General features: G+C 46.5%; 2 protein-coding genes across 11 annotated transcripts; one reads left to right on the top strand and one right to left on the bottom strand.

The window, feature by feature from the left end:
* Window positions 1-2052: 2052 nt before the first annotated feature.
* Window positions 2053-137360, bottom strand: GREB1 (growth regulating estrogen receptor binding 1). Of its 8 annotated transcripts, none has more exons than XM_086325619.1 (33): window positions 137198-137360; window positions 73098-73254; window positions 67729-67848; window positions 66114-66290; window positions 58430-58612; window positions 56447-56590; window positions 54958-55086; window positions 52016-52129; window positions 51337-51480; window positions 49427-49612; window positions 46049-46399; window positions 44835-44963; window positions 44047-44175; window positions 43224-43421; window positions 42417-42597; window positions 40271-40466; window positions 38175-38311; window positions 36259-36598; window positions 34713-34828; window positions 32077-32276; window positions 29563-29652; window positions 26773-27377; window positions 24136-24238; window positions 20005-20163; window positions 18924-19066; window positions 15389-15550; window positions 14302-14506; window positions 11393-11567; window positions 9599-9817; window positions 8157-8292; window positions 6850-7050; window positions 5214-5352; window positions 2053-3857 (listed from the first exon to the last, which is right to left on the bottom strand). In XM_086325619.1, the coding sequence occupies exons 2-33, from the start codon at window positions 73252-73254 to the stop codon at window positions 3694-3696; spliced, it is 5832 nt and encodes a 1943-aa protein (XP_086181745.1). In that variant the 5' UTR covers window positions 137198-137360; the 3' UTR covers window positions 2053-3693. The 8 variants fall into 8 exon arrangements, 6 of the variants coding, with proteins under 6 accessions (XP_086181745.1, XP_086181748.1, XP_086181749.1 ...); XM_086325622.1 differs by having other exon boundaries at window positions 40271-40463; XM_086325623.1 differs by lacking the exon at window positions 137198-137360 and adding an exon at window positions 136117-136249.
* Window positions 137361-151052: 13692 nt separating this feature from the next.
* E2F6 (E2F transcription factor 6) lies at window positions 151053-197565 on the top strand. 3 transcript variants are annotated; one of them, XM_086325628.1, is made up of 7 exons: window positions 151053-151462; window positions 163293-163347; window positions 165881-166021; window positions 167784-167940; window positions 168890-169003; window positions 170707-170863; window positions 171373-173371. In XM_086325628.1, the coding sequence occupies exons 4-7, from the start codon at window positions 167860-167862 to the stop codon at window positions 171420-171422; spliced, it is 402 nt and encodes a 133-aa protein (XP_086181754.1). In that variant the 5' UTR covers window positions 151053-151462; window positions 163293-163347; window positions 165881-166021; window positions 167784-167859; the 3' UTR covers window positions 171423-173371. The 3 variants fall into 3 exon arrangements, with proteins under 3 accessions (XP_086181754.1, XP_086181751.1, XP_086181753.1); XM_086325625.1 differs by having other exon boundaries at window positions 165805-166021; XM_086325627.1 differs by lacking the exons at window positions 170707-170863; window positions 171373-173371 and adding an exon at window positions 197166-197565 and having other exon boundaries at window positions 165805-166021.
* The last annotated feature ends 9061 nt before the right edge of the window (window positions 197566-206626 follow it).

Below are 206626 nucleotides of genomic sequence, written 5' to 3'. Positions count from 1 at the left end.
TTGTGTTTATGTACACATAAAAATTAGCACTTTCACGATGTATGCAACCATCACTACTATCCATCCTAGAACATTTTCTGGAATTTTTATTATACAAGAATCCTCTCCTCTTTGAAGGCTAATTACTGTAGACCAACTCTCATTTCTGTGAGTCTTCTTTACTTCTGCAAGAGATGTACTAGTCTCCCCTTCTGATTACACAATTTACCCCTTCTCGTATTTCTCAGAGTTATTCATATTTCATAGTTGGCATTTTTACAAAGTTTGGGGACAGTCTTATCACCCTGAGTACAACCTGGGACTTTAACTTAAAACATCCTATTGCCTATTTAATTTTTAAATATGAAGTCCTAGTCTGATTAGCTTTCTTGACACAATCTGAGTCAAGAAAATTAATGTCATTATTGATAGTTTTAGATATGTTCTTTATTCCCCAAGTTTTCTTGCTTTTTACCCCCTTCCCCTCCCCAGCCCACTCAACTCCTACACTGATTTTGTCAGTGCTGATTTTCCCTTTGATGTTTAAGGTGTTGGCCATCCAGTTTTTCCCTTTTAGCAGCTACTCTAAATGTTTTTAACACACGTTTAAATGTTCCTTTTTCACTAATTATGTTAATCACTTCTACCCCTAGTAAACCAAGAATTTGTGCTCAATTTCCCTCATTTTATCAATTCCTCCATCACTGACCACTCCCACCCCCAGCTCCCATGTTGGGATCAGCTAAGATAGAAGAGATTCATTCATTCACTCGGTGGGCATTTCACGAGCATCCACCATGTGCTGGGCATAATCACGGCTCTGAGAACAGAGCAGCGAAACTATCTCATACAATTCCTACTTTCAAGGGGAAAGACCAAGAAAAAAAGCAGAGACAACTAAACACACTGTGTTCTGGTACACTCAGTGAGGGATGACGACACTGAGGAGGTGGCTTTTGAGTATTAAGGGCCCAGAGGAAGTGAGGGAGGGGTCCAGGCAGATGTGAGGGGGAGGAGCACCCTGGGCAGAGGTGGGCACTGGCCTGGCAGTGGCCCCAGAGGTCCAGGAGGGCCGGGCAGCTGATACACAGTGGCCCCAGAGGTCCAGGAGGGCCGGGCAGCTGATACACAGTGAATGGAGGAAGAAGTAAAGGGTGAGCAGAGATTGGGAACATTCCTTGTGCTGACCTCTAGACTTTTTTCGGCTCACCTCCCAGCTGTCTGTTTCACTCTTGAGCTGGTCTATTTCATCTGCCCACTGAGGTTTTAACTTCCAAGATCTGTAATTGCTGTGTTTTTTTTGGTCCTGGATACAACACCATCTTTTCCCCTGAATTTAATTACACTTGTTTTATAGGATTGTTTGCTGTACTGACTCATTATGGAGGTTATCACCTCCTCCCTTACAACATTTCCTTTATTTTTATTATGAGTTTTACTTGTGAGTTTATTTTTGTATTGTCCTAGGGAGCTCATATCTGCTATTAACTGCCTCAAGTGACTGTGGGGACAAAACAATGCCACAGAGAGGGGGCTGCTGTGAGTTCGTCTTATTCACAAAGGCCTGGCCCCCCAGGGCCCTGCCTACCTGGGGATCCACACTCTCTCAGCCTGAGCTTCAACCCATCAGCTGCAAGGAGATCAAACCAGTCAATCCCAAGGGAAATCAATCCTGAATATTCACTGGAGGGGCTGATGCTAAAGCTCCAATACTTTGGCCACCTGATGAGAAAAGCCAACTCATTGGAAAAGATCTCCTGATGCTGGGAAAGATTGAGGGCAGGAGGCAGCACAGGATGAGATGATTGGATGGCATCACTGACTCAATGGACACAAGTTTGAACAGACTCAGGGAGCTAGTGAAGGACAGGGAAGTCTGGCATGCTGCAGTCCATGCAGTTGCAAAGAGTGGGACATGACTGAGCAGCTGAACAACGAGCACATTTTAGTATACACTTACTTTTAAGAATTTATTCTTTTATTTCCCAAACTACCCTTTCTGTCACACATTGAGATTTCAAGCAGGTAGTTCTCTAAGATACTGCAATTCATTCCCACCAAAGAAACAATACATGCATTATGAATTTTATTTATAAGGCTGGAACAAACAAGAATGTTAGGTTTTTTTTCAACTTTAAATTAACAAATAAAACGGGAAGAGCAGCCTAGAAGCCACCATTTATGAAAGACTCAAGAAGGTAGAACTCAAAAAGGTAAGTTTTTATTCCAAAATAGGAATAATGACATATACAAAGTGATCGTTTTTTTTAGAAACATTGATCTAAAATTTTTATACTCATGGACTATTTTTTTTTCCTCAGGGAAGAAAAGATTGACATTAACTCTTTGGCATCATCTTTGAACATAATTCCTTCTCAGATTAGTATCCATTAGAGTGCTTATAAACGTCTAAGATGGATGGACAAGAATGCATTCTGCTGATTCATTTCTGAGGACCTTTCAACTTTTCCTCTGGTTACGGGCCACTCCACAAACAGTGTGGTGGGCTGGGGAGACGGACCCCGGAGTCTGCTCTGCTTCTCTTCTTCCCCGGAGTCTGCAGCTGTGTGATCCTGGGGCGATGCACTGTTTCCATCTCAACTGGCTCACCTTTCAAACGGGAAGAAAGATGCCACAGCACAAGGCTGCTGGAAAGGGTAAGCAAGATAGTGAAAGCACCTGGCCCTGGGCCCAGCCTCTAGGGGGCACCCTAACATGCTGGTTTAAAATGTATTCCGGCAGGCAAGGCAGAGTACGGGTATCACAGTACAACCGTGACCTTGTCTGTCCCCTTCCTCTCTGGACAAGGACCAAACATTCAGAAGAGAAGACGAGCAATTCAAGGAGATTAAAAACTGAGCTTCAATAAATTAGAGTCAGAAGTCTAGTTCTTATCAGCTACTTTCCCTATCACTTTGGTTGTTTTCATTGTGTGTTTCAAGAAAGACGTTTGGCTCTCTTTCCTTTGTAAGGCAAACTCTGTTTCTCAAGGTCAATCTCTGCAACCCTAATTTCCTTCCTGCAAGCCCTGTAGTTTTTTAAAAAAAAAGTTTCTTTTCACTTTTGCCCTTTCTAAGAGGTAGGGTATTTACCCTATACTATTTTAATAGAATCGTATTTGCTCTGAAGTGAAACTATTTGTTTTACTTTATTAAATTTGATGCCTTTGGGCTAGTTTCTAAAAGAGTAACCTTACACAATTCATAATTAAGTGAACCTACTTCGTTTTTCCTTGTGTCCAGCCTTTATGGTTAAAATGGTCTTTTGGACTATTGTTCTGGAGTAGGTTAGAGGGAAACCTACTTAGCCAACACCACATCCATCATCTGAAATGCTGGCATCTCTACAAAATAATCCAAGAGGGATCCTTCAGAACTAAGAGGAAAGTCAAGTTTGTCCAAGTGTGTCCGTGGAAGCGTATGGATGTCGTGACAGTAAGCAAAACTTTGTTCTTCATAAAATGGACTTCGATACAGGCCAGGGCGGTGGGGTCTGGCCCGGAACCTAGGGGTCTGGGGTTGGAGTTCTTGCTCACCATCCACTCGTCCCTGTGGCTCTCAGTAAGTCTCCACGCATCTCTGGGACCTATGGTTCCCTGGCACCTACCATGAAGGTGTGGCAGCAAACACCACTGGGTCCCGTCCCGGTCCAGACACCCCGAGGTTCTAATTCTTCCTTTAGCCTCAGCAGCCTGAGGTTGGGCAGGCTCCACCCTCAGATGTGCCGTCCGGTCAGGAAGAAGAGTGGCCGGTCCTCCTTGGCGTTGGCCGTCTGGAATTCATCTCGCAGCCGAAACTGCCACTCGTCTTCCAGCTCCAGGCGGACGACTGTCTGGCGGAGCGAGTTGCGGTCCTGACAGATCACACACAAGGTGGCACCTGTGTGGACAACGGCAGAGGTGTGTGAACGGAACAGGGGAGTTTCTGCGCAGGAAAGCTCCCGCCCGGCTGCCGTTTGCCAGAACAAAAGACGATGCTGCTTTTGGAAGGGAAGGGCCAGATGTCCAAGCGAGCGCCTGTTTCCAGGGGCTGCTTCGCCATCTTAGCCAGATGACGGATGAGCGTGTGACTTGGCAGGTCTGGCAGATGAGACAACGTGGAACCAAGAAATGACGGCAAAGAAGTTGAGCAGACAGGGAGAAGGAGAAAGACTCTTAGGATTACAAACCAGCATCCTCAGGTCCAGCCCTGGTGGGAAACACCCCGCCCCGCAGCCTAACCCTGCCCTCTTCACCCATCGCAGTCGGCTGCCCGCCCAGGCCCCATGCGCCTCCTGCCTCTCCTCCTGCCTGGCAATGTGAATTCTCCTTCCTCTCGAACCCTAGCACACATCAATAATCATGGGTGTTCATACCATCTACCCCTCTATCTCCACACCCTATCTTTCTATTAGACAAGATGTTTCCCAGGAGCACAGAATGTTGCGGAAACCACTATTTCCCCAAAGCTTATGCAACCCCAATGCTCACTCAACACCTCGCAGAGAGGAAGGTGGGCGTCACGGCCAACCAATAAAAAGTGAAGATCAATTAGGAATGCCAGCTGGATTGGAAATAGTGTTTTTAAGTCATACTGAATGAATGTTTCCCACTCTCAACCACTCCAGCATGAAAACACCTATAGAGGGAGAAAGATTAGAAGGAAAGTAAAGATGCACGCAGCAGCCCAGGACAAAGAAGAACTCATCCACCAAGAAGAAAAATGTCTAGGAGGTCTGCATGCTTAGGCTAAGAGCCTGGCCTGAAAAGCTACAGAAAAGTTGAAAATATCTGCTGGTTACTGGGAAGAAAGGGGATGTGTCTTATCTCTGTGCAAACAGGTAGAGGGGAAGAGCCATCCTGGGATCCCACCCCAGCTTTCTTGTGCCTCCCTGGAGAGCCGGGGAAGTCACAAGCCCTGAGTCTCAGTTTTGCTGTTCTTGTTTAGTCGCTCAGTCGTGTCTGACTCTTTGTGACCCCGTGGACTGTAGCCCACCAGGCTCCTCTGTCCATGGGATTCTCCAGGCAAGAATACTGAAGTGGGTTGCCATGTCCTCCTCCAAGGGATCTTCCCAACTCAGGGATCAAACCCATGTCTCCTGTACTGGCAGGCAGATTCGTTCACTGAGCCACCAGAGAGGCCTGAGTCTCAGTTTACTCGTTGCCAAAAAGGATGAGGACCAGGTTCACCTCCACAGAGGTGCCAGTGATGACAGCCATTCAAGTCAAGGTCCACCATAAGAGCACAAGAAGTTACCTTTCAGAAAATGAAACTTTTTCAAAAAGCTAGCTCCCACGAAAGAGTCACAGAGGTACAGCAGGAGTCCACTGAACACGAAGTCAGAGCAGCTGATGTTTAAAGAGTGGGGCCTGGAGCTCACATAACACACAGAGATCTGGGGGGGAAAAAATGGAATCCATGAGAAAAGTCATTTTCCATGAAACACCCCACAGCACTGTGCTACAGCTTTGCATCTAACACACACTAACTGCCAGGTCCAGCTCAGGCTTGGAGGACCAAACACAGCATTCAATGTCATTTCCAAATGTTATGTTCTAAACATCAACTCCGAGACTTACCCAGATATATCTATTCATTACCTCATTTGAGAGTCAGAGACGTTCTGGCATTAGTAGTAAGTTTGATTCCTAACTATCTGTATCAGGGTGTGTGTGCTAAGTCTCCTAACTATCTGTATCAGGGTGTGTGTGCTAAGTCTCCTAACTATCTGTATCAGGGTGTGTGTGCTAAGTCTCCTAACTATCCGTATCAGGGTGTGTGTGCTAAGTCTCCTAACTATCCGTATCAGGGTGTGTGTGCTAAGTCTCCTAACTATCCGTATCAGGGTGTGTGTGCTAAGTCTCCTAACTATCCGTATCAGGGTGTGTGTGCTAAGTCTCCTAACTATCCGTATCAGGGTGTGTGTGCTAAGTCTCCTAACTATCCGTATCAGGGTGTGTGTGCTAAGTCTCCTAACTATCCGTATCAGGGTGTGTGTGCTAAGTCTCCTAACTATCCGTATCAGGGTGTGTGTGCTAAGTCTCCTAACTATCCGTATCAGGGTGTGTGTGCTAAGTCTCCTAACTATCCGTATCAGGGTGTGTGTGCTAAGTCTCCTAACTATCTGTATCAGGGTGTGTGTGCTAAGTCTCCTAACTATCTGTATCAGGGTGTGTGTGCTAAGTCTCCTAACTATCTGTATCAGGGTGTGTGTGCTAAGTCTCCTAACTATCTGTATCAGGGTGTGTGTGCTAAGTCTCCTAACTATCTGTATCAGGGTGTGTGTGCTAAGTCTCCTAACTATCTGTATCAGGGTGTGTGTGCTAAGTCTCCTAACTATCTGTATCAGGGTGTGTGTGCTAAGTCTCCTAACTATCTGTATCAGGGTGTGTGTGCTAAGTCTCCTAACTATCTGTATCAGGGTGTGTGTGCTAAGTCTCCTAACTATCTGTATCAGGGTGTGTGTGCTAAGTCTCCTAACTATCTGTATCAGGGTGTGTGTGCTAAGTCGGTTCAGTTGTATCCGACTCTTTTCGACCCCATGGACTGTAGCCCGCCAGCTTCCTCTGTCCACGGGATTCTCCAGGCAAGAATACTGGGGTGGGTTGCCATGCCCTCCTCCAGGGCATCTTCCCGGCCCAGGGATCAAACCTGCTTCTCCTGTGCCTGCACTGGCAGGCAGGTTCTTTACCACTGAGCCACCAGGGAAGCCCCTTGATATGGGGGCACACCATTTCAATTCTTTCAACCTTTATCTTATCGATTGTAAAGCGGGGGCCAGGCCAGAGCTGACAGAGTTGGGGGGCTATAATTCCAAGTTCTGGGTTCTAGCTCCCATGTTGAGGGACTTCTCTGATTGAGGGACTCGACAGGGCCCCCCTCGGATGGTTACCTGAGACCCCAGGTTCAGGTAGCAGTCCACGGACAGCACGGGGTGGCCAAGATTCTTCAGGGACAGCGGGAAGAACCGGTGGCTGTGGTGCTGGAGGAACTTCTCCAGGAGGAGCTGCGCGGGGGCCGCAAGGAACGTGTGTTTGCTGTCGGGGGCGCAGATGTACTGGGCGGGCACGACGGCCATGGGGCTGTCCGACACCTGCGTGGGGACGGGCGGGCGTCAGCCACTCCCGGGGACCCGGGGTGGGCCTTCCCGTCGTGGATGGCTGTGTGCAACCGTGATGGGAGAACATATATGTCCATGGTCTAGCTCTCCATTAAGGAAAATGTGGCTTAACTAAAGTGGGATGTGTGAAAACTGACCACGGCATGAGCGACTATAGACAATGACCACTCCATGCAGAGACCTGGCTGTCTTGTCTAGAAAAAAATAAAGAGAACCCAAGGACCCAGTGTTCCGCCAGATTCCAAGATGTCAGCTCCTGGGAAGGGTCAGCCTTCCCCCTGACCTCCAGATCCTGTCTGCCTCCTGTCCAGTCCCACTGGTCTTCCTCTCGACAGCCCAGCCCTCTGAGCACACAATCTCTTACTCCATCACCAACGTATTTCCCAGGCTGGAGCCGAACAGACTGTGCACATACATAAGACTACTCAAGTCCTCTGATGGACACCTTTCAATGGGTTCTCCTACTTCTTCAGCTTATCTCTGCCACTCTCCTCCATGGATCAAAGGGACCTTCAAGGCAGGGGTGTGCCAGCACCCTACGGGTTCCTGGAGGATATAGATCACCGAGGACATGTCTCCCCCCACCTGGAGGCTGTCTCTGGGGCAGATGGCACACCCATCAAGCTAGCCTCTCAGTCCCATTCAGGCAGTATTTAGCAGGCGCTGTCCCGGGGACCCTAAGAAGAGCACGGTACCACATCTGACCCCCAAGGGCTCTGCCCAGCAGAAAAGCCAGACAAGTGAGCAGCAAAGACACTGATGGAGGTGTGCTCAAGAAATCACGCAGAGAGAGAGCGTGGGGTGGGGGTGGGAGGTGAGGGCAAGGGCACACTGGAAGGCTGGTGGTGCGCACGTGGCAGGGAGACACACACACACACACACACACACACACACACAACTGGAGACGAGAAGGGAAACTCGATGGAGTCTTTCCCTTCTCAGGGCTCCCAGCAGGAAACCTTCACTAGCACTTCCTAGCCGTCAAGCCCACCCCACTGACTCAGAGGTGCCCAGGTGGCCTCCCCACCAGCTTTCCCACCACGGGCAGCAGCTCTCTCTGGGCACACGGCCTCACCCACCTTGGACGTGATGTGGAAGGACCTGTGCCCGCCCACCGAGATCTGCTTCTTCATCACGCTGAAGCGGTTGAACCGGCAGAGCAGGAGGCCGGCGCTGTGCACCCGCAGGTTGAAGTCCACGTCGTCACACATGAACCTGGCGGGAACAGAGGAGGGGGGCGGGTCGGCCTCCAGTTAGCTCACGGTCACGCCGCCACCAGACACCCCCGTATCTGGAAAGATGAGCAAGCTCATTCCTGCCCCCAAAGACCTTCCCCTGGGAGGCACAGGAGGCAAACCAAGAAGGAAACAAGCTGTGGTGCGCCTGCACCAGGAAGGCAGGGTGTGCTCAGGCTTTTACCACAGAAGCTCTGTCGCGTGTGGATCATGCACGCCACGCCAGGCACCCTGAAGGGGACTTAGCAGACGTCACTTCATCTATGTGTTAAAAAGCAACTGACCTCCCAGAGTACATTTATTGTTTCCCTGGCGGCTCAGATGGTAAAGTGTCTGCCTGCAATGTGGGAGACTGGGATTCGATCCCCGGGTTGGGAAGATCCTCTGGAGAAGGAAATGGCAACCCATTCCAGTATTCTTGCCTGGAAAATCCCATGGACAGAGGAGCCTGGTAGGCTACAGTCCATGGGGTCACAAAGAGTCGGACATGACTGAGCTTGGCACTCCATGCCAGGTACCGTGAAGGGGACTTAACAAATGCCACTTCATCTACGTGTTAGAAAGAAGACAACTGGTCTCCCAGAGTAAATATATGAGCCACTGTTACAGAAGGAAATCAAGACTCAGAGATGGCGAGTCATCTGCCTAAATGTCAAAGCTGACAAACGGCAGAACCCACATTCCTAGCAGGTCAGTCTGCTCCAAAACAGACACTCCTCTGTAGGCACTCTTGGGGATGTGCCCACTCTCTGGCAGGTAGAGGGCTCGCTAACATTAGCAACTGGATTCTTCTTGAGACATGAGCACTTCTGCGGCTAGACCCAGAGACAGGGACACAAGGAAATTATCATTTCCTTCAGCGCTCAAGCTCCTAGAAAGTAATGTGTTCACAGAAGGAGCCAGAAAAGCAAGAGAAACACCACTTAGAAGAACGGAAGTCATTAAATTAGGTACCACATGAACTGGTGAAGGAAGCTGAATGGTCTTATGCAAATCTCCCCTAAAATTATGCAACAAAAATACTAAAAAAAAAAGAAAAATCCATGAGGACTGAAAGCAAGCGGCCAGGCCAGTGCCATGGGTAGGAAGGCCCTGCAGGGCCAGGAAGGAGCAAGGGCCCTCCAGGAGTAAGGCTGCACCTTGCAGAGGGCCCTGGGACCGTGGGCTGAGCTGATGGACGTGGCTGGACAAAGGGCCCTGACCATGGGCTGAGCTGATGCATGTGGTTGGAGAAAAGGCCCTGGGACCGCGGGCTGAGCTGATGGCCGTGGTCGGGCGGGGCTCACCGGTTCTGGTTGTACTGCACGTTCTGGGTCAAGTCCACGTTCAAGACGATGAAGTCATGCACATGGCAGCGGGAGAAGGGCTCTCGCACCTCGTGGCTCCCAGTCTTGCTGGACCACTTCCGCATGCCAATCAGGGCGTAGTGGGTGATGTTGGGGGATGCCTCGATGTGCTGCATGATGTGCTTCAAGGACACGTTTCTCTCCGACCAGGAAAATTCTCTGCTCGAAGGAGGGAGACAGACATCCCCAGGTTGGCATGCAGACTGGGCTGGCCAGGCCGCTGCTTTCCCCTGAACATGCCGGGCGGGCTGCTGCGCCCAGAACCCATCACAGCCACCAGGCACTTCGAATTCACTATCACTGATCCTCGCAGCAATCTTGTCACATAGAACCATCATCCCCGTTTCACAGATGAAGAAAAGGAGGCTGTGGCTGACTTGGCCAGTGTTACTCAACAGAGCTTGGCTGGAAGGGTGTTGTCTGTCTCCAGAGCCCACATTCTCTGCAGCATGCCATGCCACCTCGCGTTTCTGGTGGCAATTCCAAGGAGGTTAGGGGGAGGGAAGGAGGCTGTGTGTAAGCACCTCCCACCCCACCCTGATGGCGACTGAGGTCTGGAAAGACAGTGAGGGCCACCTGACGAACAGGGAGGGCAGCTGAAGGGAGTAACCCCGGGGCTGGTAGCCCAGGCAACAAGAGTTCTGTGTGTGAGAGACCCAGTAAGTGGCTCAACTTCTCTGCATCTCAGCTTCCTTTTCCCCAGCCTAGGGGCTTCTGCTAAGCTCCCTAAGGCCTCAGCCAGCTCTGACACACCAGGACTTGAACATTCTGCTTCGGAACGAAATTCAGAAAAGCAGAGGGAAAAAGCTTAGTTCTCTTCCTCATCACTGTGCTCAGCCAAGCTCTCGCCCTCGGAAGGCTGACAGTGAAAACACTGAAAGCATGGCGGCTTGCTGTTGTCATGTCTGTGAGCTCTATCAGACCGAACACATTTTTTTCCTAGAAGAACAGTGGTGAGGATGGAAGTTGTTACACTAGGACTTAGGACTCACTAACACAAAAGAGAAGAGCTAACCTTACATCATCTCTCAAAAAAAAAAAAAAAAAGCCAAGCATTCAAGTTGTTTCTCAAATAAGCCAAAAATAAAAGGCTAAGTTGAAATACTTGTGCCAAAAAACCACACAGGGGTATCTTCCCAATGATGCTCAGATGCAGCTCTACCTACTGAGCCTTTTCTACCTCCTGGAGCTCCATCACCCCCCTCCAGGCACACAATTCACGGTTTACCTAATCCTCATAACAAACCTCTAGGACAAGGGCAAGTGCCCCTTTGAAAGCTGCCCCAGAAAGAGTTGTTTCCCGAATGTCACACAGCAAATAAAAATGCAGCTTCATGTCAGGAGGAGGCTGGGGCAGGGAGAAGGTTCTAGAAGGTGTGGGGGAGGGCACATCGGTGATGGTGATGGTCCATTTCTTCATCAGGGAGTTTGTTAAGTGGGTGTGTTCTGTTTGTGAAAATACCTGGATATGTATGACACTCTATTTTTTTAATATTTTATACTGAATTTATGTTGCATTATTTTCTGTCTCTACTGTGCCTCAGTAAAATGTTTTCAATTAAAAACTCAAAGGCTTGGCGGGTGAGCCCACCCCAGATAGGGTTCTGTCCACCGCACACATCTTCGAAGAGGAGGTGCCCTCTGGGGTCCTCAAAGGATGGACAAGAATCCCCCACTGGGCAGAGCACCTGCTCCCTTGTGTTACTGGGGTGCCGTTGGGAAAGGGGCTCTCACCTGCTTCTCTCCCCACCACTGTCGACGTCCACCACATTCCACATCACGCAGGAGTCATCAGAAATCACAATGAAAGGCCAGATGTCCTGGGGCTTGATTCCCAGCTCCTCCTGACGGTTCCGCTCCAGCTCCAGGTTGTGGTAAGACAGTTCCTTGATCAGGAAGTGGGCGGCACCTGAAATGAGCAGATGACCCCGACTCGGGTCAGTCCAAGTGCCCACCCGCACCCAGGACAAAGCCCCGCTAAGAACAAGAATTTGATGAAAGCCCACCCAGGCCCCAGCCCTACCTCCTCTTCTCTGCAGTCCTTATCCACTCGCTATAGGCTGTTGACTCGGAAGAGGAAATTCGAGGTCAGAAAACACTCCCCTCCCATTTGTGCACACATCTGTCTATTTATCTTTGCTTTTCTAACAGCTGAGACCATGAATAAACTGATAACTGAGCACTGAAGAAAAAAAGAATTGTCAACAAATCAAAATAGCTTTAAAAGCCAGAAAGGTGAAAGAGAAAGGTCTTTCGATTCTATGCAGACAAAAACCATCTCTCATCATCTGCCTCTACAAGGATGAGGTCACTAGTGGCCACTGCATACCTTCAACACACCCTGCAAGCAGTTCAGGGTGCAGAATGAGGCACTCTGTGCTCTAGGACAAACCAGCAGAACAGGCCTTCAGATCGTGAGATATTTTTCAGGAGAAGATTTTATAAGCCTGGTTTCCTGCACTGTCTCCTATCTAAAAAAGCACGAAAATCCTTAATGGAGACACCTGCTGTCCATGACCAGCACCATCCTTCTGCTGATATGTGTGCCTGATGGCAGTTAACCCCCTTCCCTCACATACACACCGACCTCTCCCCTCATCTCCTGGGAGTAGTTCCTCGGAGCTATCTGAGAGGCTGTCTCCCAGGCTCTGGTCCTCATTCTGCCCCCAGTAAAACCTTACTCACAATTCTCTCATTGTGCTTTTTTTTTTTCAGTTAACCCCTAGAAGACTCTCTCAAGTCTCCATTCACAGAAATTTTATTGAGTAGGGCGTGTTTTAAGGGGTCTATCACCAAAGAATTCAAGTGACAGGTTATCCCAGAAAACCTGCAGTTAGTGAAATTAGGGTCTAGCACTGTGGAAAATTCTGAAAGAGTTGGGAACACCAGACCACCTGACCTGCCTCTTGAGAAACCTGTATGCAGGTCAGGAAGCAACAGTTAGAACTGGACATGGAACAACAGACTAGCTCCAAATAGGAAAAGGAGTACATCAAGGCTGTATACTGTCACCCTGCTTATTTAACTTATATGCAGAGTACATCATGAGCAATGCTGGGCTGGAAGAAGCACAAGCTGGAATCAAGATTGCCAGGAGAAATATCAATAACCTCAGATATGCAGATGACACCACCCTTATGGCAGAAAGTGAAGAACAACTAAAGAGCCTCTTGATGAAAGTGAAAGAGGAGAGCGAAAAAGTTGGCTTAAAGCTCAACATTCAGAAAACTAAGATCATGTCATCCAGTCCCATCACTTCATGGCAAATAGATGGGGAAACTGTGGAAACAGTGACAAACTTTATTTTGGGGGGCTCCATAGTCACTGCCGGAGAAGGCAATGGCACCCCACTCCGGTACTCTTGCCTGGAAAATCTCATGGACGGAGGAGCCTGGTAGGCTGTAGTCCATGGGGTCGATAAGAGTCAGACACGACTGAGCGACTTTACTTTCACTTTTTACTTTCATGTGTTGGAGAAGGAAATGGCAACCCACTCCAGTGTTCTTGCCTGGAGAATCCCAGGGACGGGGAAGCCTGGTGGGCTGCCGTCTATGGGGTTGCACAGAGTTGGACATGACTGAAGCGACTAAGCAGCAGCAGCAGCATAGTCACTGCGGATGGTGACTGCAGCCATGAAATTAAAAGACACTTACTCCTTGAGAGGAAAGTTATGACCAACCTAGACAGTATATTAAAAAGCAGAGACATTACTTTGCTAACAAAGGTTTGTCTAGTCAAGGCTATGGTTTTTCCTGTAGTCATGTATGGATGTGAGAGTTGGACTGTGAAGAAGGCTGAGCACCAAAGAATTGATGCTTTTGAACTGTGGTGTTGGAGAAGACTCTTGAGAGTCCCTTGGACTGCAAGGAGATCCAACCAGTCCATTCTGAAGATCAGCCCTGGGATTTCTTTGGAAGGAATGATGCTGAAGCTGAAACTCCAGTACTTTGGCCACCTGATGTGAAGAGCTGACTCATTTGAAAAGACCCTGATGCTGGGAAAGATTGAAGGCAGGAGGAGAAGGGGACAACAGAGGATAAAATGGTTGGATGGCATCACCGACTCAATGGACATGAGTTTGAGTAGACTCCGGGAGTCGGTGATGGACAGGGAGGCCTGGCGTGCTGCAGTCCATATGGTCGCAAAGAGTCGGACTCAAATGAGCGACTGAACTGAACTGATTAAGAACATTCAGGGGCGTCCCCAGTGGCTCACTGGTAAAGAATCCACCTGCAATGCAGGAGACGTAGGAGATTCAGGTTCACCCCTTGGGTCAGGAAGATCCCCTGGAGGAGGGCATGGTGACCCACTCCAGTAGGCATGCCTGGAAAATCCCATGGACAGAGGAACCTGAGGGCTACAGTCCATGGGGTCACAAAAAGTGGAACACGACTGAAGCCACTGGGCACACACACACACACACAACATTCAGAAGAGCACACACACAGTGTAGGTGGTCTTGGTGAAGTGGTGGGACAGCAGTGATTACAGAATGAATGTAATTCATATGCACACACCTGTTGGAGGGGACTAAGGGGAAACAGGTGTTCGGTCTAGAAAAACATTTCTCAGTGGATTTCCTATGAAGTCAACGTGTCTTGAATTTAACTTTGCAACAAATTTGGAAAAAAATGAAGGCCTACCAACTCCAGCGCTGTTGAAGATGCTGGGAAGGACCAGCATGATATGGTTGGGCCAGTACTTCTTATAAATCGCCATCTCATACTCCTTGACAACCAACACATGCAGGTGGCTGGCACCATCCATCGCGTGGTACAGGTTAAAGAGTCCATGCTCGTGACGGCCAGTTGTGGGGGTGAACGTCGGGCTCTTTATGTATTCGTGACTCTGGAGAGCATGGGCACAGAGACGTCAAGCGTTTGTCAGCCTGGCTACTAAGACTGCCCTCCCTCCGAGATGTGACTCTGCAGCCTCCTCCATCAGAAGATGGTGCCTGTTTCTGCATGCCTTGCATCTGGCTGAGCCTTGGGACTTGCTTTTACAGATGGTGGCGTGCCAGTTCCGAGCCTGGCTTCCAGAGGCATTCTGTTCTCTCTCAGAAACCCCCCCACCCCCCGCCCCGAGGGAGAAGCCCGGGCTAGCCTGCTGGACAAGGAGAGGCCACAGGAGCAGACACCGGCGTCCCACTGAGGCCACCAGAGTCCAGCCCCACCGCCAACCTGGTAACGCACTTCAAACACAAGGGATGGCAACCAGGATAAGCACCCAGCAGAACCGAGCTCAAACCGCCGGTGCACAGAATACAAAGCGAAATAAATGCTTGTTTGAGAATGGTGTGTAAGGTGAGCAAAACTAATGGGCTTATATCAGCGACCCAAATCCATGACCCTCACCTATTGGCGCCTAATACACGTTGAGTGAACGTTATTCCTGTGTGACTTAAATCCCTCCACTTCTGAGCCATACAGCCTAGCTTCTCATTCACTCAGGTTGTGAATCTTCTATATAAACAACTGTGTTTTCTTTCACTCTTTTCTCAACAACCAAGCTAGGTCTTCTATTCCTTCTTGATTTCTCAAAGCACTTGCCACTGAGCTGGTGCTCCTAACCAGTTCTGATGGGAACCATCTAGAAAACGGAGTAAAGGAGCTAATAAAGCCTCTGTCACCCTCTAACAAAGGACCGCGCTACCACTTCACAAAGGTTTTCATTGCTTGATAACAGCCCCTGGGTCTGCAAGGCTGAGCCCCAGGGCCGCAGGGCCGGTACCTTGTCTGTGACGAGGGGCAGTCGCATGCTCTCCAGCTGGCCTCCGGGTTGGCTGAAGACAAAGTGGTGCTCCTTGGACTTGGGGATGATGAAGTGGAGCTGGATTTCCTCTCCTAGCATGGAGTAAGAGAAGGCAAAGGCGTGCAGGGTGGACTCATAGAGCTGGGGTGCGAGGGGGAAAGGACAGAGCTTGTCATCAGAGTCCGGCCTGACCTCCCGGAAGAACCCAGGCCTGCTGCAGCCATGACCACACAGAAGCTACTGCCACCGCTGCCCCAGCTGATGCCAGTTCATAGCATGGACACCTGCGAGTGTGTACCCGAGGCCACACCTGATTGGTCAGAGGCTCCCATCCTGGTGCTGACCCCTAGGTACCCAGGGGATGCCTCTGTAGCCACCCAGACCTTCTGGACTCTGGATTGGACCCAGAGGCATGCTGGGGCACCAAAGCCTTCATGCTCCAGGTCACATTTTTAATTTCAACAAAGATTATTTTCCCATGACAGCTGATCTGTGTAACAGCAGAAGACAATAACTGTGTAAACTTGTGCATGTCTGTCTCACGCGCCACATCCAGACTCTGGAACCAATGAATAATCCTAGGTCCTCACTCCCATGGCGGACATCCAGAGGTCTTGGGCTCACTCCTATCCCTAAGTCTAGCCTCACCTCCAGCCACTTTGTCTAAAGAGTCCTCCTGTTACCCAGTCACCGTGCCCACACTGCTCCTGGTGTGACCTCCCAGCCCGGCTAAGCCCAGGCCAGAGGTATGCCTCCTCCAGGCCTCGGCTCTGGCGTCCACAGCAGGGCCTTAGCGACCCCTCTCCCTTCAGCTGCCCCTGCAGATGCACAGCTAGTCTGTCCCATGCCCTCCGGGGGGCCACGGAGGCCAGGGCAGGGCTGACACGGGCCAGGACGTGCTGGCTGTGACATCTGACAGACTGTGGCTCTGCTTTGAGAGCCAAGATGAGGGAGAAACAGAATCTGACCAGGGGAGGGAGCAAAGAGGGACATAACCGAGGAATTTCCTAAGACAGCCTCCCAGGGGAGCCTTGAGCAATGAGGAGAAAGAATCAAACAGCAGAAGCAGTGATCTGTCAGCAGAGAGTCAGCATGTGCCCCTGTGTCCTCAGGGGACCTGATTTTCACACCCTTGCAAGTGTGGCCCCAGACCCAACCCGCCTACAGAGAGGCTGGCCCCGGGGGCTGGAGCTCAGACCTGCCCCCCCCCTCCTTCTCCTCCAGGCTCCGTCTACTCATTCACTGCAGACCCTGAAGCGACCAGGCACTGAACCTTCCAGTCTCTGCATTCTTCACATTTCAAGATCAAGAAAATGTTTTCACTTATATTCTTCTCTGCCTTGAAAGAAAAACTTCATCTCCAAGGGAAGAGATGTTAGGAGGGTTTATCTGCAGCAAATAGGATTTCTGATCATTTTTAATCCTTTGAAAAATACTCATATGTATTTTTTAATTTTGTCTAGAGTACAACTGCATCATTTGAAAAAAATCTGTGCTTAGAGGAGACAGGTGCTACTTCAGTAGCAGCTAAGCTCAAGGCCAGGAAGATTTGGGAAAATTAAAGCCACCAGCTGCTGTTTCCCTCTGCAAAGGGGACAGACAGGGAGCTGGAGCCCTTGTCATCTTCAGGCCTTTCTGGGGCAGCTACAGACTGGTAGAACTGTCCTGCACCCCTGGGTGCTGCACAGCTGTCTGTCTCCCATCAGCTCCAGCTGCCCCTGACTCCTCTTTCCTTGCCTGCATTTGAAATGAGAAGAAATTCAGTGTAAAATCCTACCCTCCACCTGTTTCTAGAGAACCAGCCCACAGGCCCCCACAAACCTCCACAAGGCTGTGCTTAGTCGCTCAGTTGTGTCCAACTCTTTGCGACCCCATGGACTGCAGTTCACCAGGCTCCTCTGTCCATAGGGATTCTCCAGGCAAGAATACTGGAGTGGGTTGCCATGCCCTCCTCCAGGTGATCTTCCCAACCCGGAGATTGAACCCAGGTCTTCCATACTGCAGGCAGATTCTTTTACTGTCTGAGCCACTAGGGAAACCCAGGAATACTGGAGTGGGTGGCCTTTCCCTTCTCCAGGGGATCTTCCTGACCCAGGAATTGAACCAGGGTCTCCTGAATTGCAGGCAGATTCTTTATCAGCTGAACTACCAGGGAAGCCCCTCCACGGACTAGTAAGAGACTATTCAAAACTGATGGGTGTTAATTAACTCAACTTATTGTGCCGATCATTTAGCAATATATACATTTATCAAATCATTATGTTGTCTACATTAAACTTACACAATGTTATCTGTCAATTATATCTCAAAAAACTGGAAAAATTGTTCATTTTCTTATCAAGTGTTCATCGACTGAAAAAATCAATTTAAAAAATAGAAAAATTAAAAAATAAGAAGAAGGAAATACCCCCTCCCAAGGTAGCCTTGCCCTCATCAGGCCTCAGCTAAGAGTTCTCACTGCAAAGGCCCCATTCCTTCCCACAGCACGGATGACTCTGTGGTCTCTCTGTGCCCACCCACCCAGCCTCCTGTCCCGGGACCAGCCTTCACTCTAAGCTCCATCAACACCCACTAAAGCCACTTCTGAGTCCCCTAGACACCCCTTGTCTCCCTGCTATTGCACTTGCCATTCGCTCCTTCCCCGCCTCTTCTGTCCACCTTGGCTCCCTGGCAAACTCTTACTGATCCTTCAGAACCTTCTCCCCTGCTCCCTGCCTAGTATCATATCTTCATTTATTAAATGGGGATAATGCTATAGGCTTGTGGGGTTTTAATGAGAATTAAAGAAGAAACTCAACAGTACAGTTTCCTAACCAAGTGCCCCTTGAATGAATGGATCACAGGTGTCACTTAAACATAAACTGCTTCAGCCAGAGCCCTGGGAGCAGTCTTATCCATCTACCCAGGGTCCAGGACAAGTATCATTTTCTATCACATTAAAAATTGGGAAGTACTGGTATATAAAAAGTGCCTAGTACATAGCCCGGTACGTAGTAGATGCTCAGTAAATGCAAATTTCTCTCTTAAACCTCATAATGTCTACACGTCAACCATAGCGCTTTCCTGCCAGCTTTAGCCTGCTCCAAAGTTCTGTTTATGTGCACCTGTCCATCCCTAGACTGTGAGCCTCAAGTCTGGGGTTTTCTTCACTTCTGAGTCTGTGTCCAGTACATAACAAGCACTCAGGAAGTATCCACTGCACTGAACTAACTAGAGATTGCTAAGATGTAAAGAAAAGTAAGACACTGATAGCCGGTTAACTCTGCCACTAATACACATGTCACCCCAGGGGAATCACTGTTCGGTAGCGTCAATAATTATTTCAGAGATGATTGAAGGGAATGGAGGATTCAGGATGAAGGGGCTTCTTCCAGAACTTTCCACCTCCTGACTCCAGGATGCAAACATAACGAGAAGGAGACCGAGGTGCTAGCCACGGTGAAACATGTAGCTGAGAGCCATGGAAGTGCCCGCTGGAGTCCACCCGAGGGGCTGCCTGGGGGCTCCGTCCTACCTGGTAGCGGGGGTGGAAGCCCATGTACTGGTGGCACTGCTCGCAGTGATGGTACGTGTTGTACGCTGCGAACTTGGACAGCCTCATCCTCGCCGTCTGGCGTCGCACGTACAGGTCCTCCGGCTTCCGGTGCGTCCCTCTGTCTGCATGAAATCCCAGCGTTAATCCCAGGAGGCCCAACCAATACCCTCTGCTCCCGCTTGTTGGCAACGAAACACTGTGACAGGGCTTCCCGGGATCGCCTCTCACCTGTCCGCCCCACGCGGACTCCACTGGCCAGAAAGCACAGAGTCTCAGTGGGATAAACTAGACGCTACAGTCACATGGCGTCTCACTCATCCTGCTACGGATGTTTTATAAACCTATTCAAGGATTCGATCCGTGACAATGTAAATCGATCGCTGACTTAACATGCAAATGCTGCAAAGCACACAATCACCTCTAGGATTTCAAACCGACTTAGCAAAATTAAGATTTTAACACTCAACCTCCATTCGAGAAGGTCTACGTGAAGCATGAAGGAGGCTCCAGTGAACGGCATCTGCTCTGAGCTCAATGAAGATAAAATGATGGAATCAACAAGGAGACTGGTATCTTCCTCTCACACTGCATTCACTGAACTTTCCCGGTCAGTGCTTATAATCTCACTGGCCACTCACATCCGATGTTTGTCACCACTGACCCTGAAACCCGTCAGGGTCATAATACTGTGAAAATCAGTGGTCCCCGAATAAGGAGCGAGAAAACGAGAGACCGAGGGAAGGATGGGAAATAGATGCGTTTTGTTGTAACAACCCAAATTCATAGAAAAACATACATCTTTTTCTTCGGTTAACAAGAATCTTCAGAGTATTCCAATCATGAAAAGCCATCAGCAGCATCCTCACATTTTTCTGCACCAATGGAGCAGTGAGTCTTCCCTCATGGAGTCGAAGAGCGTTTCCTGTCCAGAGAGGTGGTGACCTCACTGCTCTAACAGGCACCGCCAGTTCACTCATCACTAGCAAGATTTAGCTCATCCCTTTAAGAAGCTATTCCCACATACTCCCACATACACAAGCAAGAGTTGGACAAATCTGACCTTCACTCTTTACACTCTGATGGTGTGAGCAGATCAGACTGGCGTCCTCATACTTCGGGTCATGAATAATATAGTCAAAAGGCAACTTCTTGAATAGCTCCAGGTCCGGCCAGGGGTCACTGAGCTGGAGGTAATGCCAATCCGAATCTTCTCTGAGGTCTACAGGATCGGGAGAAACACAGATATGTGACAAAATGGGATGTGAGAAGGATTTACTTCAAACATGCACAAGGGTGATGGTTGGAGTGGAACTGATGCTGAGTCGACAAGTTACTACAGGATCTCAAACGCCCAGGTACATGTTCCATTTTCAGGATTCTTCTAATTCAGCAAGAACGTGCATTCAGACCTATCTCTATCCAGAGGAAGAGCCTCATGCTGGGTTTCCTATGGGATAGGCTTGCTCTTCTGACTTCCACTAACTTATACTCCTCCCAATACATGTAACCCTGTGCTCTGTGATTTCCCTGGCTCTGTCCCTCAAATACACCACACTGGTTGCCAGCACCAGCAGAAACCGACGCAGTTCTCTCTTTTGCTCTTATACCTAAATGCTACCCAGCCAGTAAGGCCCAACTCCTATCACTGCACCTCCAGGAAAACGCTTATAAATGCTCAGATCCACTGGCTTCCCCTTTCTGAATGCCAACACAACTCCTGGCTCAACCAATGTCTTCACGTTTGCCATGTATCATTGTACATTGTAATCCGTGCAGTCTACAGTGCTCATTAAATGCTTGCTAGCAAAAAGGTAAAAAATCCTAGTTGGTCCAACCCCAAATTATGGAATACATTGATTTTATGTATATGACATTTTATACACATGATACTGAAAGTGCTGCACTCAATACTCAGCAGTGGCCACAGGACTGGAAAAGGTCAGTTTTCATTCCAATCCCAAGAAAGGCAATGCCAAAGAATGCTCAGACTACCACACAATTGCACTCATCTCACACACTAGTAAAGTAATGCTCAAAATTCTCCAAGCCAGGCTTCAGCAATACATGAACCGTGAACTTCCAGATATTCAAGCTGGTTTTAGAAAAGGCAGAGGAACCAGAGATCAAATTGCCAACATCCGCTGGATCATCGAAAAAGCAAAAGAGTTCCAGAAAAACATCTATTTCTGCTTTACTGACTATGCCAAAGTCTTTGTGTGGGTCACAATAAACTGGAAAATTCTGAAAGAGATGGGAATACCAGACTACCTGACCTGCCTCTTGAGAAATCTGTATGCAGGTCAGGAAGCAACAGTTAGAACTGGACATGAAACAACAGACTGGTTCCAAATGGAAAAGGAGTACGTCATGGCTGTATATTGTCACCCTGCTTATTTAATTTATATGCAGAGTACATTATGAGAAACGCTGGGCTGGAAGAAGCACAAGCTGGAATCAAGATTGCCGGGAGAAATATCAATAACCTCAGATATGCAGATGACACCACCCTTATGGCAGAAAGTGAAGAGGAACTAAAAAGCCTCTTGATGAAACTGAAAGTGGAGAGTGAAAAAGTTGGCTTAAAGCTCAACATTCAGAAAACTAAGATCATGGCATCCGGTCCCATCACTTCATGGCAAATAGATGGGGAAACAGTGGAAACAGTGTCAGACTTTATTTTGGGGAGCTCCAAAATTACTGCAGATGGTGACTGCAGCCATGAAATGAAAAGACGCTTACTCCTTGGAAGGAAAGTTATGACCAACCTAGATAGCATATTCAAAAGCAGAGACAGTACTTTGTCAACAAAGGTTTGTCTAGTCAAGGCTATGGTTTTTCCAGTGGTCATGTATGGATGCGAGAGTTGGACTATAAAGAAAGCCGAGCACCAAGGAATTGATGCTTTTGAACTGTGGTGTTGGAGAAGACTGTTGAGAGTCCCTTGGACTGCAAAGAGATCCAACCAGTCTGTCCTAAAGGAGATGGGTCCTGGGTCTTCATTGGAAAGACTGATGTTGAAGTTGAAACTCCAATACTTTGGCCACCTGATGAGAAGAACTGACTCATTGGAAAAGACCCTGATGCTGGGAAAGATTGGGGGCAGGAGGAGAAGGGGACGACAGAGGATGGGATGGTTGGATGGCATCACTGACTCAATGGACATGAGTTTGGGTAAACTCCAGGAGTTGGTGATGGACAGGGAGGCTTGGTATGCTGCAGTCCATGGGGTCGCAAAGAGTCAGACACGACCGAGTGACTAAACAGAACTGATATGTAATACTATGTCCATATAGCTATATGTGTCCATATACTAAGTCACTCAGTCGTGTCCGACTCTTTGAGACCCCACGGACTGTAGCCTACCATGCTCCTCTGTCTGTGGGATTCTCCAGGCAAGAATACTGGAGTGGGTTGCCATTTCCTTCTCCAGGAGATCTTCCCAACCCAGGGATCAAACCCAGGTCTCCCGCATTGTAGGCAGACGCTTTACCATCTGAGCCACCAGGGAAGCTCATATATATATATATCCTAAGTGTCCATAAGAGAAAAAAAAGAAGAGGAAGAGGAATGCTTATTATATATTTAATAGATGCTCAGTGCTTCATATGTGTAACATCATTTAATCTTCACAACATCCTGTAAAAGGGGAACTATGTACATTTTGCCAAAGAGAAACCCAAAGCAATAGGAGACTATTTGGGAAAATAAGGCTGTGAAGTTTAACACACTTCAGGCAAATCCTCTTTATCATTGGTATATCCAACAAAACGTGAGACAGAAACTCAGCAGACCCACTGACTTTCATCTGCAATACGGGTCCAAATTGTGGGGGAAACGGTGGAAAACTCAGAGTGCAGATGAGTGTAGATACGGTTCCTTTTTCCTTCAAAGGAAAGATTAAGGGCTAGATGGGCTTCCTGGGTTCTAAATTTTCTCCCAGTCAAAATGCAAACATAGTTAAGAGTATGTAAAGAAGTTCTGTGTGTGCAAAGGGCAGGACTTCCTTCTTTGTCAAGGCTGACTACATTGCACATATATACCCCTTCTTTATCCACTCAACTGCTGGCGGGCGTTTATCCTTCAATGGACACCATACAGTTGCTACATTTTGGTAATTGTGAATGATGCTGCAATGAACATGGCCACTGTGTGAGGTGACTGTGGCGATTATTCCACAAAGTGTGTCAAATCATCCAGTTGTGCACCTTAAACATACACAATAGGAGTGCTCCTAGATGCCAGTGCAGCCTCCTGGGGCCCCTTCTCTATAATACGGACTCCTTACACAAATCTTCATTCCCAACAGGTTCATTCAGTAGGCTGTTTCAGAGCCACTGGAGCGGCGCTAGAAGAGGAGATGGAGGAGGTGCTCGACATGAGCATGAAACATGTTCAAAGACAGTCTTCCCTTAATCCGGATAAACTCCACTCTGGGAATGAGGAGAAAAGCCTATTCCCCACATATCACGTATTTTTCATTTTGCCCCAAGATGCTGACCTATGTGCTCAGCAGTCTGAAAGGGAATTCTCATCTGATGGACAATTCCACTTTTTAGAGGCAGCATGCACGCATGCTCAGTTGCTTCAGTCGTGTCCAGCTCTGAGACCCCACGGATTGTAGCCCACCAGGCTCCTCTGTCCATAGGATTCTCCAGGCAAGAATACCAGAGTGGGTTGCCACTTCCTACTCCAGGGGATCTTTCCAACCCAGAGATTGAACCCGTGTCTCCAGCACTGGCAGGTGGATTCTTGACTCACTGAGCCACCTGGGAAACTCCCTAGAGGCAGCAACCGAATCTAATATGGTTCCAGTTCTGCTACCCCTGAGCTGGCTCCTGAACATGTTACTTAGCAGAAAAATGGATTACCAATATCTGTCTCGCGGTGTGGTAGAGGAAGTGAATGTGGTAAATTATGTAAAGTATCTGGCACAGTGGTTGACATTTGGAAGGTACTCAGTAAAGAGCGGTTTTTTTAGTATCGTAATTTTATCTTCCCCAAGGCCTCCTAGGCTCTACTCTAGGATTGAGCAAAATAACTACAAGGGAAAGATAAAAACCGTCCAAAGCCCTTGGGAGGAGTCAGATCATTAACCTAAGAATTCCATCTTGAAAGTAAAAGACACAAGCAATGTCACTTGAGAAACTGATGAAGATCATTCAAGCCCCGGGGTCATCAACAGGGAACTCACTGATGTTGATCTCTTCCTCATCGTAAACATCCACTTCCGTCAGCCGAATGAGCATTCTGGACAAAATGCTGAGGAACTGCAGGTAGGCACCCGTCTTCCCGATCTGCAGGGACAGCGAAGTGGGAGCCAACCATCAGTATGTCCATGCCTACTGCAGGCGCTGGCTGAGCACCTGACTTGCCTCCACTCATCCATCGATCTTAACCATCTCGCCCACTTAAAATGAGGGCTGGGGGCGATGCAAAGACCTTTGAGGGAAAATGTGGCCGAAGAAACATGGCACAGGCAGACAGATGAACTCCCAGGAGACCCACCTGCTTATCAATCATTGCAAATGTCTTTCCAGATTTTAATTGGCCACACTGTTTAAGCTGTTAGAACTAGGACTCCATCACAAGCTGAACAAAATGTTACTTCAGAAAAAAAAAAAGAACTGACATTTTAATAATGCCTTAAAAGTCTTGCTCAATTGCAAATTGTGATCTTATGTTAATGGATGTATCTGTAGCGGGATAACAAAATTCACTGTGGGAGATGTGAGAGGTTGGCATCACACCTGTCTCCTCCTAAGTTCAGGCCTTCCTTCTCTTCTTGTATTAATGGGTCCCCACCCCCGTCAAGCCAGCACTAGGCCAGTATACTATTCTTAGTGCACTGACGTCACAGCTGGCTACGAGGGGACCTGGGGGCTAGCCTCCTCTCCTGCCCACCTTGGCATCCTAAGAATGTGCTCTCCAAGTTCTCAGCTTAATGCCTGGTTCACAGGAAGGATTCAACAGATGCTGATGAATGGAAATAACTAACTTCCAAAATGAAAATATGAAATACAACCAGGGGGAACTTTAGAGAAAATATTCGAATGCATATAATTCACAAAGGATTAAAACTTATACTCTAAAAGAACAAAGCAAAAGAAAAAAAGTCAAATGGACTAAAGGAAAAATAAATAAGAGAGACAAAACCAGAAAGTCACTGTAAAAGATATACCAGTGACCAATAAAGATATTAAAATATATTCACCCTTACTAATAAAACTATAATATACAAAATAATTTTCCCCTATCAAAAATGCAAAAATTTTAAAGACTGATAACATTCAGTAAGATGAGGGTATGGAAAAACCAGGATTCCTTTATAACAAACATTTTATTTCCCCTTTTTAAAAAATTACACAACGTACTATATGCTTATCTAAAAGTGCAAGAAATACAGATCAATAAAAGAGCAGTGAAGTCGCTCAGCCACGTCTGACTCTTTGCGACCTTATGGACTGTAGGCTGCCAGGGTCCTCCGTCCATGAGATTTTCCAGGCAAGAATACTGGAGCAGGTTGCCATTTTCTTCTCCAGGGCATCTTCCCAACCCAGGGATCGAACTCAGGTCTCCCACAAGGCAGGCAGACTCTTTACTATCTGAGCCACAAGGGAAGCCCAATAATAAAGTAGAATAGTCACAGATTCCAGCCCCCTACCCTGACAGCTCTCCTGTCAGGGATTTTTGAAGGTATTTTCACACATGCAGACACATACACACACTGGTTTTTCTGTGTGACTGATATCACCCTATACATATATTATTCTGCAACTTGATCTTTAAAGTGGAGATATCTTAGAGAACTTTCAGTGTCAGTATATAAAGATCTAGCTCAAATTTTCTGTGGCTGAACTGCATGATACTCCTGTGCCCAAGTATATTCAATCAAGCTTGACCAACAGAACTCAAGGTGTTTCCAGTTTATTTAACTACTATAAATTACTAATACAAAACTCAGCACTTTTATACATATTTTTGTGGGTTTGTGTTTCTTGGGATAGGTACCTGACGAAGGAAGGAACATGAGAGTGAAAAGGAAACATGTCTTGAACGGGGACAGTGACGATGACGGGGACAATCACAGTGCTTTCTAGGGGTCAGCTCCTGTTCTTGTGACACAGCTGTTAGCTTCCTCATTCTCAGATGAGGACCCTGAGGCAAAGAGAGAGCTGGAACTGGCCCAGGGAGGTAGGTGATGTTTTAGTTTGACTCCAGCCCCAGGCAGTTCCCTGCAGGGCCCACCCTTCACCCCAGCTCTGTGTGGCTGAGCCCCTCTCCCAAGACCCCATACGAACCTCATGCATCCTCATCACAGGCTCGCGACCCCTGACATTCACACCCAGGTTCCCGCCATGATGACAGGTGAAACCGTCTTTCGTCGTCAGAAAAATACAGTAAGCTGGGGGGTGGAGACAGGCCTCCTGCCTCCCTGTTGTTTCACCAAAATCTTGCAGGACAGAAACAGGGGTCAGCTTCCATTGTCAGAGTGAGGGGGAACCGCCCTGACTGGCCGTGAGGACCAAATGGAGTAACGTGGGAAAGGCAGAACCATGATCTGAATGAGCAAGAAGGACCCACAGAGAATCCCTCCAGCTCCACATCACTCAAAGGAGGAAACTGGGGTTGGAGGACGGAGGACACCCTGCCATGGGCAGCAGGTGGGTCCCTCTACCCGCCCCCTTAGGGCCACGAGAGATGCTGCCTGGGGGATGGAAAACGCGAATAAGGGATGCTCTGGGATGCTCTCAGCCCCAAACCAGTCTCTGGGTGTGCACACAAGCCCCCCACCCTCCCAGAGAGCCCAGGCGCACGGGGCAGCACCCACCTGGGGGGGCCCGCTGAGCAGGAGCCGGCGTGGGTGGAAGCCGTCCACGCGGCCCTCGGCACGGTTGCCATAGTCCATGTGGCCGGGCCGGGGCACCGTCCACTGGCGGTAGTAGAGTGACTGCTCCGTGGACGTCATGGTCTTGCTGAGCAGGGGCCGGAAGGAGCTGGCCCACATGACCGAGTGCGAGGGCAGGAGCGAGGCGGCCTTGGGCAGGCCGCTGCCATCCGTGGACGTGACCATGTCGTACACCAGCTTGGGCAGGAAGACCACGGGCGGCTGCCGGCAGGCCTTGGTCATGGAGCACTGGGAGGCCTGCAGGACGAGGGGGCCGGCGGCGGGCAGTGCTGGTGAGGAGGCCGAGCCTGAGGAGGATGCCGACGGGGCCGACACCTGGACGCGCTGGCCGCTCTTGAGGCTGGGATCCGGCTGTGGGGTCAGCCCCGGGCTGTGCCTGCTGATGACCGACGGTGGCCCCCCCGCTGCCCGGAGCCTCTGTCTCTCTCCAGGGGCCCTGGCCTCCTCCGAGGGGCCACAGGATGGTGGGGACCGGGCCCGCTCCACCTGCGAGGGTCCGGCCGAGGACTCGCCACATGGTGCTGAGCCTGCAGAGACACGCCCGTCAGTCAGGGCCTGGGATCCACCCCCCCAGCTCCTGCTTCTGCAGCACTGACTCCCTTTACCTGCAATGATGGGAATTTCTGTCAAGGCAATTCAATTCCCCTTCTGGTTAAATATGGACTTTTTGTCTTTCTGACAAAGCCCAGAGGTGCTGCGGGGAGAGAGCCAGCACCGCTCCCCTGGCCCCACACGCCCCTCCAAGCCTCTGCACCCTCAGCCCCATCTGTCCCAGACCCTCACCATCAGTGAGTGCTCAGCCCACCTCCTGCTCTGGTGCAGGTGGGTCCCAGAGCTCAGATCTCCCCTTTGCACAGCAGAGCGGTGCTTCCGGCTCAGCAAAACTCACAGGACTGAAAAGGCTCAACTCTTTAGCTTCCAGAAGAATTCAAGAGAGAAAATGCAGCACCCACAGCAGCTACCCAAACGCAGTGTTTCTTTTGCCCTCCCCCACCAGTGGACCACGCTGCAAGCCAAGGTGAGTGTAGGCTCCTGGCACCCAGGAGTGGCACCCTGGTCCATCTTTTATATCATCCTGTGCATGCTAATTTGCTTCAGCCATATCCAACTCTTTGTGATCCTATGGACCATAGCCCACCAGGCTCCCCTGGCGATGGGATTCTCCATGCAAGAATACTGGAGTGGGTGGCCATGCCCTCCTCCAGGGGATCTTCCTGATGCAGGGACTGAACCCTTGTCTCATCTCCTGCATTGGCAGGTAGGTTCTTTACCATGAGCGCCACTATCACCCTGGACCTCCTGAAAGGTAGGGGTTTCCCCATCTCTGAAATGGGGGGTTGTACCGAAGGCCACAGAAGCATCTCATCGGAGACTCCCTAAGGTCTCAGGGTCCTCTGAGGAATTCTGAGAAAGTCCCCTCACAGGACAGGGAGGCTGGCCGGCAGCCTGGACATTCTACTCTGCCTGACAACACTGCACAGACCAGCAGGTCCCAGAACCTTCTAGAAAGCTGTCAGCCCAGGATCAGGGAAGAACAAAGCACCACAGCTCTCTATGCTAATGGCCTGGAGCATCCACTCCTCAGGTTGTCCTGGTGCCCTGGGTCCCTCTGTTGTTTGGGGCAGAAGGATAAGAAAAAGCTGTAGCATTTGGCTTTTCTGACTGACTTGAGCCCATACATCAGACCTTCCTTCCATCACAGAGTCCATGCTCCTGTTGGGAGGCCTCTTTTGACTCCTTCTGTGCACATCTGTAAGGGAGACCCTCATCGCTTGACCCACTGTTATCCATGGGCTGGTGAGAAGGTGGAAGAAAAGAAATCAAAGACCCCAGGCCGAACCCCCTGGTATGCTCTGACCTTTGCAGCCACGCCAGGACCACTCACTGCACCCAAGCACCGCACACACCTTCATGCCCCAGGGCCTCCTCTACCTTCAAGGCCCAAAGGCCAGCTGCTCTCTGAAACCTGCAGGGACCACTCCCTACCCCTAAATCTGCCCCACTTGGGCAAACTTCTTCCTATAAATAGACATAACATCTCATAGTGGGAATGTGTGTGCAGAGAAAGCATAGCAGCCCCTATTGCAACACAGCCTGGTCCAAAGGAACCACGAATTCCTTGCGAGCAGGTGTGTATCTAATGGGTCCCTCAGTGCCCCGAGCCAGGTAGAGAGCAGGTTCTCCATAAACGCTTGTGGTGGGAGGACATGTGATCTGTCTCCTGTGTGCTGCCCTGGACTGCTCCCCTGAGGCCGAGGTGGCCCCCAGGACCCATATTCCCCACTCCTCCGCCCAAGTGCAGTCGGGTCCAGGGGTCAGGGGACACTTGATAAATTTTGCTGCTTCTCCCCTAGTGAAGCCTTCTGTGTCTGCTTCTCAGCCCTCAGACTTGACAGCAACACTCACCAAGCTCCTCACCCCGATTCCCCAAACCAACAGCTGCCTGCAGAGCACCGAGAGGTGGCCCTCTGACAGCACCCAGCACGGGCCTCCTCCAGGGACAGCAGCCACCATAGCCCAAACCCCTCATAATCCCAGAATCACCCCCAACCCTGGTCCAGAAAGATGCTCCTACTCTCTAGAAAGGTCAGTTCTTCACAGACCCCTTCTCTTTCCAGTTCTAGTTGAAAATAAAGAATCTCTTTTCAGTCTCTGAAGTCTCAGAAAACCAAAACAGTCCAACCGTGGGATCTTTATCCCCTGGAGACTTACTGGATGCCTTAGAGGAGAGGGATGAAGATGCGGAGTCGTGGGAGCAGGATCGTTCTCTCTTCACGGGGCTCCGCTTCTCTGACGTGGAGCCTGTTTCAAAATACACACACTGAAGAGGCCTAGTAATCATGGTACCGTCTGTTACCCTAGCACTTCAGTTTATAAAGTGCATTCACATACAGCATCTCTCATCCAAACATCCCACCAGCCCTCCATCCACCCATCTATCCATCCATCCATCCATCCCTCCATCCACCCTTTCATCCATCCATCCATCCATTCCTCCATCCATCCATCCGTCCATCCATCCATTCCTCCATCCACCCCTCCATCTGTCCACCCATCCATTCATCTATCCATCCACCCATCCATCCTTACATCCATCCATCTCTTTATCCACCCATCTATCCATCCATCCTTTCATCCATCCATCCCTCCATCCCTCCATCCATCTGTCCATCCATCCATTCCTCCATCCACCCATCCATTCATCTATCCATCCACCCATCCATCCTTCCATCCATCCATTCCTCCATCCACCCATCTGTCCATCCATCCTTCCATCCATCCATCCATTCCTCCATCCACCCATCTGTCCATCCATCCTTCCTTCCATCATCCATCCATCCATCCATTCCTCCACCCACCTATCCATCCATTCCTCCATCCACCCGCCCACCCACCCATTCCTCCATCCATATCTCCATCCACCCATCCATCCATTCCTCCATCCATCCATCTGTCCATCTATCCTTCCATCCATCCCTCCATCCACCCATCTGTCCATCCATCCATCATCCTTCTATCCATCCATCCATTCCTCCATCCCTCCATCCACCCATCCATTCTTCTGCCCATACACTCCTCAATCCATTCCTCCATCCACCCACCCATCCATCCTTCCATCCACCCATCCATCCATTGCTCCATCTACCCACCCACCCCCCATCCATCCATCTATCCATCCATCCATCTATCCACCCACCCACCTGCCCATCCATCCATCACTCCATCCATCCATCCACCCATCCATCCATCCCTCCATCAGCCCACCCCCCGATCCATCCACATCCCCAGGCCCCCTCCTCTGAGGGAGCGCTAAGGAGACAGGTGTACAATGCAGGGCAGGTCCATGAAGCACTGGCAGGTTAGTGGGGCTCCTGCCCAGGGGTCTTGGCTACAGGCTAGAGTAAGGAGGGCAGATAGGGCAGACCTGGGACCCAGGAGCCAGGCACCCACCCAGCAGGAGGAAGCAGGAGAGGGAAGACGTCCTTGGAGAGGCGACCCTGACCCCAGTTCTGAATGGCCAGCTGGGGTTTCCAGGTGAAGCATGGGGCAGAGGGAACTCAAGTGGCTGGGAGAGCAACTGTGTGGCCCAGAGGTGACAGAGCAGGGCACAACCATGAGATGAGTGTGGCCAAAGCTCAAGGGGCAGCATGGGGGCCAGAAGCCAAGAGGTGCAAAGGGGAAAGGTGGGTCAGGAGATGCCAAGAGTGTGGATTCATTCCATGGGCGATTTCATGTCAGGGTCCCACCCACACCTGTGAAAAGCTTCTACAGCACCAGGAGGGTCTTTCCTCCCCATTTTACGGATGGGCCATCTGAGGCTAGAAGAGGTGACGTGACCTGTCCAAATGCACATAGCCAGAGTCGGGGGATGGGAGTGGAAGAGGCGTTCTGGTCTGCTGGCTCTCCTTCGGTCTCACTCTCCACTACACCAAACCCCGCAAATGCCCTGCACTTTCAACGACAGGAGCTTTCAATTTTTTTCTCCCTGTCCTGTTGATGACAGCCAGATGCCTTGCACTGCCCTGATTTAGTGAAAGTGAAAGTGAAGTCACTCAGTCGTGTCCAACTCTTAGCGACCCCATGGACTGCAGCCTACCAGGCTCCTCCGTCCATGGGATTTTCCAGGCAAGAGTACTGGAGTGGGTGCCATTGCCTTCTCCAGCCCTGATTTATGTGTCCTATTAAAACACATGGTGTCAAACTCTCATGTCTGCAGACAAAACTGGCCTGTTTCCATAAATCCCAATAATGGACACCTCCTGTGAATTCACATAGAAGACATAAGCTAGTGAATCTTAAACCAGCCAGTAATTCCACCAGCAATTCAAGCAAGGCGTGAACTTAAACCCTAGGAAATCTCCATTTTTCTTCCTACTTTTTAAGAATCTTAGAGCTTTAAAGAACTTGATGGGATTTCCATATTCTCACACCACCAAAAATGAGGAGTAGTGGTGGGTGGTTCAGTGGCTAAGTCGTGTCTGACTTTTGCAACTCCATAGACTGCAGCCCGCCAGGCTTCTCTGTCCATGGATTTTCCAGGCAAGAATACTGAAGCAAGTTGCCATTTCCTTCTCCAAAAATAGGGGGAGGGGAAGCAAAATATGAAATCACTGAAGGATTTTTCCTAAAGATGTTATCTAGATGGTTCTCACTGGGAGCTGCCGACCAGCAGACAGGCCAAGGACCACCCTGAGTGGGGACAGGGGGCTGGACCGGCCTCCCCACCTTCCGTCACCAGCTCCTCGTCCTCGTTGTCTGTGCTGCTCAGCTTCTCTGCATCACTCTCCAAGGCCTCGGTCCTGGCGCCCTTCTCCAGGGGAGCCTCACTGCTCACGAAGTACGCGGCCAGGCCCAGCTCCTGCTCCAGGGCCGTCCTCACCAGGCAGGAGGAGTTTATGAGCCGCAGGTCACAGTACCGCAGGGACCTGGGAGGAGGCGGAAGAAGGGATCTATCGAGAGCCTTCTACCAGGAGGCACCGCTGCGTGCCGGGGACCAGCACTCTGCCAGCCTCAGTAGGCCCTCGGGACTCAGGCCAATGGAAAAGCAGACAGAGCACCGTGAGCCCTGAGCACCAAAGTCCATTTGACTGCAAGCCTCTGGAGGCCCCTGCTGGGTACTTAGCCCTGTGCTGCCTGGAATCAAAAGAACACCGACTTTCTGGTCAGATGAGAACGAGGCTTGAGTTCCAGCCCTGCCTCTTCGTGGCGACAGGACCTTAGACAGAGTGGGCAACTTCTCGGGAGGCTCAGATTTTTTTCATCTGAAGGATATGAATGAATATTAATAACCACTTAAGTGTACTGTTATGAGGGATATATACAGTAAGTAGACACCTGATTATTCCAACAACATTTAAAATGTGTCCAGGACCATGTCTCATGCAAGGGAAAGGATGGGCATTGAGTCACTGACACATTGGAAACCAGAGTCTGTCTGGGAAGACACTCCAGTGAGTCATGACACATGTGGGGTGGACACACAGGATGGGCGGGGCAGACTTGGGGGAATAGCAGAGGGCTTAGAGAAAGGTGGGTCGGTGCGGGGAGCAAGCTCCGCCTGTGGCAAAGGTCATGAGGAAGGAGGCTTGGCATACGCAAAGGCGGGATCCAGCCTCAGGAGTTCCCCTGGAAATTCTTGAGCATCTACCCCCCAAACCAGAGTCTGCCTACTTTCTGCTTTGTGCTTTCACCTACACCTCTGACTTTACGGGGGGCTGTCCCCCACTACTTCTCTCTGAAAAAAGAGTTAGCTTACAGCTCCAGTTAATAATTCCTGGGTGTGACAGTGTTTCAACCTACAAACTCCTTTGGAAGTCCTCTAGCCTGCCTGAATAGGTTTTTCCGGCCACATGTGATTGCTCAGAGCCTCCCAACTGTGAGAGGCATGAGATGTTCTAAACTGTCTAAATACAGATTCCTTTGAGCAGTTAAAAGATTGATTAGAAATTGTATTGGTGAAGGGATTTTCACTTGTTGGGCCAATGTTTGCTGCTAAGTTTCCATATCCCTTACCTGCTGTGTCCCTGGCAGTGTATTGATGAATATAATTGGTGTAAGTAGTAGCTTTAATGTTTGTAACCTGGGACCCTTGAGTTAATTCTTTTTCTTGTTATAGCCCACCACACCTTTGCTCTGTAGGAATGCAGTTAACTTTATCTAATGCTTTTGGAGGGTGGCTCCTGACCAATCACCTTTAGAGAAAAATAAGTCTTCTGAAGAAAGGGTCTTAAAATGTTTACAGGCCTCCGGGCCAGAAGATGATGCAAATCACCTAAGCTTTTGCATATGATAAGTTTGCAGGAAGAAAGCCTGGCTTGCTGCCTGACTCTACCCCTTCCCCCATTATCCTCTATGCATAACTTAAGGTATAAAAACTACTTTGGAAAATAAAGTGCGGGCCTTGTTCACCGAAACTTGGTCTCCCCATGTCGTTCTTTCTCTCACCTTCTGGCTGAATTATTCAGCCTCTTTTCTCCACTGAATTTCCTCACTGAGCTATCCTTATTTCAGCCTCTTTTCTCCACTGAATTTCCTCACTGAGCTATCCTTATTCTATTACTCTTTATATCCTTAATTAACGTTTAATTAAGCAGTTGTTTCCTGATCCTCGCCGAAGCCGTCCCCGCTTCGAATTCCTGGATCCACCGGGGCTGGACCCCGGCAGGTCGGGGCTGCAATCAGGCTCTGTAACTACTGCTCCTGTGACCTCAGGAAAATGGCCTTTCATTCACTCACCTATAAAACAGGGTAGTAATACTAACGTTGCAAGGGGCATGTGCTAGATCAAAAGTCCGGCACAGTGCCTGATACAAAAAGGAGTTCAGTAAAGCTCACTTAATTTAAGATAAAGGCATTGTCTTAGTCCGACGGAGCTGAGGACTGGAAGACTTGATCCATGACACAGCAACAACCAAGGTCGAACAGTTTGGAGCCGCTTTTAGCTGGCCCGTGAGTACATGATGCAAAGCGGCCCTTCTATAAGTGTGGTGTGGCCCAGTGGAAAGAAGCCAGGCCAGCACTGAGTCCACCATCCACCATGCCAGCTTAATCTCTGGAAACCTCGGTTTCCTCATCAGCCCCAAGGCCTCCACCCATGGAGCCCAGCAGCAGTCCCCACACCCACCCCCCTGAGCCCAAGAGGTTCCTGTCTCAGAACTGGGCAAAGCTGCCCAGGCCCAGATACCTTTCACTGCCATTTGCTGGAAAACTGTCACCACAAATATACAAGCCACTGATGACTATGATGTGAGTGCCCCACTGAGAGTCGGGCAGGGGAAGCCTGACCTGGTAAAGCCCCCAGGGTTGCCCGGGCGGCTGGCTCCTCACAGACCCCCAGGAGTGCAGCCCCCCAACTCACTCACCTTGGTAAGGACTCCCCGTGTGGGTCCATCCCACTGAAGATCAGGATGCAAGGCAGGCCCTCCAACTCCAAGTATGTCTGAGGCCGCCACTCTGCGTCCTCTATGTTCTGCCACACCTGCAGATAATTAAAGAGGGAGACGACTGTGGGACGCCACCCTTCCCGACTAGCCCAGCGCTAAGGAACCCTGATGTCCTCCTGCTGATTTAGAGCCCTTGCAATGCCTCGTCTGAGCCTTATCAAATTTATACTGCAAATAAGCACCCCGTCGGCTTCACCGCTGGATTCCCAGCCATGTAGAACACTGCCTGGCACTCATGAGCCATTTAAGAAACATCTGTCAACCGACTGCCTTAACCTTTGCTAGAAAGTATACATCCTCAGGCATTCCTTGAGGATTCAGATGATAAAGAATCTGCCTGCAATGCAGGAGATACAGTTTGATCCCTGGGTCAGGAAGATCCCCTGCAGTAAGGGAATGGCTACCCACTCCAGTATTCTTGCCTGGAGAACTCCATGGACGGAGGAGCCTGGTGGGCTATAGTCTATGGGGTTGCAAACAGTTGCACACGACTGAGCGACTAACACTTCACTTCATATCGTATATCCTCAACTGTCTAACATTTTGTACCATGCTCTCCCCATTGTGGAGCTGCTAACTGCTACTGCTAAGTCACTTCAGTCGTGTCCGACTCTGTGCGACCCCATAGACAGCAGCCCACCAGGCTCCCCCGTCCCTGGGATTCTCCAGGCAAGAACACTGGAGTGGATTGCCATTTCCTTCTCCAATGCATGAAAGTGAAAAGTGAAAGTGAAGTCGCTCAGTTGTATCCGACTTTTAGTGACCCTATGGACTGTAGCCTACTAGGCTCCTCCATCCATGGGGTTTTCCAGGCAAGAGTACTGGAGTGGGGTGCCACAATTCCTTCCCAATTGCTCAATATTCTTGCCCTAAGCCTTTCGTATCATCTGTCACCTGGAGGTCTAGCGGAGAGTGAGGTCACTGTGCTCGTTTGGGGGGCTGAGATGTGTGGGGGTGTCCTTGCCCTCCCCTGCTGGGGGAGAAGCAAGATAACAGGCAGGGAAAACAGAACCTGTGCCAGGTTGGGGGCAGAGGGCAAGGAGGGGGAAGTGAGGCTTCCTGAAAGAAGGAAAGACTCTGAGTTGAATTCTGTGAACCGATGGGTATTAGCTAAACAAAAGAGGAGAAGAAATGAACCCCTGGAGAGAAAGAAACTCGTGGCACGGCCCAGAACTTTGAAAGAGCAAGACAAGGTGTTGGGGAGGGTGCAGTCTTTATAAACAATGTGGTAAAGCTAGACTGAAAGATGCAGGTAGGGATGCGGTTAGGAGAGGAGCCCGGAGGGGTGGCCGGGACTGCAGAGGCCAAGGTGGAAGAGACACAAAGCTCATCACCAGCGCACCCCTTCCCCTCTGCTCCCGGCCCCCTGGTCGTCCTGCCCGCCCTCCCAGGTGTCTATCCCCGCCCCCTGGTCATCATCTCCGCCCACCCGTCCTCCTAGGAGTCTGTCCCCGCCTGTCCCCACCCTGAGCTGCTTCAGGAAGTGCTTCCCGATGGTGATGCCCGAGGCGGGGTTCCCCAGGATGATCTCAAAGTGCTCCTCCAGGGCCAGCCGTGCCCGCACGTGGGCCAGCCGCTCATAGGCCACGGCCGCCAGTGGGGAGCAGGGCACCCGCAGCAGGACCATGAGCCCGTGGCCGCAGGGGCACTGCTTCGGGGAGTTGATGAGGTTCTGTGTGATCTCCAGCGTCTCCACGGACGTGTAGTTCTTCATCTGCGAGAGGCCGCTCACGGCCATCATGGCGGCCGCGTAGTGCTGCACGAGAACAAAGGTCCTGATCACCGCGCTGTGCAGGCGGGGGAACCTGCAAGGAACAGAAAGACCACGCCGTGACCCGGGGCTGTGACAAGGATGCCCGAGCGCTCCGGGAGAGCAAGGCTTTCCAGGGCCAACCGGCAACCAGACATCTGCCATCCAGGGCAGAGGGCATGCTTGCTGCAGGAGGAGCTGGGGAACTGAACAGAGAAGCAGAGGCAGGACAAAGGTCAGTTCACACAGCCTCAGTGTAATATCTTGGAGGAGATCTTCCCTTGGCAAGGCTATGGGAGCTCAGCTGACAATCCACCTGGCCTGATGAAATCCATCAGCATCAGAGCTGAATGACAGTTTCCCAAAGGGAGTGCTGGGGAACACTAATCTCACAAGACACTGGACATGCCTTGCATGCTAGCCCTCTCCTGGAGAGTCACAGCACACACACGTGGCAATGGAAGGCACTGACAACTCTCATTGGGAAAAAAGAACCTTTTGGTAAATGTAAGGTTTATCAAACACGTATGACCATGGAACCCCTTTTGGCATAACAGCTATTAGTGTGCAGCACCCTAGTTTGGAACGCAGTTTAGGAAGTACAGATCTAACTCACTCTCTTTATCAACAAGTAAGAAGAACAAGTGCCACGAGGAGAGACGACAGAGCTCAGTTCAACACCCACCATGAGCAGCAGAGCCATTCATTTTGTTTTATATTGCATGCACGTGTGAAGTCACTTCATTTGTGTCTGACTCTTTGGGGCCCCATGGACCATAGCCCACCAGGCTCCTCTGTCCAGGCAAGAATACTGGAGCGGGTTGCCATGTCCTCCTCCAGGGGATCTTCCTGACTCAGGGGTTGAACCTGCGTCTCCTGCATTGGCAGGCAGGTTCTTTACTGCTGAGCCACCGGGGAAGCCCCAAGTGTTTTTTATTAGACAGTCTGTAAATCTGGGCCTGCCTTTTCCATGTATACACTGTGTGGATGTCAGCCCTTAACCTCCCTAAGCCTCCGTTTCTTCATCTGTAAAGTCACAACGTTGATACCCATCTTGGGGGTCTGCTGTGACAGGGTTGAAAAGGTAACACTGATTCTGGGTTTAGACCCAGCTCTGTCACTTTCTAGATGTATGGCCTGAGAAAGTCATGGGGTCTCCCTGAGTCTCAGTTTATTTGCAAGTGTGAATAATAATAACAGCTGTCTTGGAGAGGTCGGGAGAACTAAATAAGATAATGGAAGTAAGGCTCTTGGAACAAAATAGGCACATGGTAGATAAACACAGGAAATAAAGACAAAGCCAACTGATTGCCACTCTGTCTCCCTTTACACCTTTTGGCATCTTACTTCCTCCCATTTTCTTGCCTTCCCTTGAGTTTCAGACACACAGTCCCACATTCCAGCATATTTCTGTCCATTCTCACTCTCAAATTTTCTGGAGCACCAACATGATATCACCAACCCAATATGCAAAGCGAGGAATAAACTAAGGTCGCTTCAATGGAGCAACTTGAGTCACCCAGGAAAGGAGGCAGGTGACCTGCTCCCCAGACATGCTCTGGCTGCACACTCATGCCTCACCTGGCACTTGACTACTGAGCAGTTTTAGGAACTTCGAGAGAGACGTGTACCTTTTTCCCAGTGCGGTGACCATGGCCTCAAAGGAGCTGTCGTATCTCAGCAATGGGAGGCTGTGTCCTGAGAGTGTAGACTCGATGAACTCAGACAGCCCGAAGTACTTCTTGTTCTCAGGATACAAGTCCACGCCCTAAAACAGAGATGCACCTTGGTCACGCCAACGACACATTTGCGGGAACCGTGAAGGTCACGTGCTGGGGGCAAGGACCTGAACGGCATCTTGATCTAAACCGAGCTGACTCTGCAGTGCCCTGGGTGACCTTTTATAGATGTCTTTCCTCTGCAGACCCAGAGCACAGAGCACTCCATGCACAAAGGCCAGTGCCTCCCCATCACTCAAGATGTTTTCATTCAATTGATGCCAGTGCCTTGGCCAAGAAGAAAATCAACCTTGTTTTCTTTTCTTTTTTTTTTAGACACACAACTTTCTTTGTTAAAACTTCCTCTTTCCAACAATTTTAACTGGCTTTAGGAATAGGCAAATCAATGATTTTTGCATTCAGCTGCTATTACATCAGCAGAAAGAAATGCATTTATCTAACCAATTTTACTCACATTGATACAAAATTCCTCACAAACTAACATCAGAGCTTATCAAACTTCAGAGAAGAGGGAAGTTGGGGAAGGATGCTAAAAGTACGAAAGTGAAAGTGAAAGTCACTCAGTCACATCCAACTCTTTGCGACCCCATGGACTAAACAGTCCACGAAATTCTCCAGGCCAGAATACTGGAGTGGGTAGCTTTTCCCTTCTCCAGGGGATCTTCCCAATCCAGGGATTGAACCCAGGTTTCCAGCATTGCAGGCGGACTCTTTACCAGCTGAGCCACAAGGGAAGTCCAAGAATATTGGAGTGGGTAGCCAGCCTATCCCTTCTCCAGCAGCTCTTCCCAACACAGGAATCAAACTGGGGTCTCCTGCTTTACAGGTAGATTCTTTACCATGAACTATATCCTAAGGTAGCACACAAGGGTTAAGCGTGAGGACCATGGAGTCAGCCAGACTGGGTTATATCCTAGTCTGGCTCTAGAACTTTCCAGATGCATGGCTTTAGGTAAGTGGCTTAACCCATCCCCTCTGCCTCATCTTCCCTATTTGTAAATCAGAAATCAATGCAGCATCTGCGTCTTATCTGAGTTCATGAGATAAAGCACTTTGAACGTTGTCTGCCAGGCTCATGGTAAGCACTGCATGAAAACAACTGCCGTCACCATGTATGTATATATGTGTACATATTTGGCTGTCAGGTGTTAATTGCAGCATGCAGGATCTTTCTTTGGGGCTCACAGACTCCCCAGTTGTGGCGCTCAGACTTGGTGGTTGCAGCGCATGGGCTTGGTTGCTCTAGGGCATGTAGGATCTTAGTTCCCCAACCAGGGATCAAACTCTCGTCCCCTGCATTGCAAGGCAGATTCTTAACCACTGGACCACCAGGGAAGTTCCCAGCTGCTGTCTCTACCTCTGATTCTGAGTCAGTTGGCTGCAAACCAAGCATCAGCACCTTTAGAGGTTGCTCGGTGACTCCGAGATGCTTCGAAAAAGTCCAGAACGTGATGTCTACCGCTTGCTTGTATAATTAGGCAGAATCCAAACATCCAGAGTTTTCACAGTACAAGAATGACTGCTGTCTTCTATTTTGGTGAGAAAATGGCAGATGATAAGCTGAAATAAAACTCACTAGGGTTTGTGGATGTGTGTTCAGTTTGAGAAAGGAGATTTCGAACCTCACTGCTGAAGGAGGCAAGGACAGGAAAAATAGGAACACTTCTAGACAAACTGAGAGTCACCCCAAGTCCTCACAGCCCTAGAAGCCTCGATGTCCAACACCAGGAGAGTGAGAGCTTCAGCCACCAGAGAAACAACAAACCAAGCGCACTCCCTTATGAGCTCCTAAGGTGGAAGCCAGGAAGTACACTGCAGGAAGGTTTCCAAAGACCAAGAAGGGTTTAACTCCAACCCTGGGTAGAATCAAAGAATTGGAGTTGGAGCCCACTGACCCCCAGCTGGGCGCATCAGTCAAATCTTTACTGAACAGAACCTCTCCCAGCCCAAGGTCACCAGTGCAGCGGGCCAACCACCCAGGCACTCACATCACTGTAGGAGGCCGGCCAGTGGATCTCGTTGTAGGGGCTGACGAGGGTGTGCTGCGTCTGCAGCGCGTACGGGAAGGAGGTCACATGGAGTGTCACGATGTTGGGGGCCTCCTTCACCTCCTTGCAGTTGAGCAATCTGTCTACCAGCCCCACAGACGGGTCACTTTGGGAGTAGAGGTTATGAACAGCGCTACTGAGGGAGGAAAAGGAGGAGAAGAAATGGTAAGTGGAATGACCAGCGTTGTCCTGTCACCTGACCAGGATCAAACATTTGGATCAGTTGATAATGAGCACCCCCAATGCTGCCAACAACCAAAGCTTAGAACTCTGCCCTTGACTAGGAAAATGAAATTTTAAAGAAAAATCCCAGTGGGATTTCCGGACAGTATAGTAGTTACAACTTCTCGCTTTCAAGGCCAAGGGCGTGGGTTCGATCCCTGGTTGGGGAACTAAGGTCTTGCAAGCTATAGGGTGTGGCCAAAAAAGAAAAGAAAAAAATCTGAGTGCACTTCAGGCACCTGTCAGGGACTCCCCAATCACGACCTATTAAAAGCCTGGCTGGGGAGCAGTGTTTACAGAGAAGCGCGTCCACAATACAGTCCACCTGCTTCTCTAGCACAGGGACGCTCACCCAGCCGTCAACGAGTCGCCTTTTCTCCCTTGGGCCAACCTGATTGTACACCCATCTCCTTAAGTTCTTTTCTCTAAAGTCCTGTGACCTTGAATTGATCCAAAGAGGACCCAAAATGGTACATTCTCTACCAAATGTTACAGCACAGGACCACCAATAGGAAGCACTTTGGACAGAGGCAAAGGAGAGAGTCGCCTCTTAGCCTTCCTCTGTGGGACAGGGGGCCCAAGTGTTGTCTTCTGTAAATTGAGGGGGATGGGAAAAAAAAAATCAGTGCCTCACCTCTTGGGTGGCAGGTCACCACTCAGAAAAACCTACCCACCAAAGGAAAACGGACAATATAGCTTTTTATACAACTCAGAATGTTCAAATTCACCCAGTGCTAGACTGGACACCCTTTACCTGGGTGAACTTTAAGGTTCTGGCCAGCCCTGTGCTTCTGCACCAGCTGTAAATCAGAGCCTTCCTCCGAGGTCTGACCCATCATCTTCCCTCCCTCCTCATCCAGGTCACGGGCGGTGTCTAAACACCCAACCCCAGTCTCACGGAAATGCCCAGGAACCCTGCCAGACTCCAAGCTTGAGACTATCTGAAATTCATCCAGATTTATGTTCATTTGAGCCAAGTAAGTGAAATCACCTTGGGAAGGGCAGCAGTTGTGACCCACATGGTCCAGAGCTATGAGGCTCGGTCAAGAAGGGGTTGGGTAGAGTTCCTCCCATCTGGGTCCCTTTCTGGCACCAGTGCAGTACCCACTGTTCTGCCCCTGCCACCCTTCTCCCGCCCCCTCAGCCTGCGATGTTGAGCAAGATGCCCACTTGCTCCAGTTTCCATAATGATCCCTTTTAGAGGCCTTTTAGGGCTTCCCTCATAGCTCAGTTGGTAAAGAATCCATACTTCATCCATACTGCAATGCAGGAGACCGGGGTTTGATCCCTGGGTCGGGAAGATCCCCTGAAGAAGGAAATGGCAACCCACTCCAGTATTCTTGCCTAAAGAACCCCACAGACAGAGGAGCCTGTCAGGCTACAGTCAATGGGGTCGCAAACGTCAGACACAGTTTAGCAACTAAACCACCACCAGAGACCACCTGAGATGACCCCTCAGCTAACTTCTGGCCCTATGGTCTGAAACAGCCCCACAGCACCTGCTGACAAATGCCAAGCCCCCAACATCATTCATCTTTTTAACACTTACACCCACTGTCGCAAATATTATCCATACGTTGTGTGCATGCACACTTAGTCGCTGAGTCACGTCTGACTCTTTGCAACCCCATGGACTGTAGCCCGCCAGGCTTATCTGTCCATGGGATTTCCCAGGCAAAAATACTGGAGTGGATTGCCACTTCCTTCTCCAAGGGATCTTCCTGACCCAGGGATCAAACCTGCGTCTCCTGCATCACCAGGCAGATTCTTTACCACTATGCCACCAGGGAAACCCATATGATCCACACATTTTCATTCAAATAAGGGAAACGCCAGCCCTGCCCTATGCCACAGCCAGTCTAACCTCACAAGATCCCAGTGGGCATGGTCATGGATGAGGACGAAGAGTGTGTGCGGATTCTGAAAGGAGTTTTGCAGGAAGGACTTGAACTTCGTCTGTGCTTCGGCATCGAGCTTCAGAACATATTGCTCCACCCTCTGCCTGGTCACATGCTCCTTCTCCAAGCCCAGCTCCAGCAAAACCCCTGCAACACAGTGAAAATACATCAGTAGCTCCAAACATGGCTGTGAGGTTTTTGAGTCATCAACAGACCCTTGAGCAGGATCTCCCACATGGCAGGCTTCAAGCTGGGCCCAGAGGCTACAGGGATGGAGGAGTTATGCATGAGTCAGGAGGCCAGATACCAGAATATAGTTCACTGACTTGAGTGAAACAGAGGGAATATTCTAGTGATGCCTTGCCTTTAACAGTTTATAAAATCATGAACAAGTGGCTTCCTCCAGGCATCAGCTTCATGAGCTACTATCCCCTCTGCTTCAGAAGCAAAGATGATGTTAGAATCCAAATCTGAATGTAGGTACATCAGAGCTTCTGCACCCAGACAGACATCAGACACTCCATGAAAGGCCCGTGACATGCCGTGTTAAGTTGCTTCAGTCATGTCCAACTCTTTGTGACCCCATAGACTGTAGCCTGCCAGGCTCCTCTGTCCATGGGATTCTCCAGGCAAGAATACTGAAGTGGGTTGCCATGCCCTCCTCCAGGGGATTTTCCCGACCCAGGGATCGAACCCATGTCTCCTGTGGCTCCTACATTGCAGGCAGCTTCTTTACCACTGAGCCACCAGGGAAACCCCAAAAGGGCCCATACCTGAATGCCAGACATGGAAGAGGGTCTGCTGGTAAGTCACTTCTGAGGGTGGAATACAAATCAGAAAGTCCACCTTCTCAAAGGATCCCAAGTCCAGATTCTGGGTGCTGGAATCCGCGATTGAACACACGTGGGAGAGGAGCTTCTGGGCCACAGCCAGCTGGAAGGGCCGGATGCGGTGCGGCTCCAGATGGTAACCTGGAACCAGAGCCCCCGTTAGGGTGAGGTGCAGCGTGAGCAGACCGCTACAGCCCTGGACTCTGCGGGGGACTCAAGCAAGGGCCCCATTAGGCCCACACAGGGATGAGGGAACGGGAAAAGACCAGCATTCACTGAATTCCTGCTCTGGGCTATGCACCATGCTGGTCATGCCACACCCTATTCCTGATTTAAAAATTAAAAGATGAACAGCACTCGGGGATCCCAGGGGCTGAGACCTACTCCACCTGGAGGGGACAAGGACGGGATCCCAGGGAAGCTGATGCTGAGATTGTACTTCCGAGGAGGCTATAGGTTCTCAGGAAGAGGAGGAGACCAGCAGAGCCCCTCAGGAACATAGCATGAATAAAACATTCCAACAGTGCATTGATAAATGAGAAATCAACTCAGAGAAAGGAAAGTGTACAGATGTACATTTCAGGGTAAAATAAGACTGTTCTTGTTAAAGACTAAAATGAAAGTTAGGTATTAGGTCTATTTTGATGCTAGGGAAACACCTTTTCCACTGGGTGTGCCTCGAACTGTGCTTCCTTGCAGACCCTGGAGGCCCCGGGATGCTGCCCCCCAGCCTGGAGCTTGGCCACCGCTCCCCAGCACCACTCACTTGTGCACGCAGGTGCCCCGCTGACATCCAGGGATGCTGACTTGGTGACAGAGGAGGCAGTAAGTGAGGAAGAAAGAAGGCCTTGATTTTCCTGATGGAATTTGTCCAGCAAAATGTCAATGTCGCCGTCTGCCCCCAAACAGAGAGAACATCAGAAATGGGTTTTTCCATCTCAGGGAAACTCAGCATCAAGGGAACAACCTCTGTGTGTTAGGCACTGTCCGGGGCCTGGGGCACCAGAGATAGGGTGGCCCATCCTGTGAGAGAGCCCACAGCCAAGGCAGGCAGATGTCCTCAGGAAAATGACATGACCCAGTGGGTTTTAGAGCAGGAGGTAGGGGTCTGAGCTCATCCTGGAGAAGGAGAGGACAGCAAAGGTTTCTGGGAGGAAATGGGGTGACTCTTGAAGGGCGAGTAGCCAGGAAAAGAAGGGAGATGGGCACTCAAAGCTTGGAACACACGGAATGAAGCACAGAGAATACACTTCTCCAACAAGAGGCTTTAAGCAACTGAGAGGGGGAGGCAAGAGGGTGATGGACAGAGCCATGGAGGTAGAGAGGACCATGCACGAGGCCTGCGTATGCCCTCAAAGGACAGACACCACACAGCCAGAGCAGGAATCAGCTAGCCAGAGACCCCACACCATGGAAGGGCCACCGCACGTCTAAATCCAGGCCAGCCTCGGCAGCTCAAGGGGATGAGCTCTGAGACGGCCTCCCCCTTGTATCTGTGTTTATTTCTGTCTCATCAGTGTATGGTGACTTGCACCTGTCTGACTACAAGCATACCTGGACAGAGGGTGCTAAAAAAGGCCCCTAGCGAGTCCACTTTCCCAGTAACCAGCTCGTAATTGACTTCTTTCTGGTACTCAGCCGGGGTGAGAAGGCTCTCAGAAAGAATCCGGGCTTGGTATTTTCCTGGAAAACAAATGACAGCTTTGACGGGGCCCTCTGCTTAGAATTAGCGCATGAGTTCTTCGATGGCAGAGTCTGTGCCTGCATCCCTTTCTCCCTCCATCCTCCAAGCCCAGCACCACGCCTGGCTAAGAGCAGGGCTTCCTGCTGCTGGTGAAATGAATGAATGGTACACACGCCCCAGAGCCCAGTTTGGAACCTGACTCTCTCCCCCACTTAACCAGCTGTGTAACCCAGGCCGACCCAGCTTCCTCATCTGGAATTCATGGCCGGCAGCTCTATCTACTTCACAGGACTATCGTGAGGATGAAACAGGGCAAGGTTTATGAAATGTGCAGCCCAATGCCTCATGCAGTGAAGACTCCAGTACTGAAGGTACTGTACTACTCAAATCAATGTAAAGAATTTATTTAAAAAACACAGAAGGCGTTCAGGATGAAGGAATGACAAGAGATAACGAGGACCCCGCAGAGGAGCAATCTGAAATCAGCCCCCTCATCTGCGATCCTCCACACTTCCCCACTTCCCCCGGGGACATCCCCACCCCCCACCCCCGCCCCCCCATCTGCCTCTCCACCAGCACACTGGCTCCAGGAAAGCAGGACATCACTGTATCCCCAGCCCCCAGGACAGTGGCTGCACATAGTAGGGCTTCAATAAGTGTTTTTATAGTTAATTAGCTGACAGCCTCGTTAACCCACACAACCCAGTAAGGTCATTATTTTTTCTCTCCATTATGTAGTTGAAGATGCTGAGGAATGGAGTCACTGATCACAGGTGGGGGTGGGGGGGGTGGGGGGGGTGGGGCGGGGAAGGCGGGTGCAGAGGGGTTTCCCTGCGTCTATACAGACCCCGAACTTGCCCTCAGTCTCTCAGAGAAACCAGAAATGTACCACCTTTCATTCCAGGAGGAATAGCATTTTCCAGAAGCATGCTATTCAGGGCACATCAGGGGCGGCTGAGTGTTAACTGCAGTTACTAACCAGCGCTGATGCAAACCCCAGGCCCTCGAGGGGCCAACAGCCAGGTGGGGGTTGGGGGGCTTCTGGGGGTTACCAGAAGCATCTCAGTGGAGGGCCCAGCCTCACCGGTGACAGCAATGCAGGAGTCGATGGCGGCGCTGCGGCAGGCGCAGATGATCACCACGTAGTTGGTCTTGGCCAGCTTGCCCTCGATCAGCAGCCGGAACATCTCGGAGAGGCCCTCGGCCAGAGAGTAGGTGCACTCGATGATGTGCACGCTGTCGTTGCAGGAGCTGGCAGCCAGGCCGGCCAGCCAGGGCAGCTGCGCGGAGGTCACCGGCGCCACAGCACCCGGCACAGGTGGGAAGGGCTGGGGCGGCGCCTGCTGGTACTGCCGGATCTCCGTTAGATGCGACTCGCGCCACGACCGCAGGAAGATCTGCTCCAGGTCCTCCATCAGGGGCACCTGGTCCGCCGCTGGCAACCACAAGGCGGGTGGGAGGGGCTTCAGCGCCTACCCCGGCCACACCGCGGGGCAGTTCTGGGGAGATGCGCTGTACCCCAATGTCCACCTGATACAGTCTGAATGATCAACATCCAAAATAGAGGGAGGCTGCAAATACAGCCCTCATCTCATCAGCCTAAAAGAACCAATATTTTTGAGTGCTTCTCAGCCTTTTCTCCCCCACGAGCTGGAATTTTTTGTTGTTCAGTCGCTCAGTCCTGTCTGACTCTTTGCGACCCCTGCAGTACACCAGGCTTCCCTGTCCTTCACTATCTCCAGGAGCCTGCTCAAGCTTATGTCCAATGAGGCAGTGATGCTATCCAACCATCTCATCCTCTGTCGACCCCTTTTCTTCCTGCCCTCATCTTTGCCAGCATCAGAGTCTTAAATCACTGTAAACTGAACTGAAAGTCCCTCAGTCATGTCTGACTCTCTGCAACCCCATGAACTGTAGCCTGCCAGGCTCCTCTGTCTGTGGAATTCTCCAGGCAAGAATACTGGTGTGGGTTGTCATTCCCTTCTCCAGGGGATCTTCCCCACCCAGGGATCGAACCTGGGTCTCCCGCATTGTGGGCACATTCTTTACCATCTGAGCTACCAGGGAAGCCCTTTTAATCACTATAATGGGTTTAAATCACTGTTAACGATTGTGGGGAAATGACTTCAGGGTGTGTTTGCCTCCTTACCATCATGCCAGCATCCAACCACAATCATGACGTTTACAGCTTTCACACACAGCATTATAACCAGGCACGTGATATCCCATGACTTGAAAGTGCCATCACAGACTTAGCAACACTGATCTGTCATTGACCCTTGCATTGCTTCTGAGTAAGCACCTTCAAAAATACTTCTGCAGGACACAGCTTTATGTAAAGGACATAACTTCCTGAGCCTAAACGGACCTACAGAGCTGACTGGTAACACATCATCAGACTGTCTCCAGATGGTCTCAATGTGACAACTTACCATGACATTAACAAACCACAACAACCTGGCTTCTACTGCACCCCTAGTTCTAGTGGATACCATCGTTTGGGTACTTATCATCAACTGAATTGAGAAAAACTCCACTTGTTTGATTTGTTAACTTTGTACTTCTTTGACAACTAGTGAGACTGAGTATTTTCAACATTTTTCCCTATTAGCTATTTTCTGGTTTACATGTCAGAACTTTACATTTGAGTGAGCCATGGAAAGAGAGCCACAATTTGATTTAGAAAACGTGTCCCCATCCAGCTACACCCAGCACCAGCTGTGGAGCCTTGAGCTATCTTAGGATACAGCTTTCTGATCTGAAAAAACAGGGATCACACCACTTCCTCATGGGGCTACGCCAAAACTGGATTAGATAAGCTGTTGTATTTCCTGTCTTTTAAAAGTTTTTCCCTGGAGCCCACAGCCCCTTCCAGAACCACCACCACCCATCAAAGCAACTGAGAGAGCTGCCCACACTCACCATGCTTGTCTCCTCACCTCCATCCCCTCTGACCCATTCCAGTATGGGTTTTGTCCCCACTCTCCTCATATCTCCACCCACCCGGGTTGCCAGTGGTTTCCACATGCCCCAACCCAATGGTCAATCATCAGCCAGCCCTCAATTCTAGGCCATTAATGAAATGAAGTCAGATCATATCTGAAACTGAAAGTCACTCAGTCGTGTCTGACTCTTTGCGACCCCATGGACTGTAGCCCACCAGGCTCCTCTGTCCAGGGGATTTCCCAGGGAAAAATACTGGAGTTGGTTGCCATTCCCTTCTCCAGAGGATCTTCCTGAACCAAGGATTGAACCCGGGTCTCCTCCATTGCAGGCAGATTCTTTACCTATCTGAGCCACCAAGGAAGCCCAGATCGTATCTGTCCCCTGCCTGAAAGCATTCCAGTGCTGCTATGGACTGAATTGTGTCCCCGTCCATTCATACATTGAAGTGTTAACCCCCAATGTGACTATATTTAGTGAGAGAGCCTTTAAAGAAGTAGCTAAGGTTAGGTGGGTTCATAAGGGTGGGGTCCTAGGCCAATAGGATGGGTGTCCCTATAAGAAAAGGAAGCAACTTCGGAGTTCACCCTCTGTCCCCACACACAGGCATGAAGGAAAGGCCAGGGGAGGACACAGCCATCCTCCACAAGCCAGGAAGAGAGGGCCTCCCCAGAACCCCACCATGAGGCCACTCTGACCTCGGACTTCCAGCCTCCAGAACTATGAGAAGATAAAACTTCTGTGGCTTAAGCACAGCCTGTGGTATTTTGCTACGGCAGCCTGAGCAGATAAACACAAGTTGTTCTCACCGAGTCCGACATACAGACTCTTGACCTTAGCCTGAGGCCCTGCCGGCTCTCTGACAACACCCTCACTCTCAGGCTCTCACTGGGTGGCTGCCCTGGCTCCCGCTGACCTGGGGCGCCACGCTCCCACCCACCCCTCGGCCCTTGGCCTGCCCCCCCGACCCTGCCTCCCTGAGATCTTCACAAGCCTGGGTCCTCCTCATCACTCAGGTCTCGACTCAGAGACGCCTTTCCCGATGACCTGAATCAGCCCACAACCACCCACCCCACTCCCATTGCTTCATTTCCTCTTGTTTACTGTATTTTTTCTCTCCCACTAGAATCCTTGAGGGCAGAGCCTTTGTGGTATTCCTGCTATATCTCTTCACCTAGAATGGCAGGGAAATCACTTTTGAAAAAAAAAAAAATTTATCTGGTTGCATCAGGTTTTCATTGTGGCACGTGGGGTCTTAGCTCCCCAACCAGGGATCGAACCCACGTCCTCTGCGTTGCAAGGCAGATTCTTAACCACTGGATCACCAGGCAAGTCCCAGGAAATCTGTTTGAATTCTCACTGCCATCCCAGCCCCTCAGGTGGTGACCACTGCAGTGACCTGATGACAGAGGCCGTCTTCAGAAGGGCTCTGAGTGAGGGTCCATGATCAGGCCGTGTGCACGTCCCTCCTTTAGCAATTATTCCACCAGTGGTTCCCGAAAAATGGGAGGGGACTCACCCAGCTGGACGAGATAGTAGACGGTCAGCAGGAGCTGCATCTCCTCCGAGATGGGCTGAATGGTGGAGGCCCCGTACTGCTCGTAGGCTCTGGAGATGGACTGCGAGTTCTGGTAGCACGTGTACAGCAGGGGGCTCACGACCACGTCGTTCAGGTTGCCGCAGAGGCAGGGGAAGTTCCCATGGCCTGGGGGAGGGGACATGGCATGGCTTGGCAACTGGCCTCAGGCACAACGGGTGGTCTCCACATGTGCATGCGTGCCTGCTCAGTCGCTCAGTCGTGTCCAACTCTTTGTGACCCCGTGGACCATAGCCCGCCAGGCTTCTCTGTCCATGGGATTCTCCAGGCAAGAATACTGGAGGGCGTTGCCATGCCTTCCTCCAGGGAATCTTCCCCACCCAGGGATCGAACCTGCGTCTGCTGCGCCTTCTGCATTGCAGGCAGATTCTTTACCACTGAGCCAGCAGGGAAGCCTGGGGGTCTGTGCATGCAAGGGAGTGAAAACATGCAAGCCAGCTGCACTTGAGGCAACTCAAGCTCCTCTGGGGAAATCTTGAACTCTCAGCCCGTGCTGGTTTGTGCACCTGCTCTGGTAACTGACAGGGGCTGCAGCACTTGCTTATTCATTTGCAGTCTCCACCTTTTTGGCACCAGGGATCTGTTTCATGGAAAACAATTTTTCCACAGACCCAGGGTGGGGGCGGGATTATGGTGTGGGGATGATTCAAGAGCAATATATTTATTGTGTACTTTATTTCTATTATTATTATATCAGCTCCACCTCTGATCATTAGGCATTAGATCCCGGACATTGAAGACCCCTGATTTAGTTCAATTTTTTATTTTACAGCTGAGCACATAAGGCCCAGAGAGAATTACTAAAGCTGCTCAGTCATCACCTGTGCCTCCCAGCCCCCCAGGACTCCTTGATGAGCTGAGTTAGGAAAATAAACCACTGTACAGATCAGAGACTCCAAACATTGACAGAACTTGACAAATGCTTCAGCAAATGGTACAAGATTAATTCTGATGGCAGCCCTCAGAGGCAGGACAACCCAGGCCAGATCTATTTATTAACTAGGTTATCCTCAGCAAGAAGTTTCACTTCCCCAAGCCTCGGTCTCTGCATGTGTAAAACAAGGTGAAGATATCAAACCCTCGTGCAATTGCTGAGATGATTAAATGTGGTAAGTGCCTGCATGGTATCGTGTACTCAGACGGCCTCCGTTTATTCACCAAACACACACTGAGTAGACGCCTGCTGTGTGCTGTGTGCAGACACCACGCTCAGCTCCAGGGTTAGATTGGGACACAGTTCACAGCCTCAAGAAAATTGTTTCCGAAACCTGAGGGTGCGCTAGGGTCCCCTGAAAGGCTTCCAAAAACACAGACTGCCAGACCCCACCACAGAGCCTCTGATTCCAACTCAGGCCTGGTTATGATTCTGGGATGGGTGGGCCTGGGAATTTACATCTCTACTGAACTCCTGGGCGATGCTGTATTTGCTGGTCCAGGAACCACAATTTGGGGAGCACCGCTCACAAACATTCTGGTTTATCAGAGGCAGCAAAAGAATTACTCTTAGGGGAAGGATGTGACATTTGTCATAAAAGAGGCACAAAGATGCTACAGCGGGGCCCAGATAAAAGGGTTAGAACAAATGAACAAGCAAATGGTCGTCACGGAACAGGGCTGTCCCACGGAAAACAGTGATGGGCTCTGAACTTGTGGCGTCTGATCAGGGGCTACCCCAGTGACCTTTCTGCTTGGTTCTCTCATTGCCCTGGAAACGGCTTTAGAAGTTTTCCCAGGAGGACAACTTGGTGTGGAGTCAGACTGGGATGATGTGTCATGTTGTCTGTATCCCTGGGCTCCCCGACCTTCCGCCCCCGGCGCATTGCTGTACTTGCCTTTAAAGATCACTGGCTTGGCCTTGCATATCTTCAACAAGTTGTCGGGAACGGACACTGGTTCTCCGGAAGCCACAACGGGAAAGGTGACTGAAGCCGGTCCCACCAAGCCGACCTGGGGCATGCAGGTCACACCTGCGCTTTCTAGGGACATACCGAGAGCGTGAAGAGGATACGTCAGACAGGGCATCCACCTCCGGCAGACCTGACATCAGGCCAGCCAACACACCTGGTACAACGTGACCTTCCCTGCACCTCCGGAGCACCCAAGTCTGGGAACCACAGGTTCCTGAGTCAAAAGACCTTAAAGGTCACCGGGTCCCCCTTCCCCACCAAACAACCCAGTTTTCTCTTCTTCAATGTCTCTGCCAAGTGATAAGCACGCCTTTTAGAAAAAATTCCTCTAAGATCAGGAAACTCAATACTGTACAGGAATCCTGGGCTTTGTGAAGCAAGTCTAATACATGAGAAAGAGAATCTTGTTATACTCAAGTGTGCCTCCCTAGAATTTTCTCACCCATACATATGAAAGCATGTGAGTACACACACACACATGCACACGTGAACATGCACATGCTCATACACACACATTCACACACACACACACTCATACACACACACACACACCACCACCACCAGTGCTGGAGCCTTGCATCTGGGGCAGGGCTCCATCACTTACCATACTTGGCTCTGTTCCCCACTCCCTGGGGGTAGCCACCATCCAAAGCTGATGGAGATTCTGGAGACCAGCCTTTGTGGCGTTTTTTGGGAGGGCCGGAGTTTGATAAGATACCTAGACAACGTTCAGAGTGTGAATTAGGCTGTCACCAAAGACATGCTTCAGCAAAATGTTCCCCTGAGCTGGAGGACACTTATTATTTTTTTTAAAGCACAGCTTTACACTGCATTTTAGCATCTAGTGCATTTTAGCTTCCCTAGTGGTTCACATGGTAAAGAATCTGCTTGTGATGCAGAAAAGCCCATTCAATCCCTGGGTCTGAAAGATCCCCCGGAGAAGGACACGGCAACCAACTCCTTCTTGCCCAGAGAATCCCACGGACAGAGGAGCGTGGTGGGCTACAGTCCATGGGGTCGCAAAGACTCGGACACAACTAAGCAACTAACAAGCAGTCTAGAGGAAGCATCTAGGCTTAAAGAAGTATCCTGTCGACCTCTATAAATGTTTCATTCCAAAGCTGTGTCAGTGTCTAAGCTTTAGCTCTCCGAGCCTTACCTCCTTCATCTTTACAATGGGATCATAAAACCTACTCTGAAAGGTGACTCGATCAAGATTAAAGAGAATATATGTAAGGCACAGAGTCTGAGGCCAATAAATGGTAGCTACCAAGTCCAGATCCTCATCTACAGTGGGTAGCCGTTCCTTTCTCCAGGGGATCTTCCCAATCCAGGGTTTGAACCCAGGTCTCTCACATTGCAGGCAGATTCTTTACCAACTGAGCCACCAGGGAAGCCCAAGAATACTGGAGTGGGTAGCCTATCCCTTTTCCAGTGGATCTTCCCAACCCAGGAATCGAACCCAGGTCTCCCGCATTGCAGGCAGATTCTTTATGTCTGAACTACGAGGAAGTCCATCATCGTCTCCACATCCCAGTAAATTAATACTTGTTTCTGTAGACAAGCCCCAGCGGCAGTCAACCCACCACCGCAGTTTCACCACTCGGGGGCAGTACCGATCCACCTGTGCACCTCTCCCCACCCCAGCCCTGAAAGCTAATTTCAGGCTAAAAAAATCCGGGGGAACAGAAGCTGGTACCCACTGCCACTGATGAGTCATCCTGCCCACGCCAGAACAGCGTGAGCATGACTCATCATGCTCTGTTCTTGGATTCTTCAAAATACCAAGAATTGGTTACCACATTTTTGGGGACCAATCTGACACAAAATTTCCCTTACCTTTAGCGCTCTATGTTCAACCATGACTCATTATATAAAGTTTAAATTTTAAAACGTTCTATTCCTGGATGCAACCCTCTCCCAAGGAAATCAGAACCCCAGCATGTCCACACACCTCCCGATGACCCACTCCACCTCCCATCCCCTCCCTGAGCTCCTGGTGATTCTAAACCACAACCAGGATTGAGAACCACTGGTTTAGAGCAGTGTTTCTCCAAATCTAGCCAGAGACAAAGCTGGACAGAACCAGGAGGAGCTTGTTCCAAGTGCTCCTGGGCACACCTCAACCTACAGAAGCAGATCTCCAGAAATGAAAGGAAACACTTGGTCACAAGCACCCCTGGTTATCCTTAGACGTGCTGCTGTTTGAGAATTATTGCTTTCGAGTCTCTTAAAAATAACCCAAAGTTATTTTCACCTCTTCTTTAGACTGACTGAAAATGAATGAAACGAAATGAATAAAACGTTTAAAGACATGAAGTTCTTTGCTTGCAAAGAGGTTTCCCACAGGTGGGCTCCTCTGACCCCCACAACCTCTGCGGCAGCTTCTATCACCTTGATGTCATTTAGAACTACATCTTCATTTCCCCAAACATCTGTCCTCAAGAGCAGGGAAGAGCTCCCACACAGACTGAGATGCCAGCTCCTCTAAAAGCCATGTTAAACTACCAGAGGAGGAAGGGCAATGGGATGGAGCCTCGGTATGAAGGCAGAAGGTCTTCCGGTGTTTTCTTCCTTTGGGGTGCTAACTGCCTCTACACGGACTCAAAGCTCCTCGTGCATGTGTCCTGAGTCACTTCAGTATGTGTCCGACATTACGGCCCTATGGACTGTAGCCCGCCAGGCTCCTCTGTCCATGGGATTCTCCAGGTAAGAATACTGGAGTGGGTTGCCATGCCCTCCTCCAGAGGATCTTCCCCAAAGCTCTCCCAAAATGATGTCACCAGGAGCTGCCCCTGTGGACCAACCATTTCTGGCCATGTGTCCTGGTGCTGGGAAGGGGGACCCTATTTGGCATTTGGGAAGAGACAAGTCTTCACTGTAGCCCACACCCTGCAGGCACTGCAACACCCGGAACCCGAGCTAGGACAACGCAGAAAGGGATTCTGCACGTTTCCTACCTCCCCCTCCCAACTCTGCCCCCACCCCATCCCGTCCCATGCGGGGCAGCATTTCAGCTGAGAACCACAGAGCCCCCGAGTCCTTGTCATACTCCGTGTAGCTTCAGAAGCGGTTTCTTGAAATAGAGTCCACCCTGCCCACAGCAGGCCTCAGGCACGGGACTCCGAGGCTCCAGCCGTTCCCCTAATGGTGCAAGCCCACTCTCTCTACCAGCACCCATTGCATCCTCCGGGCCAGGCTCCATGGAGTAACTAGGCTCCCATGCGCGTGATGATAACCGTTCCTGGGAACGTCACCAGCCCACAGGAAGACAGGTTACCACTCGTAACGGGTTCCCACTGCATCCTGGCGCACACTCATCACCCAGATTGGGGGCAGAAGCCATGCGTCTCCCTACCCCCAGCACTGGGGGCTGGACACACTCCCAGAGACTCAGGAGGTGTCTGCTGATCCAGCCTGACTCTCATTCCAACTCCAGGAGGCTCCTGGGCCCCAGCGTGGCGGCTCCCCCATCCCCCACCCGCCACCACCTTGGCCCAGAGCAGAGCAAGGCCCCCTCACCCCGAATAGGACGGTCAAGGTTACCTAAGGCCGAGGGACGCGGCACTGCAGACAGGCGGTTCTTCACCAGCGGCTGGTGCTTCGGGGAATCTTTGCCGTTGAAAACAGCCGCACCCAGGGCTGCGGTTAGGGCGGGGTGATCGGAGGCTGGTCCTGAGAACAGAGACAAAGAGGGGAGAAGACCATGGGATGCTCGGGGAGTCCAGCAAACAGGATATGGCTCTCCCTCCGTTTAACATATTAGCTTTCCACTGATGCAGCCCGTCAAGGGTCAGGACTCTTGACAGAGTGATTCTGTCCCCCCAGCCCCCCGAAAAAGCAGACACACGCAGACATGCACACACACACACACACGTGCACACACAGGACACATGCTCCCACACATGCTCCACTGAGCACTCCCTGTGAGAGAAGGGCCCGTGGGGGCCCCGGGATTCCAGGAGCGCCCCTGCACCTGCTCCACCCTCCTCCCACCCTCGCTCACCCTCCTGGATTCAGGGTCACGTCAAACATGCTCAGGAAAGCAGTTGGGTTTGCCGTCGCCCAGGGCCAGGCTATGCACAGGATCTGGGGCTCCCCGGGCCTCAGGAGGATTCTGGGGGCAATTGTGGGCTCTGCTCTAAGTCACCCACACGGGCCAGAATGATGTGGAAGGTACTCCAGAGTCAGAAGGAGCACAGATCATCCCCTATGTTGAGGGGTTGAAGGGCAGGCTCTGAAACCAGACGACCCCTGTCTGAGCCCCATGCTGCCTCGAACTCGCTGTGCAACCTTCCTGAACATTACACCTCCTCCCTGTGCATCCACCTTCTCATGTAGAGGATGCGGGTAATATTAGAGCCGCTGTGAGGACGATGGGAGTTAACAGAAGTTTGCAAGCAGTAAGTATTTGCTATCACTGTCATCACATTTAATTTTTATAATCACCCTGCAAATTAGACAGAAAAGATTCTCTCCAAGTGTACAGATGAGGAAACGGAGAGTCACAGAGTTAAAGTGAGCTGCCCCAAATCTCTCAGCTAGGAGGCGGCAATGCTGGAATCGCACCCAGGTATTCTTCGGGCAGAAACACTGATCCCTGAAGCTGCCCAAGTGTGCCAGGCCCCAGGTGGCCCAGGCACAGAGAGGACGAGGGCAGATACCACGCAGAAGGAGGACAGGGGCCTCTAGGGGGGTGCATTCTCCACTCACGTGCAGCCTCTTCGCTGTGGATGCTAAGCCACGTGCAGCAGGGGCCCAGGGCCCCTCAGCAGACCCCCCTGGGCAGGAGGACCCCCAACCACCAACCCCCCTGCCAGAGCCCTTGGGAAGGAGGTTGCTGTCTACTTGCCATCAGCTGTCGTGCTTATCAGGTGTGTTTTGCATGGCCGAGGCCAAGTTCACGAAGCAGAAATACCAGCTATCAAACCCTACTGCCCGTGATAGCCTCGGCGAGCATCTTCGTGCCTCCATTTTTCAGTTGGGGAAACTAAAACCGACTCCCAGCACCTCCAGCGCTGCGCCACCGCCTCACCTGCCTGCGGGGCTCCCAGCGGGGCGCTCGGGGCTGTCCCCGGACTGGGCTCGCCAGGGAAGGGGGCCGGCGGCCCAGAGCTGTCCAGCGGCGGGAACAGAGAGCTGGAGCACGCACCCATGGATGCCTGCCGGCTTCTGAACTCTGCGGAGAAGAGGCACGCATGACAGTCAGCTCCTGCTCCTCCCCAACAGCAACCGATGACTTCCGAGGCCAGAATCCGGCCGGTGAGAGCCAGGCATGGAGATAACTGCAAGGGCACCAACGCCTTCCCCGTCGCTGCTCTGGTGCAGCCAGGGGGCTGGGGTGGGGGCCATTCCCCAGGCTCGGTCTCTGGGGAAGCCACCTGAGGGACAGTCCTCTTGCCAGCAGCAGGAGCAGTGGTCACCATTTGGGAAGAAGGGAAAAGCACATGATGCAAACGAGAACTCCAAGTCCAAGGGACAAATAGCATTACGGGAAAAACAGATGATGCAAATGAGAGCTTCAAGTCCAAGGGACGAACAGCATTACTCAAAGGTGAAGGAGCAGCTGGGCTTCTCTGGTGGCCCAGACGGAAAGAATCTGCCTTCAGTGTAGGAGACCCGGGTTCCATCCCTGGGTCTGAACAATCCCCCGGAGGAGAGCATGGCAACCCACTCCAGTATTCTTGCCTGGGGAATTTCACAGACAGAGGAGCCTGGCGGGCTGCAGTCCATGGGGGTCTCAAAGAGTCAGACATGACTGGGTGACTAACACAACAATAACAACAAAGGAAGGGCTAGTACTTTCCTCCACCCCCTGAATCACTCTCCATTGGGAAGACTACCTCCCAGTGAGGTATCGAACCTGAGAGGGGCTTGGTCACAGCAAGTGATCAAGAACTCTTGGCTGATCCCACAAAGAGAAGAACCACTTCCTCTCCAGGACCTAGAAAATGACAGGCATGTATATAGTAGGAGCTCAAGAAACTATTGAGGAATGTGGCAACCCACTCCGGTATTCCTGCCTAGGGAATTTCACAGACAGAGGAGCCTAGTGGGCTACAGTCCATAGAGTCACAAAGAGTTGGACACGACTGAGCGACTGAGCATGCGTGCAAGCAAGAAAAGGAGACATGGAGGATAGGAATGATGGGAGGGGACAGGGGATGAATGCCTAGAACCAGCCCCTCCTGAAGCCCCTTTTTCCTACTCACAGAAGCTGGCTGGGGTATTCCAGGTGACCAGAGAGCACTGATGCAGACAAGCGAGGGACAAGAGGCTGCCTCTCCTGGGCACCTCGCTGAGAACCCTTCTGGGACACGTCCCTCCACGGTTGGTTGATGGGAGAAGGGGCATCTCGGTGGGGTCTGGAAAATCCAGCCCCTCCCTCTGCCTCCAGAGCTGACTGCAGCCAGGAGGATATTGGGCGACAGAAGAGGAGAATGGAGGGAGGCCCTTCCTAAAGCTGGAGCCCTCTCTCTTCTGCCAGCCCCAGCCCCAGGAAGCTGATCTTTTCTGTTTGTGGTTGACAGGGCTGCGGGGCAGGGAGGGAGGCTATCTGGGCTGAGCTTTCTCTAAGTCAGGGCTTCGCAACTTCAGCACCATTGACACCGGGCTGCACAATTCTCTGCAGAGGGCTGCCCCGGGCACTGTATCCTTGGCCTCCATCTATGAGATACCAGGGGCTCCTTGCAGTCATGATGGTCAACAGTGTCTTCAGACATCACCAAATATCCCTGGGGGACAGAATCCCCCCCGGGTGAGAATCTTGCCCCAGATACTTACCACAAGAAGACACGGCACCGTGTGGCCCTGTGTCAGCTTTCAAAGCGCCCATACAATTAGACTGATACTGTAAACTGGACGCCCGGAGGGCAAAATTGCATTTTGATTTCGTAGGGCTGACCTCTTGTCCACCGTGTGCACTGCAGAGCAGTCTGGGCCCAGAGTCCGGCCAACAGGCCCCTGGCTGGCCTGGAGGTGCCCCCTTCATACGGCCCACCCCACAGAGCTTGCTCACCTGAGCCTTTCCAGCAAATGAGAGGCCCTTTGGTCAGAGCCCCCTGGGCGTTGCGGACCAGGTAGTATTTCAAGTGTTTCTGCTTCTTGGGCTGCGTGGTCAGCTTCAGATTGATGTGATTGGAGAACTCCGTGAAGTAACAGAAGCCCTTCTTGCCACAGCCGACACAATTCCCAGAGAAACCTGGGGGGAGGAAACAAACCAAGATTGTCCCCACCTGACACCCAAGACCCCTCCAAGTGAACCATCGTTCACTAGGCATTCACGTCCCGAACCACCAGCCAGAGAAGTCCAAGGGGCAAAGGTAGCTGCCAGCTCACGCTCGTCCAGGGGTCAAGATGACCTTGACACACAAAAAAAACCTTGACCAAAGAGACGCTGGGTCGTAGACACAAGCGTAGGCAAGCATGGAAGACGGCATTTGCTTAGGGGCATATTTAAAGCCTGTGCATCCTATGGGACAGAACCGTCCCATTCATCTGTCCACACTGAGCACGTGCAATAATTTGGTTTGTCCACATGGTCTTTGGGCTTCTCAGATGATGCTTGTGGTAAAGAAACTGCCTGCCAATGCAAGAGACATGAGATGCAGGTTCGATCCCTGGGCCAGGAAGATCCCCTGGAGGGGGTCATGACAACCCACTCCAGTGTTCTTACCTGGAAAATCTCACGGACAGAGAAGCCTCATAGGCTGTAGTCCATAGGGTTACAAAAGAGTCAGACACGACTTAGTGAATAAACAATAAATGTTTATACTGTAGTCCAACACATGAATTAAGGAATTATTTAATATTTGAGCATCACCAGAAGAAATAAAGTGACTATATTCTGTGTATGTAATATGCACACAAAGTGTTTCTAGTTGGTGGGGATGGAGGTGGGGGGAAGAGCTTTGATTAAAGTATAAGTAAGGACAAGCCTTAAGTACTTGAAATTATGTTTCCCAGGTGGCTCAGGGGTAACGAACCCTCCTGCCAAGGCGGGAGACACGGGTTCCTTGGGTGGAGACAATCCCCTGCAGAAGGAAATGGCAACCCATTCCATATTCTTGCCTGGAGAATCCCATGGACAGAGGAGCCTGGCAGGCTATATAGCCCATAGCATCGCAGAGAGTTGGACAGGACTCAAGTGACTTAGCATGAACACACTACGGTCTTCAGTGCCAGCCAATCATAGAATCTCAAAGCAATTAAACCACTGAGACTGGATACACTGAGAGCCCTCTTGAGAGTCCAAAATTCCCTCCAGGAATCAAGGAAGTAGACCCCACAAATCGCAGAAATCAAGTACTTCATCACGTGTGGCCAGGATCATGGCGAGTGAAATCTGGGCCCAGCAGCCATGGTGAAGCCTCTCATCTAGAAGGTGACTGCTTATATCAGTTCCTGCTGCCCAAGGCCAGGGGAACCTTTCTGGGAGATGACAGAGCTTAACTCTGAGGCTCTGCAGAGGATGCTTTCCAGAGGTGATGACAAAACCACCTCTTCAGTTCAGTTCAGTTCAGTTACTCAGTTGTGTCCGACTCCCTGCGACCCCGTGGATTGCAGCACGCCAGGCCTCCCTGTCCATCGCCAACTCCCAGAGTTTACTCAAACTCATGTCCATCGAGTCAATGAGCCATCAAACCATCTCATCCTCTGTCGTTCCCTTCTCCTCCTGCCCTCAATCCTTCCCAGTATCAGGGTCTTTTCAAATGAGTCAGCTCTTCACATCAGGCGGCCAAAGCATTGGAGTTTCACCTCTTATGAACTATTAAAATCCAGAGAACATGCTTGAAAGACTTAAACTGTGAAGTCCATTCAAGCCGGAATCAATAGAACTGTTGGTTAAGACAAGAAAAACGTGATGGTTTAGCTTTTGTACCTGGTAGACCGTTCTGCTTTAAGCTCACTGTCTCTCAAAGGCCTTCCCTATGACCTTGCCTCACTCACTGGTACATCTGGTTTCTTTGCAACAAAGTCCTTTGGTAGGAGAGACCCTGAAGCTGAGACTAATTTGTTTTATCTTATCCTCTGGATGACAAGTTTACAAAGAGCATCTTGATATAGGCCAGAAAGGGCCAAGCGGTTCTGTGAGTAAGCCCTGCTTTTAAAGGGGACAGTCCTGAGGTCTCTGGCTACTACTGTTAGTGAAGGTTCAAAACATTTCCCCATAGAGAAAGAAGATGCCTATATTACAGAACTATGAGGGACTTTATTTTCTCAGGCTCCAAAATCACTGCGGACAGTGACTGCAGTCATGAAATGAAAAGACACTTGCTCCTGGAAGAAAAGCTATGACTAACCTAGACACCATATGAAAAAGCAGAGACATCACTTTGCTGACAAAGGTCCAAATCGTCAAAGCTATGGTTTTTCCAGTAGTCACGAACAGATGCGAAAGTCAGACCACAAACAAGGTTGAGCGCTGAAGAATCGGTGCTTTCGCATTGTGGTATTGGAGAAGACTCTTGAGAGTTTCGTGGACTGCAAGGAGATCAAACCAGTCAATGCTAAAGGAAATTATCCCTGAATATTCGTTAGAAGAACTGATGCTGAAGCTGAAGCGCCAATCCTTTGGCCACCTGATGCGAAGAGCTGACTCATTGGAAAAGACCCTGATGCTGGGAGAGACTTAAGGTGGGAGAAGGGGATGACAGAGGATGAGATGGTTAGATAGCATCACTGACTCAATAGACATGAATCTGAGCAAACTCTGGGAGAGAGTGAAGGACAGGGGAACCTGGCATGCTGTAGTCCATAGGGTCACAAAGAGTCAGACATGACTTAGTGGCCGAACAACAAACATTACAGAAACCTGGATTATCTGCTCTATTGCAAGCAAGTTTAATATTCCTTAAAAGGCATTAGAAATAAAGACAAATCTCTTGGTCTAAGAAGGCAGACACAGGTTAGTTTTTCCTTCCAGACTCCTATCCCCTCTGTACTGAATAGATTAAGGTACCAAAAAAATGCCAACTCTGTGCTTTATGTTTACTTGTTGTTAGAGGGACATGAAGGAAACTGACATGCAGAGAAAACCAACGGTGTTCTTGCCATTCACTGTCGCCCAGACGAAGCACCCAGCTGAACTCATGCAACCACCAGTCGGTCAGCTAAACCTTCCATGGGGAAACCTGAGAACCAGAGGGACTGAGTGGTTGTCCAGAGCAGATCCAAAGAGTGACGCATTCAATTCTATCATGAGAACGGAGTGTGGATGCACAAGCATGCCCTCCAGGGCTGCCCCCAATGCCTACCACCCCCATCTCTGCTTTACCTCCCATCCCTCCTACTGCTATGCCAGACTTTATATTGCTGACAGCTCTTATAACTTCTTCCTCAATGTTGCTGCTAAGCTGCTACGTCACTTCAGTCGTGTCCGACTCTGTGCGACCTCCTAGACCGCAGCCCATCAGGCTCCCCCGTCCCTGGGATTCTCAAGGCAAGAACACTGGAGTGGATTGCCATTTCCTTCTCCGATGCATGAAAGTAAAAAGTGAAAGTGAAGTCACTCAGTTGTGTCCGACTCTTAGCGACCCCATGGACTGCAGCCTACCAGGCTCCTCCATCCATGGGATTTTCTAGGCAAGAGTACTGGAGTGGGGGGCCACAATGTTAGAGTTATTAAAATCTGTATTTTTCCCTATAACCATCCCCATCCTTCCACAGGACCGGGAGCATGTATGTCCATGGGGAGGTATGGGTTGTATCTGTGTGCATTCGTGTGCGTATACAAACTAGTGCCCAGCACAGGAGAGACAGTCAGCAAACACTGGGAGGGAAGGAGGAGAGAGGAGATAAAACAATTAGCAGAGCAAACACTTAGCCTCTCTGCACACACTTTGATGTGCTTTTGTTTTCTAATGTTTTCACGTTTCTAATGCTTCCTAGTTTATAATCTAATGTTTTTATTTTTTCTTTTGTCTCCAACCTGGGAACCTTGAGCAGCTCAACTGCCATCCAAGAATGAGGCCCTGAGAAACCTTCCAAGCTCCCTGGAAGGGATCCTGACTCTGAGGTCAAACCAAAGATGATGAGTAAGAAACAGAACTGCAAATCCAAGGATGCTCCCAGCACCTCGCCAAGGCCAGCACTGCCATCCCTTTGCAGAAATGGCTAAACAGGTTACAGGCCTTTGTCCGACGACAAATGTGGGCTATGGGACCACGGCTCCGTTCCAGAGGCAGGGAGGGAGGGCCACAAACCAGAAGGGGCTCCTCCGTGGTTCAGAAATCAAAGTGGAAACGCTGGCCCTCCCAGGGCAGTAAGGACAGGCACACCTCATTCTATCGCGCATGCTTCTGTTTCTTCATATCTCAGTGCTAGGTAGTAACACACTCACTCACTCACTCCATTTTAACTCCAATAGTCATTAGCACATGAGAAGTAAAGTGGCTGCTATTTAGGTTCATTTGCTGCTGCTGTCTTTCTCCAATTGGTAATCCACCCATTTTTTAGGACCCAAGTGTGTCGCCGGTGACACCCTCTGAGACACTCTCATCCCAGAAGTCAATGCATCCTTGGGGATCCCACAGCATCTTAAGCCCGTGGTGGGAGCCTGTTGCCCAGAGATTTCCCAGAATTTCGATTTCTGTGGTTGTGCATGTGGATCTCTGAGGGAAGTCTTGGTTGGCCTGTATCCTCCCACGGCCCTGAGCTTCCGGGAAGGACCAAGTGCCACTTGGCTTTGGGGCCCCAGTCTGAACTTAAAGTCTACCTTCAGTTATTTATTACTATGAATAATAATAAATGCATAATTATTTGCCTGCTAGATGAACAAACAGCTCATTTACTCTCATCTCAGAAATGAACATTCCAGCTGTAATAGATGGAAGCTTCCCAGGTGGTACTAGTGGAAAAGAACCCGCCAGCCAATGCAGGAGACGTAAGAGACGCAGGTTGGATCCCTGGGTCAGGAAGATTCCCCTGGAGGAGGGCACGGCAACCCACTCCAATATTCTTGCCGGAAGAATCCCATGGACAGAGGAGCTTGGTAGGCTACGGTGCATGGGGTCGCAAAGAGTCAGACACGACTAAAGCGACTTAGCAAGCACACACACAGCTGTAATAGATGGTTTCTTCTCCTTCTCAGCTAGTTTCGATGAATTACTATCAAACAACTGGAACACACACCTACATTTTAGTCTTTTCGCTTTCACAGACCGAAATCTCTCTGTTGATTCAAAGTCACTAAAACCAGCACTACTTTCTCTATAAATTATGGGGGGCTGGGGGTGGGGGGGGGTGGTTTAAAGCTGTTACTTTCTCCTAAGATACTCCAGAGCCTCCCCTTTATAGGTCACTAAAAAGTGCTGAGCCCCGGCCCCAGAGGGGTGCTGGGCCACCATGCCCTGTGCAGCCATCAGGGTTAATTGCAGGAAACCTAAACAGTGCTAAGTGTGCAAGCTGAGAGTATAAAGTTATTTTAAAAGAAGAAAGCATGGGTTATTACCAGCCGGCCCTTGTTACCCACCTCCGATGGCTTTTTGGCAAGCAATTAACAAAGACCCCACTTCCTCTACGCTCCCCGCCGGAGGGGCTGAAGCTGTTCCCAGGCCGGTGGTGAATGAACTGAAAGATTCTTGCCTCTGCATTTCGAGACATGGAGCCTCCTAGATTTACTGCCCTCGCAATTCCTTTACAGTCACAAAGGGGAGGAATTCAGGCCAGATCAAACGCTAACCAAGTCACCAGTCTGTCTTCCCCACTCATTCTGTCCTGAGCGGCCTTGATAAGCAAATTCACTCTGAGATGCAATGACTCAGAAGCAATGAGCTTCCTTGGTGGAGTAAATTTCCTGGATTATTCTTGCTTTCAAAACTGATTACAATAAACCCATAGAGCCGCCTTAAGAAAGAACCGGCCAAAACCTTTTCTCCTGCTGGTTGTTGCCTCAGAGTCGTGTCTGTCCCTCCACTGAGCAGTCATCTGCCAGGTTTCAGAGTGTGCCCTCGTGGCAGGAACCATTTCTTTTTCTTCTCTGGGTCAAGCCTTGCTGTCCCACCTCCATCCTTCAGTCCTTTGCACAGAGACTCAGACATAAAATGTCCTCAATAAATATCCACTAAAGTGTGTAGGAGATCCAACCAGTCCATCCTAAAGGAAATCAGTCCTGAATATTCATTGGAAGGACTGACGCTGAAGCTGAAACTCCAATACTTGGGCCACCTGATGCAAAGAACTGACTCCGTGGAAAAGACCCTGACGCTAGGAAAGATTGAAGACGGGAGGAGAAGGGGACGACAGAGGATGAGATGGTTGAATGGCATCACTGACTCAATGGACATAAGTTTGAGTAAACTCTGGGAGTTGGTGATGGACAGGGAGGCCTGGCGTGCTGCAGTCCATGGGAACGCAAAGCGTCTGACACAACTGAGCAAGTGAACTGAACTGAAAGTGTTTTTACCTACCCAGATTTGGGAACATATCAAGTGTAAAACTGAGGTTTAAATGTTTGTCCACTGGGAAAGCACAGAAGGAATGGGGCCAGCAGGAGAAGTTTAACCTAGAAGTTTTTCCCATAAACTCTCATGATCAAACTTGCTTCTGCCATGAAGATTATTTCTGAGGCTACATCTCAGCTAGACAGATCATTACCAACCCTCCTGTCTGCCCAGCTCTCCTGCCAAGGAGATGCCAGGCCAGGTGAGGGGCCATGTAGAAAGCACTTGCCCACTCTCTGGACAAGGACACGGAGGCCCAGGGTCACACAGCAGCCTATGGTCAGACACGGGGCTGGAGCCAGCTCGCTGAGCTCTCGGTCCAAACCTCATGTCTCCCCCGACTTTGCTTCACTTACCGGGGAGCGTGCCGAGCACAGGGTCGGGCATTCAGTAAGAGCTCAATAAATGTTTGAAACAACAGGAGACAGGCTTGGTATGGCTTGGCCTTGACTTGCACTGACATTGAGGATTCCATGGGCCAGCAGTGGTTCCAAAGGTCAAAACCACAGCTTCCCTAGGCTGACCCTGACCCTGAGTGACTGTGGGGTGCAGTAGTTAAAGGTACCATATGGAACCAGGAAGACCTGAATCAGAATCCTGGCCACATTCTTTTACTCATGCACCCTCAGGCAAGTTCATTAACAGGTCCAAGGCGACCTTGACTGGTGAGAGGCAAAAGGTAAAGCAAAGAAGAGAATGGTAGAGGGTGCCGGGCAGTCACTTGGAACAGGACTGTCCTGGTCAGGGGGACACACGCTCAGCCTTATTCTCCTCCTGCCACGCGTCTGCTGGCCTCTGAGAGCATCTCGGATGGGGTCTGGATTACATTCCCAACACAGGTAGGCACTTAGGAAAGTTCTGATGAACACATTTACCAAAAAAAGTAGTGTTAACTGACAGGCTTTCTATAGGAAAGTTGTCACATTTTATTTTTACACTATTCATTTATTTTTTGGCCATGCTACACAGTATCATGTAGTTCCCCAACCAGGGATGAAACTCACGTCCCCTGCACTGGAAGTACAGACTGTTAATCCCCGGACCACCAGGGAAAGCTCCAGGTAGTCACATTTTAAAACAAATCTCATTTGCATTCCATTCCACAAAGAAATAGGCCACAGAATGAGGAATGAATGGGGTTGTGGGACGTGCTGATGAAGAGGCCCAAAGGTGGCCTGTCTTCCACGGGGACCAGTGGCCCTCCTTGTCCCCACCCATCATGCAGCCTGAGCTGTAGAGCAGAGCCCAGGAGGAACTCACCAAGAAGGGCGTTGTGTCCGTTGTCATCCGGCAGGAACCTCTTGTCCACGGCACACACCAGGAGATGGTCAGGCAGGCTGGGGGACTTGGCACCCACCAGGAGGAAGCCCGCAGGGATGTCGATGGGCTCACTGGAGATGGAGACCAGACGCAGGTCCTTCCCGGCCTGGCAGAACCCTAGGAGGGATGGACAGGGCTCACACGCCGTCCAGCGAGCGCCCCCACACAACCAGGATCCACGCGGGCAAAGCAGGAAAACAGTCTGAATTTTGTCAGCAACCACCCTCACCCCTGGCCTGGGCTGACTCTAAAATTAATTCTGAGAACATTATTAGCTATGTTATCCTTACATGCGCTTCACTTGCCAGTTACCATGATTCACAACAATAAAGTGACTGGGCAGAATAAAAAAATAAAATGAATAAAAGTAATTCTGAGAGATCAAATTGTAACCATCGTCATTCGTGACACTTAACTACTTGCTGTATTTACGACTACTGCTGTTACCGTACAATACACATACGTGAATGTACAAATGAAGGTCAACGGGAGAAATGGCTAGACAAGTGATGGTAAATTAAAACGTGGATGAAAAATCCATAAGGGAAAAATCCGCAAGGGACTGCGAGTACTTTGAGGTCTTTTCCACCCTGCACTTAACGTGTATGAGGCACAGGCCAAGGGCAGGAATTCAGGCTGACGACCTGGTAATGATGGTCTCAGAGAAGTCCCATCAGTAGAGGGGGACACTACGCACTTGAACTTTTTCTATTTCAGAGCGTTTAAACGTCTGTGCGTATGCTAAGTTGCTTCAGTCAAGTCTGACTCTTTGCGACCCCATGCACTGCAGCCCCCCAGGCTCCTCTGTCCATGGGATTCTCCGGGCAAGAATACTGGAGTGGGTTGCCATGCACTCCTCCAGGGGACTTCCCAACCCAGGATTCAAACCCTCGTCTCTTTACAGATGTTTTACGACTAGTGCTACTTGGGAAGCCCTTAAACATGCTTCTTATTTTTAAATTAAGTGTCCAGAAATACTTAGGGAAAAAAGGAAGAAGAGGGAAACAGCCGAGATTTATCTGGATCGACCTTTTCTGGGAATCTCTCTCCCCGAAGGCACAAGTGGCCCCATGCCCTGTGTTTTCCCATCTTTAATGACCAAGAGGGATGACATGGGCTAATGTGAACTCTGAGACCCCAAGACCTTCCCTGCAAACCCATAAGATATTTATACCTTAGTAAGATTCTCCTCCAGGGACATCTGCTTTACCATTTTCAAGGCACTGGCTCCTAGTTCTCCCATCTGCTCCTGGGCAAAGCAGGAAGCAGGAAGTAGCACCCACTGTGTGAGGCACTGAGTGGGAAAAGCCCTGGAAGGCTTTCATGTGATCATCTTTGGGCAGGTGGTCCTGCCTCTAATTTGTAGACAGGGAAATCGAGGCTCAGAGAAGTTAAGTCATTTACTCAAAGCTTCTGAGCGGGGTGGGGAGGGCCACGATGGAGCCAGGTCTGACTCTCAAGTATGGGGTGGTTCCCCTTCATCCATCATCTTGGGGACATGGGCTCAGCTCACAGCTCGGGGGGCTCTCAGCGCACAGCCCAGTGGGCATCTCACCGTCCGTGGTGCAGCATCCTTCAGGCGGGGGGTGCATCTGGTAGGGGTTTGGGGGACAGTTCTGTTCCAGCCCCCCGTCCCCTTCCTCTTCCTCTTCTTCATTGTCCACTCGGCTTCCACCTAGACGTGGAATAGGGGAGTGATGACCAAGGCAGAAGTAAGTACATGGTGAGCCCCAGTTAGTTAGGAATTAACCAGTCCTCAGAGACACACTGTTTAAGCTGAGCACCATCACCCTTCTTCACTAGGGGCGAGGGTCAAGGCTCACTCAGACCGGATGTCTTTCCCAAGGTCACAGACTCTGGCTCCAAGCCTGGCCTTAGGACTTCAGAAAATACACGTCCACATCCCCTCCCAGCGCTCACAGCTGCACATATCTGCATGAGCAACAGAGCTCGGTATGTATACAGTTGCTGACAAGGACCGACTATAAAGTCTGCACACAGTAGGCACTCCAATAACAGCTGTGTGGGAGGAACCACAGTGTAACCCAGGGACCATTTTACAGGTAAGGAAACTGAGGTTCAGAGAGACCCAGTGATTCAACCACCTGCTAGGCAGCACAGCCAGCCTGTTCCCAGCTGTATCTGGTGCCCAAGCTGCTGTCCTTGTCGTAAAATAGAACCTGAAATACAGTGTGAACGGCCTTTACGTTGAATAAGACAGGAGTCAAACCATATGCTGTTATTTATCCCCAAGGGAAAACTAGATGTATACATTATTAGAAATATAAACACACCAGAAGTTGTCACACACACAAAACAAACCAGCACAGGGTCAGGCCCTCTCAGCGACTTTATGCCTATAGGAAACTTTTCAAGTGAAATAGTACTTTAGGACTAATGGCAAATGTGGAACAGGCCAGGAGAGCCAGCAACTGGCCAGGGAAACCCCACTCTCCTCGTGCGTGCTCTCCATCTCCGCAGCAGAGGAGCTGGCCTTCCCCACGTGGTGAGCTCCTGGGGGCCGGGGGTGCTGCTGTTATTCAGGAATTCAGGCCCCAAGCAGAATATCTCACACACACAGAGGCAGCGCTCAGGAAACCACTGAGTTAGCCAAAAAGTTTGTTCCTGTTTTTTTCCGAATCATTGTAATTCCCAACTGTTTGGAGTATACACAGAGGGCGCGCGCATACACACACACACACACACACACCCCTTATTTACCCAGCCTGCTAGAGAAAAAGGGTTTCACATCAGTGAGTTTTCAAACTTCTTTTAAGAGATGTTTTGGGTAAAAAGTCTTTCTCAAATTGCCTATCTTTAAATGTCATTTAATAAATAGCACCCAGATTTCTTCACACAGTAGGGCTGCTACAAACATCCTTAGATAGCCGAGGCCAGGGACAGCTGCTCCTTTCTTTTCTGTGTCTCCTGTCTCTTCCCCTTGTGCCAGCCCCTTTGCTGCCATTTCTTCTACTCTCACCTCCCTTGGCTCTCAACCCATCCATTCAGTATGTGACGTGTTTTCCAGTTAATGACGAAATCACGCGCAACAGAAAAACAGGCTAGGAATCTGGGAACTCCAGTTTTAGTCCCTGGATCTGCCATTGTCTGTGTGGCCTCAGGAAAGTTACTTAACCTCTCTGGGCGTCAAATCCTGCCTCTTTAAGATGAGGTGGTTATAGAAGGCCACCTTGAGCTGTGACAGTCTCCGTGGGGAAACACGGCACTCAGCATTGCACAGAACATTCCAAGGGTGATTTAATCAGTACAGCGGGCTGGGAGCATAACCTCAGGGTGGTCACCACTTTAAAGGTGTTAGTTGCTCAGTCGCGTCCGACTCCTTGTGACCCCACGGACTGTAGCCCGCCAGGCTTCTCTGTCCATGGGATTCTCCAGGCAAGAATACTGGAGTAGGTAGTCATTCCCTTCTCCAGGGGATCTTCCTGACCCAGGGATCAAACCTGGGTCTCCTGCATTGCAGGCAGATTCTTTACCATCTGAGCCACAAGGGAAGCCCTATTTTAAACGTGCCGGAAGGACAAGAGGCAGAAGAAACTGAACATTTCGAGCCAGCCCAGGCCCATGACCTTGGGAAGGTCACAGCCGGAAGTAAGCAAGAATTCCTGGTGTCTGCCTCCCTCTAGGACTGGAGGACACAGAGGTGGTGGGGAGACTGTAAAAAGATTACCCAGGCAAGAACACAAAGGGAGTTGAAGGGATAAACACCAGAGCCTCTTTCAGACGCTTCCTTCCTGCCACTAAATGCAGGCGTGGTTGGTTTTAGCAGAAGGTATAGAGTCATGCCCAGACTCCAGGTGCCACCCATGCAGCACGGTCCCCACGGGGACTGAAACCACCCTTTAGCCGCCTACGGAGTGGGTGGCTTGGAAGGCTCTGCAAAATCAAGATTAGTCTGTGAACCAGGGACTCACCGGGGCTCAGCAGGGGGACAGCAAAGAGCCAACAATTAGAGTGAAAAGGGGAAAGAAAGCCAGGCTTTCGGAGCTTGGAGGGCACGCACAGGAATGTCTGCAGGTTTATTCTGTTCAACCAAAAAGAGCAGGAATGCAGACTCTCGGAAAGAATGAAAGAGGAGGGTCTTAAGCCTCTGAAAGTCAAAGAAAGGGCTCAAAATCCAGTGGCTGCCAAGAATCCGCTTTCTGCTAAGAAAGCGGGATTAAAGGTCAAAGGTCTACATCAGACATTCCAGGGTCTTTGATGGAATCTGTCAGCCAGCAGCAAGCCTGAGGAGACTTCCTAACCAGGGCCAGACTAAACCAGACTGTTTACCAAGGTCTTCTGGCAGAATGAGGGCTTTAAAATGGCCTTAGACAAAACCAATTGGACTGGGAGCTTAGGATCTTAAAACTCAACCGTGGGTATCCAGAGATGTCATGATAGCACTTCACCCCATGGTGTATGAAAGTATTGATGTTTTAGAATAAGTTTTGTTTTCTTTACATGAGAAGAAACTGTATGACATTCTGAGTGGGTGGGACGACAGGAATTTACCTGTATCTTGTTTAATAAATACTTATCCCAAATTTGAAGGGTGTATTTGTTTGGTTTGCTTGGCCTTCCTTTAAAAAAAAATAAAATAACACATAAACGGTTTCTCCCCTGTTAGGAAAGGTCATACCCCTAATTTGGAGAACAAAGTAACAGGGCCCCTCTGAACTGCCCTTGCAAATAGAGAAAATGTTAACAGATCTAGGGGTGTTTGGGATACCAGTGCCCTGGTCATAAAAAGCATCCTTAATGTTACTGTCTGAGGAAGGACAGCAATAAGATAAGAGATCCCGACAGAGAGACAGACCAAACAAACCCTGTGCACCACGTTCTATGATGCAGAAACCAGGGGCTCAAGCTGAGTGCTCGACTGATAGGGACATTTAGCAAATCGACCATCTCCTCCTTTTCACCAACCCCCTCCCCACACCTCCCAGCGCTGCTGCTGCTGCTGCTAAGTCACTTCAGTCATGTCCGACTCTGTGCGACCCCATAGACAGCAGCCCACCAGGCTCCCCCGTCCCTGGGATTCTCCAGGCAAGAACACTGGTGTGGGTTGCCATTTCCTTCTCCAGTGCATGAAAGTGAAAAAATAAAGTGAAGTCGCTCAGTCGTATCCGACTCCTAGCGACCCCATGGACTGCAGCCCACCAGGCCCCTCCATCCATGGGATTTTCCAGGCAAGAGTACTGGAGTGGGGTGCCATTGCCTTCTCCACCTCCCAGCGCTAGAGAAACAAAATCCGGGAGGGTCTCTCTATGCTGCTTGCCAGACAAACGGGAAAATGATAGAGAGGGCCTGAGCTGGTTTTCATATCATAAACGAGAAGGGCTGACCATGAGTACTTATCATGAGTACTACTGTTCATTTCCCATTAGCAGCTAAGCCTTTCGATACTGTAAGAAGTTAACAAGGATCATTTAATACATATTTCACAAGTCTTTCAGCTAGTCGAAAACATGGACTGTAAAAGATGCCCCAGTTATTCCTCAAATGCCCCTCAGTGTCACAGTAAAACTTCCTGGGCCGGAAATCATTGGTACTTTGATGTGAATGCCAGAGAACCCTTGGGTTTCCTGACTCCTGCTTTTGACCACAATCTACTTTCTCTCAGACCCAGAGCCAGTTCCTTTAGGTCCTTAGCTGTTGCTATTTGCAAGATTAATTTTGTAAAAATGCTTTAAAGAGTGACACAGGAAAGCCTCCCTCCTAGAGAGGGACGATCAGATATCAGATATTGTGCCTCATTTTCTCTTGGAAAATGCAACCGTCCCCAGCCCACCTTCCCCACACCCACCTTGCACATACAACCATACACACACAGGGACACAGGCACACACCACGACCACCCTAAGACAGGACCTGGTACACTGCAGGCTTCCTTAATGAGTTCATCTTTGTTGTAAACCACAGCCGTCTTTCACTTCAAAAGCTAAGCGAAGTCTGCAGGTAACTTCAAGTGGAAGACAAGTGACCAAAACGACTTCTTCAGCAATAGATAAGGGGGTGGGGCAACTTTGGACTTGAAGATACGTGACTATGAAAATGTAAACTGAAGACTGAAAAATACAACCAGTTTATTCTCTGGATAATTAAGTAAACCCCAAACTTATCCCCATGTCCGAAGATAATTTATTGCTGGTACACATTAAACTCATAAGGCTTTATTCTTGGCTTTTAACAGTTTCTAGAGGGCTCTCATCGGAGAAGGCAATGGCACCCCACTCCAGTACTGTTGCCCGGAAAATCCCATGGATGGAGGAGCCTGGTAGGCTGCAGTCCATGGGGTCGCTAAGAGTCGGACACGACTGAGCAACTTCACTTTCACTTTCCACTTTCATGCATTGGAGAAGGAAATGGCAACCCACTCCAGTGTTCTTGCCTGGAGAATCCCAGGGACGGGGGAGCCTGGTGGGCTGCAGTCCATGGGGTCACACAGAGTCGGACACGACTGAAGCGACTTAGTGGTGGTAGTAGTAGTAGTAGAGGGCTCTCATAACTGCTATCACATGGAAAAGTACTTACACGCCTTTGCAAAGATAGGGCCACAGATCACAGAGGAAATATATATATATATATAACTGAGGGTCAAAAATATGTTAAAATATCTTATTTATCCAAGTCAGACCATCAAAACCTTTCATGAGCGTAAGTAACAACCAATTGAGAACAAGTTAACACCGGCCTTTCTTTCTCCTACTAGTCCAGTGAATCATCTCATTCCTTGCAACTTTATGGCTGAGACTTAAATTTGAGTTTTAGCCAAGTAAGGACGCACATGCAACTTTCTGTTTCCTAATAATTCCATTCTGCCAGACCCAACAGTTGCTACACCAAGTGGAAGAGGAAAGAGTTTCAAGTCCCATCTTGAACATTCCCGCACACAGTAGAGAAGGGCACAGACACATCTCCTACCTTCTAGAGCGGAAAGCTGCTGCTCTGCTTCCAGGTACAACTGGGAGAAGATGGGCCTGGGTACCAGGCTGTTGGAGCGCAGGGAGGCCTCGATGGAGTTGTGCAGGACCTCCTCGAACCGCGTGGTCTTCAGCTGTCCAGCGTACGAGTTTCCCATCTTCAAGAGAGACAGAGGAGTCTTCTGTTTAAAATGGCATTTCAGTTGCGGTTAAAAAGCCTGACCCCCGAGCATGAAGCCCAAAGGTAGAAGAGATCTGGGCTGCCAGGAGGGGAGGGCCCTGTATCCCCCACTCAGCCAAGAGGAGGAGCGGGTGGCTTTCAGGGACTGCTCCTGCCGGGCAATTACAGGAAGTTATGTAAGTAACAGCTTTCCCTAATTTAGCACTCAGCAGAGTCTGACACCTCTTAGGAGATTTTACTAGAAACTGGCTCTTAGTCGTCCACAGGTTTCACAGCAACGCCCCCAGCTTCTCCCTGAGAGGTGATCCTGCTTTTGAGAGACCCCAGACAAAAACGACACTTTCTTCTCCTTGACTTGCAGAAGAATAGCCCTGCGCCACTTTCTGTGTGTGACGGCAGCCGACAAAGCAGCGATCCATGACAACCAGTCCCCGATTTCAGGATTACCGGACCCGGCCTCCGCTCACCTTCTCAGGAGGAAGGTTAGCAGATTGCCCATCACGGCCTCCTCTGCTAAAAGGCCAAATAGGAACATTCTTGCTTTACAGTGTTTATTACTTTATCGTGGTATCCATTAGACAAGTAATACAGAATTACATCTGGAAATCTGGGAATTACAGAATAGGGTGGAAAACCAGGAGGAAAATCATTGCGTCCATGCCCCAAGATAATCAATGTGATTTTTTTTTTTTTTTTGTAGCAGCTTAAGATCTAATTCGCTTGCCATCCCATTCACCTGCTACACATAAAACAGATAAACAATAAGGTCCTACCATAAAGTTCCTACCAGGAGCTATATATAACAATATCTTGTAATGAACTATAATGGAAAAGAATATGAAAAAGAACATATATATGTACAACTGAATCACTTTGCTATACACCAGAAACTAACACAATGCTGTAAATAAATTATACTTCCATTTTTTAAGGGTACAAATACATGGTTTTTAGTATACTCACATGTGGTCCAAGCATCACACAACTGGTGTTAGAACACTGTCCTCACCCCCAAAAGAAACCTCATACCCTTTAGCTGTCACCCCCAAGTCCCCAATCCTCCAGCCCTAGCCAGCCACCTGATGTCTGTAGACACACGATAATAGAATCATACAGTATGTGGTCCTTCCTTCCATCAGGCAATGTCTGCACCCTGCCTCTGTGTTGAGCACCTGTCAATACTCCGTTCTCTCTGATACTCTGATGTACTCTTTGCAGACTTAATTCCCTGGGAAACAGGAGGGACATGGAAGGCTGTATCCACATGGCTCTATCACTCTATGATAAACTTTTTGATTCTGCTCTTCACATTTGACATAAACATTTCCGCCAATCCTCTTACAAAGGCTGTCAGAACCATTTTAATGGTTGCATCACATTCCCTTGAGGGAAAGTTCAGATATTCGCTCAGACATTTCTCTGGAATCAGACATGTGGTTAAATCTCTATATTTAGTCCTGGCCAAGAACTGGCATTTAAATGTATATTCGTTTCTAATGTGTTCTGCTTGTTTTCTATTTCATTTAGTTTTTTGTTTAGATCGCCCTGTTTCCTTTTAGTTTAACATGTTGTACTTTTTACCAAACTTCTTAAAATGACTACTTTATCCTCATCTTTATTTTCCATATGACTGCTTTGATAGTGAAGATATTTAAGGCTATACGTTTTTCCCTGAGTACTTCTTATGCTGTGACCCCTAGGCTTCGTGTAAAGAGGTCCCCTTTCATTTCTTTTTGGATAGTTTATGATCTCCCTTTTGATTCCCTTTTTGACCCAGTAGTTATCCAGAAATGTAGGTTTAATTTCTAAACAGTCAAAATTTGAGAGGAAGAAGGATTAGCCTTATATTATGTGTTTCTAATTTTCATTGGATAATCACAACCGTGGCCTTTAAAAACTACTTTTAAAATTTGTTAAGGGTTTCTTTTAGACAGATGCTGGATGGATTTTTGCAAATCTGCTATCATATAAGAAAAGATAAACTCTCTTAAAGGGATGAAAACAGATTATTCAACTTTTCTATGCTCTCATCTATTTCATGTGTCCGTTGATTCTTAAAGTGATATTTGACTTTAAATAGCACAAGATGGGGAATTTTCTGGGAGTCCAACGATTAGGACTCTGTGCTTCCACAGCAGGGGACACGGGTTCGATCCCTGGTCAGGGAACTAAGATCCCGCAAGCTGCTTGGTGCGGCCAAAAAAATGGGAGAAGATGCCAGCCCCGACATGACCTCAGGACAGTGGCTTCCGGCTTCATCACAGTGACACACCGCCAGCCACACTAGTTGTGAGACTGGCTTCACATTCCAGGCACCGCCTCACAGATCACGTTGACTTAAGATGTAGGTAGGAGATTCTCTGAGTCCTGGTGCTATAGGTGGCCGAGCAATTTCAAGACGGGACCACTGGTGCCCTAAGGAACTCTGGTTCCCCTCCTGAGGGTAAAATGGGGTGGTGTCCTCAGGCTGATTTCCGCTTCTGTTGGAAGAAAGGTCCAGCCTTCCTTCTTCCAACTAACAGTAAATGGAAACCATTAAACACTTCCTGCTTGAGGCAATAACGCCTGAGCACAGGTTCCCTGCCCCCCTCCGCCACACCTCCTTGGTCAGCCCCAGCTTACAGCCTGGGGAAATGAGCTGGTGGGAGGGTTGCTACAGGAATTAGCCCCAACAAAAAGAAAGTGCTCCTGAAAGACAGAGGGTAGCGGCCGAGCCACCGGAACAGTCGGAAGAGGCTCCAGGGCTCTGCGACTGCCTTTCCTCTCGACTGGCTGCATCCTTCAATCCAAGAAAGAGGGATTCCCGGCCACATCTGGGGGCCCTTGTGTGCGTTTCCATTCGGGGTGGTCCATGGAAAGCTGCCGCCAATTAATAACATCACGCACAGCTCCTATTTCTATAGATCTTTGTCTGAAGAGCTTAACACACAGAAAGCAGCTTTAAGTCCGGCCCATTTTACGAGGAGCGCCTGCAGAAGCATGCTCGAGGGTTGAAAGAAACGCTCAGGGCATCCAGAACATCTCTTCTTTCCCAAGGTCTTGTACACCTGATGCCTGACCGGCACCTTGAGCCTGGAGGACTCCAGGGGTTAAGACAGAGCAATGCCTGGTGTGGACAGAGCCGTAAAGAGGAAGAAAGAAAACGAACACTGTCCAGCTTCCGAGTGCCAGGCACCTGGCCTGTTCTCTCGCTCAACACATGTGAGCGATATTATGGAGCCCAGTTTAAAGATGGGGTTCCGAATCTTAGCCCCAGGGATGATAAGCAGCCTACAAGAAGTCTTGTGGAAAGAAAACAGAATTGGGGGTGGAGGGCGGTGGGGGAGGAAGGGAGAAGGGAGAGGGGAGGGGAGGAGGAAGGGAGAAACACAAAAGGGACAAAACATGAAAGAATGCTCACACTCAAAAAAATGGAAATTTCATTTTACAACCCTAAGCACACACCAAAGCTTTAAAGTCTAGAAGCACAGAGGTAGAGAGAAACTGACCCTACTCCAATCCAATGAGGCAGTTGAAAGCCCAAGTAAGTGCTGGTAACTGAGGATGGAGGAAGAGTGTGAGAACCATCTGACAACGTCGTGGCCCTTGCTGTTCGTCCCACTGCACCACCGTTGGGTGGCGTGGGAACTTCCTACCCACCCCAGCACTGCTCCAGCTCACAGACGAGACCACCCACCGGGGGCAGAGCCTGGGATCAGAAGGCAGAGCAGGCTGAGATGCCGGCCCTGCTGGGGCCCGCTGGCCTGCGAGGAACCCCCAACCATCAGATGGGGGAGTCAGAAGTCAGGAGAGAGAAAAGCCTCGTTCAGGGCCAAACCTCAAAGCCGAACCCCTCCTCTGTGCTTTGTGGATCCAGGTCAACACCTGTGACCTCCAGGGCTGGGCTCTGACCACTGCTCCCTGGGCACCTGTGACCTCCGGGGCTGGGCTCTGACCGCTGCTCCCTGGGCGCTGTCTCTGCAATATTTTCCTGCTGCAGTGACTCCAGTCTGCAAACCAAGGGGGTTCCTTTCCCCCAACCCCTCCGCTGCCTGCCTTCCAAGGCCTGGCCCAGCCCTTCCCAACACTGGTGGGCAATGCTCTTCAACCACAGAATCCGAAGCAGTGCCCGTCACCATGGCCTTCACCTTAATGCACAGAAGCCTGGTGTGAGATGGAGAGAAAGAAAGCGACTCACTAGGCCTCAGTATTCTCATCTGTAAAATGGGCACTCTAAAGGACTGACTGGTCATCGTGGGGTATACAAGAGATAGAAAATGGAAGTGCCTAGCAGAGCACTTGGTAGTCAGCGCAGGATCATTCACTTCTAGCTAAATGGAACAGGCGTGTGAAAAGACTAGAATTTCAGATCAGGACTTCCCTGGTAGTCCAGTGGCTAAGACTTCGCACTCCCAATGCAAGGAGTCCCGGGATCAATTACTGGTCCAGGAACAAGATCCCACAGGCCTCAACTAAAGATCCTGCATGTCACAACGAAGATCAGATGGAAACAAATAAATTAAAGAATGTCAGATCGTATCATAAATGACAAGTGACAAAAAGTACTAGAGTCCATAATTTCTACAACGTAAGGCGGGGGCGGAGGTCTTGGGGGGAATCAATGAGAACTTGAGTGGTTCAAAGGGGCTGGTACCCAAAATAGGCCAAAAGAAAGAGTAGGGTATTTTTGGCCCAAAATTGAGACCAGCAATTGAGAAAGAAACAGGAAGGTACAAAGGCAAGAAAGCTCCACGAATATAGACATGCTCTAGAAAAAGAAAATGAGGGCTTTTGACAAGTAGTGAAGATGGAACTATGGTGGGAAAAAACAAAACTGAGAGTAAAAATTAGACACTGCTTTGTCGTTATTGTAGTTATTTAGTGGCTCAGTCATGTCCAACTCTTCAGCAACCCCATGGACCATAGCCTGTCAGATGCCTCTGTCCATGGGATTCTCCAGGCAAGAATACTGGAGTGGGTTGCCATATCCTTCTCAGGGGACCTTTCTGACCCAGGGATCGAATCTGGGTCTCCTGCATTGGCAGGTGAGTTCTTTACTGCTAAGCCACCATGGAAGCCCACTTTAGTAGTTGACAACCCTGAGGCTTCAGAACGAGGGGTTTATAATGATAAAGGTCATGTTTTAAGCAGGTCAGGTGGACAGAGATGTTTGGAATAAAACTGGAGGGAATACTTGGAGGCAGGAGGCCTGGTGGAGTTAAATTAGGAGTGGCAATTAACATAAACATAGTACTATATATTACTATATATAAACTATAACATAAACATATTACTATATATAAACTAGGTAAACAACAAGGGCCCACTACATAGCACAGGGAGCTCTCCTCAATATCTCGTAATAACCTAGAATGGAAAAGAACCTGAAAAAGAACATATATATATACATGTGCATATCACTGAATTACTTTGCTGTACACTTGAAACTAACATAACCTCATAGATTTACTATACATCAATAAAAAATAAAAATTAACAAAAAACAGGCTTTGCTCATTTCCTGTCTTGGTTACATTTTTGGTAATTCTCATAATATTTCCAACCCTCCACCAGCAATAAGATTCTAACTCACTGAAGGCTGAGATAATGGTTAATATTTTTTAGCAATACTGGGGTACATACATTTTTTAGACATAATTCTATTGCACATTAATATAGTATAGAGTAAACATAACTCGTATATGCACTAAGAAATAAAAACATTATACACCGAGCAGCACGTGGGTGCTGACTTCCCCGGCCAGAGATTGAACCTGTGTCCCCTGCAAAAGAAGCACAGAGTCCTCCCCCACTGACCACCAGGGAAGTCCTACTCTTCATTTTAAAGTTTATAACATTTAATTTTTTGGACTGAGAGCATGTTTATTTTTACTAAAAACTGAAGGTTACTTTTAAAAAATAAATAACATGCAGTCATAAAAACTGATGACGGATGTCCTACAGAATCTAAGTAGAAGAGCAATTGAAGATCAGGTGAACTACAGACCTCCGGCAAAGGCGAGCCACCCTGCTAAGCATCACTGGAAGCATCAGTGATTTTAATCTTAGCAACAGTTCTATCAGATCATTATTTCTCTCCCCATCTGTATCCCGACTTTATAGATGAAGAAACTAAGGCTCAGAGAGGTTGGGACAGCTGTCTAATGATACATAGCTCGTGCCTGGTCTGGAATTAAAAGCCCATCTTGAAGAATCTTCCATGCAACACGGCGTTAATACGTTTAAACTTGGCAGAATTGAAAATCTCAGACATCCTCAGCTGAAGGGTTATAAATCTGTATTACCATTACCTGCTAGTGGTTTTTGCCAGTGGTGGCAAGGCATTTCCCAGTTTTACAGAAAGCTACAGCATTCTTCCAAACTTCCAGAGGACAGCACTGGAAAGCTGGCCTCACCAGACTAAGCAGACACACACACCCAAAACCAGACATCCTCTTGTGCTAAATGTGCTCTGGGAGCCCATAAAACCCTGCAATTACTCATAGGAGACTTCCCAGATGGCGCTGTTGGTAAAGAACCCAGAGTTGGTGATGGACAGGGAGGCCTGGCGTGCTGCAATTCATGGGGTCGCAAAGAGTCGGACCCAACTGAGCGACTGAACTGAACAATGCAGGAGATGTACAAGACTGGGGTACAATACCTGGGTTGGGACGATCCCCTGGAGGAGGAAATGGCAATCCACTCTGGTTTTCTTGCCTGGGAAATCCCATGGACAGAGGAGCGAGTCAGGCTACGGTCCATAGGGTCGTAAACAGCTGGACATGACTGAAGAGACTTGGCACCCATTCATAGAAGATTCTACCCATACTCACTGAACCATATGACTGACCTTATACAGTCCCTATTACAGTACTTACATATACAGTTTACATATACAGTACAGGCTTCCCCAGTGGCTCAGCAGTGAAGAATCCACCTGCAATTTAGGAGACACAGGAGATGTGGGTTTGATCCCTAGGTCAGGAAGATCCCCTGGAGGAGGGCATGGCAACCCACTCCAATATTCTTGCCTGGAGAATCCCATGGACAGAGGAACCTGGAGGGCTACAGTCCATGGGGTCATAAACAGTCAGGCATGCCTGAAGCAACTTAGCATACATGCACACATAGACGCAGAATTACATCCAAAGAGAACAAAAAATAAAATATAAAAACCCCTGTTCATATCTATTTTCTCTAATCATGATATTATTTGTCAGTATATATTTTACAATATACAGAATACACTGGAGTCCATTGGACTCTTAAGACTCTTAAGAGTCCCTTGGACTGCAAGGAGATCCAACCAGTCCATTCTGAAGGAGATCAGCCCTGGGATTTCTTTGGAAGGAATGATGCTAAAGCTGAAACTCCAGTACTTTGGCCACCTCATGCGAAGAGTTGACTCATTGGAAAAGACTCTGATGCTGGGAGGGATTGGGGGCAAGAGGAGAAGGGGACAACAGAGGATGAGATGGCTGGATGGCATCACTGACTCAGTGGACGTGAGTCTCGGTGAACTCTGGGAGTTGGTGTTGGACAGGGAGGCCTGGCGTGCTGCGATTCATGGGGTCGCAAAGAGTCGGACACGACTGAGCGACTGATCTGATCTGATACATACATACATACATATATATATATATACGTACATACATTTGGGGCTTCACAGGTGGTGCTAGTGGTAAGACAGGAGGAGACATATGAGACATGGGTTCAACCCCTGAGTTGGACAATCCCCTGGAGGAGGGCATGGCAACTCTCTCCAGTATTCTTACCTGGAGAATCCCGTGGACAGAGGAGGCTGGTGGGCTACAGACCATGGGGTTGCAAAGAGTCGGACTGAAGCGACTTAGCACACACATATATTTAGGGGCCAAATTTGAATGAAAGAATAAGAAAACCAATATTTGTTTAGTATCTATTTTGTGCCAGCAGTCATGTGGCCAAAGTACTATTATCTTCATTTTGCATGAAGAGATTGTGTCTGGGATTCAAAAGCATTTATTGTCTTCATTCACATCTTTATCATTTCCTTTAGCAATGCAACAAAAACCCCAAGAGCATTTTACTTAAGAATCAAAATAACAGTCGTCAATGATTAGGTTCACTTGGTGCAGACCTTTTTCTTGGTTTATGTTTATCATTTATTTCATCATCACCATGGCCCTAAAAATGCACGTAGCGTGGTTCTCATTTTATATTTATGGAAACTGAGGCAGGATGAGCTGAAGAGAATGTCCAAAATGTCACATTTAAGACAATTTTAGATTTAGAAGGGCCCTAAGTAAGTGAATCGTGGCTTTTAGTGATTTCAGAAAAGGGAGCATTTTTTTCAAGTTCTTTTTGTTTTTATTAATGGTGTACACTTGTCCAAATATGCCAAATCTTTTGGTTAGAAATCCTGGGCTCTTCCTTAGTAGCATTTTACCAAAACGAGGGCTGCCATGACAAGAAAACACAGCCTCAGCAAATGAAAAGCCCCAAACTTAAAAAGACACATTTCTAGCCAGACAAAGAAAATCAAGAGCATTTTAAGAATGCTACCTGAAACCAGGTCTCCCGGAGGGAGGAGGTTGACCAGGCTCACTGCAGCTTCAGAGGAAGAACAAACCACCAGCTGGCCAGCCCCCAGGGTCTGGACAGTGTCCCCTCTCTGACAGCCCGATCAGCTCTTTCCTGGAGATTAAAGCAAGGATTAAACTAGACTCCAGCCCTTCCAAAGAAAAATATGCTCGCACCAGCCTTTCCTTGAAGTGACCTTTTTCTGTTTACTTTTTAAAGAATAGAATTATCAAAAGTTTTGCCCCAGTGACAGAAAATCCATTTCACTTTAAAAGCTCACCAGGGGGGTCTCCCTGGTGGTCCAGTGGCTAGGATTCTTGGCTCTGAACGCAGGGAGCCTGGGTTCCATCCCGGTCGGGAGACTAGACCCCACATGCTGACACTAAAGATCCCATGTGCCACAAGTAAGACCTGATGAAGCTAAATAAATATTAAAAAGGAAAAAAAAAAAACAAGAAAAAAAGCTCTTCCCTGGTGGTCCAGTGGTTAAGACTTCACCTTCCAATGCAGGGGGTGCAAGTTCAATCCCTGGTCAGGGAGCTAAGATGTCTCAGGGCCAAGAAAACAAAACAAAACAGAAGCAGTACTATAACAAATTCAATAAAGACTTAAAAAAAGCTCCACATCAAAAACCCTTTAAAACAGAAAAAAGCTCACCAGCACTGCCTGGGGACCCTGAGGAGTGCTGTGTCCACTCTGGGTCCACAGTGATTCTGCTGTTCCTTTCTGAGTACCATGTACTTTGCCTTTTATTGGTCAAGTAAGGAGGCACCTCTACTTAAACCCAGAGCTCCTATCTGTCAACAACAGTTATTAGTTCCTGGAACGGCTGGCTCTCACTTCCTGAGATAACACCCAACTCTGCGTATCCCTAGCTGCTGCACACTGGTCACTCCGCTCATAAAAATAAAGCTGCCGCTCACCCATCAGAGCCAGCCCTTCGCCACCCAGATCTCCAGTTAACATGTGGACGCGCCCTCACCTGCACCCTGTTTGCTGGGTCCCTCTGTGTGTGGAGACTTGAGCCCAGCGGTGTGCTGGGCGCAAGTTCTTTGGTTCTAAGCCATAGTGTCCACTTAGGTCAAAACCAGCAGGACTCTGAGAGATGGGCCTGCAGGTCCCTTTGATTGTGAGATATTAAACCCTTCAGTCAAGTTGGACTTTACCAACTGCAAACAATCTTTCAAACGCAAAAGTGCTCATAATCTGCCTCACTGTTGTTTAGTCACTAAGATTTTTTTCACAACACCATGGACTGCAGACCTCCAGGCTCCTCTGTCCATGGGATTTCTCAGGCAAGAATACCGGACTGGAAGTACTTCCACAGGAGATCTTCCCGACCCAGGGATCAAACCTTTGTCTCTTGTGTCTCCTGCACTGGCAGGCAGATTCTTTACCACCAGGGAAGCCCCATAATCTGCCTGCTGAGTAGTAAAAAGCATGTACTTTGGAATAAGACCAACAGCAGCTTAATTTATGACTATGCTCCTTTTGAGCTGTGTGGCCTTGGGTAAGTTACCTAACCTCTTGATTTCCTCATTTGTAAAATGAAGACAGGGACTTCCCTGGTGGCCCAGTGGCTAAGACTCCTCACTCCCAATGCAGGGGGTCTGGGTTCAATCCGTGGTCAGGGGACTAGATCCCATGTGTCACAACAAAAGATCCTATGTGTCACAACTAAGACCGGTGCAGCCAAAGAAAGCAAGAAAGAAAATTCTAAAATAAGCATAATACAAATACAAACCACCTCCCAGAGTGATGATGAGGACTAAGTGAACTAACATGTCTAGGGTTGTTAGCATATAGGATATTAACAAATTCCAGTTTTCTGTCTTAAATTGGAATTAACTGCTCATAAATCTCCTTTCTAGATGCCAACTTAGAACGTCAGAGATCTTGACTTGATTCACTGTACTCCAGTAGCAACAATTAAACCGGCTTCCTTTAGGGGTACATCGATTGCAATGTACCTTTCCAAGTAGATAGCAATCATTTCCACACAGCTTCTCTCCCTTCCTCTTAAGATGTGAAGCTCCTTGACAACAGGAACTGTTCTAGTCACTTCTTTCTCATATAATAAGTCCTAAGAGGAGGCAGAGGGAGAAGGAGACCACGTACGTGCTCAAGGTTACAGTGAAGACGGCAAAGAGACGGAGCATGGTGCCGTGGGAAAGCGGAAAGCGTCGCGTGCAGCCTCGGAAGCCCCCAGGGAGGAACCAAGGGGACACAGAGAAGGTTTCTATTTCAACCCCCGGGATGTCATCCAGAAAGGGTATTACCTAATGTCTTTCTGATAGCTCAGTTGGTAAAGAATCCGCCTGCAATGCAGGAGACCCCGGTTCGATTCCTGGGTTGCAAGATCCACTGGAGAACGGATTGGCTACCCACTCCAGTATTCTCAGGCTTCCCTGGTGGCTCAGCTGGTAAAGAATCTGCCTGCAATGTGGGAGACCTGGGTCCAATCCCTGGGTTGGGAAGATCCTCTGAAAAAGGGAAAGGCTGCCCACTCCAGTATTCTGGCCTGGAGAATTCCACGGACTATGTAGTCCATGGGGTCGCAAAGAGTCGGACACGACTGAGCGACTTTCACTTTCACTCAGGCCTCTCTGCCCCAGGTGTTACCTGAACTCACCTGGTTATCTTCTATTCCAAGCAGGGTCAGAGGGGAGCCCTTCCCGTGAGCATCCAAGCACACAACGTACGCTTCTGTTCTTTCCTCGTGAACACTCTCCCGCCCCGGGGCCCTGTTTGTGCCTGATCTTCCCTTGGCTGACACCAAGGCCAAGGGTCACGGTTCCCCCTTCTGCCCCCCACCCCCAGCGCTCTCACTGGGCTCCAGGTTTCTCCCCCAACAAAGCCACACAGAGTTTGTTTGCCTTCCCCACCTCCCCGCAAGCTCCAATTGCCGCAGGGGGCAACCACGCTCACTTGCTGCCCACAGAGCCCAGAACACTTTCTTGGGAGCGGGTCTGCCGAAGGAGCAGCCATCAACTCTGTTTATTACCCCCAGGCGGCCGGAGAGAGAGACCCACCCTCCACCCGGGGCCACCCCGGGCTCAAGCAGAAGACACGGCCGGCGGAGGTCTGGAAGGTCTCAGGCCCGAGGTCAGACAGCTGGGTCTGTCCTAAGCCACTGATTAACAACTCCGTGTCTGTTCTCTGCCTCCCACGTGAGAAGCAGAGAACCTCCCTCTTAGATTCGTGGTTTGACCTGCAACGCTTAAACAGTCTAATTTGGATTCAGGGCAGAAACATTTCATTCCCCCTTGGAGCTCAGGGTGAAAGTGAAAGCCACAGAGTCCCTGACCTGCAGAAACTCGGAGGTAGGGAGGAGAGCGCAGGTAAACAAAGCCGTGTGACCCTTGCCTCAGCAGGGATTTAGGCAAGAGGGCAGCTCTGAAGGAAACGAGATGGGAAGGGAGGTTCTGACTCAGGTCAGTCTTGGGGCAACTCCGGGAAGAGCTGAGTCAGGGGATGAGCACAGGTTTGCCAGCCAGAGAGAAGGAAGGGAATTCGGGCAGGAGGTGGGCAACACATGCAGGCGGGATCCCGGGGGGTGACACCCACGTGTGACTGGTGATGCACAGATGATGGAGCACGAGTGTAAGAGGGTGACGAGGGCCAGTCTAGGCTGAGCCCTGCGAACACGGTCAGATTGAACCCTGCAGAGTCAGGCAAGGACTTTAAGCCAGCCAGAACAGACTGTATGGCAGAGAGATTGCCTAGGCTTCCTAAGGAGGAATGTAGGAGAATATTGCAATATGTTGAGACTCCAGAGGGCATAGCCTGAAAGGTGACTCAGAGGGTAAAGCCTGGTGGCTCTGCCTGTGATGTGGGAGACCCGGGTTCAATCCCTGGGTCGGGAAGATCCCCTGGAGAAGGAAATGGCAACCCACTCCAGTGTTCCTGCCTGGAGAATCCCATAGACGGAGGAGCCTGGTGGGCTATAGTCCATGGGGTCACAAAGAGTTGGACGTGACTGAGTGACTTCACTTCAAGAGGGCACAAAGCCTGGCTCACGTGGAGGCTGAATGAGGGGGAGACAGGACTTAGAAAGAGGAAGAGGCCAGAGGTGGTGTCGCCATCACAGTGCTGGAGGAGAGAGACCGGGGGATGTCAGAGGAGCTCAGTGCACCCTCCAGCCATCCCCCCACTTGCATTCTGTTCCCTCACAAGCATCTGCTGAGCTACATGCAAAGCCTCACGTGGAGAGGGCAGCACAGCAGAGAAGAAAATGGCCGTGCCCTGGAGTGCAGACTGGGGTTCAAGTCTGCGAGAGAGAAAACCCATCCATGACCTCCGAGAGGCTGGTCTTCCGCTGCCTCTGCCATCTGCCTCAGCTCTGAGTCACACCCAAAGCACACCTGAGGACCTCAGACCCTCCCACATGGCCCTTTCTGAGAGACGGCCCTCTCCCAGCACCCCTGCTGACCTCAGGGCCTCTCGGAAAGTAACAGACCCGGCTGCACCCAGGGTCAGCATCCCAGACTCCAGCTCAGAGCTGAGCTGCCACGGGTCCCTGTTCCTTCCTCCTCCCTCATCCCTACAGCAAAAGCTAAGAATCTTTCAGCCAAAACACAAGAATGACAACTTTTCTCTGATGAGCCCAAAGTTTCAGAAAACAAAACCAAAAGCAAAGGCCTCTCAAGACGACGTTTCCCATGTCCTTGGTGGGCCCTCCAGGAGGAAAGTGGGCGTGATGCTCAAGGAGCGTAGGGAGAGTCAGCCCTGTATATACGATATGGCCATAAACGCATTCAGGCTTCAGGATGGCATCCTATAAACTCTTTGAGGTCTTCCTGGCAGGAAACACCATTCTCATGCAGATTTCTGAGATTTTCCCTCGAGGAACTCATAAATTCCACAGGTGTTGTTTAAGGAAGAAAAGCAGGCTGAGGGTTTGACTTCTGTCTAATCTGTTGTTTCTCTAACCAGGGCTGCTCCTGCCCCACAAAACCACCTCAGCACCACGCCACCCAGATATCTGTCCACACAATGCCAGGTGGCGCTCCCTCTGGGACCTTGCTTAAGCGCTCTGGAACGGAGCCACAAAGCCAACACAATGTCCCCACCCCCTGGCCGCTGGGAGAACTGAAAGGGGAGAGAAGCACCTTCAGAAAAAAGCCAGGGAAGATTTGCAGGGAGGAAGAAACTACAGGAAAAAAAAAACCAACCTCTTTCCAGAGCCCACCAGGCAGGATCCACAGAGTGAGGCTCATTTCCTTAGCAATTATAATCCGACTCTCTGCTGTTTTGGGTCCACCTTGTGCAAAACTAAATAGCTCCAATCCCTTCAGATAACATTTTCAACAGAAAAAAATCAGGAAACAAATGCATTAAGTGGATTCACTCAGCTTACTGAAAAGACAAACACTTTGCCATTTTTCTGCTTGACACAGGCCAGGGCCATCTTATTCATAAGCCAGAAAGCCAGGGCCCACCTCTCCAACCCCCCTACCGCCCCTAAAGCGGGCGCTCCGCTCCCAACATCGAATACACTGTACCTTACAAGAAGCTGGTCATTGCAGGCGGCCAGAAAGCACCCAGCCAGGAGCAGGCTGAGACCAGTGGAGGACAAGCGCTTGCCGGGCCCCCCCCTCCCGGGGTGTGCCTTTGATCATGCAGGGAGCCCTTGATGCCCACGAGAACAGTGCCAAGTATTCGGGCAGCCTGACACCCTGGTTCCCCAGCCCCTGCCCGGGGAGGCAGAGGCGGACCAAGCCAGCTCACAGGAAGGTTTCAAAGGCAGTATCTGCTCCTGGGGCTACAACAACAACCAGGAGGGGAAAAAAAAAAGAAAGCAGCAGCAGACTTTCCAAGTTGAGCTCCATCTGCCCCAGGCTCCTGCTGGGTCAGATGGCAAATGCCACGGTTTTCCATCTTCTTAGCACTGAAGGGTTTTGCTGGGTCAGAGTGCTCTCCATGTAGGTACATACCATCTGTTGGCCTGACCACCAGCAGTTAAACCCAGTCTTTTCAAACATGAAAGTTTTGTACTTGGCGTGGAACCACATCTTCTCGCGCAGAGAACAAAGGGTCAGGGAAGCGCACCGGTTCTGCCCCAGGGAACCGGGCAGCCCTCGTGGCCCCTAGAAGACCGCAGATGTGGCCCCGACCTGGGGAGGCACGCGGCCCTCCAAAGAGCCGCCTCTGGCTGGGCACACACAGCAGGGGACACACCCGCTCAGAAGCTTCCCCCAAGAGTCACAGAGGCTCGTTTTCAGACTTCTCTTCTGAAGTCATTTCTACCCCTCTGGACATCATGGAAAACAACAGCTCTTGTCTGTATCTTCCTACACATTCCGGTTGCAACTGATGCTTGGAAATCGGGGAATCCTGCTCAAATCCTAACTGGAAAAGGGGAAGACAAGAAGTCACGGGTGCCCCCCTCATATGTGCCAGATCCCTTTAACTGTGATTTTTATTTTCTTTCCAGGGTTTTCCATTTGCTAGACAAGGTGACTTGGCCAAGATCCCAGGGGTCCCACGTCATCTGCCTTTTGTGACAAAGCCCAAAAGATAGGATTATTCTTGTTGGTGTCTCACACAGCAACGAGAGTTCTCAGCTGTTTCAAGGTTCAGTGTTCAAAACAACCATGGATGGGGTGGAAGGAAGAGCCCCGTGTCACAGACCTATTCCTCCAGGCTGAGCCCCTACTCCGAGCAAGGCAGGTGAGAACCCACCTGTCTCCAGGTCTTCAAGGACAGGTAGGGCAGCGCCCCCTGGTGGCCCTGCTTGAGGGATGCTGTGGGAGTCCCCGCCCCCGCCCCCCGCCCCACCCACACACCCGGCAAACCCCGACGGGGCTTCTCTCAAGGGGCGGGGTCTGGGGGAGGAAATCACATCTGAGGACCCGGGGGACTGAAGAGGAAGTGACCCTGCTTGAAGGGCCTACAAGGTCCACCACTCAGAGCCCTGTCACGGTGTTAAAAACCACAGAAACGTCCAAGAGGAAAGGAAGGCTTCATGCAGTCTCCAATAACCATACGCACGTGCTTTGGTTTTTTTTTTTAACAAGGTAAAGGCTATTCTTAGGTGTTTAACTATAAAGAGATACAGGAAAAAAAGATCTTTCTCAATTTTATGAGCTTTCGAGATAATTAATTTTCATGCTTTAAGGTATATAATTTTAAAAATGTAAACACAACGCTGCCTTGTTTATGATCTAATTAATGTAATCAGAGCAACAGTCCACAAGGAAGTGGCTTTGTGAATGAAGTTTTTAAATAATCTGGATACACTCAGGATGCACCGTTTAGCAAGGAAAAGATTTTAAATTCTTACAGAAATAGAAAGAGAGAAATACATATATACACATCTATGTCATATATAAATATGACATATGATAGCATATGATATTTTATTATAGAAAGAGACATCTAGTGGGGGTGGGGCGGCACATCCCAGGTGGCTCAGTGGTAAAGAATCCACCTGCCAATGCAGGAGATGTAAGAGACTCAGGTTCAATCCCTGGGTTGGGAAGACTCCCCTGGAGGAGGAAATGGCAACCCACTCCAGTATTCTTGCCTGGGATATTCCTTGGACAGCAGAGCCAGACGGGCTACAGTCCATGGAGTCACAAAGAGTCGGACACAACTTGGCAACTAGACAACAAAAGCAACATATCTAGAGAGAGATACCTTGGGTTTGACCCAGGCTTGGGTTTCAGTTCTGACTTAATGGACATTTGTCCCTGAGCAACTTCCCTAACCTTTTGTGTCTTGGTTTCTGCAATGTGAAAGAAGGGATAAAAGTACCAGTTTCTTAGGGGTGTTGTGTGGATTCCATGAATGAATATGTAGAGGGTACTCAGAACAGGGAAGGGCACATATGAAATACTAACGGTATAGGCCATGAATGGTATAGGCCAATGAATATTCATTGGAAGGACTGATGCTGAAGCTAAAACTCCAATACTTTGGTCACCTGATGTGAAGAGTTGACTCACTGGAAAAGACCCTGATGCTGGGCAAGATTGAAGGCGGGAGGAGAAGGGGACAACAGAAGATGAGATGGTTAGATGGCATCACTGACTCGATGGACATGAGTTTGAGCTAGCTCCAGGAGTTGGTGATGGACAGTGAAGCCTGGCGTGCTGCAGTCCACAGGGTCACAAAGAGTTGGACATGACTGAGCAACTGAACTGAACTGAAGGCCATGATAAGAGTGAAATAATTCAAGATGTTTTTAATGCTTCTTTAATCTTTTCTATAATTTGCTCATTTTAAACTGACATAAATTATCATCATCATGAGAAGAAAAGTAGCAAAGAAGGAATTGCCTTCATCAGGCAGTTTGTATGTATTACATACCTTTGAACTGACTGTGCTTTCCTGCTGCTGTCAAAATAGGCTTTTGATGTGAAAATAACAGGTGCCTGCACAGGAGAGCTCACCTGAGTGTCAGCTCCGATGGGTATGTCTGGTAAGAGCCTTCCTTCCGAATTTACATCTGCACATCTATGCTCAGTGTCAGTGTATCTCCTTGCCATAAACCCCTCTCTTCTATTTCATATCAAATACTGTTCACCCCACCTCCCGGCCAAATCCCCTCCACCTTATATGTGACAAGGATGGATAGATTCACCACGTGTGTGTGTGTTAGTAGGTCAGTGGTGTCCAACTCTTTGCAACCCCATGAACTGTAGCTTCCCAGGCTCCTCTGTCCATGGGATTCTCCAGGCAAGAATACTGGAGCAGGTTGCCATTTCCTCCTCCAGGGGATCTTCCTGACTCAGGGATTGAACCTGGGTCTCCTGCATGGCAGGCAGATGCTTTAACATCTGAGCCACCAGGGAAGCCCCTAGATTCACCAAACTAGCAGCCAACTGTGTTGGGGTTTTTTTTTTGTAACCACAAAGGCTGGAAGTGATGACCTTCAAAAGGCAAAAAGTCTCCACCTGTGCAACAGAACGTCCTGGAGACTATGGTCACCACCACTAATGAACAAAGATGCCTTGGCTTTTGCAAACCATTTGCCTGAGAGTTTTTAGATCACTTTCGATCTGCTCTACTCCTACCAACTGTGAGGATCTGGTACTGCCTGACGCTGACTGCTCACAACTCCAGCATTGTGAGCATGGGAGGCCCTTACACCTCGTTCATGACATGAACTCCTACTCATCCTTCAAAACCTACCTCAAAAGTCTCTTGTGTTGTGTGATGGACCTGACCTCCCTTAAGAGACCTGAACATTTCTGTCTTTGTTTAGGTTTAACGAAACTCCAGAAGCCAGACTGGAGAGAAGATTTGTGGCTGATACAGGGGGAGTAACGAGAGGAAGCTGGCTGGCCTTACAGAAACCCAGACTTGGGGTTTAGCCGAAAGCAGAGGACTTCTTTGAAATGCTGTATGCAGAGCACTTGGCTCCTGCATTTCTCACTCGACGGCCACATGTGGAATTCCAGGACTCAGGTGGTGCACCCCTGGCAAAACATGAAATCAGTTAAACTGAATCAACCGAGGGGAACTAGGGCCACTAATATAGACACAGTCTAGTATTTAGAGGCCTCCAAATGCTGTCCTGAGCACCCAAATCAACCCCTGAGCACAAGCTCCACCTATGGCTGCAAATCTCCCAGTCAACGTTCTCTTTTCAAAACTCACATGAAGACCCAAGGATCACCTGGCCTCTGAAGAAAGACCAAAGCACAACAAGAACATCCAGGAGAAGAAAAGATACTAAAGCAGCCAGAGGAAAAAAAACCGGGATATATAAAGGATTAAAAAAAAAAACCCTATAATTATAATCCTCTGAGAGATTTGGAAGGGTGGGCATACTTTGTCACCCAGCCCATTCAGTGAGAGACTCGAAAATCAAAGAGGAAGATGTCTTAGAAGTGACCCCTGGTCCACCCTCTGGTTTAGAGCCAAGGGAGGGTCTTAGTCCTCTGAGGTTACTGTAAAAAAACACCATAGACTGGAGGGCTCAGAAAACACACGTTTATTTCTTCAGTTCTGGAGGCTGGGAGGTCCACGACCAGGTGCCAACAGATTTGGTATCTGGTGAGAGCTCATTTCTTGGCTCATAGATGGACCAGCTTCTCATTGTGTCCTCAGGTGGCAGAAGAGATGAGGGAGCTTTCTGGAGGTCTTTTTAAAGGGCACCCATGCAATTCCCGAAGGTGCCACCCCCATGACCTCATCACCTCCCCAAGGCCCCAACTCCCAATACCATCACATCAACGATTAGGTTTCAACATGTGAATCCAGGTGGGGAGGACACATGCATTTAGTCCCCAGTGGGGACCCCTGGCTACCTGGAGAGCTGACTGGAAAAGCCACAGGTATGGGAGCCACACACATTTCCACATCAGTCAGTTCTGCTACACCTCTTGTTTTTAACCACAGATCTGTTCCAACAGATTAATAAATTACAGAACAACTTGAAAACTTGGTGCATTTTGTGTACCCTTGGTGTAATTTACTTGGCAAGAAACACTAAGATGAATGCAGAAAAATGGTGCCCAGCTGAAGTGAGCTGCTTAAGGAAGACACCAAACCACACACCTCCAACACCCACCAGCCACCTCCAATCTCAGTATCTATGATGAACCACAGCCATCTGTCTCTGGTGTTAGAACTTTCCATATGATTCCACATCTCTCTCCTTCCGCTCCTTCACAGTAACTCACAATTGCCAACCCTTCCCATGAGTACTTCTGCACACAAAACCCCATTCATCTTGCACTTCTAAGTCAAGCTCCACATTTATTGCAGCCTTTATGTATTTTTTGACCATTTCTCATATGTAGAATTGTGCTTCCCTTTTTTTTTTTTTTCTTTTTTTGGCCAAGCAGGATCTTAATTCCTTGACCAGGGATCAAAGGTGCTTCCCTGGATTCTCAGCGGTAAACAATCCACCTGCAATGCAGAAGGAACAGGAGATGCAGGTTGGATCGGTAGGTTGGGAAGATCCCCTGGAGGAGGGCATGGCAACCCACTCCAGTATTCTTGCCTAGAGAATCCCATGGACGTAGGAGCCTGGTAGGCTACAGTCCATGGGATTGCAAAGAGCCAGACACAGCTGAGGGGGTCGAAAAGAGCTGGACACAGCTGAGTGACTGAACGTGCGCGCGCGCACACACACACACACACACACACACAGATAGAACCCACACCCCCTGCATTGGAAGTAAGGACTCTTAACCACTGGGCCACCAGGGAAGTCCCCTGTGCTTCCCTTTTCTATTAGGCATTTACCTTTTGTTTTCAATATGTCATTGATTAAATTTTTGAGTTCTATGCCTATAATGCCAACTTTCCCATAACTCCTGCTGTTTTCATTGTGCAATTTTTTATGACTCAGTAATTTTTAGAAACTTGTCGCATTATATTAGAATTGACCGTGTGACTGTATTTCTGTATCCAAACCACATTTTCAGGAGTTCTCTGATCCTTGGGGTGGGGCGGGGTGGGGGGTTGGGGGAGGGGGACACAAACAGACATGGCAAGCTGATTCTGTTTTGTAAAATTTGGTCACCATCATTGAACTGCACACCAGTCACACCAAGCTCTTTCTGGCAACCCCAAATCTTTCATCAGCTCTTTGGCCTTTTCCCTGCACTGAGCTGGAACCTTTTCCTGGGACAGAGCCAGTTCTTGGGTTTGTTAGTATAAAAGAAATCTGTGTATCATCCGGGTTCCCCACCCCCACCCCCATCAAATACAAAGTAAAATTCAAGCATAATTAATGAAATCTCCATTCCTGGCTTGTGTTTACAGGAAAAGCTGCTATGGAGCCAGTGCCTGGGTTCCCATCCTGCCCCTCACTGGTCAGTTACTGTGTGACCTCAGGAACCTCCCGCATCCTCTCTGAGCTCCTTTCCTCCCCATAAGCAGAGATAACAAGGCTTACTTCAAAGGGGTTCTGTGAGTTTTAAGTAAGATAATGTATTTAGCACAGTAATTGACACTTAAGTATTTTTCCCTTTTTTTTACTATGTCAAGCTGATCTTTGGCTGGTTACAAACCTATTCCCTCATCCATGTCTTATGTTATTTGCCTACACTGAAATCTCCTCCCCTCCACTGCTACTCAAATTTGAAGCTTAAAAATTGCAAAAAAAAAAAGAATAATTGGGTGGTAACAACCTTGGAACAACAGACTGGTTCCAAATAGGAAAAGGAGTACGTCAAGGCTGTATATTGTCACCCTGCTTATTTAACTTATATGAAGAGTACATCGTGAGAAACGCTGGACTGGAAGAAGCACAAGCTGGAACCAAGATTGCCAGGAGAAATATCAATAACCTCAGATATGTAGATGACACCACCCTTATGGCAGAGGGTGAAAAGGAACTAAAAAGCCTCTTGATGAAACTGAAAGTGGAGAGTGAAAAAGTTGGCTTAAAGCTCAACATTCAGAAAACGAAGATCATGGCATCCGGTCCCATCACTTCATGGGAAATAGATGGGGAAACAGTGTCAGACTTTATTTTTGGGGGCTCCAAAATCACTGCCGATGGTGACTGTAGTCATGAAATTAAAAGATGCTTACTCCTTGGAAGGAAAGTTATGACCAACCTAGATAGCATCTTAAAAAGCAGAGACATTACTTTGCCAACAAAGGTCCATCTAGTCAAGGCTATGGTTTTCCTGTGGTCATGTATGGATGTGAGAGTTGGACTGTGAAGAAGGCTGAGCGCCAAAGAATTGATGCTTTTGAACTGTGGTGTCGGAGAAGACTCTTGAGAGTCTCTTGGACTGCAAGGAGATCCAACCAGTCCATTCTGAAGGAGATCAGCCCTGGGATTTCTTTGGAAGGAATGATGCTAAAGCTAAAACTGCAGTACTTTGGCCACCTCATGCGAAGAGCTGATTCATTGGAAAGGACTCTGATGCTGGGAGGGATTGGGGGCAGGAGGAGAAGGGGAGGACAGAGGATGAGATGGCTGGATGGCATCACTGACTCGATGGACGTGAGTCTCAGTGAACTCCGGGAGTTGGTGATGGACAGGGAGGCCTGGCGTGCTGTGATTCATGGGGTCGCAAAGAGTCGGACACAACTGAGCGACTGAACTGAACTGAACTGAACATCCTTTTAAGTTTTTGGCTCATACTGGCTAGGTCTTCTCTTCAGCTGTTCCCTTCCATTAGCTTGCAGTAATAATTCAATCACTCATTCAACATGCCTAGCTTACATATACTAGGTATTTGAGTGACTTAACTTTCCAGAAAAGACCCTGATACTGTGAAAGACTGGGGGCAAGTGGAGACGGGGGTGGCAGAGGACAAGATGGTTACATAGTATCACAGACTCAACAGACAAGAGCTTGAGCAAACTTGGGGAGATAGTGAAGGACAGAGAAGCCTGGTGTGCTGCAGTCCATGGGGTTGGAAAGAGTCAAACATGACTTAATGACTGAAAAACAATTTTCCAGACCCTGTTTTTTCAGCAAAATGAGGATAATAGCACCTATATCATAAGACTGTTGGAGGGCTTCAATGACACCAAGAGACCATAAAGCATGTTTCATACTGTCTAGCACATAGTCGGTGCTCAAAAATGGTAGCTTTTATTGGTATTGCCATGATGAAAAATGACTAAGCCACAGCCCTGCTCTCAGTTCAGTTCAGTCGCTCAGTCATGTCCGACTCCTTGCGACCCCATGAATCGCAGCACGCCAGGCCTCCCTGTCCATCACCAACTCCCGGAGTTCACTCAGACTCATGTCCATCGAGTCAGTGGTGCCATCCAGCCATCTCATCCTCTGTCGACCCCTTCTCCTCTTGCCCCCAATCCCTCCCAGCAAAGGAAGCTTAAATCCTGATAAACATGAAGACCTCTCCCCACTACACTAGTGCAGCCAAGCAGATCCTCTGCTGAGAAGATCTGCAAACTTATCTCCTCCTACAAACCCAAACAAGCTGGAGCAAATGTTCTACTGGCAATGAAACAATGAGTCTGATTATGAACGCATATGACTGAAAAGGCAGCAAGCTAGCTTAAGTATGATTCATCATTGTCTGCCGCAGTAATTAGAAGTATTTTGGTTGGTTCTAGGTCAGAATGACCCAGTTACTGAACTTTTTTTTTTTTTTTCCATTGCTGAAGTTTGTGGTGAACTTTAAAACAAAAGCTAAAGGCTTAGGAAAAGATAATTCCTTTGTGGCTTTTGCTCAGAGGCAGGACATTATCAGCTCTGCCTTTCAGAAGCAAGATCCTGGCCAAGAAGCTGTTAACGCTCCATCTCTCATTTCACTAGACACAGGAATAATATTCATGGATGCTCCAGACTGGAGCTCCTGGAAGCTTATTCTACCCATCTGTTTCCCAAGCTCCTAGCACAAAATAACAGTAACCAGGAGAGTGTTTATTGATGAGGTATAGGTTATAACCAGTAGTCACGAACAGGTTTGAGAGCTGGACCATAAAGAAAGCTGCTGCTGCTGCTGCTGCTAAGTCACTTCAGTCATGTCTGACTCTTGTGCAACCCCATAGACGGCAGCCCACCAGCCTCCCCCATCCTTGGATTCTCCAGGCAAGAACACTGGAGTGGGTTGCCATTTCCTTCTCCAATGCATGAAAGTGAAAAGTAAAAGTGAAGTCACTCAGTCTTAGCGACCCCATGGACTGCAGCCTACCAGGTTCCTCCGTCCATGGGATTTTCGTACTGGAGTGGGGTGCCGTTGCTTTCTCCGAAAGAAAGCTGAATGTTGAAGAACTGATGCTTTCAAATTGTGATGCTCTTGAGAGTCCCTTGGAAGCAAGGAGATCACACCTGTCAATCCTAAAGGAAATCAACCCTGACTATTCATTGTGGGGAGGGCTGTTGTTGAAGTTGAAGCTCCAATACTTTGGCCACCCAATGCAATACTTTGGCCACCTGATGCAAAGAGCCAACACCTTAGAAAAGACCCCGATGCTGGGAAAGATGGAAGGCAAAAAGAGAAGGGGACGGCAGAAGATGAGATGATTAGATAGCATCACTGACTCAATGAACATGAATTTGAGCAAACTTCGGGAGATAGTGGAGGACAGAGGAGGCTGTTGTGCTGCAGTCCGTGAGGTCCCAAAGACTTAGCGGCTGAACACCAAAAACAGGCAAGAAAAAAAAAAGAATTAATTACCCCAAATATCTCTCCAGCAGTCAGTGAACATTTTCCACTTTATTCTGGCTAACACTGACTCATTAGCAAGATAGTTTTTTACATATTTAGTATGCCACATTTCAATGACAAAAAGCATGAAATAATGACAGAATGCAGAGAAAGTATATTGCATCCTTTTAGACTGTACTGTAGTTGCAAGTTTTAAATGCATAGGAAAAAGACTGGAAGGAAATACACTGAAATGATAACACTGTATGTTTGGGGAAATGAAATTATGGGCAAATTTTTTTTCTTCCTATTTTCTGTATTTCCTAAATTTTTTACAAACGCATAAACAACTTCGGTGTGGGGACAGATTACACTCATAAAATTCCATCAAGTTGGAGATCCACTTGGAGACAGCACGGTATGGAAAAGATGAGAGGACCTGAGTGCTGGAATCACCCTGACTCAACTGCCACTCCCCAGCAAGCCAGTCATCTGCCCTCTGCAAAATGAACAGTCCAAGCTACATCATCTCTTTAGCAGCCCACAGCTCCCGCTCAACAGATACTTAGGTATTTCAAGTGACAGCACTCACAGAATGAACTGGAAACCCTCCTGGGGCTGAATGGGGAACACACATCCCCAGAGCTGCCCTCCAGTTCTAGGCCTGACGCACCGTCAGAAGCTGGGAGGGAGCCAGGGGCACCTGCCCTCTTAACAGCAGCCCACCACCTGTGTTCTCTTTCTTCTTGGAACCAGACTGACTTCAGAGCCCAACAGAGTTCTGGTCTGGGCTGGGCTGGGCTGGGCTGGATGGACTTGCACACAGCATCTCTGACCCAAAGGAGATCCAGAATGGCCTTCCCTCCACAAAAGCCAAACTCCCCATCCTTCTAGGCCAACCTCAGGGCCCATCGCGTCTAGGAAGTTGTCACACATTGTTGCAACCTTTCCTCTCACTCCTTCCTGTTTTTGAATTGTGCTTATTAAATGTGTGCAAATAGGGACTTCCCAGGCGGTCCAGTGGCTGAGAATCTGCCTTCCACTGCAGAGGATGAGGGTTCAATCCATGGTCAGGGAACTAAGATCCCACATGCCATAGGGCAACTAAGCCCACACATGGCAACTACGGAGCCCCTGAGTTCTAGAGCCCATGGTCCACAGCAAGAGAAGCCTAAGAAGCCTGTGCACCGCAACTAGAGAAAGCTCAAGTGCCAAAACGAACAGCCCGAGTGCTGAAGCAAAGACCCAGCGCAGATACAAAAAGGTATTTGTAAATATTTGTGTGATAAAGACTCAGTTCAGTTCAGTTCAGTCACTCAGTCGTGTCCAACTCTTTGCGACCCTATGGACTGCAGCATGCCAGGCCTCCCTGTCCATTGCCAACTCCCGAAGTTTACTCAAACTCATGTCCATGGAGTCGCTGATACCATCCAACCATCTCATCCTCTGTCGTCCCCTTCTCCTGCCTTCAATCTTTCCCAGCACTAGGGTATCATGAGTCTTTATCAAGGGATTATAATGCCTTGACTCTACAGTGGAAGTGACAAATAGATTCAAGGGACTATAATCCCTTGATAAAGACTCATGATACAACAAATATCCATGTGCCCACTTCCAGTGTAAGAATAAGAACATTTCATCCTGTTTGGTATCCCCCAATTCATGCGCTTTCATCCATCAACACCCCCAGGTATCTGGTACCCTAAATTTTACTCGCTTGCTTTTCTTTATAATTTTAACAAAATTCTTCGATTAACTTAATGTTAACCTAAAATTTAACACAGATTCAACTCAGCTTTTTTTTTTTTTGGTTTTCCTATTTGGTAAAGGTCAACATCAGTGTGCCTGTAGGTCACCTGGGATCTTGTTAACATGCAGATTCTATTTCAGTTGGTCTGCCTTAAAGGCTGAAATTTGACATTTCTTGGCATTCCAGACTGGTTCCAAATAGGAAAAGGAGTTCGTCAAGGCTGTATATTATCACCCTGCTTATTTAACTTATATGCAGAGTACATCATGAGAAATGCTGGACTGGAACAAACACAAGTTGGAATCAAGATTGCCGGGAGAAATATCAATGACCTCAGATATGCAGATGACACCACCCTTATGGCAGAAAGTGAAGAGGAACTAAAAAGCCTCTTGATGAAACTGAAAGTGGAGAGTGAAAAAGTTGGCTTAAAGCTCAACATTCAGAAAACGAAGATCATGGCATCCAGTCCCATCACTTCATGGGAAATAGATGGGGAAACAGGGGAAACAGTGTCAGACTTTATTTTTTGGGGCTCCAAAATCACTGCAGATGGTGACTGCAGTCATGAAATTAAAAGACGCTTACTCCTTGGAAGCAAAGTTATGACTAACCTAGATAGCATATTCAAAAGCAGAGACGTTACTTTGCCAACAAAGGTTCATCTAGTCGAGGCTATGGTTTTTCCTGTGGTCATGTATGGATGTGAGAGTTGGACTGTGAAGAAGCCTGAGCACCAAAGAATTGATGCTTTTGAACTGTGGTGTTGGAGAAGACTCTTGAGAGTCCCTTGGACTGCAAGGAGATCCAACCAGTCCATTCTGAAGGAGATCAGCTCTGGGATTTCTTTGGAGGGAATGATGCTGAAGCTGAAACTCCAGTACTTTGGCCACCTCATGCGAAGAGTTGACTCACTGGAAAAAACTGATGCTGGGAGGGATTGGGGGCAGGAGGAGAAGGGGACGACAGAGGATGAGATGGCTGGATGGCAGCACTGACTCGATGGACGTGAGTCTGAGTGAACTCCGGGAGTTGGTGATGGACAGGGAGGCCTGGCGTGCTGCGATTCTTGGGGTCCCAAAGAGTCAGACATGACTGAGCAACTGAACTGAACTGGCATTTGACAAGCTTGCTGTTGTTCAGCCACTAAGTCATGTCCAACTCTTTGTGACCCCATGGACCACAGCACACTAAGCTTCCCTGTCCTTCACTATCTTTCAGAGTTTGCTCAAATTCATGCCCATTGATTCGGTGATGCTATCCAACCACCTCATCCTCTGTCATCCCCTTCCCCTCCTTCCTTCAATCTTTCCCAGCATCAGGGTCTTTTCCAATGAGTGGGCTCTTCACACCAGGTGGCCAAAGTATTGGAGCTTCAGCTTCAGCATCAGTCCTTCCAATGAATATTCAGGGTTGACTTCCTTTAGGATTAACTGGTTTGATCTCCTTGATGTTCAAGGGACTCTCAAGAGTCTTCTCCAACACCACAGTTCAAAAGCATGAAGCATCTGACAAGCTAATTTGTTTCAATCTAAGCAACATATTGTCTAGTTTTACATCTTTTAAACTCTTTATGAGTGGACTTACACTGTATATTTTTTTTCTATGACATGTTGTTTGATTTTTTTTTTGTATAATTCACCCATGATGTTGCCTGGATCTGCGAGTTGCTTTCACAGCTGTATAGTACTTCATTGTGTAAATACACCACTGTTTATTTTTCTACTCCATAGCTGATGACGACTTGAGCTACTTCTATCAATAGTTTTTGTTTGACTGTGTGTTGCTACAAATAACACAAGTATAAACATTATCATACATATCTCCTGTTACAATCACAGGTCTCAAGGCTGCCACACAGTTCCAGGGGGCGCTATCCACCCTGTAGGCTACTAGAATACCATCCCCTAGAACAAAAATGTTGTGCCAACTTGAGTAAGTCTGGTTGTTCCCCATCCTTACCTACCCTCGATACTGTCAGATTTAAATTTCTGCTAGAGGGTATCTCATTATAGTTTTAATTTGCAGTTTCCTCTTTACTTGTGAAGTTGAGCATGTTTTCATATCTTTATTCATTATCTGTTTCTCTCTTGTCCTTTCCTAAATTCCTAAACTATCCCTTCGGTTTATCTTACCAAACCAAAAAGGAATTTCTATAGATATTACTATTTCACTTTTATTTTGTAGTTTTAGTACCTGTCCTACAGTATATTCTGGTTTCTCTATTTACTATTTTATAGGGTCTTTTACTGAGTGACTAACTGTCACTCTCACTTCCCCTGGTGGGGGTAAGGGAACTCTTCCATCTTCACAGGTTTAATACAGATTTGGCAATTTCATTATTTTTAGAGTTTCTTCCCTTTATTTTCAAATGAATCCTGGAAAATGGGAATTTTAAGTCACTGTGCGAAATAAACATATAAAGTAGGAGAAAGTGTTAGTCCGTCAGTCATAATCTGACTCTTTGCAACCCCATAGACTGTAGCCCTCCAGGCTCCTCTGCCCACGGAATTTTCCAGGCAAGAATACAGGAGTGGATTGCCAGTCCCTTCTCCAGAGGATCTTCCTGACCCAGGAATCGCACCTGTGTCTCCTGCATTGGCAGGAAGATTCTTTATCACTGAGCCACCTGGGAAGCCCAGTCACTGAATCTAATTACTTTCAATCTAAAAAAAAGCTATCTGGTCATTCTATTCTTTTAGAATAAATATCTACAGCTAGCAAAGAAAACAGCGAAATTTGACAAACATATATCATTTCATATGAGTACTGGTGTTGAAGATTTCTCCTAGAAAATACAGACTTAGTTCCACGTACTCCTGGCAGACAGCATTGCTTGGCAAAGGGTTTTATAAAACAGTCTGCAGTCACACAAGTTTTACAGGTAAAGGGACTTAGAAGTGTCACCCAGTCCAACCCTTTGCCTTATAATAAGAAACTGTTATATTATTTTAAAAGCAAAGACTAGAACATTTAATCCAGACAAATAATTCTCCTACTTTCACCTAGTATGTTTGCACCTTATAAATTCTTGCCTTTTATGGATGTTTTTGAAAGAGATTTCGGTCACTCATTAACTTTAATGTAAATGTGAACTTGGAGTTGTGATAGGTCCCAGCCTTGAAGAGTAGTCATACTTCTGTTCTACCGGAATAGTGTCCCCTGGATTTTTGTGATCTGTTTCTCAGACACAGCAGCAAGCACGTGAATTCAGGGCCTTTTCCTAGTGTGGACAGCTGGGAACAGGAGAATCCAGCCCCATGTCCATTGCACTGTTTCCCTGAGCAAGTTTCTTACTGGATGGAGGTTGATTTTACAGCCTGAGAAAGACGGATTCTGAGATCTTGTGGGTTTCACTCTACTCAACAGCTGTTTTCGTGTCAATGCAGAAAGGAGATAGATAAGCCTTCAAAAAAGTTAAAGGAAAGGGAAACTAAGGCATCTGGAGAATACTTACTAGCAGAACAAACAAGGTGGCAGACTCTGTTCAACTACTGATAGACGGGAGATGGCGACACATCCTGCCTTCTTTCACAACGCTCCCCACATCAGCAGTTCACGCTGCAGCGTGCTGTCCCACTAGACCATGAGCTCGTGAGGGAAAAGACCGCATCTGTTTTGTTGATTACAGACTCTCCAGAGTCCAGCCCATGCCTGGCTGTCTCCACCAGTACTGCGTAATTGAATGAACAAGTGCAGTCTTGCTATTTAGAGAGGCTGACCAGCAGAAAAGACAGGTCAGGAGACATGCTGTACACCCAGCCCACCAGGTGCCCAAGTTTACTCTTGGATCAAGTTTCACCACGAGACATTTTCAGCCCCATTAACTTAGTTCCTCATGGAATCATCTACCCAGAGTTACTCTGTGATATTGCAACATTGGCATTTTTTCAACACCATCATGGAAAAGAGCCATATGGAACTGGCTTTGGCATTTACTAACAAATTAGGTCCACTGTGTCACAATATCATTTATATGAGGTCCCAGAATAGAAACTGATTTAAGAATTTAATGGGCGGCGGGAGGGAAGTAACAGAAGGGAAGACCTTTGTCCTGAAGAACTGGCATGTTTCTTCTTTTCTTTTAATATACTTATTAGCATTTATCATTTGCCCATTTTGTGCTAATAACTAGATAAACAGCGACAAATGGGTAAAAAAAAAAAGCAATGACTAATTTTACAGAAAACAAAGGCTAGCAGGAAAAAGATAATAACTAATAGTAATATTAACACATACCTGGCTCAGCCATCAAACTGTTTACCTGGCCATATTCATGCATTAATTGAGTCCAGCTATCAAACATTATAAATAACTGTACTGGGATGGTAGAGGGCAGGACGTGTGTATCTGTATGGGAACAACGGGGCAAATGTGAAACTTCCAAATTGGGAAGTTAATAAATACTACCTAAGATTCAACAATTAACCAGTAGCAACAAATGTCCTTTAGAAATGGCAGGGAAATTACTAAAAGAATCCATTAAAAGGATTGACAGTTACTGCCTTCCAAGGATAAGATAAGAGAGGAAGAAGTGGGCAGCTACAGAGAATAAGACTGTCATTAGTATTCAATGTATATGATTTTATTTAATCTCCGCTAGAAAAGGCAGAGGAACCAGAGATCAAATTGCCAACATCCACTGGATCATGGAAAAAGCAAGAGAGTTCCAGAAAAACATCTATTTCTGCTTTATTGACTATGCCAAAGCTTTTGACTGTGTGGATCACAATAAACTGTGGAAAATTCTGAAAGAGATGGATATACCAGACCACCTGACCTGCCTCTTGAGAAATCTGTATGCAGGTCAGGAAGCAACAGTTAGAACTGGACATGGAACAACAGACTGGTTCCAAATAGGAAAAAGAGTTCGTCAAGGCTGTATACTGTCATCCTGCTTATTTAACTTCTATGTGGAGAACATCATGAGAAACGCTGGACTGGAAGAAACACAAGCTGGAATCAAGATTGCCGGGAGAAATATCAATAACCTCAGATATGCAGATGACACCACCCTTATGGCTGAAAGTGAAGAGGAACTAAAAAGCCTCTTGATGAAACTGAAAGTGGAGAGTGAAAAAGTTGGCTTAAAGCTCAACATTCAGAAAACGAAGATCATGGCATCCGGTCCCATCACTTTATGGGAAATAGATGGGGAAACAGTGGACACAGTGTCAGACTTTATTTTTTTGGGCTCCAAAATCACTGCAGATGGTGACTGCAGCCATGAAATTAAAAGACGCTTACTCCTTGGAAGGAAAGTTATGACCAACCTAGATAGCATATTCAAAAGCAGAGACATTACTTTGCCAACAAAGGTTCATCTAGTCAAGGCTATGGTTTTTCCTGTGGTCATGTATGGATGTGAGAGTTGGACTGTGAAGAAGCCTGAGAGCCGAAGAATTGATGCTTTTGAACTGTGGTGTTGGAGAAGACTCTTGAGAGTCCCTTGGACTGCAAGGAGATCCAACCAGTCCATTCTGAAGGAGATGAACCCTGGGATTTCTTTGGAAGGAATGATGCTAAAGCTGAAACTGCAGTACTTTGGCCACCTCATTCGAAGAGTTGACTCATTGGGAAAGATTCTGATGCTGGGAGGGATTGGGGGCAGGAGGAGAAGGGGCTGACAGAGGATGAGATGGCTGGATGGCACCACTGACTCGATGGACGTGAGTCTGAGTGAACTCTGGGAGTTGGTGATGGACAGGGAGGCCTGGCATGCTGCAATTCATGGGGTTGCAAAGAGTCGGACACGACTGAGCGACTGAACTGAACTGAAAATTCTTACCTTACAAATGAGAAAACTAAGGCTCGTAGACATTAACCAAGATTGCACAGCTGCTAGGTAAAGCTCAGATTTTAGTGCAGGCTCACTGAAATCCAAACCACCAAATCTTCCCACTACATTAGGGTCTGTCTCCTATTCCCTTACACTAAAGGAACTTGTGACATAAAGGAAGAAAGCTGTGAGTCACGTAGGCTCATAAAATGCTATATGATATAAAGAAAGGAAAAAAAAGTGGCAAAGATGAGGAAGAGTGAAGGACAACGCTTAAAACGACTGATAAAACTGAAGTTACATTAGTAATTAATCCACATGAACTCCAGGCCTCAATGGATTTTTTTTTCACTAGAACAAACTAATTTGGCATTTATAAAAGTGAGTCTCTGATAAAACCCTGCCAAGTCTGACCCCTCCAGGTGACTGGGTACCACATCCTATAGGGCTGGTCTCTGCCTTGATGGGCAGTCCTGGCCAGACGAGAGGTCACTGCACCCCCGGGCAGATGCTTCCCCTCACCACTAGAGGCAGCATTTCTGTGTGAACACAGCCTCCCATGTCTTTGCTACACAACCATGTCTGATTCTTTGTGATCCCATGGACTGGAGCCGGCCAGGCTCCTTTATCCATAGGCAATACTGGAGTAGGTTGCCATTTCCTCCCCCAGGGTATCCTCCTGACCTAGGGATTGAACCCACATCTCCTGCATTGCAGGTGGATTCTTTACCCTCTGAATCATCCGGGACGCTCCCCCTTCCTGGGTCTTTGCCAAAAGCCTAAAGAAAGAGGCCCAAGTAAATCTACAGGGTATGCCATTATGGAAGGAAATGGGCACAAGAAAGAGAATGTGACCAAGACATCTTTAAAAAGGCTGCATGAAACGTGTAAACTGACACAGTCATGTCAGTGTGAGCTCAACCAAGCACCTCGCACACCCATCACCATGTTAGGTTGCCTGTTACAGAAACCCAGCCACTGTGGCTCAACCCAAGAGCGGCTCATTCTTCCCATGTAACGAGGAAACCTGCAGGCAGCTAGTCCAGAGCCAGGGTAGCCTTTGACAACGGCATTCCCTGGTGGCTCAGATGGTAAAGAATCTATCTGCAATGCAGGAGACCCAGGTTCGACCCCTGGGTTGGGAATATCCCCTGAAAATGGGAATGACTACCCATTCCAGTATTCTTGTCTGGAGAAGTCTATGGAAGAGGAACCTAGCGAGCTACATACAGTCCATGGGGTTGCCAAGAGTCAGACATGACTGAGCAGCTAACACTTTTACTTGTTTTTTTCACTTCAAGACCAAAGCTCCTTCTGCCGTGGAAGGCAGCCTGTGAAGTTCACAGTCCAGCCTGGAAGAAGGGAGAAAAGCAAAGATAAAAGGAGCAGGACTTCTTCAGCAGGAAAACAAACTGTTTTCCCAGAAGTCCCAACCAGTAGATTTCTGCTTATAAAACACTGGCCGGAACCTGGTCTTTAGGGCCACCTAGTCTCGAACAGAGCCTAGAAAACCGGGTTTTTAGCCAGGCACTTTGCTATTGTGAACAAAACCATTAATCGGGTTCCATTAATCAGGAATAAAGAAAGTGATGGACAAAGCTATCTGCCATGGCCGCACTGAGCCCAGCGTTGGTTCAGCCAGTAACAAGAAGACGGGTGCTGTGTTTTGGAAAGCACGGAATGAGAAGTGATGATAAGACCAAAACAGAGCGAGGCGAAATCTGTCCCAGACAATGAGGTCATGCTGACCTTCTGGGGAGACGTGGATGTTCAGATAAGACACGGTACTGCAAGGCAAATGCAAAAATATCAAAGTGCTATTTTACAAGGCTGCCGAGGTGGCTATTTTCGGTATTGATTATCCACCTGATAAGGCTGGCACGTGAACTGCCCCTGGAGGATCCTTCTAACCGGGCATCTGACATCATTTCATTGCATCCTCACGCAGTTCCTGTGAGACCAGCAGGAGGGGAAACGTGAGGGCCAGAGAGATGAGGTCTTGCCCAAATAAGAGGCAGAGATGGGATCCTAATGCAGATGGATCATGCTCTTGAGCCTACAGCCGCTCCATCTCTCCTCTGGTCCAATTTAACCTCTGGATAGTGGACCTGGGCCTGAGGAGCTGGGCAAGATGCTGCCTCTATCCTCCCTACCAAATGTCTGGATGCCTAGCCGGACAGAGCTTTCAGATCCCCTTTGAGTCTAAAGCGAGCTGTCTCCGTAGGTTTCAGCCTTGGTGAAATAAAGAACACCGGCCGAAGGGCAAGTCAGATAGATGACCCAAGTTAATCAGTGCACTGGCAACTTTCCAATTGCAGATAACCCTCATTGTGGCTGACGCCCTAACCCTAAACTTCTGAGACTCTCAGCTGACAGCCTGGGGCACCCCTGAGTAGTCCCAGAGAGACCAGAGACCTCTTCCTACTGTGAAGAAAAGGAAAACACCATCAATTACCTGGACAATCCAAATTGACCTTTAAATGAGCGTGATTGTCTCCTGTACTGAATTTATTTTGAAGTGTTCATTTTCAACTCTCAATGATGGTCAAGTCATAAACTCCCACCCTGACTGGACGCTCCTGTTCCTGATGACCTTGACAGGAGATGCCTATCTGGAAAGAGGCCACCGGCTTCCTGGGCAAGTCATCCACTCCCCTGTTTGCAGGAGATAAAAGAGTGCTACGGCCAGTAATTGAATATGCATGCACCATTTTGTTAGAGTCCCCGGTTCCTTTTTCTCCTTCGCTCTTAGAAGAAAAAGCACTAAATCACTTTCTCCAATAAAATGCCCACAGACAAGGAAAATAAAAACAACCACTCCTAGGAGAGCTCTCTGGGTCCTGTGAAGTTCTCAGCAGCTTTTAATTACTCCTCAGTGTTTTGCTACCAGTTGTTAAATGTAACAGAAACAAGAGCTACATTAACACATTAAAACAAGAGGACCTAGGTCTGCAAAGAGTGAGACCTATAAGAGCAGATGAGTGTGGGGGAAGGTCCCTTTGAACAAAGACTAGTATCAGGGCAGGAAGCCAGCTTATCCTGGGCGATAATAAAATACCAAGCTTTAGTCTTCAATAGCTGAGTGGGGAAGGTGGTTTTTGGGGCGTTTTTGGCTATCATTAGCACTTTTTTTTTTTTTTACAGATAGAGAAACTGAGCCTGCCCACAGCAGGACCACATGGGAAATAATAGTAGAATTAAGGGTGTAACCGGCTGTATTTTGGCACCCCTTCTCCACTGTCACCGGTTTTCAAAAACATTCACAAAATGGGAATGTCCGGGGGTTGATCACTTACAATAGCAAATTTTCCAAATGTCTAAAAGTTTTCAATAAAATGCTATTTTATAGATATTTTGTAAGGGAGCCATAACCTTTTGCTCACTTCCAAAAGGAGAAGCAAGCAGAAAAATATTGGCAAACACAATAAGGCCATGCTGGAAAAGTCACTCACCCGATGAACAGCATCAGTCAAAACTTAAGCCAGGGGGGAAAAAATGTGAATGCACAGATTTCTGTTAACCAGATAGTTTCTTGGAGAACACATGAGTGAGCATGCTGCAGGTCCTTGCGAGGTCTTGAAAAGGGCTCCCTGCCGTCCCAAAGCACACGTTGCCTCGGTGATGCCTGTGACAGCAGCCTGGAAGACCCCAGGAGACAGGACCCTCCGGAGACAGGACCCCCCGGAGACAGGACCCCCCGGAGGATGGAGCAGAAGAGGGACCTCCTGAGGAAAGTGCCACATCGGGGATTATTCTACAGTCTGAGCAGTCAAAACTCAGGAATGTCCAGGGCCCTCCAAGAGGAGGCCTGCCACTAAAACCCAGGTTGGTCTGAGCCCCATGTCGAGCCCAGTTCCCCGGGAAAACTGCCACAAGGAAGTGCCAGTGAACAAGGGCAGGAAAAATGGGGCCAAGTGACTGTGGTGTGATAGAGCCGGATCCTGGAGGAAAGTGGGATGCTGTGGTACAGGAGCCCGGGAAGCTGGGGAGACAACAGCACTGTGCCCAGGGCCACGTGCATCCTCTCCGCAGGCGAGTGGCGGGGTGGGGCCCACGTGTCGGCCCACCACCCACAGCGAGTGAAGAGCTCCACTGACCAGCTCACTCTCCATTCAGGCGAATTCTCCCAATGACATCAGCACCACTCCTGAAAACTCGGCTCCCAGTAACATAGGCACTTGAGCATATCCTCTTGGCTCAATCAATAGAGATGGTCAATTCAGGACTGCAGAGCTAACACAAAATGCAGGCTGAAGCCAAGCATCTCCTGTCAGTGAATGGGGCATTCAATTACCATGTTTCTAACCCCCTTTATGCTGCCCAGATGCAATCTGGGGAAGTCCTTAGGTCCAGCTAGGGAGGCAGAGGGAAGTCCCATAAATCTAAAGTAATACATGTAATTAAAAGCCCAGGCTTTTTCCAGGGACAAGCTTCTCAGCAGGATAAAGCGAACCACAGATCAAGTACAAAGTGGTTGACCGCTCTGGGAGAAACAGAAGCCCCCAACCCTCAACCCTGTGCGTTCACCCCTGCTGTCCACCTCCTCCCTCGCCCCCCAGGAATACCCTTCTTCCATGTCGCTGCCTGGCAAAGTCTTAAGCACCTTTCAAGCCAAGAAAAGTAACTGTAATGGGATGAATTGTGTCTCTAAAACCCGTGACCCCCAGCACTGCAGGATGTGACCTTATTTGGAAGCAGTGTGTTGCGGATGTAATTAGTTAAAATGAGGTCATCCTGGAGGAGGTGAGGCCACTAGTCTAATCTGACTGGTGTCCTTCCTTATAAAAGGGGAATGTGGACAAAGGCATGCACACACGGAGAACAGCGTGTCGGGAGCGGAGCTCTGCTGTCACCAGTCAAGGAATCACCAGGAGCTGGAAGTGGGGCCTGAAGCAGACCCTCCCCCGGCACTCCAGAAGGAGGTCGGCAGCTACCGGGAAATTGGCTTCCAGATACACCATGCTTCTGTGTTATAAGCCACTCTTGTGGTTTGTGGTGCCGTGACGGTAGCCCAGGGAAGCTGGTACAGTGCCTGACTTAGTCCATTCGGGCTCTTACAACAAAAGACCAGTTGGTAACTTTAAAATAACAAATTTCTTTGTCTCAGTTCTAGAGGCTGGAAGTTCCAGATCACGGTGCCAACAGGGTCGGGTTCTGATGAGAACCCTCTTCCAGTTGTCTGCCTTCTCACTGGGTCCTCATACAGCAGAAGGGGCAAGGGAGCTCTCTGGGGTCTCCTTTATAAGGGCAAGGATCCCCTTCACTTTGCCGACAAAGATCCATCTAGTCAAAGCTGTGTTTTTTCTGGTAGTCATGTGAGAGCAGGACCATAAAGAAAGCTGAGTGCCAAAGAGTTGATGATTTTGACCTGGGGTGTTGGAGAAGACTCTTGAGAGTCCCTTGGACTGCAGGGAGATCAAACCAGTCAATCCTAAAGGAAATCAACCCCGAATATTCACTGAAAGGACTGACGCTGAAGCTGAAGCTCCAATACTTTGGCCACCTGATGTGAAGAGCTGACTCACTGGAAAAGACCCTGATGCTGGGAAAGACTGAAGGCAAAAGGAGAAGGGGGTGGCAGAGGATGAGATGGTCAGATAGCATAACCGACTCAACGGACATGAATTTGAGCAAACTCCAGGAGATAGTGAAGGACAGGGAAGCCTGGCGTGCTGCAGTCCATGGGGTCACAAAGAGTCAGAAACGACTGAGCAACTGAACAACAACAATCCTCTTCACGAAAGCTCCACCCTCAGGACCAAATCATCTCCCAAAGTTCCCACCAAATACCATCACACTGGGGGTTAGGCTTCAGCACATGAATTTTAGGGACCACAGAAATTCAGTCCATAGCAATGGCTTAAGCCTTATCATCACTAAGAGACTTTTCAGATTCCACTGACCAAGTTCCCCAAGGAAAGGGGTCTCCTGCCCCATCTGTATTATAGGATCCCCATTTCAAACAACAGCTTCTGCTTCCCCTGCAGCGTGGGGAGGAGGAACTTGCATGGAATGACTCAAAAGGAGCCACTGGGCCAAATCTCTCTCTTGTAAATCTGAACCCAAGAGACGCAGAGGGTGAGCAGACCGGGAAGCAGGAGGCACACGTGGTCTGCGGTCAAGTCACAGTGTCCTCAACACCACCGATGAGATGCCCCGTCCCCCAGGGTCTAGCCAGGGCCAGGGCAGCCAGGGGAAATCAGCCAGGCTTCTTGGCTCACGCCTTATCCACATAGGCCAACAGCCTCAGCAGAAATGAAGGTACGACCCTTCTCTCCATCTACCTGGTCCTCCCTCCCTGGCAGCTGGAACACAGGTAAAGAGAAGAGGGTCTTAGCAGCCCTTGAGTCCTGGTGGGAAAGCACAGCAAGGCTGGACACCGTGAGTGACATAACTAGACTGGGTTCTGGAAGCTGGGGGTGCAGTGATGGGTGTGTGAACCCCCACGGAGACCCGTCCAGAGAGAGGAAACTGCACCAGAGCAGTCACGGGGAGACAGAGGACAGCCCCTCCCCAAAACACAGAGGGTGGCAGGGAGGTCTGCGGCACTGACCACCGGGGGCTGGAGGCAAGGAGAGATGCCCACGTTCCGGGTGGACGGAACCAGTGCACTCACGAGAAGTCAGGACAAGCAGACAAGGAGGAGTTCACTGTAGATAACACGCACTCGGGCCACCAGCAGGCGGGGAGACCCAAGTCTGAACACAGGCAGCGCTGATCCTGCTGTTGCCATGAAACCCACCAAGTCCTGCAGGACAGGTAAGCCTGTTCTTCCCCTTAAAACACCCAGATTATGGATTTGCCAGAACAGTTTGAAAATACTAGATCACTGATTCTGACAAGGCTTCTTTGGGGCTGGGTTCCGAAGCGTGCCTGAAGCATGTGTCCTGCAAGGCTGACTCAGTGTCCCTAAGCATCTCCACATGGCATCTCAACCACAAAGGCTGGAGAAGGTGAGTGAATTCACTCTGCCCCTCAGGAGTCTGAAGTGTCTCTCAAAGAGCTACTGGGATGGATGAATCAAGGTCAGAGGGTTTCGCCTCTGCTCTCAGATAAATGTGCGGTCACCTCCTGTTCCCAGAGGAGGGGCTGATGAATGATGGCTCTGCCCAGAGAACATCTGCTCTGTCCTTTTAGGCAGCATTCCTCTCGGGGAGACACAGGAGGGGACGGCAATAGGGCCACCTTGCAGCCACCAGGTCAGCACCCCCAGCCCTGCCCTCCACATACAGCTCCTGTGGAGAGCCTCACGTCTCAAAGGGCTTCCAGCAGAGGAAGCGGCCAGATGGTGCCAGGGAAAACCTCAGAGGGGCTGAGATACCAGGGAGATGGGATGAAGAAGAAGGGGTTGTCTCGCTCATATGTACATCATTTAAGATAAAAAAAAAAAAAAACTTACTATCTTCTTGGAAAATCCCAGACTTGGAGACAATGAAGTCTTCATTTGGTCATTTCTTTTTCTACTTGCATTATTTTCTTCTCATTATCCTTAGATTCTGAGCCCTTTGAGAGCATGGTCTGTATCTGATTCAATCTCTGTCATTTCAGTGACAGAGCCATAATACCAGGCAGGCTCTGGTATTATACCATAATAACAGGCACATCATACTCTTCAGAGAGTACCTAATGAGTGAGTGGATCAGCAGATGTGTGGATGGGTCAGTAAATAGAGTAATAAATAAGTGGATGGGTGCATGGATGGGTAGGTGGATGGAAGGGTGAGTGGGTGAATGGATGGATGGATGGATGGATGAGTGGATAATGGATAGAAAGATGGATGAGTGGGTAAGTGAGTGGTGAGTAGGTGGCTGGCTGGATGAACGGGATGGGTGGATGGATGAGCAGGTAGATAGATGGGTGAATGGATGGATGGATGGACTGGTACATTGATGGATAATGAACAAATGGCTGGCTGGATGGTTGGTTGGATGAATGGACAGATGTGGACGGGGAGATGGCTGAGTGGGTAGATGAATGGATTCAACAAGTAACTCTGAAGTACCCACCCTGTGCCAGGCACAGTGCCAGGCACTGGAAGTATTGAGATGATTGGCACCTGCTCTCAACTTCAAAGGAACTCACAGTCCAACAGGGCAAGATGTCACATTACTAAATCAACACCTGATAAGAGCTATAACAGAGGGGAAGAGCAATGGTCTCAGCACAGAGAGTGGCTGTACAGATTGAGTCCCGAAAGATACCCAAGTGTCTCTTGGTCACTGTATTCAGCACAGGATTTCCCACACTTCACAGGCATTCCTTTGGCCCAAGTGAAATTTCCAAAGAGTTAAATTCCAGTTCTTTCCCTCTACTGCTGCTGCTGCTGCTGCTAAGTCGCTTCAGTCGTGTCCAACTCTGTGCGACCCCATAGACGGCAGCCCACCAGGCTCCCCCGCCCCTGGGATTCTCCAGGCAGCAACACTGGAGTGGGTTGCCATTTTCTTCTCCAATGCATGAAAGTGAAAAGTGAAAGTGAAGTCGCTCAGTCGTGTCCGACCCTCAGCGTCCCCATGGACTGCAGCCTTCCAAGCTCTTCTGTCCATAGGATTTGCCAGGCAAGAGTACTGGAGTGGGGTGCCATTGCCTTCTCCGTCCCTCTACTGAGCCCCCTGCAATCAATCAATACTCCTCCCTGTTTTCTTGACAAGCATTTCTGTGGGCCAAGCATTTCCCTCCCAGAAAAAGCAGTTAAACAGCACACACATCTTAAGACATAACACTGACATTTGATAACAGAAAATATGGCCACAGTATGTTAGCAAAGAGGTGGACGCTGACTGGACGGGTGCAGATTTGGAGTCAGTCTCCAGCTGTTGAATTGTAGGCTCAGCAAGGCAGGAGATAACTTGGGAAGATAATTGTCTCTAATTCTGTGGTTTCCCCAGTATGAAATAGGTAGCATGGAGATACCTACACAATAGGATTGGTTAAAGGATGACTGTGGTAAACAAGCCCAGCCCAGTAGGCAGCACATACACATTAGACCCTCAACGTCAACTGCTTATCATCTGTGTCCTGGGCTTTAGAGACACCATTCATTTCCCATTGTCTTTGGTTTTACAGATTCAACCCTACACCTCTGGCCCAGGCTCTCAGCCAAAAATATTCCTTCTTCCATCCATCCCCACCCTTTCTACACTGATCTGTGCATGTGTGTGTGCAAAGTCACTTCAGTCGTGTCCAATCCTATGGACTGTAGCCCACCAGGCTCCTCTGTCCAGTCCATGGGATTCTCCAGGCAAGAATATTGGAGTGGGTTGCCATGCCTTCCTCCAAGAGATCTTCCCGACCTAGGGATCAAACCCATGTCTCTGATGTCTCCTGCATTGCAGGTGGATTCTTTACTGCTGAGCCACCAGGGAAGGCCCCACACTGATCCAACTGATCCTTAATAGAGTTATTCTCACTCCTTCTCTGTCAGTTTCCTCGCTCTAGTCCATGAACTCCTAAAGGGTAGAGACCAGAACTCATTTAGCTCTTCCGCTCCTGAGCCCAGACACAGACTAGTCCTCAGAAAATACTGGTTGAATGAAACCACAAATTGTGCTGCTGTAGCCCACGTGAGTGCAGAGGGACACGCCAGGCCAAGCACCCACTAACATGTCACACTCAGTACCCAGAAAAGCCAGGCCTGGAAAAATGTTTCATAAATACTGGTTTATTTCACAGAAATTAATAAGTGTGAAGTATTACAAAGAAGCCACTGTTGCTATTTTTTAAAGCAAGACAGAGAACCCTCAATGAATTGAAATGCTTGGGAAATAGGATGCTCCTATTAATTTAGGTTTCTGGTAAATCTGAACAAAACTCCAACCCTTGGCTACAGAAGTTCAGAAAAGGAGAAAATTCTATCCAATAAGGAGAACAGGGAAGGCTTCCTGAAGGAAGTGGGCTTTGACGGGTGACTAAGAGATTTCCTAGGAGCTCGGGTCTCTCCTAAGGGCTCAGAGTCCAATTTATGGTAGAGATTTTAAATGTTGCTTCTGGAAAAACTTATTTCAATACCTGAGGTACTTCAAACTTCCTTCCCTGAGAAGCTGTTCAGTCACTAAGTCGTGTCCAACTCTTTGCAACCCCATGGACTGCAGCACGCCAGGTTCCCCTGTCCTTCACTATCTCCCAGAGTCTGCTCAAATTCATGTCCATTGAGTTAGTGATGCCATCCAACCATCTCATCCTCTGTCGTCTCCTTCTCATTTTGCCTTCAATCTTTCCCAGAATCAGGGTCTTTTCCAATGAGTCAGCTCTTCACATCAGGTGGCCAAAGTATTGGAACTAGCTTCAGCATCAGTCCTTTCAATGACTATTTGGGACTGATTTCCTTTAGGATTGACTGGTTCGATCTCCTTGCAGTCCAAGGGACTCTCAAGAGTCTTTTCCAACACCACGTTTCAAAAGCATCACTGACTATATGGCTCTTTGTCGGCTAAATGATGTCTCTGCTTTTTAATACAGTCTAGCTTTCCTTCCAAGAAGCAAGTGTCTTTTAATTTCATGGCTACAGTCACTGTCTGCAGTGATTTTGGAGCCCATGAAAATAAAAGCTGGAAGGTGTCCCTGAGAGGCCCATCCTTTCGATTTGGGACTGAAATCCCTCAAGGGTGACATAGAGGCTCTTACTCTTCCCACACTGGGACCAAGTTAAAGACCCACCACTCTGTCAGGGAGATGAGCTATGGGTCTCTAATCAACCCACAGGATGTGTGAAAAAGTATCCATCCTTGGGAAATCAAAGAGACAAGATACACCTGAAACTAACATAACATTGTAAATCAACTGTATTTCAATATAAAAAAAAAATCCCACATATGAAGCTGCAAATTGCAATCATGTAACTTAGCAAAATTTTAGGATCTAAATCAAACAAAACTGACTTAAGTATATATATTTTTAAAAATTTGGAAGTAGATACATTTTTAAAAATTTGGTGAATCTGCAGAGCTTTCTGGAACTCCACCTTGTCCACTTACACAATCGTGTTTGTGAACAACAAACAGGAAAACAATCAGGTCCAATTAAACTTATTAATTTTAAACTTCTCCTTTTAGCTCAAGAACAGAGATGCTCTGACTTCATCAAAAAGTCCGTTCCCAGGCAAATGGTTGAGAAAAGAACCACAGTCCCTGGGTGCCTTTACCCAAGCGGCTCCAGCAACTGAAGGAGGGCCATTGCGACCCAATTATCTTTGGGTATAAATCTTACATCGTATTCACTCAAGTAAAACACAAAACTAGCTTGAACTGCGCAAAATGTCTCCGAGTTGTTGGGAAGAGGCATTTCTTTCATTCTGTTCTCAAGAGGACCCTTCAGGTCCAGTCTCAGGTCACTGATCACGGGGGAAAGGAGCTCCACGTGGATACTCACAGCTGATGGGACAGACAATCCCAACCCAGGTTATCAACTCTCACCTCACTGCGCCTTCCATCACAGCAAGGGGCTGTTCTACAATCCTCGGCCCTAGGCTCAAGACTAATTTCATTCTAAAGCCTTGGGATACAAGCAAATCTCCCACGCCCTGGCATCGCCAAGAAAATCCTGGCAGAAAGTGCACTGGGACGACCCAGAGGGAAGCGATGGGGAGGGAGGTGGAAGGGGGTTTGGGACACGTGTACCCCCATGGCTGATTCATGTCAATGTATGGCAAAAAACACCACAATATTGTAAAGCAATTAGTCTCCAATTAAAATAAATAACCTAATTTTTTTAAGTAAATAAAAGTTCTCAGAAGCTCTCAAGATAGTAAGACTTAAGCCTGTAAACACTTTTTTTAAAAGGTATCTTAAGGGAAAAAATATTTTAGGCTATTTGTTATTCACATGCATTTTTCTTAATAGCTTGTACTCATTTCTAAACATGTAAAAAATACAGAAAATACAGCATAAACACTAAATATCTGTCAGAAATAACTATTATTATTATTTTAATGTATTTCTACTGTCTTTATTACTTGCAAACGCACATGTATGTGTTTGCATTAACATGTATGTGTGTATATGTGATTTCTTTGCAAATTCAGTACCATATTACACATTGCATTTTTAATCTGGAATTTTCCAATAGCTATCATATAAGATCATCTTTCGTGCAATTAAAGATGTCCAGAAATGGAAAAAAAAAAAAAAGAAAAAGAAAATCCTGGCAGAGTCCCATCTGTTTAATGCAGGACAAATACCCAGGGTTTAACACAAGCACCTCACTCCAGTACTCTTGCCTGGAAAATCCCATGGATGGAGGTGCCTGGAAGGCTGCAGTCCATGGGGTTGCTGAGGGTCGAACATGACTGAGCGACTTCACTTTCACTTTTCACTTTCATGCATTGGAGAAGGAAATGGCAACCCACTCCAGTGTTCTTGCCTGGAGACTCCCAGGGATGGGGAAGCCTGGTGGGCTGCCATCTATGGGGTCACACAGAGTGGGACACGACTGAAGTGACAGCAATAGCAATAGCAATAGCAAGCACTCAATAAAAAGTTATTGAGTAAACTAATTTTACTTATAGGAAGAGCTGCTTCTTTGATTTTTTTAAAAAAATTTCCACTTAATGGGACTTCCCTGGCAGTCCAGTGCTAAGATTCTGTGCTTCTGCTGCAGGGGGTGTGGGTTCAATCCCTGATCAGGAAACTAAGATCCCACATGCTGCACTAAAAAAGCAATTTTCCACTTCAGCCCCATAAGAATGATCATTTCTGTCTTCCAGTTTTACTTAATTAAAGGATGGTTGAAGGAACAAGGTCTTCCACAGGAGTCCACGGGGAGGAAAGGGGAGGGGGTATGGCTGAAAGGCCAGACTGTTACTGTCATTGTGGTTACCAAGCAAGGCGTGGTCAGCCACCCAAAGGAGAAAACAAAAAGTAGGGAGAACAAACATAAAGAACAGAAAAGTTTAATTCTGATCCATAGGAATGTACCATTTGTGTGCCTCCCAAAACTATAAAAAATGAAAATAAAAGAATTTAAAGACAGAGTTGCTAGTGGTACCGGAAGCAACGGAATGGTGAGTGTACTGAAAGCACTAAACCTTTCACTTGAAAAAGGTTCACTTTATGCTATATAAATTTCACTTCAATTTAGGGGGAAAAAAAGCTTCTGTCTGACACTGTTTTCAGGTGTAACTCCAGTGCCTGTGCCATGGAAATTCCGCCAGCTGCACGCTAAAGATCCCTGGTGAGGGAGAGCGAGTGATGAGACTGAAGCAAGATGGCTTTTCTAGGAACACAAATGCCAAAGCGATGGGCAGGGAGAAAAGTCTCCTTGATGTCTGTGGAGGTCTTCATTAGATGTATTATCTCACTGAATCCGCACAACAACCCTAAGAGACAGGACTATTGTGACTATCCCGGCTTAGAGCTGAGGATACTGATCCAGGAGACTCAGTGCATCTGTGAGGCGTGTGTTTTAGGCAGAAGGGGGCTGTTTAATTAGGAATGGGTTCCGTTCCCAAGGAGGGCTTCCTTGGTGGCTTAGATGGTAAAGAATCCACCTGCAATGTAGGAGACCTGGGTTCGAATCCTGGGTTGGGAAGATGCCAAACCTATCAAACCACCAGTCTACTGATTACACAGAAACAAACGAACAAACTAAACATCAGCCCACTGATATAACCAGAAAAATCCCAAAAAGCAGGGAAATGCAAGAGGCCAAAGACCTCTTGGTGGTTTCAATAAAGAAATGGCAGAGGGAGAAAAACTGTTATCAATCAGAAGACATGGACCTCATTTGGATCCTCATTCCAACAAACAAATCAACTGCAAAACTTGTCAATGAAACTTTAGGGGAAATGGAACACTAACTGGACATTTGGGATAAAATGGAATCACTGTTCATTTTTTTATTTTGGTGACACGATGGTTTCTTGAAAAGAGAATACCTTCCGAGATAAACACAAAAATGTTTTTGCACGAAACAGTTCGTCTGGAATTTGCTTTGAAATAATCCATCAGGGAAAGGAAAACTACTGGGGGAGTACACAAAACAAAATTATCCATGTGTTGCTAATTTAATATGCTAATTTAATATGGAAAGTACATACAGTGATCCCTTGGTGTTCACAGGGGATTCGTTCCAGGACCCCCACCAGATACCAAAATCCACAGACGTTCAAGTCCCTTTTAGAAAATGGCATAGTATTTACACATAACCTACACCCATCCTCCCAAGTATTTTAAATCACCTCTAGAGAATTTATAATCCTGATACAATGTAAATAGTTATCACAGCAGCAAACTGAAGCTTTGCATTTGGGAACTTTCTGGAATTTTTTTCCCCAAATATTTTCAATCCACAGCTGGTTGTATCCTAGGATCTGGAACCCATGGACACAGAGGAAAGACAGTATGTGCTCATGATCAGTCATGCCTGACTCTTTGCAGCCCCATGGACTATACCCCTGTCCATGGAATATTCCAGGCAAGAATACTGGAGTGGGTTACCATTTCTTACTCAAGGACATCTTCCTGACTCAGGGATCAAACCTGCGTCTCCTGCAGTGGCAGGCAGATTCTTTACCACTGAGCCACCTGACTACATGTATCAATCTTGTTTCTTTTGTGTATGCTTACATTTTTCTATAATAAAAGACTGAAAAGGCAAAAAAGCTGATTTGGCCCTGGAACTTTTGGGCTGCTAATTCTGGCAAATCAAAGATAAAGAGAACAATTTTGGATTCACCTTTCAGGCAGAGTCTCTGGGTACAGAAGACAACTTCAAAGGGCATTTTGGGTGGGCCATGTTTTAGCAAGGGTTAGTGGAGGGTGTAACCCCACAAACGATGATATGAAATGGTGTAGGTCTTGAAGAGAAATGGGCTTCCATGCACTGAAACCAAATCTCTATAGTTTATGTTGGCTTTGAAAAGATGTTTTGTTTTCTTCCATTCTAAATAGGGGTTTAATCTACACTGCTCTGGAAGATGACTGTTTGTTTCCAGAAGGATTGTGTGTTCTCAATCAGGCACATAAAAGTGGGAGGGGCCATGCAAAAATGTCAGGAAGGACAGGAAAACAAGCCTTCCCCAGGCAAGGTGAAGGACAGAGAGGAGACGACACCCAGAAAGCTCATTCTGTGGACGCATCTGTGGGGGTCTTGTTTGTTGGAAAATAAAGACTTTGGGAAACATTCCCTTGGAGGGAGTGGGGAGGGGTGGCGGGGAGCAAGGCCAACCCTGGCTATAAAGGGTGGGGCTGTCCATCCCAAAGGAAACAGGAATTGTAACTTCCAAGAATCTCTGGAAAAGCAGACACTAGGGGTGGAAAGTGGACCAGGAGAGCAGGCCTGGGACAAGGGGCTGGGGACAGCCTGGCGGAGCCTGCCCCTGTTCCTCCTCTCTCTCCCCCCCACTCCCCCTCCACACCCCTCCTTTACTGGCGAAGAGGACAAGCCTCCACTACTGGAGAAATGGCCTAGAAACTCTAAGAAGCCTCTGGAAACATGTCTCAGGCATGGTTTTGTGTTTTCCAGGCTACAATGCCCTCCTGAGAAAATGTCTTCAGTTCATTGTTGGAAAGCAATACAGTCCTTGTTCAATGAGTTAATAAGAAGAATTAAAGGGCCAGAATCCCCACTTAGAATAATACCAGAAAGGAGATAATAATAGACTCTCCCACCCACTCCAGGGCCAGTATGATGACAGCACCAAGTTGAGTTCCGTGGTCTCAGGACTTCAGCCTCGAGTGGAGACAGCCAGAGGCTTGGTTGGACATGACTCAACCTGGCCCTCAAAGGGCAGAAGGGACTTTGAGAAGCGCTGGGCCAGGGCCTGGATGGAGTCTTGGAGCTTCATGCCTGGGGACTCCTGGGTCAGAAATAATGATACCCATTTCACAGATCTGCAAGTTCTAGGCAACTTCTTTAGTATAGTAAAACATGGTTGATATGCCCACTGTCATAATTTCTTGTTATTAAATATAAGGCACCTAATCTAGTACCTAGAGCAGAGTAGACAATCACTTTTGCTACCATTACTATGAATTACTATGGACTCAGCATGAGGAAATGTCAATGTCTGTTATATCATCACTCAGCAAAGCTGGTATATGTATTTTAATTTCTTGATTAAATGAGTTATTAATTATTGTGCAATTTTGTATCAAAATCAGTATATCTGATTCACGCAAGACATATAAAGTGGCATAAATACTTTACATTTAAACAATGGCTGGGGGGATAAATTGGGAATTTGGGATTAACAGATACACACTACTATATGTGTATAGTCGCAAAGAATTGGACACAACTGAGCGACTGAACTGAACTGAACTACTACACATAAAATAGATAAGAGCTTGTAACACAGGGAATTATATTCAATATCTTGTAATAACCTACAATGGAAATGAATCTGAAATATATATATACAATATGAAATATTTTTGTTGCTATTGTTCAGTTACTCAGTGGTTTCCAACTCTTTGCAACCCCATGGACTGCAGCACGCCAGGCTTCTCTGTCCTTCACCATCTCCCAGAGTTTGCTCAAATTCATATCCATTGAGTCAGTGATGCCATCCAACCATCTCATCCTCTGCCACCCACTTCTCCTCCTATCCTCAATCTTTCCCAGCATCAGAGTCTTTTCCACTGAGTCTGCTCTTCGCATCAGGTAGCCAAAGTATCGGAGTTTCAGCTTCAGCATCTGTCTTTCCAGTGAATATTCAGGGTTGATTTCCTTTAGGTTTGACTGGTTTGATCTCCTTGCAGTCCAAGGGACTCTCAAGAGTCTTCTCCAGCACCACAATTTGAAACCATCAATTCTTTGGCACTCAGCCTTATTTATAGACCAACTCTCAGATCTGCACATGTCTATTGGAAAAACCACAGCTTTGACTAGACGGACCTTTGTTGGCAAAGTGATGTTTCTGCTTTTCAATATGCTGTCTAAGTTTGTCATTGCTTTTCTTCCAAGGAGCCAGTCTTTTCATGGCTGCAGTCACTGTCCACTGTGATTCTGAAGCTCAAGAAAATAAAAGTCTGTCCTTGTTCTTTCCCCATCTATTTGCCATGAAGTGATCTCTCTAAAGCAGTAACTCAGGTGATCTTTCTCCATGAAGCTCTTTGAGACATTTCCACCCATATTCCATATTTGCACATTCACTCCCCTCTCCTACGAACCAAGCCGTGAGCTCCAGGCCACATTCTTTCCTCCCCAGCATAGGTCACAACATTTAAGCATAAGAAACTTTTCATAAATGAACGAATGAGAGAGAGGGAGGACCATGCGATTATTTCTGTCTACTTAGGGGAAGGCCTGGTGTTGGAGAAGACTTGAGAATCCCTTGGACTGCAAGGAGATCCAATTAGTCCATCCTAAAGGACATCAGTCCTAAGTGTTCATTGGAAAGACTGATATTGAAGCCAAAACTCCAGTACTTTGGCCACCTGATGCGAAGAGCTGACTCATTTGAAAAGACCCTGATGCTGGGAAAGATTGAAGGCAGGAGAAGGGGATGACAGAGGATGAGATGGTTGGATGGCATCACTGACACAGTGGACATGAGTTTGAGTAAACTCTGGAAGTTGGTGATGGACAGGGAGGGCTGGCGTGCTGCAGTCCATGGGGTCACAAAGAGTCAGACACGACTGAGCAACTGAACTGAACTGAACTGAGGGGAAGGCCACCACCAGTTCTGAACTAATTGCAAAGGCATCTATCTGGTCTAATGGAAAGATAGTAAATACACCATCCAATGCCCTCATGGTCTCCATTTGCCACAGTAGGTTTCTCATAACCTAATTAACAAACCACGGATCTGGGGAAGATGTGCAGAATGGCCTACCATCAATCATGGGAAGAGAAGCATAGATTCACAGGCTGGAGGGGCTGTCATCACTGGCCTTACTGATGAGAAAGAGTGTCTGGTGTCCCTTAGGCCCTTAAAACAGGCTCAGTCCCCAGAGAAACTGTCTACATGCAGCCTGGCCTGTTCCCTCCCTGGCTCTTTGGCTTGTTAACCACCCGCTTATACAGCCAGCTTGGTCCCACCCCACCCTCTTAGGCCTGGGAAGTAGTTTCCTCTTGCTCTGTGGTTAAGTTCTCTCATCTTTAATAACCCCCAAAGGTTGGCTGTGCAGTCTCCCACCTGCTCAGTAGGCTGCACACCAGACATCCACTCCCCCTGATATCGCAGGCACGTGCCACATGGCTAAGCCCTTCCTTCACACTGCTTCCTGGGTCAGGACAAACCTTCCCCACACCACTCCTCCCCCACAAACCCCTTGCCAGCCCTGCAGTGACCACCAAGTCATCTTCAGATCAAGTTCCAATCTAGGTCAGGTTTCGTTGGTCTCTGCTCTCTGGAGCTCTCTTCCTAACTGAGTGCCTCCTTCCCCATTCATTCAGGGATTGTGTGTTAAAGTCTGTCTCCCCCACTTGGCTGAACAGACTTATACACAGGAGCCGGGGTGGGGGTGGGGGTTGGCTTCACCAGTCTTTCCCTGGTGCCTGACACACAACAAGTGCTCAATAAATAATTACTGTAGCAATAGGCAAACACAGCAGCTTCCATGCCAATCTGCCACTTCATTGCAGAACTGCAAATGCTCTCTCTGCCCCCTGCAAACTGAAGCTTGCCAACACTACACACTCATTTCCCCCAATTTAACAGTTATGATAAAGAATCCACCAGCAACGTAGGAGACTTGGGTTCAATCCCTGGGTCGGGAAGGTCCCTTGGAGAAGGAAATGGCAACCCAGTCCAGTATTCTTGCCTGGGAAATCCCAGGGACAGAGGAGCCCGGTGGGCTACAATCCCTGGGGTCGAAAAAAATCAAGACACAACTTAGCAACTAAAACAACAACCAAGTGGCATACTTTCTACTGCTTTCCTTCCAGTGTCTGCTTCCACATAAGGTGAATCACTTTCACCATGTGTTATAATGAATTGATCTGTTATTATTGGATTTCCTCAAGGACAAAATCAATATTCTGGTTCTGTGTCTATTATTGATTGTGATTTTGATGTATGCGTGCCTTTCTCTAAACTCATCATATATAATACAGAGACTTGGAAATGTTCTTGTGTTATCACTGCAAAAAGACTATTATATCAAAATTAAAAGTTGGAAGGAAATACTGTCATTCTGCTGAAACAGATCAACATCTAAAGGTAATTTTAAGATGAGAAGTGGCAGCTGCTGCTATCTGAAACTTTTCTGGCTCATGGGCTGATTTTTTTCTACCACATCAGGAATTACTGGGGTTAGGAAGCAGCCCCTTTTTTATTTTTTTTTCCCCACAGAAGTTCCTCAGAGATTTTCTGAGGAAACCAATAAAAGAGTAAATGATATCTTCTAATCAATCCTAAAGGAAATCAGTCCTGAATATTCACTGGAAGTTCTGATGCTGAAGCTGAAACTCCAATACTTTGGCCCCCTGATGTGAAGAGCTGACTCATTGGAAAAGACCCTGATGCTGGGAAAGATTGAAGGTGGGAGGAGAAGGAGGTGGCAGAGGATGAGATGGTTGAATGGCATCACTGATCTAAAGGACATGAGTTTGAGCAAGCTCCGGGAGATAGCGAAGGACAGGGAAGCCTGGCATGCTGCAGTCCATGGAGCTACAAAGAGTCAGACACAGCTTAGCGACCTAACAATAAAAACATTAAAACTACCAGAGTGTCTAAGCTGGGGAGGTCTTCTGTGACCTAAGGCACGCATGAAACCTCTATTGAAGCTGGGGGCTGAGATGAGACCCCCACAACCACGTGGCCTCTCCATCCTCTGGAGATCTCTGGTGTCAGTCAGCGCTGCTGCCCCTGCTTTTCCAGCTCTGTCTGTGAAGCCTGCACACCACCCTGGAAGCTGGACAACCCAGTGACACCAACACAGCCTTGAGGTTACACAGACTTCAGCTGGAATCCCAGCAGACTCTTTCCAGCAGCATGACCCTGTCCGTGAAGCTTTCTCAGCCTCTGTTCCTGAATTGTGAAATGGAGACAGTAAAACTTAACCTCTGTGGGCTCATTAAAAGCATCCAATTTTACACTCCTTCAACCCCCTATGAGCCTTCATTATACAAAGTGCTACAGATGAAACGATGCATCATGTAGATGGAGGCCCAGATGAAGAACCTGATAAAATGTTTGTGGCCAGTAAATATTTTCATCCTATTTTTCATCATTGCCTTTATTCAGATAGACTAAAAAAGGAACATACAGATGAACTGAGCAAGGCGCCAAGTTGTCCTGGTTCTATAAACTTGAGAGGAAAATCAGGCTCTAATTTTTTAAAAAAATCAGTTCTGCCCAAACATAATAAAAAGGGAACCCTAACAGTTTGATTCCTGAAAACAAGATAAAGCACACCTGACAGGAAGCAAGTACTTCACAGGTGTTTGTGATTGGACACAACTCAAAATGATCTTTTCCTTTAGTAAAAGTACAGTATAATATAGAATCTAAAAAGCACCTTCTCTTAGTAATCAACTGGGTTACAGCACCTTAGGAGACCTGTCTACAATACTTCACATCCCATTCTGGAAAGAATCCCATTGTGGAAATAAGACTTCCCCCTCTCAGTCACACACTCTTGCCTCTCATATCCCAACTACAATGGCAATTTACTCAAAAGAGCTTAGGACCGAAGTGAATAAACTGCAGAGTCTTAGGGCATACCACTGAATTAATGGGGCTGAACGTGTTCATTGGCCAGGAGGCTGCAGCACTCCACTGGGATCCCGCGGGTGCCCGAGTGATAGAGCCTGGGTTCCTGCCTTCAAAAACTGGTCAATCCATGCAGGGAAGCCACAGGCAAATAAGCATGACAAGCAGGGTGGTCAAGACAAAGACAGAGCCTGGCACAGCGTGTGACTCAAGATAGGACCGCAAACCTGAGCCCTGCATCACGGCCAACTCACATCACAGATGATAACGTGGAGTAAATGGTATCTCATGATCTGTTAACATTTCTTACATCTCAGGCTAACACTGAAATCAAACTAGCTTGCCAGGACTCTCTACCCTTTCTCTGTTTCTTAGCCAAAAGTTGGCCTAGAAAAATAGGTTGGCAACCGACCTACTGGCCCCTCATCACCCTTCTCCCACAGAGGTGCCCACGTGCTCAGAAGTCTGACCAGGATCCATTCCCTGCTGTAAAGATATCAAGTACCCATTATTTGCTCAGCAAAACTGAGTCAGTCTCAGTGGTTCCCTTATTTCAAGCTGCCAGAACCATTTTAACTAATACCGTAACAATCTACTTCGGAAGTTCCCATGAGCGAAAGCAGGCAATTTTATATACAACCTTTTAGTTTCTACAATAAGAACTGTTCGCTAAGCAGAAAAGGCAACGATACCAACTTGATTTTTTTTTTAAGCAACAGTTCTGAAGTGTAAAGAAATTATGTAAAAGTGATTTACATACTCTGCAGATGTGATCAAATACTCTGCAGATACAAATTTTGTGCAGTTGAATGTTTACAGCAATGACATGGTTGACAAACTCTAACCACACTTCCAGGGAAATTGTAGTCACAGGCTGATAGCATCTTTTATTAAATTCCTATTGCATATAAACATGAAAAAGACAAGAACTTTCCAAAACATGGATAATGCCTCTGTGTCTAGGTAGAGGAACTATCGTTTTTAGGTTTTGTATTTTTGTTTAATAAGTTTCCAGCAATTTACACCAGTAACGTTTGAAATGTGAATAAAATGTATAATCTTTTAATCGTGTAAGTAAATAAATAAATCTTTCTCAGAACAAAACAGAGTGGGGAGGTATGTATGCGGCTAATGCAAATACTATTGATCCGCTCTTGCCTGGAATTAATGGTGGGATACAAGCCACAGGCTCTGCTCTGCAGGATTCCCTGTGGGAAGGCCCCTTCCAGAGTCAGGGCAGATGACAGGGCCAGATAACAGTGTTTAGCCACGTCTTTGATGTCCTCAGCCAGGATCCTGGACAGCTGAGCAGGGGAAACAAAAGAATGCTCTGGCAGCACTGGCCCCACCGGCCTCGGGGTCTCCCACCCTTCGGAGCGGCTGTGTATCCCAGGGCTGACCTCTGCTCCCCCACACATGGGGCCTCAGCGGCAGCGTGACCTGCAGTGTCAGAACCTCTCTCCACATTCAACCCAAGAGAAGACACTTTCTTTTTTTCTTTCCTTTTTTTTTTTTCCAAACCAGCTTTGTGTCTTGATGGTCCAGCTGGTGAAAGAAACAAGCTAAAAACAAACAAGCAAAAATAAAAAACAAAAAACTTTCTTCCAAAATTAAGAATTTGGGGTTTACATACCTCAGGGTATGGAGATTACAGATACATTTTGTTGAACTGTGCTTTCTACTCTTTCTCCAATGAAGACATGTGTACTATGGAAACATTTAAAAATAATCACAGTTTTTTTCAAGGTAAGCCCAAACAAGATTGCTCTGGAGTTCTGTGTGTTCTGGACACCAGTTTTGAAACAGCTGCTGGAGGTCACACGTCACGGGGATTGGGTGGGGGAAACCTCACAGGAGCGGACAGCTGAGATCACCGGAGCTCAGGCGGGGCTGTGACTGACGGAAGAGACCAAGTGGGAACCTAACCCGGTCATGCCCAAGCCTTCCAGAAGGTCATCTCCACCCGCAGGTCAGCCTGCCCCAGCCTGACCCAGAACACCCAGTGTCACCACCCCTGCCTGGAAGAGGAAGCTGCCCAGCTGCACGGCAGCAACAAAACCTCAGAGGAACTCAGTCTCCCACCCAGAGCTCCCTGGCCTGACTCTTATTCCCCCCAACTGCCATCAAGTCCTCACTCCCAGGGTCCCTGAGCTGCACCCTCCTTATGGATCTCCTGACTGTAATTAGCAACAGGAGCAGCTCAAATTTATTGTACAAATCATAGGCACTTACGTGGCCCAATATATTTGCCTGATAATAAAAAGCACCAATTCTGAGAAGAAATTAATGCAAAAGCAATTCAATGGAAGACAGCCTTTTCAACAAGTGGCACTGGAATAATTAGATATCAGAGGCAAAGAAGTGCATCTTAACCTAAACGTTAACTTCTATACCAAAATCAGCTCAGACTGGATCACAGACCTACACATAAAACAAAACTATAAAATTTATAGTGAAAAAAAAAGGCAAGAAAACAGTTTAAAATCTTCATGATCCAGGTCTAGGCAAAAAGTTTTTATATTTGAAACTAAGAGCACAATCCTTCAAATGATAAGTTGATACACTGGACTTCATCAGAATTTAAAAGTTTTTGTTCTGCATAAGATCCTGTGGAGAAAATCAAAAGATAAGCTACAGAATAGAAGAAAGTATTTGCAAACCACATATCCAACAAAAGACTAGCACCTGTCACATTTTTTAACTCCCTAACTGAATAGTTTTAAAAATCCAGTTAGGAAATGGGCAAAAGACATAAAGAGACATTTTACCAAAGAGAATAAATAGAAAGCATGTAAGTCATGAAAACATGTTCAGCATCATTAGCCAATAGGAAAATACAAATTAAACCCATAATAAGATATCAATATACAACCATCAGAAGTCTAAAATAAAAAGTGACAATACCAAGTGTTGCCAAGGGCACAGAGAAACTAGATATTTACACATTGCTGGTGGGAAATTGTACAGCTATTCTAGAAAACTGTTGTGCAGTTTCTTATAAAATTAAACCTGTAACTAGCATAAGAACTAGTCATTGCACTCTTGGATATTTGTCCCACAGAAATTAAAACTTATGTTTACACAAAACCTTGTGCACAAATATCAGTACCAGCTTTACTCATAATAGCCCCAAACCAGAAACAATTTGGATATCCTTTAACAGGTTAATGGTTACACTGTGGTTATGTTCAGAGCTTGGAGTACAACTCACTAATAAAAAGGAATGAATTATCTTTTTACATTTATTTTATTCAAGTATATTTAATTAACAGTGTTAATTTCCGCTGTATAGCAAGGTGACTCAGTTAGACATCTACACTTTCTTTTTCATTTCTTTTCCATTATGGTTTATGGAAGCTACAGAAATCATAATGCCTAATTATCTAGACAAAACCAACAAAAATCTTAGTAAAAGAAAAGGCCAAATAAAGAATTTTTTTTGGACCCCCACAGAAGCCTATGAAAAAATGCAAGTTCTCAGAAAGAAACAAGGGAGGTGCTAGAAAGGAAAAAGGCAGAATGTTTATCCTGAAATATGGGTGTTCCTCTGACCAGCCCCGGGGCCGAGAAAGGGAGACTGAATGATAGACAAATGAAAAAAGTCCAAGTAGAAATTAACTTGAAACAGATGACAGAATGAACAAAACATTTCTCTTCTTTTGGTGCTAAGACCTGGCTTCACAGTTGTATAGCTTTGTGGTCAGATAGATGTGTGATCAACCTTGTCACAGCATCTTATCTCTCTATGACCTGGATCAAGTTCCTGAACCAAGCTTCTGGACTTGGTTTTCCCACATATAAAATGAGAATGACAATACTACACCTCATGGGCACTACCAGCCCAACCTAGAACCCGGCCAGAAGAGCCACATAAAACTCCTGTGAAACTCTTCCAATGTGGTAATGCAACCGAACTCAGTGGAGCACAGAATGAGGGTCACGAACTTTGCTGGGCCCTGTTTCTGTTATCTCAATGTCTTTGAGTAACTAAAAGGTATTTAAGTTTTAAATTTTATGAGAGGTGCCACAATTAGCTACTCAAATCCATTCCCGGGGTCACTCTTTGGGCTTCCATTTTCTAGTTTCTAATCCCGGATACACAGGATCACCTTTCGGTGTCAAAACTGCAAAAGAAATGCAACAGGATGGCCATCTGCAGAATCACTTTCAGAGTGAATGTGGGTGAAGAGAAATGCACAGAAACGCGCACAGATCGCCCCTCGCCACCTAGGAGATAGAGTTTGAGGATCTGGTCCCACTTTTGCAACTGACCAGTTTTGTAGTAGCTTCTCAATCTAAAACATAGAAATGATAGATTCTACAGAGCAAAGAAGTCCTAGTAAATTGAAGGCCCAGACGGGTCTCCTGATATGTTACTCCCAAACTGAGTCACATTCAAGTCTAACAGAAGACAAGAATGTCAAGTGGGAAGCAGAGGCACAGACTCGTTTCTCAGGCCAGAAGCAGAGGCCATGAATCAGAACCCTTTGTAAAAGATGGTCTGTATGTGTGCCTTCAACATTAAAATAAACCAGTACCTTTAAGAAATGTATGAATAACAGTGGGAAATCTTCTTAGTGTGGCAGGGAATTCGTTAGATAGTTCCAATCCAGGAGTGCTTGCTTTCTGAAGGACTTAGCAATTTTTGTGTGCTGTTTCCAGTCCAAAACTACTTACCAACAACCCACAAACATCTACAGGTAAGTACCCTGCCCTGGGCTGCACACAGGTATACACAGTCTGTGCCAGGCACAAAAAAAATCACTGACAACAACAGAGTCACCTCTATGTGTTCCCGCCCCACCTGCTACGGACTGAGAGTCCCACTCCTCCTCTAAGCACTCCAAACCAGGGCTGGGAGACCCTGTGTGCAACTGCAAACCAACCCTAAAGCTGCAGGCTCCAAAACTGAGCTCACCTGAGGGGGTAATCTTGGGAGTGTGCCCTAGACTGAAAACTTATGTCCCCCTAAAATTCATATATGAAAGCCCTGCCTCTCAGTGTGGCTGAATTTGAAGAGCCTAAAAGGAGGTGATTAAGGTGAAGTGAGGTCATAAGGGTGGGGTCCTGATCAATAAGGTTAGTGTCCTTATTAGAAAAGACAGCAGAGGACTCTCTCTCCACCCTTGAAGAGGATGGGAAGAATGACCATGTGAGAACACAGCAAGAAGTTGACCACCTACAAGCCAGGAAGAAAGCTTTCACCAGAAACCAAATCAAGCAGAATTTTGATCTTGAATTTCTAGCCACCAGCATTGTGAGAAATAAATTTCTGCTGTTTAAGCCACTCAGTTTATGGTATTTTGTTATGACAGCCCAAGCTACTACAGGGCAGTGCAAGAAGGAAATATTGGAACTAAAATGTAAGTTCCATCAGGGCAGGAATCGCCTCTTTTGTTCACTACTGTATCTTCAGCACTTAGACCAGTACTTGGCACAAAATATCAACTCGATAAATATTTATATATTAAATGTTGTTGTTGTCATTTATTTGCGAAGTTATCTCCTACTCCCTTTTGCGACCCCATGGACTGTAGCGCACCAGGCTCCTCTGTCCATGGATTTCCCAGGCAAGAATACTGGAGTGGGTTGCCATTTCCTTCTCTAGGAGATCTTCCCAACCCAGGGATCAAACTCATGTTTCCTGCATTGGCAGGTGGGTTCTTTACCACTGAGCCATGAGGAAAGCCTATGTGTTAAATAACTGATGGGATTTTGTTGCTGAAACACCTGTTGCCTTTATAGACCACCAATGCCAACAGATTTAAAAATTTTGGAAACAACTTTCTAACCTTGTTTTTAATTTTTACAAATGAAGACATCAATGGGTTTTTAATTTGTTTTGTTAAAATACAAAATTTCAAAATGTACCAATTAGTTCATATCAAGGAACAGATATTTAGGTAATTTCCTTAAAGTACTTTTTACCTGGTAGATGCCCAAGGATTGTAGTGGCTATAACGATTATTATTTAATATTATTCAGCTAATTCTTGTGCCTGAAAGCACTGGAATGCAACGTAGTTACCAACCAATGAAATACTCATCTATGCATGAGCTCCTTGTTTTACTCTTCTCTTGTGTTGCCCTTTATACATCTCTCCAGAAGACATTGCTAAGAATATAATAAATACTTTCATTTGACAGATTCAAAACTAACTGACCTTGTGGCTCAAATTCTCCTCCTACACTGTAGTCAAGACCTCAAAATAGAACCCTTAATAGTTCTCCAATTGTTTCTACCAGTATTAGGCTTGGCTCTGTGCAAAGCTCTGCAAGTTCCTAAAGAACAAAGCTCATTCATTCCTCAAATATTTACTGAGCACATACCGTGGGCCAGCCATTGTGCTGGGTGCTGGGTGCTGGGTGCTGGGTGCTGGAGCAGGATGGTGAGCAAGGCAGACTTGATCCTTCACAGCAACTGCCATGTGCCACAGGGGAGATAAGACATCAAACAAAGGAATATGGAATTGCAAATCTGGTGTGTCCCACGAAGTGGTTTTCAACCTTTTCTTATTTTTTGAAATGAAAATTGCCTACATATACCTCAGTTCAGAAAATTTTATCTGATAATTTCCTTTCCAAATCTTTTTGAGTCAAGAACTGTAACTATCAATCAGAGTTCCTGATCAACAAAAGATCTCACAGTCATCCCACAGTTAAGATCACTCTGCACAACGGGGAGAAACTGACATAGGACTGAGTTATCAAACTCAGTGATGGGTAAATGCACAATTTCCAGCAGGTTTTTGCTTCTGTGTGTGCATAGGGGCGGGGGGAGGGCAGTATTTGTTTCTGGTTTTTAGAGCTTATATAACAGATCTCTTGGCTACCTTCATAGATCCGTGGTTCTCAAGCATGGCTGTTCATCAGAATCATCTGGAAGGCTTGCTAAACCTCAGATTTCTGGCCAATCTCCCCCCTCCCAGAGCTTCTGAGTAGCACTGAGTGTGGAGCCTGAGAATCTGCATTTTATACACATTCTCTGGTGATGCCAAAGCTGCTGGTCCAGCAACTACAATTGGAGAACTGGGGTATGAAATGCTGTAATGTCTTGGATTTACTTCAAGGTAATTCAGGAGGGTTGCAGTGTGGGGAGGGAGGAGACAGAAAAAACAAAATTGACAAAGTGTTCACAATTGTAGAACTGGGTGAGATCACACAGAAGTTCATTAGACAACCTTTCTACTTTCATAGACATTTGAAGTTTTTCCACAATAAAAAGGTAACAGGAGTCAGTTGGATCAAGATTTGTCATTGCACATCTTTAAGAGGACTTCGGTTCCCACAAAGGCCCTGAAATATACTCCCCGCAAAGGCTATTTTGAACATTTGTGACATGCCAGGCCTTGGCTGACCACTAGAGGGAGTCAAACAAAATGAAGACACAAATTGCTATCCTCAAGTCCATAATTTGGTGGGATAAAGAAAATTATTGTGTTACAGAGACAAATAAATGGCATAAAAGATAATTAAGAGGGAGTAAGAGAGTGAGAAGACTAAGGCAAAACTGCATCCTTTCCCACTATATATCCTTGAAGTTAAACTTTTTCCCCATTTTCTAAGGATCCAACAGAGCATGTGCACAGAGCACGCGTGTGCGCGCGCACACACACACACACAGGCAGTCAAGTTTCAGAAATATATATTACCATCAGTCAATTATGTTTTATCAAGATGGAAAGAACATCAAAAACACACATAAAAGGAAAAGCCCAAGAGTCTGCTAGATAATATATAATTTATCCACACAAAAGAATACAAAATTGTAATTTAAAATGACAATATCAATGAAATAATAAGTATATTCATAATGAAAAGCAAAAGTGTTAGTCACTCAATCGTGTCCAACTCTTTGTGACCCCCATGGACTATAGCCACCAGGTTCCTCTGTCCATGGCATTCTCCAGGCAAGAATACTGGAGTGGGTAGCCATTTCCTCCTCCAGGGGATCTTCCTGATCCAGGGACTGAACCCAGGTCTCCCGCATTGCAGACAGACACTTTACCAACTGAGCCACCAGGGAAGCCATATTCATAATAATGACAAAATGGCACGGATTACACTTATTATTTCATTGATGTTATTTTAAATTACAATTTTGTATTCTCTTATGTGGATAAATATATATACATAATCTTGGCCAATGTTCAGAAGCATACAGAACTTAATTTTAAGACTAGAAAAAACACACAAAAGAATTAGCAGTAATTATATCTGGATCGTAGATTTCCAACTTTTTTCTTTTTTTTAAGTCTTCTGCAGGTTTTTCAATTTTATATCACAAATATAACTTCTACAATAGTCTTCCTCATTGTACTTTTTTTTTTAAGGGTAATTAGCTAAAGTACTATAATTTAGCTGTATACTCAGAAACTAAACCTAAAAGATAAGTGTGCCCATTAAGCAGTGTACAAACTGCAAAGATTAACCGGAATCTTTTGAAGGGTTTCAAAGTCCATGGACTCTTTGGAATGGCCAGGCCAGGGTTCTATGCATTACCCTCAGCCAACCCTAATAGTCAGTTACCCCCACAAAAGCCCTAGAGGCTTCCTAGGGGAAACAGAACAGAACCAGTGAAGCATGCTGGACAGGGAAATGTGGGTTACTAAAAGCAAGCTCCCTTTCTCCACTTAAAACATGAAGCATCCATACCACATTCTTTGTTTAAATATCCTGGTCCCATTCAATCGTTGAGGACTATGCTTGGGCATGGAGCAGGGTGCGGGGAGCCTGCCTCTCTCTTTAAACTATAGTCTGTCATCTTTTCATTCTGAATATTTTCATCACTAATTAGCTCTACTTTGAGATTGCCTCTGAACATTCTGGAATTGCCAACTAATTCAAATTTTGAATCCACAAACTAGACACAATTTTCTTAAAATGGGGTTTCTAATGTCAATTAAAATGGTAGTAGCACACTGAGTATCTGTAACACCATAACAGTTCAGCCAATCGCTTACTAAATGAACAAGTCATCAACTTCATACTAAGCATGGAAATCTTTAGATAGACTCTAGATATAAACTCTCCTATCAAAAATGACAAGGCAAAAATACAGATATTAGAGTGTAGCTTCAAATTACCCACCCAGTAAAAGATTAGAGGCATTGGTGCAAGTGGCTCTTTTCATTAGCTAAAAACAACTTAAACCACAGATAAGCCATTTGTTAAGCAATAACAAAAAAGGCTAAAATGGAATTTCAATTTCAGCCTGAACTTACTTCTTACCCTTTAAAGAATACTTCTTCCAAAAAAAAAAACACTAATTCTAAAAGCTACAGGTACCCAATATTCATAGCAGCATTATTTACAACAGCCAAGACATGGAAGCAACCTAAGTGTCTGTCAATAGACGAACAGATACAGAAGATGTAGAGTATTACTCAGCCATAAAAAGAATGAAATATTGCCATTGGCGTGACACAGAAGGACCTGGAGGGTATTACGCTACTGAAATAAGTCAAAGACAGATACTGTATAACATCACTTATACATGAACTGTAAAAACTACAACAAACTAGTGAATATAACAAACAAGAGGCAGCTTCACAGACACTGAGAACAAACCAGTGGTTACCAGTGGGGAGAGTGATGAGGGACGGGTGAAGCGAAAGGGATGAAGAGGTACAAACTCTTAGGTATAAAAAAAGCCACAAGGATATATTGTGCGATACTTTATAATGACTATAAATGGAGTATAACCTTTAAAATTATGAATCACTATATTGTACACCTGAAACTTACATAATATTGTAAATCAACTACACTTCCTTTAAAAACATCAACAACAACAACAAAAAACTTGTTCCAGAATGAACAGCAGCCCACCTCATCCACTGCTGTGGGTGATGGAAAATGTCACAGACCGCAAATGCAAACTTTAAATCAACCAGATTTCAGTATGAAAAGTCTCCTAGAAACAGCTCCTCACCTGTGTTTCATTTAATTGTCTCACATTTTTAATTTGGTTTTCATTTTCTAGAAACAAACTTTTCTGAGCAAACCCAAAACAGTGCTCTAGAAGCAACAGATTGGATATAAGGAATTCTTCAAATCTGCCCAGAGATTTAAGACATTCTAAGTCAGGGGTAGGAGTCTAATTGGCCTTTAAAACTTCCAATAACGTTTTCCTACAAAATGCTGCAAACCAGGTGACATTAAAACAACTGGTTTATGTCAGATGAAGGTCAGAACCCTCCCAGACCTCTACCCTTCCCCCAGATCTAACACAGCAGTGTTAAAATGCTCTCACTAGGAATAAAAGTTTTTAACAAATCAAATTTGCACATGGTTTAAAAGAGATACTAAAGAAATCTTCCAAGTCCTGAGTAACACTTACCCTTATAAGCAAAGTTTATTAAACAAAGCTTCAGTACCCAAATTAAGTAGTCCCTCTTTTTTGCTGGTCTTCAAGACCAGGGATCAAAGAGGCTTTGACAGCAAAATGGCCCAACATCCTTCTCCATGAATGACCATCGCCTCCACCCCGCCTGGCGCCTTGGCGGCCACACACACACACACACACACACACACACACACCCCTTCTTGGACTTCAGGGAAGCAGCCTTTGTTCCCAAGACCCCAAACTGGAATCCAGCGACTAAGCTCTCGCCTCTTCGGAACCAGCCTTTCCAAGGGTCGGAGCCCCTCCAGGAAGGTCCCAGGGCGGTTTTGGAAAGAAGCCCCATTTTCTGCCGCGTCCCAAGTGCCGGGAAGTTAGAGCCGGCACCTCCGGCCCCAGCTTCTCCAAACACAGAGGCGTGGACACGCATGCATGCACGCGTGCACATCCTCAAAATAGTGACCACCACCATCAGTGTCATTTTTATCAGCTCTCACCTACCGAGCGGGGACCTTGTGCCGCGCGCTCAGCGCGCGCTCCAAGTCCATCCAACTCTAACCCTGGCCGACCCCTCTCTCTCTCACACACACACACACACTCATACACGCGCACGCATCCACATCCCCACGCGACCTCGGGGCTGAACCCCGACACTTCCGCAGCCTTCCGGCGATCGGGGCAGGAAAAGTGCCCCGGTCCACCCACCCGTACCCTCGCCGGCTCTTCCCCGGGGCGCTGGGCGGCCAGCGGTCCCCCCGCTCGCCCCGGGGACGGCGCGCGGCAGCTCTTACCGCGGCCCTTTGTCCTCGCGCCGCCGCGGACCGGCTCCGGTGCGCCCGCCGCCGTCGGAGGGCCGGCCCAGCCGCCCGCGCGCTCACTCCCCAGCTCCCGGGCTCGGCCGGCCGGGGGGCGCGCGGCAAAGCCCGGATCTGCGGACCGCTGCCAGCGCCCGGGACTGACCCCTGACCCCCCGCCGCCCCCGGAGTCCGCTTCTCCAGGTCTTCCAGCCGACAGCGGAGGAGGGCCGGCGGTGGGCTCGGCCGCCCCCGGGACCCCGCTGGGCAAGGGTAGCGGCGAGGGCGGCGTGGGGGATGCAGCGGGGAGGCGTCGGGCGAGGGGAGGAGGTTAGGGCCGGAGGTTCGAGAACCGGCGCCCGCCCGCCGATCCGGGTCCTCGCCCAGCCGAGGACGCGGCGCCCCCGGCCCAGGCCGGGTCCCCTCGCTCTACCCCTGCGCCCTCCTCGCCGAAGCGACCTCCCACCTGCCGGGCCCGGCAGCGGACTAGGGGGCGCCCCCGGCTTTCTTCTCCGATCTCCCCCGGGGAGTCCTCCGGCAGCTTCCCCGTTCCGCCCCCAGCACACCGCCCACCGTCCCGCGGGGCCACGCTGGGAGCCTCTCCGGCCCCCGAAGGCTGAGTAGGGGCGAGAGCCTGGACAGACGTTGGGAGAACCCTGGGAGAACACAGATCGTTTTGTTGCTTGGGACCCAGGCGCCCAGTGGCGAGGCGACCAGGCAAGTCTGGGAGGCTGCAGGAGCGGAGCCCAGGCTTCCCAAAGGCTCCCCACCAAGGACCCCGGCCCCCCGGAATGAGCCCGGCGGAGGGCCACGTCGGTCGGGGCCCGAGGCGCCATCCTGGGCGCCCGCGGTACCGGCTCCCCGCGCCTTTCTCCCTGCCAACGGCTCAAAGCAGGGCATGGGGGACTACGGTCCCCAACCGCCAGCGGCCCACCTGACCCTGGGAGGCTCTCACCAGGGAACCTGTCTGAGGCCAGCAGAAGAGAAAGCTTCTGAAATGCCAGGCACTTGCGGGTGGAACCTTGCCTGGCCCCAGGGTCGGGTAGAATGAATGAAAGGAAAGAAGGAACCCACGAACCTCCAAGAAATCTTTGCAGACCTCTCTCGGGAGACTGGTGCTGATGTAGCCCGAGGGATGAGCACAGGACAGGAGGAAAACTCCAGATTTATCTTTTTAAGCCAAAAGAGGGGCCCCTGTGATTTCAGGAACCTGCGTGCCTGGCACAGAGGTAGAGTCAAAGACCAGCCCTGAAACCTCAAGGGCACTCACCCCCACGACTCGCACCGTGGCCTTGGGCCAGTCTGACACTGTCCTTGAGGATGGGGAAGATAGCCACAGTTCACTGAGCTGAATCATTACATGAGGGAATGAGGGTCTGGCCCCCAGCCAGTGCCAGCATTCAACAGGTTCTGGGTAAAAATACTGCCTTAATCTCTGTAGATTTCCTGTCCTCTGGTTGGCGGTACCATCACTTTTCTTATTATAAAATATTTCAGAGGCACACTAGAGAAAGTAAGTTTGTCAGCCCCTGCCTGTGTGCCCAAGAACCAGCTAACCCTAACCTCTTGCCGTACTTAATTCAGATTTTCTCCTAAGAAATAAATATCACAATACAGTTAAAGCCCCTGGACAGCCCTCCCTGATCCCGGTTCTCTCCCAAATTAACACCCCCAGCACCCGTTTAAAACATCTCATCAGTGTTTTCACACCATTACTACATATGTATGTGTTCATGTTACTACTACATATACACGTGTCCAAATAGAACATGTTTACCAGTCTTACAGCTTTCTGTGTGTTATGTTCTGCATTTCCTTATGTAACCCAGTCAGTTTGTTTTATGCTGTTTCACTCAATGTTATGCTTAAGAGCCATCTCGTCATACAAATGTTGTTGTTCAGTCACTAAGGTGTGTCCAACTCTTTGCAGCCCTGTGCACTGTAGCCCACCAGGTGCTTCTGTCCATGGGATTTCCCAGGCAAGAATACTGGAGTGGGTTGCCATGCCCTCCTCCAGCGGATTTTCCCCACGCAGGGATCAAACCCCACACCTTCTACTTGACAGGTGGACTCCTGACCCCTGCACCACCTAGGAAGCCCATCATACATATAACCCTAGGCTATTCATTTTAACTGCTGGATAGTGTTCCATTGAGTGAATGGCTTGGCTTGTATAGACATTTTTCTGTTGATCAATGTTTGAGTTGATCAGTTTTCCATGATTAAAAATAAGATTGTTGTGGGACTTCCCTGGCAGTTCAGTGGTTAAGACTCCATGCTTCTACTGCAGGGCACCACAGGTTCAATCCCTGGTTGAGAAACTAAGATGCCACATACCACCTGACCACACACACACACACACACACACACACAAGCAAGAAATGAAATAAGACTGCAATGGACATTTTCAACTGCATTTGTGTTTCTAGGGAATGCACTGTTTTTCAAGCACTGCAGTAAAAACGTGTAGAATAACTGTGTTAATCTTAACTAATATGATTCTATGGTGTAGATTACTTAGTACAATTGCTAAACGAATCATCATTACACTTACTTTTTTTCCCTTGCATTTTGACAGCTTAAATTTTATCAAGCAAATAAAATTCTACAGAACAAGGTCAGGAAACCTTTTATTGAAGGGTTAAAGGAAATATTTTAGGCTTTAGGCCAGCCAGGAGGCAAAACTCACACTATTTGATTATGTAAGTACTTATACAACCATTTAAAGTATAATCTTTTAAAAATGTGAAGACCATCCTTACCTCATGGGTCGTAAAAAAAGACACCCTCCCCCACAAAAAAGCTAGATAGCAGAACAGATTTGGCCCATGGGCCATAGTTTGTCTGCCTAACCACCATTATGTGAAAGTCATTCAAAAAATGCATCCCTTTCCTTGAAAACCAACATTAAAAAGGAAGTCAGTTTTAAAGATTTTCTTGGATGTGGACCATTTTTAAAGTCTGCACTGAATTAGTTACAATACTGTCTCTGTTGTTTGTTTTCTGGTTTTGTGGCCATGAGACATGCGGGAGGCCAGCTCCATAACCAGAGATCAAACCCACGCCCCCTGCACTGGAAGGCAAATTTCCAGCCACTGGACTGCCAGGGAAGTCCCCAGGAAGTCATTTTTAATAAAGACAAAAATATTGGATTCACCAGAAGAATCGAATATGAGATTCCTGCTAGGGAAAAATTCTTAGGAAGATGTCCCATGCCTCAGCTGATTGATACAATGACTTTGAGGAAGCCACTGAATCCTATTTTTTAACTCTATAATAAATTCTAGAAATGGAAAGACTCCTATCAATTAAGAATTAGATAAGAAATGACACTCAATGAATGTGTTTTATTTTTTGTTGTGTATTTTTTTCCTGCCTGATGAATCATCCCTCTGCTCCTAGTTCGTTGATTTAAATACAAGCACACAAATACAAATAATTAGCTTTTTCTTCCTGAAATGAACCTGACCTACTTATTTTGTCTTTACTGAACTTGAACTAAAACTTGAAAACAGTAATTTCAAGAAATTTTCTTACATGAGGGGACTCAACCTAGTTTAAAATGTTGACAAAAACAGGACCAAACTAAAAAAACTGTGGTGGCGAACCTCAGACTTACAAAGGCACTGTCAATCTCTGAGCCCATTCGGTAAGCAGGGTTCGTGGAGGCCGTGGGGTCAGGAAGGCAATTAGACATGGCTTCTGGGCATATTTTTTGTTTCACCAGCATTATCCTAAAGAATCACACACACAGTCTTCTCTCCCTCTCACATACACATACTCACACGTATGTCCCCTTTATATGTCTGTGCGTGCTGCACACATGTATTCCTTACAAACATATCTGCTTCCTTAAACGCACGTAGCGCACACGCTTCAAATATGCACGTGGCTCTTCTCCACATACATACGTCTCTCGCATATGTTTCTTTCCACCAACGCTAAAGATTTCTCTTTCTTCCTCTCTCTCTTCTCTCTCTTACACACACACTTGCCCCACAAACATCTCTCCCCTTAGCACATACATTCTCCTTACTCCCATATCTGTTTCTTGCAAATTCAACTCTTCTCTACTTTTTCTTTCTAACATACACATATTTTCACACAACTACACCCAGACCCAAATGCATTCTCTCATGGGTTTTCATAGATATGTATATTTGCTTATCTTAGTTCAGTTCAGTTCAGTCGCTCAGTCGTGTCTGACTCTGCGATCCCATGGACAGCAGCATGCCAGGCCTCCCTGTCCATCACCAACTCCTGGAGCTTACTCAAACTCATGTCCATTAAGTCAGTGATGCCATTCAACTATCGCATCACACATAGAAATATATACACCATCTCCTTAATTTCTTGCCCAACCACAGGTTCCTCTTTTCACCTCCATCACAGCAGTGCAGTTAAAATGCCACAGAGTAAGAGCTGGCTGGAGCCTTTAGCAGCTCCCATTTGTGTGTGTCAAACAATATAGAGTTAGCTTACCGCTTGTTTCCATATGAAGAGGATTTTGGCATGGCTTTCTGTACATCAAGTTTATTCACTTTTGATAAATATCTGTAAAGTATAATTCAGTTTACATTGTTAGCTCTCACTTTCTGTGGAGCAAATACTTCTCTAGCCTATTAAATGCTTAAACTCTGCTCACTTAAATTCTCCCAAAATGTGAGGGGGGTGGGTATATTGGTTTTCTTGAGCTGCCATAACAAAAATACTACAAGCTGAGAGGCTTAAATGACAGAAATATATGGTCTACAGCTCTGGAGGCTAGAAGCCCAAAATCCAGGTGTCAGTGGGATTCTTTCTGAGGGTGGTGCGAGAAGGATCTGTTCCAGGCCTTTCTCTTTGACTCCCATGGCTGTCTTCCCCCTAGGTATGTCAGTGTCCAAGATGTCCTTCTTATAAGGACACCAATCATATTGGCTTAGGGCCCACCTTAGCGACCTTATTTTAGTTTGATCGTCTCAGTAAAAACCTTCTCTGGTCACATTCTAAAAACAAGGACACATTCTAAAGTACTGGGGTTTAGGACCTCAGTGTATGAATTTGGAAGAAGGCAGGAATGGGGGATGCAATTCAGCCCCTAACAGTAGGATCTGACTTGGTTCTACAGGGGGTTCACACCAGAGATGCTGAACTTACCTGGACCAATGATGCAACTGAGACCTAGATGTGGCACTTGCTCATTTGAAACTTTAGACTCCAACTGCATTCCACACTCTCCACCTCTGTTTTACCAGGAACATTACTGTTGTTGTTCAGTCTCCCAGTCGTGTCTAGTTCTTTGGCACCCCATGGACTGCAGCACGCCAGGCTTCCCTGTCCATCACCAACTCCCACAGCTTGCTCAAACTCATGTCCATCGAGTCAGTGATGCCATCCAACCATCTCATCCTCTGTCGTCCCCTTATCCTCCTGCCTTCAATTTTCCCAGCATCAGGGTCTTTTCCAGCGAGTCAGTTCTTCCCATCAGATGGACAAAGTATCAGAGTTTCAGCTTCAGCATCAGTCCTTTCAATGAATATTCAGGACTGATTTCCTTTAGGATTGACTGGTTGAATCTTCTTGCAGTCCAAGGGACTCTCAAGAGTCTTCTCTAACACCACAGTTCAAAAGCATCAATTCTTCAGTGCTCAGCTTTCTTTATAGTCCAACTCTCACATCCATACATGACTACTGGAAAAACGATAGCTTTGACTAGACTGACCTTTGTTGGCAAAGTAATGTCTCTGCTTTTTAATATGCTGTCTAGACTGATCATAGTTTTTCTTCCAAGGAGCAAGTGTCTTTTAATTTCATGGCTACAGTCACCATCTGCAATGATTTTGGAGCCCCAAGAAAATAGTCTGTCACTGTTTCCATTGTTTCCCCATCTATTTGCCATGAAATGATGGGACCCTATGCCGTGATCTTAGTTTTCTGAATGTTGAGCTTTAAGCCAGCTTTTTCACTCTCCTCTTTCACCTTCATCAGGAGACTCTTTAGTTCTTCTTCGCTTTCTGCCATAAGGGTGGTGTCATCTGCATATCTGAGGTTATTGATACTTCTCCCAGCAATCTTGATTCCAGCTTGTGCTTCATCCAGCCCAGCATTTCATATGATATACTCTGCATATAAGTTAAATAAGCAGGGTGACAACATACAGCCTTGACATACTCATTTCCCAATTTGGAACCAGTCTGTTGTTCCATGAGTGGTTCTAACTGTTGCTTCTTGACCTGCATACAGGTATCTCGGGAGGCAGGTCAGGTAGTCTGGTATTGCCATCTCTTTCAGAATTTTCCACAGTTTGTTGTGATCCACACAGTCAGAGGCTTTGACGTAGTCAATAAAGCAGAAGTAGATGTTTTTCTGGAACTCTCTTGCTTTTTCAATGATCCAACGGATGTTGGCAATTTGATCTCTGGTTCTTCAGCCTTTTCTAAATCCAAATTGAACATCTGGAAGTTCACGGTTCGCATACTGTTGAAGCCTAGCTTGGAGAATTTTGAACATTACCTTGCTCGCATGTGAGGCGGACATAGACCACCCCAAATTCAGAGACCTCACTCACTGCGCTCCCTAAGGTGAAAGTGCTCCACCTGGTGGAATGTCAAGGCACTACATGTCAGCAAAGGGTAGCCCTGCTTGTAATAGGGCAGCTAGCACCTCATCGGGAGAAGGCAATGGCACCCCACTCCAGTACTCTTGCCTGGAAAATCCCATGGATGGAGGAGCCTGGTAGGCTGCAGTCCATGGGGTCACGAAGAGTTGGACACGACTGAGCGACTTCATTTTCACTTTTCACTTTCATTCATTGGAGAAGGAAATGGCAACCCACTCCAGTGTTCTTGCCTGGAGAATCCCAGGGATGGGGGAGCCTTGTGGGCTGCCGTCTGTGGGGTCATACAGAGTCGGACACGACTGAAGTGACTTAGCAGCAGCAGCACCTCATCGTCTGGTATCAAATATCAGATAAACAAGGGAAAAGAAACAGGGAAGGCAGAACAAATTTGGTGTAACCGGTATATTTCATATCATAGCAATAGTGCATGGGAGGTGAACTTTTGAGTTGAACACATTTAACAGTAACACATCAGCAAACAAACTAAATTGAATTTGTATAGAAAAATTCAGGTGGAATAAAATGTAGTAGTTCAACTTTCATGGGACCCTAATAATCTGGCTGCAACTAGCCACACTAGCAATGTAACACTGGCCCCTCATAACCAGAAAGGATTAAATTATATAAAAGTTTGATGGAGAAGATCCTTTGTCTGAGAAAATGTATAGAAATAAACCATCTGCCAATTGTGCAACAAGATTTAAGGACCCCCTTCATAATCCCAAATGGCATTTACAGAACAAAATTATGTAAGACTGAATAAATGCAAAGAATGTCAACAACACCATAGCCATCACATTTAACCTGGGCTTCCCTGGTGGCTCAGATGGTAAAGAATCCACCTGCAATGCAAGAGACCTGGGTTCAGTCCCTGGGTTGGGAAGATCCCCTGGAGGAGGGCAGGGCTACCCACTCCAGTATTCTTGCCTGGAGAATCCCCACGGACAGAGGAGTCTGGCAGGCTATAGTCCATGGGGTTGCAAGGAGTTGGACACAACTGAGCAACTAAGCACACACATTCTCTTTTCCCCCAAAAAACTCCTCTTGGGAGTTCAATCCTCCAGGAATGTAATAGTGTAACCAAGGAATTCTCCAGGCAAGAATGCTGGAGTGGGTAGCCATTCCCTCTTCCAGGGGATCTTCCCGACCCAGGGATCGAGCCCGGGTCTCCTGCATAGCAGATTTGTAAAGGCAGATTCTTTATCATCTGAGCCACCAGGGAAGCCCCTATAGCAGACCAATGTATAACAGACCTGAATTATTGGGATGTGTTCCCAAATTCATATGTATATCTCACCAACATGTCAGCCTTTTAGTCAAAATGACTGGAAAAAACTTTGACAGCATCTGCAAAGAAACATTAGTGTTCTAGCAGTTGATAGCCTCTTGATGTAGTTTCTTACTATCCTGAAGGATAATGATGCTCTTGTTGAAGTAATGTATTAAGACAGAGGAAGCAATGCTGCTTCTTAAAGGCCAAGTGAAAATTGATTTGTCATATTTTCCCACCTTAGCTCTTGCTAAAGGGGAGGTAAACTGATTCAGCTTCTTTGCAGGGTAATTTAACTATCTATCAAAATCACCTCTGGCCTCATCATTCACTGCTAGCTATTTATCTTTCAGATTACTCGCACCTATGTGAAAGGAAGGCTGAAGGACATTGTTCTGTATTCGGTGTTTATGGTTGGAAAGTATTGGAAATAACCCAACTGTTTGGACTCAGAGAAAGGCTTGGGTGGTTTATAGCACATACACACATATAATACTCTGTAGACATTAAAAAAAAAAAAAAAGAGTAAGGAAAACTTTCATTGGGCTGTTAGGGAACAGTCTGCAAGATATTTTGGTAGGTTCAAAAAAATTGAGAAATAGTATGATTTACCAGTGTTCAAACAACAGTCAGGGAAGAAATATAGATGTCTATTTATGCATAAAATATCTCTGCAAGAATCCATACAAAACCAGTGCAATAACCTCAAAGACAGGACTTTACTACTGAGAGACAGGCATGGATGGGACATTCTTGTTTACTCTTTGGTGCCTTTTGAATTTTGAGTCATACAAATGAAACTCTTCAAAAAATTAAGTTTTTTCTGCTTAATTTTCATCAAGTAAAATTTCTCAAAGGTCTAATGATGTTCTTGAACTGTTGGTATCGTAAGTCTGAAACCAATGTGGTTATTCTCTAATATTTGGCAGCTTTCTTTTCTTTTAGGGGAAGGTATTGTAATTTATCTTTTTCATTATAAAAATGATGTGTAACTACCTAATAAAACAAAAAGTTTCAAGTTTACTGATTGTATTTCTCCTTCCAACACAATTAATACAAATGGCTTTTACAATAGCACAATTCATAACACAATTAATAAAATGAATATTCTTTCCCCCAAATGAAACTAATGTACATCTACAATACTCAAGACCTACCAAAGAACACTAGTATCGTTCATCATAAAATTTGGTAGAAGGAAAAATTTGCTAAACTCATCAATAATCTGATAACACCAAATTAAAAGAAAATCCATTGTAAGGTATGCTTTGAAGATTTAAGACAAAATACTACCTCTATATTTCGGGTTGTCATGTTTTGCTTTAGTACTTACATTTCAAAGTCAACATGGCAAAGATAACATTTTTTCCAAATGCTATTTATGTAATATACCTGCTGGTGGTAAAATATTACTAAGGGCATCAGTCCACATTGTGGGCCCGTCAGACAACACATGGGGATGAGGCTGGGGTGCTAGCAGCATTTAGGGGTTCAGGGAACGCTTTCTGGGGGGAAGAAGGTGTAAAATAAGGAAGAAACACTTGCTAGGGAAAGCATCAAAGGGATAACGATTTTGCAAAGAAAACAATATGTGAGAAGATTCAGCAGTGAGGGGAGGCTTTTGAGGAATTGAAGGAAGATTAATGTGACTGCACCAGAGAAAACGATGCATAGAATGGCTCTGATAAGATGGTGGGGACCCCTGAGTCCCCACAACCCAGCCCTGGCCTCCCTCCAAAAGTGTGATGCTGGAGACAGCCAGGCAGGCAAATGACCAGTGCCCAGAGGAAAAGCGGAGAAGGCAATGGCACCCCATCCTAGTACTCTTGCCTGGAAAATCCCATGGAAGGAGGAGCCTGGTAGGCTATAGTCCATGGGGTCGAACAGAGTCGGACAGGACCGAGCGACTTCCCTTTCACTTTTCACTTTCATTCATTGGAGAAGGAAATGGCAACCCACTCCAGTGTTCTTGCCTGGAGAATCGCAGGGACGGGGGAGCCTGGTGGGCTGCCGTCTATGGGGTCGCACAGAGTCGGACGCGGCTGAAGCGACTTAGCAGCAGCAGCAGCAGAGGAAAATATTAACCTAGAGCATAATACAGACAAAGTACATACACTGATTTTAAGCAGAGGAGTGATGATATCAGATCCACACTTTAGAAAGATTTCTCCTGTCATGTGAGGTCAACAGCTACCCCCTAAAAGGCAGCTGTTTAATTTGACAGTGATAGTATAGAGTGCCTTGTAGATGGAAGGACAGGGGGATGAATTAGGAAGCAGTTAAAATAGTTCTGGAACAATGACAGTGTTGGAACAGAGGGCAGTGGTGGGGCAGCGGGAGTTAGGAGGAGGGAAGAGCTGAAACTCTTGGGGGGCTGGAACTGACAAGCCTGCGTGCCCACCCTCCCTCCCCTTTGTGGCATCCTCATTGGAGTTCATCCAGGCGTAGAGCTATAGCTCATCTTTCCCACAGCTCTTTTTTGACAGGCTTTCATGGGGATTTGCCCTTGTGGGTGTATTTAACTGCAGGCTTACTTTTTTGTTTCCTTTTCTGAAGCAGGAGGCAAATACTGTTGCTAAGTGGAGAGACTGAATCCCTGCGTCTGGACCAATGAAAGCTTTCGTGGGCCAGCAACTTCTCGGGAGCTCTCAGGAAGGCTTGTCAAGTCCTGAACAAAACCTCAGAACAAAGAGTCAGCGCCCGGCTCTTTGTTCCATTTGATGTCACTTGAGAACCATTTTTAGTCTCTGGAGTAGGGAGCTTTGAGACTTGGTTAGAGACAGCCCCTGTGAAATTAGGAAGTTTGCACTACCATTGAAGATGGAGTCAACGCAGCAGGAACTGGACGTCCTTTATCTCTAATACAGCAGAACTGCAGGTAGGTTTACCCTCAGTTTACAAATACAGAAACTGAGTATCCTACAGGTTAAGATGCTTGCCAGCAAGTCTGATGAGGGCTGCAGGACTCACTCCAGCCCAGGACTGTCTGTGCTTCCTTCCATCCCACCTCTCCCCTTTCAGCATCCTTCCATCTCTAGAACAACCCTCTTCTGCTACATGTTTGTCCTGACACCGCATCACCTCCCTAAAAAAGGTACTGATCTGGAAAGTAGAAGACCAGAAATCATCTTTTTTATGGTTATTATTGAATAAAAGATTCTTAAAATTCTAGAGTGCTTTAGAGTTTTCAGAATTTCATGCACATGATTTCATGTCATCCCATAATAACGCTTCTCCCTCCCCCGGCAACCCTTTTTTTTCCCTTTCCCCCTTCCCTCTCACCACCGGTAATCACTAGTTTGCTCTCTATATCTGTGAATCTGCTGCTTCTTTTTAGTCACTAGTTTGTCATATTTTTTAGATTCTACATATGACTGACATCATACAGTATTTGCCTTTGTCTAATTTATTTAACTTAGCTTAATACCCTGTAAAGCCATCCATGTTACTGCAAATGGCAAGACTTCGTCCTTTTTTATGGCTGAGTAATATTCCATTCTGTGTGTGTGTGTGTGTGTGTGTGTGTGTGTGTACACTACATCTTCTTTATCCATTCATCTATTGATGGACCCTTAGGCAGCCTCCACATCTTGGCAATTGTAAACAGTGCTGCTATGAACACTGGGAGGCTCGTACCTTTGAGAGTCAATGTTTTCATTCTTTTTGGTTATATCTGGGAGTGGAATTGCTGGGTCACATGGTGGTTCTATTTTTAGTTTTTTGAAAAACTTCCACATTGCTTCCCACAGTGGTCACACCAATTTATATCCCCACCAACACTGTACGAGGGTTCTCATTTCTCCACATTCTCACCAACATTTCTAACTTGTGTTCTCTTTTGATGATAACCATTCTGACAGATGTGAGGTTATATCTTATTGTGGTTTTGATTTTTGTCAATGATGATTAGTATGTTAAACCTCTTTTCATGTGCCTATTGGTCACCTGCATTTCCTCTTTGGAAAAACGTCTGTTCGGTTCTTCTGCCCATTTTTTAATCATAGACACCATTATTTTTATCTTAGGCAAGTCACTTAGCCTCTCTGGTCTTGGTTCCCTCCCCTGTGAGATGAGAAATTTTCACTAAATCATCCCCAAGAACTTTTTCTGTGCTTAAGTTTCTATGACACAGAAAACTAATGTGGAATGGTCCTTGGTCCCACCATTTCTCCTTGGCCGTGTTTTATATACCCTCCTCTTCTTACAATTCTCATATGCAGATATGTCCATCACAGACACTGTGGAGTAGCCATGGACTGCAGAGGTAATATAATCTCTGGTGGAACCCCAAATCTTATGTTTCTCAAGCCATTCTATTCTACTGGTCATCACCTATCCGTCCTTTTATACATATATATACTGAGTAAAGCCAAGTCACAGTATTGTGTCTGGAGGGCAGTGTCACAGCCCCGACCCTCCACAGCTGTGCTCTTGTTCTGCCTTCAGCCTGAAGTGCAGTGCTGACCACCCCAACCCTGACTCACCCACCCTCACTCCCTGGCCCCACCTGTGGCTGTAGAAAATCTAGTCACCCTTCAAGAATCTTCCCAAGGATCCATACTAAATCAATCAGTTATGAAGTCAAATCCTGCCACTGTCTAGCCAGGACTTCAGGTAATTTTTACAAATCTTGCTAATCTTTATTTTCCTAATCTGTAAATTGGGCAGAAAAATACGTATCTTTCAGTTTTGATGAAAGATTTACATAAGGAAATGTGTACAGAACATTTAGCAGAATGCAAAACAGAGAGCAAATGCTGGATTGTGTCTCTTTTTCATTAAAAACAGCCATTTCTGGTCTCCAGAGCTTGCCTTCTCAGAGACTGCGGTTGATAAAGGTGTCTCTTAATTACTCTGGGAAATTCTCCATCCTGCAATAAAACCCACTCTTCTAGAGACTTTGTCTAGCTTATCCTTCATTTAAAGTAATTCATCTAGCAAACACTTACGGGGCACTTACTATTTGCCAGGAACTGTGCTAGATGCCGGAGATAAAAAGATTAAAGAATATCTTCGCTCTCAAGAAATTTTTTAAGTCTATTGGGAAACCACCTTCCTCTGGAAGCCTTCCTGCCCCACCTTAGGCTGCCTTTGGCTCAGATGGTAAAGAATCTGCCTGCCAATGCAGGAGACTTAGGTTTGATCCCTGGGTCAGGAAGATCCCCTGCAGAAGGAAAAGGCAACCCACTCCAGTATTCTTGCCTAAAGAATCCCATGGACAGACGAGCCTGGTGGGCTACAGCCCAAGGCGTTGCCAAAGAGTCAGACACAACTCGACCACGACACAACAACAAATGCCTTTTTGTATCAAATCCTAGCTATTCCCAGTTCTAAGTAGGCTACATTCATTAATTCATTTAATCCTTACAACAATTTTAGGAGGTAAGTAGTCATTAATCCCATTCAACAAATAAGGAAGCTGAGGCAGGGACTGATTAAACAGCTTGTTTCAGGTCTTGTAAACTTCTAAGCATGGGGAGCCAGGATCAGAAAACACATCGTCTGGCTCCGGTTTTATTATTTATATAGGCATTTTAACTCCACTTTTTATTACCTGCTTCCTGGATTTGTGGCACATGTACGTTTTCTTGTGGCTACAGTCCATGGGGTCGCAGAGTCGGACACGACTGAGCGACTTCACTCACTCACTCACTAAGTTTTCTTATTGAAACACTTTTTCTTTTTGTAATGGAAGTTGAGTTAATTTACATGCATGTGTGCAAAGTCACTTCAGTCATCTCTAACTCTTTATGACCCTATGGACTGTAGCTCACCAGGCTCCTTTGACTATGGGATTCTCCAAGCAAGAATACTGGAGTGGGTTGCATGCCCTCCTCCAGGGGATCTCCCCGACCCAGGGATTAAACCTGAGTCTCCTGACTCCTCAGGCGGATTCTTTACCACTAGTGCTACCTGGGAAATAACATTGTATTAATTACCGCTATAGAGCAAAGTGGCTCCAGCTTTCAGTTCAGTTCAGCCGCTCAGTCCTGTCCACTCTTTGCGACCCCATGGACTGCAGCACGCCAGGCCTCCCTGTCCATCACCAACTCCCAGAGTTTACTCATACTCATGTCCATTGAGTCGGTGATGCCATCCAACCATCTCATCCTCTGTCATCCCCTTCTCCTCCTGCCTTCAATCTTTCCCAGCATCTGGGTCTTTTCCAATGAGTCGGTTCTTCGAATCAAATTCCAATAAAGTATTGGAATTTCAGCTTCAGCATCAGTCCTTCCAGTGAATATTCAGGACTGATTTCCTTTAGGATGGACTGGTTGGATCTCTTTTTGCAGTCCAAGGGACTCTCAAGTCTTCTCCAACACAACAGTTTAAAAGCATCAGTTCTTCGGCGCTCAGCTTTCTTTATAGTCCAACTCTCACATCCATGCATGACTACTGGAAAAACCATAGCTTTGACTAGACGGGCCTTTGTTGGCTAAGGCAGTCCAAGGGACTCAAGAGTCTTCTCTAACACCACAGTTCAAAAGCATCAATTCTTCTAGCTTTAAACATTTCCTTTATCTGTCTCCTCCACTGGAATCGGAGATAGTGCCAAATTCAAAGGAGCAACTCCTGTGTCCACCACGATCTCTAACACCATAGGGAATCATTTATTTCTCAAATTTTCATTTGGAAGGAAGAAAGAAGGAGAAGGAAAAAAAAAAAAGACGCACATCAGTAAATAATTCCACGACGGTTCGGTGACCAACACTGACGAAAAAGCATCAGCAGTGGGCAAGTGCCTGAGATGTAAATTAACTCCCTGCGCGCTGAGAACGTTCAGTTATTAGTGTGGTTAGTGTCAAGAACTCCGAGGGGCACAAGCCAGTTGTCCCAGCGGTCTGGGTCCCTCCCGCCCCGACCCCTCCGTCTGGACCTCCGGCGCCGTATCTTCCTCTCGCGGTGTCGTCCTCTCCGCGGACTCCGCCCTCCGGGATTTCCCGGGCTCCCCCTCGTTCCGCCCGGCTGGGGGCCGCGCGCCGCTCGTGGGGAATGATCAGGTGGCGGCGGCGGCGGCGGCGGCGGCAGCGGCGCGCATGCGCACTGGGGGGGCGGTGGCGCACTGCGCATGCGGGAAGATGGCGGGATTGGCGTCCTGAGTTGCGCGGGTCACGGTGCTCTGTAGCCCGCCCGCGTCCTACGTCCCGGGGTCGCGTCTGGTCCGCCAGCGGGTCTAGTTAGGCGGCGCCTCTGAGCCGGCCAGGGGCCCGGTTCGTGCTTGACGGCGCCCCCTTTTCCCCTCCCGCCCGCCTACCCCCCGGGACCCGGCGTGTTGTGTTGTGGGGGGGGCGTCGCCCGAGCCGAGCGGGAGAAGGCGGGAGAGCTCTCGGGGGTGCGAGGCGAGGAGCGACTGGCCGGGCAGCATGAGTCAGCAGCGGCCGGCGCGAAAGCTGCCCAGCCTGCTCGTGGACCCGGCAGAGGAGACGGTGCGCCGCCGCTGCCGCGACCCCATCAACGTGGAGGGCCTGCTGGTAAGCCCCCCCGGGGTGGGCGGCGGGGAACGGCGTGCGTGGGGGGGGGGGCGGTCTCCGGGCCCCAGGGTGGCCCCGGGGCTGCTCCCTCGGGCTCCCGGCTTCTCGCACAGCCTGTCACATCCTCTGAACCAGAGCCATCGTCGTCCGCTGAAACCCTTTGCATTATCCTTTACATGTGTTCCAAAATAACGTTGTCAGCCTCCTCGATCTTTCCTTCGGGCCACAGAGCAGTGTTGGAGAAAATTGTACAGCTTTGCCTGACACTGGCACGCTCTTCCATCTTTATCTCGGTGGATCTCTGCAAGCTCTTTTTAGGTTTCTCTGCGGCCTCCTCTAACCGTCTCCTACTGAGTTGTAGCCGCTTAAAACCTTGTCCACACCTCATAGGTCCCACCCCACAGCTCTCCATCTTTCCTTCGGGCCACAGAACAGTGTTGGAGAAAATTGCACAGCTTTGCCCGACACTGGCATGCTCACCCTTCTTTATCTCAGTGGGTCCCTGCAAGCTTTCTTTTCGTGTTCTCTGCAGCCTCCTCTCCCACGCTCCTACTTAGCTGCAGCCGCTTAAAACCGTGTCCACACATCCCACCCCACAGATCAGATCAGATCAGATCAGTCGTTCAGTTGTGTCCGATTCTTTGCGACCCCATGAATCGCAGCACGCCAGGCCTCCCTGTCCATCACCAACTCCCGGAGTTCACTCAGACTCACGTCCATCGAGTCAGTGATGCCATGCAGCCATCTCATCCTCTGTCCTCCCCTTCTCCTCCTGCCCCCAATCCCTCCCAGCATCAGAGTCTTTTCCAGTGAGTCAACTCTTCACATGAGGTGGCCAAAGTATTGGAGTTTCAGCTTTAGCATCATTCCTTCCAAAGAAATCCTAGGGCTGATCTCCTTCAGAATGGACTGGTTGGATCTCCTTGCAGTCCAAGGGACTCTCAAGAGTCTTCTCCAACACCATGGTTCAAAAGCATCAATTCTTTGGCACTCAGCCTTCTTCACAGTCCAACTCTCACATCCATACTGACCACAGGAAAAACCATAGCCTTGACTAGACGGACCTTTGTTGGCAAAGTAATGTCTCTGCTTTCGAATATGCTATCTAGGTTGGTCATAACTTTCCTTCCAAGGAGTAAACGTCTTTTAATTTCATGGCTGCAGTCACCATCTGTAGTGATTTTGGAGCCCAGAAAAATAAAGTCTGACACTGTTTCTCCATCTATTTCCCATGAAGTGGTGGGACCGGATGCCATGATCTTCGTTTTCTGAATATTGAGCTTTAAGCCAACTTTTTCACTCTCCACTTTCACTTTCATCAAGAGGCTTTTGAGTTCCTCTTCACTTCTGCCATAAGGGTGGTGTCATCTGCATATCTGAGATTATTGATATTTCTCCCGGCAATCTTGATTCCAGCTTGTGTTTCTTCCAATCCAGCGTTTCTCATGATATACTCTGCATATAAGTTAAATAAACAGGGTGACAATATACAGCCTTGACGAACTCCTTTTCCTGTTTGGAACCAGTCTGTTGTTCCATGTCCAGCTCTAACTGTTGCTTCCTGACCTGCATACAAATTTCTCAAGAGGTACATCAGGTGGTCTGGTATTCCCATCTCTTTCAGAATTTTCCACAGTTTATTATGATCCACACAGTCAAAGGCTTTGGCATAGTCAATAAAGTAGAAGTAGATATTTTTCTGGAACTCTCTTGCTTTTTCCATGATCCAGCGGATGTTGGCAATTTGACTTCTGGTTCCTCTGCCTTTTCTAAAACCAGCTTGAACATCAGGAAGTTCACGGTTCACATATTGCTGAAGCCTGGCTTGGAGAATTTTGAGCATTACTTTACTAGTGTGTGAGATGAGTGCAATTGTGGGGTGGTCTGAGCATTCTTTGGCATTGCCTTTCTTTGGGATTGGAATGAAAACTGACCTTTTCCAGTCCTGTGGCCACTGCTGAGTTTTCCAAATTTGCTGGCATATTGAGTGCAGCACTTTCACAGCATCATCTTTCAGGATTTGGAACAGCTCAACTGGAATTCCATCACCTCCACTAGCTTTGTTCGTAGTGATGCTTTCCAAGGCCCACTTGACTTCACATTCCAGGATGTTTGGCTCTAGGTCAGTGATCACACCATCGTGATTATCTGGGTCATGAAGATCTTTTTTGTACAGTTCTTCTGTGTATTCTTGCTATCTCTTCTTAATATCTTCTGCTTCTGTTAGGTCCATACCATTACTGTCCTTTATCGAGCTCATCTTTGCATGAAATGTTCCTTTGGTATCTCTGATTTTCTTGAAGAGATCCCTAGTCTTTCCCATTCTGTTGTTTTCCTCTATTTCTTTGCATTGATCGCTGAGGAAGGCTTTCTTATCTCTTCTTGCTATTCTTTGGAACTCTGCATTCAGATGCTTATATCTTTCCTTTTCTCCTTTGCTTTTCGCTTCTCTTCTTTTCACAGCTGTTTGTAAGCCTCCCCAGACAGCCATTTTGCTTTTTTGCATTTCTTTTCTATGGGAATGGTCTTGATCCCTGTCTCCTGTACAATGTCACGAACCTCATTCCATAGTTCATCAGGGACTCTATCTATCAGATCTAGGCCCTTAAATCTATTTCTCACTCCACTGTATAATCATAAGGGATTTGACTTTGGTCATACCTGAATGGTCTAGTGGTTTTCCCTACTTTCTTCAATTTAAGTCTAAATTTGTCAATAAGGAGTTCATGGTCTGAGCCGCAGTCAGCTCCTCGTCTTGTTTTTGCTGACTGTATAGAGCTTCTCCATCTTTGGCTGCAAAGAATATAATCAATCTGATTTCGGTGTTGACCATCTGGTGATGTCCATGTATAGAGTCTTCTCTTGTGTTGTTGGAAGAGGGTGTTTGTTAAGACCAGTGCATTTTCTTGGCAAAACTCTATTAGTCTTTGCCCTGCTTCATTCCGTATTCCAAGGCCAAATTTGCCTGTTACTTCAGGTGTTTCTTGACTTTCTACTTGTGCATTCCAGTCCCCTGTAATGAAAAGGACATCTTTTTTGGGTGTTAGTTCTAAAAGGTCTTGTAGGTCTCATAGAACCGTTCAACTTCAGCTTCTTCAGCGTTACTGGTTGGGGCATAGACTTGGATTACTGTGATATTGAATGGTTTGCCTTGGAAACAAACAGATCATTCTGTCATTTTTGAGATTGCATCCAAGTACTGCATTTTGGACTCTTTTGTTGACCATGATGGCCACTCCATTTCTTCTGAGGGATTCCTGCCTGCAGTAGTAGATATAATGGTCATCTGAGTTAAATTCACCCATTCCAGTCCATTTCAGTTCGCTGATTCCTAGAATGTCGACATTCACTCTTGCCATCTCTTGTTTGATGACTTCCAATTTGCCTTGATTTATGGACCTGACATTCCAGGTTCCTATGCAATATTGCTCTTTACAGCATCAGACCTTGCTTCTATCACCAGTCACATCCACAGTTGGGTATTCTTTTTGCTTTGGCTCCATCCCTTCATTCTTTCTGGAGTTATTTCTCCACTCATCTCCAGTAGCATATTGGGCACCTACTGGCCTGGGGAGTTTCTCTTTCAGTATCCTATCATTTTGCCTTTTCATACTGTTCATGGGGTTCTCAAGGCAAGAATACTGAAGTGGTTTGCCATTCCCTTCTCCAGTGGACCACATTCTGTCAGATCTCTCCACCATGACCCGCCCGTCTTGGGTTGCCTCACGGGCATGGCTTAGTTTCATTGAGTTAGACAAGGCTGTAGTCCTAGTGTGATTAGACTGACTAGTTTTCTGTGAGTATGGTTTCAGTGTGTTTGCCCTCTGATGCCCTCTTGCAACACCTACCATCTTACTTGGGTTTCTCTTACCTTGGGCGTGGGGTATCTCTGCCCCCCTCATTCAACAGGTTGTGGTCTTGCATCCTGTTTGACACCGAAAACGCAAGGGAGAGTAAGACTCCCTGTGAAACATTGAATTCTTCTGTTGCTCTGGACTGCATGCCATGTATTCTCCTTGATTATCAGGACTTTTCCATGGAAGGAACCCGTCAGTTCCCATTTCTTCCCGCATTCTCGACCTCTCTGCTGGTTTCTTCCCATTACTAGTAAATAAACATTTCCCGAAGTCAGATTATCCAGACACAAGGAGGACTCAGTGCTCCAGAATAGTTGATGAGTGCCATCTCATTTAATTCTGCACAGCAGTCCTAAGGGATTATTCTTGTTTGACAGTTGCCAAGATATACTTGGAGATGTTAAGTGGTTTTTCTGTGGTTAGTAAGTAGAAAAGCCTGGGTTGAACCTCCCAGTGTCCAATTCCAGGTGGTAAATTCTCAACTACTTAAGTGAAGTGAAAAGTCGCTGGTGCAACCCCCATGGACTATACAGACCACGAAATTCTCCAGGTCAGAGTAGTGGAGTGGGTAGCCGTTCCCTTCTCCAGGGGTTCTTCCCAAACCAGGGATCAAACCCAGGTCTCCTGCATTGCAGGCGGATTCTTTACCAGCTGAGCCACAAGGGAAGCCCAAGAATACTGGAGTGGGTAGCCTATCCCTTCTCCATTGGGTCTTCCTGACCCAACCATGTCCTAAATCCCATTTCCATTTTGAGAGATCCCTCCTTTAATCCTTTATGCCTTTCCGCCTACTATATCACTTCCCCTTCACAGCCAAACTCTTTGAAAAAGTTGTTTGCACTCTGGGTTTTCTTGCTCACATCTCATTACCACCTTGACCTGCTGCTGGGGGACCTCAGCCCTATGCACAACTCCAGGACTGTCCTAACCAAGATCCCCAGCAACCTTGTCAGGTCCAGCGGATGTGGTTTTAACACGATGGACCACTCACTCTGTTGGAAACTCACCATTGATGTCCCCTTGGGCACATACTCTCAGCACTCTGTCTGCCTCTCTGGCCTCTCGTGTTCTCTTTTGTAAACTCTTCCTTTTCCCATCCCTTCCATGTTGGTCTTACTTGGCTCTTCAGCCTTCTCCACAGTTTCTTAATATGGGATGTCATTCAGCACTCTTGTGACTTCTGTTACTATTTGTACTGGTGGTCTTATTCTTTTTAGTTCAGCTTAGTTGTGTCTGACTCTCTGCCACCGTGAACTGCAGCACACCAGGCTGCTCTGTCCATCACCAACTCCTGGAGCTTGCTCAAACTCATGTCCATCAAGTCAGTGATGCCACCCAACCATCTCATTCTCTGTCATCCCCTTGTCCTCCTGCCTTCAATCTGCATCAGAATCTTTTCCACTGAGTCCGTTCTTTGCATCAGGTGGCCAAAGTATTAGCACTTCAGCTTCATCTTCAGCCCTTCCAATGAATATTCAGGCCTGATTTTCTTTAGGATTGACTGGTTGGGTCTCCTTGCAGTCCAAGGGACTCTCAAGAGTCTTCTCCAACACCACAGTTCCAATGCATCAGTTCTTCGGCACTCAGCTTTCTTTATGGTCCAACTCTCACATCCATACATGACTACTGGAAAAACCATACCTTTGACTAGACGGGCCTTTGTCGGGAAAGTAATGTCTCTGCTTTTTAATATGCTGTCTAGGTTTGTCATAGGCTTTCTTCTTCTTATTTTAGAATTTGATAAAAGCTCTGAACTCTTATTTGGAAAAAAGCACTTTATTTTGCATTTAATATCAGAAGATACACGTATCCCTTGAAGTTTCAGATAATCTTATCCACTCTGGTAGGGCTTCTCTGATGGCTCAGTGGTGAAGAATCTGCCTGCTAGTGCAGGAGACACAGATTCAGTCCCCTGGGTAGGGAAGATCCCCTGGAGAAGGAAATGGCAACCTACTCCAGTATTCTTGCCTGGGAAATCCCATGGGCAGAGGAGGCTGACGGGCTACAATCCATGGGGTCACAAAAGTGGGACACAACTTAGCGACTAAACAACAATCCACTCTGGTAGTTTTGGTTACCATGTCGTGACTCCCAAATCTGTAAATTGGCTCAGAGCTTTCCAATTGTCTACTACACACCTCTACGTAGATTTCAGACTCATATACCTGAAGTGGAATTCATTGTCATACTTAAGCAACAACTCTCGATCTCATATTGCAACAAATACCTAGCGGGTATCCTACACGTCATCTTTACCTTTTCCAAATGGACCCCCTCCATCCTGTCTAATAGAAATTAATCACCAGTACTTGCCACTTATAGCTGTCGTCTGCCTTTCGAATTGCTATCTTCTCAACTAGTTTTCCTGCTTCTCATCTTGTCCCTGATTTTTCTATATATTCTCCACATAGTAACTAACCATAATGGTCTTTTTAAAGTGTATTTCCAATCACGTCATTTGGCTTAAAGAATCTGTCATGGTTCCCAGCAGCTCTCATCATAGAGGAGCAACTTCTTAATGTCATCAGACTCCTGAGTTTATCTTTGCTGAACTGCTTATGGTTGCTGAATTTTCCATATGTCTATATTCTTCAGGACGTCTGTATCTCTGCACTTCCACCTGTAAGAAATTTTTTCTTCAGAGCACACTTTCCCTTATTACCACCCGTGGTTCCCATTACAGGTCATTTGTGGGCAGCCTTGCTGACCCAGCCTCTGGGCTGGGCACTCCTGTGAGCCTCCTGCATACCCCTTCCTCAGCATGGGGGCACTTCTAGCCCTGGGCAGCAGCTCTGGCCTTTCATTGGTACATCCCCAGCATATCTGGGGCTTCTTGCGAAAACAAAAAAGCTATTTTGGTAAATAGCTGTTAAGTGAATGAAGTAGGTACTCTCTAAATGTTTGAATGCATGAATGTTTATTTTCCTGGCTGTGAAATGGTGATTTCAACACCTCTCTCAGCATTTTTTAGAAAAACTGGATGATGACTAGAAGTATTTAGTAGACTATGTATTATTAAATGCTATGCAAAAAAATAGTTATGTGTACAGCTGAGTATTTGATGTTCCCTCCAGGGGTAAATGGCTTGAAAACTGGAATTTTATGAAGGCACAATATGATTAGAGATAGAATTTAGTCTACACATTGAAAAATTAGGAAAACTTGCATGTATGACTAGAAAGCAGATCGCTGGAAAAAGGTATGTGTCTGCAGAGCTCTTAAAGGGATATTACTCCCCCAAGCAGGCTGGTTCAGGATAAGCGAGCATCTCTGTATAGAGACATTTTTAACCAATTTATAAGCAGTGTTTAAGATTTTAGCCCCTAAAACTCATCTTTTATTTCTTTCTCCTTTGAGATCTCAAATTGCAAAGTGTAGGTTTTGAGATGTGGGAACTTGGAGCATCAGTGAAATGACTTGGGACGTGCTGACCTGCCCACCAGGAGCTGCTGGTTCCTAGAGAGTTGTGTGCGCTGAGTGCAGCCTCCGTGGTTTCAGGATGGAGACAGACTAATAGCCCCGAACAAGTGGGAGGGGCAGTTTGAATATTTGACAGCCTCTGTGGTTTCAGGTGAAGGCTCTGCCAAGATGGAAGCAGACCAATAGACCCGAGCAAGGGAGGAGAGCAGTTTGAGTGTTTGAACCGCAAGCTTTTTTAGGAAGCCCAGTCTTGAGGTTTGGCTGCTACCAGGCTCTCCTTTGGGTTCCTCTGCTGGCTCAGCAGTAAGGAATCCTGCCAATGCAGGAGACGCGGGTTGGATCCCTGGGTCGGGAAGATCTCCTGGAGGAGGAAATGGCAACCCACTCCAGTATGCTTGCCTGGGAAGTCCCATGGACAGAGACGCGCAGGCTACAGTCTGGGGGGTCACAGAGTCATATGCTACTGAGCAGAGCAGGCTGTCCGTGGGCAGGTCCTCAAGGAAATGCCTTAGCATAGCCTCTCAGGGAGACTCCTTGAAGGAACAGAAATGTTGGCAGTGCCCCCGGGGGTGGGTTGTCAGCACTAGAAGCAGCAGCATCTAGTGCCATAGCAGTTTGAGGGTGTTCCTCTGAGGACTGCCATCCTCGAGATGCCGAGAAGGTAAAAGATGTGTCCTGTGCAGGAGCCGCTTTGAAAAGGTTCCCATTGGCCGAATCTGGGATAATTTGACCCTCAAAATACCAGATTTTATGCTCAGAATAAGGTAGGAATTCAGGCTCCTTCGGTGTAGCTCGTTAAGTATAACCTCAAATATAGTTCCTCCAGATCTTTAGGCCTGTGAGACAAGGGAAAGCTCCTCACCTGTCTGTCGAATGTGGTTCACCAGAGTTAGCATAGCTGGAAAGGCTCACCAGGATTGTCAGACTGAGTCTCTCCAGGTGATAAATTTGTACTGAAAGCAGAACATGAGGCCTTCTAGTCTCAGTGATCCTTACGGATGGGGTATCCAAGAGGGCGTCTTTTCCCGGGGTCCCTGTGTCTGTAAATACACATTGTTGTTTATCAGTTGACATCATGCGTGACAAGGTCCTGTTCACTCTTCCATTCATTAGTTTAACAGATGTTTACCAAGTGCCTGAATGTACCAAGAACTGTTCTGGTTCAAACAGGACAACAATAATAATAGTCCCTTATGCTTTCTTGGAGAAGGAAACGGCAACCCACTCCAGTATTCATACCTGGAAAATCCCATGGACCGAGGAACCTGGTGGGCTACAATCCATGGGGTCGCAAAGAGTCGGACACGACTGAGCGACTTCTGTGAGTGTGTGTGTATGCTTTCTTGGGATTTTTACAGTTTACAGAATTGGTCGTTTGAGCTTCACAGTAGCTTGGAAAGTGGGCTCTAATAGAGGTCTGTCCCTACACTGTGTTACAGATGAGGGAAGAGTCTCCCTGCACCTGAGAAGTCCTGGTGGTCCTGAACCCCATCTTAAGCCACGAACTTGAGTATAAATGAGATGAATGTGTCATTGCTGTTGACACATTGGAAATCTCCTGAATTGTAGGTCTGTAGGATTTACACGATCTTTACTTGGGAGGTCTGCCCTTGAGAGGCCATGATACTATCGTGAGTCCTCCAAAATAAAGAGAGAGGGTTTTTTTGTTTGGTTGCGGGGGGTCGGGGGGGGGGTACCAAAATGAATGGATGTTGTTTTCCCCACAGATCTAAGTATACCCAATGTGTGGTTTATAGCAAAGAATGTGGGGGAAAGAAAGTCATACGTTCTCATGTTACTAATTGAGGTACCACCATCCCCGTGCCAAGCCATGAATAGCAGCCTTCTAGATAAGGAGACCAGAGGGAGGGGTCTGGAGCAGGAAAGGCGCCCGTGGGGCACATGTGGAGAGCAGATAGGGAGGCAGTCCAAGTGGGGGCCTGGGCCCTGCCGCTCTGAACCAAGAACAGAAGTCTCATCTGCAGCACGACCCCTAGGGCTGCTGCTCTGTTAATCCCGTCCATGTTCATTCTCAGGGTTGATTGTGACACTATAGTGATTGAAGTAGTGTAGCAACTTAGGGGTCGGACACTGAGTGACTTCACTTTCACTTTTCACTTTCATGCACTGGAGAAGGAAATGGTAGCCCGCTCCAGTGTTCTTGCCTGGAGAATCCCAGAGGCGGGGGAGCCTGGTGGGCTGCTGTCTGTGGGGTTGCACAGAGTCGGACACGACTGAAGTGACTCAGCAGCAGCAACTTAGGGTGTCTGTTGATGGGTGTTTCAGGTCCCTGTGATGAGGATGGATTTTTTTTTCTTTTAAGAATCTTGCATCAATAGTTCAACTCTGTTTCATAGTCTTTTAGTAGAAGGGTTGAATGTAAAAAAAGCAGTGACACTTGGTCACCCTGGTCTGAAGTTTGGCTTCAATAGGACTGCCCTTCAACGTGTCCCTGGTGGCTCAGAGGGTAAATAGTCTGCCTGCAATGTGGGAGACCTGGGTTTGATCCCTAGGTTGGGAAGATCCCTTGGAGAAGGAAATGGCAACCCACTTCAGTATTCTTGCCTGGAGAATCACCATGGACAGAGGAGCCTGGTGGGCTAGTCCATAGGGTTGCAAAGAGTGGGACATGACTGAGCAACTTCACTTTTCTTTCTTTCAGTGTGTCACTGTTGTCAGCACTGTGCTGAGAGCCAGCCAGGCAGAGTCCCTGCCCCAGGATGGGCTCCCCATTCTGGTTTTGCACCCAGCAGGGGTACCTGCAGGTGTTTAAATTCCAGCAACTAAGTTAATTTTACAGTGGAATTCTGCTTCAGGGGAGTTATTCCGTATCAAGTTAGCTTGCTGACAGATGCCATCATCTTGTCATGAATGATAAGGGAACCATTGTGCCAAGGCTTGTATAGTAACACCAGCAAGGAGAGAGCTACTTAGCTGCTCACCTCGCCTTCAGGCTTCCCCATTCCTCAGTCTTTTTGCTGTATTGCCACCATACTTGGATCTCTGAACCAAGAGCCCAGGGATGTCGTGTCTTGCTCAGAAATCTGTGGCATTTCTGCACTGGTTACACCCTAAAGGCCAAACTCCAGGGCATGACTTTCATAATCCTCTGTGTCAAGCGTGGTGCTGGCAGACCCTTCCAGCCTCAGTGAGAAGTCAATTTCACACTGGCCAGCCAGGCCGCCTTGCAAAAGGTACCAGGTGGTTTGTATTTCCATACCTTTATTCATGTCACTTCCTGCACCAAGAATTATTTATCCTCTCTCCCCAACCTCCCACAGGTTCTGCAAAATCTGGCTTGTTTTCCAAGGCTTGGCTGGGGGTCCCTCCTGAGAATTGCTGGCTACACCCCAGAGTTCTGGTGACTATTGTCTTAGAGCTGCTCATGAAATCCTCTTCCCCCAATTTTGTTGTGGCCCCATTGAGGGCAGTTTTTTCACTTAAACAGAAACTAAACCCTCCCACAGCCTGTCTGGAGACACAGAACATCATTACACTTTGTTCTAAGCAAAAGGCTAATATGGGTTTCTCTTTATTAGTCTCATGGTTAGGATTTATATATGTTTTGCAAGAAACAATTTTTAAATGTACTGCAAATGTTACAAGTTTATGTAAGCTTTCATAGCCTTCAGGTAGCTAGTAAAATGATGAGCATTGGCAGTGGAGCTCCTGTTATATTAATTTCGTGGTTGCCTCAGGGATTTATAAGAAGTGTTTTATTAATCTAATACTGAAGTTTCCAGTTACATTACATGCATTATTTTCCATGATTAGATAACGCTGTTTTTACATTAATTATCGTGGGACTGCATGGCTGCTTGTGAAAATGAAAGTTTGTGAGCTCATTTCTCTGGAGCCACTTAACAGTGAGTTAGCAAAGGGTGAGCGTTTGTTAGTTTGGGTGTAGATCTCTCCCGCACCTTCCAGAGTCAGAGACAGAGTCCTAATCACCTCTGAATTCCCCTTTATCCCCAGTACCTGATACAGTCAATAAATTAATGTCCATGTAGTAATAAATTCCAGTATTCGTACTCCTCTACTGCCACCAACCTTCCTTTCTCTCCCTACCCCATCTCTCTAACTACTGCTTCCGTAGCTATGGGCTTCCCTTGTGGCTCAGCTGGTAAAGAATCTGCCTGCACTGAGGGGGACCTGGGTTCCATCCCTGGGTTGGGAAGAAACCCTGGAGAAGGGAAAGGCTACCCACTCCAGCATTCTGGCCTGGAGAATTCCATGGACTGTATAGTCCATGGGGTCGCACAGAGTCGGACACAGCTGAGCGACTTTGACTTCCACTTTGCATACCTGTGGAGGCCTGTGCAGTTTCAGAGACTCAAGTGTGTAAACCCTGTCAGATGTGATGACAGTTGGCATAAATGTAGTTTAGGAGGAGGACTGGTTTCCTTACACCGTAATTATTTCCCAGGGTGAAAAAAAGGACAAACCTTTGTGTTATCCAGTAAAATGTTCATTTGCTTTTTTTTTTTTTTTTTGCTATTCGTTTGCTTGTATTTAAATTACTAAGTTAAATTTCTGTATCTTCTCTTTTCCAGCCATCAAAAATAAGGATTAATTTAGAAGATAATGTACAGTATGTGTCCATGAGAAGTAAGTTGATTCCTGAATAGGTTTTAGGTTTTGCTGTTCTATGATTTCAGTGATTTATGTTAAAGGTACTTGAGTTGATGAGTAACTTAAATAAAATGTGCTATTTGTAGACTGAAATGTTAAGCTTAGAATTTCAGCAAAAACTCCTGAGGTTGTAGGGTGTCGTGCACACAAAACTGCACAAATGCCAGTTTATTCTTCACTGCTTTGGAAATGTCTTTTTTTTCTAAATGGTCCGTGGTTAGGGATATTTCCCAGAGATCTATGAGAGCAGTTATTGTCATCAGTGGAACTGAAGGCGGTTTGGCAACAAACGTGAGGACAGTCTTTGCCCTCCTGGTTTCCTGTGGTTCCTTGTGCGCTTCCATCTACTCCTGTCCTAATCTCGGGATAGACGGTGCCTAGACACCCAGTATGAATCTTAACGTCAGCCTTCATTTCTTCTTGGCACCCCCCACAGTCCCACCCATATGTGGCCCCCAGTTTTCCTCTGGAAGCGTTTCCTTTGTCTGCCCCATGCCATGACTTAGACTCATGTCTCGAGCTCATGCAGTGCCTGGCCTGTATTCAGCTCTTTGCATGGATTATCACAGCAACCTTTCAAAGTAAAGCTATGGATTATTATTCCTATTCAATAGACGAGTAAACGGAGGCCCAGAGGGATTAAGTAACTTGTCCAGTCAGGATTCATCCTCCTGCTCAGATTTGAGCATGCAGTCTTATCCCTGGGTCAGGTTCTGCTTCCTGTACAAGCTGCCCTGGCACAGCTGCCCATGCTGGTCGTCTCTGCCAGGCCTTCCCTGCTGCCCATGGGGTCTCTCTACCAAAGAAACACGATGGTGATTTCACTTAGCCAAACAGATGGGTTGATTGAATCTGCAGATAGGATTTAAATTATATAAATTATACACAGGTTAACTCTTGCCTTGGTCAAGAGTCAGATTTAAATGTTTTTAAAAGTCAGAATTTCTCATTTGTAATCTTGGAAGGTCTTATAGAATGGTGACTATCTTCTACTTTTTTAAAAAAAATTTAATTCCTATTAATCCTGTTTAATCTTTAAGTATAAGAGTAGTCTCCACATAGAAGACATTTACATTATAAAATATGTCCTTTTGTTTCTTGGAGTAACCACCAGTGGTCTTTAAGTTGAATATAATATAGAGGTTCTGAAGAAGAGCATTTCTGATTGAAGATAGGATGACTGTCCTTTGAAGCATTCTGTGGTGTGCTGTGAAGTAGGAAAAAAAGTTTAATCACATATTCCACACCAGGAGGACAACTAAATTATTTGTAGAATTTATTTCCTCTGCACACTAAACCATAAGAACTATTATTTTAGTATCAAACTGGGAAAGATGGAAAGAATGATAATATTCAGTTCTGGCAAGGGCAAGAGAGGAGGCCCTTATAAACTTTGTAAAACTGATAGAACACACATCCTGAATAACAGGTTTGGCAGCATTTAAAAATAAGCTTTTACTCAACAAGTCCACATCTTGAAACCTATCTAAAGGAAACAAAGACACATGCAAAATTAGCTTCTAGGAGATTTCTTGAAGTATTGTGCAAAATAGTAAAATTAGAAATAATTTGAATTTCCAGCATTGGGCCGAGTTGAGCAAATATTCTGTGCAGTTAAACGTGCAGCCGTAAAGAATAAAGTTGAAATAAATTTGTTGACACATCAGAATGTTCATAATACTGAATTAAAAAACAATATGTTAAAAAGTGGTATGTTTCTATTCTCGTTTTTTAAGACTATATATATTTACATATATACGTGAGCATGTGAAAGTGTGTGCATAGTGTCAGGGGGTATCTGGAAAACCATAGTAATGAATAAATGAGGGAATTAAAGAGATTTTCCCCTATTCATTTGTTTATCTGTTAATATAGGATACTGAATATTTTAAAAAATAGTCACACCACTTTCCCTCAAGGTATAGCCTAACCATGCTAATTAGAAGACTGATTAAGCCCTTTCCAGATTTCATCAGGTTGGTTTAGACTATGACATGTATAGGGACATTTTAAACATTTTTTTAAAGCTAAATCTCTAACTTTGCTTCATAAAGAATTTCTTGACTTGAGGACCAAATGAGAAATTTGATTCTAAATCATTTCTAATCCTGTTCCCGAGAGTGGTATGGATACAGATGCAGGCTCACCATTTATGTCTGGTATGATGCCGATCAGATTGACATACTCAGTGGAAACTGGTTGCATATTTCAAATACTCCTTTAAGTCTAAAGCCTTTGTTTACCTGGAATAGGCTAATATTTCATCCACTTTGAGAAGTTGATTTTGTAAAAATTAGCTATGATTTGGTCAGTGGGTAGAATATCTGTAGGTGTCTCTGGTTATTGATCAAGAAGAAATAAATGGTCTTTTTAATGAATTGAGAAAGAAATGCTATTTAAAATTTTACGAATTGTGTTTGTTTTGTTTCCCAGAAGCACTAAAAGTGAAGAGACCTCGTTTTGATGTATCACTGGTTTATTTAACTCGAAAATTTATGGATCTTGTCAGATCTGCTCCTGGGGGCATTCTTGACTTAAACAAGGTTGCAACGAAACTGGGAGTACGAAAACGAAGAGTGTATGACATCACCAACGTCTTAGATGGAATCGACCTGGTTGAAAAGAAGTCTAAGAACCATATTCGGTGGATGTGAGTTGTTTTCAAACTTTTCATGTTTTTTTTTTTTTTTCCTCCTCAATAAGTGACAATACTGTGCTTAAAACAAAGTAGATACTATCAGTGTTTTTTGTTTTTTTTTTCCTACTTGGTACCAATTAAAAGCCATATAATACCATCCCAATATTATGGAAAAGCTGAGTGGAGTCATGCTTAGTTTTAGGAATTTCACTTTTCAAGGTAAGTGGGCATCTGATTGTGTAGGAATTAAAAAAAAAAAAAAAAGTTTCTTCAGTTCCAATTGATCACTGATAGCAGGGGGAAGATCAGTTAAGGTGGTAAAACTGGTTCTTGCACCAGAGTGTGAACACAGAGAGGCCTCCTCGCAAGGAGCTGTAGTTCAGTTCTGGGAGAACGCAGATGCCCGCCTTCTTAACGCGACCCCCAGTGGTTATGGTGCAGGTCAGGCTTGGAAACACAGTTCCCTGAGTGTTAAAAAAAATTCAGGAGGCTGCCTATCTCAGAGTCAGTTGGTAAGGACTTAGCATATGATTAGGAAGGATTTCAGGAAAAGAAGACCTTATGGTATAAATGTAGATATTATGTATAGATAAGTGTGGGGGACACACACACACGCGCAAAGGAAGGGAGCTGTTATACTTAACAACGCACAAGTATTTTGAATCAGTAAGAAACACTTCCAGCATATAAGTACCTAGATACCTTGCAGGCAAAAGAAAAATCTACCACCAAACATCATTAAATGATTCTCAGTAGTTAACTTCGCTATTAGAGGAAAGGGGTTCAAAAAGGAAGTTCTTTTTTTAGTAGTACAGAAATGCAAATTCTAATTTGAACATGTTTGCTGAATAATAACTAACATTCTAGGGGCTAATGTTGGATTGTGTTCTAAATCATTAATTAGAATCAGATTTGAGAACTAGCAAGCAAAAGGTAAAATTGTAACAGCCTCTCCCCTCTTAATTTTCTATAAAGATCAAAGAAAAGAATGAGTATCAGCAGTTGCTCGTCACATCATATTGGGGCAGACCGTAATAAAATAAATCTTTGAAAAAATATTATATTCAGGTAGAACCAGATTAAATATGCACTGTAGGGAAAAATTAAGACTCAGAATTTTAGCAGATGAACTGTCATTTGGCCAGTATGTGCTGTTTTTCATGTGTAAAAACTAAAGGGTTTAAAGACTATAACTTGCCAAAAGGCTTCTCCCATGACTCAATAGGTAAAGAATCCACCTGCAGTGCAGAAGACACAGGAGGCGCTGATTCGATCTGTGAGTCAGGAAGATCCCCTAAAAGAGGAAATAGCACTCCACTATCTTTGCCTGGAAAATCCCACAGACAGAGGAGCCTGGCAGGCTTCAGTCCAAAGTGTCGCAAAAGAGTCAGACACAACTGAGCACAAATACCAATGGACAAGAACTTGTCAGAAGTTATACTGTGGAAAGTAGAGCTGGGCTGAAATTGGGTGCTACTAACTCAGTTCCCTGCTCATTGAACTTCAGTAAGCTTTCCGTAGAACTTCTGATTTCCAGAGGGTTATAATGTTGGTTTTGTTTTTAAAGTCTCTGTGTCGGAAAAGAAATGGGGACAAAAACCAACGAGAAGTAATAGTTGTGTAGAACAACAGGAGAACAGGAGTGGAGTTTGTTGCCTGTTGTCTGTTGTTGTGGGAGACACCAGTGTAAACTTATAGAGACATTCCAGTAACCTAACTTGTATTAATTTGTAATCTCCCAGATGTTGTTGATAGTGATCTTTTTCTTTTAAAGAGGATCTGATCTTAGCAATTTTGGAGCAGTGCCCCAACAGAAGAAGCTGCAGGAGGAGCTATCTGACTTATCAGCAATGGAAGATGCCCTGGATGAGTTAATCAAGGATTGTGCTCAGCAGTTGTTTGAGTTAACAGATGACAAAGAAAATGAAAGATATCCTTTAATCTGTACCTTAAAAAAAAAAAAAATCTCCCAAAGCAATTACTTTAAATAGTAGGCTCAGCTTGGAAATTTAATTAATATATTTAAGATACAAAACCAGACCTTTAGAAGTGAATGAACTGCCATAGAAATGATACTGAAACTGCCTTTCCAGTCCACCAAGCCTGACACAGTTGGATGGCCATGCTCTTGAGGTCAGTGTCTCTGGGACCAGAGGGGGAGATTGTCTTTGACTCTGATCTCCTCCCAAGTCTCCTAGACAGTTTTGCTGTCGTGTTCCCCATGTAGCACCTTTCTGAGGTGTCACCAATCCTGAGCTAGTCCACGTTTCAAATTTACTTAAGTTCTACACCAGCCAAAAACTCCTGTTTGCACAATACAGTTATTAGAAGGAAAGTAAATGCTGTCACTGGACTCAGTCAAAAAGGTCTGTGGAGTTGAAAAAAAAATGCTGGGGAAACCCTTTAAATAAGGTAAGTGGTAAAATTTCAAGCAATACAATAAAAGATGAGAAAAATTCAGGTAGTGAGATGGAAAAGAGTTTGGGATGTGAGCACCCCCACAAGTACATGATAGTCCTGAAAAACTGGTTCTAAGTTGTTTCTGCTACCAACAGATTCTTTCTCCCTTCCATTTTAGGAGAGTCTCATCAAAACACTTTTTCCCTAGAGGTTCTCATAAGATGTAGCAATGATAGGGAAAAGTACAGGGAGGTTTGAATACCTTCGTGTGGTGTCTTTGTTTTAAACACCCAGACTTTATTACTATTTTTTCTCCAGAAAGTGTCATCACTATCACAGTAGTGTAAAGGAATTTTTTTGAGTTATATTGTAAAACACTTCATAAAATCCTAAGGATCGTTGATGAAATAGTAAGAATTACATATGAAATAGTTTTTTAATCTCCATCCTCTGTTTAGAGACCCTTAACTGATTTTTACACTAGCATATGTGACGTATCAAGACATTCACAGCATCCAAGCCTTCCATGAACAGATCGTAATTGCAGTTAAAGCGCCGGCAGAAACCAGATTGGACGTTCCAGCTCCCAAAGAGGTAGGTAGCCCTGCTTGTGTGTGTGTGTGCGTGCACGCACATCATGCGTGCATGTTTGTGTGTGTGTGTGCATGTTTGTGTGTGTGTGTGCACGTGCTTAGTTGCTCAAGTCATGTCCGACTCTTTGCCACCTAATGGACTTTAGCCTGCCAAGCTCATCTGTACGTGGGGATTCTCCAAGCAAGAATTCTCCACCCCACCCCCACCCCTGTTCTTGCTGCTGCTAAGTCGCCTCAGTCGTGTCCGACTCTGTGCGACCCCATAGACGGCAGCCCACCAGGCTCCCCCATCCCTGGGATTCTCCAGGCAAGAACACTGGAGTGGGTTGCCATTTCCTTCTCCAATGCGTGAAAGTGAAAGTGAAGTCGCTCAGTCGTGTCCGACTCTTAGCAACCCCATGGACTGTAGCCCACCGGGCTCTTCCGTCTATGGGATTTTCCAGGCAAGAGTACTGGAGTGGGGTGCCATTGCCTTCTCACCCCCATTCTTACGAAGGTTTAAAGGGAAACGGGCTTCCCTGCTGGCTCAGCAGTAAAGAATCCACCTACAGTGCAGGAGATGTGGGTTCACTCCGTGTTGGGAAGATCCTCTGGAGAAGAAAATGGCACCCCACTCCAGTGTTCTTGCCTGGAAAGCCCCATGGACGGAGGAGCCTGGTGGACTGCAGTCCATGGGTCACAAAGAACTGGACACACTGTGTGACTGAACAACAGAGGGAGGCAAGCCAGCTGCTTGGGCTGTGCGTCGTTGCAGCCCCGGGAGCTTAGTGACTAGTGTGTGCATGTGAGCTGCGTCCCTGATGCTCAGCTCAAGGCACTCCACCCATTTTAACGTGCTTAATGTGTTTTGAGTAACACAACAAACTCAGTAGTCTTGATTATTATCCTCTTACAGATGAGAAGTCTAAAGCACAGAAAGAGAAACTTTCTTACCGTCGTACAGTAAGTGAGAGAAGCAGAATTCAAACCCAGACAGTCTGGCTTCAGAGTCTGTTCTTAGCCATCGTACGATCATGGCCTCTTAGAGGAATCGCTAAAAATTGGCCTCAGTGTTAAGATCCAGTGTCAAACAGGGCTCTGGGGAATTAACTCACTAGCCAAACTCATAAAAGACTCACAGATAGAGGAGGACACTAAATTAAACACTTAAAATGAAAAGTAAAATTAATATGTATGGAAATACTGTCCACAGCTTGCAGGAAAGTTTGTGTTGAAAGATACTTGTCGAAGATGCGTGATCAGGGTGGAATCAGAACCAAGGAGTGAGACCATTCTTAGGACAGATGGAGTGCTGATGGCCCGATAGACCCGTCGGTGCTGAAGTCGTGTCCTCTTCACTGCAATAGGGGACTTAACCCCCCTCAGTGAAGCAGCTCTCACCCACCGTGCCTTTTATCCCCAGAAGACCACAGTCCACGTGAGACCCCAGCTGTTAACTGGACAGTGTATGACGGACAGTTAAGGAACACCTTTTGTTTATTCCAGCCACACTCAAGTTGTGACTTCAGGTGATGCTCCTAGTGAGTGCTTCCTGTGCTTCAGGCTAAGCAAGTACACAATATTCTCAAGTATATGACAGCGAAGAAACTACCTGGATGAGAATTTCCAAAAGTGTCCCTTGAAACTTTCACAGTTGTAATAAGTGAAAAAATGTAATTCATGAATCCTCTCATTCCTCTTAATGCTTTCTGTGTCTTTTGCTAGGATTCTATCACAGTACATATCAGGAGCACCAAAGGACCCATTGACGTTTATTTATGTGAAGTGGAGCAGGGTTCCCACTCAAGTAATAAAACTTCAGACAATGTAGGGACCTCTTCATCCAAAAGCAAGCCTTTGGAGCACCCTCAACCTGAGAAAGGTGAACAGGCTGATTTTGTTATTAGGAAAATTTAAGATTCTAATGAGTTTTTAAATGTTTATAGTTTTACAAATGAATATTATGAATATGAATATTTATTAATAATATTCATAAGAATATTATGACCTTACAGATATTTTTACTCTTCCTAGCTACAAAAACATGAGTTAAAAATTACAGGGTAATTCTTACTATAGTTGCTTACTGTTGCTAACAACCCTGTTGTTAAATCCCACGTAATTTTGATATCTGTGAAAAGTTAGAATTGTTGTTGGTTTCGGAGTGTGGTCTCTGTAGAGAAGGCTGTCTGATCCTCTGACCCAGGCCCTCAGGCTCATGCTTGAGTCCTGGTTTACTCCTTGTGAGACTGGAAACATTAGCCTTATGCCACTCACGTAAGAATATGGTTCTTGACTGAGGTCTTCCTATTTTATCTTGAATGTTCTCTTAGCTGCCTGCCTTTGAGACCTTCATTTAGGAAGATTTCTCCCGTGTTTGTTATCTTTCAGAAGAAAGTCCTCCACAGCAAAGTGAGGAAGTGCTTGAAGTGAGCAACTGATGGTGTTTGAGGGTCCATGCATTGAGTGTCTTGGACTCCTATGTGGACGAAAATCCTCAGAGCAATAAATCATCCCTGCCGTTCCTCATTCTTGGTAGCTGCAAGGCCAGGAGTGCCTCCAGGCACTTTGCTCCTTAGATTCCTGGATAATGGCGGTTTCTGCATTTGAAAACAGCTCTTTTTATAATTATTCACTGCTTTTCTGCCAGTGAAGCCGTCATCTTGCCTACAGAAATTACTGAATTACACAGCTGTCACTGAAACAGACAGGCAGGCAGGGTGGACAGCTCCTCGTGGACTCTGCCCTTTGCCGCGCGGATCGCGTATCGTCACAAAAGAAGTTGCCTTACACGGGTTCATGTCTGCATGAATGGGTGTGCGCACGCACCTGATGTGACGTCTTTGTACATATTTGTATAATGTCTAGATCACTTGTGAAATACATCTAAGTGAGAGTGTTCACCCTTGTACAGCCAAAATAATGTAAATAGTGAAAGTAACAGACATATTCTCTAATTTCTGTGGTCTGTCTATAACTTATTAGAATCCTCTGAATGAGCATTAGAGGAGAGTTTTTTCCCTAACTTCTACATGTAGAAGTACCATAAATGTGTGTGTACAGTTAAAGTTTGTGGATTTAATGCAAGTATTTCAGTATGGTTTCCCAGTGCTAAAATTGGACTTCAGGCTCTCTATAGAGTCATTGTGTCCAAGCAGACTGGTGACATGCCCCAAGCTTTGGGGACAGGTGTAGACATGCCATCAGCTCATGACTGAATTCCGTGCAAGACATGAATTAATTCAGTCATGGTGACAGTTGAAAACTATTTTAACCTTTCTTGCAAGATTTTGTAATATGTTTCTGTACGCAGCCTTGCTTCTCAACCAGCGGGGTTTATTTACAGTGAGTCAGTGGTCCCCTGCCCTCTCTCCAGCTCTAGTCTGACGTTCCCGAGCACCTCGCTCTTTCTACCTCATCGGGTAAGTCATTACCACTCTGTGCCTCAGTTTACTCAGTAGTTTACCATTAGACTGTGAGCTCCTTGAGGGACTTTGTCTTAATCATTGTTAAGCCCAGCGCCTTGCGCCACTCCTGGCAATTGAAAAGCACTCGATAAATGTTTGAACGAGTGAGTGAGTGAGTGAATGGTTTAATTAGACTGATAATACTTGGCTCATACCATACAAGATTCTTATATCATTCAGATTGATATTTTAAACTTTTCTCGCTTTCAAAGAATTGAAGCAACGTGTGATTAGGACCATGTAGAAAAAAAGAGCTTAGGAATAAAAAATCAACATGCTGGAAAATCATGCCGAGTATTTAGGATTCTCATACCTCCGAGCTCCAGTGGCTTTTGCAGTCCTGTCCCTCAGCTGAACACCAGCCTCTTCCCTCCTCACAGTTCCTACTGGTTGCCTCTGCAGGCCTTGCCATGCGGCAGAAAGTTGTGTGTACAGGTCAAGTGCTCTGCGGAGGATTCCAGGCTCTACATTGTAGATTTGGCAGCTGTCAGTTACGTGTGATGGCTAAACATGAGAGTGGATGAGGCCACCTAATGAGAGGGTACCGGCAGGAGAAGAGGAAAGGCCCATTAGCATTTATTTTAAGGGGAGGTACCCACCCAGTTTCTTGCCTGGAGATTTCCATGGGGTTGCTGAGTTGGACTCAACTGAGCAACTTAACACTTTCACCAAAGAAAAAGCCTTTCCCAAGAGAGAAAAAAAGAGGAGGAGGGAAAAAATAGCTAAAGAAGGTGATGCCCCCAAAACCCACAAAGGCAGCATGGCCACAGGTGGTAGCATTTTTCTAAGTAGCAGCTCCTTACTTGTGAAATGTGACAGTATTTTACTTTGCAAATCATTCTGAGAGTAAAGTGAGATCATGTAAACGAAAGCCCTCTGTAAATTATAGACGTTACATAAATGAATCTTTTTCCTCACTCCAACTTCTGGTGTTTCGTCTCTTCTTTTTACAACTGTTAAAGTAAACATCGTTAAACCTGGCCTCCAGGCTCTTCCTCCCCACTCTGTCCTGAACAGCACTGCCCATCTCTGTGTGCGGGCATACCTCATTTTACTATGCTTTGCGATACTGTGATTTTTAAAAACTGAAGGTTTGGCCTCCCTGTGTCCAGCAAGTCCATGAGCACTTTTCCTAAAATCATTTGCTCATTTCATGTCTGTGTCACATTGTGGTAATTCTTGCAGTATGTCAATTTTTTTTCATATTGTTACATTTGTTATAAAAAATAAGTTTGATAGATGAGTTACTTCTTATTGATGAAACAACATGATTTCTTGAGTTGGGATCTAATCTGGGTGAAGATGCTGTGAAAATTGAAGTGACAACACCGGGTTGAGAATATTGTATAAACTTAGTTGATAAAGCAGCAGCAGGGTTTGAGAAGCTCGGCAGTTGGGTAAAACGTTAGCAAACATTGTTGCCTGCTACAGAGAAGGGTACACCTCTCCTTGAGGACACTTCCTACACCCCACATCAGGTTACACCCAACATAGCCCCTTAGATTTAGAAGTGGAATCTTCATTGACGGAGTTGCAGCCTCATGTCCAGCTAACAGAGTTCTATTGCTGTTGAAGAAAGAAGAATAGATACACGATGTGGTTGGACATGACGATCTGATTCTCCCATCCAGGCAGGAAGACAGCCTCCTAGTAAGACCACGTGAGAAGTTCTAGCCAGTTAGCTACTAGGAGGCAGTGATGTGGTGAAAAGACCACACATCATTCTGCAGTAGCTCTTCCTGCCCCAGAAAGCCATATGTTGTAGGTGATGCAGAAAAGCCATATGTTGTATGTGATGCAGCTCTAAGATCCAGGGGTCCCCGTCAGCCTGGATCCCTGAGACTGACTGCATGGAATTGCCCTGGCAGTCTGCATGCAGCATGAAATGTGTCAAATCATTTTAATTTGTTTGGAGCTATTAATAATTTATTACTGTGACATAATTGAGCCTATCCTAACTAGTATGCTTTGGGACAACTAGCAGTCTCTGCTGTGGGGTTCCACTGGTGGCTCAGTGGGTAAAGAATCTGCCTGTAATGCAGGAGATGAGGGTTCGATCCCTGGGTTGGGAAGATTCCCCTGGATGAGGAAATGACCACCCACTCCAGTATTCTTACCTGGAAAATCTCATGGACTGAGGAGCCTAGCAGGCTAAGCATACACAGCAGTCTCTGCTACAAGTCAGTGAGTGAAAGACTCAAAACAGCCTCACACCAAACCAGTGTTGTACCTTTGGCACACCCCCAATTGCTGTGGGTTGCTTCAGAGCAGTAAAATTTAACTGTCAAATCTGTTTGTTGGCTATTAGAGTCATGGGAGTCGAACATGAATTTGTGTAATGATTGCCACCTAGTGGAGGATTAACAGTTGCCAGATCTCTTGTTTCCAATTAAGCAGATGCTGCTTGAGAATGAATGACATTGACTTTAAATTTTCAGAGCCCATTCTTGTTGATACAGTGAATTCATACTAACTTTTGCATATTAATATTTAAATGAAATAACTTGGGGAGAAAGAAGTTACAACTGTTAAGGAATCAGCACTATATTCTAGAGTGTCCTTTTCTCTGTCCTTGCCATAATCTAGTCTGCAGACATCCTGTCTTTACACCTCTCAGAGCATCACATTTGTCCATGCATTGGATCTATTGAACAGAAAGTAACAAATGCCTTAGATGTTTTCAGTAAGATGTATTTGTTCTGAAGATGGTACAACACGCTCTTAATACCAAGTACCAAGCAGGGTCCAGTAGAAAAACCACGGTAGGTATTGCTTCAGAGGGAGTTAATACAAGGAGGCTGAAGTAGCAAAAAGGGACCTCGAGGTAGCAAATAGTAATAGTTCAGGGAGCAGGTGCCACCCACCAGGATGAAGTAGCACTCACATAACGCGGGAGCCCACAGGAGAGGTCTTCACATCTCTGGAGGAGATGCCACACCAGTGCTCTGGTGAAGGAGACACCCAGCTAGTGGTTGGTGCTCAAGTCTGATCGGGGAGGGACACTGGTACACACACTTAATGGGGCTACAGCCACTAGTGCTGGCCCTTCCGAGAACACCATGGCTGGTGCTGGAGTGACCAAAGGTATCTGCAAATGAGCCACGCAGCGCCCTGTCACTGCAGGGATGCTGACAGGAGCTAGAAAAAGGGAAGTCTCCTCTTGCCATCCATTCTCCCACCACTGCTTCCTTCTCAGCACCCAGCCAGCCCTCAGGGAAGGAAGGGCCATGGGGTCTGCAGGGCCCAGCCCCAGGGGGACAGAACAGTGTAGAAGGGTGGGCTTGGATCTAGGAGAGGAAACTTTCTACTGTAATGGCCCCAAGGTGTGGCAGCCCCAGCCCGGCCCTTGGCCAGCTATGGCATAAGAGAAACCACCCTGTTAATCTCACCTGGAGGCTAACTGTAAAATTCCATCAAACCGTTGACCCTTGAGTAACACAAGTCCAGTTACATGTGGATTTTTTTTCAACAAATACTGCAGGATTACATGATCCCAGGTTGGTCGAACCCACAGATGCGGAACTCACAGGGGAACCACAAACAGGAAAACATACTATAAAGTTGTATGTGGTGGCTCAGTGGTAAAGAAACTGCCTGCCAATGCAGGAGACCTGCCACTCAGTTCGATCCCTGATCCAGGAAGGTCCCACATGCCTCTGAGAAACTAAGCCCATTGTTATTCAGTTGCTAAGTTGTGTCTGACTCTGCATCCCCATGGACTGCAGCACGCCAGGCTTCCCCGTCCTTTATCATCTCCCAGAGCTTGCTCAAATTCATGTCCATTGAATTGGTGATGCCATCCAACCATCTCGTCCTCTGTTGTCCCCTTTTCCTCCTGCCTTTAATCTTTCCCAGCATCAGGGTCTTTTCCAGTGAGTCAGCTCTTTGCATCAGGTGGCCAAAGGATTGGAGCTTCAGCTTCAGCAGCAGTCCTTCCAATGAATATTCAGGGTTGATTTCCTTTAGGGCTGATTGGTTTGATTTCTTTGCTGTCCAAGGGACTCTCAAGAGTCTTTTCCACTAAGCCCATATGCCACAACTCTAAGCCTGTGCTCTAGAGCCCGGGAGCCACAACTACTGAGCCCATGTGCTGCAACTCCTGAAGCCTGTGAGTCCTAGAGCCCTTCTCCGCAACAGGAGAAGTCACTGCAATGAGAAGCCCGAGCACCACAACTAGAGAGTTGCCTCCACTCTCTGCAACTAGAGAAAAGCCCGCACTGCAGTGAAGACCCAGCACAGCCAAAAAGAAAAAGTTGTTTTCAACTGCACAGGGTGGGCTCCCCTAAAGCCCCACATTGTTCAAGGGGTTGCTCTAGTTCTCATTGCCTATGATTCTGAATTGATTGCCGAATCTAAGATGACCTCAGTGACCCTCAGTCCAAGCAAATGGCTGTGATAGGGGTAGTTTCTGGGAGATCTGCATTCTGATGGTGTGTGATGGTAAGAAGGTTTGAACTTGTATAAGTAAGTACAAGCCAGTCCCATTGGGAGCTGTCATCTCCCTCCTTCATCTCCACTCTCCTTTACTGAGATGAGGACAAGGATTGGCCGCAGTGATTCATGGCTGTCTCCAAGGTTACCTTACATTCTCTGTAGTCGGTGCAGGAGCTGTGGGGAAGGCAGGTAAATACCTAGTTCTCTTCTATTTATAGCCTGAAACTCTGCTGAGAGGAGGTAAAACCTTACAGTCATTTGTAAAAAACCCGGGATTGGTATCTACAAAGGTGGCCACTTCAGCTGTTTACACTGCCCTGAAGTGTAGGGCCAAGAATGTAGCCCACAAGTCTGTGCGCTGAGCGTGTTCCAGCACAGAGCCACTCCGCTCATGAATGGAGTGGCCTTGCGGTTGGGCTGGAAAGCGCGGCCCAGCATTCTTGCAGCATTTCAGTCCTGAAGCATAGGTGCTGCGTAGGCGGAAAGAAAAGCAAACCATCCACCCCACATTAGACTGGTAACTGATCTTCTTTACTTATTTTTCTCGAATTTACTCTAGGTGTTCCCAAAGGCAGCTGTTGTAATGGAAAAATAAAGAACAAGCATGAAATTGATGGGGTGGGGGGAATTATTTTCAGGTTTAGCCAGAGTTCCATGAGGCTTCTTACCTTTAAGTGTCTTTTGTTGCCTGTAATCAATCTATTTATGAAGAGAGAATTTCAAATCCCAGAGTGTAAGTTTCACTCATCTTTTTGTCCTGCTTTATTTCTACAGTGTCAATCAGCCTCTTTTTGATCATGTTTCTTTCTTTTTTAACAACTTAAATTTTTATTTAAATTGCTCAAACATTAGGAAGGAGATACACATGCCACAAAAGCTCTCTTAAAAATACACTCTTATCTACTCATCTAATTGCCTCATACTTTTGACTTCTCCTTTTTAATAATTTTTTAAATTTATTTTTAATTGAAGGATAACTGCTTTACAATATTGTGTTGGTTTCTGCCATACATCAACGTGAATCAGCTATAGGTATACACATGTCCCCTCCCTCTTGAACCTCTCTCCCACCTCCCACCCCATCTCACCCTCTACGTTGTCACAGAGCACCAGTTTGAGCTCCCTGATCACCACTTCCTTACACTAAAAAGTGAATGGATCTTCTGAAATATGCATCAATGGCATTCTTAATTTAAATGGGGTTCCATCAATATTGGAGCTTCCTTGGTGGCTCAGGAAGTTAAGGATCTGCCTGTAATGTGGGAGACCTGGGTTCAATCCGTGTCAGGAATATCCCCCTGAAGAAGGGAATGGCACCCCACTCCAGTATTCTTGCCTGGGAAATCCTGGACAGAGAAATCTAGTGGGCAGCAGGCCATGGGGTCACAGAGAGTCAGATACAACTGAGCGACTAACACACTTCCATCAGTACTGGGAGCAGGGGGAAACAAAAAGCAGATGCCATCACCGATGTGTTATGTGGTCCTCAGCTCGTTCAAGACAAATCTAAGAATCCTAATGAATATGAGTTGTCTTCAACCTTTTCATTATTTTTAAGCTTTGGTCACAGAGGAATTATGTTGCTGTTAAAAGCGGAATATGACAATAATGGGAAATTATGACATATTAAGAAATAAATGGATGTTCAATAAAGGTGAACTGCAGGCAGGGATCTATGAAAGACTGAACATTTCAGAGTCCTCCTGAGACCAGCTCTGTTACAGGTATTTGAAAGATAAAAAGCAACAGGACTTGGTCCCCACCTTTACCCACAGCACTGGGAGAGAGCTGCAAACAAGTGACCACCACCCAGGAAACAGAGGAAGGGGTGAGAATTAAACAGGTGAGAATGGAGTGGCTGACTTGAAGGACAGCTGGAGGTCCCCAGACTGAGCAAGAGGAGGAACATTCCAGATGGGGCAACAATATGTGCAAAGGCAGAGAGAGAGGTCAAAGGACAGCAAGGATGACGTTCAACCTTCAGTGCACACACACATGCTTCCCGGGCAACACTTACCTCACTCCCCTGCAATACATTCTTCCACAGGTTTCATTTTTTTTGAAGACTTCATCATTCTCAAGCTACAGTTTGAAAAGCATTGTGATAGAGCCTCCATGACGCTCTAGTCCCTGGAGAATAAAGGGCTGCTGTTCCTTACCAGTTAGCGGTGAGGTCAGGCTAGGATTTTAGAAAGACAATAGCACATAATCCTAGTGAGCGCCTTAGAGTCAGGAAGACTGGAATCTGTTTCCATTCTGCAGACACGAATTGCACATCGTGCAAGTGCTAGATGCACGCAGACAAACAGGCAAGGTCTCCGCCTTCTAAAAGGGGGACAGAGGGGGCTTGAATCCAGGATCTTCCACTTAATGGCAGAGGCCTATACGTCCTTTACTTAACCTCTCTGAGTTCAGGGTGATGACTCATTAAAATGGTCGGCCTGAGGTGGGAAACATGGCACCTGGCTTAGAACAAGCATTCAGTAAATATCAGGTTGTTAGTTCTAAAAGGTCTTGTAGGTCTTCAGAGAAACATTCAACTTCAGCTTCTTCAGCATTACTGGTCAGGGCATAGACTTGGATTACCGGTTTGCCTCAGAAACCAACAGAGAGCATTCTGTTGTTTTTGAGACTGCATCCAAGTACGACATTTTGGACTCTTTCGTTGACTGTGATGGCTATTCCATTTCTTCTAAGGGATTCTTGCCCACAGTAGTAGATATAATGGTCTAATGCGAAAATGCAAAGAGCTGACTCATTTGAAAAGACCCTGATGCTGGGAAAGATTGAAGGCAGGAGGAGAAGGGGATGACAGAGGATGAGATGGTTGGATGGCATCACCGACTCAATGGACATGAGTTTGGGTGGACTCCGGGAGTTGGTGATGGACAGGGAGGCCTGGCGTGCTGCAGTCCATGGGGTCGTAAAGAGTCGGACATGACTGAGTGACTAAACTGAACTGAACTGAAGTGAAATATCAGGTTTCTCCCTGCTGGTGTGAAGGGGGCTTGAGGAGAGAAGTGATGACTGGCAAGGAAACTGAAGTATTTTTTTTGTATTTTACTGAAGTACAGTTGATTTACAATGTTGTGTTAAATTCTGCTGTACAGCAAAGTGACTCAGCTATACATATATTTTCTTTTCATATTCTTTTCCATTATGGTTTATCCCAGGATATTGAATATAGTTTCCTTCACTCTACAATAGGACCTTGGTGTTTATCCATTCTATATATAAGAGCTTGCATCTGCTTATTCCAAACCCCCCAACCCCCCCTCCCCCTTGGCAACAAGTCTGTGCTTTGTGTCTGCAAATCTGTTTGTTTCATAGATAAGTTCATTTGTACCGTAGTTTAGATTCCAAATGTAAGTTGATCTCACATGGTATTTGTCTTTCCCTGTCTGACTTACTTCACCTAATAAGACAGTCCATCCATGTGGCTGCAAATGGTATTGTTTAATTCTTTTTTTTTCTTTGTTTGCAAAGTAATGTCTCTGCTTTTTACTGTTCACATTTTTTTTTTACTTTACAATATTGTATTGGTTTTCAATGACTGAGTAGTATTCCATTGTATATATGTACTATATCTTCTTTGTCCATTCATCTGTCAATGGACATTTAGATTGAAACAAGATTACTTTCATTTTCTTCTTCAGCCATTCTAGAAAATGTATAGGTTATATTGAAGTTACGGACTAGGGTGTTTTGCTTTTAATGACTTTGATTAAATTTCCAGAGAAAGTAAAAGTCGCTCAGTTGTGTCCGAGTCTTTGTGACCCCATGGACTGTAGTAGCCTGCCAGGGTCCTCTGTCCGTGGAATTCTCCAGGCAAGAATACTGGAGTGGGTAGCCATTCCTTTCTCAAAAGTGGCTTGGAATTGCATTGGAACACACATGTTTGTTTAGTCTGGGTTCACAGTTTGGTCCTAATAGTCAGTGGGAACTGGACTGGAAAGATGAAAAGATGTATCCAAAAACGACAATAAAAAATGTGTAGGGTTTTTATATGAGGATTAAATGAGTTAGTGCTTCTACATACTTACTTTTGAAGCATTTGTAATGTACAGAACTGGCACATAGTAAATACTCTATAAGTATTTGATAAATTGAAAAATCTAATAGAAATGAGGTGGATCTGAATTCTGCTTTGAGACGGTAACTGATCAGATATTTAGGCTTGAATCTGTATCAGTCCACCAGAGGGGCTCCTTGCATGGTAGGGGGCACATTGCTGTTTTCAGAGGACCCTTGTCTGATCCATGTGCTGGCATAGTGGTGGATGGAGGAATCCAGAGCATTCCAGCCTTCCGAGAACACTGCAGCCACAGCCAAATGAGTTCTAACTCCCAGAGAGATAGATGGGGATGCACAGATTTTATCTTCCATTAAGAAAGGGAGGCCCTGGAGAAGGAAATGGCAACCCACTCCAGTATTCTTGCCTGGAAAATCCCATGGACAGAGGAGCCTGGTGGGCTGCAGTCCATGGGGTGGCAAAGAGTTGGACACAACTTAGCGACTGAGCACAGGAAAGTGAGAAGTTACAACACTTTCGCTATTCATTTCCTAAGATGGTCACAGTGCTGTTGTCTTCAGGATTTAGTGTCCAATGATCCTAGCTGTCCTTGCCTGTGTATCAATTCTGTTAAGAAGTGGAGAGGTTGGAGCCGGGTATGGGTAATTCACACAGCCGGCTGTGACTATGTTGTCCCCGAGGGCATGTCTTTCCTCTGTGTGCTAAGCCAGTCCTAGAGGCAGCAGTAACAGTGTGGAGGCTTCTGATTATGCCCAGGGCTTTCTCAGTCCCATTTACAATTTACCCATATGGCCCTCCTGGCCAGCCATCCTCCGGAGCAGGGACAGCCATGGAGGAGGTTGCACTGGTTCAGTTGTCTTGGTCCACAAGGCCTGGGCTCCCAGACTTTGAAGTCTTCAGTGGACTGTCTTCAGAAATCTGCAAGGAATTTTGTGGAGGAAGGAGAACCATTCAGAACAGACCTCTGTCAAGGTGAGCTGATTGCAATGTTCTTGGGTCCAAATGGGAAGCCCATGAGAGGCAGGACAAGTGAGAACCTGAGAGGGCCATTCTTCATCTCACTGTAGCTGACTCGTGAAAGATGGTGGAGTTGCAGACCTGGAGGGCCACCGTGTCCCAGGGAGGTCCGATGTGCAAGCCCGGGCACAGAGCAACAGGGGTGGGGTTTCATGTCCAAGGGCCTCAAGGTTGCTCTGTCCTCTTGGTAATGGCACAAAGCCAGCCTTTCCATAAAGCTGTTTCCATGCCCTGGAACGGAGAATAAGATGGAAAATGTGGGCAGGAGCAGTGAAATTTCATGAAGAAAATGATGAAAGGAAACTTCTCATTAAGAAAAGATGGTACAACTCTGGGCTCTGAGTAATTTTCAAGAGGAAAACATCCCTTTCCCAATAATGTAAGGAGAAGTCATGCTTCAAGTTTTAAAAATAATTACAAGGAAATGAACACCTGACACCAAAACACGTGAATACTTATCCTAGTGGCCATGTTCAGGCTGTTATTATTAGGCTAATAATTACTTGTGAATACACAGGCGTGAAAGCACTATGGATTACACTGATTCAATTTCTTCCTTTTATTTTTTTTAAGATGTAATGATTTTTTTCACATATTTGTCTGTCAGAAATATACATAAAGCTCATGAGAATAAAATCCTAAACAGAGTGAACTGTACCAAACTTTTCCCATCACTCCCCATCAGTCATTTTATGCCCCCTTGCCTAAAGATAGGACACTGAAAGAGGAACTCCCCATGTTGGTAGGTGCCCAATATACTACTGGAGATCAGTGAAGAAATAACTTCAGAAAAAATGAAGGGATGGATCCAAAGGAAAAACAACACCCAGTTGTGGATGTGACTGGTGATAGAACCAAGGTCCGAAGCTGTACAGAGCAATATTGCATAGGAACTTGGAATGTTAGGTCCATGAATCAAGGCAAATTGGAAGCGGTCAAACAGGAGATGGCAAAGAGTAAACATCGACATTTTAGGAATCAGTGAACTAAAACGGATTGGAATGGGTGAATTTAACTCAGATGACCATTATATCTACTACTGTGGGCAGGAATCCCTTAGAAGAAATGGAGTAGCCATCATAGTCAACAAAAGAGTCCGAAATGCAGTACTTGGATGCAATCTCAAAAACAACAGAATGATCCTCTGTTCGTTTCCAAGGCAAATCATTCAATATCACCATTCAACCCAAGTCTATGCCCCGACCAGTAACACTGAAGAAGCTGAAGTTGAATGGTTCTATGAAGACCTACAAGACCTTCTAGACATAACACCCAAAAAAAGATGTCCTTTTTATTATAGGGGACTGGAATGCAAAAGTAGGAAGTCAAGAAACACATGGCTGCTAAGCTGCTGCTAAGTCACTTCAGTCGTGTCTGACTCTGTGCGACCCCATAGACGGCAGCCCACCAAGCTCTCCCGTCCCTGGGATTCTCTAGGCAAGAACACTGGAGTGGGTTGCCATTTCCTTCTCCAATGGATGAAAGTGAAAAGTGAAAGCGAAGTCGCTCAGTCGTGTCCGACTCTTAGCGACCCCATGGACTGCAGCCTTCCAGACTCCTCCATCCATGGGATTTTCCAGGCAAGAGTACTGGAGTGGGGTGCCATTGCCTTCTCCAAAGAAACACCTGGAGTAACAGGCAAATATGCCCTTGGAGTACAAAATGAAGCAGGACAAAGGCTAATAGAGTTTTGCCAAGAGAACCCACTGGTCATACCAAACACCCTCTTCCAACAACACAAGAGAAGACTCTACACATGGACATCACCAGATGGCCAACACCGAAATCAGATTGATTATGTTCTTTGCAGTCAAAGATGGAGAAGCTTTATACAGTCAGCAAAAACAAGATGGGGAGCTGACTGTGGCTCAGATCATGAACTCCTTATTGCCAAATTCAGACTTAAATTGAAGAAAGTGGGGAAAACCACTAGACCATTCAGGTATGACCAAAGTCAAATCCCTTATGATTATACAATGGAAGTGAGAAATAGATTTAAGGGACTAGATCTGATAGATACAGTGCCTGATGAACTACGGACATGGGTTCATAACATTATACAGGAGACAGGGATCAAGACCATCCCCAAGAAAAAGAAATGCACAAAAGCAAAATGGCTGTCTGAGGAGGCCTTACAAATAGCTGTGAGAAGAGAAGCAAAAAGCAAAGGAGAAAAGGAAAGATATACCCATTTGAATGCAGAGTTCCAAAGAATAGCAAGGAGAGATAAGAAAGCCTTCCTCAGCGATCAATGCAAAGAAATAGAGGAAAACAATAGAATGGGAAAGATGAGAGATCTCTTTAAGAAAATTAGAGATATCAAGGGAACATTTCACGCAAAGATGGGCTCGATAAAGGACAGAAATGGTATGGACCTGACAGAAGCAGAGGATATTAAGAAGAGGTGGCAAGAATACACAGAAGAACTGTACAAAAAAGATCTTCAAGACCCAGATAATCACCATGGTCTGATCACTCACCTAGAGCCAGACATCCTGGAATGTGAAGTCAAGTGGGCCTTAGGAAGCATCACTACGAACAAAGCTAGTGGAGGTGATGGAATTCCAGTTCAGCTACTTCAAATTCTAAAAGGTGATGCTGTGAAAGTGCTGCACTCAATATGTCAGCAAATTTGGAAAACTCAGCAGTGGCCACAGGACTGGAAAAGGTCAGTTTTCATTCCAATCCCAAAAAAGGCAATGCCAAAGAATGCTCAAACTACCGCACAATTGCACTCATCTCACATGCTAGTGAAGTAATGCTCAAAATTCTTTAAGCCAGTCTTCAGCAGTATGTGAACTGTGAACTTCCAGATGTTCAAACTGGTTTTAGAAAAGGCAGAGGAACCAGAAGTCAAATTGTTAACATCCGCTGAATCATCAAAAAAAGCAAGAGAGTTTCAGAAAAAAAAAACATCTATTTCTGCTTTATTGACTATGCCAAAGCCTTTGACTGTGTGGATCACAAGAAACTGTGGAAAATTCTGAAAGAGATGGGAATACCAGGCCACCTGACCTGCCTCCTGAGAAACCTGTATGCAGGTCAGGAAGCAACAGTTAGAACTGGACATGGAACAACAGACTGGTTCCAAATAGGAAAACAAGTACATCAAGGCTGTATATTGTCACCCTGCTTATTTAAATTATATGCAGAGTACATCATGAGAAATGCTGGGCTGGATGAAGCACAAGCTGGAATCAAAATTGCCAGGAGAAATATCAATAACCTCAGATATGCAGATGACACCACCCTTATGGCAGAAAGTGAAGAAGAACTAAAGAGCCTCTTGATGAAAGTGAAAGAGGAGAGTGAAAAAGTTGGCTTAAAGCTCAACATTCAGAAAACGAAGATCATGGCATCTCGTCCCATCACTTCATGGCAAATAGACAGGGAAGTAATGGAAACAGTGGCTAACTATTTTTTGGGCTCCAAAATCACTACAGATGGTGACTGCAGCCATGAAATTAAAAGATGCTTACTCCTTGGAAGGAAAGTTATGACCAACTTAGACAGCATATTAAAAAGCAGAGACATTACTTTGTCAACAAAGTCAAGGCTATGGCTTTTCCAGTAGTCATGTATGGATATGAGAGTTGGACTATAAAGAAAGTTGAGTGCCGAAGAATTGATGCTTTTGAACTGTGGTGTTGGAGAAGACTCCTAAAAGTCCCTTGGACTGCAAGGAGATCCAACCCAGTCCATCCTAAAGGAGATCAGTCCTGGGTATTCATTGGAGGGACTGATGTTGAAGCTGAAACTCCAATACTTTGGCCACCTGATGCAAAGAGCTGACTCATTTGAAAAGACCCTGATTCTGGGAAAGATTGAGGGCAGGAGGAGAAGGGGACGACAGAGGATGAGATGGTTGGATGGCATCACCGACTCGATGGACATGAGTTTGGGTAGGCTCCAGGAGTTGGTGATGGACAGGGAGGCCTAGCATGCTGTGGTTCATGGGTGGCAAAGAGTTGGACATGACTGAGCGACTGAACTAAACTGAACTGAACTGCCTTAAGGAATAACCCTTCAATCATTCTACAAAACTGAAACCGTTGTTTACAAAAATGCTTCTCCCATGCAAGTACTAATCATGCCAGACCCTGCTTAGCTTCCAAGATGAGATGAAATCAGGAGTGTTCAGGGTGCTATGGCCATAGACCAAAAATACTTCTAATTACTCAATGACAATGAACTTAGGTAATCAATCAACCATCTCTAAGACACAGAATGGGAAGCGGAAGGTGTTGTCCAAAGTACTGAATGTTTTGTTCCTTCATATCAGAAAAGCAATCTGGTCTTGATTGGTCTAACATGTCTATAAATCACATTAAAATATGAAAGCAAGTTAATCACCATTTTGTTTCTTTGGTTTCAGCAGACCTCATGTTTCTCACACAGTTATGAATTTCAGCGACAGAAGCTGAATATCCAATTCATACACGACCGAAAAATCTTTGTATACAGTGAAGTGAAGTGAAGTGAAGTCGTTCAGTCATGTCCGACTCTTTGCGACTCCATGGACTGTAGCCTACCAGGCTCCTCTGTCCGAGGGATTCTCCAGACAATAGTCCCAGAGTGGATTGCCATTTCCTTGTATACAGTGGGAGCTGTCTTTTATCTTTGTTTGAACCTTACTCTTTGAAACTTCGCCAGCCAACACAGTAGCCACTGGCCACATGGGGTTATTTAAATCTAAATGGTAATTTGTTTAAAATCAAATAAAGGGGAGTCAATTCCTGAGTCACACTGGCCACATTTCAAGGGCTTACTGGTCATGTGTGGCTGGCATCTCACACATTTGGTAGCACAGGGAGAGATCATTTCTGTTGCACAGAAAGTTCTAGTAAACAACACTGAAGTAAACTGTTATTAACCTCCAAAAAAAGGGGGGCAGTTAATAGACTGTAACTAAGCTTAAACAATTATATTTGGTATTTAAAATGTTTAATCAAGAAATGTTTCATTGTCAAAGATTAATTATAGTGGTTCTAATAAAAGGTAAAGCTATTAAAGCAGTTAAGCTGATTTATCTCATGGCGTAGTTATCAATAGGGCATATTCAGCATTAATTTTAGGGTATCCACAAAAGTGGAATGCATGTAAATGAAACATAAACTCAACACCTAGCTTGCCTGAAGCATGATTCATTAGCAGCTGTGAAGCATCAGGGTTTTGAATACCAAGGTCAGGTAAATCCAGTCCAGCACAGGTGGCATGATCATTTCACTGAACTCACATTGCTTTTTAAATCTCTACTCATTTTTCCTCAAAAAAAAGAGAGAAAAAGAAATTATATGTATTATGAGCTGGAAAGAATATATATTAAAATTCTGAGAAATGGAACTTTGCCTCTTCCTGTGAGTATAACAAACCTGGTCAACACTTTCTCTTATATATAATGGTGTCTTTTATCTTTTCCCAGAATGCATCACAGTCCATATAAAAGCACCAAGGGGGCCAATTATTGTTTAGGTGAGGAGAAACAGAAGTACCACAGCTGGTAGACTGTGGGGCTTCTTAAATGAGAACACTTACCTGACACTTTGACCAAAGGTCATATACAGGGATTCAACATGATTATTTTAAAAATACATTTTACACAAATGTTATTGCTTTATTCTAAGAGCAGCATATGGTTGTAGCAAAAAGTTTGGAAAAATGCAGAGACACGTAAAAAATGATCCACATTTCTCCCTAGTTTTACTTCTATCCATCTATCTTTGCGCATGAAGTCAAAACATTCGAAATAAAATTTTCAATCAGAATAATGAACTTTCAAACTCTAAAAGTTCAAAATAGAAAAAAAAAGTATCACTTCAATTAAATACTCTTATAAGAAAATGTTTAAAAATTTCATTAAGAAACATTTTTTGAACAAGGTCACCAATATTTTAATTGACATCAGTATCTCATTCTTCCAACATAAGCTCTTTCAGACAGTCACCATTATGTGGGGCAATCTAACCTAAGATGATGTAAAATTCCATGTTAATACAGTTTAGAGTTTAATAACTTTTTAGCCCTAGGAACAAAATGAGAAGACATTGTGGGCCTAAGTGTGAGAATATGGGATCAGTAATTGACTGGAAAGAGGTATTCCAAGGAATGTTGGAAACTTTCTTTGGTGACAGAAATGTTCTTTATGTTGGGACTTCCCGGGTGGTCCAGTGATTAAAACTCTGCCTTCCAATGCAGAGAGCGAGGGTTCTATCCCTAGTTGGGAAACTAAGGGCCCACAAGCTGCTGGATGTGGCCAAATTTTTTTTTTTAAAGAACAGTGAATGTGTCATGGGGGGTGAAGAACATCCACTCTTTCATCTACAGAAATATTCTCTATGCTGTATTGTTCAGTGGTGACAGTGTATACAGTTGCTAAAACCCACTGAAACTGCACATTTAAGATCTGTTTATTTGTTGCTGTTAATAAAAACAAAATTTTCAAGATTCTTAACCTTTCCACCATTTATGGTTTATTCCAAAGAAAATGAAATACTTGGGTTATACACTTAACAAAATGTGTACAGGTTCTACGTGTGGAAAATTACAAAATGCTGATGCGAAAAATCAAAGACCTAAATAAATAAACCTTAAAATGATCTTCCTAAATGGCAGGCTTTGCACCTGGATTCTACCCAAGCCCAGGCAGGGAATCTGGGCAGCTGAGTCAGCCACAGACCACACGGCAGGAAAGAAACCAACCCTGGGAAATAGGCTCATGGTGACTTTCACAGAGTTTGGAATCCATACACTAAACTGATTTTTCATTTTGTAAGATATCTTCACATTTGTCTATTTATTTTTAAAAATATTTATTTATGGCTGCACTGGGCCTTTGCTGCTGTGCACGGGCTTTCTCTAGCTGCAGCATGTAGGGGCTGCCCTTCATTGTGGTGCGTGGGCTTCTCATTGCATTGGCTTCTCCTATTGCAAAGCACGGGCTCTAGAGTGTGGGCTCAGTGATTGCGGCACACTGGCTTAATTGCCCCATGGCATGTGGAATCTTCCCAGAGCAGGGACTAAACCCACGTATCCTGCATTGGGAGGTGATTCCTAACCACTGGATCACCAAGAAGTCCACGTTTGTCTATTTCTTAAACAACTCTGGTTGACTTAAATGTTAGGGTAGCTAAAATGTTAGTGTTAGAATAGTTAAAAATGTACTCATACTGGTCAGAATGGCCATCATCAAAAACTGACAAAGAAATACAGGAGAGGGTGTGAAGACAAGGGCGCCCTCCTACACTCTTGGTGAAGATGTAAATTGGTACAGCACTATGGAGAACACTATGGAGTTCCTTAAAAAACCAAAAATAGAGCTACCATGTGACCTAGCAGTCCCACTCTTGGGCATAAATCTGGAGAAGACCATAATTAGAAAAGATACATGCACCCCAATGTGCATTGCCACACTATTTCAATAATCAGGACATAAAAGCAACCTGAATACCCATTGACAGTTCAATGAATGAAGAAAATGTGGTACATATAAACAATGGAATAGTACTCAGCTATAAAAAAGAATGAAATAGTGCCATTTACAGCAACTAGGATGGGCCTAGAGATTGTTATACTGAATGAAGTAAGACGGAGAAAGACAAAGACCACGTGATACCACTTATATGTGAAATATTTTAAAATGGTGCAAACAAACCTATTTATAAAACAGAAATAGAATCACAGATGTAAAAAACAAACTTAGGGTTACCAAGGGGGAAATAGGTGGGAGGGATAAATTGGGAAATTGGGATGGACCTATACACACTACTATCTATAAAACAGGTAACTAGTAAAGACCTATCGTATAGCACAGGGAACTCTACTCAGTACTCTGTAATGACCTATAAGGCGATAGACTCTAAAAAAGAGTGAATATATGTACATATTTAACTGACTCACTTGGCTGTACAGCAGAAACACAACACTGTAAATTAACCACACTCCAATAAAAATTAATTTTAAAATGTATTCATGGTAAAAAATATCAGACTTAGAAGAAAGATAGAAATATTGCTTAGTTAGAAGCCTTTAAACATTTGTTTCCACTTAACATATGGTGACTTAGTCAATCATGTAATCTGGTGAAGAGAGAAAAGAACGTGACACTCACTTGCTATTTATAACAAGGCAATATATTGCTTAGTACTTGTCAGCTTTTTAAGTAGCTGAACATCATGTCCAGTACTTTGCAAAATTCTTTCAGATCCTCTACTGACAGCTTCAGTAGAAACGTCACCACAAGCCTACTCGGTTGCAGTGAGACAGGTTCTCATTTTGTATTTCACCTCGGAAGTATATCTACAATCCTGGCAAAGAATCATTCTTCTCCATCACACTGCAGGACTTAATTTGGTAAAAAAGGAAAATTGAACTGCAGGTAAATGTTGTATGTCGTTTGGGCAGTGAATTGTAGCAATTTCAGCTATGCCTCAGTCTGCTGTGCTCTTATGAATCATTTTACATTTTTGCGACTGTTATAATTATTATCCATGTATAATAATAACTACGTTTATTGAGTGCTTGCCATGTGCCAGTCACTGGAAGCAGAGACATAAATAGTTGAATCCTCACATTATCTTGTCAGATAGGTATCATCACCCTCATTTTAGAGATGAGAGAGAAGGGGCTCAAGAGGGTTAAGTGAATGCCTGCCCAGAGCCACACAGCTAAATATTATGAGAACCAGGAATTGGACCTGAGACAGTGTGATTCACAGTCCCAGGCTCCCTTTAGAGACAGAGTGATCTCCTTGCTGGGCTATGTGTTTTGAGGTTCTAGAATTCTTTTGGTTCATGCTATAGGCATGAGAAATTGTCTCAAGTTTTGGACAATGCTTTAGAGCAAATGTTGGAGCAAATGTTAACTATCAAACCATACTAGGATTTGGTTCTGTTTGTTCTACCACTGACCAAAGCTCTCTTCTCTTGACCAGTATATATGAGTATGAATATGTACAGTGTAATGATACCAGGTGAAAAGAAGTAATCTGACTAAAACAGTAGGCTGTTGTAACATTGGTCTTGTAATTCACTACTACGGCTGTCTTAGCTGGGCAGTAAATCCTTGGAACTGTAGTTGGAAGTCTCTGTTACATTCTATCAGTTCAATTCAGTTCAGTCGCTCAGTTGTGTCCGACTCTTTGTGACCCCATGAACCACAGTACACCAGGCCTCCCTGTCCATCACCAACTCCCAGAGTCCACTCAAACCCATGTCCGTTGTGTCAGTGATGCCATCCAACCATCTCATCCTCTGTTGTTTCCTTCTCCTCCTGCCCTCAGTCTTTCCCAGAATCAGGGTCTTTTCAAATGAGTCAGCTCTCCACATCAGGTGGCCAAAGTATTAGAGTTTTAGCTTCAACATCAGTCCCTCCAATGAACACTCAGGACTGATCTCCCTTAGGATCGACTGGTTGGATCTCCTTGCAGTCCAAGGGACTCTCAAAAGTCTTCTCCAACACCACAGTTCAAAAGCATCAATTCTTCGGTGCTCAGCTTTCTTTATAGTCCAACTCTCACATCCATACATGACTACTGGAAAAACCATAGCCTTGACTAGATGGACATTTGTTGGCAAAGTAATGTCTCTGCTTTTCAATATGCTGTCTAGGTTGGTCATAACTTTCCTTCCAAGGAGTAAGTGTCTTTTAATTTCATGGCTGTAATCACCATCTGCAGTGATTTTGGAGCCCAGAAAAATAAAGTCAGCCACTGTTTCCACCGTTTCCAAATGTATTTGCCATGAAGTGATGCGACTGGATCCTATGATCTTAGTTTTCTGAACGTTGAGCTTTAAGCCAACTTTTTCACTCTCCATTTTCACTTTCATCAAGAGGCTTTTGAGTTCCTCTTCACTTTCTGCCATAAGGGGGGTGTCATCTGCATATCTGAGGTTATTGATATTTCTCCCGGGCAATCTTGATTCCAGCCTGTGCTTCTTCCAGCCCAGCGTTTCTCATGATGTACTCTGCATAGAAGTTAAATAAGCAGGGTGACAGTATACAGCCTTGACGTACTCCTTCTCCTATTTGGAACCAGTCTGTTGTTCCATATCTAGTTCTAACTGTAGCTTCCTGACCTGTATACAGGTTTCTCAAGAGGCACATCAGGTGGTCTGGTATTCCCATCTCTTTCAGAATTTTCCACAGTTTATTGTGATCCACACAGTCAAAGGCTTTGGCATAGTCAATAAAGCAGAAATAGATGTTTTTTTTCTGGAACTCTCTTGCTTTTTCCATGATTGAGCGGATGTTGACAATTTGACTTCTGGTTCCTCTGCCTTTTCTAAAACCAGCTTGAACATCTGGAAGTTCACAGTTCACGTATTGCTGAAGCCTGGCTTGAAGAATTTTGAGCATGACTTTACTAGCGTGTGAGATGAGTGCAATTGTGCGGTAGTTTGAGCATTCTTTGGCATTGCCTTTCTTTGGGATAGGAATGAAAACTGACCTTTTCCAGTCCTGTGGCCACTGCTGAGTTTTCCAAATTTGCTGGCATATTGAATGAAGCACTTTCACAGCATCATCTTTTGGAATTTGAAATAGCTCAACTGGAATTCCATCGCCTCCACTAGCTTTGTTCGGAGTGATGCTTCCTAAGGCCCACTTAATTTCACGTTCCAGGATGTCTGGCTCTAGGTGAGTGATCAGACCATGGTGATTATCTGGGTCTTGAAGATCTTTTTTGTACAGTTCTTCTGTGTATTCTTGCCACCTCTTCTTAATATCTTCTGCTTCTGTCAGGTCCATACCATTTCTGTCCTTTATTGTGCCCATCTTTGCATGAAATGTTCCCTTGGTATCTCTAATTTTCTTGAAGAGAGCTCTAGTCTTTCCCATTCTATTGTTTTCCTCTATTTCTTTGCACTGATTGCTGAGGAAGGCTTTCTTATCTCTCCTTGCTATTCTTTGGAACTCTGCATTCAAATGGGTATATCTTTCCTTTTCTCCTTTGCTTTTCGCTTCCCTTCTTTTCACAGCTATTTGTAAGGCCGTCTCAGACAGCCATTTTGCTTTTTTGCATATTCTTATGCTTATATTGTATATATACATACAAAATGTATGTATACATAGAAAATTTTGTATATATACATACAATGATCTAAACAGTTACTCCAGAATACATATACCTAAAAATATATATACATATCAGATCAGATTAGATCAGTCGCTCAGTCGTGTCCGACTCCTTGCGACCCCATGAATCGCAGCACGCCAGGCCTCCCTGTCCATCACCAACTCCCGGAGTTCACCTAGACTCACGTCCATCGAGTCAGTGATGCCATCCAGCCATCTCATCCTCTGTCGTCCCCTTCTCCTCCTGCCCCCAATCCCTCCCAGCATCAGAGTCTTTTCCAATAGTCAACTCTTCGAATGAGGTGGCCAAAGTACTGCAGTTTCAGCTTTAGCATCATTCCTTCCAAAGAAATCCCAGGGCTGATCTCCTTCAGAATGGACTGGTTGGATCTCCTTGCAGTCCAAGGGACTCTCAAGAGTCTTCTCCAACACCATGGTTCAAAAGCATCAATTCTTCGGTGCTCAGCCTTCTTCACAGTCCAGCTCTCACATCCATACATGACCACAGGAAAAACCATAGCCTTGACTAGACGAACCTTTGTTGGCAAAGTAATGTCCCTGCTTTTGAATATGCTATCTAGGTTGGTCATAACTTTCCTTCCAAGGAGTAAGCATCTTTTAATTTCATGGCTGCAGTCACCATCTGTAGTGATTTTGGAGCCCAGAAAAATAAAGTCTGACACTGTTTCCACTGTTTCCCCATCTATTTCCCATGAAGTGGTGGGACCGGATGCCATGATCTTCGTTTTCTGAATGTTGAGCTTTAAGCCAACTTTTTCACTCTCCCCTTTCAGTTTCATCAAGAGGCTTTTTAGTTCCTCTTCACTTTCTGCCATAAGGGTGGTGTCATCTGCATATCTGAGGTTATTGATATTTCTCCCGGCAATCTTGATTCCAACTTGTGTTTCTCCCAGTCCAGCATTTCTCATGATGTACTCTGCATATAATTTAAATAAACAGGGTGACAATATATAGCCTTGACGAACTCCTTTTCCTATTTGGAACCAGTCTGTTGTTCCATGTCCAGTTCTAACTGTTGCTTCCTGACCTGCATGCAGATTTCTCAAGAGGCACATCAGGTGGTCTGGTATTCCCATCTCTTTCAGAATTTTCCACAGTTTATTGTGATCCACACAGTCAAAGGCTTTGGCATAGTCAATAAAGCAAAAGTAGATATTTTTCTGGAACTCTCTTGCTTTTTCCATGATCCAGCGGATGTTGGCAATTTGATCTCTGGTTCCTCTGCCTTTTCTAAAACCAGCTTGAACATCAGGAAGTTCACGGTTCACATATTGCTGAAGCTTGGCTTGGCGAATTTTGAGCATGACTTTACTAGCGTGTGAGATGAGTGCAATTGTGCGGTAGTTTGAGCATTCTTTGGCATTGCCTTTCTTTGGGATTGGAATGAAAACCGACCTTTTCCAGTCCTGTGGCCACTGCTGAGTTTTCCAAATTTGCTGGCGTATTGAGTGCAGCACTTTCACAGCATCATCTTTCAGTATTTGGAATAACTCAACTGGAATTCCATCACCTCCACATGTATAATAAGACATATAAAAATAAATAGTCTAGATTTCTAAAATCAGGATCTAAATAGTTACCCCAGAATACACATACATAAAAATATATATATACATGTATATGTATGTGTATACACATGTATATATACACGCGTATATGTGTGTGTATATACATGTAATATATATATTTTTTTTAATGTATCTGTATTCTGGGATAACTAGATCTTGATTCAGAAATCTAGAATATTTATTTTTATATGTCTTATTATATATATAAAATGATCTAAACAGAATACATATACATAATATATATATACATATATACATATATTTATATATTCTGAGGTAACTGTTTAGATCATTCTATATATATAAAATGAGTGTCTAGATGTATATGTATATACATGTATATGTATTCTGTGGTGACTATTTAGATCTTGATTTCAGAAATATAGAATATATATTTTTATTTTCAATTAGAGAATTTTATTTGAACTATTTTAAACAGACTCACCTGAAATAATCTGTCATAGAAAATTTAGAAAGCTATTAATATTTTGAAATATGATCTTTTTACTTATTAACACTTTACATTGTATTAACTTTCCATCTTATAAAAATATGCAATATAGGATTTTTAAAAAATGAGTTAAGGAAACTGGGGCAAAGGATAAATAAGGGTAGAAAAACTGAAATGAAACCAGGGGAGAGGTTAGTACACAGAATACCTGCTGTAAAGTGTGTCATTCATGGCATTTCATTTTAAAAATAAAACAGTACAGCTCACTTTCCTAAAAATGTGGCTCCTTGATCAAGAATCTCCATCTATTTTTTTTTCAGCAGTGGAATGTCTTGTCCTTTTTTATACTTTGTCCTTTCTACCCTGCCTTAGGAAATATTCCACTCGATTTTTGTCCTTTTTTATTTTTTTGTAATAGGCAAATTTCCACAGCAGTTGAGATAATGAAAAATCATTGGACCTTTTTTAAAAAGTGATCACAAGGAGCATTTGAGGATTCATTTGTCAAGTTAGTTGGAACCTCTTATGTGGGCAAGCTCATGTTTCCAATTTGGGACTCAGAGCAAGCCATCAGCTGTGTAGAATTCTCAGATCTGCTTGACGTCAGCCCTGAGACCGCGGTATCTTTAGCAGCTCACCGTGTAGGATGACGCCAGCTGGATGAGCCATCCCCATGGAAAACAGCTCACTTGGCATATGTTTATGGGCCATAGTTTGGCAGCAGTATCAAAACCTTTCTTCTAGAAATCGCTATGACCAGTACACATAGTGGACAGATCTGAAAGAGAGGATTTAAAGATTTCCAATTCTCCCTTTCCTGTGAGGATTATGGAGTATACCCTATTAACACCATGACTTGCAAAGTGAAAACATTGATAACATTCTTTACATCAATATTTTAAGTAGATGAGTTGAAAATGATAAAGTGAAATGTATATACCTCTCTATAGAACTGCAAAATGTTTTAGATGAAATGTGAAGTGTACCTTATTTTCACTTTGTGCCATGATAAATATGAAAAGAAATAATGAATTCGCCCACGTGTCCTGTCTTGTATTTGCTGTGGTATGCCATGTGCTCACTCGTTTCAGTTATGTCTGACTCTTTGTCACCCCATGGACAGAAGCCCACCAGGCTCCTCTGTCCATGGGATTCTCCAGGCAAGAATACTGGAGGGGGTTGCCATGCCCTCCTCCAGGGGATCTTCCCGACCCAGGGATAAAACCTGTGTCTCCTGTATTGCAGGTGGATGCTTTACCATTGAGCCACCAGGGATACCCCAACCAGAAAATAAACCCCTTTTCCTCCTGCAATGTCTCTCTAGTGCCCTCTTCTGACAAAGAGTAATATTGTGCCAGCTGACAATATTTAAAGGGCCCAGATGGGTTTTCACAGAGCAGACAAAAAGGATGATTTTGAAGTTCACTCTGTGAACAAAATTGCTAGCTCTGCTAGATCCGTGAGTAGTCTCAAAGAGCCCTCATCTGTTACACCAGAATCACCCAAGAGGCTTGTTACAGTGCAGATTCCTGGACTCCACATGGAACTGACAAACTGAATTAGGATGCAGGAAGGGAGACAGGAATCTGTATTTTAAACTTCTATCCCAGATAGCCTTATGTACACTAAAGTTTAAGACTGAGGAGCTCATTGAGGATGGAGATATTTTGATTCACTGATGTTCCCTTGGCTGTAAGCTCAGTATCTGTCCTTTTTAAGTGTTGCTTTAGACAGCTTGGTTCCTGGGTTGGTTGGTTGAATGGTTGAGAGAGTTGACTCAAACTCAGCCAGGTGTAATTGGTCGTAAGCCATACCCCCAGCCATACTTTAATGATATTTGGTAATAAGTATGTCCCTTCAGTATTGGTGAAACCCAAAGGTGGCAAATCCTCACTAGAATGGTAGGTGATTTTTTTCCAAAGATGGCTGCAACAGTAACTTCCATCATACACGTTCTCCTACAAGGCAACCTTGCCAGCCCTCCATCCAGAGGCAGGCTCTTTGTTCCCTGCCCTTGAATCTAGGCAGGCTTGTGACTGGCCTGTAACCAATGGAAAATGAAACTGATGTAAGACTTCCAAGGCTAATTTAAAGAGGCAATGCAGCTACTTCTTGTTCTCCAGGACACTCGCTTTTGGAGCCGAGTCTGCACATAAGAAGTTTGCACGCTGTGAGGAAGCCCAAGTTACATGGAAAGGCCACATGTGGATTCTCCAATCAACAGCCCCAGCAGACATCCCACCCACCCAGCAGCCAGATGGACCACCAGACATGTCAGCATCCAGCCCACAGCTGCTGAGTCACTTTCCCAGGCGTCATGAGGCTCCAGAGCCATCCCACTGCCTTGTTGGAACGTCTGACCCCAGAATGCATAAGAGTAGTTATTTTAAATTTTTTTTTTGGGGTGGGGGGATCATTTGTTACACAGCAGTAGTAACTGCAACAAACTGTAAAGCTCTTCTGGATCCCTGCCAATCTTATCCTACAACTCACATGCACTGAAATGCATGAACTTATATATAAGTCTTCCCTCTAATAGTAATACTGTCTTAGTACTCTTGCCTGGAAAATCCCATGAACAGAGGAGCCTGGAAGGCTGCAGTCCACAGGGTCCCTGAGGGCCGGATATGACTGAGTGACTTCACTTTCACTTTTCACTTTCATGCATTGGAGAAGGAAATGGCAACGCACTCCACTGTTGTTGCCTGGAGAATCCCAGGGACGGGGGAGCCTGGTGGGCTGCCGTCTATGGGGTCACACAGAGTCAGACACGACTGAAGTGACTTAGCAGCAGCAGCAGCAGTGATCTTCTTTCCCTTCTGCTGAGTATCATTATGGAAAAGAAAGCCCAAAACATCTAAACTTGCTATATTGACTAATGGTTTTATTTGAAGTGCTTAAAAAAAAAAAAAAAAACTATTTCAGAATTGTGTCACAAGTCTTATTACTTTATCAGTGTAAAGAAAACTTAATAAAGCAACATGATAAAGTAAAACAAGGTCATTTTAAATTACATTCCAATCTAAAACAGGAAAGCACTAAATAATTGTGCCATAGTAATATCAGGGATTGGGTCAAGCAACGTTTATCAAGCCTCTCAGTTTGGAAAGTCAAATGAAATCACGTTAAGAGGAGAGAATTAGGGATCCACAGAGCTTGAGTTCAAAAATAAGTTCACCCCTCTATTGTCTTTGCCGTCTTGAACACATTACTTAACCTCTCTGACCTTGAGTTTTGTCATCTCTAAAGCAAGATTAGATAATAACCTTCCTGGCCCACAGGACTGTTTTGCTGCTCAAGTGAGGGAATAAGAGACGTGATAGCACCTGGTGAAGCTGTGAGACAAAATACAAACCAGTAAGGTTTCTTTCCACTAAGGACTCCTTCAGAGAAAGGAGACAAAAATTAAATTGCAATTTTATCTAGGCAGTGTAGGACAGTAGCGGGGAAAGGAAAGCAAAAAACCAAACCAGCTGTCCTCTCGACATTCTCTTTCTTGAACTGCAGTGCCCCTAGCAGACCCAGGTGTCAGTAGCTAAGGGTCCTCATGATAAGGGGCCCGGGGCTCTGACATCAGGGCCACCTCGATGTCCTTCCCCCCAAGTCCTCTTTACACCAGATGTTCCACTGCTTGACTCTGAGGAGTTCACCCTCTGGGGCTGAAATGTTTCCTTCCCGCACTTCAGAAACAAGCAGTGGCTACGGTTGCAAAGACATGTCTCCAATTCTGATTCCTAAGATAAGCTGCCAGTCTCCTGTGAGGCGTAGATCTCTTGCTGGTGTTATGCCCCAACCTCAGCAGCCTCGCCCGAGCTGCTGTTCCCTGAATTCAAAGTTAACGTTTCGAGTTTACACTTGCCTATCAGAAAGGCCCCTTAGAGACTGACCAACTCCACCACTTCACAAATGAGGAAACCGGGGCCCAGGAGAGGAGCTGGCTCCCAGTCCAGTGTCACGACATCTTGCAGAACTGCTCCTCGTTCCAGAAATAGTTTCTTCCGGATGTTCCTGCATAGAATGCGTGTTCCAGACTCGCAACTCCAGCTGCCAGCCTGACGTCTCCAGATGGATGACTAAGAAGTTTCTTCAACTTAACTTGTCCAAGCAAAACTCCTGATTCTGCCCACCCTCTCCAGAGGGTGCTTCCCCTGGTCTATCAAGCTCAACTGATTGTCCAAATGCCCGGACCAAAATCCCAGGAGTCATACTTAATAGCTTTCTTGCTCTCTGTTCCCACAGCCAGCTCACTAGCAAGTCCTAAGGCTTTATCCTCAAAATACATCCAGAATATATCCATTTCTTCCTACTGAGAGGACTACCTGAGAGCCTCCATCACCTCTTATTATTCAGCTTCCTGACTAGATTCTCTGCCTTTTTGAGTGTTTCTCCTTAAGAAACACATTCTCCTTGAGCATTTCCTCCACACAGTGGAGTGTGAAATTTTCAAACCATAAATCAGATAGCTTCAGTCCCCTACTCTCAGGGCTCCAAAATCTTCTCATTTCATAAAAATTCCACTCCATATTCTAACTTGTTGTTCAGTCGCTGTCATGTCCTACTTTTTGTGACCCCATGGACTGCAGCATGTCAGGCTCCCCTGTCCTCCACCATCTCCCGGAGTTTGCTCGGATTCATGTCCATGGAGTCAGTGATGCTATCTAACCACCTCATCCTCTGCTGCCCGCTTCTGCTTTTGCCTTCAATCTTTCCCAGCATCAGGGTCTTTTCCAATGAGTCAGCTCTTCGCATCAGGTGGCCAAAGAATTGGAGCTTCAGCATCAGTCCTTCCAGTGAATATTCAGTGTTGATTTCCTTTAGGATTGACTGGTTTGATCTCCTTGCAGTCCAAGGGACTCTCAAGAGTCTTCTCCAGCACCACAGTTTGAAGGCATCAATTCTATAAGATCCTACAGAATGGATTTTGCCTACATCCCTACTTCTTGTACCTCATCTCCCATTACTGTCCCCTTAACTCTCTCTGTTCTGAGCCTGCCTGCTGTTCCTGGCACACACTGAGCTCATTCCAGTCCCAGGGCATTTGCCTCTGTTGTTTATGCCCCTGAAAGGCTCTCCACCCACATCTTGGGTGAGATTGTTGTCTTACTGTATCCCGGTTCTGATTGAACAGACCTTGACTACTCTCTAAGAAAGAGTAACCACCTACCCCATTACTCCAACCCTGTATCCCGCTTTAATTTTTTTAATAGCACTATCTCCACATGAAATTACATTATACAGTTCTTCGTGTTCTTGTTTGTTGTGTGTCTTCCACATCAGTGCTTAAGTTCCACCAGGCAAGATTAGTCTGTCTTGGTCCTCACTTAATCCAGGTGTCTAAAACAAGATCTGTCATGTATCGGTCACATGTAAGAATGCCTATCATAGTATTTATTGAATGGATCAGCAAAGTAGCATATACAATTTGAAACACTCCAAAGCTTCTTCAGAAAAAATAGCCTGTGAACTTATCACACCATGCGTACATGTTTGATTTCTTAGCTCAAGGATCTCAGAGAGGCAATTGTATCTGTGATGAATCTCCCAAAGGGTCATGATGCTTACAAAGAAAAGAGATAAGAGAATATTTAGAAAGGCATTTTGTGCAAGGAACTCACTACCTGGACCCCGGAATTCCTGTTTGAGACCTTGTTCTCCTGTGGCGGATTTATGTTCTTACAGGCTCAAACCCAGGTGCTTTTCCAGGATGTGCAGTTCCCAGCAGAAGTATGGTCAGGTCCAGCCAGTTGAAGCATTCCATCTGTGAAACATGAGTAAATCTCTCCAGAATCCATTTTCACAGCAAACCTCCAAGAATTCCCTGGCAGGAAAGACTCAGACCTGCAGGGGGAGCTGATGGCATATGTCCATTCCGGAAAGCCCTGGAAAACTGGGGTTCAGAAAACTGAATTATCCCTGCAAGTGGGATGATGAAAGAGGCCATAGAATTTTTTATAAATATTCAAGATGTTCTCTTACTCCTGCCAGAGTCTGAGAAATTGAAAGATTCTTTAGACTTAAAATGCCAAGTGGTCCAATTGGGTTCATAAAACCCATGCAATGGAAGATTTTATCTGGACTCTGGGACCACTTCCTCTTCGTGCATAGACTTAGACATCCTTTTCCACTTTGTCCATAAACATGACTAAGGTGATGGCTCCAAATGATGGGTAAGAATTCCCAATAAACACACTTATTAAGATTCTGCCGGGAAAAGCACAAAGCCAGCTCTCCTCATAAAACAGAAACCGTGTGGGTTTACTGAGAGAATCCTAGAAGTTTGCTTCATGCACCAGGAGAACAAAACAATGTGACCTTCCATGTCAGCGATCTAAAATTACTAAACAAAATGGAAATGGTTCTATTAATAGTTTATTTATGACAGATCACTAGGTCAGAATTAAGTCTCAAATGCTTCTGGTTTCACAATGGCAACCTCACTTTCACTAAGCTAGTCTTTTTGTGGATTTTTTTAAATTTTATTTTTAACTGACGGATAATTGCAGCACTATTTTTTGTGTGTGGATTTTAAAGCCTCCACTTGTTCTCAGACTACAACCCACCAGGGCAACCCCTGAAAATGAAAACAAGTCTTATCCCCGCTCCTCCCCTGCCTCCCAACAAGGACCCTTATGGTCAGAAAGAAAAAGGGTCCAGTTCATCTTGGTCTGGAGCTCTGTGTTGGGTCTGGGAAGGGTATCCTCACTCCTCCATGTACAGGGGCTGGAGGAGGGTTTTGCTAGACAGCCGTGGATCATTCCATCTTCCAAAGGCAGATCTTTGAGTCTTCACTGTATGACTTCATTTTCTTTCATTTCCTGTGCAATTTTGTGAATTCCTGGACTTCTTGCTCAAAGTCTTAAAACCAAAAACATAGTCCATAAAAAATGAACTTTAAAGATGGTTTATCCCTCAGGACTTCCCTGATGGGTCAGTGGTAAAGAATCTGCCTGCCAATGCAGGGGACATGGGTTCGACCTCTGATCTGGGAAGATCCCATATGCAATGGGGCATCTAAGCTCTGCGCCACAACTACCGAAGCCCGCTCGCCTAGAGCCGTGCTCTGTGACAAGAGAAGCCACTTCCGTGAGAAGCCTGTGCACCCCAACTAGAGAGTAGCTCCCCTTCAGTGCAACTCGAGAAAGCCCGAATGCAGCAGGGAAGGCCCAGTGCAGCCATAACTAACTAAATAAATAAAATTTAAAAAGCATTGTTTATCCCTCCTTCTCTATCCATTGATGACACCATATCTGATGTGTTTGAATCCTGGCAAGCTACAAACTAAGGACATATGTAAATTGTAACAACTCTGTGTCCCCAGCTGCCCAAACCAGAAAATCCAAACTCCTTCCCTCACTCCCCTCTTCAAGTTCTATATTTACCTAATATTTTCTTACACGACTAACTGCTCTGAAAGATGTGCCAACAGCTAACATCAAACGTTAAAAGACAACCCTTGGGGCATCTCCAGGCCTTGGTCCTCCCTGATGGTCTGATGGCCATCACCGGCCCAGAAGGTTGAGTTCTGTCCAGAATGCTTGTGCTTACCCCATCTTCCCCACAGCTGAATTCTTCACACTGCTGCCATCACGCATTGCTGAATCTTAAATTTGGATCTCTAAACTCTCATCTAAATTTGTCTTCATAATCTTACACTGCACAGCAGCCTTGAGACAAAAAAGTTATTTATATGCCAAACACTGCCTCTCATGTCCCAATCCATTAAAATGCAATTGAAATCACCAAATCTCTCAGCATGTATCTTAGAGGCTTCTAAGTTAAGCAAGGTTAATGTAGTCAGTTCTTAACTAAAAAGTGATTTTTCCTCAGGCTCCAGAACAAGCATTCATCAAAAGCTCCTGGCTGATTTCCAAGAAAATTGATTTAATTCCAGTAATAGGTCATTCAATTAAGGACTGAAACTATGAGTTTAACCAAATAGGAAATGTCAATCTAGAATCCCAATATGCTGGTCAATTTCAAAGGTGCTCCCAGGACCAAGGTCACAAGTTCAGGTCTGAAGAGTGCACGTCATCTGGATGCTATCCATGGCCGCCAACAGCAGAAGATAATTTGCAAGAATTTTCAGAGTTGGGATATGCTTAAATAAAAATGTTATCTGTTCACTGAAAAGGAAAGTTACATGAATTCAACTGTACATACAAAAAAACAAAAACAAAAAAGAGAAATCAACTGTACAGATAAATGTATGCTGTGCTGTGCTTAGTCACTCAGTCGCGTCCGATTCTTGGCGACTCCATGGACTATAGCCCACCAGGCTCCTCTGTCCATGGGGATTCTTCAGGCAAGAATACTGGAGTGGGTTGCCATGCCCTCCATTAATTTTTCTTCCCAGGTGGGGCACTAGTGGTAAAGAGCCCGCCTGTCAATGCAGGAGACATAAGAGACGCAGGGTGGGAAGATCGCCTGGAGGAAGAAATGGCAACCCACTCCAGAACTCCTTCCTGCAGAATCCCATGGACGAGGAACCTAGCAGGATACAGTCCATAGGGCTGTAAAGAGTCTGACATGATTGAAGCAACTTGGCATGCATGCATCCATTAATTTTTCTTAGACATCAGCAAGTAGTGGTTCTTTAATCCCCAGAAAGCTGTTATTCAATCAACAGTATATTTTACAACCTCCAACATCTTAGAATGGAAGAAACAAACTTACCAGCCCCCTCCCAATTGCATTCCCTGGTCCATTGAATCAGTTCTCCTCCTCCTTGAGTTTCTTTTACCTTCCCTGACAGATGAGCAGCGAAACACAGGTGCTTGTGCTGAAGACCACAACGAAAGCCCCACTCATCTCTGCAGCTGGGGGCTTCCCGTCTCCCCTTGTCGTGCCACTGCCTGGTCTCGGGCCCCCATGCCCATAGCAACCCAACGAGCTCCAACCTTAACAGTTTAAATACTAGGCCATCCCTTAAGAGTTTCCCTGATGGCTCACCTGGTAAAGAATCTGCCTGCAATCTGGGAGACACAGCAGATGCGGGTTCAATCCTAGGGTTAGGAAGATCCTTTGGAGGAAATGGTAGCCCACTGTGGGCTGGAAAATCCTATGCACAGAGGAGCCTGGGGGTCGCAAAGAGTTGGACGTGTCTGAGTGACTAAGCTCATAGCCCCTTAAGAATTCATTTGGAGAAAGGGATCCACAGCTAAATTTTTAAGAAACCAGCAGACTAATTTGTCTCTCATGGCATTTTCATTCGAATGTTTTCTGACTTGCTAACTATATCCTGCTTTTAATTTGAATTAAAAGAAAAAAAATTTTTTTTCTTAATTTCATATGAAGGGACTGAACAGGGGAGCCGGTAGAAGACTTAGCTAGGAATAGAATGCTTCCAGCTCTTTTCCAGTGGCTTGAGCTCCATCTAAGGACAGTTACATCCGAATCCCAGGGGAAAGCTCAGCTCAGATGTGTGTGTGTCAAGTTGCTTAGTCAAGTCCGACTCTTTGTGACCCTGTGGACTGTAGCCAGCCAGGCTCCTCCGTCCATGGGATTCTCCAGACAAAAATACTGGAATGGGTTGCCATTTTTGCCTCCAGGTGATCTTCCAACCCAGGATCAAACCCCTGTCTCTTATGTTTCCTGTACTGACAGGCAGATTCTTTACAACTTGCAAAGCCATCGCCTCAGACATAGGTATCAACATTAAAAAAAAAGCAAAAACCCACAACTCTCCAAGTGATTCTAGTGTGAGTCCAGGCTGAGAACCACTGATTTAGTGGAAAAAAATCAGACTCAGAGTCTAGAAACTCAGAGACCTGGAGTCTAAGTCTCTATCATTCACTCGAGCAAAGCACTTGCTTCTTTGGGCCCAAGTTTCTTTTTTTTTTAAGAAATGTAGAAATTTCTTAAGAATTTAGAAAGAATTTCCTGGAATTTAGAAAGATGGTAACAATAACCCTGTATGTGAGACAGCAAAAGAGACACAGATGTAAAGAACAGACTTTTGGATTCTGTGGGAGAAGGCGAGGGTGGGATGATTTGAGAAAATAGCATTGAAACATGTGTATTATCATATGTGAAATAGATCGCCAGTCCAAGTTCGATGCATGAGACAGGGCACTCAGGGCTGGTGCACTGGGATGACCCTGAGGGGTGGGATGGGGAGGGAGGTGGGAGGAGGGTTCAGGATGGGGGACACATGTACACGCATGGCTGATTCATGTCAATGTATGGCAAAAAGCACTGCTGCTGCTGCTAAGTCACTTCAGTTGTGTTCGACTCTGTGCGACCCCATAGACGGCAGCCCACGGGGCTCCCCTGTCCCTGGGATTCTCCAGGCAAGAACACTGGAGTGGGTTGCCATTTCCTTCTCCAATGCATGAAAGTGAAAAGTGAAAGTGAAGCTGCTCAGTCGTGTCTGACTCTTAGCGACCCCATGGACTGCAGCCCACCAGGCTCCTCTGTCCATGGATTTTCCAGGCAAGAGTACTGGAGTGGGGTGCCATTGCCTTCTCTGCAAAACCACTACAATATTGTAAAGTAACTAGCCTCCAATTAAAATAAATAAATAAATTTTAAATATTAAAAAATTAAAATGAAAAGAAATTTTTTATGTTGATTTTTTTTAAGTCTTTACTGAATTTGTTACAATATTGCTTCTGTTTCCTGTTTTGGTGTTTTAGCTGCAGGCATGTGGGATGTTAGTTCCCCCACCAGGGATCAAACCCGCCTCCCCTGAATTGGAAGGCAACATCTTAACAACTGCACCACCTGGGAAGTTCCTGGACCCAGTTTTCATATCTGCAAAATAAAGGTCCTGGACTGGAGAATCAGTCCTTGCAGATGTGACATTCATGCTAATGGCAAGTTTCTGTCATTGTGTACATGGCTATTTCATTTTAATGCTTATTAGAATCACACTTCCGACTAAAACCACCAAAGTAAATCACAACCATAAAAGGGACCTCTGACTTTCAAGTGAACCAACCCTTCCTTTCTTCTCCCCAGCATTGCAGCTTTGATGCTGTAGTCCCATCTCCTTGAATTCCTCCTCCCTAAAGGCATCCATGGCATTGCACTCACTAGAAGGCACAACCCAAATCTTAAGTAAGGAATCAGAGGAACTCTGACCAGAAGTGAGGGAGGGAAATGTAAAGGGACAGAGGCATTATCTTAGAGAAGAATCTCTTTGGGGTAAGTGGAAGTGGGAGACAAGTGAGGGCCTAGAGTCCTAACATCTCCCAGATGTTCAGCAGCAGATGAAATAGGCATGTAGGGAGGAGAGGTAGTTTGAGCTATATGTCATACACCTAGTATTTGGGGCTCCCCTTGTGGCTCAACTGGTAAAGAATCTGCCTGTAATGTGGGAGACCTGGGTTCAATCCCTGGGTTGGGAAGATCCCCTGGAGAAGGGAGAGGCTACTCACTCCAGTATTCTGGCCTGGAGAATTCCATGGACTTATACAGTCAGTGGGAGAAGGCAGTGGCACCCCACTCCAGTACTCTTGCCTGGAAAATCCCATGGACGGAGGAGCCTGGTAGGCTGCAGTCTATGGGGTTGCTAAGGGCGCGACTGAGCGACTTTACTTTCACTTTTCACTTTCATGCATTGGAGAAGGAAATGGCAACCCAC

The sequence above is a fragment of the Bos grunniens genome, chromosome 11, assembly GCF_055505025.1.
Source record: "Bos grunniens cultivar Pamir isolate PY7600 chromosome 11, Bosgru_T2T1.0, whole genome shotgun sequence".
Lineage (NCBI taxonomy): Eukaryota > Metazoa > Chordata > Mammalia > Artiodactyla > Bovidae > Bos > Bos grunniens.
Note: the sequence above shows the minus strand (reverse complement) of the source record. Positions and strands in the feature narration are given on the sequence as shown.

Excerpts from the sequence above, each read along its gene's own strand:
- E2F6 (XM_086325625.1), top strand. The coding sequence starts at position 151,355 with ATGAGTCAGCAGCGGCCGGCGCGAAAGCTGCCCAGCCTGCTCGTGGAC. Across the intron at positions 151,463-163,292 it reads TCAACGTGGAGGGCCTGCTG|CCATCAAAAATAAGGATTAA; the intron begins GTAAGCCCCCCC and ends TCTCTTTTCCAG. Across the intron at positions 170,864-171,372 it reads GCACCCTCAACCTGAGAAAG|AAGAAAGTCCTCCACAGCAA; the intron begins GTGAACAGGCTG and ends GTTATCTTTCAG.
- GREB1 (XM_086325619.1), bottom strand. The coding sequence starts at position 73,254 with ATGGGAAACTCGTACGCTGGACAGCTGAAGACCACGCGGTTCGAGGAG. Across the intron at positions 51,481-52,015 it reads GGGGAACAGAGCCAAGTATG|AAAGCGCAGGTGTGACCTGC; the intron begins GTAAGTGATGGA and ends GTATGTCCCTAG. Across the intron at positions 9,818-11,392 it reads AGTGGTGGGGAGAGAAGCAG|AGAATTTTCCTGGTCGGAGA; the intron begins GTGAGAGCCCCT and ends TCCTTCGAGCAG.